We start from the raw sequence: 232,409 nt of genomic DNA on the forward strand, positions 1-232,409 counted from the left end.
AACAGAGGTGCCCATTAGGGTTCACTACCAGGGAGCTGAGCATCCCATGAAGACCACTTGGTCCCATCCCACGTCAAAAGTGGACATTCTCTTTCTCCACCAGCAGGTGTGACCCAGGTGTTAAGCTTGCCTGTTATCCACCCCCACCCCACCCCTACTCTCCCACTCAGCTCCACCTGTGTCTCCCTGTCTCAAGAGGGCAGACCAACTGGGAGATGTGATCAGCACCTGACACCTATTATCCAGGACTTAGAACTACAGCCACCCAGGACTGGAGCAGGGGTCAGACACTCAAATGTCTCCAAGAGCCAAACAGCTCAGACTCAGGGACAGAACTGGGGAGGTGGTGTTCATTTACTAGATTATGGCATTTCACGATAGTATTGTTGATGCTCTGTGCCTCCTGAAACAAACCCTATTGACATTTCAGTCCTTTTTTTTTTCCTTCCAGTTCAGTAAGGTTTTCTTTCCCCTACACATCTTTTCCATATTCTTCTTATGAGTTTTTTATCTGGTGGCATCTCACATTGTATCCTTTCAACAGGCACACTTTGTGTATTAAACATTATAGGAATATTCTTCACTTCTGCCGAGAAATATGCATGCTCCAATGTCTCCCGAAGCACATCTCCCTCTTGGCCCCTTTTACTTTTCCACATTTGCTAGAGACATGATTACAAGACATATTTCACTTTTACGCAATTCTGTTATAAGAAAAACTACTGCACAAATACAGAACATGGCAACCGACCCTTGACCTTGATGTCTGGGGACAATACAGTATGGAAACAATAGGGTGTGGAAAGGATGCAAATGAGGAGACCTCTAAAGCACCCCCCACTGAGGGGGGCAACTTCAGCTCACTGTGATCATGTGAGAATGCAGGGCTGGTGTGGTCAGATTTTATAATTTGTAAAGAGAAACCAAAAACTGAAACTCTTAATCTGAAATCTCCTGATTTTTAAATGCTGGAAACTAATTCAAAACAGTGTTTTAAACCGCTTTGCAGGCCAAACCAGACATGACCTACTGACTTTCAGTTTGTGACATCTGTTCTATATTATACAGGTGGGAGCTGCACCAGTAAGACCTGAGTTATTCCTGTTAGTGCGAGCTAATTTGTTCCTACTGGCTCAGGAGATACAGTTTACACAAGGGGCCAGTGCAGGGGGCTGTCAATGTTAAGAGTTTATTAATATTGTTCATCATATGAATAGGACACAGGAGAAAAACCATATAATTATCCTAATATAATGCACCCTGATGAAAAAACAGGCAATCCTATGAAAACGAGGAGCAAAACAAGAATGTCACACTGTGAATAGTGTCAACCATATTCTGAAATTCAAGGAAAAACAATGAGAAGAAAAATAAATGAGACATAAATTTGGGAAGGAAGAGTCAAGCTTACTATTACTTACAAAAGATATGATTGTCTAGCTGAGAAACACTGGCTAATGGACTGAGGAACATTTAGAACTTATGAGAGAGCAGAGTAAAGTAGCTGGACACAAAAGTAAATATATGACATTCAGTAGTTTTCTGTACACAGCATTGACCAAATCGAAAAGAGAGCTCATTCATCCCAGCAGCAAAAAAGCCTGAGAATAGGAAATTCAAGGGACCCAGAATAGCCCAAACAATCTTGAAAAAGAGGAAAAAAGTTGGAGGACTCAAGCTCCCTGATTTCAAAACTTACCACAAAGCTACAGATATATTTATATATCAGTGGAATAAAATTGAGAGTCTGGAAATAAACTCTCACGTTTACAATCAATTTTTGATGAGGGTGCCAAAACAATTCAAAGGGGAAAGAATTATTTTTTCAAAAATGGTGCTAAGACAATTGGATGCCCATATCCAAAAAAAAAAAAAAAAGAGAAGAAAAGAAAGAAAAAAAGCAAAGAATGAAAGAAAGAGAAAGAAACTGAATCCCTACTTCACACTTCACGTGGAAATTAACTCAAAAGGAATCAAAGACCTAAATGTAAGAGTTAAAACTATAAAACTCTTATAAGAAAACATAAGTGTAAATCTTCATGACCTTGGACCAGGCAATGGTTTTTAAGATATGACATCAAAAGCACAACCAACCAAAGAAAAAAACAGATAAGGTGGACATCATCAAAATTTAAAACTTTTGTGCTTCAAGGACACCATCAAGAAACAAAAGACAGGAACTTCTCTGGTGGCGCAGTGGATAAGACTCCCTGCTCCCAATGCAGGGGGCCCAGGTTAGATCCCTGGTCAGGGAACTAGATCCCACATGCATGCCACAACTAAGAGTTCGCATGCCACAACTAAGGAGACCATGTGCCGTAACTAAGGAGCTGGTGAGCCACAACGAAGGAGCCCTGGAGCTGCAACTAAGGAGCCCGCCTGCTGCAACTAAGACCTGGTGCAACCAAATAAATAAATAAATAAATATTAAAAAAAAAAAGAAACAAAAGACAGCCCACAGAATGGGAGAAAATTTTTGCAAATCATATACATGATAAGGGACTTTAATCTAGAATATATAAAGATCTCCTATAAATCAATAATTATAAAAACCAATTGAAAAATGAGCAATGGATAAGAATAGATATTCTCCAAAGAAGATATATAAATGACCAACAAGCATGTGAAAAAAATGCTCAACATCATTAGTCATCAGAGAAAGGCAAATCAAAACCACAGTGGAAATACCACTTCACACCCATCAAAAAGAAAGACTATAACAAATGTTGACAGGAATGTGGAGAATTTGGAACCCTCATACAGACACTGCTGGTGGGAATATAAAATGGTGCAGATGCTTTGGAAAACAGTCTGGCAATTCCTCAAAAGGTAAGCTACCATATGATCCAGCAATTCCACTCCTGGGTATATACCAAAGGAAAGTGAAAATGTGCACACGGAAACATATGTACAAATATCTATAGCAGCATTATTTATTAGCCAAAAGGTGGAAACAACACAAATGTCTATCAACTGATGAATGGATAAATAAAATATTGCATATTCACAAAGTGGAATATTATTTGACCATAAAGAGAAATGAGGTACTGACACATGTTACAACATAGATGAACCTTGAAAACATTATGCTAGGTGAAAGAAGCCAGTTACAAAGGAGCACATTCTGAATAATTTCATTTATATGAAATGTTCAGAATAGGCAAATCCATGGAGACAAAGCAAATTGGTGGTTGCCTAGCACAGGGATATTGGAGGAAAATGGGGAGTGAATGCTAATGGGTATGGGATTTCTTTGTTTTGGTGGAAAAATGCTTAAAAATTGACTGCAATGATGATTGCGCAACTCTGAATATACTAAAAACTATTTAATTGTACACTTTAAATGCGTGAATTGTATGGTATGTGAATTATATCTCAATAAAGCTGTTATTTTTTTAAAACTATAGACTTTTATTATGGGATACAAAGAAGCCTTGAGTAACAGAAAAACATTTTATGTTCTGGGATTGGAAAATGATACTATAAAGATATCCATTCTTACCCAACGGAGTATATATAACACAGTTTCAATCAAAATAAAGCTTTTGGTGGGAAGAGGAGAAGGAGATTGACAAAATGACTTCACATTTCATCATGAAAAATAATTGTGTGAGAATAGCCAAGAAACTCCCTCAAAAGTTCAGTCTTGAGGGAGGAGTTGCCATCTGAGATATGAAGATGTCCCAGGCACCACAGAGTGAAAGGGATTACATTTCTAGGAATCAGTCTCACAAAAATTCTTGTATATGAGAGAGAGAGAGTGTGTGTGTACACGCACCTGTGTGTATACATACATACATAGGCTTCTAGATAAAAATGGCAGACAGTACTGATAAAGGAAATAGTTCCTCCCTTTTTAATAATACAGAAATACTGGTCAAAATCTACAGCAAAAAATTTAAATACAAAGCCAAACTAAAAACCAAAAAAGTGAAATCTCCCAGATGAACTGATGCAGGAAGTAAAGAGATCAATGGGGCCAAATTGATCAGTTAGAAACAAACACAAGTATCTGAATGAATTTAATATATGATGAAGATAGGATCAATTATCCAATAAATCAGCTGGGACGACTAATTAACCATTAGGAGAAAAAAGGCAAGTGTGGTTTCTACCTCAAATCTTATACCTCCCCCCAGTCCTAATAAAGATCCATATGTAAAAGTTAAAACAAGGGAAGTCCAGAAGAAAAAAAGGAAATGTGTATATATCGTTGGAATTGTAGCCGTCCTTTTAAAGTGTGATGCCAAAATCAGAAATTATGAAGGAAAAGATTGATTTGCATATAGAAAAATAACTTCTGTACACGAAAAAATCACATAAACATTAAATTAAAAGGCAAATGATATACCAGGTCAGAATGTTTGCAGTGAGTATAAAGCATACCATCCTAAATGTAAAATACATTTTTTACATTAAAAAATTACATACCCCAAATAAAAGTGGTCTGAGCAGATTAGACAATTCACCAAAGATATACAAGTAGCTGTAAGCATGTGAAAAATGTTTAACTTTATAAGGAAAAAATGTAAATTTAAACAATGAGATATAAACTTCCATCTGACAACCAGGCACAGATAAGAGAAATTATATTACCCAGAGTTTTCAAACATTTGGAGACCCCAAATTCTCATAAACTTTCACTGTAAGTATAAATTTGGTATTGAAGCATATTGAAGTACATGTACTCTAAAGAGTATTCAGTAATTCTGCTTGTAGGATTTTATCTGAAGAAAAAAATAAATAAATCATTCTTGTATGCCCAGGAATATTAATCATCAGTTTACTTATAATTATAAGAAGCGATAAATTATAAGCAAAATTAGTGTTTAAAAATAGGGAATTAGTTTTAAATATGATTAATTTTACAATAGTAAAATATTGTGAGCAATTAAATAACAGTATTATAGAAAAATATTTAATGACATGAAAAGGTGTCCATGAAATATTAAGTTTAAAATGTAGTTTCAAAATAGTATATAACTTTTTGACCTAAAGATTACATTTCTGGGAATCAGTCTCACAAAAATCCTTGTGGGGCTTCCCTGGTGGCGCAGTGGTTGAGAATCTGCCTGCCAATGCAGGGGACAAGCGGGGTTCGAGCCCTGGTCTGGGAAGATCCCACATGCCGCGGAAGCACTCGGCCCCATGAGCCACATTAGCTGAGCTGCGCGTCTGGAGCCTGTGCTCGGCAACAAGAGGCCACGATAGTGAGAGGCCCGCGCACCGCGATGAAGAGTGGCCCCCGCTTGCCACAACTAGAGAAAGCCCTCGCACAGAAACGAAGACCCAACAAAGCCATACATACATACATACATACATACATAAAAAGAATGTAAGCAGACAAGAATAGCATTAAAAAAAAAAATTTTTTAAAAATGGCAGACAGTACTGATAAAGGAAATAGTTCCTCCCTTTTTAATAATACAGAAATACTGGGTAAGGACTTCCCTGGTGGCTCAGTGGTTAAGAATCCTCCTGCCAATACAGGGGACACGGGTTCGATCCCTGGTCTGGGAAGATCCCACATGCCGCGTAGCAGCTAAGCCCATGAGCCACAACTACAGAGCCTTCACTCTAGAGCCTGCGAGCCACAACTACTGAGCCCGCGTGCCACAACTACTGAAGCCCGTGAACCTAGAGCCCGAGTTCCACAACAAGAGAAGCCACCGCAATGAGAGGCCCGCGTGCAGCAACAAAGAGTAGCCCCTGCTTGCCACAGCTAGAGAAAGCCCGCATGCAGCAACAAAGACCCAACGCAGCCAAAAATAAATAAATAATTAAATAATTTTTTTTTTTTAAAAAGAAATACTGGGTAAAGTCTAACAGCAAACAATTTAAATACAAAGCCGAACTAAAAACCAATAAAATGAAATCTCCCAGATGAACAAACATACAAACAAAACAAAACAAAAGAAAACAAAACAAAATAGAACTCACACACACTACAAGAAACAGCAAGAAAGAGGAAAAAAGAAACATAGAGAAAGTGAGACAAATAGAAACCAAGCTAAAATGGTAGAAACAAGTTAAAAGATAACAGTAACTGTAACGAATGTAAGTGGAACAAGGTGACTATTAACAGTCAGAGACTGTTGGATTGGATGAAATAAAATCCAGTTACTTGCAGCTTATATTAATATCTAAGGTATGGAGACACCAAGGTTGAAAGTAAAAGGATGAAAAAAGAAATACCAAGCAAATACTAACTAAAATAAAGGTGGTTAGTTGTCTTAAATTCAGATTAAAATAGACTTAAGTATTATTAGAGTGATACATTCTGGTGGTTTCATTCACCAACAGATAAATGTAAACCTGTACAAAACTAATCTTAAAAATCTAAATAATATATAAAGCAGTAATTAATTCAACCTCATGGAGAAATTGAGAAATGTACCATCATTGTGGGAGATTTCAGCAAGCCTCTCTGAGTTATTACTACTTCAAAAGATAAAATGTAGTAAAGCTGTAGAAGATTTGATCAAAAACAAACTGGATTTGACGAACACAGAACCCTGCACTCAGTAATTTAAAAATCACATTCTTCTCAAGCACACATGCAGCAATGACTGAAATCATCACATGCAAGACCACAAAGCAAGTCTTCACAAATTTCAAAGAATTGATGTCATGCAGCCCACATTCCCAGACCACAGTGCCATTAAGTTAGATATCAACAACGAAGACAGTTTAAAATTACCATAAACCTTGATATTTCTGAATAGCCCTTTGGTCAGAAAAAAAATCACAATGGAAAAACTTTTTTAATATTTAGAACTGAATGATAATTGAAAATATTACATATCAAAACTTGTGGAATACAGTAAAAGTGGTAAATAGAAGGAAATTTATAGTAAATGCTAATCTGAAAAGAAGAAAGGCTGAAATTAATTAGCTAAGTTTCTAAGAAGTTAGAAAAAGGATAATAGAATAAGTCCCCACCCTGCCCCTAAAAAGGGAGATAAAAATAAAAGCCAAAATCAAATAGAAAACAGGGAGAACCAAATAAAACCAAAAGATGGTTCTTTGAAAAGACAAACACACATCTGGCAAGATAGATGAGAAATAGAAAGCACAGGAAAATAATATTAGGATTGTAAAAGGAGATGTAACTACAGACACAGTGAAGGTTATGAAAATTATAATATGATACAATTGTTCAATAACTTCATGCTGATGCATTTTAAAACTTGGATGAAATGGGAATTTTTTTCCTTGGAAAAAATAATAAAACCAACTTAAGAAGAAATAGAACACCTACAATTCCGTAATTTATTAAAACATTGAAACAGTAATTTAATATCTTTTCACAAAAGCAATCTCAGACCCAGGTGATTTTACAGGTGAGTTCTAGCAAACTTCCAAGGAACAGTTCATTCCAAATGTATACTGACTGTTTCAGACAACTGAAGAAGAAGGAATAGTCCCCAAGTCATTTTATAAGGGCACCATAACCTTGATGTCCAAACTCAATAAAGATAGTAGAAAAAACAAAAATTACAGGCCAATTTTATTTGTGAATCTAGATGCAGAGATATTAGGAGGCTGAAAATGACTATGTATTATGACCGCTTGGGTTTATCCCAGGAGTGCAAGGGTAATTTGACACTAGAAAATTCTGTGGTGTCATTCATGATCTAAACAGTGTAAAAGGAGAAACATTGTGCAATTATCTGATTGGATACTGAGAAGGCATTTGGTAAAATTCTCAATTTATGGAAAAAAAAAAAAAGGTCTTAGAAAACTAGGAATAGAACTTCCTTAACCTGAAATAAGGTATCTATCAAATACTTATAATAAACAAACAGTTTTAATAAGAAAATATTGGAAGCATCCTCTTTAAAATCAGGCACAAGCTACAACATAGATGAACCTTGAAAACTTTATTCTAAGTGAAAGAAACCATTTACAAAGGATCCCATATTGTGTGATCCTATTTATATGAAATGTTCAGAATGGGCAAATTCATAGAGACAGAAAATAGTAAATTGGCGGTTGCCTAAGTGTAGGATGGTTGGGAAAATGGGAAGTGACTGCTAATGGGTATGGGGTTTCTCTTTTGGGGTGATGAAAATGTCTATTTTAGTAATGGTTGCACCACTCTGAATATACAAAAAAACATTTCGTTGTATACTCTAATTAGGTGAGTTGTATAGCATGTGAACTTTATCTCAGTAAAGCTGTTTTTGAAAGAGTAGTTAATGAGTTATCAGATGTTGCCCAGAACAGTAAATTTGAAATAAAAACATCTGGATTCAGAAAAAAAAGAATCAGGTATAGATAAGCAACAGGGATATACTGTATAGCACAGGGAATTGTACCCATTATTTTGTAATAACCTATAATGGAATATAATCTGCAAAACATGGACCCTTTTGGCAGCCCAATGAAGCCTATGGACCCTATTTCAGGATAATGTTTTAAGTGCATAAAATAAAACACATAGGACTCAAAAGGAAACAATTATATTGTATTACAGCCTCAATATAAATAAAAACAAATTGGAAATCTGATAACATATGTGCTTCTTTATTAATGTGCTAAATAACATGCTCCAGGGGCAGAGATAATAGCTGGCATAATTTCAAAGTAGTGATAAATGTAAATGATATTTCTGCAACAACTGTAATGTTATCTGCAACAACTGTAATGTGATATAAAAATACTTGTTAATTTATTGGTGATAAAGTCACAGTTTCTGTTTATTGGCACCCCTGTGGTTTGTTGCATACATCCATTATTGAAGGAGATGCTCGATTTCAGTTGGCAGTGATTGAAAATGAAGATGTATATTTTTCCCCTCTAAATTCAGCAACTCCAGGTTAAGAACCCTGAAGTGTGAATGGAGACTTACTCCCACTAGGGGGTGCTGGTATTTTAGAAAGAGGAGTTTATGCCTTTAGCTGAGGGAGAGTATAAACTACCCATGACAGAGTCTCCTGCCCTTTTCTCTGCCCAGACCTCACAGCCTCAGACCACCTCCTCCTCGCCTTCCACCCACCTCCAAACCCTCACAGGCACACTCTGTTGACAGTGGAGGTATAACTCTTGGTGTAATTGTCTGTGACATACACAGAGGCTTCCTGGGCATGAACCACCTGCCAACCAGCACTCAGAGGGGTTTGCCAACACAGTGGGTGCCACTCAAGGCTGCCTGGGTCTAGGTCCTTGGCTGTAATGATAGCCCTGACTCCAGGCCAGCAGGGCCAAAAAAAGAACCCGTAGGAATATCACAGTCTCTGGTTCCAGTGCCAGCTGCTCAGGCCCTGCCATCTATCCATCTGTGGCTGGTGGGGTGCCAAGCCTCACAGGGGCAGCATCTGATGAAATCTAAGGAGGACCAGTATCCTTCTAAGTGCTTTCTGTGTAACATGTCGTTTAATCCACTAACAACCTTAAAAAGTCAGTACTATTATTATCTCCACTTTAGAGATGAGGAAATGGACGTCCAGAGGCTAAATAACTTGCCTAGATTCAAATGTTAAGTACATGGCAGGGCTGGGGTTTCTGAAGCAGGTGGGCTGGGGTCTGTTCCTTAACTACTCACACTGCCTCTCAAATGATTTCAAAGCTGATAAAGGCAAGATAAAAACTTTCCTCAAAAAACATAAACTTAGAGGGTTTATCACCACTATATCTGCCTTACAAGAAATGCTAAAAGGAGTTCTTTAAGCCAAAACAAAAGGACACTAATTGGTAACATGAGAACATGTGAAAATATATAACTCACTGGTAAAATAAATAGTCAGATTTAGGATACTCTAATACTGTAATATGGTGGTGTGTTAACCACTTAATTCTAGTATAAAGGTTAAAGGATAAAAGTATTTAAGATAGCTGTGGCTATAATACTTTGTTAATGAATACAGAATATTACAATATGTAAACCAGGAAATCAAAAACTAAAATGGGGAGAGGGAAGTAAAAGGGTAGAGTTTTTGTATGCATTTAAAGGTAAATTGTTAACAGCTTAAAATAGACAGTTATATCTGTAAGTCTCAAGGTAACCACAAAACAAAATCCTATAGTAGATGCATGCAAGATAAAGAGAAGGAAATCAAAGTATACTACTCCAAAAAAATCATCAATTCACAAAGGAAGACAGCAAGAAAGGAAGAAGAACAAAAGACCTACAAAACAGCCAGAAAACAATTAACAAGATGGCAATAGTAAGTCCCTACCTATCAATAATTACTTTAAATATAAATGGATTAAATTCTCTAATCAAAAGGAATAGAGTGGCTGGATGGATTAAAAAAAAAAAAGACTCTATTCTGCCTATAAGGGACTCACTTCTGCTTTAAGGACACACATAAGCTCAAAGTGCAGGGATGGAGAAAGATATTTCATGCAAATGGAAACCAAAAGAGAGCAGGGGTAGTCATACTTATATCAGACAAAATGGATTTTAAGTAAAAAACTGTAACAAGAGACAAAGAAGATCATTATATAATAACAAAGAAGTCAATTCATCAAGAGGATTTAACAATTGTAAATATATGTGCACCCAACATCAGAGCACCTAAATATATTAAGTAAATATTAACAGATCTGAAAGGAGTAGTAGGAAAGAATACAATAATAGTACGGGACTTCAGTACCCCACTTTCAACAATGGATCAATCATCCAGACAGAAAATCAATAAGGAAACATTGGACTTGAGCTATACTTTAAACCAAATAGACCTAACAGTCATATACAGAACATTCCATTCAATAGCAGCAGAATGCAAATTCTTCTCAAGTACACATAAAACATTCTTCAGGATGTTATGTTACAAAACAAGACTTAACCAAATTTTAAAAGACTGATATCATACCAAGTATCATTTCCAACTACAGTGGTATGAAACTAGAAATTACTAACAGAAAGAAAACTGGAAAACTCACAAATATGTGGAAATTAAACAGCACACTCCTGATCAGTGGGTCACGATAAAATCAAAAGGGAAATAAAAAATATCTTGAAACAAATGAAAATGGAAACACAACATGCCAAAAGTGATGGGATGAAGCAAAAGCAGTGATAAGAGGGAAGTTTATAGTGATAAATGCCTACATTTTATAAAAGCTCAAATAAACAACCTAACTTTACAAACTAAGCCCAAAGTAATCAGAAGGAAGGAGACAACAAAAATCAGAGTAGAGATAAATAAATTAAATAGGAAAGCAATAGAAAAGATCAACAAAACTAAGAGTTGTTTTTTTAAAAAGATAAACAAGACTGCTTAGTTAGACTCACCAAGAAAAAAAAGAGAGAGGACTCAAATAAAATTATAAATGAAAGATGAGACATTACAGTTGATACTACAGAAGTACAAAGGCTCATAAGAGACTATGATGAACAAATTGGATAACCTAGAATTCATGAATAAGTTTCTAGAAACATACAACCTACCAAGTCTGAATCATGAAGAAGTAGAAAATCTGAACAGACCAATAAGTAGTAAGGAGATTTAAGCAGTAATTAAAAACCTCCCAACAAAGAAAAACCTAGGACCAGATGGCTTCATGGGTGAATTCTACCAAACATTTAAGGAAGAATTAATGCCAGTCCTTCTTAAACTCATTTTACGAGGCCAGCGTTACCTTAGTACCAAATCCAGACAGGGATACTACAAGAAAAGAAAGGAATTGAAGAAAACACAAATAAATGGAAAGATATCCTGTGTTCGTGGATCAGAAAAGTTAATATTGTTTAAATATCCATAATACCTAAAGCCATCTATAGATTCAGTGCAATCCCTATCAAAATACCAATGACATTTTTCACAGAAATAGAAAAAAAATACTAAAATTCTTATGGACCTGCAAAAAACTCCGAATAGCCAAAGCAATCTTGAGAAAGGAGAATGAAGCTGGAAGCATCACACATCCTGATCTCAAAATGTATTACAAAGGCATAATAATCAAAAGAGTATGGTACTGGCATAAAAACAGACACATGGATGAATGAAACAGAGAGCTCAGAAATAAGCACACACACATATGGTCAACTACTATTTGACAAGGGAGCCAAGAATAATCAATAAGGAAAGGATAGTTTCTTCAATAATAGTGCTGGAAAAGCTGGATATTCACATGCAAAAGAATCAAATTGGACTCCTATCTTACACTACACACAAAAATTAACTCCAAACGGATTAAAGACTTAAACATAAGACCTGATACCATACAACTCCTAGAAGAAAACATAGGGGAAAGCTCCTTGACATCAGTCTTGGATTTTTGGAAATTTTTGGATAATTTTTTAGATATGACATTAAAAGTATAAACACCAAAATCAAAAATCAACAAGTGGAACTACATCAAACTAAAAAGCCCAGCAAAAGAAACAACAACAACAACAAAAATAAAGGGCAACCTACAAAATGGGAGAAAATATTTGCAAACCACCCATCTTTAAAGGGGCTAATGTCCAAAATATCCAAGGAACTCATACAACTCAATAGCAATAAACAAACAATCAGATTTTTTAAATGCGCAGAAGACTTGAATAGACATTTCTCCAGAGAAGACATATAAATGGCCAACAGGTATATGAAAAGATGTTCAACATCACAGTATTCAAAAAATTAGAAATAAAAGTACTATATGAGGGTTGGGGGAAATGAGGAGATTTTCGTCTAAGGGTACAAACTTTCAATATATGATAAATGTATTCCGGGAATCTAAGGTAGGGCAAGGTGACTATAGTTCTAAATACTTTATCGTATACTTAAAGTTGTTAGGAGAGTAGAGCTTTAATTTTCTCATCATAACAACAACAATAATAGCAACAAAACGGTAATTGTGTGAGATGAAGGATGTGTTAACTAACCTTATTGTGATAAGTATTTCATGACATACATGTATCAGATCATCACACTGTACACCTTAAACTTACACAATGTTGTATGTCAATTATATCTCAATAAAGCTGTGGGAAAATTAATTTTTTTAAAAAAAGGATACAACTCTTAGAGGAAAACATAGGAAAAACACTTTGACATAAACCACAGCAAGATCTTTTTTGACCCACCTCCTAGAGTAACGGAAATAAAAACAAAAATAAACAAATGGGACTTAATTAAACTTAAAAGCTTTTGCACAGCAAAGGAAACCATAAACAAGACAAAAAGACAACCCTCAGAATGGGAGAAAATATTTGCTAATGAAACAACAGAAAAAGGATAAATCTCCAAAATATACAAACAGCTCATGGCGCTCAATATCAAAAAAACAATCCAGTTAAAAACTGGGCAGAAGACCTAAATAGACATTTCACCAAGAAAGACATACAGGTGGCTAAGAGGCACATGAAAAGATGCTCAGCGTCACTAATTATTAGAGAAATGCAAATCAAAACTACAATGAGGTATCAGCTCACGCCAGTCAGAATGGCCATTATCAAAAAATCTAGAAACAATAAATGCTGGAAAGGATGTGGTGAAAAGGGAACCCTCCTGCACTGTTGGTGGGAATGTAAATTGATACAGTTACTATGGAGAACAGTATGGAAGTTCCTTAAAAAACTAAAAATAGAACTACCCTATGACTCAGCAATCCCACTACTGGGCATATACCCTGAGAAAACCATAATTCAAAAAGAGACATGCACCACAATGTTCATTGCAGCACTATTTACAATAGCCAGGACATGGAGCCAACCTAAATGTCCACAGACAGATGAATGGATAAAGTAGATGTGGCACATATATACAATGGAATATTACTCAGCCATAAAAAGAAACGAAATTGAGTTATTTGTAGTGAGGTGGATGGACCTAGAGTCTGTCATACAGAGTGAAGTAAGTCAGAAAGAGAGAAACAAATACCATATGCTAATACATATATATGGAATCTAAAAAAAAAAAAGAAAAAATGGTACTGATGAACCTATTTGCAAGGCAGGAATAAAGAGATAGACATAGAAAATGGACTTGATGACATGGGGTAGGAGGGTGAAGCTGGGGTGAAGTGAGAATAGCATCGACATACGTACACTACCGAATGTAAAATAGTTGGCTGGTGGGAAGCAGCAGCATAGCACAGGGAGATTGGCTCTGTGCTTTGCGATGACCTAGAGGGGTGGGATAGGGAGGGTGGGAGGGAGGCTCAAGAGGGAGGGGATATGGGGATATGAGTATGCACATGGCTGATTCGCTTTGTTGTGCAGCAGAAACTAACACAGTATGGTGAAGCAATTATACTCCAATAAAGATCTATTAAAAAAAAGAAAAGGATACAGTTTTCTGAGTCAAATGACCTGAGTCTAAATGCTGGCTCTGCCACTTTGTAGCTGTGGGACTTTGGGATAATTACTTAACCTCTCTATGCCTCTGTGTCCTCCTTTGTGAAATGGGGCTGACAATACCTTATTTCATAGCATTGTGGGCATTAGAAGAACTAATCCCTGTAAAGTTCTTAGAACAGGCTGGGCGCGCATAGTGAATGATCCGTAAGTGTTGGCTATTGTTATGATTTTCTGACCACTCCAAGCTGCTGTCTGACTTCAGGCCTTCACCTGGGCTGTTTCCGCCACTGGGAAGGCTCTTCCCTGCTCTCTTCACCTGGCTAACACCTTCTCATCCCTCAGGTTTCAACATGATGTCACCTCCTCCGTGATGCCCCAGTCCCCAGTCCCCTGTCCCACCCCAGTCTTTGTGATATACTCCTTCACGAGGCTCCTGTGTTACTTGTAATGCTGATCTCAGCTGCAATCACATAGCTGTTTGTGTTATTGTTTATTGAATGCCTATCTTGTCCCCATAGACTGTACATCTTAGGAGAACAGGAACTGTGTCTGCCAGGTTCCCACTGCACCCAGAATGCCTGGCATACAGGAGGTGGTCACCAAATGGTCACTGGATACACCATGTAGGCTTACGGCTGCAGGTGCATGGATACCTCAGTGAGGAGCCATCTGGATTGTTTTCTGCAGAGCAGAAATACACAGAGTTACAGGCTTCTGACAGTTTCGTTTGATGACGGGAAGGCTCCTGGGCCCTTCAGCTGCCCTTTTAAGACCAGAGAGTCTGGGAGGGAATTCTTGAGGCGTCAAAACCTGTGTCGTAGATGACCAGCTGGCCCCGAGACATCAATCGGCAGGAGTGATGGAATGTGGACAGAAAGATGCAGCTGCCCTGCTCAGGAGAGATCCAGTCTTGCTTTGCTAAACCAGCTGAATTCCAGGAATACCAGCAGGGGGATTGGGTCATGTCTTACCTGCCTCTTGAGACAAACAAGCTGAAAGTTCGGGCGGGGAGCCGGGGGCTGGTGCCATAGCTGCCGAGAGAAAGGAAGGGCCAGATGCAAGGACCGGAAAATGCCCCATAGCAGGTGGAGGTGGACATAATTAATGGAGCTAGTGAGCAAGCCTGTACATGCCAGTATGTCAAAATCTTGTCCCCAGGAGCCCTGGGCTTGCTGGCCCCATCCCTGAGAAAGCAGAGCAAGAATAGCTTGAGATTGACATGCCAAGCAAATGTACAGCAGGAAATTCTCATAAGCCAGGGGTTTGCTCAGAGGCCCTGGCCCCTGTGGCTAAAATCAGGATTATGTCTCTGCTGATTTACTTCCCAGCTGGGTTTTAGGAAAAGCCTCAAACAGACCACTGGGTTGTGCCCGAGATTGGCAGGCGAGACCAACCTCCCTCCTCAGGCCTCCTCTTCCTGGACAAAGAAGGGAGACACTCAGAGGAAACAGCCCCACCCCATAGCCTCCCTCTCTCTGGAACCCCCTTCGAGTCCCCGCTCTGGTCCCAGACAAGTGTATTTGTGTAGACTAGAGAAAAGCCAATGTCTTTTACAAGTGGAGCCTTAAGCAGATCGAGTGCTAGCTTTGCTAGAAATGCCCAAAGCAATTTTGACCCTGGACCAGTGGTTCTCAGTGGAGATGCTGTTGTTCAATTGAAAATTTGTGGTGAAGTGGTTTTGGCTGTCACAGTGATGGGGGACACTACTACTGTTTAGTAGTCAGAAACCAGAGGTGCAGACATCTGCACTGCACACTGGGGACAATCGCAACACAACTGCCCGTACAACTTTTAAATGTCCCACTGGACGTTCATAAAGACGAAAAACCATCTGTGCCCCGAGCCTAATTTTATTTTGTCTGTGAACGCAAAGGATTTGTTTTGTTTTGTCTTGATTCACAATTTTAACACACACTAACATTTCCAGGAAGGCAACTTGACCCACAACTGCTGACCACTTTGGAAAATCACGTTGCCCAGGGCAACGCCACTCAAGGTGTTTGAACCACCAGAGCAATACACCCCTATCAGGGACCATTTGTTCCCGGGGTCTTCTTGGTAATTCTATTCAGAGCATTTGCCTATTGAAATGCAGGCTCTACCTGACTTTCTTTTTCTTTCTTCCTTATATTAGCATCAGGGCATGGTATTGACACAGTGGAGAAATTATGTGTGTTATTTGTATTGTCTAGAAATTTCATTTCAGGATGATAAGGGGGACTGTTACCAGATATGTGTAATAAAAAGGAGGAGGATGCTGTGGGAAAACACACACGGGCCTCACCACCTTGGCTGGATGGCAGCACCTGAGCTGGTATGGATCTAACGTTTTACCCAGACCATGCATTTTATTTGTACACATGCGCTGGTTTCTCTGGATTGGAGAGAACTTTTTTCCAGTGAGTGGCACCGATTAGAGAAATTTGCCGCACTCTTGGTGACATTACTATATATAGTTCACAGATGGAACCGCAACCGCAGCTCTCCTTGCATGGTTTATCAAAGTCCAGAGTTAACCGTGCAAGGGACCCGGGAGGGGGGGGTGGGGGCGGGGCGCCACTTTCGTTGTCCGAAGTGGTGCGATCGCGCCACCTCGTGGGACATAGGAAAGTAGCAGGTCTGTGCTTGAACCTGCCGATGGATGACAATAATACCCCAGTAGTATCATCAGCTAACACTTATGATAGCCTACCACGTGCTATCATTTTACATATATTAACTCATTTAATCCTGACATAATCCTTATGAAATAGGCACTGTTATCCCCATTGTGCACAGGGAGAAACTGAGGAACAGGGAAGGTAAGTGACTTGACTATGTTGGGTAGCTAGCAAGAGGCAGGGCTGGGATTTGAACCCTGGAGGCCTGGCTCTACAGTTGCTACCTTTTTTTTTTTTTTAATTTATTTTTGGCTGCATTGGGTCTTCGTTGATGCTTGCGGGCTTTCTCTAGCTGCAGTGAGCGGGGGCTACTCTTCATTGCGGTGTGCAGGCTTCTCTTGTAGTTGTGGAGCATGGGCTCTAGGCACGTGGGCTCAGTAGTTGTGGCGCACGGGCTTTGTTGCTCCGCAGCATGTGGGATCTTCCAGGACCAGGGCTCGAACCCGTGTCCCCTGCATTGGCAGGCAGATTCTTAACCACTGCACCACCAGGGAAGCCCTACAGTTGCTACTCTTAATAACTGTGCTATGGCCTTGCAAGTGGCTGCTCTCTTGGGAGACCCTAATCTGAGAGTCAGACTACTGCAGGGCTACCTGCAGCCATTTGGAGGATTTCCAAAAGAGAGGAAGAAGAATAGAAAGTTAATACCTGTCTTAGGACAGATCCAGAAAAGTCTTGCCTTTGTATGGGCCATGGAAATCTTGGTGTGTAAGTGTGAAGAGGGTGCTTCATTCCTTGGGCAGATTGTAGGGCTCTGAATCCCCCAATTATACTGTAAGCTTCATGAGAACACAGACACGGTAAGTATTTTGTAATATAACATCTGTATTGAGATACAATTCACATACCATACAATTCATCCATTTAAAGTGTACAATGCAATGCTTTTAGTGTATTCACAGAGTTGTGTAACCATCACCACAATCAATTTTTATCCCCAAAAGAAAGCCCACTCCCATTAGCACTCCCCCCAACCCCCAGCCCCAGGCAATCACAAATCTATTTTCTGCCTCTATGGATTTGCCTATTCTAGACATTTCATAGTAAATGGAACCATATAATATGCCACCTTTGGTGACATTTCTTTCATTTGGCATACTGTCTTCAAGGTTCATCCATGTTGTCGCATGTATTAGTACTTCATTCTTTTTATGGCCGAATAATATTGTATTATATGGATATGCCACATTTTATTTGTCCATTCATCAGTTGATGAACATTTGGATTGTTTCCACTTTGGGGCTACTGTGAATAATGCTACTATGACTATTTGTGTACAGGTTTTTGTGTGGACATATGTTTTCATTTCTCTTGAGTATATACCTGGGAGTTGAATTGCTGGGTCCTATGGTAACTGTCTGTTTAACCTTTTGAGGAACTGCCAGACTTTTCCAATGGCTGCACCATTTTTTTCCATTCCCACCAGGAATGCATGAGGGTTCCAGTTTCTCCACATCCTTGCCCACACTTGTCATTATCTGTCTTGTCTTTTATAGCATCCTAGTTGGTGTGAAGTGGTAGCTCACTGTGGTGGGGCCATTGCTTTTTAGACTCCCAGGTCGTTGAAGCTGGATGGGACCACAGCAATCATGTAGCCCAATTTGTTCATTTTACAGGTGAAACAGTGAATGTGAAGAGAGAAGGGACTAACCCTAGGGCACAATTAGTAAAGAAGGCAGTAATACACCCCATATTTTTTTTTCTTTTAAGAAAGTAAACTAAAGCCAGCTGGCCCCCCAAAGATGAAAGGCTCTGAATGATGTTATTCTCTAAAACCTAGGAGAAATTTCTGCAACTATAAAAATCAGAAGATGATGAATCAGTAGCTAATAGTCACAAAGAATCACTTCATGGGTCCTCTAGATATGGACCAAGGAGATCAAAGTAAGTACTTTCCACTTGCTTCCCTGTTTTATGCTAAAAGTATCCCTATCTTGCAGAGTCGTAAGTGTAAAGAAATTATGGATCCTATATCCTATAGGATCTTATATATGACTAGTGTCTGTAGAAGTTAACAAAGAGACATTTGTTGACGTGCAGAGACTCAAAAAGTCCAACGCCCACATGCCCTTCCCCCAAGTGTTACTCAAAGTAGGTTTCAGTTGTGTGAGAAATTAATCAAAATAAGCAACTCAGGAATGAGGAAGACGTTTACATAAAATAACGAAGACAGAAAACCTGAGTTAACTATTAATGCAGTTTGAAATCTCAACAAATGTCAAAAAATAATTTTTGAAAGAGAAGACACATGATGTAAAATTTTAATAATGGCCTGAAGCTAGAATCGCAGTTTATGCCTGCAAACGTGTGCCCTGCGGCGGCGGTGAGGTCGGCGGAGGGTCCCCAGGTGCCGGCCGCACGCGTGAACTCGCCCCCCTGAGCTCGGAGGAGGCACCGGGAGAGAGGGTTACCCTCTGCGCGTCCCGGGCCGACCCCTGCTTCTCGCCTGCTGAAGGTGGAGTTCCTTCAACCTTCCCTCGGGTCCTCTTAAACTTTTGTTTCAGGAGTGTGAATATCACATTTCCCTGGTTTTAAGTGGCGACAGTTCTCTATTTTATCGCTTCAGTCATTTCAGAGGTGACTGGGGGAGGCGTGTCACTCGCCATCTTGGATCAAGGGCGAGAGGACCAGTTTCGCGGGGACTTAAGGCGCGTCCTGGCGTGATGACAGCGGGGACCGAATCGGAAGTCCTCGGACAAGACTTCTCAGTCCTCGCCTCTCCCTCCCCCACCCTCAGCATCCGGCCAAAGAGAGATTCCTCCATCCATCAAAGCTGGAGTGGGTAGGATGGGTGCCTTCCTCTGGAGCATCCTTGTGTCCCAAATCACACCCATCCTGTTCACCGCTGGAGCGGGCGCGGCGGGGCGCCGAGTGGGAGCGAGCGGCTGGGTTCTGCCCGGGGCGGGCTGGGGAGCAGGGTGGCCGCGGGGGTGAGGAGCCGCGAGGGCCCGGCCGGCTTGACACCACCTGGCGGAGTCTCGGGGAAGAGTCTTAAAGGCGCGCGCTCTCCGCGCCCAGCGCACTCCAGCTGGAGCCGCCGAGAGCTCGCCTCCCTCTCCCGCCCGGCGCCTCGGGAGGTAAGTGCGGTCCGCCGAGCCGGAGTCGGGGCCCGGTGGGGTGGCCCGGGACCCCGCACTCGGGAAGCTTCGGCCGGGGCCACGGTGGCCGGGCGGCGCCCAAGTTGTTTGAAGGCCTCGGAAGGCAGCTGGAGCGGCGAGCGCCTGGTAGGAGACGGAGGGGCGGCCGCGGGCCGGGGCCGTCTGGGGGCGGCCGTCCCTGGCGATGATTCCGGGGAGTTACTGGCGCGCGGCGCACGTTCCAGCCTCGGCCCCGCGCCCCGCTCACTTGGCGCGCTCCGGCCGCGCCCCGGGCGAGCCCAGCCCGCTGGAGCCGCCACCCCCGCTCCGCGCCTTGCCGCACGCCCGGGGCCCCGGCAGCCCGCTCGCCCCGCGGTCGCGCCCGGTCACGCCGGCAGGTCGCGCTCGGCGGCCGGCCAAGCCCTCCCCGGCCCCGCCGCGCCCGCGCCCCGGGCCACCCCGCCCGGCCTCTCGGCGCTGCGCCCCTCGCCTTCCCCAGCTCCAGTCGCTCGCTATTTTCACACCTCCCGGTGCCCCGGCCCCGGCGCCTGATTCAGTGCTTAGTAATTAATTTGGCGTTTCAGAATGGTCAGCGGGCTGGATAATGGGCGCATTCATCCCCCGGGCTAATCTGAACAGAGGTGGGAAGAAAGGCTTTCACAGACAGAAAATGCCATTCGCTGAGCGCTCAAAGGGGCTGTCACTCCCTGAATAAATCGCCGCCGCGCCCGCCGGCTCCTCTGGCCATTTCCATACAACCCGGCCCGCGCCGCGGACCCGCCGGCCTCGGCCTCGGCTCCCGGGAATCACTCACTCGACTGCCTTCGACGGGAAAGTCGAGCGAGAGCGAGACCCAGGCGGGGCCCTAGGGGAAACGGGGAAGCAGGGGGTTCGGGTTAAGGCCGCAGGGGACAAAGAGCTTGATTAGAAAATCAAATGCTAAACTAGAAGGAGGCGCAGCTAATCCGAGGCGCGGACATTGGAGCTGAGCTGGGCGAGCGTCCGTCCCAAACCCCGAGGTTCGCAAAAGAGGACCCGCGGCCCAGAGCCGTCCGCGGCTGCCTGAGGTCACACAGCAAGCTTCTGGATCCCAAATTGCAAATGGAATCCAGTGCACAAGCCGAGATCGTGGAGACAGGGCCCTCTGGTGCAGTCCTGACCCTCACCAGACGTTTGATTCCGGGTTCCCCGCGACAACAGCCCTCCGCCGCCTCCAGCTTGCCACTCCTAATGGGACCCTAGGGTCTGCCTCGGAGCATCCGCTGAGCGGGTGACGGCGGCTTTATCCTCTGACCTCGAGTCGCCCCGGAGAATGTTGGGCACAAACGTCTGCGAGCTCTGAAAGCTGGGGCCTCCCCCTGGCGGCGCCCCCTTACCTCCAGCGAAGGAGGATCGTGCGCTGCAGACGCAGCCCTAACCGCGACGACGGCGCCCCGACGGCGCTCCCAGCTCGGCTGCGGAGCCTCGGGGTGGGCAGGGTGGACTTGGCTCTCTCCAGGGTGAAGCTCCCAGCGCTTGATTTTCCTGCGGTGGGGGGCTCACCGCGCGTCCAGCTCGCGGGGCCGATGTGGCCCTGGGCCCTTCCGCCCAGTGGGACCCTCCCTTCGGGGGAAGAGAAGGAGCTCTGGCCCTAAGGGCCAACCTCAGCGGGGTTGAGAGGCTGGAACAACAAGGCGGGAAGAGACGTTTCTGGAATGGCCAGATGGGTGTCCCAGGGTGTGTCTGGGATCGAATCCCGGCCGCTCACCAACTTCTAAGCAGTCCCTCCTCCCTTCTGAGTCTCAGTTTCCTTGTCTGCAAAGCAAGGATGAAATGAGATCACACTTGGCTCCAAGTGTAGGGCCCTCGGTGGAAGGATTCCACACACCACTCACAGCCCACCAGCAGCACACTCCCCGGGCACTCCCCGAGCATTCACCAACACCTCTCCTCGTAGTTTAAGGACTCCCTCGAGTTTTTCTCGGGCTGCTCCCACCTTTGCTGCTTCTGGGTTCTGGTAGCCAACTCTCCTTGAGACCACACATTCTAAGAGCTGGAAGGGGCCTTTCAAAGATTCTCGGGCCATTGTACAGATGGGGATACTGAGACCCAAAGTGGCTGGCAGGTGTCATCCAGCTGGTCAGTCAGAGGACTCGAACTGGTGAGGGTTTTCATGCAGAGAAGTGAATCTCAAACCCTGATCGGCAGCTCCCCCATCCCCACCCCCAAGCTTCTGTAGGCCTGGGGAGGGGCCCAGAAATCTACATTTTCCACAAGCTTCCCAAAGCCTTTCCACGCCAGTGGGATAGAAACTGTATTTAGGGAAATCCAGCCCAAACTGGGCTCTCTCCTCAGCAGCCCTTCCCCTCCCAGGACCACAGCCCCCCCTGCTTTCTGTGGCTCATATTTGATGGGCAGAACAGCCTTTACTGTCTCCCACCCCCACTGGAGGCCAGTAGTGGGTGGGCTGTACCTCTAGGAGATGCCTCGGGATCCCCTGAATGTGCAGCCTATGCGGCCTCAGCTGTGGGGGGGCTGAGCACCCCGCCAGACGAGGAATGGCCCAAGTGGGCCGCGGGCTGACTGGGCGTTGGACCCCCAATCCTAGGGGGCTCCTCTTACCAACGCGCTTTCACAGCTGGACCCAACTCTGTGCACGGCAGGCCCCACACAGACAGTACAAATGTGCCCAGAGGCCCCCCTTAGCCAGGCAAACCCGGCCCACGCCAGGGCCAGAGCAGCCCGCCCTGAGCCGTCCGCAGCTGTGCCAGCAATAACCCAGGTGCGAGCCGTAGCCCAGAACAGCCGACACCTGCCCTTCACCAGGCTGGGGCTCAGAGGAGAGAAGGTGTGAAGGGGCGCAGGGGGAAGGCCTGGAAGAGTGGAAGAAAGTGGGGGGGGGGAGCGGGGGAGAAGCTGTTAGGAACAGAGGGGGGCCGGGGAGGGGACAGGTCCCTATTTATGTAAGCCGTTTGTAGCTGCGGATTGTAAAACTGGTCAGGATTCTCTGGAGTAATTCATAGTGTTTGGACAAGACAAACATTGTTCTGCTTTAAACAAACCTCCAGAAAGGTCAGGCTGGTTCATCCCTGTGCTGCGAGTTGCTGAGACTATCCAGATGATGAGAAAATCAGATCCTAGCCGAGGGGGCCCAGGCAGAAGGCAGCCGCCTCCTGAGCCCTTTGGATCCAGGGTGAGGGCACCCAGCCCAGGGAGGGTTCTTGGCTCCCGCTGCAGAGGCCTGGCTCCCACTCTGCAGCCAGGAGACGTGGTGTGTGTGTGTGTGTGTGTGTGTGTCACAGGTTAGGGTATGTCGATGATGCCAGGATCATCTGAGATCTTGAGCAAGGCCAACGTGACCTGCAGCGTGAATCTTCTTCATGTGGGTGGAGAGTCACTGGGAATCAAAGGCTCATGGAGAGAGAATTCGATCCTCTGACCTCAGGTCCAGATATGCTCCTGGACACCAAGAAGTCTCCGCTCCTTCTCCAGGGACGCCCTGTCTGGGCCCCTCGGTGTTCATTTAGCAAACATTTCTTGAGTGTCTACTACGTGCCAAGCTCTGTGCTAGGTGTTGGGCAAACAGTAGTAAGCAAGAAAGATGTTAACCCCCAGTCGTGGGGCCTACAGTCTGCCTTTCCCTCCCTCCCCCATCTTCCCCAAGAAGAGAAACTTCTCACAATTTCCCTTCTAGCCTCTCCACCACCACCATCGCCTCAACAAGCTCCCTGGCTGAGACCCAGCAGACCAGTTCCCAGGCCAGGCCTGGCAGCGAGCACAGGGTTCTGTAAATGTGAGCTGCCATCCTGATCGTGATTATGACTGTGGTCGTGACGATGGCTGTGGTTGTGATTATGGCTGTGACTGTGATTATGGTTGTGATTACGACTGTGGTTGCTGTTAAGAGACTCCACTCTTGAGGGATCTACCTTGACCCCAAGCTGAAGTGGATACTTTTTATTGATACTTATTATTCATGCTTGTTGACTTATTATGAATATTAATTGATAATTAGGAAAGGATTATTGATGTGCATTAACACCAAAGTCCGGTCTTTCTGTAGTGCTAGTTGTCACCATCCTGTACATGAGCTTCTGTTGCCCGGGGCAGTTTGTCATCCTCTCAGGAGGGTAGCATCCCTGTCATAACCATTGTGATGGTAGAGGCACTGGGTTAACTGGTTCCACAGGATTTTATTAAAATTATATTTGTTTAGGGCTTTGGACACTTCAGGGTCTTTTGTATATGCTTTGATATCTATGGAAGAGATGGAAGGAAGGAAGAAGGAAGGAAGGAAGGAAGGGAGGAAAGGGACAAATAATTTTACCATCCACATTTTTCAGAAGAGGAAGTCAATGCTCAGAGGGGTGAAATGACTTGCCCACTGTCAGTTCAGGTTGCTATAAACAGAACAACATAGACTGGGTGGCTAGAGCAACAAATGTTCATTTCTCCCAGTTCTGGAGGCTGGGAAGTCCAAGATCAAGGTGCCGGCCAATTTGGTTACTGGTGAGGGCTCTCTTCTTGGTTTGCAGATGGCAGCCTTCTTGCTGTGTCCTCACATGGTGGAGAGACAGGTCATGTTTCTCATGTCTCTTTAAAAATAATTTTGTAATTAAATTTAATTTTAAAAATTTAGATATAATTGACATGTCATATTATATTAGTTTCATGTCTCTTTTTTTTAAAAATTATTTATTTATTTTTTGGCTGCGTTGGGACTTCGTTGCTGCACACAGGCTTTCTCGGGGGCTGCTCTTCGGTGCCGTGCACAGGCTTCTCATTGCGGTGGCTTCTCTTGTGGAGCACGGGCTCTAGGCCCACGGGCTTCAGTAGTTGTGGCACTCGGACTCAGTAGTTGTGGCTCACAGGCTCTAGAGCACAGGCTCAGTAGTTTTGGCACATGGGCTTAGTTGCTCCGTGGCATGTGGGATCCTCCCGGACCAGGGATCAAACCCGTGTGCCCTGCATTGGCAGGTGGATTCCTGACCACTGGACCACCAGGGAAGTCCCATGTCTCTTTTATAAGGACACTAATCCTATCATGAGAGCTCCATCTTCATGACCTAATTACCTCCCAAAGGCCCCACCTCCAAATACTATCACATTGGGGATTAGGGCTTCAAATGAATTTGGGGGGAGGGACACAACCATTCAGTCCCTAGCAACCACTGTCACAGAGGTGTGAAGGTCAGGAAGTGTGTATGCCTGGAGCACAATCCAAGCCTGCACCACCCTACCGCCTACCCAAGCAGCTCCTGGCAGACAGGTCTAGGGACCTGGGATCCCTGGGAGGCCTCATAAGCCAGGTGCTCAGCCAGAGGCAAGGAGGTAGCTCTCTAGGCTAGGTCATGTCCATCCAGCCTTGTGCCTAGTTTCTGGCATCATTCTGGGGGCTAGCATGGTGGTACTCCCTGCCTGATGGTAGCATCGGTGGAGGAGAGGTCGCCTCCTTCCCCGCCATTCCTACTCTCCTTTAATACCTTGTTTTAGTTCAATAATCCATGCACTTACTCAATCTGTTTGGAATCAGTGGTCCATGTCTGTTTTCATCCCGCACTGCCTCTTGGTATTAGTCCCCTAAGTTTACTCCCTGTGTGACGCGTAGACCAGTAATACCTCATTTTACTGACATTTGGGGAAAACAAGGTGTTCCACATAATTGATTTTTTGCAGATAACAGAAGCTTACTCCTTGAAGCATAGAAACTTTTTTTGGTAATCATTTCCCCCTCCAAAATCATGAATTTTTTGGCACTTCCCTGGTGGTCCAGTGATTAAGACTCTGTGCTTCCAGTGCAGGGGGCGCCAGTTCCATCCCTGATTGGGGAACTAATATCCCATGTGCGCGGCGCAGCCAAAAGACAAACAAAACAAAATCATGATTTTTTTTCCCACCTAATTTAGCAGAACTGAATATAGCAGGTGTGCCCTAGGTGTGGTTGAAGGGGTGACCCACATCCATTCCGAGGAGTCATTCAGAAGACGTCTTTTGGAGTATCGGCTCCTGGGCAATTCACTCAGCCTCCCTGCCTCAGTCTCCTTACTGGTAAACAGGGGAGCACTGGATGGATGCTCTCTAAGAGCTGCTCCCACACTTTCCTAACTCCACTGGGCTCTCAGACAGTAATGCCCTTGGTAAGTTGGGTGGTTGCAAGACCTGCCCTGACCCCTGGGTGGTGGCTGGGATGAATTCTACTGTCAGCTGTCACTTCTCAGCGTGTCAGTGTCCCCCAGTCACCCATTCCCCTAGGATCCTGGTCTGTGGCTCTCTGTGACCCTGGAAGAACAGAAGATGCCTGACCTCATAAACACTTCTAAGTGAAGAACTCTGGCTTCCCTGCAGACTGAAATCCCCGGATATCATGGCAACTCTTCTCTCAAAGGCCCGGGAGACTATTAACTTGCTTCTGGACTGCGTTCTGAATCGTAAAGGGATGCTGCAACCCTGGCCTCCAGAAAGGGGGGTTTATGCTACCTTAATACAAACGGCAAGCACCTGGCAAGCTTATGTTGGAGGCACTGAACTCAGCCTTGTGGGCGGTAAAGAACAGGGCGATGTGGTCACACAGCCCATGGGAAGAAGACCCAAAGGAAGACTTCAGGAACGTTTCAAAACCACAGTGTTAGCGCTCCCTCTTTTTGTTCCTTTCATTTAACCCAAGCTCGCCTTTTAAGATTTGCAGGAGACCCGCTGAATCCTGGCATTTCTAGGATTTAGTGGTGTATTAGTTCCTATGGCCACTGTACCAAATTCCCACGAACTTTGGTGGCTTAAAACAACAGAAATTTATTCTCTCACAGTTCTGGAGGCCACAAATTTGAAATCAGTATCACTGGATTAAAATCAAGGGCTGTGCTTTCTCCAGAGGCTCTGGAGAAGAATCAGTTCCTTACTTCTTTCAGCTCCTGGTAGCTGCCAATATTCCTTGGCTTGTGGCCACATCACTCAAATTTCTGCCTCTGTCTTCACATGGCCTTCCCTCTTCTATCGTTTCGGATCTCCCTTTCCCTCCCTCTTATAAGGACACGTGATGGCATTTAGGGCCCACCCAGATAATCCACCATGATCTTCCCATCTCAAGATCCTTACCTTAATCACATCTGCAAAGACCCCTTTTTGCCATATAAGGTAACACTCAAATGTTCCAGGAATTAAGACATAGATATCTTGCGGGGTGGGGAACATTTTTCAGCCTACTGCAGTTGGTCACATCAATTGTCCATAATTTTGTGCTTTGATTATTTTTAATGAATCTGTAGTGCACTCGTATTCTGTGCCAGGCAGTCTGTTAAACACTGGGGATTCAAAGGGAAAAGACACAGTTCCTGTCTCAAGAAGCTCATGGATTCATCAGGGAAACAATATGATATTAACAGCCACAGGAAAAGCCTCCAAGGCCTTGGAGGTACCCAGAATACATCACTAAGAGTTCAGATTCCTTATCAAAGTCTACAAGGCTCTGCATACTCTGGCCTGTACTGACCTCTCTGACCTTACCTCCCACCACTCCCCATCTCGCTCACCAAGCCCCCACCAAACTGACCTTCCTCCCGTTCCTTACACAAGTCAAGCTCTGCCTCAGGATCTTTGCACTTGCTGTTTCCTTTCCCTGGAACGCACGGTCCCCCTGTCCCCCCACCATATCCCCAAAGCTCCCTTCATCACTTAACTCTGCTCTGCTGGATCCTTCTCAGAGAGTCCCCCACCCCCAAGAACCTTGTCTAAAATCCACCTCCCCTCCTGGCACTCTGTCGCCTCCTTTGCTTTATTTGTGTTCCTAGCTCTTATCACCACCTCCACAAGCATTTTGAGATGTGATGACCAGAACTTCCCAGAAGATACTAAACTCAAATGCATCCTGTTCGTATTGCCAATTTTCTTACTTTTTTGGCCTTAGTAAGACATTGAGCTAAGTTTCAAGTGGATTAGGATGGTGTTGGGGTGGGGCCTCTTGTAGGAGGAATTTGTAAATGAAAGGAGCCATTTTTCATTTGTCACAATGATGTGTGTGTGTGTGGGGGGGTGTGTGTGGCATGTGACCGAGTGGCATTTAGTGGACAGGAGTCAGGGATGCTGAATGACTATTCTGCCCCAAATGCCAACAGCACCTCTGCGGAGAAACTGTCTTAAGGAAAGAGTTTGTATTTGAGTCCTAAAATAGTATTTTTCAATTGTACTTGATAACCTTTCACCCTAGAAGAGTATTTCAAATTATTTCTCCCCCAATACATCACCTTCTGCTAAACCTGTCTGTGTCCCACGAACCATTTGCACAACTTCTAGAGATCCTGCAATTCACCCTCTTCCTCCTGATGTCACTCCAGGCCCACCTCTACATTTGCTGGTTTCAGTAAGGGGACCCCCTCCTTCAGATTTTGTGTAAATGTTCAGTGAGCCAAGCCCCAACTCTGGGCTCAGAAGTCCCCCACGATTTTCCCCACCCAGAGAATCATCCTTTTATTTGTACCCTTTGTTTCCTTCCTCCAAGGCCAGTCTTCCACCCATGACAAAGCTTCCCCGGACGGTGACCCATTTTCTTTATTGTAATAGTGTTCAGGGTGGGACCTTGTCAAAAGCTTTGTGCAAATGAAAATAAATTACATCTGCTGGTTCCCCTTATCCACAGGCATTTTTCACCCCTTCAAAGAGCTCTGGTAGATTACAGGATTTGGCGGATTTGGGGTTTGTATGGGTTTCTCTGCCCAACTCTGGAATCCTCAGCCAAGAAGCCGGCAATAGGGGAGGGCCTGAGCGAAGATGCAGATAAACAGCACTGATGCAACGGACAGGCCCCCCCAGGAAACCTACACACTATACCCGCTTGCTCTTACATGCTCTAAAAGCCTTTCCAGAACAGTCACATCTCCTGACGTTCCTATCGAGGAACCTGGGATCCCTTGAGCAATCTCCATGAGGCTGATCAGGGGAGCTGGCCTCTCAAAACCTCGAAATGAGAGGAGGCCCCTAAACTCTTCCAGGGTGAGTGATCTGAGGATTATGCGTAGTAAAACACCAAAAAAAAATCCCAAACACCCTCAACCATCATACATTGAGCATCTACTCTGCCAGCTTCTTTCTTTTTACAGGTGCATCTTTCTAATCACCCTGTCAAGCCTATGAGGTAAGTGTGATGACCCCCATTTCACCGTGAGAAAACTGATGGGTTTCCTCCTCGATGGCTGAAGCAACTTGCTCAGGGTCACACAATTAAGTTGTGAATTGGAATCAAGGTTTGTCGAAGTCAAGTTCTTTCTGTTTCCGAAAGTAACACGATCAATCCAGACTCCATTGAACCTTCTGGGGAGGCCAGGTGCCTGCATCGATTTCCTCTGCTGCTACAATTTCCAGTCTATGTTGGAAGTCCTGGGAACCACTTCATTTAACGTGTGTTCTCTTAACTGGACCAGGTGTGCTCAGAAGCACAGTCAAGCCAGGTCACAGCTCATACTTCTGGTAGACCTGGATCCCCTCTCCTGTCTAGAGATGGCTGAGACCCATTTGTATCAGATAACGTCAGCCAAGCCCGTCTTGCCCACAGGTGCTGACTAAGAGCTCCAAACACTGGAACCAGACCATTTCAGTTCAAATCTCTGCTCTTCTCATCAGTGATATGAGCTTCAGCAAATTACTTTCCTGAGTCTCAGTTTCCTCCTCTGTAAAATGGAGCTAATAATATCCCTATCTCATAAGGTTCTTACAGGGATTATGAGTTCATGACTGACAAAGTGCTCAGAAGAAGGCTTGGCACACAGCAAGCATTATATAAATGTTTGACTTCAAAAGTAAAACCCTCAGTCATGCCCAAGGTGAAGGTCCCTCAGGTCATCTCATTTCTCCAAAGCCCTGACTCTCTTCCTGTCCTCCTTCCTTGCAAACCATTAGCCTGTGCCATCTGGTGCCCGCCCCCCCCATTATGGGATGTTCCCTCCCCTGCATCCTCACCCTGTTCACTGGTTGTCCCCAATCCCCCTGCCGCCTTCATGCTTACCCCCAAGCCTGGCCCTCCCCTGAGGCCCCACTCACGCTGTTCAGTGGGGCTGTTCTTCACCCACAACGCACACACCCAGTGCCCAGGCAGGGGGAGCTGTTTTCCTCTTCAATCCCCATGATTCTTTCCATCTTCATGAAAACGACAGCAACCCCTGCTCCTTTAAGGCCAGAACCACACAGTTGTCCCACCATCCACATCTCATCCATGCCATCTCCTCCCCATCGAGGTCACTCTTCTCTTTCTTTGAAGAGGTTGATGCCGAAAGCTCGGCCTCTGTGCACCGGTGCCGAATCAAATCTCAGAGACAGAGTTCTGGGTGAAGTAGAAAAGAATAGCTTTATTGCTTTGCCAGGCAAAGGGGGACATAGCGGGTTCGTGCCCTTCAAAAACTGTGTGTCCCAACCGGGGGAATATGGTGAGGAGTTTTACAGCAGTGGTTCAAGGGCGGGGTTGCTGATAAGCATCAGGCTCTGTGCAGGGCCTGTATTCCTTTAATCCGGCCTCAGGTGATCTGATCTCTGAAGAATGCTTCATCAAGTGTTAGCATCTTCCATTTGTTGGGGGTTTAGTTCTGCAAAAGAGCGAAGATATCGTTATGTGTATCCCTTGAGGCGAACCCAGGAACCTGTCCCAAGGCTGCACTATTTTTTCTTGACTGCTACCCCCCTTGTCTCTGCATCCCCTCCCTTGCCTGATTAGCAACTGTTTGAACCTACCCTTTGGAACTCAGAGGTCATGGAGGCTGGACAGAAAGGCTCTCGTGCCCAGGAGCCCCACAGGTTGCTGCTCGGTTTCAAGATCAGCATCTGGGTCAGCAAGCCCGGATGTTGGTCCTGAGGATCTTTTATCCCCGGTGGGCAGGCCATCTGGTCAACCTCCCCATCTTCAGACACCTCCCCCTCTGCTTCCCAGCAGAAACCCCCCTCTTGCCCTTGGCGGGGCTTGTCATCACCCACAGCTCAGCATTGTACCACCTCTGGAATCCTTGGTGCAGGCATCCAGTTTGGGACCATGGTCTCCTCAGTTATTCCCACCTCATCACTTCTATCTTTCTGACCCTCTAGACCAGCTCTAACAGAACTTTCTGTGATGATGGAAATGATCTTTTTTTTTAATTAAAAATTTCTTTTTTGTCCACACAGCACATGGGATATTAGTTCCCTGACCAGGGATTGAACCTGTGCCCCCTGCATTGGAAGCACGGACTTAACCTCTGGACCACCAGGGACATCCCAGTGGAAAAGTTCTTTACTGGCGCTGTCCAAGTCAGGGGCAATGGAGGAACTTAGCTTTACATTTTATTGAATTTTAACTCATTCAAGCTGAAATGGAACATGTGACATGTGGTTATTGGCTACTGTCTTGAACAGCATGGGCTCTGGACCCCGGCCTCTCTGTTTCTTCTCCTATCAGTGGCCTGTCTTCACCACCTTATCTCTTGAGCTTTGTCTCCATGGTCCATCACATCAGCCACATTGTCCCTCTGTCCCACCTCCTGGAAAAAACCTTCAACTCTAGATTAATCCAACGGTTCTGCTTTCTCCAGGTCTACACAGGGGCCGCTGAGCACTGCTGGGGCATGACTTTGCTGGGCGGCATTCTTTCTCATAGATGGTCCAACTGCAATAGGTCTTTGAATTCTGCCCAGCAAGCATTATCCCCTTCTCCATAATGACCCAATCAAGACTTCCTGCCTTTCCAAATCTGCTCCCTCGCTCTCAGCAGGTGGCATTACTTCCTATTCTTTTGTAACAAGAGATGCTTTCAGACCACCTGACCACCTGTTTTACAAGGCTAGTTTTATCTGTCTTCAACCTCCTTCTCCTTCCTATCAACATTTAGGCATGTTCAAATAGCCTTATCTTATAAACAACAATAAAAAAATCCCAACCTTCCCTCAATCCCATGTCACCTTCCAATCACCCTATCTCTTTCCTGCCACTTGTTTTCACACTTCTGGCAAGTTGTCTACCCTTGCTATCTCCACTTTCTCACCTCCCATTCACTCTATAACCTGGGGCGGTCTGGCTTCTGTCCCCACCACTCCTCTGCCACTACCAGGCAAGGTCACCAAGGACTTCCTTGTAGTTCAATCCAAAGTACTCTTTCAGATCTTATCTTGACCTTGAAGGCATGCGACACGGCTCACCGCCCCTCCTTCCTTGAAACTTGCCCGTTGGTGTCTAGTACACCTGAGTCTCCTAGTTTTCTCCCTCCTACTCTGGCTACTTCTAAGTTTTCATGAAACGGCCACATTCTCGTCTCCCTAAGGTGACTCTCGGGCTTCCCAGGTAAGGCTTGGTGCCAAGAACGGTGGCTCCCCCTCCTGATGGCATTCCTGGCCCAAACACCTGGGAGCGTGTTTTCTCACCCAAGAGCCTCACTGTTGTGTTTTGAAACACCAGTTTGTACTGTGAATCCCGCCACTCAGAGCCTGACACGCCTTTTTGGGTGTGTATTTATAACCCCCACTTTGAGAAGCTCTCACCACACTTGGACATCTGTTTTTTTGCATTTGTCCCCTCAAAGGGCAGTATGCTATAGGGACACTGACAAATTAGAAGGCGTCAGGAGAGGCTGCAGAGTGGTTGGCAAAGTGTCCTGCGAGAACTCATTAAAAGAACTGGGGGTGGGGTGGGGGGTGTGTGGAATTTCCCTGGTGGCGCAGTGGTTAAGAATCCGCCTGCCAACGTAGGAGACATGGGTTCAAGCCCTGGTCTGGAAAGATCCTACATGCCGCAGAGCAACTAAGCCCGTGCGCCACAGCTACTGAGCCTGTGCTCTAGAGCCCGTGAGCCACAACTACTGAAGTCCGCGCCCCTAGAGCCCATCCTCTGCAACAAGAGAAGCCACCGCAATGAGAAGCCCGCACACCGCAACAAAGAGTAGCCCCTGCTCTCCGCAACTAGAGAAAGCCTGCATGCAGCAACGAAGACACAACGCAGCCAAAAATAAAAAAAAAAACAAACAAACTGGGGACTTCCCTGGCAGTCCAGTGGTTAAGACTCCACGCTTCCACTGCAGTGGGCATGGGTTCGATCCCTGGTTGGGGAACTAAGATCCCTCATGTCGCACAGTGTGGCCAAAAAAAAAGAACTGGGAACATTTTGCCTAGAAGAAAGAAAACTGAGGGATGATATTTCCAACATTTGAAGAGGTGAAGAGGTAGAGCCTTGGTCAAGGCGGCTGTGTGGAATCGGAATGGAACCAACTGTACAAGTGGCAGGGAGGAGGGTTTTCCCAGAATGTTGTGGACCTCCACGATGCAAGGTGACAGTCCTACCCACCAGGATCCACTGCGGAAGATAAGCTTAGACCTAAGTGATCACAATAAAAGTGGAAATTGCCCCATCGGCCATACACACATGCTTCCTGAAGACCACTGGCCTAAGCTCAGCTGGCGAGGTGCACCCCAGGGAGGATAATTTCGAACTTGCTGCCACACAAGGTCCATCAAAAGCTCTGGGACAGAAACAACATAGCAGGAAGAAAGCTTCAGAACGCTGGGCAATCCAGTCTTGAAGATACTCCAAAATAGACCAAGTTGGGTGGGCAGTGAGTGGGGTACCCCAATGTACCTCTTTCAGACCCATCCTTGTCAGGATGTCTTCCTGACTTGTGTTTTGTTGCGATGCCATTGGCTTACATTATGGCCCATCACAGAAACCCTCTGAGAGGATTAGGGATGGTGAGGATATTTGCTTGTTACCTCACACTGTGTTCTCTTTATGAGGCCCCTCAGGAGAAATTCCTGTCTGATTTTAGTACCAAGAGTAGTAATTCTCTTGAGTAATAGGTCTGTTTTTATCTCATGGACACTTGGAATTGTGTAACTGACATAGTCTCCTTTTCACTTTGGCTGTGGGAAAGCTCAGGGACAAATTTGTGGCCCACTCCCAGAAGATGAATAGGACATCCCAGGGAGTGTTTTACCTTTATTCCCATCTCTACTTTGCCTTCCCTCTTGGTTTTTCTTCTCTTAGCTCTCCTTATTTTACTGTACACAATCAAGAACAGGCAAGCAAAAATAAACAAAAATCACCTGTAATCTCACTATCCAGAGATACCCACGATTAGCAATGTTGTCTTTTTATGCATATTTAAAAAAAATAAAAATGAGAGTATACTGTGCCTAGTGTTTTTTGGGGGGCATAGTGTTTTGTAATTTCCTTTTTTCATTTTATAATATGTCACGAATGTCTTTCCATGTGATTAAATGTTCTTTAAATAACTTGAAATTTCTATGAAGATCTAGCAATTTAATACTACCGACGAACATTTCTACATCCCGTTACTGTGTGCCTGGCTTTATGTACATTCACATATACATTTATACGACAGTACACCCACGTAGATGATCTAAGTACAATATTTATGTACACATATTATAAGCTATAATATTCATATGTGTTAACTCATTTGATGCTCAGAACTCTGTGAGATAGAGATTGTTGTCCCCCTTTTACAAATGGGGAAACCAAGGCACAGAAAGATGCAAAACTTGCCAAGGTCACACTCGGGCTCCAAAGCCTGTGCTCCTTAACTGCTGTGTTGCCTTTCAGTATGCCATTGGGATTTCACAGTCCACAGGGTTAAACATTATAAAAAAAGAGAAAGGTTTATCTCCTTCCACCTCACTTTCTAATTTATGTTATTTTGCCTTGTTTTAAGTACCTTGTACGTCACCTGAAATCCCCCTCTGCCACAAGGCAAGGCATAAATAAACAGTGTAGAGGGTGGTACATGGCACAAGAAGGCAGTTAAAATGTTACCCCAGGGGAGGAGATGAATCCAGGCTGTCCTGCAGTGGAGTGGATTTCTTTCCTTGGGCTGCGGTGAACTCCCATCCCTGGAAGTTCACCGCAGCCCAGGGGTGCAGTGAACTTGGGTGGCTGTCTCTCAGGGAGGCTGGGGAAGGCCGTGGTCCAAGGAGACTGAGCTGGGCCAGACTAGCCCTGAGGCCCCTTCTTAGATTCCCACAGTTTATGAAAATACCAGTAAGACAAAATGAGGCACTCAATGGAGTGAATGCGGCAAGTCAGCTGTTGGGCCAGAACCAGGATCCTGGGCTTTCAAGCCAGGTCTATTACTAGCTCACTCATCTAAAAGTAACAACCGCAGTTCAGTTCCAAACTCTCAGCCCCGTGTATTTCCCCAAAGTGCTTTGGCTGCTGCTGCAAGATGGTCAAAGGATGCTATTACCGTCCTCCCCCCTTTTGTTAAGGTGGCAGAGAAGGAGGCAAGGAGAAGCTGGGTGGCCCCGAGGATGCCCCATGAGACTCGAATTGGGTGGGATCATCCATTTGACAAACGTGAGGAGAGGAAGGAGCCAAGTTTCTATGCCTGGATTTGATGTTTACTCGCTGGCAGATCTTAGGCAAGTTTCTTCACCTCCTGAGACCTCAGTTTCCTCATCTGCAAAATGAAGCTTAATACCTACTCTGCAAAGCTGTTGTGGGCTCCCACAAGATAGTATGGGCCACAGCACCCTTAAACACTGAGCCAGTGAGTACCTACAGGGCTGCCTCTGGATCTGGGGAGGGCTAGGCTGCCCCCAGCCTGAGGCTGGCAGAGCCGTCTGGGAGGGGCGTTGGCCATGCCCAGGTGCTGTCCCGCTTTTTTCCCTCTTCAGCCTCCAGCCCACCACAGCTCCCCGGGCAGGAAAAGGGCCGCTTTCCCGACAGATAGGCCCACCGCACGGTGACAGCTGTGGGGGGAGGGGGGCGGGGGAGCAGCTCTTTCTCTCCGGACCCCAGGGGCTTCGGGCAGGAGGGGTGAGCCAGCGGAGGCTCCATCTTCCTCGGCTGTTCCTTACGATCCCGGGCTGTCTGCCCACGGGGCACGGCCCTGTGCGCTGTGCCACCGGGGCCATCAGGCCGGGTTAGAGGAAGGCCCGACCCCGGCGCAGCAAAGAAAACAAACACAGATGTGTTTGCCTGGGACCAAGAGGGAGTAAATCGCCCCCTCCCCCCGGCCTGCGCGCTCCCCCGGGCGTGGGGCCGGCGGAAACCTGCGGGGCTCTCCGCGCAGCGCGGGGCCGGGGCGACGCGGACAGACCGCGGCCGGCCCCTCCTCCCTCCGCGGGGTGCGCGCCGGGCCCAGCCCCCTCTCCGGGGTTTCCCCGGGCGCTCTCCTTGCTTTCCCTTTGTCTCTGCTTCTCCTTCTCGGGCGCCCCGGTTCCCACCCGCTCGTGTCCTCGCTCTCTCCGGGTCCCGGGCCGCTTCCCTTTAACTTTCTTCTTTCCCGGGGTTAAAACTTTGCTAGCGAGCGGGCGGCTGCTCGCCGACGTTATTGGCCGGCGCCCCGCCCGGCGGCCCCGCCCCCCGCCCCCGCGCTCCCCTCCGCCCCCCACTCCCTGCGCGAGTGGCGGCGGCGGCGGCGGAGCCTTCGGGGGCGTGCGTGCGTGTGTGAGTGCGCGCCAGCCAGCGGGAGTGTGTGTGCGCCCCGGGCGCGGGCTGGGCGGCACTCGCACCGCGGCGGGAGCGCCGGGAGCCGGGCGGCCGCGTCGTCACTCGGGCGGGAGAGGCGGCGGCGGCGGCCGGGCCGGGGCTGGGGCAGCGGCGGCCGCGCCGGGCATGGAGCTGGCAAGCCCGCGCTGAGGCAGGGCGCCCCTGCTAGCAGCCAGCGAGAGGCTCTCCGCCGTCCGGCGCGCGGGCTCCCCGGCCGGGGCCGGGCAAACTTTTCTTTCTCTTTTGCCCTCTCCTGAGGTAAAGTCCCGGACGCGGACTCGCCGGCGGGGGTGCGATCTGGGACAGCTGAGCGGGACCCCGGGCTGCGGGAGGAGGGGGCGCGGGCCGTGCGGGCTCGGGGGGCCCACGAGCTGCCCTGCGTCCGAGTTTGGGGTGCTGGCGGGCCGGCCGCGGACGGGCGGACGGGCGCGGGCCGGACCCTCGGGCGGCGTGGAGGCGGCGGCGGGGAAGCCGAGCGATGGCCCGCGGCCCCGGCTCGCCGCCGGCCGGGAAGGAGAGGCGCGGGTGGTGCGGGCTTGGGGCCCCCGGATTCGCCTGCCCCCCCGGGACGCGGGGGAGTGAGGCGGGAGTTCGTTCGGCCGCGGGCTTGGTGCGGGGGAAGCCGGGCGTTCGCCCGCGCCCCAGCTCGCCGCCCCGCCGGGGGGTGGAGGGCGCGGGGCGGCCTGGCTGAGCGCGGCTCCCCTCTCTCCGCAGGCGCCTTCTGCGGCGGGCGGACCGACTCCTCGGCGCGGCGGGGCCGGGGCAGGCTGGACGCAGCATGATGCGCGCAGTGTGGGAGGCGCTGGCGGCGCTGGCGGCGGTGGCGTGCCTGGTGGGCGCGGTGCGCGGCGGGCCCGGGCTCAGCATGTTCGCCGGCCAGGCGGCGCAGCCCGACCCCTGCTCGGACGAGAACGGCCACCCGCGCCGCTGCATCCCGGACTTTGTCAACGCGGCCTTCGGCAAGGACGTGCGCGTGTCCAGCACCTGCGGCCGGCCCGCCGGGCGCTACTGCGTGGTGAGCGAGCGCGGCGAGGAGCGGCTGCGCTCCTGCCACCTCTGCAACGCGTCGGACCCCAAGAAGGCGCACCCGCCCGCCTTCCTCACCGATCTGAACAACCCGCACAACCTGACGTGCTGGCAGTCCGAGAACTACCTGCAGTTCCCGCACAACGTCACGCTCACGCTGTCGCTCGGCAAGAAGTTCGAGGTGACCTATGTGAGCCTGCAGTTCTGCTCGCCACGGCCCGAGTCCATGGCCATCTACAAGTCCATGGACTACGGGCGCACGTGGGTGCCCTTCCAGTTCTACTCCACTCAGTGCCGCAAGATGTACAACCGGCCGCACCGTGCGCCCATCACCAAGCAGAACGAGCAGGAGGCCGTGTGCACCGACTCGCACACCGACATGCGCCCGCTCTCGGGCGGCCTCATCGCCTTCAGCACGCTGGACGGGCGGCCCTCGGCGCACGACTTCGACAACTCGCCCGTGCTGCAAGACTGGGTCACGGCCACCGACATCCGCGTGGCCTTCAGCCGCCTGCACACGTTCGGCGACGAGAACGAGGACGACTCAGAGCTGGCGCGCGACTCGTACTTCTACGCCGTGTCCGACCTGCAGGTGGGCGGCCGCTGCAAGTGCAATGGCCACGCGGCCCGCTGCGTGCGCGACCGCGACGACAGCTTGGTGTGCGACTGCAGGCACAACACGGCCGGCCCGGAGTGCGACCGCTGCAAGCCCTTCCACTACGACCGGCCCTGGCAGCGCGCCACAGCCCGCGAGGCCAACGAGTGCGTGGGTGAGTGGGGCGCCGCGGGGACGCGGGCGGCGGGCGGGGACCCGGGCGGCTGCTCCCGGGCCTCGCGACCGCAGGTTCCCGAGGATCGCCCGCTTCGTGGATGTGGTGGGGATGGTGGGAGGCGCGTTCCTGGAAATCCGGCACCGCGGAGCGCAGAGAGCTGGTCCGCTCGCGCTCGTGGCGCTGGCCGTGGACGCTCGGGTTTGCGTTCAAGGCGCTGTGCGAAGCCAAGATGTGGGGAGAGGGCTTTGCCGAAAATTTGCCGACCGGTTCCCCTAACCCCAGATCCAAAGGCACACACTCCTTGCCTTCCCCTCAGTTTGGCGGGACCCTGGCGTCCACCTCCGCCCCAACCCCCTCCCCTAGGGCTGCAGCTGCGCGCGCTGTTGGGGACCCCGGCCCGGTTCCCGGGAAGTTCCAGCTCCACGACCACAAATCCCTTGGGAGATGGCAAAGGGATTTGCAGTTTGGGGCCAGTTCGGTACACGACGACTATCACTCCTGCGTCCTCCATTTGTCTTTTATGGTTTGAAAATAGATATATTTTTTTCTTTTGGACAGCGTGTTTGTGTTAGCAAAAGAATGATGTGATTTAAATTAATTATTATCTACAGATTACAAAAGAGAGTTCACTAATTATGTTAAACTAATTCAATCCCGCTCCAAAAAAGTATACCAGATTTTTTGTTGTTGTTGTTAGCGTCAGGGTTCGGTGAAATTAAACAGTTCCGAATTAACTAAGGGCCCAGATTCTCGATTTCATGGGGTTTCAGTTCCTGAAAGAGAAATCTGACAAAACCGGCACTGGTGGATACTGTTGGGTCGGAAATGAGGCTTAAGAAAAAAGGATCCGTTCTGTTTCTGAATCATACAACTTTGCTGCTGTAGAAACTCTGCGGCATCAGTTTCTCCCCAGGAGGACAAAAAAAAAAAAAAGGAGGGGAAAGGTAGTAAGACCATACTCTGCTTTTCCAGTATGAGATGTAAATGCCCAAATCTCATGTTTTATTTTAATGAAAATCATCAACGTCAATCGTCAATATAGTTGGTCAGTACGCCCTTGGGTGTTCATCTTTCGTGGAATATAGACGTTTCCTCTCCCTTCCCCTCCCCCCAGCCCCACACAGCCGGTGTGAGTCTCTTCAATTGCTTCGGCCTCTGAGGCACATTACAAAGTTTGCTGGTCCCCACAAACACACGTTTTGAGGTCTGGTTCTGATTAATTGTGTCATGTTGTTGTCGAATAGTTTGTGCCTCATGACTGTGGATGTAGACTTTTGGAATGGAAAACATGTTTTGGAGAAGCCCAGTCGGCACTGAGGCCCAGGCAGGCGTCCTGGTCTGAAGAGGGCTGTTCTCCTGTTGCGTGGCGGGGCCTCCATCTTTGCACTCCAAGTGTACGCTTTTGCAGACCTAATTGTCCTTCCCCCTCCTTTAAGGGACGGAACTGGTTGCCTGTTGGAAGAGACTTTTCAGGATTCGGTGGCGAGATAGTGGTTACACCCCGGCTTAGTCGTCTTTGAGAATTAAAACTCCTTTGATCTGCTCCATTCCTTCAGAACTGTTGGTTTTTCCCATTTCTTCTCTTTCTTCTCCCCTTTCCTCTTTTCTTTTCTTCCTTTTGTGCGTAAAAACCTTTTATTGACATTTAAAAGGCCTCCCAGGGTTTTGCTATCAGTTTTAGTATGTATGTGCATATGAAAGATAACTTCTCATTGTCACCAGCAGGGTCTGATTGGAAAAAACACAAGTGAATACATTGAGGCAGATAAACTGGCTATGAAGGTAGCATTTTACTGGCTTGAAGATTCCTCTTAGCAGGGGTGGTATTGTTCAGATACCACCCACCCCCATCTCTCCCTGTCAGTTTATGTAACCCGCAATTGTTATAACAATAGCCATGTACTTGAAATAATTTCTATAGTCGAGGATTTTGTCTTTTGACCAAAGCACTAACTCTGTGCACAAATTGGATTGACCGGGTTTTTTTTTTTTTTAAACCAAATTGAGCAATCAACATATTAACTAACGTAATTAGTAAGCCTTTTTGTTCAAAAAGTTTAATTAGGCCTAATAAGTACATAATCTACATGACAAATAATCGGCTAGCAATATTTTCTGGTTTTTACTGAAGTTATTTTAATTCTCAGTAGTTAAAGTATCTTTAAATCTTGCCAATTATTCAGTCATCTCATAAAAGCCAAGCCAATTCAACGATGTTAAAGTTATTTATAGTTTCCTTTTTGAATAGATGTTCTGATACCTTGTAGATATAGCCTCGGGAATGTCAGGTTGAAGTTCCCATAAAGTCTTAATTGAAGTCTTAGTGATTTTTCCATCATTCCACAAAAGAGAAAGCCAGCAAAGACAATTTAGAAGTGATTTACAATTAAAGGTCGAGCTTTTTATGAAAAGGCCCTGAAGTGGAGATATGTGAATGAATTAGTATTTGACAGGTGTTCTGAGACACTACAGGGCACTGTGCTAGGAAAAAGCATTAATGAATCCTTCAAACACTAACTTTTGTACTCTCAGCGGCTCAGATTTTTTCCCCAACATAATCCCATCTTGTGAATTTCACACTGTTGACATATTAAGTCAAGCTACCCAGATTATTTACAACTAAGGCAAAGTAAAGTATATTTTTAATTCTCAAAATGAGTTTTGATTAAAAATGAAGCATTATCACTGTCTTTGCCTTTCTAAAATAATGAGACATGACATAATAAAGTGGCATCGTTCCCTAGGTTAACCCTCTCATCCCCCCTCCCCCACCAGTCCTAAAACTTGGAAAAAAATCGATATTATTATTTGACTAAATGGTTCTACACAGGGCTGAGGTGCTTTCGGTTTACTAAGAAATGCATATATCCTATCGGTTTTCTTTGGTCCAGCTTTCTTTTTGGGGTTGTTTCAAGGTTAAGTTCTCTATGGAATAAACATGAACTTTTGTAAGGTCCAATTTTATTTTAAATGCAATTTTGGACTTCTTCCGGAGAAGAGAAAACCCAAAACAATATGAAAGAGAAGACTATGTTTAACGTTACGGCCTCGACAGCTCTCCGTGGAATAACTAAATACTTTCTTCCGCCCATGTGTATCAGCAGTGTTCACATGCTCTTATACACATGTGCATTTATATTCATTGCGTAAAGAAGCATCCATGCATGGTGGTGGGGGGTGTACATTCAAGAGAAAATGCATGAACAGTTTTAAACCACCTGGGTTGCTAGGCCCTTTTACCCCTCTTCCTTTTTTTTAAAAAGAGCATCTGAAGACCATATTGTGTTTCATAAATTATTGACATCAGTTTTAATCAGTGTCCCCCTGACGTCGGAGCTGTGTTAGTATTTAGTGCCTGACGAAGCATGCTGTTTAATCTTACTGTGGGGATGTCAGCGTGAACCCCTGCCTGGTTTGTGACAGGGTGAGCTTATGAAAACTCGTTTTGCGACTCAGTCTATGACTTGGCGTTGCCCAGCTGAAACCCAAAACCCACACAAAAGACGTCTCTGCAAGATGAGCACCGTGCTGGGCTGGCCTCCTATGATCGTGGGTACCTGCAACATAATGCTCGTAATTGTTTAAACATGGCTTTGCGAGGGGGTTCCTCAGGCTGTAAATGGCTCTGGTGCTTGGACCTACCATCATCTTCCCCGGCAGGAGAGGGAGGTTATATGGGAGGCGTTGCCATGAGAAATCTAATGCCCCGATAAAGACTCTTGCAAAATCAGAAGGCTAAAATGATTTGCTGCTCAGTCTGGTACATAGGGATAGATAAGTGAATGCTTTTATAGTCCTAGTAATTATTGTAATTATTGTCATCATAATTACATAATGTAATCATAATGTAAATTATGATTAACCCTTGAGGGCTTATTTTTTGCCAAACACTCGGATTAATGTAGTCATTTAATCACTGTGACTATGCTAATAATAGGCCCTATTATTGTCCTTATTTTACAGAGGAGGAAACCATAACCGAGAGATATTAAATGGTTTACCCAAAGCCATATAGCTAGTAGGTGGTGGAGCTAGGACTCCAGTCTGATGCTTTATGCTTGGTTTTATTGCATCCTCTGTGCTGCCTCCCCATAGAACGGATGGATGGATAAATGAACAGCAGTTACATGTACAGGTCGACCTCAGAGATATTGCGGGTTCAGTTCCAGACCACGGCAATAAGGCAAGTCACACGAATTTCTCGGTTTCCCGGTGCCTATAAAAGTTGTTCACACCATACTGTAGTCTATCAAGTGTGCAATAGCATTATGTCTAAAAAAATGTACATACCTTAATTAAAAAATACTTAATTGCTAACAAATGCTAACCATCGTCTGAACCTTCTGAGAGTCATAGTAGTAACATCAAAGATCACCGATGACAGATTACCATAGCACATATAATAATAATGGAAAAGTTTGAAATATTGCAAAGAATTACCAAAGTGTGACACAGAGGTATGAAGTGAGCAAATGCTGTTGCAAAAACAGCGCCACTAGACCTGCTCGAGGCTGGGTTGCCTCACACCTTCAAGTTGTAAGAAACACAATATCTGTGAAGTTCAATAAAGCAAAGTGCAGTAAAGTGAGGTCTGCCGGTAGAGGAGAATTCGAGGAGAATAGTCAGAACAGCCTGTTATCTAGCAAGCTTGTTACCTCTTGCTAGAATTAGAGGTGTGTTGTATTGCATGACGTTATGTCATATGATGTCATATATCATACTCATATTTATTATGTTCATACATACTTAAGTATGAAACTGTATATAAGAAGTCATCCTTGATTGTAGCCATCAGGCCTAGTGGGAGCTGGGAGATTTTAGGAATGTAAGTGAAGAGGGTTTAAGCACCTTTGTGTGGGTTCTCAGAGTGCACAGGTGTTGCTGATGGCCAAGTCTTTCTTTCTTTTCTTTTCTTTTCTTTTTTTTACTTTTTGGCCACGCCGAGCAGCATGTGGGATCTTAGTTCCGGACCAGGGATCGAACCTGCATTGGAAGCGTGGAGTCTAAACCACTGGACCTCCAGGGAAGTCCTGGCCAAGTCTTTCTTGATTTCAGGGCCCATGATCCCTCTCAAAGGTGGTGGAACAGAGGTCGTAATCAGAAAGTCCTTTCTAAGAAGCCCTTCTCCTTTGTCCCTAGCGTTCAGTATCCCGTTGTTTCTCTGGAACACACTGAAAAAAGCGTAGGAAGTGGCTAGGGAGTGTTGTTGTTAAAGAGGGGGGTTTAGTGGCATATTCTGGTTGCCGGCGTGGTGCTGGTAGGTGCCGGGCATGTGTGTCAGCGACACAGGACTGTCATTTATCGCTGTTGGCCCCGTGGCAGCTGGAGTGAGGGTCTCTGCTGGGGTCCTCATTAGCACCTGGTGGGCCCGGAGGTTGCTCCCCGCTCTGCCCAGAGAAGCCAGACAGAGCCGCGTCAAGGTGCACCTTCTGGGGTGCGTCTGTGCCTTTCCAAGGCTTTGCCAAGGTCTCCTTTGGCCCTGCCCAGACTTCTCCCTGACTTCCTTCTCCTGTAGAAAAATGAGATCCTCGGAAAAGTATTTGAGACTTTAATGTCCAGAGTAAATATTGGAAAGGCAGTGGGTTGAAATTCAGATGTTCCCTGGAAGGAATCCCCTCATTTTCTGCTCGCAGCTGGTATCGATATTTCCTTCTTGAGATGAGTTGTGCTTTTCATTAAGTAAATTTTTTGTCTTGGGATTAAACCAACATTGTATTCTTAATAGACTTTTATGTTTACACTTCAGAAGTCCACTGGGTTGTTATTCGTGTTATCTTGATGGTTTCCACAGCGTCTGCTATGCACACTGGCCTCACCAAAATAAATGGCTCTCTAGGGAACTGGATTATAAAACGGTCTTATCTGTCGATGCTCTAGTACGGGTATTTTGTGAGCCAGTATTTTTTTTTTTTCTTCCTTTCAGAAGTGATAATCATACCTTGGGTTTCTGCAGTGCCTTTCATTAGAGGAAGACTGGAGGTCTCGGAGAGGTTTTGAAATGCTCAGGTTTTAAGCCTAATACTTGCAGAGTGGCCTACAGCATTTTGCCTGTCATCTGGAAAGACACACATCAGCCCTTGTGGTCTCCGAAGCCTCGGAAGACGTGGCATTGGTTTGGGTGGCCCGGGAGTTAGAATGCCTGTCCGGGGGGTGTTGGGTTGCATCCTGAAGGCAGACCACAAACCCCTACTAAGTGCCAAGCATCGTACTAGGTGCTTTACATGTGCTTTACGTCAGTGAATCAGATTTCCACGAAGGAGGCCTTTCGAAACCAGATGTCGCTGCCACCAAAGGGCAGTTTTTACACAAACAAAACTGAACGTAGACAGGGTACATCTTGGCTCGTTCAGTGACGCTGTTGTATACACAGAGAGCAGGGGTATCAGTGGCACTTGTTTCGAGGGCCGATCACATAAAAGCGTGTCCTGTTGGAACCAGCTCCGAGGGATGGTTCCGAACGGTGCCTGAAATCATTGAGCTGCCTGCGACAGTCCTCGGACACAGGGCTATTTGCCTCCACGCTGTCTGCTGCCTTGAGGTTCGATGTGTACAGCACGTGGAGAGTTCAGGATCGCATTTCTGTAGTCTTATTCCAAAAATGTAGCTCTATTATAAACTTGGAATTAGATTTTCATTTGCCTTTGGAACGTTATATAATTTATGGGAATTCCCCCTGAGTCAGAAGGCAGAGACCCATTCCATTTGTCAGTTCCTTGCCTGTAGAGATAATACTTCCTTCCCATCCCCAGCTCCTGGGAGGCCTTGGCTGGGTGTGTGTTCAGCCCTGACTATATTATTTTGTGCCAGTTCTGCTCTCTGACAGAGAGAAGGGACTGTGTGTGCGATGGATGTTTCTATCTGCTGCATCCACTGGCACTAAGAGAACAAGGGAAGATGTCCTCAAGGGGACAGGTGTACCAGTGGTTCAGAAGTAGTGCCAAGGAATGGAGAAGTGTACTCTGCCTTTGCCTCTGGTGTGGTCATTCCTGGAGATCCTGAGTCTTCTGCCATCAGGGTCATTGTATTAGCTAGAGGTAAGGCTATAATCACGTTGCAGTGCATTTGTGCATATAAAGACGATCCAGAAGAAAGATTTCCTTGTAGGTATGGCGGGCTTCTAGGTTATGTGAAGGGGTGAGTGGTTTTTCAGAGGTCAAAGTAAATTTGTTGGGTGAGAACCTTGAAAGGTAGAAAGTAATATTGAGAGGAACAGAAAGTTCACTATATCAACTGATAATCAATGAATCCTCCCAACCCAGCCTAGAAGGAGGCTCTAGAAGTCTGTCTCTGTGGAGGATTCAGGACTAGCCTATGTAAGATGTGCGAGGTATCAGCCTTCTGTGCAGGTGGTCCAGTTTTAGTTGAGGGCCCATTCATGCCCCTTCCTGGCTGGTGCTATGGCTAGATTTTCTAGATTTTCCCCGGTCCTTTACTGCCTCCAGATAAGAGAGATTTTTGGTTGTCATGTCCAATTTTTCACACATTCCAGAGGCTCCACACCAAAGTTAGACAATCTGTAGGACCACAGGCACCTTTAAAGGGGCTGGGTTTGAATAAATGAGTCTTAGGTAACAAGGAAATAAGGTAGATTCTCTTTTAGTTTCCTGAGCACCAGTATGTTGCATTACATTCCATATTTGATGGAACATCCCAAAGGGATGGACACTTCCCGCTGCCTGATTACGGTTGTTGGGTCTTCTGATTTCATCTGTTCCTGCTTGGAGTGGCTGTGGTGAGTACTTGGCAAACGTATCACCCCTTCCCAATTCTGAAACCAGGGCAGACATCACTAATCAATCACTGTACTCTTTTCTCCTAAGTCCAGAAATGGTCTTAGGGTATTAGACTCCTTTTCAATATAATACCCTAGGCAGCCGTTACTCCTTAGAGTTAGCCTAGAAGATAAAATCTAAGACCAAAGGTACCGGGAGACCTTCCCTGGCTCCCCCAGTCTGCAGACAGAGAAGTACACTGTAAGTGGACGTTTCTGGAGCAATCAGTGGTCAGGTGACTCTGTTGGGTCTGGGGATGTAAAGCAGTGGGAAGTGATGCCCTCCCCGCAGGTGGGATGCAGTCTCATCGGGCCTGAGGCTCTTCCCACCTGAGAAGTCAGGCCCTGGACCCCACACCAGGTCTGCGCGGCATCGGGAGACAGAACTCTACACAGGCAAGGGCTCTGCTTACATTTGGGCTGACACAGAAAGTGCCGAACAATAACAGCGCCAGTCCCAGCATGAAAAAGGAAACACATTGTGTTTACAGATACAGAGCTTGGCCTCCGAAACAAGAAAGTACCTTTGGGTCGGGCGCCCCAGGGCAGGGCTGTTGGACAGCGGCCCCCCTGCTCTGAGTCCTGCGGCCAACGCGTTTCCTCTCCCCGCAGCCAGACCTCAAGAGGTGGGCAGGTCGATCGAAGCCAACTCTTTCTTCCCAGACCCAGCCCTGTCTCACTCCACAGCTCAGACCTGGGGAGAATTCATTGTGAGAAAGTGCTCGACCTGCCCAGCTGCCACGAGGAAGGAAATTGCTTCTCACTGCAATCCACAGAAACCCATCGGGCTTAAACCAGGATTGGGGGCAGATCTGCCATCATTGCTACCCAGACATGCCAGGGGAGAATGGGACTGGGCATCCTCTGTATTTCTCACCCCAGTTTGTTGTTGGAACCGAGGTGAGGGAGCTGTTTCTTGTTTTATTTTATTTTATTTGTTTTTTGTATTTTGGCCATGCCGTGCGGCACGCGGGATGGTTCCCCAACCAGGGATCGAACCTGGGCCTCCGCAGTGAAAGTGCCAAATCCTAACCACTAGGCCACCAGGGAATTCCCTGTTTCTTGTTTTAAATCGAAGGTGTCTGCAGAAGAATGTGACCCACATTGAAGTGAAAAGCAAGTTCTGATTTTCCTGCTGCATAGAAATGGTTCAGTTCTAAAATCAAGATCAGAGAGCACAGCATTCTACTTAATAATATATGAAATACCAAGATGTGTGTATTAGGCGTTATGGTTGAGAGAACCCACCTCCAGCTTTAGACTGCTTGGGTTGAAGTCCTGGCTCCACCCCCGCAGTGTGACCTTGGGCGTGTTATTGTAGTTCTCTGTGCTTTCAATGCCTTCTGTGTCCTGGGGGGCTCCACTGAAGACCATGCTGGTATATGGGGTACAGTGCCGAGTGAGAGGGACCCTTGCATTGTGCTAGGGAGGGGGCTCAGAAGAGGGGCATAAGAAGGAGACCCCCGAGGCAGGGTGCTCCTTCTAGACTAGGGGCTTTCTTTTTTCTTTTTACTTTTTAAAAAAAATTTTTAATTGAAGCATAGTTGCTATACAATATTATATAAGTTACAGGTGTACGTATAGTGAGTCACAATTTTTAAAGGTTATATTCCATTTGTAGTTATTATAAAATATTGGCTATATTCCCCATGTCGTACAAGATATCCTTGTAGCTTATTTTATAACTAATAATTTGTACCTCTTAATCCCTCACCTCTAAATTGCCCCTCCCCTTCCCTCTCCCTACTGGTAACCACTAGTTTGTTCTCTATATCTGTGAGTCTGCTTTGTTTTGTTTTGTTATATTCACTAGTTGGTTGTATTTTTTTAGATTGCACGTATAAGGGATGTCATACAGTATTTGTCTTTCTCTGTCTGGCTAATTTCACTTAGCATGATGCCCTCCAAGTCCATCCATGTTGCTGCAAATGGCAAAATTTCATTCTTTTCTATGGCTGAGTAATATTCCATTGTATGTGTACATATATTTATTCATTCATCTGGTGATGGACACTTAGTTTGCTTCCATACCTTGGCAATTGTAAATAATGCTGCTATGAACATTGGGGTGCATGTATCTTTTTGAATTAGTGTTTTTGGTTTTTTTGGATATATACCCGTGAGTGGCATTCCTGGGTTATAGGGTAGTTCTATTTTTAGTTTTTTGAGAAACCTCCATACTGTTTTCTGCAGTGACTGCACCAATTTACATTCCCACCAACAGTGTACAAGGGTTCCCTTTTCTCCACATCCTCGCCAACACTTGTTATTTGTGTTCTTTTTGATGATAGCCATTCTGACAGGTGTGAGGTGACAGCTCATTGTGGTTTTTGATTTGCATTTCCCTGATGATTAGCGCTGTTGAGCATCTTTTCATGTACCTGTTGGCCATCTGCATTTCCTCTTTGGAAAAATTAGACTTGGGGCTTTTTATCAGCACACATTTCTGTAGCCCTCACTACTGCCATGCTCTGTTCTAAACATTCTGCAAATATTATCTTGTTTAGTCCTCATAACAGCCTTATGAGGTGGGTTCTATTATGAGTATAATTAAGTCAGTTTCTTCACTGAAGTATAACATAATGTACAGAAAAGCACACGAATGCTTAGTGCACAGCTCAAAACTTTTCATGATGTAGACACACCTGCAGAACCAGCACCCCAGATGCTGCCCTGAGTGCCCCTCCAGTCACCACGCCCCTTACCCACCATGCGTTGAATTGCCTGTTTTTGAACTTCATGTAAATGGAATCATATTCTGGCTGCTTTGGCTCAGTAGTACATTTGTGGTGTTTATCCATGGGTAGTAGTAGTTTTATTCATTTTCATTGCTATGCTGTAGTGTTCCGTGATACCCATGTATAAATTTATTTATTTGTTCCATCTATGGTGGATATTTGGGTTGTTTCCAGATTTTAGCTGTTAAAAATAGTGCTGCCGTGGCCGTACTTACCCATGTCTTTTGATGCATATTTGAATGCATTTCTGTTGGGGATGTGTCTAGAAGTGGAATCTCGTGTCCTAGGGTAGGTATCCGTTCAGCTCTAGTACACTGTGTTTATCCATTGGTCACACGTTTTGTAGAAAGCGGTTGTACACATTTACATTTATACACCATTTTACAGGTGAAGGAATGGGGGCACACACAGGGGACATGCCTTGCCCAGGGTCTCACAGCCGGCAGTGGTGGAGTTGGGGTCAGAATCTAGGCAGTGTGGTTCTGGCGTCTTGTTTTCCACCACTGTGCCTGGTTGCCTCTCTCTTTCACCTGTATATACCCTGCCAAGGAAAACTGTTACTAATGGGGGCAAAGGTGACTTTGGGCCAGTCCCTTCACTTGTCTGGGCCTTGGTTTTCTCTTCTGTAAAATGAGGGGTTGGGCCATGAAGACCATCTTGAGCGCTCACATTTCTGTGCCCCAGTGCACGCACCTCCTTCCTGAGGACTTTTCCCAGCTGCGTTACCCACCCCTTCCATTCCCATCTCCACCAGAGGCAGCTCTACAGTGTGAGCAATGTTATTTCCCGCCACCTCCATTCCATTGGGGTGCCCTCAGGAGACTGCGCAGGCTCTGATTGGAGGACTCACTTGGCCCCGCCCTTCAAGACTTCCTGGAATTTCCTCATCTTTCACTCACCAGCTTTTACACTGGGGAGGGGGAGACATGGGACCTTTGTTCCATCTTTGCCCTCTGGCATGTCAGCCACCCAGCCTTCTCTCTTCAGTCATGCGTGTTCAGCTGAATGAACGTTCACAAAATCAACTCACTTGTGTAACTAACTCAGCCATCAAGAAATTAGATATTTCCAGAAGGCCTCTTTATGCCTTTCACACCACCACCGCACTGTGGCCACCATCTTGACTGCTAACACCATAGATTTCGTTTTGCCTTTTCTTGAACTTCACATCCATGAAATCAGACTGTGTGTTCTCTTCAGTACCTGGCTTCTTTTGCTCAGCAGTATTTCCTTATAAGTAGTGTTAATCATAACTTATCCTCTAGTCCTTTTTAGTTTGATGGATGAGCGCGGTTTCGTGGAGGTACTGAGCCTTTTGCTTGTCTTGTCTGCTCACCTTTGCTCGTGGTGAGTGACTTTCCTCATGTGTTTGGCACTGACTGTGAGCTTTTCTTTATTTGGGATTTCGTGGAATTCCCACGGATCTTAGTTCTGGAAATGTCCCTTCTGAGTGATTTTGCATTTGATTTTGCCAGACATCCTGGAGGTATCATTGGCTTGGGACCGCTTTTTCCATTAATTAATTATCTTAGAAATTCCTCTATCAAATGAGGAGTGTGTATTTTGCCTCCAATCATTTCCAGACCTGGCGTTTCATTTTCTCACTGAAGACTCTTTCTCCCTTTACTCAGGAGTTCTGGGGGACTTGCCTGGTGGTCCGGTGGTTAAGAAGCCGCCTTCCAATGCACGGGACGTGGGTTCGATCCCTGGTCGGGGAACTAAGATCCCACATGCCGTGGGGCAGCTAAGCCCGCGCGCCACAACTACAGAGCCCACGTGCGTGGGAGCCTGCACGCCACAACTAGAGAAGCCTGTGTGCTGCGGTGAAGATCCCGTGTGCCACAACTAAGACCCAACACAGCCAAAAAAAAAAAAGTTTTGGGTAGAGACAACTTTTGCTGTCAGATTTTTAGTCCCCTTTTCACTTCGGGTGCATTTGGAAGGTCCAGGCTTTTGCCACCTGGATTACTGATCCTAACGGGTCTCCCTGCCTCTACCCTTGTCCCCCAAGCTCCCAGTCTGTTCTTACTGGTAGTTCCCTCTGCCCAGATATCCTAATGGATGGCTTCCCTGACTCCTTCAAATCTTTGGTCAGCTGTCATTCCTCAGTGCAGCCTATCCTATTTAATGATCCTAAAGTAGCCCCCTCATCCGTGTCTGTCTGTCTCTTTCAAACACACACACACACACACAAACACACACACTTATACTTCTCATCACCTTTATCCTGCTCTACTTTCTCCTGTCTTCCCCCCACAGTGCTTATCTCCTTCTGACATACTGTTGGGTTGGCCAAGAAGTTTGTTTGGTTTTTTCTGTAAGATCTTACGAAAAACCCAAACAAACTTCTTGGCCAGCCCAATATTTAACTTAGTTATCTATTGTGTTTATTAACTATCTTCGCATCCTGCCACTTGCTCTGTTCTAAGGCACTTGTTAATTTACGTAAGGGCAGGAATCCTTGTCTCTTTTGTTCACAGGGAGCCTGGCATATAGTAGGTGCTCATTAAATATGGTGAAGAAAAAGAATGCAGGGCCTCCTTTCTAACTCCTGGCCTTTTAAGACCCAAGGTCTCATCTCATGTGTGCAGGTGTTAAAAACTCAAGCCCAGAGCCATTAAGGCCTGTCTCCAGGTCTGATAACCAGTCTTCCTTTCCCCTTATCTCTCTCCTCCTTCCCTTCCCTCCTTACTCAAAAACACCCCATGGTCACCATGGTCTCAGTGTTTCTCTTAATACTTTGGCTTTCAGATTCTTATTTCCTCTAGCACTTGGGGATTTCCTTTTATTGCTTGTGAGATATACCATGCATTACATATTCTTAAAAATTATTTTCATCTAGTATTTCTGCAGTGGTTGGGCTTCTGCATTAGCTCAGTATACCTTGTTGCCAGAACTCAGAGTCCTATATTTTAATCTTCGTCCACCTGGAATTAATTGTGACATATGGTGTGAGGTAAGGATCCCTTTTTTTCCAGCAAACATTTAGCCAGCTATTCAATCACAGTTACTGAAAAAAAGTTATTCTCAGCAATTTGAGATGCCATGTTATTAAATGCTTAAGTATTATATAAACTTGGATCTATTTTCTACATTTCCCATTTTGTTTCACTGATCTGTTTTCCTTCCACTGCCTATCTGTTTGGATAGTGCATTTCATTTCTGGTGGGCTCAGCATTTAATCATTTATTCTTTTTCATTTGTTCTTTTCAGTTATTCTCATTGCTCTTCTTATGCATTTATGTATGTATGCATGCATGTATAGGCTTTAGATGAGTTTATCAAGTTTCAATACAAACGCCATTGGTAATTTGGTGGCAGTGTAGTTAAAATGAAGTTGGTGATAGTTGATAACTTTTCTCTTTTTTTTTTTTTTTTGCCACACCACGCAGCATGCAGGATCTTAGTTCCCTGACCAGGGATCGAACCCGTGCCTCCTGCAGTGGAAGCACGGAGTCTTAACCACTGGACCACCAGGGAAGTCCCTACATTTAAAAAAATTGTAACTGTAATCAACATGACTGTTGTACTTAATGATTTCATTATTTAAATGTCTCCATTAGGGTTGTTAGGATACCGAAAGTGTAGGATGTAAGTCTAAATAAAATCATAGATTGACTCTCTTCTGGATAAATGTTTAAAACAGTATTAGTTGAAATTCAATAAATTGCGCATATTTAAAGAATGTAATTTGGAAAGTTTGACATATGTATTTACCTATGAAACTATAACCACAATCAAGATAAAGAACATATCCATCAGCCTCAAATGTTTCCTAATGCTCCTGGGTAATTCCTTGCATACCTTCTGCTGTTTCCATCACTGTGCTTTCTATCACTTTATATTAGTTTGCTTTTTCTAGAGTTTTATATAAATGGGCTCATATGGTATGTATTCTTTTTTGTCTGGTTTTCTTCAGTTTTCATGATTATTTTGAGACTTATCCATGATGTTATGTACCTCAATAGTTCACTCCTTTTTTACTGCTGGATAGTAGTCCATTGTATGGAAATACCAAAACGCATCTATTCATCTGCTGATAGACATTGGGTTGTTTCCAGTTTTTGGCTTTTACAGGTAAAGCAGCTGTGAACATTCTTGTACACATTTTTGCAGGGACATACGCTTTCATCTCTCTTGAGTAAGTACCTAGGAGCAGAATGACTGTGTGATATGGTAGTGTATGTTTAACTTTTTAAGAAACTGCCAAACCGTTTTCCAAAATGGTTGTACCACTTTACATTCATACCAGCATTGTGTGAGCATTCCAGTGTCTCCAACTCCAGTTCCTCGCCAGCATTTGATATGGTCAGTCTTTTTAATTTTAGCCATCTCAGTGGTTATAGAGTAGATAACCTTTACAATTTTAAGTCTTACAATCCAGAAGCATTGAACATTTTCATTTATTCGTGTCTTCTTTTATGCCTTTCTGTAGCGTATGTAAATTTCTTTATAGTAGCCTTATACTTTTTAACAGAAAATTTACTTCTGTGTATTTATAATTTTTATTACTATTATGAAAGGAATTTTTTTCCTTCCTCATTTTATTTTCTAACTGGATATTGCTGACATATAGGAAAGTTGTTGATTTTTATATAAGTATTTTGCAACCTGCAATTTTACTGAACTCTTTTAAAATGAATTCTCATAGTTTTTCCGTTAATTCTCTTCTCTCAAATTTCTTTCATATTCAGTTATAGCCCACAAATCATGAATATTTTAGCTCTTCTTTCCAATGCTTGGACTTTTATTTTTCTTGTTTTACTGCATTGGGTAGAAGTTCAAAGTAATGGTATATAATAATGGTAAGATACACCCTTGTCTTGATCCTGACTTGAGTGAGAATGTTTCTAGAGTTTCATCATTAAGTATGTTGTTTGTTACTAGTTTCAGATAGATCTTTATTGTGCTCAAAGGAATGACCTCTATTCTTGGTTTACTGGGAGGTTTGCTCCTTTTTGTTGTTTTAAATCAAGAATATGTGGAATGTTAACCGTTTAAATATCAATCAATCAAAATGATCATATAATATTTCTCCTTCATTATATTAAATAATGAATTACATTAATTGTTTTATAAAATTTTTAATAGCTTTATTGAAATATAATTCACATACTATACAAGTCACCCATTTAATGCATACAATTCAGTGGTATTTAGTGTGTTTATAAAGTGGTGCAACCATCACTAAAATTAATCCCAGAACATTTTTGTCATCACCAGAAGAAACCTTGTACCCATAGCGGTCACTTTCCATTCCCTCCCCCTTACCACTGTCCCAGCCCTAAGCAACCACTAATCTACTTTTGATTTCTATGGATTTGTCTGTTCTGTACATTTCATATAAATAGAATCATACAATATGTGGCCTTTTGTGACTGATTTCAACTAGCATAATGTTTTCATGGTTCATCCATTTTATAGCATGTGTCAGTACTTCATTCCTTTTTATGGCTGAATAATATTTCAGGGTATAGATATGTCACATTTTATTTATTCCTTCTTCAGTTAGTGGACCTTTGGATTGTTTCCACCTTTTGGCTACTAGGAATAATGCTCCTATGAACATTGCTGTACAGGTTTTTGTATGAATATGTGTTTTCATTTCTCTTGTATATGTACGTAGGAGTGGAAATGCTGGGTCATATGGTAACTCTATATTTAACTTTTGAAGGAACTGCCAGACTGTTTACCAAAGCAGCTATTCCATTTTACATTCTTACCTGTAATGTATGAAGATTCCAATTTCCCCACATCCTCATCTATACTTACACTCTTTCTTTTTGATTATAGCTGTTCTGGTGAGTGTGAGGTGGTGTCTCATTGTGGTTTTGTGATTTTCTAAATTGGAACTATTCTAGCATTCGTGGAATAAAGTTTATTTGGTTATATATTATTCTTTGCTAATATTTTATTTTTGATTTTTGTATCTGTTCAAAAGTGTAATTTGTCTGAACTTTTTTCTCCGTATATTGCCTTTTGTATCAGGGCTGTTCTGACCTTATAAAATGAAGTGAGAAGTTTCTATTCTCTTCTATGCTGTGGAATCATTTAAGTAGCATGAGAAATAACTGTTCCTTGAAGATTTGCTAGAATTAGCCCATCTGGGCCCTGTGCCATTTTTGGAAAGAGTTATTTGATAACCATTTCAGTTTCTTCCATGCTTATATGTTTATTCAGGAATTTTTCAACTGCTTTCTGAGTCAAATCTGGTAAATTATTTTCCAAGAAAATGATGATTTACCCAGATTTTCATTTTTTAAGCATAGTTATATATAGTAATCACTAAAAATGTTTTTTAAAACTTTCATATATGGCTATGTCACCGTTCTAATTTCTAATAATGAAATATTTATTCTCACTCTCTCTTTGCCTACATTTCTTTGTTTGTTTGACATTTTTGAAAATGATGATAATAATACCTGATAATATCTGTTGAACACTCACTGTGTGCCAGGCCCTGTGCTGAATACTTTGTATGCACTGTCTAATGTTCAGAATCTTGACAACTTTGTGAGTTGAGTACTATTATTCACATTTACAGGTGGTTAAGAAGTTCAGACATTTAACTTGCCTGATGTCACACAGTTACAAAGCCCAGAGTTATAATTCAAACAGGATCTCTCTATTCTCAGAGTCAGAGCTCTTATATGCTATTTTAGTCTGCCGCTTACTTTTTAATGTTTTTTTTAATTGTTTCTAATGTTCTAATTTCTGTTTTATCTTTATTGATTTCTTATTTAGGCTTTTGTGGTCCTACTAATATTTTTAGTTGAATGCTCAGTTCAATTAATATCATTATTTTCTTATTCCTATTTAGCAGTACAACCATTTAGGCAATGACTTTTCATTTCTATAGTAGCTTTGACCACTTACCCTTGGTTTTGATTTGTACTGCTCTCATTGTCACTATTTTTCCAGCGACTGTGTCATTGTAGTTGTGATACTCTTTTTGATTCTGAAGTTATTTATGAATTGGATTTTCATTTCCAGGGTATTAAGTCCTCAAAATATATATTTTGTTATTAATGTCCAATTTCATTTTATTGCAACTAATACAATTTTTGTTTTGTTTCATTTTTAAACAATCTCATGTGTGTACGTAAGGTCACTTCTGTTGCTATTGCATGGGAACTGGAAGAGAGCTCTGTTTTTAGGGTACAGAGTTCAATATATTTATTAAAATCGATCTTACTGATTATATTCTTCAGATACTCTGTATCCTTGTTTTATTTTTGCCTACTTGGAACAAAAAGACAATATTAGTGGGAGACTGACATACCACTCTAAGTGTTTAACAAATTAAGTGGCAAAGTCATCCAACCTTTTAAAAATTAAGAGGTGGGCAAAGCCATATAAGGCTTTGAACACAAAGTAAAAGGAGGGGTCACAAAATAGTATCTGAAATGTAGAGTTCTGAGCAGAATGCATTAATAAGGCAAAGCTGGTTGTTTTATACTGATATCAGAAAAACTGCACCATATCATGAACTTGAATGGAAATCACCTGGGCCTTGGTTTCGGTGGTGAAAAGAGATGATTTTTCAGCAGATGCTTCCTAGTCCCTTCCAGCGCTCTCATTCCATGAGGACGGTTTGGGGTTCCCTCCTAAGTGGTGCCAGGAACGGAATTAACCGGGAGTTAATGACTAGAAGCAAAGAATAGAACAGGATGATTCCTAGTTGAGACTGGAGCAGTTTGAGCTGACAGCTGGGGCTGGGTTTATTGCTTTGGCTCATTCCTGTCTTTACAGGAGCATCTGCCTCCTTGCCTCTTGGCCTGGCAAAGGAGATGTGCTAAAATAGAAATCAGTCTGCAAGGACAAGATGGTGAGGCCACAAGAACTCCCTGACATGGGGTGCCACCTCCTGTAATGAAATATGACCCTGATGGCTGGGTTTGGCTCTGGAATATGCCCCCTTCCCCCACCCCCGGGAGCTCTCTGCTCTCGGAAAGAGCATTTCCATAGACAGCTACCTGCAGGAAGGGGCAGGTTACCCAGCTCCACGCCTGCCTCTGTGTCCCCTCATCCTCTTGCCAAGAGATGATTAATTCATTGAACAAAGAGGGGAAGGTGAAGAGAGGCATGTGTTTCACAGGATACCAGGACCATGAGAAAGGCTGAAAATTAATGAGTTAAGTATCTAATTTAAGAAGTTAGGGAAAAATGAACCAGAATAAGCCAGAACAAAGTGGGGGTGGGGAGGAGATTAAAAACAAGAGCAGAAGTCAATGAACTAGAAAACAGATATTCAACAGAGAGAACCAAAGCCAAAAGTTGGTTGTTTGGGAAGACTAATAAAATAAACAAATATCTGGAAAGATTGGTAGAGGGAAAAAAAAGAGAAGGCACAAATAAACAACATTAGGAATGAAAAAGAGACATAACTAGAGATCTGGCAGAGACGAAAAAAATAAGGTAATACTATGAACAACTTTATGCTAATAAATTTTAAAAGTGTAACCTCTAGCATCTTGATCCAACCCCTTGGAGTATTTCTCATAGAATTGTAACTAGACGACCTATATCACAATCTTCTATGGAACCAAATCAAAACCAGATAAAATAGACTTCATCAGAATTTGAAACTTGTGCTTCGAAGGACACCATCAGGAAAATGAAAAGACAACCCACAGTATGGGAGAAAATATTTGCAAATCAACTATCTGAAAAGGGTCCAGAATATATAAAGAATATAATATATAAAGAAATCTTAGAACTCAACAACAAGAAGGCAAGATAAATTTTAAAACAGGCAAAGCACTTGAATAGATATTTCTCCAAAGAAGATATACATACACATGGCCAATAAGCACATGAAAAGATGTCAACATCATTGGCCATCAGAGAAATATAAATCAGTACCACTTCACACCCACTTGGGTGGCTAGAATCAAAAAAATAATAACAAGTGTTGAAAAGAATGTGAAGAAATTGGAACTCTCATGCATACACTGCTGGTGGGAACATAAAGTGATGTAGCTGCTTTAGAAAATAGTTCCTGAAAAGGTTAAACATATGAGTTACCATACAACCCAGCAATTCCACTCCTAGGTGTATACTCAGGAGAAATAAAAATACGGATCCACACAAAAGACTGTATACAAATGTTCATAGCAGCATTATTCATAATAGCCAAAAAGTGGAAACAACCCAAATATCCATCAACTGATGAATGGGTAAAGTTTGGTATACCCATACAATGCAATATTACTCAGCCATGTGAAGGAATGGAGTACTGATACAGGCTTAAACATGGATATACCTTGAAAACTTCATGATAATTGAAAGCCAGTCATAGAAGACCACATACTGTATGATTCTCCTTATATGAAATGTCCAGGATAAGCAAATCCATATAGGAAGCAGATTAGTGGTTGCCAGAGATTGAAGGGAGGGGTGAGTGGGGAGTGACTATTAAATGGGTGTGGGGTTCTTGTTGGGGTGATGAAAATGTTCTAGAATTAGATAATGGTGATGTACGACCTTGTGAATTGTACACTTTGAAAGGGTAAATTGTATGGCATGGGAATGATATTTTTATTAAAAAAAACTTGTGTGGAGTGGGAAATGTTTATTAAAATGTGTATTTCCAAGCATTTCCCTGGATTAATGAAGTCACATCTCTGGTTGTAGGGTCTAGAAATCTGCAATACTTTAGATGAAACCAGTGCACAGAGAGGTTTAAGAATCATGTCCACTTTTACTTTTAGTAGAATTCCCATTAATAAACGTAAAAAAGAGCGATGGAAATAGAAAATCACTCCTTGGTAAAAACAATCCCCGTAATAGTCATAGAGAATCACAATGTCTGCTACAGTTACTGAGTGAAAGTATGATGAGACATAGAAAATTTACATAGTGTCAAAGTAGCTCTCCACAATCTTAAAAGGAAAAATAGTAACTTTATAGTGAAGACATCTGGCCGACATCACTTTAACCAAGTTATCAGAACTAAGAGAACCAATAATGGGACAGCCTGACATCATGTGTCACCCAATACACACTGAGAGGGAGACAGCATTGCTTGCATGGGATCTTGCTAAAAATATGTAACCTGAATTTCATCCTGAAGAAACATCAGATAATCCCGAACGAGAGCCATTCTACAACGTAACTGGCCAGTACTCTTCAAGAGTATTAAGGTCATTAAGGACAGAGCAAGACTGGAGGACTGTCATCTGCTGGAGGAGAAAAAGAAGACAGGAGACCTAAATGCAATGTCCGGTGCTGGATCAGATCCATCCTGGACCAGAAAAGGACATTAGTGGGGCAGTTGGTGAAGTTTGAATAAAGTTTATAGATTAGATTTCAGTTTCCTGGTTTTGATCATTGTGGGACGGGTATGTAAGAAATTAACATTTGGGGGAGCCGGGTAAAGGGAACACAGGAATTCTTTGCCCTGTTTTACAACTTTTTTGTAAGTCTAGAATTAATTCAAATTGAGAAATTAACAAGAAACCACCATCCTGGAGTGTCATGATTCTCAGTTTGAAAGCCATTGGTGTAGCAGGAAGATTTCCGGCTTTGGAATCAGACAGGCCTCAGCGGAATACCCTTACCATCACCTGCCATCTAGATCTTGAGCCTCTCAGCGTCAGCTCGGCATCTGAGAAATGGGATTAATCACGTCTGTGCCCTGGGATTGTTGGAGGGTTCGATGAAAGGATGTAAGCAAAATACTAAGTACAGCCCCAGCCTGTATCAGCTGCTCAGGAAATGCCAGCCCTCCCCCACGGTTCAGAGTGATTTTCCCACTCAGTCAGCCTCAAGTCCTTCTCTGGACTTGGGGCGAGAGAATCGTTCCTCTGGGCTGGGCTGTTTGGCCGGGCAGGGAGTCTTAAGCACCCTGGCCGGGCACCTGAGAAAAGGTGCATCACGGGAGGAGGCTGGGGGTTTGACCAAGATTGAGGTGGGGAAGGAGTTGGCCTGGGGAGCTTTCTCACAGGCTCTCCTTGGCAGGCTGCTTAAAGTTACACCAACTTCAAACACAAAGGGTTTTCAGACACAAAGGAAGGCTCAACCTGGCCAGTGCCAGGCCTGGCTTGGCATTTGAATTCAGAAATCCAAGTCCTCAGAGCTCACAGACAGGCCAGACCATCCCAGTAGCTCTGCCCCCACTCCAGGAATGCCAAGAACCTTCCAGAGAGCTCCCCTCCCAGGCCTGCTCCCGTCATTGACCCCCGGTCCAAATTAATTAGAGTAAAGTAAGAGCCGGTTCCCTGCAGGCGTTTATTCTGCTGACAGCTGAGACCGGGCCACAGGCCCAAAGGTGGTGCCCCTTCCACCTGCCTCCATCTCTGACTGTCTCCACTTTGCAGCACGTGTGTGGGTGTGCTGGTGTGGTTTTCTTAATGGCTTATTTTAAAATAAAACAAAGCAGGTCGTGTTAGTTTCCCATTGGGTCGGGAACTTTAGGTAGTTTTTCAGTCCCTGTTTTTACATAGAATCCTCCGTGGTCTGTCACTTGGGTCCCCCACGGGTGAGCCAGAGTTAAAGGCACCATCAGAGAACATTGGAAGGACTGAGGACATTTTAAATGTGCTCTCCCTGTGACCCAGCAATTCCACCTCTCTATGCCCACCCTAGAGAAACACACAGGGGCAGAGAAAGGTACCTGCAAGTGTTTGTCCTAGATTTATCTAGATCTGCATCTCTATCTATCTATCATATCTATCTATCATCTATCCATCTATCATCTATCTCTATCTTTATTAATCTCTATATATCTATTGTATATATCTAATCTAGATCTGTTTCTCTTTCTTTCTTGCTTGCTTCCTTCCTTCCTTCCTTTCTTTATGTCTGTTTCTACATACACACAAAGAGAGAGACAGAGAGAGAGAACACAGCCTGAATGTCTATCAGTAAGGAGATGGTTAAATAAACTGGTCTATTCACACCCTAGAATATAATGCTGTGGGTAAAATCATAAATGTATGCATGCGCCCAGGGACAGAACTCCATAATATACAGTATGATACCACTTAGGTATCAAAACAAGATCCTGCCTCATCCATCTCTGAAGTGTGGGTACCTCTTCCTCCTCCTCCTCTCTCTAGCCCTGTCATAGCTCTGGAGCTTTTGGAATAGCATTGGTTTCAGGAAATTTGTGACTTAATTGAGTTTGTTGTTATTATGTGGATTATTAATTTAATTTATTAAATTAATGAAGAACCAGGCCCGGAGTTGATTCTTTCTCGGTGCTGAACTGGACAATGTCATTGGCAAACTGCAGCCTGTGGGCCTGTTGCCTGTTTTGTAAATAAATTCTCATCGGAACACAGCTACGCCCGTTGTTTACAAGTTGTCTGTGGCTGCTTTCGGGACAGCAGCAGAGCTGAGTAGTTGCAGCAGAGACCCTGCAGCCCGCCAAGCCTCGAATAGTTATTATCTGGCCCTTTCACAGAGAAAGTTTGTTGAACCTTATCCTAAACCCTTATCCCAGACCACCCCATTTCTTCCACGACCTGGGGGATATTGAAAGGAATTGGCCCTTCCCGCTGCCGCTGTATAACTCAGTGGGGTTTGGAAGAGCTGTTTGTAAAAGCCCAGACTAATGGATACTTTATTATGAATTAATCATTACGAAAGTCACTGCATCCCCTCGCCTCTCCAGCACACACAGCCCTGCAGCAACGCCTTATCCAGTGTAGGTCCTCAGTGGGCATTAGCTATAGGACTTCTGAAATGCACTGTTTCCTAGGTAGCCCCCTGAAGCAGACTTGATCCCTCCCCCAAGGACAGGCCTTTGGCTGTTATCTTTGTGTCCTCAGGGCCCAGCAGGATGCTGGCACATAGCAGGTGCTTAATAAATTTATAGTGGATAAATTATCCATGAAAAGTATTAAAAAAAATAGTCATCTTCAGTCTCTTGCCCCTGGGGTGGCCTATTCTGAGTGCATTAAGCAGAAATTAAGGAAATCTGTTCCCCTAAATGAAATGACCAAGCAAATGGCTCACAGGGCTAGTGCTTCCTGGGTAAAAAAGAAGCGTTTTGCTTCCTCTCCCCGGGGGCAGGGGAAGGCGGAAGCAGGCCCATCTTGCCATGAATGCCTTGGCCCCCCCAGGTCCAGGACACACAGGCCATCATGTTCTTCAAGGCTGCGGCCGTGCTTTCTCCAGGGACCTGTGGTCACCGCTTGCTTTAGCAGGGATCCCCATCAGGCACCTGACATCCTGATGTTTTAGGCCGGATGTAGACAATGTGAGGCTGCCATGAGAAAGGGGAATCCCACTGGATGCGAGCTAAGGGACTGACCACGAACGAGTCTCTCTCTCCCCGAGAAGCTAGCAACTGGGGTGGCCTTTCCAGAAGGGTGTTTGTCCGATTCCCAGGCTACTTTCAGCAGCAGGGTGGTTTTCTAGAACAATGTGCCACACAGAGTGACGTCCCTGATGAGCTGACATGTCAACTTCGGGAGGAGTCACTTACCCAGACCTCTCTGGAGCCTGGAGACACTACCACGTGCGCCTCCCGCCCAGGTCTGTCCCACCTGCCTTGCGGGGACGTGGCTTCTGCTTTCTCTTGGAACGGGGCCCGGAGGGCGCAGTAAGGGGGCAGTGAGAGAAGGATTAACCCCCTCCCCCCCCCGTTTGTTCTATAATGAGGATATTCATCTTGCCTTGTAGGGGGGGGTCTTTCATTGGGATGAAAAAGTTCCCCCGTGCAGTATTTATCAAAAGAAAGCGGAGGAGAGAGAAATTCTTCGGAACTAGAGTGGGAGAAGGAGAATACACGCTGAATATCTGAAATGAGAGCACCAGCAGGGTTTGGTGAGGGAGGAGGGAGATTCTGTCAAGTGGCCGGGGGTTCGGGGGCTGCGTTTCAGCCCGAGCGGCGGGCCCGCCCCGAGGCAGCAGCTCACGGCCCCCTTCCCCGGGGATCGCCTCCAGCTGGGCAGCACACAAGAGCTTTGGGATGCTAATGGCCCTTTAGGAATGCTAAATGGAGCATTTCGGTCTCCACGAAGGGGCAAAATGAGCGGAGAAAGAAATTTTAGTTTTGAAGTTTCCTTGGGGGAGGACCAGACAGTGAGGGTTTAAATGGACAGCGTACAAGTTTGATCTGTGCTGTGAAAAATGAAGAATCAAGGGCACATGTCCTCTTGGCAGCATCTTGGTTGGGTTAAGTGAGTACCAACGCGGATCAACAGAGGCTGGATCCGAGTTTGCTGGGTATCAGGGACCCCCTCCCCTACCCCTGGCAGAGGGCAGCGGGTTGAGCGGAGGACCACTGGGTGGGTGGGTGCCCGCCTGATCTGAGGCCCTTCTCCCTGCCTCGCTGCATTCAGGCACCCAGTCACCCATGCATGCACATGTTCATTCTGCCCGTTCACTCACTTACTCATTTTCTCATTCACTCATCTGCTCATTCATTCATTTGGCCAATGATTAGTTGCTGAACGCCGTGTCCAGGTGTAACAGGGAAGAGCTAAATCGCACTCCACGATGGATCTGTTTCTTTGACTTTAACCTTTGCTTTTCATTGCTTTTGTTATTAAAATCATACATAATGGCAGGGAACCCTGCCCCTCTGCTGTACCGCTCTGACCCTGCCCACCTGTGGATGGCTGCAAGAAAGAAGAAACTAACACTTACTCTCACCGAGGCTGGTCATTCCAGGAGATGTTTTGCAAGACTGATGGCCCTTTTACTTTACTTCCTCACCGCCTCTCCCTCTCTAACTCTGTAAAAGAAACTGACATCCAGACCCCGATAAGATGGTTTTTTGGAGACACTAGTCTGCCATCTTCTTGGGTCTGCTGGCTTTCCGAATAAACTCGTCTTCCTTGCCTCCGATTCATTGGCCTGTCATGCGGCAAACAGAACGAGCTTGGACTCGGTAACGCAGGCAGTTCTGAAGGCTGCAAAAACCACAGTGGACAAGCAGGGTCTCTGCTCTCGTGAAGTGAATGGTCTATGGGAGAGGCAGACGGTAAAGAAGTAAATGATGGGAGACCATGGCAGGGAGTGCATGGAGGGCGGTGCCTGGGGAGGCCTCTGGAGCAGGAACATTTGAGCTGAGACCTGAGTAAGAGGAGGCAGCCTTGCGGAGATTGGCGGTAAGAGCATTCCACGTGAAGAGAAAATTCGGGCAGGAACTTGCCATGTTTGAGGAGCAGAGAAAAGACCAGTGGGAAGGAAGGGGGTGAGGTGGGAGAGCCGCCATCAGATGGGCTTTGTGGTCAGAAGCCTGGATTTTATTCTGAGGACTGTGGGAAGCTCTTGGAGGGTTTCAGGTAGCTGCTGGGGGAGAAGGAGGGCAAAGGAGAAGCAGGGAAGGGACCTGGGCTGGACAATCCGATGGCTCTGAACCAGGGGCTGCTCAGCCTGAGGTGGAGAGTGGAGGGGGGCAAGTGATGCTGGGGCCGGCTTGGGGCCAAGGAAGGACATTCTTGTGGCTCGGGGCACCATCCAGAGGAGGAGTGAGGCCATTAGCCCAGCTCATTGGGAACATGCTTGTGATCACGGAGTTTGAAACAGGCGAGCACTTAACCCAGCTTGCCTAGGCTCTGCTCAGGGTCCAGAAATAGGATTCCCACCCCGTGAGAAGCAGCCGCTGGGGCCAGAGCCCCCAGGGCAGACTTGGTAGGAGCAGTTATCAAGCATTGATGGAGGGAACCCTTTTGCTGACAGTGAAGGGCAGGGTGATCCCACCTGCAGATCCAGCCCGCAGCCCTGTCCAACTCTGTCTTCACACCTCAGCCCCTGCGTCTATCAGACACCCCCTGCCCTACAGGGCACCCGCATGGGCCAGTAGGGAGGGGCTCAGGGCACTTCGTGGAGCCTCAGAATGTAACTTGGACACGTTCTCTTCATTGGCCTTTCATCAGTTTCAGTGTGGGGCACCCGGGAGAAAGAAAATGCTCAGCTGGACTTCCCTGGTGGTCCAGTGGTTAAGTCTCTGCTTCAAATGCAGAGGCCCCGGGTTCGATCCCTGGTTGGGGAACTAGGATCCCACATGCTGTGTGGCGAGACAAAAAGAAAAAATGCACAACTCTGAGATGTGGAAATACTCGGAACGCCTCTGCTCTTGGCCAGATGGTTGTTAAGGAGTTAGCCTGGTCCTGGTGCCCTGGGACCCTCTCTGAGGTCAGTGAGGATGCTTTGACCCTTTGGGTCACTCATGACATCAGGAAAGCATGCTTCAGGCAGGTGAGGAGCGTGGAGGGTAGACGGGAGGCTGGGAGAGCTCGCAGCAAGAGGGCTGGGATCGAGGAGAGGGGGCAGGCTGGCCTGGGTCAGCGGCAGAAGGGGTGGGAAGGAAGAGATGTGGTCTTTTGAAGAGGAACTGCTAGGATTTGGGGCCAGTCCAGTATCAAGGATGGAGAAGCTGGCAAGACAGTCGAGAGACCTCGGACAGAGCAGGGTGCTTGCTGCGGCCGCACCCACTCGGCTGTCAAGCAAAGACCCTCTGAGATATGAGAGGTTTTGCCTTCTTTCCCCACCTGCTTTTGGCTGTGCCGAGCGGCCTGTGGGATCTTAGTTCCCTGACCAGGGATTGAACCCAGGCCCTCAGGAGTGAAATGACAGAGTCCTAACCACTGGACCTACCAGAGAATTTCCCAGGATTCTTTCTTCGTACAAAATCTCATGTGGAAACACAGTGTGGAAACCGTGTAAAAGTTGAGCGGCTCTGGTTGAAGGAGGTGTTGGTGAAGGGGGGGCTGGGGTGTATGATCCTCATTTCCCCTCCCCCCCCATTACCCCTTCCCAAAGGACCAAAGGACATGTAGGGCCCTGGGGGATACAGTTTGTAAAGAGAGGCCCGCCCGGGAGCAACTTATACAACCGTTTAATTTCGACCTCACTGAATTTACTGCATAAACAACAGGCCCTGGGGTATGTTGGCTGAGATAATTTAATCACTTGATCCTCGATTTGACGTGTGACTGGTTTGATTGCGCGCAGATCCCTGGCGACCCTCGAGTCTGTTTCCTAGTGATTTCCCAGGGATATCACTGTCTTGCTTGCTTTTTGCTTTTCTTGTCGGGGTAGGATCTGCTTTCCAGGGGCAGTAGTGTGACCTGTCTGCCTCTTTCCGGGTGACCCGTTTTCACTCTGCTTAACACGTCTTCCTTCATCTCCCTGCCTTCGTTGATTTCTCGGGTATTTTCCGTTCCAGAATACTTGGCCTGCTGTTCCTTCGTTGTTTTTACAGTTCACCTGCCGATTGCAGTTTACAAAACATCTCCACGAAGCCGTCAGGTGAACAGGCAGGCTCAGGGCCAGCTTGCCATGATCAGGTTTGAGAGGATCCATGTAGGAAAATTTTCTGGAAAATTACACGCGGCCCCTTTAAGTGCAAAGCTTTTAATTTCATCTTAATCATTTTGAATAACAGCCTTTCTGAAATGCATCTTATACTCATCTGCCTTCTTGGACAGAGCCCCCCAGACATAATCTAGCTTTTCTTAATGACTCAGGTCACCTGCACAGATGTTGTTTATTGCTTTATGTTGAATGCAGTGTACGGAAACGTGTTGGACCCTAAAAGGTCCTGGATGGCCAAGTCTTTTATGTATGTATGTATGTATGTATGTATGTATGTATGACTGTGTCGGGTCTTCGTTGCTGTGCGCGGGCTTTCTCTAGTTGAGAGTGGGGGCTACTCTTTGTTGCAGTGCATAGGCCTCTCATTGCGGTGGCTTCTCTTGTTGCGGAGCATGGGCTCTAGGGCACACGGGCTTCAGTAGTTGCGGCACACGGGCTCAGTAGTTGTGGCTCACAGGCTCTAGAGTGCAGGCTCAGTAGTTGTGGCACATGGGCTTAGTTGCTCCATGGCATGTGGGATCTTCCCAGACCAGGGCTCGAACTCGTGTCTCCTGCATTGGCAGGCGGATTCTTAACCACTGCGCCACCAGGGAAGCCCTGGATGGCCAAGTCTTAAGAGTTAGTGTTGTATGTTAAAAGCCTCACTTTTCCGATCCATAAAATGGGTATATTTATAACTGACTTACAGGATTTTTGTGAGGATTAGATCCCACATAGGACACTTGACCCATGGTAGGCACTCAAAAAAAAAAAAGAAATGTAGCTTAAAAAAAGGAATAATGGCGAGAGGGACTTCCCTGGTGGCACAGTGGTTAAGAATCCACCTGCCAATGCAAGGGACACAGGTTCGAGCCCTGGTCCGGGAAGATCCCACATACAGTGGAGCAACTAAGCCCTCGCACCACAACTACTGAGCCTGCGCTCTAGAGCCTGTGCTCCGCAACAAGAGAAGCCACTGCAATGAGAAGCCCGTGCGTGCAATAAGAGTAGCCCCCGCTTGCCACAAGTAGAGGAAGCCCGCATGCAGCAACGAAGACCCAACGTAGCCAAAAATAAAATAAATAAATTTATTAAAAAAAAAAGAAAAGAATGGCAAGAGATGCTAAGGAGGCTAGGTGTTTTCCGTTGTGAAAACCAATTTACTGGTTTTCCATTTTACTGTGTTTGACCTGATTTTGTTTTTTGAGCCCCAGGTATCAGGAACCCCACCCCAATCCCAAAGTGTTTGTCTTTAAGGAGTTGACGGCAAGTGAATGTGAGAGAGGTTGATGGTGTAGTAGTGGCTTAAGAGCCCACACTTTGGAGTCTGCCTGAGTTCTAATCCTGGCTCTGTCGCTTCCTGGATGTGTGGCTTTGAGCAGGTTTCTTAATTTCTCTGCGTCTCAGTTTACCCATCTGAAAAATGGGGATAGTAATAGTACCTACCTGGCAGGGCTATTATGAGCATTAAATTTGGTAATACACATAAAGCAGTTAGCAAAGCCCTTGGCACATAGTAAGGCCTCTGTATTATCATTCATTGTAATGCCTACCTACTATGTGGTAATGCCTATCTACTATGTGGTAATGCCTACCTACTACGTGGCAGGCCCAGGCCCCACTGGGTAGAATATGAAGGTGTCTGAGGCATTGTTCTGCCCACAGATAACCCTGGGGGAAACGGAGCAGGTCCAGATTGAGGAACTCATGCAGGTATCTCAAAGGATAAACAGAATTACCATGCAACCCAGCAATTCCATTTCCTAGGTCTATACCCCAAAGAATTGAAAGCAGAGAATCAAACAGAATCTTTTACACTGAAGTTTATGACATTATTCACAATAGCCAAAAAGGAGGAAACAACCCAAATGTCCGTTAGTGGATAAATGGATAAACACAATGTGGGATATATATATATATATACAATGGAAAGTTATTCAACCACAAAAAAGAATGAAGTCTTGACACACGCTGTAATGTGGATTGAACCACAAACATTCTGCTAAGTGAAAGAAACCAGATACAAAAGGTCACATATTATATGATTACATTTATGAGAAATATCCATAGAGACAGAAAGCAGATTAGTGGTTGCCAGGGGCTGGAGGGAGGGAGGGTAAAATGGGAAATGACTGCTTAATGGGTATGGGGTCTCCTTTGGGGGTGTGAAAATGTTTGGAACTAGACAGGGGTGATGGTTGTACAATATTGCGAATGTTCCAAATGCCACTGAATTGTATACTTTAAGTGGTTCATTATGTATTACATGAATTACACCTCAATTAAAAAAAGATTCATGCAGATGGAAAGACCCCAGAGGGTAAGTCCAAACCTCCAGGGCTGTGTGCCGCTCAGTGAGCGTGTCTGTGAGCACAGAGGCCCAGGGAGGGGAGTGAGTGGCAGGGTGGCAGAATGACATTGGTCAGAGGAAACGGGACACACTGCACTCAGAGTGCACGTGTGTCAATGTGTATGTGTACAATTTATATAAAATACTAGCCATTCGGATTAGGGTAGGATAGATAAGGAAAAACTGTATTTTAATGCGGAAGATGTCGGTTTAAAAAAAATGCACAACCTAAGAGTTGAGAATTATGTTTCTTTTTGGTGGACTGTTTAAGGGTTTAAGGCCAGGAGACGTCCTCCCAGATAGCTCTGAGTGACTGGTCCAAAGAGGTAAAGGAGGAGTCAGGATATATAGGAGTTTTTGCAAAAGAAACCCAAAACAAACTGGTAGTCGGAACATCAAAAGATAACTGCTAATTAAAGAAAACACAGACACCTGAAGTTAATGAATTTAGCACTTTTCTATGCACGGGAAGATGCCAGAGTCTGGGCTCATTGAAATCATTCCTTTGATATGCACCTTAACCATCTAGGGCCAGTATTCTGTTTTTTTTAAAAAATTAATTAATTAATTAATTTATTTATTTTTGGCTGCATTGGGTCTTTGTTGCTGTGCGCGGGCTTTCTCTAGTTGCGGCGAGCGGGGGCTACTCTTCGCTGTGGTGTGCGGGCTTCTCCTGGCGGTGGCTTCTCTTGTTGCGGAGCACAGGCTCTAGGCGCGCGGCCTTCAGTAGTTGCGGCACGCAGGCTCAGTAGTTGTGGCTCGTGGGCTCTAGAGCGCAGGCTCAGTAGTTGTGGCGCACGGGCTTAGTTGCTCCGCGGCACGTGGGATCTTCCCGGACCAGGGCTCGAACCCATGTCCCCTGCATTGGCAGGCGGATTCTTAACCACTGCGCCACCAGGGAAGTCCCCACTATTCTGCTTTTCTCCATTCTGAATCCCCTCATGGTGCACAGTCAGGATGGGGCGGGTGGCTGCAGTGCCTGATGGCTTGATAGCCGCAACATCCTTTGTTTACTGATATGGCAGGTAACATTCTCTGTCCACAGTGTGTTAACTGCCAAGTGAATGGTACCAGCAATGGGCTTCGGGACACGTGCGACTGACAACATAGGGTGTCACAGTGCTTTTTTTTTTTTTTTTTTTTTAAACTCGTCTACTCTTGGATACTTCTCAGTTTTGGCTTTTTAAAAATATTTATTTATTTAGGCTGCACTGGGTCTTAGCTGGCACGCAGGCTTCTTAGTTGTGGCACGCATGCGGGATCTAGTTCCCCGACCAGGGATCGAACCCAGGCCCCCTGCCTTGAGAGCACGGATTCTTACCCACTGGACCACCAGTGAAGTCCCATCACAGTGCTCTTTGCAGAACCCCAGGTTGTTCACCTGTTTTGTCGTCAGCTAGCCAGCCTTCAAGTGGGATAGTAAGGAGCAGGCAGCAAAGGTTTCAGAGAAAGTCATATTCAAAGCATAAAATTGAGAAAATTCATTTGCAACTAATTACTCTGCTGCAGTTACCTTAATATAGTCACCTTAGGTTGCTTTGCACTGAGGAAAGACCTCCCGGGCCAACCAGGAGAGCCTCACAGGTCTCAGGGAAGTGGAGAAGGCCTGGGAGAAGCCCTGGGAGGGCTCAGTCTGGGTTACTGAGTTCCCTTTCCTCGAACATGGAAGACTCGAGCGGCAGTGGGAGAATGGGCTGTGGGAAGGTGGCAGATTCTAGGCAGGTGAGTGCAGTGAATGATGATGGCCCCAAGGGAAAAGGTGGAGCTGGCAGTTTCAGGGAACATGCAGTCAGTGAGAGAGTCCAGCTAGCACCTAGGCTGGGAATGGGAGAGCAGCAGGGGCTGGAGCAGAGAGGTGGCACAGGCAAGATGGCGCAAGATCGAGGCCAGGTTAAGGAATGTGGGATTTACCTGGGCAAGTGGTTGTCACGTGTCAGCAGGCATCAGAGTCACAGATGGCTGGGGCCCTCCCTGGGATTCAATAGGTCTGGGAAAAGCAATTTGCATTTCCCAGAAAAAAAAAAAAAAGCAATGCAATTTGCAAAATTTGCATTTTGCTTTCTAACAAGCTCCCAGTTGATGCTGGTGCTGCTGGCCTGGGTACCGCACTTAGAGAACCAATGACAGGCAATGTGGAAGCAGGACCCATTGTTAGTAGGGGATAAAGTTGGGAACCACTGGTGACCACTGGGTATGGCTGTGAGAGCAGTAACGTGTTAAATCAGGTGGTTTTACTCTTCAATCAATCTCAAGTCTCAGTAGATCTTTAGCCCCCAGATGTTCAACCTGCTAATGAAAAAAATCTTCGAGGCCATTGTTATATTTTGACGACCACAGACTTTCTTGGTATGAAGTTTCCCCAACTCCACATTAGGGGCTCTAGCCTCACAGGAGATTTTTATGTCCCTTCCAGGGCTGGAGAAGCAGTCTAGAAAAATGTTGTTTCTGTGCTTCAAGTGCTGAGACATTTGAACTCAGATCCTTTCTGGAAATGTCAGTGATTATTGGGTCAGAATGTTTCTCGAACTTTGGACACATTTTTAAGACCCCCACCCCCCACCCAATATCCTCCTACAGAAATACAGCTTCTCCAGGTGTGCATCTAACGCTTGCTTCTTTGCAGCCAGCCGAGTCTGTAGCTAAGGGAAAAAGCCCTCCTACCCTTGGTTTCAAAAGGTTTTGAAATGCTAATTCGTAGCCCTGAAATATTCTGACAGCCTTATTCAGGGCCATCAGGCACCTTGATTTCTTACAGTAGTATGAAAGGTAAATTGCTGCTACCCAAGAAGTCACCCTGCTTTTCATGAGAAAGCTCAGGAAAATAGCACATAAAATTATGTGCAGGCATTACATTTCAGGTAGCACGTGATGAGGATATCTGACACCCAGTGTATCCGTAGGTGTGACAGTGTCAGCTCATAGTAGAAATCTCATAGATTTGCCAGCACTGCCTTTATGTTAGAAAAAAGATACAGGGCTGTGACGAACATTTTCAGCATTTGTTCCACGCCTATCTAAAATCCGAAAGCACATCTTTTTGAACTTCTACTTTTCTGTTTCCACTGAGAAATTCTGTTCCAGAGATGAGGCTATCAGGGCCTTTTTTTTTTTTTTTAAAGGAAAGGCTCTAATTTTCATGCATCCTGTAGCCTTTTATAGATGTCATTAATGCCTTTTATAGATGTCATTAATGCCTTTTATAGATGTCATTAATGCCTTTTAAAGCTTTTTGATATTTTGCCACAAAAAGTACAAAATGGTGTTTCTGCATGGTCCAAGCTCAAAGGCGGGATTTAGTCCACAATCTAAAGGTTCCATGCTTTGCTGTGAAGGAAGTTAGCCTGTGTGTTTAGCGGAGTAAAGACTCTCTCTCTCTCTTTTTTTTTTTTTTAATATTTATTTATTTATTTGGCCGCGCTGGGTCTTAGTTGCAGCATGTGGGATCTAGTTCCCTGACCAGGGATCGAACCCGGGCCCCTGGCATTGGGAGCGTGGAGTCTTAACCACTGGGCCACCAGGGAAGTCCCAAGAATCTCTTGTAGCCAAGACTGAAGGAGCCATTGTCATAGCCCAGTGCTCATGGGAATGAGACAAATCCATCTGGTCACTTTGCCCAGGGGTGTCCAGTATGATTTATGTATTTTTTTCAATCATTAATGGGATGTAATACAGAGCATCCTAAGTTACCAGACCCCTCATTTGGCTGTTTCTTGTTCAGGATCTAGTGGGTAGTTGTGGTTTGTTGCTGCCCTTGGTTGAGTAGGATAGAGGGGTTATATTGTCTTGCAGGGATGTAGAAACCAAGTCACTGGGGAGGAAAATGAGTGTACTGAGTAAATAGTCCTGTTTACCTTGCTGATTACAGTAATGGGTTAGGTCTGTTTGCATATAAATCCATGCATCTGTGGAACCACGCATCGCATCCATCCATTTCCTGCCTAGCCTTCTCTCCTGGCTACTCCTCCTCTAACTGACCTCCACGTCTAGGAGTTCGCCCCAGAATTCTCTCCTCTCTGTGTGCTAAGCGTTCTCTCTGTAGGTGATCTGCTCCTTTCTCTTGGGTTTACAGCAAGCCATGTAAAGCCTCTCAGTTTTACCTCTCTGGCCTGGCTTCTCTTCCAAGCTCCAAACCACCCCCACCTTTTTCTCACCTCCACTTGGCTATCTAACAGGGACCTCAGATTGCTCAGACTACATAGGAGAGTTATCCGCAGTTCTCAATTCCTGGGAATTCCCTGGTAGTCCAGTGGTTAGGACTTCGTGCTCTCACTGCCGAGGGCCCGGGTTCAATCCCTGGTTGGCGAACTAAGATCCCATAAGCCACGAGGTACAGCAAAAAAAAAAAAAAAAAAAAAAAAAAAATCTCAATTCCTCTTTCTCTCTCACCCCACACCCTCCAAACAAGTCAGCGCTGGGTCTGATCAGTACTTTCCAAAATATTTCTAAGCCGTCTATTTCATGTCATCTCTCAGGCTACGCCCAAAGCCTCTTCCTTGTTCTCCTTCTCCCTCTCCTGCCCCGGTTTGATCCATTTCTACAATGGCAGCAGGGAAAATGTGAACCCCCTGCTTTAACCCCAGAGTGGCTGCCGTGGCGCTGCCATTCAGCCCCTTTCCCTGCTGGTGTGATGCCAGCCTGCGTCTGCTTGTGGCCTCCCGTCTTTAGACTCACTGAGCTCCAACCTGCCATTTTCTCTCTCCCTTTGGCTGTTTTTTCTTATTCCTTGGATTTCAGCTCAAATGCCTTACTCAGAGAGGCCTTCCCTGACCCCCACGCACCCAGATTGTCAGGGTGTCTCGTTTTCACCATCTGAAATTATCTCATTTTCATATTTGTTCATTTGATGCTTGTCTCCTGACACTAGACTGAAAGTGCCATCAGGGCACCTGCTGAGTCTGCTTTGAGGTCTGTCTCTGTGTCCTCATCCTGGGACCAGGCCTGGGTGCAGTGTGTGAGCTCTGTAAAAATCTGCACCAACCGAAGGAAGGAAGGTGTGAATGGCCACCAGCAGGACGCTGTGCTGGGCGCCTGGCAACGTGTGGATTCTGCCCAAGTGCTAGGGAAGTATGTGGGCATTTAAACACTTTATCATTTACTGCCGAGTTCCAAGAAAGACATGAGAGCTTGATTTAAACAAATCATGACAATATACAAAGTTGACCATAAATGCACAAACTTCTCATTTATCATTTTGCTAATCCCAGCTTCTCTGCTCAGATATCTACCTTTAGCCTGAGATTATGTACATTCGTCTGTGTCTGGAGAAAGGGAGAAAATATATACCTGTAGAGGAATGCAGTAAAACAGACACCTTAATGTGGATGTATGCATGAGACCTTAAAAACGGGTAAAATGCTGTAAGATATTTTATTGTCTGATTAAGAAAATCGCTCGTTGTATTAAAGACATCACAAGCTCGCACTGATGTTGGTTGCATTCTGTGTGGCTCAAACAGAGGAAATGGAATAGCAGATATTCAGAATGGTCGAATCGAACCCATGCATCGTGTTAAGTCAATAGTCTGGAGAATGGAGTGTTGGTAGGGTTGCAGATGGACATGGCAGTGACTCTTAGGGTTTTCATTATAATAAAGACGTTTGTTAGCGGAGTAAGGCACGTTTGAGTGAATCACATGTTGCGTGCATTCATTCACACACCCGCTGTGCACTGGCACACTGCCACCTGAGTTGCCTTCTTCTAAGATTCTGATTTTCCATCCCAGTCTTTTACAGAATCACGTCCAAAGTCTTTTGTGTGGAATTGGAAGCCCTTTCCAGTCTTTCCCAAATGCCCATCTTTCTAACTTCATTAGCTACCTCCTGTGTCCCACTGGGCTTGTGCTGCACAGGCCCCCTTGGTCCTGGGTCTGGAGTTCTTCCAGGCGGCTCCGCCTGGCTAACCCCTAACAGGAGAGATGCGGGAGGGGGAAGAACATGATGTCCATGGCTCCTCAGCCAGGATGCTTCTGCCCAGGTGCTAGATCTTCCGGTGCAAACCCACTCACTTGCTCTGCCTCCGTGGAGCTCAGATTATGTCTCCCAGCACAAAGTCTTTTTTTTTTTTTTTTTTAACATCTTTACTGGAGTATAATTGCTTTACAATGTTGTGTTACTTTCTGCTGTAAAACAAAGTAAATCAGCTGTACGTATACATATATCCCCATATCCCCTCCCTCTTGTGTCTCCCTCCCACACTCCCTATCCCACCCCTCTAGGTGGTCAAAGCACCGAGTTGATCTCCCGTGTGATGCAGCTGCTTCCCACTAGCTATCTCTTTTACATGTGGTAGTGTATATAAGTCCATGCCACTCTCTCACTTCGTCCCAGCTTACCCTTCCCCCTCCCCGTGTCCTCAAGTCCATTCTCTACATCTGTGTCTTTATTCCTGTCCTGCCCCTAAGTTCTTCAGAACCATTTTTCTTTTGGATTCCATATATATGTGTTAGCATACAGTATTTGTTTATCTCTTCCTGACTTACTTCACTTGTATGAAAGACTCTAACCTCACTACAAATAACTCAATTTCATTTCTTTTTATGGTTGAGTAACATTCCATTGTATATATGTGCCACATCTTCTTTATCCATTCATCTGTCGATGGACACTTAGGTTGCTTCCATGTCCTGGCTATTGTAAATAGAGCTGCAATGAACATTGTGGTACATGACTCTTTTTGAATTATGGTTTTCTCAGGGTATATGCCCAGTAGTGGGATTGCTGGGTCATATGGGAGTTCTGTTTTTAGTTTTTTAAGGAACCTCCATACTGTTCTCCATAGTGGCTGTATCAATTTACATTCCCACCAACAGTGCAAGAGGGTTTCCTTTTCTCCACACCCTCTCCAGCATTTATTGTTTGTAGATTTTTTGATGATGGCCATTCTGACCGGTGTGAGGTGATACCTCATTGTAGTTTTGATTTGCATTTCTCTAATGATTAGTGATGTTGAGCATCCTTTCATGTGTTTGTTGGCAATCTGTATAGCTTCTTTGGAGAAATGTCTATTTAGGTCTTCTGCCCATTTTTGGATTGGGTTGTTTGTTATTTTGATGTTGAGCTGCATGAGCTGCTTCTATATTTTGGAGATTAATCCTTTGTCAGTTGCTTGGTTTGGAAATATTTTCTCCCATTCTGAGGGTTGTCTTTTCGTCTTGTTGATGGTTTCCTTTGCTGTGCAAAAGCTTTTAAGTTTCATTAGGTCCCATTTGTTTAGTTTTGTTTTTATTTCCATTTCTCTAGGAGGTGGGTCAAAAAGGATCTTGCTGTGATTTATGTCATAGAGTGTTCTGCCTTTGTTTTCCTCTAAGAGTTTTATAGTGTCTGGCCTTACATTTAGGTCTTTAATCCGTTTTGAGTTTATCTTTGTGTATGGTGTTAAGGAGTGTTCTAATTTCATTCTTTTACATGTAGTTGTCCAGTTTTCCCAGCACCACTTATTGAAGAGGCTGTCTTTTCTCCACTATATATTCTTGCCTCCTTTATCAAATATAAGGTGACCATATGTTCATGAGTTTATCTCTGGGCTTTCTATCCTGTTCCATTGATCTATATTTTTGTTTTTGTGCCAGTACCATACTGTCTTGATTACTGTAGCTTTGTAGTATAGTTTGAAGTCAGGGAGCCTGATCCCTCCAGCTCTGTTTTTCTTTCTCAAGATTGCTTCGGCTACTCAGGGTCTTTTGTGTTTCCATACAAATTGTGCAATTTTTTGTTCTGGTTCTGTGAAAAATGCCATTGGTAGTTTGATAGGGATTGCATTGAATCTGTAGATGGCTTTGGGTAGTATAGTCATTTTCACAATGTTGATTCTTCCAATACAAGAACATGGTATATCTCTCCATCTGTTTGTATCATCTTTAATTTATTTCATCAGTGTCTTATAGTTTTCTGCATACAGGTCTTTTGTCTCCTTAGGTAGGTTTATTCCTAGGTATTTTATTCTTTTTGTTGCAGTGGTAAATGGGAGTGTTTCCTTAATTTCTCTTTCAGATTTTTCATCATTAGTGTATAGGAATGCAAGAGATTTCTGTGCATTAATTTTTTATCCTGCTACTTTACCAAATTCATTGATTAGCTCTAGTAGTTTTCTGGTAGCATCTTTAGGATTCTCTGTGTATAGTATCATGTCATCTGCAAACAGTGACAGTTTTTCTTCTTTTCTGATTTGGATTCCTTTTATTTCTTCTGCTTCTCTGATTGCTGTGGCTAAAACTTCCAAAACTATGTTGAATAATAGTGGTGAGAGTGGGCAACCTTGTCTTGTTCCTGATCTTAGTGGAAATGGTTTCAGTGTTTCACCATTGAGAACGATGTTGGCTGTGGGTTTTTCATATATGGCCTTTATTATGTTGAGGTAAGTTCCCTCTATGCCTACTTTCTGGAGGGTTTTTATCATAAATTGGTGTTGAATTTTGTTGATAGTTTTTCTGCATCTATTGAGATGGTCATATGGTTTTTCTCCTTCAATTTGTTAATATGGTGTATCACATTGATTGATTTGCATATGTTGAAGAATCCTTGCATTCCTGGGATAAACCCCACTTGATCATGGTGTATGATCCTTTTAATGTGCTGTTGGATTCTGTTTGCTAGTATTTTGTTGAGGATTTTTGCATCTATGTTCATTAGTGATATCGGCATGTAGTTTTCTTTTTCTGTGACATCTTTGTGTGGTTTTGGTATCAGGGTGATGGTGGCCTCATAGAATGAGTTTGGGAGTGTTCCTCCCTCTGCTATATTTTGGAAGAGTTTGAGAAGGATAGGTGTTAGCTCGTCTCTAAATGTTTGATAGAATTCACCTGTGAAGCCGTCTGGTCCTGGGCTTTCGTTTCTTGGAAGATTTTTGTTTTTTTATCTTGTCTTTTTTTTTTTTTAACATCTTTATTGGAGTACAATTGCTTTACAATGGTGTGTTAGTTTCTGCTTTATAACAAAGTGAGTCAGTTATACATATACATATGTTCTCATATCTCTTCCCTCTTGCGTCTCCCTCCCTCCCACGCTCCCTATCCCACCCCCCTAGGTGGTCACAAAGCACCAAGCTGATCTCCCTGTGCTATGCGGCTGCTTCCCACTAGCTATCTGTTTTACATTTGGTAGTGTATATATGTCCATGCCACTCTCTCACTTTGTCACAGCTTACCCTTCCCCCTCCCCATATCCTCAAGTCCATTCTCTAGTAGGTCTGTGTCTTTATTCCCATCTTGCCCCTAGGTTCTTCATGACCTTTTTTTTTTTTTTCTTCCTTAGATTCCATATATATGTGTTAGCATATGGTATTTGTTTTTCTCTTTCTGACTTCACTCTGTATGACAGACTCTAGGTCCATCCACCTCACTACAAATAACTCAATTTCGTTTCTTTTTATGGCTGAGTAATATTCCATTGTATATATGTGCCACATCTTCTTTATCCATTCATCTGTCGATGGACACTTAGGTCTTGGAAGATTTTTAATCACAGTTTCAATTTCAGTGCTTGTGATTGGTCTGCTTATATTTTCTATTTCTTCCTGGTTCGGTCTTGGAAGGTTGTGCTTTTCTAAGAATTTGTGCATTTCTTCCAGGTTGTCTATTTTATTGGTGTATGGTTGCTTGTAGTAATCTCTCATGATCCTTTGTATTTCTGCAATGTCAGTTGTTACTTCTCTTTTTTCATTTCTAATTCTGTTGATTTGAGTCTTTTCCCTTTTTTTTTTGATGAGTCTGGCTAATGGTTTATCAATTTTGTATATCTTCTCAAAGAACCAGCTTTTAGTTTTATTGATCTTTGCTATTGTTTCCTTCATTTCTTTTTCATTTATTTCTGACCTGATTTTTATGATTTCTTTCCTTCTGCTAACTTTGTTTTTTTTTTGTTCTTTCTCCAATTGCTTTAGGTGTACGGTTAGGTTGTTTATTTGAGATTTTTCTTGTTTCTTGAGGCAGGATTGTATTGCTATAAACTTCCCTCTTAGAACTGCTTTTGCTGCATCCCATAGGTTTTGGGTCATCGTGTTTTCTTTTTTTAAAATAAATTTATTTAATTTATTTATTTTTGCCTGTGTTGGGTCTTTGTTGCTGTGTGTGGGGTTTCTCTAGTTGCGGTGAGCGGGGGCTACTCTTCGTTGTGGTGCACAGGCTTCTCATTGCAGTGACCTCTGTTGTTGCGGAGCACAGGCTCTAGGAGCACGGGCTTCAGTAGTTGTGGCATGCAGGCTCATTAGTTGTGGCTTGCGGCTCTAGAGTGCAGGCTCGGTAGTTGTGGCGCACGTGCTTCATTGCTCCACGGCATGTGGTATCTTCCTGGACCAGGGCTCGAACCTGTGTCCCCTGCATTGGCAGGCAGATTCTTAACCACTGAGCCACCAGGGAAGCCCCTCGTGTTTTCATTGTCATTTGTTTCTAGGTATTTTTTGATTTCCTCTTTGATTTCTTCAGTGATCTCTTGGTTATTTAGTAGTGTATTGTTTAGCCTCCATGTGTTTGTATTTTTTACAGTTTTTTTCCTGTAATTGATATCTAGTCTCATAGCATTGTGGTCAGAAAAGATACTTGATACAATTTCAATTTTCTTAAATTTACCAAGGGTTGATTTCTGACCCAAAATGTGGTCTATCCTGGAGAATGTTCCGTGAGCACTTGAGAAGAAAGTGTATTCTGTTGTTTTTGGATGGAATGTCCTATAAATATCAAGTCCATCTTGTTTAATGTGTCATTTAAAGCTTGTGTTTCCTTAGTTATTTTCATTTTGGATGTTCTGTTCATTGGGGCAAGTGGGGTGTTAAAGTCCCCTACTATTATTGTGTTACTGTCCATTTCCCCTTTTATGACTGTTATCATTTGCCTTATGTATTGAGGTGCTCCTATGTTGGGTGCATAAATATTTACAATTGTTATATCTTCTTCTTGGATTGATCCCTTGATCATTATGTAGTGTCCTTCTTTGTCTCTTGTAATAGTCTTTATTTTAAAGTCTATTTTGTCTGATACGAGAATTGCTACTCCAGCTTTCTTTTGATTTCCACTTGCATGGAATATCTTTTTCCATCCCCTCACTTTCAGTCTGTATGCGCCCCTAGGTCTGAAGTGGGTCTCTTGTAGACAGCATATATACGGGTCTTGTTTTTGTATCCATTCAGCCAGTCTATGTCATTTGGTTGGAGCATTTAATCCATTTACATGTAAGGTAATTATCGATATGTATGTTCCTATTACCATTTTCTTAATTGTTTTGGGTTTGTTATTGTAGGTCTTTTTCTTCTCTTGTGTTTCCTGCCTAGAGAAGTTCCTTTAGCATTTGTTGTAAAGCTGGTTTGGTGGTACTGAATTCTGTAGCTTTTGCTTGTCTGTAAAGGTTTTAATTTCTCCATCGAATGTGAATGAGATCCTTGCTGGGTAGAGTAATCTTGGTTGTAGGTTTTTCCTTTTCATCACTTTAACTATGTCCTGCCACTCCCTTCTGGCTTGCAGAGTTTCTGCTAAAAGATCAGTTGTTAACTTTATGAGGATTCCCTTTTATGTTATTTGTTGCTTTTCCCTTGCTGCTTTTAATATTTTTTCTTTGTATTTAACTTTTGATAGTTTGATTAATGTGTGTCTTGGTGCGTTTCTCCTTGGATTTATCCTGTATGGGACTCTCTGTGCTTCCTGGACTTGATTGACTATTTCCTTTCCCATATTAGGGACGTTTTCAACTATAATCTCTTCAAATATTTTCTCAGTCCCTTTCTTTTTCTCTTCTTCTTCTGGGACCCCTGTAATTCGAATGTTGGTGTATTTAATGCTGTCCCAGAGGTCTTTGAGGCTGTCCTCAATTCTTTTCATTCTTTTTTTTTTATTCTGCTCTGTGGTAGTTATTTCCACTATTTATCTTCCTGGTCACTTATCTGTTCTTCTGCCTCAGTTATTCTGCTATTGATTCCTTCTAGAGGATTTTTAATTTCATTTATTGTGTTGTTCATCATTGTTTGTTTGCTCTTTAGTTCTTCTAGGTCCTTGTTAAACGTTTCTTGTATTTTCTCCATTCTATTTCCAAGATTTTTGATTATCTTTACTATCGTTACTCTGAATTCTTTTTCAGGTAGACTGTCTATTTCCCCTTCATTTGTTTGGTCTGGTGGGTTTTTACTTTGCTCCTTCATCTGCTGCGTATTTCTCTGTCTTCTCACTTTGCTTAACTTACTGTGTTTGGGGTCTCCTTTTTGCAGGCTGCAGGTTTGTAGTTCCCGTTGTTTTTGATGTCTGCCCCCAGTGGGTATGGTTGTTTCAGTGGGTTGTGTAGGCTTCCTGGTGGAGGAGACTGGTGCCTGTGTTCTGGTGGATGAGGCTGGATCTTGTCTTTCTGGTGGGCAGGACAACGTCCAGTGGTGTGTTTTGGAGTGTCTGTGAACTTAGTATGATTTTAGGCAGCCTCTCTGCTAATGGGTGGGGTTGTGTTCCTGTCTTGCTAGTTGTTTGGCATGAGGTGTCCAGCACTGGAGCTTGCTGGTCGTTGAGTGGAGTTGGGTCTTAGCCTTGAGACGGAGATCTCTGGGAGAGCTCTCGCCGATTGATATTACGTGGGGCTGGGAGGTCTCTGGTGGTCCAATGTCCTGAACTCGGCTCTCCCCCCTCAGAGGCTCAAGCCTGACACCCGGCCAGAGTACCAAGACCCTGTCAGCCACACGGCTCAAGTTGACTGTAGGGATTTAATCCTCTGCTCCTGAGGCTGCACGGAGAAATTTCCTTTTCTCCTCTTTGTTCACATAGCTCCTGGGATTCAACTTTGGATTTGGCCCCGCCTCTGCGTGTAGGTTGCCCTCTGGTGTCTTTTGGGAAGTCTAAGGTCTTCTGCCAGCGTTCAGTAGGTGTTCTGTAGGAGTTGTTCCACATGTAGATGTATTTTTGATGTATTTGTGGGGAGGAAGGTCATCTCCACGTCTTACTCCTCTGCCATCTTGAAGGTCCTCCTCCCAGCGCAAAGTCTTAGTGTTTCATTGGAGGCACGTAATAAAGGCATATTGGTTGGATAAAGGCCAAGGTAAAAAGGGATTGATGAGCTTACGGAAGTACCTCTTTGGTGTGAATAGAGTCAGATTTATTCCCTAGTTAAGGCCTTTTTTAATAGGCCCTTTCTTACTCTAGACCCTGGGGAAAGAACAGTGTGTCAACCTCCAGTTTTCAGAGGGTGATCTGAGATGCAGGAAGGGGGAGTGGCTGGTTTCCAGATCACGTGGCTGCAATAGAGACAGATGCCTAGTTTTCTCCCTGGCTGATGCCCCACATGTGGACACGTACCCACCTCTCCGTGACTAGAGGCGTAAGCGAGTCTGCCTTTCAGAGTAGGACGCTGACTTTTCCTATCTTCAGAAACAGCCTCTGACAACAAGGTCCTGCCGTGTAGTACAGGGAACTATAGTTGATACCCTGTGATAAACCATAATGGAAAAGAATATGAAAAAGAATGGATATATATCTATGTATAACTGAATCACTTTGCTGTACAGCAGAAATTAACACAACGTTGAAAATCAACTCTACTTCAGTAAAATAAATAAACAAACAAACAGCCTCTGGCTTCCCAGCCTGGCTTCTTCCACTGCTTGCGAAGACCCCATACCAAGAGCTCCACGTTGATGGATTTCACAATCCTTTAGGAATTTTAGGCTGCTGACACTTTTTTCAACTGTTAAATTTGAACCTCTTAGACGCCAAGGCCTCACTTCCTCTCCCCGGAAATTTCCTATTAAAACGTTTGAAAGGGGTATTCATCTAGGTTATAGTTATGGGAATTTTTAAAAAAGTGAGTGGAGAAATCTAGAAAAGAGTGGATATATGTATACGTATGACTAATTCACTTTGCTGTACAGCAAGAAACTAACACAACATTGTAAAGCAACTATACTCCAATAAAAATCACTTTAAAAAAATAAAATGGGGTAATAATATGGACCAAAAAAAGAGTGGAAATTAAGTTTTCGGGACATTTCTTTCTGGTCTTCTTGAAAGATCAGTTGAATTTCCACTTTACTGACTTGTTACTCCAAAGCAGAAGAATGAACATTCTTTTTCTTTCATATTTCATAATTAAAAAGCCCTCAGCAGACTCTGCATATAAACTGTTTTGGTTTGAGTATGGATTAAATACTTTCACTTTGTTACAAACAAAATAACGGAGCCAAGGAGGTCATTTCCTTTTTGAGAAGAGTTTGAATCTTCTGCGTGGCATCCTTCCTGAAACTTCTCACGTTCTCCTTGTTGGGGGTCTTGCCTTGTTTGCATCTCAGGAACCTAGCTGCTTGTCACCAACAGGGATTTGGGGACAGAAGGGCCAAAAGGCATCTTTTTTTTTTTGGCTGCACTGTGCAGCATGTGGAACTTCCCCGACCAGGGATCGAACCCGCACCCTCTGCAGTGGAAGTGCAGAGTCTTAACCACTGGATCGCCAGGGGATTCCTCAAAAAGCATCTTGAAGTAAGAATGTCTATAATGGAAAAGAATCTGGAAACGAATATGTATGTGTATATATATATATATATACTTATATATGTATATATATATACACACATATATATAACTGAATCACTTTGCTGTATGCTTAAAACTAACACAACATTGTAAATGAAGTATACTTCAATAAAAAATGAATAAAATAATTTTTTTAAAAGTATGAAATAAAATTATTAAAGTAAAATACTACTCTTAATTACTAGCATGAATTCAATCCCCCCCCCCCAAATATTAAGGATAGTGACAAAAATCCCTTATTTAGTAATGAGGCTTAATGTGTTGCTCATAACAGATGAACATTGATTCTTTTTTCTTTTGTGGAATATTAATAAACATATTAACAGAAAAAATAAATGCATGAACTCTTGAAAAGCCAAAATAATTCAGGTATTAGCTCTTAAGCTGGAACCAATTTGTAAAAATGCCAATAACTGCAGGAAAAGAGTAAGCCTAAGATAGGTACTAGATGTTGAATATTTTGGTTTTCTTTACAGATGGTCTTAAATAAATTACTTAACATAGAAAAAAAAAAAAGAATGTCTAAGAATCCAGGCAGAAGTATTGCATGGGGCTCCCAGTTACTCCTGAGGAAGAAAGACTGGTGAGGTTGACCCCCCCCCAACGTTAAGAAATTGTTTGAAGTTTGCTCCCCTATTTATGGCCCTAATATGTTCCACCATTGCCTCCCTGGCTGAGTGCACCAAGACCCTGTGTCATGCCACCGGCAAAATGGACCATCCTCCTGGGAAGAGATTGGTGGGTAACCCAGATAGAAGCCGGCAGCCTTTCGGGAGAAAAGAATGAGCTAGTCTAGCTATGTTCCCACGCACGTAGTCGAGAGCTTTTATGGCCAAAGCACATGGGGAATGTTATACTTGCATCTTCCTAGTAGGCTGTGTGGTCTCGTGGGCTTAGAGGTAGGATTTCTGTGCCAGAATGTCTAGGCTCGAAACTTACTTCTATCACGTACTAGCTCTGTGATGTTGGGCCAGTGTCTCAGCTTTGGTGGCTCAGGTTCTCCTTCTATCTATTGGGGGTGATAGTAATGCCCCCCTCAGATGGTTGCTGTGAGTTAAGTGAGTTACTGCGTGGGACAGTATTTGGTTCGCAGTGAGTGTTCAATAAATGTTGGCGATGAGACTTCTGGGTGGATTTTACTTGAGCCGTTGGTTAGGACGACTCAGAAAATTTCGTCTGTGGTTGTTTCCCCCCTTCCAGAAAAGAGGTTTTGTCTTAACTCACTTCAATCTTTAGAGAGGTCATAGAGACAGGGGGATTGACACACAGCAATCCCGGCCCCTTTAGCCTGACCCCCTGAAACTTTGGAAAAGTTCAGTGTGATGAAAAGTTGGAATTAGAACCTAAATCTCTTACCTCCTCGTCCAGCGTGTTTACCACTGATCCGAGCTGCCACGGATCCGGAGCTCACTTTTAAGAGAAAGGTGCTTTGTGCATCACTCTGTGGAGGCTAGACCCACCATCGGGGCTTCGCAAGACTTCTGGGATGCTCTGTTTCAAAATGTTCCTGCTGTATGTGACAGCCACATTGCTTCCCCTGAGAGCTCTCCTGTGGTCCCCTGCGTACCCCACACCCCACAGACCTCAGCTCCTCCAACCTCTTGGAACTTTCCATATGGAGAGAATTGCCACAAACCACTATGGCTGTAGGGCTCATGAACCCGGCTCTTTTCCACCTCCGTCAGCTGCCTGAAGGAGTCTGCTCTCGGGGGACACAGATCTCATTTTGATGTAACATGGATTGACTGAACACTGATACCCTTGGACGGAGTGATTTTTCTTTAGTATTTCTCAAGCATGGGAAGGGCAGTCTCTGGAACCGCCACATTAAGCCCCGGACATGGTCCAAGGTTTGCTCTAAGCCCGTTTTGATCACTTTTCTAATATAGTGATATCTTCACATTCTCACTAATTAGACTTCGTAATCCCTCTGTTCTACTCTGTTTGACCTTTATCTTAAATTAAAATTTTTCTGTGAGGTGGGAAAACAAACAAAGCCCCTTTGAGGTGCCTGCAGAGACAAAAATGTATTAAAATGAATGATGGTTTCTATATCCGGCACTGTCATACCTCACAGAGGCCAAAAGACTTTGCTTAGCTCTGACTCTCGGTCTAAGGATGTGCTCACCTGCTTGCCAGGGTGGAGGGAGACCCCCATGCATGCCCTTCAGCCAGCAGCCTGGTATGGAGGTTTGGGGGCGACGTGGCAGTCATACGGGGGCCGATTTCACTTGTGTTGTTTTCCCTACACCCTTGAAACGGACCTAAACTGCAAACATATGTCTCCAAAGTCACGTCTGGGCCTTGTTTCCCTCCAGAATTCCTAAGACACTCTGAGTCCCGGCTTGAAATCTGAATGGATGCTGGGGTTTGACCGAGTGGTGGGGTGTGAGAGGTTGCCTTATATGGTCCCTCCGTGTCACAGCCCCTAGAAGATGTTGCCATTTCAGCATCCCTGAGGAGGGATCAGAGAACCTGGAGAGGCCTTGGGGGTGGGCGTGTGTGTGGTCTGAGCAGACAGGCAACCCTGAAAGATGGGAAGGAAGCCAGGGCAGACCCGGAGCTGTCTGCCCTTCACCCAGCCAAGGTCTGTGTCTCTTGGCCCCAAGGGGAGTACCTTTCCGTGTGACCCGTCACTTCCTGGGTGTCTGCACCCTCACCCCAGCTTTCCAGCTCTCCAGCCTCACACCAGCCGCCTCCCAGTGGCCCTGGAGCCTGGGTTCTTTGCTGTTTTTTCAAGCTAGCACCACACCCTTGGACTGTCTGCCAAGAAGGACCATTGTTCATGAGAATTCCTCGCGAGTTCCAGCTAACCCTTAGATGCACTGTTCTGGGGCTGGGCCCTGAGTTATTCCTTGTCTTTTTCTAAGCCCCCCTCTTCCTGACTTACCTTCTCCGCAAACTGGCGTCTCATCAAGCCTCCTTTTGTTGTCCGAAAAGCTTTAAGAGGCAGGCAGGGGTGTGGAGGTGAAGCCCTCCAGGGAAACCTAAAGTGGCTGCTTGACCTGAGCTCCAAAGCAGCTCTGCGGTCAGGCAGAGAAGGATGTCAGGTAATTTCAGGGGAGGGGTCGGTGCGGAGCACCATGGAATGAGTGGAAGGGGGGGTGGGGTGGGAATAAGAGGAAGGTTAAGGAGTGAAAACCAATCTTCCCCCCTCCCAGAATTGAGCTGATTAACCTGTAGAAATGGAGGCCCTGCCAAGCCCAACTTCCTTGTTTCCAGAAACCTTGACACAGAGGCCCCGTTTCTGGCAGAAGCCCGTCCTCATCAGAGGAACCAGCAAAGCAGCTGCTGTGATTTTCTTTTTCCTCTCATTTCTGGCAATCCTGAGTGGGACTGTTTACTTTTTTCTTCCCCTTTCCTTCCCCACCCTCCCGTAGCAGGGAGTTGGTTCTGGTTAATGTTGAAGATCATAACATGATTACCCCAAAGTCTCATGAAATTAAATCACTTTTCTTCAAAGAGAAAGGGGTGGGGGGACCGTCTGGCTGGTAGGCCAGTGAGGGACGAGCGGATATTGAAAGCAGGCTGGCAGCGGTGCTTCGCTCGGGGGGCCGGGCGAGGAGGAGGCTGCAGTGGCCGTGCACAGGGCCCGGCTCTGCAAACTGCGGCCTGGAGGGGCCGGCTCTCCCACCTGGGTCCCCGGCACCTGCCTCCCGAGTGCAGGGAACGGGGGCGGGAGAGGCCGAAGGAGCCTGCGGGCTGGTTCGGAGAGCTGAACCCAAGAGTGAGTCATCTGGGAAGAAACTGAACTCTTAAAACAAGCCCCCGTGAGGCTTCTCCATCACCTCCTGCCCTGGGAGTTCATTAGATCAGGGCACAGATTTGAGGGCAGCTTTCCCGCCGGGATAGCCTGGGATGGAAATCTCGGTCTTCTCAAGGAAGGTGCTGATGTCCCGTGGGTGTTAGGCTGGGGGCACGTATGTGTCTTGCCTTGGGTTAGATTTTCACAGACTCGTGACACGTTAGGGGTGGAGAGGAAGCTCCAGATTATCCAGCATCTGACCTCGCACTCAGTGCAGGAATCCGCTTTGCATTTAACCCCAACGAGGAACGCTCAGGCTTGGCTTTACCCCCTCCGGTGGTGCGTGTGTGCCCTCTTCCGAGGCCAGTTCTTGGAGGGAGATTCTGGGAATTGCACCTGTTGGTTCGGCTGTACCTTCCGGGAACGTGGGGAAGAGTGGTCCAGGGTGATCAGGGACTGACACCGAGCAGGTGCTTGGCAAGTCGGTGCTGGCCGTGAACGTGGCCGTGGCTTTGTCTTCTGTGTGCCAGCCTGTTGGGGTTCTCAGTTTTCCTTGGTGCAGTGGGTTCAGCTCCCTCGCTCCCCACCCTGGCTGTTTTCCTAAGCTGGTTCTCCCTCATTTTTCATCGGTCTTGCAAGGGAAACAGGAAAGAGGGAAGCCATTTGGAAACAGGACCTGGAAGACTCCTGATTCATGTTGCCGGGGGCCCAGGACCCTGAGGTCTTTGTTCGGGGACGGGGACCAGCCCGCGAGGCCCAGGAATCGGTGGAAATGTTGAGTGAAGACTTCAGGAGATTGGTCTGCTGGCACCGAGAGCCGGAGGGCAACGATGGGACACCAAGGGGAGCATCAGAGAGAAGGCCGCGGTGCCGGCTGCTCGCTCGCGGCATTGACGTTGGACCAGCACAGGAAGGAAGGAGGCTGGCGAGGGTGGTGGCGTGTAAGTTCAGCAGTTGCATTTTTCAGAAGGATGAGGGATGGGCTTCGGCCAGCTCACTCTGGTTGGAGCTCGGGGCTGTGACTCATTCCCATCAAGGGTCACCGAGTGTCTCTCTGCGCGCGGCCTTGGGCTGAACCCCTCACCTGGCCGGCCTTCTCAAAAATGTGTCATTCTTTACGAGGCCGAGCCGTGGAGCGGGTGAGTGGGTGTGCACATCAGTGGAAATTCATCTCCAGTGCTGGAAAAACAACTCCAAGTTCATGACTCGTTGGCCTCAGAGGTGTGACTGTTAAGGAGGGAGCCGACTTTTTTGTTTTGCGCCAAACAGACCTGAGCTGACAGGTCCAGAGGGGTGTCCTGTCCACTGGAGTGGTCCCCCCAGGAGGAGACACGCTTCTTCCACTGGCCCGGAGAGCCGTTTACCAGCCCCATGGGGCAAAGCCAGTTTCGCGCCTTTATAGTCACAGTTAGTTTTTAAACAACAGCAACGTCACCCAAGCTTGGTCCCTGAGCCCGTTAACTAGATTTGACACCCAAAGCTCGGGGCTGGATGTGAAAATGCTGTCCAGGGCTTCCCTGGTGGCGCAGTGGTTGAGAGTCTGCCTGCCAATGCAGGGGACACAGGTTCGAGCCCTGGTCTGGGAAGATCCCACATGCCGCGGAGCTACTAGGCCCGTGAGCCACAATTACTGAGCCTGCGCGTCTGGAGCCTGTGCTCCGCAACAAGAGAGGCCGCGATAGTGAGAGGCCCGTGCACCGCGATGAAGAGTGGCCCCCGCTTGCCACAACTAGAGAAAGCCCTTGCACAGAGACGAAGACCCAACACAGCCATAAATAAATAAATAAACAAATACTTAAAAAAAAACAAAACAAAAGAAAATGCTGTCCAGATCCAGGGTTTGAAGCTGCTGCCACCTGGGATATTCAGAAGCCCCGAGGGCAGCTCCCTAAGAGAAGTGTTGGAATAAATGAGCAGTCCTCACTCTGTCTCCCCCAGCCTCCAAGGGTCTTACTCAAAGGAATGTGTGGTTGTAGAATCTCCCGGCTTGTTAAAAAGGCCTCACCGTGTTGTGGTCAGGCCTAGTTGGTTTGTGTACCAAGAGTCTCACTGAGAGGCAGTGTAGCACAGTGATTAAGGATGTGGACTCTGGAGCCTGACAGGCTGAGTTCACAACCCAGCCCCATCACTTAGTGATGGTCATGACCTTGGGCAAGTTATCTACTCTCTCTGTGCCTTAGTCTTTCCATCATATAAAATGAGGCTCTGTAGGAGGCCTATCTGGTTGGTATTAGGATGAGTTGGCCTTGGTAGGTGACTCAGAGTTCCTTGGGTTGAAGTTAGGGAGACCCCATGGGCTGGGCCATCCCTCAACCCCAGAGTAGCCCTCAAGGTGATGCCAGCAAATCCTGGGGCCCCTGGAGGTATTTTAGAAACTGCTGGTCAAAGAGATGAAATGATTCCCAGGGTCACTCAGCTGGCCTCACTCACGGGAGCTGATGGGAGAGCTTAACACTGTGGATGGTGCCTGACCCCACTGTGTGCTTTGATTCTCGCAAGGGCCACCTCCTCCATGAATGAAAGGGGTCCTTCATATCAAAGTGGAATGGAATCAGCCCCGGTGAGCGGCCTGCAGAGTCCCCTGTCCACCCCAGCTCACATGCACATGCACCGGCCTCAGCTGGGAATTCCTTCCCGGCACAGCAACGGGAGTGCTCAGATCCGTCCCCTTTACTTTAGACTAGTTCACGGTTACTCATCCTTCAGCGCATCTAACAAATAGAGTCCAAAATGAATACACAGCACCGTGCGTTTTGTGCTATTATTGGTGATTCAGGTGATTTTTTTAGGGTATTTTGACAATCAGTTATTTTCATCTCCTGTGTGACTTTATCAACCACCTGCCACCATCCAGGGCGGGGCTTCCCTAAGCTAGGGCTCAGGTGCCGTGGCTTCACACCGTCAGAGGTGCTTTCTTGCTGGGGGGATGAGGCTCGCCTGCATTTGTTCTAGGAGATCCGGTGTGGACCCATCGTATTTTCCCGAACGGTGGTGATTTCAAGTACCCGAGTCAGAGTTTTGTGTCCCAGGTGTGGGTCTCAGCATTTTGCTCACATTGCATAGAACTCGGGTGGGGGGCAGGCGGCATTTTTGAAGCTGAAACGCTGGCCACACTGCTGCTTCTCCCCCTCTTTCCTGCAACTGCTCCCTGCTCTGTTCTGCAGGAGGTAATGATGGTCAGACAGTTGGGTGAACAGAGGCTCGGCGGTGTTATCATTTTCTTTCCTGTTTTGGGCATCTTGGAAGTAACAAAGGGAGAGACGAGAGGAAAGAACTGATAACAGCTGGAGATAAATTGTCTCCGAAATGTGGGCAACCAGCCCCAACTCTTCAGTTGGAAATGGAAAAAAAAAAAAAAAAAGAAAAAAGAAAAAAGAACAGAAGTGGAAGAAATGATGTAGATTTTGGCCAGGAAGGGGGACAAGGTTTGGGCTCCATGCTGTGTGAGGTGCAGGCCCAGGAGAACGTAAGTTCAGATGCATTCGAGGTGACGGAGAGGGCATCCAGAGGCAACAGGGTATTGGAGGTGGCACTGGGCTGGGAGTCAGAAGACTTGGTTTCTGACTCAGGCCACACCATCATCTCATGTTAGCTTTTTGAGCAAGTCACTTCACCCTTCTGAGCCTCAGGGCCCTCACCTGTGAGATGGAGATAATAACCCCCAGCTCCTTCATGAGGGAGAAGACAAAGACGACGCACTTTATTTTTAAGGTGTTATGTGAATAACATAGTAATAATAATGACAAGGTATCTGGTAGAAACGTATCATGTATCATAGTAGTAATATGTATCATAGTAATAATAACATAGTAATAATAATGACAATGTATCATAGTAGTAATAATATCATAGTAGTAATAATAACGACAATGTATCTGGTAGAAACGAAAGGGGGAAAGGTTGGGCAGATGAGCTTTAACAGCTAGTAAAATATCCAGGAAGATTGGGAAGATGGCGGAGGGGTCATTGGAGGAAATTTAAGGCAGGAGAAATGATGTATAAACCACCCACTTCTCTGGTCTTAGACAAGTCATCCAAACCCTCCCCCATGCAGGAGAGCGGGTGTGGCAGGGCTGCGGCAGCCCTGCCATGGGCTATAGGTGGTTAGTATTTGTGGAGGCTTTTGGGGCCCTGGGCTCCGTGTGAGGAGTGTGAAAGTCATCCCAAGGAAGATGTTTTCCATAACAGGTTTTATTATCATTACTCAACGCTGCATGCCCATTCCCAGACGGTGGTTAGGCTCTCCTTGTCAACACTCAGTATTCTGTTTGTACTTTTGCCCTTCCCTCCCTCCCTCCCTTCCTGTTTTCCTGTCAACCCTTTCTTGGGGGTACATAGAAACTGACTTAGGAGATCTGGGGTACATCCAGCTGGAAAGAAATTGCACATCTGGGGATGCTTCTGGTGGCTTCTGTGGTCTTAACGGCTCCCCAGTGTCCCCACCACCACACACCAGCCTCAGGCCCTGGGAGAGGAGACCCGCCACCCAAAGCAGGGCCTGAAATGGCAAAGCAGCTCCTGGAATCCTTTGTGCTGCTGGAAGGGAGGTCCTGATGGAAGGGCCTCCCTTGCAGGCCCCCACCGCCTTGCTGGGGGTGCGCACTCCTGCTGGAGGGTGGCGGGGTTGTCGTCTTGGGGTCAGCAGGGGCCCGGGGGTGAGCCGAGGGTGACTGGGCTCCGCCTCCTCCCCCCCTCCCCACCCCGGCTGCCTCTTCAGTGTCTGAGAAGCTTCTTCTCGAGCTCTGGTCCTGTTCCAAGGCCTCCGAAGAATATCCTGCATAGTGAGGTTGGCTGGGGAGCGTGGCTTCTCCCGCCGTGTTCATGGCTGCAGGGTAAGCAGTGTTTCTTTTTCCATGAACACCATCCCCTGCCCCTCACACTTTCTAGCTGCTTCTGGGCAGTGAGGGAGTGGTTCCCCCAGGCAGCCGTGACCCCTGGATCCAACTGAGGTATCCAGTGACCTTGATGACTAAACCAGGTGGCCCTGCTTGACCTCTCCGACCCCTTTGAAACTCCCCACCCTTGGACTCATGACCACGGTCTCTCCCCACACCCCTGCTCAGGCCTGTCTCTCTCCCTCCTTGTCACCCTCGTTCCTTAACCCCTGGGTGTGTCCTGAGGTCAGTCCTGCTTTCCACTTAGCCCTCGATACTTCTTATCGCAAAGACTCCATTTATCCTTAGAGTTGAGACAGAAATGGTTCCAAATTATCCATCCATGTTCTGGCCTCTCTTGAAACATAAGAAATTGCTATCTTGAACTTAGAACATTTGAGATCTCATCCATAAACCAAAACGTACTTCCTCTGTGGTCTTCTCCATTTTTGCCAATGAGGGTCACCCAGGAGCCCCATCTTGGTCTTTGACTCCTCAAGCAATCCCCCGATCTTGCTGATTATCTCTTTGTAATGTCCCATCTGCACCTGTTCCTTTCCCCTCACACTGCCATCACCCAAGCTCTGTTTACTGGACATGTGACTACCCCTCCCCCAGCTAGTCTCTTTACCTGCCCCCCCTGCATCCCACCAAATCCCACCAGCCCCACATCCACACTCACGGTTATAAAGCACCTCCTTCCATCATGAGACGTCAACGAGGAAGCAGATGTGCTGGCACAGAGTTCTAGGCTCAGCCTGCCTTTCTCAACGTTTTTACTCCTTTGAGGAGAAGATGGATGACAGGCTGGTAAAGTTATGAATGGCAGGAAGCCGGGGTGTTGGGGTTGGGATGGCCATAGGGGAAGTCCTTTAATGTCCCACAGTGGAAGGCAGGAGTTGGCTGGATAATCAAATAAGTCAGATAAACTTTTAAATATTTGATTTTAACTTCAGACCTGTAAATGTACGTCCGTTTGCCAAGCTTTTGATGCGAGGCCAAGACGTTTTCTTTGAGGGTGCGTCTGCTGGTCCTGCGTTCTTTCTGGCGTGAACGTTGCCCGTGGTACCTCATCTCCAGTTTCATTAAAGTGAAGTGATTCCTCAGAGAAGCTTGTGCAGTTATCTGAGTTCAGCTTCTCCTGTTTTTTATAACTGCTCCCCGATCTTTTCCAAATATCCCCTCCACAGCTCAGTTGACAGCACTTCTTTTGTAAATGTAGCGGCTTACTTTGGGTGAGTCTTTCCAGTTGGGTTTTTCACGGCCCTTCTCATGCTGTTTTCAGTGGGCAGGGAACCTGCACATCTGGCCGGTGAGAACTAGGCCACCGTGACAAGCACTCACCTTGCCGTGGACGCTGGTTGGAGGGTTGCACAGAGAGAGTGCAAAGCGTAAGCTACGCTGGCGAGTGCACTGAGTCGACATGGGTCGTGAGAGGTTTTCTGTTTTCTGTTTGGATGACAACCAACTGAGACAACCTGCTCAGATGAAACATCTGGGGGATAAATCTGAAGTCTTTGCCATAGGTCCAAAAAATGAATGGCATCATTACATTGTGATGGATACTTATGTTATCAGGGAGACTTAAGTATTTTAGTTGAAGGAAAGGTTGATGTGAGTCACCCATGGGATGTGGCTGCCCAAGGAAGCTAATGTAATCTTCGATCACTGACCATCTCCCCAGTACCTGTTCATCCCTCTTCCTCTCTGTACAGCCGTGCAGCCCTGGGGAGATTGTCCATGATTTGTCTAATCCAATCTGGGTGACTCTATCCTTCTTGGTACATAATCCATCAACACAAAAAATTTCCCTGCCTGTAGGAATTGGTTCAGGAATGTACGGGTGATCTCGTTTGGTCTAATGAAGCATGAGAGGACATTGGCTGGAGGCATTTGTAAAATAGGTTACTCCTGTTTCTCTTATCCTCTTCTGGAGGAGATTCTGGAAGCTGGCCCTCTCTCTTACCTTGGATGGCGTGGTGTGTGGTTGTGAAGCCCGGAACTGCTGCATCTTTTTTGTCACCATGAGGGAAACCCACCCAAGGATGATACTGATACCACAAAGGCCAAGAGAACAGATAGAGGAAAATAGTCCCTGATGACACCCCTGAATGAAACCAGCTCTACCTCCTGACCTTTCAGTCACCCAAACCCGTAACATTCTCTTAAGCCATTTTGAGTTGAGTTGAGTTGGCACATGGAGAATCTCAGTTGCCATGGAGATGAGAGCCTTTGCTTCCTACAGGGGTGACACATATGTGTGGAATATTGTATTGGCTTCTGGGCCTTGGACTTTTAGAGGCACATTGAGGAACTGCAGAGTGGCTCATAAAGAGCTTCTAGGCTGGTGAAGGGATATGGGATCCAGGTTTAAAAAGCATATACAGTGGGGGTGACAATCCACTTTTATGTATAGATTCCTAATAGCACTTCTTTAAACGGAAAGCTCACCACATACATTTTTTGAAAGGATAAGGTTTTGTAGCAATGCGGAATTGTTAGCTTTTCGGGAGCACATGTGTTGCATGAGATAAGATGTACTTGTAGCCTCCAGGAACATGCTGGGAATAGCAAGAGAACATTTCCACAAAGGCATGGGATGATTTGAATGAAAAGAAGCTGTCTCGTCTAGTCATTTTGTGGGAGGGAAACCCAAAGCCCAAACTGTCATCATTTTAGTGTAGAAACAGCCACCGGAGTGTTGCTTTCACAAGATGCTGTCAGCGTGTGGCCCTTGAGGGAGCGGGGAGTGACTTGTTCTGGAGATCTCCATCTGGGGAGTAGCATCCCTGGACCACTGGCTCCTCTTTCCCGCCATGCCACAGAGCATTGGTGGGAGGAGACCTCTAAACGTCCTACAGCTCATTCCTCAGGCTTCCTGTGGGCTTCTGTGGCTTTGGTCTTGTTCTCTGCACTTCGATGCTTCCTTTAGAGCAGCGTGGCTGCTTGTATCAGGGTGCTGTGGAGACACACGAGAGGGATGAGCTATGTGACCTGGAGAGGGACCTCCTGGTTAGCTGTGAGCTTGGTTTCCGTAGCACAGAGAGCTCAGCACACACTGACTCAAGCAGAGCGGATGTTTATTTCTCTTTCACTTAATTGCTTGGAGGTAAGGGGTGAGCCAGGTTGAGCAGGCAGCTCTGCTCCGTGGCGTCATCCAGGACAGGACCCAGCCTTCTGTCTCCCTGCTCCACCTCCCTGTGGGGTGTTGCCCGCACCTTCATGGTGGGAACTGGTCCCCCAGCACCCTGTCTACGTACAATTTCCACCCAACTCCCAGCTCGTCAGACTCTGTCAGATGGCCACACATAGCTGCAAGGTATTCTGAGAAGCAGGGTCTGTAGCTGGGTGGCCATGTGCCTCAATGACAAAAAGGAAGGGGCAGAATGGGTACTGAGGGCAGTTGGCTTCTCTGCTACAGAGCCCCAGTTCCTGCATCCACAGGGTCCACAGGAGCACTCACAGTCCCTCCAGCCCTTGCCTCAACCCCTCTGAGCCTCACTACCTTCATCTGTGAAATGGAAATAACAAAAAAGTGCCAACCTCAATGACACATGGGAAGGGACTTTGCCCAGTGCCCACGCATAGTTGGGTACTCAGAAGGGAGCTGCCATTACGGCTGTTTTCATTCAGCCAATCAACAAATAGGTTTGGAGTGCCTACTATCTGTTCCAGGTTCTAGATATTCATCAGTCAACAAACCTGACAGAAGCCCAGTCCTCGGGAGCTCACATTCTAGTGGGGTGATAGTGGTGCCCACTCGGGGAGAATTGTCAGCTCTTTTAACCACTCTCCTTCCTGGCTCTCACTGTTACCAAACATGGTGTATCCAAGTCAGGGCTCCTTGTAAGAGTCTTCCAGGTGGTTTTTTTGCAGTTGGTAATAGAGCCCACGTGAGATGCATTTCTGCTCATAATTTATTAAAGCCATTTCATAAAAACCGGGTAGCACCCCATTTGTATTCATTAAAAGAAATCACTATTTTCCTCATTCTTTTTATGAGGGCTATCTTTATTTTTTAATGGTAGCAAGAGAAAGTAGGTGTAAGGAGATGAATTGTCATGGTATTTCCGTAAATACAAACAAACAAACATTAAAATCATTCAGTTACTATTTCTTAAGCATCTGTCTCATGCATTAGTCTCTGCGCTAAGTGATGAGAATCCAGTGGAGACCACCACGTGGGTCCTGCCCTCACGGGAGTCACACTCTAGAGGGGCATGCATGCCAGCAGTTACAGTAGAGGGTGATAAGTGTCACAGGAGGGGTTAGAACAGGCACTGTGGAAGTAGGAAGAGGAGGCACCTGGGCCAGTCGTGAGGCAGGATCAGGGAAGGCTTCCAGGAGGAAGTGAAAGCATCATGAAACAAATCATCACCATCACCATCTTCATTATCACCATCGTTGTCATCACCATCATCACACTCACTGTCAACATCACCACTGTCACTATCATCATCACTGTCCTCCTCATCACCATCATCACACTGCCCGTCATCACCACCATCATCATCATCATCACCATCATCACACTCCCCATCATCATCACCATCATCATCATCATCACCATCATCACACTGCCCGTCATCATCACCATCACCATCACCATCATCATCACCATCACCATCATCATCATCATCATCATCATCACCATCACCATCATCACCCTCCCCATCATCACCACCATCATCATCATCATCACCATCACCATCATCACCCTCCCCATCATCACCACCATCATCATCACCATCACTGTCCTCATCATCACCATCATCACACTCCCCATCATCATCACCATCACCATCATCACTGTCCTTCTCCTCATCACCATCACCATCATCACCATCATCACACTCCCCATCATCATCACCATCATCACTGTCCTTCTCCTCATCACCATCGCCATCATCACCATCATCACCCTCCCCGTCATCATCACCATCATCATCATCATCATCATCACCATCATCACACTCCCCATCATCATCACCATCACCATCATCATCACCGTCATCGTCATCATCATCACCATCACCATCATCACTGTCCTTCTCCTCATCACCATCACCATCATCATCACCGTCACCATCACCATCACCATCATCATCACCATCATCACTGTCCTCCTCCTCATCACCATCACCATGCTCACCATCACACTCACCATCACCATGGCAGCTAGCATTCATTGAGCATCTTCTGCGTGCCTGGCACTGTGCTCTTTGCAGGCATTGTCTCATTTCATGTTCACTGTCACCCTAAGAAGTTATTATTCTTACTTCAGAGGTGGGGATAATGAGACCCATACAGGTTAAGCAGCTTGACCAAGGGCACACAGTGAGTTTGTCAGTGTCAGACTCAGCGTTCAAGCCCAGGCTGTCTGCCCCAGGGTCTTATCTTACCCTCCATGCTCGGAGGACGAGTGGGAGTTGGCCAGGTGGGATGGGGTCAGGAGCATTGCAGGGAGAGGGAGTCACAGGCACAGGGTGCAGAGATGACAGAGAGCTGGGGGCAGTGAGGACGCACAGAGGCTGTGTGGCTGGATGAGAGATGGGGCTGCACGGAAGGGCAGGGTCCAATCCGCAAGCCCTTCTTGGCCGTGTCTGGCATCTGGGTTCTTTTTGTTGTTTTTTTTTAATGATGATGAAAGCTTGATGGTATTCACATTGCTTAATTTTGTGTCATGCTTTATTTATTTATCTATTTATTCATGGCTGTGTTGGGTCTTCGTCTCCGTGCGAGGGCTTTCTCTAGCTGTGGCAAGCGGGGGCCACTCTTCATCGTGGTGTGCGGGCCTCTCACTATCGCGGCCTCTCTTGTTGCCGAGCACAGGCTCCAGATGCGCAGGCTCAGTAATTGTGGCTCACGGGCCTAGCCGCTCCGCGGCATGTGGGATCCTCCCAGACCAGGGCTCGAACCCGTGTCCCCTGCATTGGCAGGCAGACTCCCAACCACTGCGCCACCAGGGAAGCCCCATGGCATCTGGGTTTTATCTGATGGCAGCAGGAGGAAGGTATTGAAGAGTTTTAAACGAGAGGGCGTCATGACTGGCTTTGTGCTGTGGAAGGACCACCCTGGTCGCACAGTGAACAGTGGAGCCGAGGATGGGGGGACCAGGGCAGGGAGATGGCAGTCGGGGGAGCGTCTGAAGTTGTCTACCTGCCACATGCCAGAGTCCTGGGGCTGAAAGAGGGGGCACCCCTCTGAGTAGGCGGTCATCCTCAGAGTCCCTCCAGGTGTCCCTCCCCACGCTGGGGAGTCCCAGTCGCCACTCTCCTCTCTCGGGGCAGCGGCCCCTCCCTTTGTATGGGGCTCTGGGCCTGTGCCTTGTTTGCCCAGTAAGCTTTCCAGTGAATTCACCATCTGATGAAGAAAGCCATAGCTCTGCCTTTTATGTAACTTCCTTCGTGAAGGCTGAGGAAAGGGTCCACATTAAGCCAGACTTGTGCTTCCTATAGAGTTGGCCGTTTTGAGGGTGGTGACCTCGTAGAACACGGGATAGAAGGGTTTAGATCCGGGTACTTCCCTGCTACTCCTGTGCTGTGGTCATGTGACCCTTGAATCTGGTCCTGGGTCCGGGGAGAGGGCAGCGCGTCTGAGCCCCTCCTCTGAAGGCTGAGGGTCTGGCCCGGGAGGAGCCAGCAGAGTCCCCGAGGTCCCAGGCAATAATGACGGCTCCTTGGACATCCTGCCCCAGGGAGCTTACCCTCTACTCAGGAGCAGATGTAGCAACCCCCCACTGCACCAGGAGGCTGCACGAAGCCACTTTGTCCCTTGCTGTCTGCCACTGTCCCCTCTACCCCTGAGGTTGCAGCACGGCTTTGGCTGACTCTGCAGGAGCATGGAAGCTGCTGTGTCCAGAGCTGAGGGCTGCACAGCCTCGCTGGATGAGAGAGCAGAACCCCGGCTCCGTCAGGCTGGCGTTGGTGGCGAACAGGCAGCCCCGGTGGTAGGCAGGGGGAAGGGGACAGCTGCAGGCCGTGCCAAGGGGCTCCCGCAGGCCCCAGGTGGGTGTCCATCTGCAGGCCGGCCTCAAGAGCCACCTGTTCTATGACTTGAAATTTCCTGTCGTCCTGTTCTTGAAGATTTGGAGGGATCCCTAGTAGGTGGGGGTCAGGAGTTCTGGGTCCCAGGCCAGGCTGTATCCTGGCTCACTGGGTAATACTGGGCCAACCCTTCCGCTCTCTGGGCCTCAGCCGCCTTTTTGAGAAACAAAGGGTTGGCTGTAGAAGTCCTCTGAGGCTCTCTGGAGCTCCTAGCACCCCAGTGACCATCCTAGGTAGGTGCCCCCAGACAGATGGATGGACAGGCTTCTGGTCGGACCCCTTCACCGCTCCCGGGGTGAGGGGGTGATGCACATTTGAGGACTGAGACCCCAGGGCGGGCCCGGAAGCCTGGACCACGTTCAAACGTCGCAGATGGAGGCTTTTTCTGCTTCAGTTACCCTCTTTGCAGGTTTTGGGTTTTCAGGCCGGCTGGCAGCTTGGCTGAGCCATGGGGACTGTTTCTGAGCTGGCTGGGAGCAGAGTGGAGGACCTCAGGGTTGCAAATCTGTTCTTGTCCTTCCAAGAGTTTGAACGATTTCAAATCCAGAGAAACGACCTCTCTCCGGGTTCCGTGTGGCCAACCATCATGAAACCCTCTCTCGCACCTGTTCACCCTGCAAAGCGGGATGTGTCTGAATTATTTTAAACGGTTGGGTTTACTGATTAATTTCTCTGCAGCCCCATGCCTGGATCTTGGGTGGCCGCCACCGGAAAGGTGATGACAGATGTGGAGTCAGGGCCCCCGGCCCGGGGGACAGGCTCTCCTCCGTCGTGGAGGACCGAGAAAACCAGGCACAAGGAGTCCGATATGCGCTCCAATTCTTTATAATTGAATTAATGCACGTATTTGGGTTACTCTCCAGTTGTATGCCTTGATAAACACATCGCGGCAACCAGTTCTGATGATGATCATTCCTTGTCGAGAACACACACTGGAGTGAAATTTTTGCCTAAGTCTTCCTCAGATGCTCCTCCTTCCATGTCCCTGGTGGGTTGCTCGCTGCTGGTTGACCCGAAGTGTTAATCGCCCCCTCTGGGAAGCCCTGCTGTGTCACGCCCCTGCCTCAGCCGTGCCGGGACCCTCCCGCCCCGCTCACCCCAAACGCCACAGCGCTGGAGAGGGGGCCTCTGTTCACAGCTGCAAGCTGCTTGCCCGTGATCATCTTTTTCCAGTTGGGGGTTTCGTCTCCCTTTTAGAACCTGGCTCCCGCCAACCAGCCTCCTGCCATTTCCGGCAAGCACTTGTTAGAGTGACCAAACAGATTTTTTTTTTAACACTAACAAAGCTATCTGGATACAGGCACTAGTTACTAAGCAAAACGAACACTGCTCCCTTCTGTGCCGAGAAATCCTGCAGCCCACGTGCCCGCCCATCCTTTTGAGGCCCAGTGGGGAGGTGGGCATTTGAGGACACGGCGGGGACCTGCCCAGGCCACAGGATGGGCCAGGGTCGTGAGCAGAGGGTGGTGGTAACACCTGCCTCCTTCCAGTGTCAGGCGCTGATTCATCTTCTTGTAGGAACCGGGGGCCGCTGCCCTAGGCTGACTTGATTTCTCTCCCTTTCCCAAGCAGGGAAGGACTCGCTCTGGGTCACTGAGCAAGGAAGTCACTTAATGTCTCTGGCCGTTGATGAACCGGAGGATGGGCCTATCGGTGCTGGTTTAGGAAGGCGGATGGTGTGCGAGGCCCGCTGCTCTGGGAACTCACTGGGGCTGGCTTCTTGCTGCCTGCCTTCTCCGGCCATCGGCCATCTCTGCCCGGGGACAGAAACCAGGCCAAATGCCTGGGGAACATTTAGCTTTTTGTTGTGAGGAGGAAAGAATTAGAAAGTCAAATGCTCCTCTGCACTGGGAGCCAAGAGAAGGGGGCAGGGAGGCTGCTGGGGGCTGGCGGAGGCTCAGCCACACTGGGGGCGGGGGAGGGGGTGCTGGCCCATCTGGGGGGCTTGCCCATCCTGAGGCTGCTGCAGGGAGGGGGGTGGGGGTCCCTGCTCTCCAGCGGGACCTCTCAGCCTCAGTCCAGCGGGGGGGGGCTGACCGAAGGGAAATGGGTTGAAAAAATGCCAGCTCGAGCAGGGCACTTGATGCCAGGCGGAGGAGTCATCGGTGCCAAATTAAAGGTCTCTGGAGTGTTGGTTATGTCTCACTTTCTATAATAACACTTCCTTTATTTGGCATTATCAGAGCGTGAGCTATTCTTCCTTAGCGACTTTTCTAAAGCACGGAAACGCCTCCCCCAAACTTTAAAAGTTGAACTATTTTGTGTGTCGTTTTTTTTAAAAAAAAATTGTGCTAAAATACCCATCACATAAAAGTTACCATCCTAGCCATTTGTTTTTGTTTTTGTTTTTTTAAATAAAATTATTTATTTATTTTTGGCTGCATTGGGTCTTCGTTGCTGCGCGCGGGCTTTCTCTGGTTGCAGCGAGCGGGGGCTACTCTTCGTTGTGGTGCGCGAGCTTCCCACGGCGGTGGCTTCTCTTGTTGCGGAGCACGGGCTCTAGGCGCACAGGCTTCAGTTGTGGCACGTAGGCTCAGTAGTTGTGGTTCACAGGCTCTAGAGCGCAGGCTCAGTAGTTGTGGCACATGGGCTTAGTTGCTCTGCGGCATGTGGAATCTTCCCGGACCAGGGCTCGAACCCGTGTCCCCTGCATTGGCAGGCGGATTCTTAACCGCTGCGCCACCAGGGAAGCCCACCATCTTAACCGTTTTTAAGTGTACTTTCAGTAGTGTTATGTACATTCACATTGTTGAGCAACCATCACCACCATCCCTCTCCAGAAGTTTTGTCACCTTCCCAAATAGAAACTCTGTCCCCATTAAACAATAACTCTCCATTCCCCTCCCCCAGCCCCTGGCAACCACCAACTCTCCTTTCTGTCCCTATGAATTTGACCACTCCAGTATCTCATAGGAATGTATGAATGGAATCATACAGTATTTGTCCTTTTGTGACTGGCTTATGTCACTTAGCATAATGTCCTCCAGGTTCATCCATATTGTAGGAGGTGTTAGAATCTCCTTCCTTTTTAAGGCTGAATAATATCCTCTTGTACGTTCATACCACATTTTATTTATCCATCCATCCGTCGATGGACACTTGGGTTGCTTCCACCTTTTTGGCTACTGGGAATAGTGCTGCTGTGAATATGAGTGTATTCAAGCTTTCTTTTACAAATTAAGAAAAAAAAACTTTAAAAAAATCTTTTTTTTTCCTTTCAGAAATATATTCATTGAAAACTTTAAAAAAATGTAGACAAGTTAAAAGAAAATAAATCACTCATAATTTCATAATCCAGGGAAACTTTTGGTGTACATCTGTGTACATTTTAGTATACGTACTTCTGTTTCACGTTTTAATGTATATACACATTCAGTTTCTAAAAACAGGATTTTATATTCAAACATAAGCTATTTCGTAACTTGCTTTTTTGAACTTACTGCTATCTTGACTCTGGCTGCAACGTAATTTTCACGATTGCTGAGCATTTTAGTACATGAGCGTGCCACAGATTCCAACCAGTTTCCTGCTACTTTTCCAGTTTTTCCCTGTTACCAGCAGCCTGCAACATGGATCCTTGGAGCCAAACCTCTGCACACGTGTTTTTTTCCCTTAATAAATATTTATATATTTATTTATTTATTTTTGGCTGCATTGGGTCTTCATTGCTGCACGTGGGGTTTCTCTAGTTGCGGCAGGCAGGGGCTACTCTTCGTTGTGGTGTGTGGGCTTCTCATTGCGGTGGCTTCTCTTGTTGCGGAGCACGGGCTCTAGGTGTTCAGACTTCAGTAGTTGTGGCTCTTGGGCTCTAGAGCGCAGGCTCAGTAGTTGTGGCACACGGGCTTAGTTGCTCCACGGCATGTGGGATCTTCCCGGACCAGGATTTGAACCCGTGTCCCCTGAATTGGCAGGTGGGTTCTTAACCAGTGAGCTGCCAGGGAAGTCCCTGCACACGTGTTTAATTCTTTCTTTGGAGTAGATTCTTACAACCACAGTTGGTGGGTTAGAGGGTGTGCATGTTTTTTCAATCTTTTGAGCCATTTACGTGTATTGGCAAATTGCTTGTCAGATGAGTTTTGCTTATTTATATTTTCATCAGCAGCACTGAAGAGGGTTTCCCCATACCCTCACTGACACTGAGTATTGTCCTTTAAAAATATCTTTGTCAATTTGGATGGTGAAAAACAGCATCTTGGTTTAAAAAGCATGCATTTCTTTGAACGTTTTTTATTTATATATCTGTTAGCCATTTGTGTTTCTTCCCTGGGGAATTGCTTATTCATGGCCTTTGTGTATTTTCTCCATGGGGGGGATTAATATTTTCTTATTAATTTGTAAGAATCTTTGTATATCAAAGATGTAAATTGTTTGTTATATCAATTGCAAACAGTTTTACCCCAGTTTGCCCTTTGGCTCTAAGTTTTGCTTTTAGTGCTCGTTGATACTAAGAAAAAGCTTTTTACTTTCATATAGAGACATGTCTAAGTGTTTTCTTTTTAACTTCTGTCTTTGGTGTCATTCTTAGCAACCTACAGTGTTACAGGTACTCATCTACATTTTAGTTTATTCTAGCACTTTCATAGCTTAATTTTTCACACTTAAATCTTGAACCCATTCCTAAAATGATCTGATGTCTAATGTAAGGTAAAGAATTCAGCCTTACATTATCTGAACATTGTCCTTTTCCTGTTGGTTCCATATGCTACCTATGTCATGTGTTAATTCTCACATATTTTTGGTTCTGTTTCTGGAGTTTTCTGTCCAGTGATAGGAATCTATGTCCTTTTGCCAGTTCCACACTGTTTTAATATTTTAATTATTTTAGGGCATGATTCCCACAATTATAAAATTTCTTTGGCTGTGCGCTTGCATTTTATTTCCAAATGAACTTTAGAATGATTTGGTCAACTTGGAAAAAAATTCCTCTGTGATTCTGATTGAAATTGCATTAAGTTTATAGATAAATGCTGAGGGAACTGGAATCTTTATAAAATTGGATCTTCTCATCTGGAAGTTCAGTTTGTCTGTCAGCAGTTCACATGGTTTTCTCATGTAGGTCCCTGCACATTTCTTAAGTGTATTCTTGGGTATTTTGAATTGTTTGCAGGAAAGGTGAATGGTATTATTTTCCAGTTATTTTCTAATTGTTTGCTGTTGGTGTATATAAAAGAAATTGATTTTCATATGTTTATGTAGTAATTGGTCTGTTCACTGAACAGAGAGTCTCTCTTCCTGGTTTTTACAGGTAGATCATCATAGCACCTTCATAGCATCTTTTGTCTCTTTCTTTCCAGCATTTCTGCTGTTCAATCTCTTTTCTTGTCTTGTTGCATTGGCTACACTATCCAAAACAACTTTAAATAGTAAGGATGGTAGCAGGCATCCTTGTCTTTATTCTGACATAAATGGGAATGTCGCTAGTGTTTCAAATTTCTCTGCCTAAAGAGTGTTAAATGCAACCTAATCTTATTTTGATGTTTCAGAGGCATCGTTAGTACATAGTTAAAAATCATCCTCTAATACAGTTATATCACCTGGGGTCAATGGATCTTACTTACCTATTTGACTTGTGGGTCCCAAACGTCTACTTTTCTCTTACCTTCATTCTCTTTCTTTTGCTTTACTGACTTACTGAAACTTTCCTTGAATCTCTCCCCTTGTTCCCAAGCTGTCTGTTATCAATTATTTCTGCTGCCACTGGCTCTGCTTCCAAAAGTTATCCCTCTCCCCTTCTTTCTTTTTTTAAACCATTGTTTTAATTGCAGTCATAATCCATGAGCATGGATAACATTCCAAGCACTACAAAAGTGAAAATTCAAAAGCAAAAGTTTTAAACACTGCAATAAAAAGTGTCTCCCTCTCACACCAAATGCTTGTTCACTCCAAAAAAGGCAATGTTTTGTATCCTTACAGATATGTTTGATGCATGTACCAAGAGATATATGAATATATATCTTCGTATTTTTAATACAAATAGCAGTACACTATTCATACAATTAAGTGCCCTTTTTCACTTAATATATTGTGACAATATTTCCAAACCAGCACATATGGATCCCTTATTATGCCATTGAATGCAGGTGATATAATTTATTTAGATAGTCCCTGATGTACCTAGGTTTTCCCAGTCTTTTGCTGTAACAAAAACAGCTACAGTGAACATCTGTATAAATATAAGCCTTTTCTCTCCTTTCCTGATTTTCTGCTCTTAATTGACTTACTCTGACCCTGTCAGGAAAGGAAATAGATGAACTATTCAACACTGAATGTAAACTGAGAATAAATAGGTTCTGAATGAGGGTCTGATGAGTCTGTTGAGCAAAGTGAATAGATTTTAGTCAAGGACTTTGTATTGTTTGTTGTGACTATGAAATGGATGTTGTGCTCATTTTTTAAATTGTCACCCGGCATTGTTTACTTCTGAGTTTGCCAGTTAAATCATCCCTCCCACCCCCATCCCCAAAGATGAGGTCGATCTTGACCCAACCGGGATGTGACCTGCATCCACCACAGTTGTCATTTATTCTCAGTTAGTTCCATCAGCATTATATACGGGCAAGGTGAGCCTTACCTGGCCGTGCAGCGTCCCCAGCGATGCAGCTGGGTGCCCTGGGAGGCACCTGTGCAGTTGGAGAGTCGCGAATCACAGTGCGCTGAACCTTGAGCGATGCGGGATGAAGGGGGAATGGTGGAGTATGTCTTGAAGGATATGGGAAGAGTCATTGCACAGTATCCCACCTGATGCAGCAGGTGCAAACAGAGAGACTCGGGTGGAGCCAGAGCATCAGGCAGGAACCTCATCTATGAAGACATGGGGTCGAAAGATGCCTTCACAGGACCTGGGCTGGAGCAGCTTGTGAGATGATGCTGGGTGTTTCCAGCCACACCTGCACACAAAGAAAATAAGCACCACCCATCACAGGGATGTGGACCAGGGAGGTTTTAGTGAGATGCTGCTGGGTATCGAGGTCGTGGGGGAGATCAGGGTTTCCAGATGGATACGCAATTCTTCTCTCACTTTTCCCTCAGGCAGGACAGCTTTTGTTAACCACTAACATTCATTTCTTTCTGGTTCCAAAAGCAATGAGTGCTAATTTGAGAAATTTAAGAAAATATAGAAAATACAAAGAAAAAAATAATCTGAAATCCTGTCCTCTAGAGAAAAAACACCGATAACATTTTGGCATACATTCTGGTATTTTTTCCTATTCGTTTATACATCTTTAAGCGAAACAGAATTATACATATTTTTTGTAATCTATGCTTTTTATTTGCTTCATTGGAAGTTTTTTCCATGTTTTTAAATATTCTGTGACTTTTCAGTAGTCTCATACAATCTCACTTTATGAGAACTATAGCATAATTTATTGAAAACCAAGTCCCTATTATTAGATACTTGGGCTGTTTCCAGTTTTTTCCTCTCTCCCTCCCTCCCTTCCTTCCTTCCTTCCATCCATCCATCCTTCCTTTTCCACCTAGAAATAATCACCACTAACATTTTGATGAAAGTTCTTCAAGGGATCTTGCTGTGTGTAATTTTGCATACATTTAACGCCATGTCGTTTAGTAACCTGCCTTTTCCACTCAGCAATATGTCATAAATATCTGGTCAGAAGAAGCTCTACAGCATCATTTTAATGGCTTACTGTGTGGATTGCTAGCGTTCACATACACAACCCCCTCGGTTCACCTTACGATGCAAATAATTTTTTCTAGTGTGATATTTGCCTTTGAATTATGTTTGTGTTTTTTTTAAATATAAAGGTTACTTTTTATATCATATCAGTACTTTTCTTCGTGAGTTTTGCCTTTGTCATTCTACTCCCAAACTAAAACTTTCTCTAGCCAATCTCTACTACCCCAACCTCTTTGTTTTAGTTCATGCTGTTCCCCCTGTCCAGAGGGCCTTCCCTACCAGTTTCCAACTGTTGAGATACCCTGCCTGTTGTTCAGGATCGATCTCAAACTCCTCTTACCCCATGAAGCCTCCTTGATTCTCTGTAACCAGACATTTTCTCTCCATTGAATTCGTGATGTCCCACCTGCATTCTCTACACACCTTATTTAGGACATTTATCGTATTCTGCCTTATGGTATAGTTATGTTCCTGTGGAATATAATCTGTCTGAAGGCTACAACCATCTCCCACGTCTGTGACCCTAGCATCATGATCTCAGTGCTTGGTGCATAGTAGGGCCTCAATAATACTTGCTAGATTGAATCAAGTTGAATTTGGGTGGACCAACAGAGAGCAGGTCTAGCTCAGGGAGCTGGTTGGAATGACTCTTAAGCAAGACCAGACATGGGTTACTTTTAGTTCCTTTACTGATTGCGGAATTCTCCATGTTTGTGGTGTGTGTTCCGAAGAGGAACGCATTGTTCCTAAGAATTGCACATTTATATTTGTTGGCTTTTTGCATCAGCCAGTGCCAACCCAGTGACATCTGGCACGTTTGGCAAGAGGCCTGGCCCTTGTGACACTGTTATGAGCAAACAGTGATTGAGGAGCAGGCCGGCCGTGTCTAATCCAGCCCATGGCCCATGACAGTGACCTGGCCAGGTGAGTGGAGAACTTAGCCTTATCTTATGTAACACAGATCAAGCCTGGATTTCATCATGAGCCCTGGCTAGATGGGAGGCTTGGAGACCCAGCCATGTAAGACGTTGAGATCCCTGCTGTGTCTTCTTGTTGGGGGTTGTGACCTGTCCCTAAAACATAAGGCGGAATAGTACATATGACGGGGTGCTCAGTTTCATTAGTCATCAGGGAAATGCAAATTAAAGCCACAAGGCACTCCCACTATATAGCCACCAAAATGGCTAAAATAAAAAAGAGACTACCAAGTGTTGGTAAAATACTCTGGTGGCAGGAGTATAAACTGGTCTAATCATTTTGGAAAACTGTTTGGCTTTGTCTACTAAAGCTGATTATGTGTATACCCTGTGACCCAGCAATTCCACTCCTAGGTATATAATCATCAGAAATGTATATGCTTACCTAGAGACGTGTTAGAATGTACATAGCAACACTATCTGTGATAGTCCCAATCTGGACACTAGCCATAACCCCCCATCAACAATGAAACAGAAAAATCAGTTGTGATGTATCATATCATATAGTGGAATGTCATACAAGAGTGAGTGTGAATAACTCACAACTACATGCAGCAGTCATGAAAGCACAATGTTGAGTAAGAGGAGTCACACACATACTATATGATTCTACTTGTATCAAGGGAAAAAACAGGGAAAGCTAATGTATGCTGTCAGGATATTGGTTACCCTGGTTGGGTGGAGGGTAGTGATTGTGGGAAGGGGCGCAACCTGGGGGGGCTTCTAAGGAGGGGGGTGGTGTTCCAGTTCTTTGTCTGGGTGCTGATTACTCAGAGTTTTCAGTTTGAGAAAATTCCCGGAGCTGGATGCTTATCTGAGCAATTTTCTGACAAATATTGTATGTCAGGAACAAGTTAAAACGTAATTGACAAGGGTATGTACCCCTCAAAGAATTGAAAGCGGGGACTCAAATCGATATTTGTGCCCCTGTGTTCATAGCAGCGTTATTCACACTAGCCAAAAAGTAGAAGCAACCCCAGTGTCCACTGATGGACGGATGGATAAGCAAAATGTGGTCTATATATATAATGGGATATTATTCAGTCTTAAAAAAGGAGGCAATTGTGACACACGCTGCAGCTTGGAGGCACCTTGAAGACATTATGCTGAGTAAAATAAGCCAGACACAAGAGGACAGATACTGTACGGTTGCACTTATATGAGGTGCCTATAGCGTAGTCAAATTCATAGAGACAGAAACTAGAAGGGTGGTTGCCAGGGGCTGCGGGGACCAGGGGGGTTTGGAGAGTTACTGTTTCGTGGGTTTCGAGTTTCAGTTTGGGAAGGTGCAAATGTTCTGGAGAGGGATGGTTAGTGATGGTTGCACAACATTATGAATGTATTTAATGCCACTGAACTGTGCACTCAGAGATGGTCAAGGTGGGCAATTTTATGTGGTGTGTATTTTACCGCAGTAAAAAAAAAAATAGATGCAAATAACGATTGACAGTACAAAGCTGGCTTAGCTGAGGGGCCCGTGAGAAGCCCAGGAAGGGAGCTCTGAGCGCAGAGGGGCTTGGGAAACTGCTCCCGGGGTGGGGAAGGCCTGACATGACCTTGGAGGTGGCAGTAGGGTCAGAGCCGCCGGGCAAACAGGCTGACATGTCGAAACTGGCACACTCGAGGGTGCTTGTGCCAGCCTGAGTGAAACTTCTCTCTCGCTGGCACATCTGGCCCAGTGTTGGCCCCCACGGCGTCCAGGTCTGGCCGTGTTCTGACCTCAGTGTAGCATTCCCAGTAGGTCCTGGAGACTGGGAGACCTCCGAGAAGGCGATCTGGGCCGTGGCAGGGCAGGATTTCCCACGTGGGCTTTATTCTGTGGAGTGAGAGGTTGGAACCACAGTCCTGATGTGACAGCCAGGGCCTGCTGCCCACAGGACATTTCAGAGTCAAGTTCTTCCACCCAAGGGCTGGACCGTGCCAGGCCCAGGCCCCGGTCACAGTGAGTGCCTCCAAGTGGGACAGGGCTGTGGAGACCCATCTGTCTCACTGTGGGACAGAGGTCCGGCTGACCGTGTGGGCGGCCAGAGACCCAGCCTCCGGGTCTGAGCTGGGGGGCCCAGTGGGGGCAGAACTCCTGCTTCCCGTCTGGGCCAGAACCCTGGGGAGCTATGGGCAGGTGTTTAGTTTTGAGTGTCCGCTTTGCAATGGGAAGGCGTGGTGATAACTCGTTCACCAGCAGGGACAGGGTTCCCAGAAAAGCTGCGTCCCGGCACCTGGATTTCTGGGGCCAGCCTGGCCGGTCAGCTCAGGCCGCTCTGCCGGTCCCAGGACAGCTGCCTCTCCACGGCCTTTTCTGGGGGGGGGGGGGGGGGGGCGGGTCTCTGGAGCCAGGGGTATGGCATTGGTGGCCTGGAAAGGCTTAGGAACATTTCTGGAATACAAAAGAACTCACTCAGCCAGCAGGTGGATGTAGGAGGCATAAATCCAGAATAATTTTCCCTGCTGAGACGGTTTTGTTATAAATCTATGGAGACGTGGGAGGTCCTCGGTGTTCGTGATATTACCCCTGGCTTCTGCAGGCAAAGGGGCTGGGGGTGAGGGCTCCATGCTAAGGAGAAACAGGATTTGCACCTAAAAGATTTTTTTTGTTTGGTTCCTTGGGATCTGGTATCTCTCTCTCTCTCTTTTTCTCTTCATGCTGTTGATAGGGAACAGATAACCTATCTCTGGTTCTTTAGGAACTGTGGGAATCCTCCCCTCACCCCCCCAAACGCGTGAGTGGGGTAGAAAAGGAGGCAGCCCAAAGGTGGAGGGGAGTGGGTTGGAGAGAAGGAAAAAGGAAAGAATGAATGGTGAGCAGATGGGCCCTTGTGTTCTGATCAAAGCTTGCTAGTCTGGGGGTGGGGGAACCGAGAAGTCTTCTAGGCCATTGTTTCCCAAAGCATGGTCTCAGGCTGCAACAGCAGCACCTGGGAACTTGTTAGCAATGCAGAGTACTGGGCACCTTCTCAGACCCACTGAATCAGAACTTGCATTTTAACAAGATTCTCCAGGTGATTCATATGTGCCTTGAAGTTTGGGGGGAACACTAACTGGGCCACATTTCCCGGCCCAGAGATGTGAGGTGGCTTGTCTGTGATCCCACTGGTGGTTAACCTCAGAGATGGGACTTTCCCCCTGCTGTTTAGATGAGATGGGGCAGTAGTATCTCACGTTTGGTGCTAAGGATTCCGCACCTGGATGAATTCATTTGCGTTTTGTATCTTGGGGACAAAAGTTTTGAAGTTGGAGACCTGCCTCTGAGTTAACACACAGAGCTGAATACCCTAAGGGCTGTGGGCTTGGTTTTGATCCTTGATTTGCCATCCAGTCACTGACATTTCAAAACATACTTTGTTCTTTCATCATCATCATTACCAACACCACTACCATCATCACTGTCATCACCGCCATCATCATCATCACCATCACCATCACCATCACCATCAGCATCAACATCATCACCATCACCATCATCATCACCATCACCATCACCATCACCATCATCATCACCATCACCATCAACATCAACATCAACATCATCACCACCACCACACTAACATCATCATCATCATCATCACAATCACCATCATCATCACCATCACCATCATCATCACCATCACCATCAACATCAACATCAACATCAACATCATCACCACCACCACGCTAACATCATCATCATCATCATCACAATCACCATCATCATCACCATCACCATCACCATCATCACCATCACCATCAACATCAACATCAACATCATCACCACCACCACACTAACATCATCATCATCATCATCATCACAATCACCATCATCATCACCGTCACCATCACCATCATCATCACTATCACCATCACCATCACCATCAGCATCAGCATCAACATCATCACCATCACCATCACCACCACCACCACTATCACCATCATCATCACCATCACCATCACCATCACCATCACCATCATCATCACCATCACCATCAACATCAACATCAACATCATCACCACCACCACACTAACATCATCATCATCATCATCATCACAATCACCATCATCATCACCATCACCATCACCATCATCATCACTATCACCATCACCATCACCATCACCATCAGCATCAACATCATCACCATCACCATCACCACCACCACCACTATCACCATCACCACCACCACCACCATCACCATCATCACCATCACCATCACCATCACCATCAGCATCAACATCATCACCATCACCATCACCACCACCACCACTATCACCATCACCACCACCACCACCACCATCATCACCATCACCATCACCATCAGCATCAACATCATCACCATCACCATCACCATCACCATCACCACCACCATCACCACCACCACCACCATCACCATCACCACTACAACTATCATCATCATCATCACCACCATCATCATCACAGCACTGGCCCTTTATCAAGCACTTACTGGGATCCATGCCCTGCGCTTAACACGCAAGTTATCTCACCTGTCACACCAACCACGTACTAATCTCATTTAAAACTGAGGAAACTGAGGCTCAGAAAGATATATACGTAATGTGCTCACAGTCACCCGTCTATAAAATAGAAGAGATGGAATTTGGACTGGGGCCCATGTGACTCCAACATCACATTTATTTACAAACTCAGGAGGTTAGGTAAAACTGTAGTATGTTTTTGTATTTGTGACATACTCCAAATTCTATGATTCTGGGGCAGAAGTTATCCTGTAAGTGCCAAATTTGTTTTGTTATTATTACCATATTTTAAAGTGTATCAAGACATTTTATAATATAAACACAAATGTCTATGTCGGTTTAAGTTTCCAAATGCATTTTAATTGTATTTTAATTACAGACTGAAATGGAAATTCTATATATCTCAGTTAGTTGAGAGAAAAGAATCCTAAATGCTCAAATAAAATGTGATTTATGCTGTTGCCAGCAGAAATGGGTCTTCGTTCCAGATTATACATTTTAAGAGAAAGAGAAAGTTGGGAGTCTGGGGGTGCGGGGAGCCCTGTGTGAACATGGAGACATTGGATTAGATTTATGACCCGTTCAGCTGGACATCGATGCCCAGGGTATGACTGACTTCTCCCAACTTCTCCACAGGTTGGGCTGATTGGTTTATTGTATTTGTAGCCTATGGTGAGGTCAGTTGGCAAACTAAGTCCTTAGGCTTGATACAAAGAAACATTTGGTGAACTTGCATTGGGCAGGGTTCTTAGTTGCAAATAACAGAATCCACTACTCACACACACACAAAGGGATTCATTAAAGAGTTTAGATAACTCTCAGAATTGTTGAGAGGGCTGAAGAAAAGATTCTAAGTGGACTTTCAGGAACAAAGACCCCAAATCTCTTCCAGAACAAGCCACCAGGGAGCCACTGTCTCTGCCACAATCAGGAAGTTGCAGAACCAGGCAGTGGAGGCATTGCTGCAGCCCCAGAACCACACCTCCCCTGCACTGCCCACCCCGTGGAAGGATGCCCCCTGCCCTGGCTCTCTCCCTGCAGATTCATACGGGAGCCTAACTGGCAGAGCTTAAATCACACACAGGCCTAGCTGCAAGGGAGTCAGGGAAGGGTTCCTGTTCTCCAGCCCCTGGCTGTGGATCAGAAGATTTACAGCCACCACCTTGGTAGCTTTGCCTTGAAAGAAAGATAAACAGAAAGTGTCCAAGTCTGTCACTTTTTATATTAAATTTGAGAACTTAAGACATTATTCAGTAAACATAGCAAATAGACTGACCCACAGTGCCCAAGAGAGCAGGCCTAGGGTAGTATGGAAAGCATTCTCAGACCCATCTCCAAATCTCAACCATCCCTCTTTCAAGGCTCCATGCCACCTCCTCCAGGAAGCCTTCCTCCCAAGGTGGAGGTCTCTGTCCTCTGCATTCTCAGAGCACTTTATCTGCCCACTCTCTAGGAAGTTATGATATTCTCCTTTATTTGCTAGTTATGTGCTTCCAAGTTTCTTCTTCCATGTATTTCTTTTTGACTTTATGTTTTAAATAAGAGAATATTGCTGATACAGTACCTTTGAAGTACCTTTCATTCTCCTATTTAGTTCCATTAAACTCCATTCCTCCCAGAGACAAATTGTATAGTTGATTTGTCTTTCCATGTTTTTTCAACTTTTACTGCATATGAGTATCTACACAGAATACAGAGTGTTGTTTTATGAGTTAATGAGTTTATCTAAATGCTAGATGTATCATTTTATAACTTGCTGTGTTTTCAAGATGGATCCACGTTGCTTCATTGGGCTCTACTTCATTTTTTAAAAAATTAATTACTTAATTTATTTATTTTTGGCTGCGTTGGGTCTTCGTTGCGGCACACAGGCTTTCTCTAGTTGCGGCGAGAGGGGGCTACTCTTCGTTGCGGTGTACAGGCTTCTCATTGCAGTGGCTTCTCTTGTTGCGGAGCACGGGCTCTAGGCACGCGGGCTTCAGTAGTTGTGGCTCGCGGGCTCTAGAGCACAGGCTCAGTAGTTGTAGCACACGGGCTTAGTTGCTCTGCGACATGTGGGATCTTCCTGGACCAGGGCTCGAACCCGTGTCCCCTGCATTGGCAGGCGGATTCTTAACCACTGTGCCACCAGGGAAGTCCTACCTCATTCATTTTAAGGGTTATATGATATGACATTGTATAAACAAGCTACAATTCATTTATCCATTTCCTATGGATGGCCATTTAGCCTTTCCCCCTGTTTTCTCTTATTATAAACGTTGCTGCAATAAGCAGCTTTGTCTGTACTTCCTGGAGTCATGTGTGGGATTTTTCTAGGATGGACACCAAAACCCATAATTATTTGGCTCTTTCCAACACTACTAGATACTGCCCGATAGCTGTTCAAGATGATTGCACCGATTTCCACCAGCTCTACACGGAGGATTTCATTTCTCTTTGCCATAGCTAACAGTTGGTATTGTCAGACTTGTATATTTTTGCCAGTCCAATGGGTGTATTGTTTAAATTTGCATTTACATTGTTCTTTAATTTGCATATGCCTGCTTATTAGTGAGGTTGAGCATCTTTTCATATGTTTTTTTGGCTGTTCAGGTTTCCTTTTCTGTAACATGCATATTCATAGCTATTGTGTGTATGTGTGTGATCTATTGGTTTGTCTTTTCTTATTTATTTGTTGAGTTCTTTATATATTCTGGATACCAAGCCTTTGTTATGTGTGCTGCCGTTGTTTTCCCCCAGTCTGTCGTGGTCCTTTTCTACTTCTGTCCTTTGTATCCTCTGATGTGGTTTTGCCACATGCAAACGCTTGAATGAGGGCCGACTGATGTTTCCCTACTGGTTGCTGCCTGACTCAGAACCTCAGTGTATATCAGTGAGAAAACCTGAAATCCCTTTAGGAGCTGCCCCGTGAGGTGGGGAAAGCAGAATTCCTTTCCCTCCTTCCCACCCGCTACAGCTTTCTCTGTCTAGGTGTATTCGTTTTCCAGGGCTGCCCTAACAAATTACCACAAACTGGGTGACTTAAAACAGCAGAAATTAATTTTCTCACAGTTCAGGAGGCCAGAAGTCTGAAATCAAGGTGTTGGCAGGGTTGGTTCCTTCTGGAGGCTCTGAGGGAGAATTCGGTTCCTGACTCTCCTAGCTTCTGGTGGCTGCTGGAGACCTTCGGTGTTCCTTGACTTGTAGCCATGTCATTCTGGTCTCTGCCCCTGTCTTCACATGGCCTTCTTTTCTGTGTGACTCTGTGTCTTCTCCTTTTCTGTTTCTTATAAGGACACCTGTCATTGGATTTAGGGCCCACCCTAAATCCAGGATGATCTCGTATCAAGACCCTTAACTTTGTTACATCTGCAAAGACCCTGCTTCTAAATAAGGTCATATTCACAGGGACTGGGAATTAGGACATGAACATATCTTTGGGGGGCTATTCAACCCACTACATCTCAGAGAACGGCTAGGTTAAGAGGTTAAGACCAGGGTGTGTGTGTGTGTGTGTGTGTGTGTGTGTGTGTGTGTGTGTGTGTGCAAGAGGGTGCAGTGGTGGGAGGATATAGGGGAGGAAAAGTACATGCCCAGAGGAGCAGTATATTCTGTGAGGTGCCATTCCCCAGAGAGGAGTGGCCGTACATGTTGGACATCGTAGTTTATCACATTTTCTATCTGTTCAGAGTCCCAGAAAACAGGCAGTGGGTATAAAAGAGGATGCCCCCTGGCTGAACATCAAAACCTGGCCCACAACAGAGCTGAGCAGGTGGCCACACCCCTGCAAAAGTGGGCTGAGATGGGACCCAGCACGGGCTACTCTGACCATTAGCAGATATCAAACTTGTCCAGATCCTGCCCTTTTGAAGATCAAAGAAAACAAACAGGACCCATAGAAAATACAGAGCAGAACCAAGGAAAAAAAGAGTACCATAGATCGACCTTCGTTATTTGTGGATTCCTTATTACCTACTTGCTAAAATTTGTTTGTACCCCCAGAAACAGTCCTCACGGCCCTTTCACAGTCACCCTGGGATGAGCAGAGTGGGGAAGGCTCTGAGTCACCCCGAGGGCACATTCCCAGCTGAGGTTGCACAAGGCTACGCACGGCCTTCCTGTTTCAGCTCATGCTGTAAACAAGCGTCCTTCTTGCGGTCTACTTGGTGCCACATTTTTTGAATTTTTGTGCGTTTTGTTGACGATTTCACTGTTTAAAATGGCCCCCAAGTGTAGGGCTGAAGTGCTGTCTAGTGTCGTAAGTGCAAGATGAGCCTCACGGAGAAAATCTGTGTGTTGAATAAGCTTCCTTCAGGCATGAGTTACGGTGCTGTTGGCTGTGAGTTCCAGGCTAATGACTCAACTATATATTAAATAGGTGTCTTTAAACAGATACACACATGCAACAAGGTTCAGCATTGATGGATCTACGATAACGCTGCGGCCAGAGGCTCGTAGGAACGTAATGCTGTGTTTCCCTTAGGAGCAATGGTTCAGTGTTTGCACATTGAGTGTTCCCGCAACCTTACAAAGCGTGACCACTGTGAAGAAGAGAGTCAATTGTATCTGAAACAGCCCGCCTCTGAAAAGGATCAAACCACAGGATCCAGGAGCAAATGTCAGGAAGTTGGCACCCTTAAATGGCAAGAAGATACTCTCTGTGCAACCAAAGCCAACACTCCTCAGTCGGGGACAGTCTGAGATTAAAAGGCAGCAGGATAAGATGGACGTGGAGATGGAATATAGGGAACGATGACAAGAAAACTGAAATGTTCATTGCAGGATCCAAATCCGTTTAGCATGCAGTAAGGAGCAAAAAATGTGTCCAACAATAGATGAGTTAAAAAACTCTCCTATGGCTATAAAGTGAAATGTGTATGATTCAGCTATTAAGGTATTGTTGTATAATATTATATATAATATAATTAAATTACACTATATCATATTACTTATTGACTTAAAAGGAGTACAGGAAAAAGTATTTAAAATAGTATAAGCATATGATAATTTTTAATTTTTTAAAGATGTATATGTACTTATTTATGAAGGTCTGGGTGACTATATTAAGGTATTTAGGGTAGGATAAAGGTTACTTTTAGTATATAACATGCATATGTTTCTGTAGTGTTTGATTTATTGCAAATAAATGTATTGGGTTAATTAACTTGGGTTAAAAAATTAAAGCTGGGAAGCACTTCCTCCTCTGTTATCTCTTGGTTCCCACTTGATTGGCAGTGTTTATCCCATGGCTGAACCATCTGTGTCTGTGCCCGTCTCCCTCTTTAGACAGTGAGCCACTTAAGGGGGCAGTCTTTGTATTTCTAGAAACGGACACACTGGGCAGCTAGTGTAGGATGCTCAGGACATTCTTCCTGGGGGAGGAGTCCCCCCCGCTCCCCCCCCCCCCCCCCCCCCACCGCATCCTCCTGATGCTCCAGGCTGCCTCGGCCTCAACAGCCCTCCCTCCCTCCACCAGCCTGAGCTTCTTCCACGTGGGAGCACCTGGGCGGGTCCAGTGAAAGTGGGAAGATGAAGAACTAATGCCTCGAGCTCATTCATTCTGGTGACCAGAAGTCGTGTAGAGGCTGCTTCAAGGCTTTTGAGAAAACCTTTGGAGATTTGGGTGGAGCGTGGGAATTGGAGGTAGTGTGGTGGGATTGTCCAGAGGTCCACTGTGTTGGTGTCGGCTCAGCACGCCTCCCCAGGTACCGGCCATCCTGCTCACCTGTCCCAGAGCTCCCGAGAGAAGGTCCTGACCTTCGGCAGAAGGTCATGCTGAAAGGGTGTCCTTGTCCACAGAGGTTCCTGGAGCTGGACAGATCCCGCTGAAATCTGGAGCAGGGTTTGATAAATGCTCTAAATGCTCCCACTCGTGTGTGCTGGAGTTCGGTTAAAAACCATCTTCACAAACACAATCAGGAGGCCTCTGAGGGAAAGAAGGCAGGCAGGCGGGAGTGAGGTCTGCGTGCTGACTCATCTCCTCCCAGGGGTGGTGACACACGGCTCTGACATTTCCCGCGGCCGCAGCCCCCAGAGACAGCAGGCCTGGCTGTGCTGAGGCTCTGGACCCAGCAGCCTCTGATGGAGTGATGGAGGAGAGCCGGTGGGGCAAGTGGGGGCCAGGTACCCACTGGGTCCTAAGCCCTGGAGGGACCCCTCTCCTCCTCTCCCTGGACAGTGGGAGAATTTTCCTCTCGTAAACAAAACAAACAGGGGCTGATGGGTGGAGGCCCCAGGGACAGGCTGGGTGGCCCTTCCTTCAACCTCTGCATTTGTTTTTCCGGGGGGCAGATCGTGGAAGCTTCTCAGAGGCCTGGAAAGCCGCCTGTGGGTCTCATCATCTCATTTGGATCATCTTATTTGGTTAACCGAGCGCCATGGCCTCTTGGTGCTGGCGACGGCTCTGTTGTTTTTGGAGAAGAGGCTGTGAGCCTTTCAGACCCTTGTCCGCACAGGCAAGCGGCCCTGCAGAGCACAGAGCGAGGGAGCAGGTGCTCCCTGGTGAGGGCAGGCCATGAGGTGTGGCGGGCAGGGCCCCTGCAGGGTCGGGAAGCATCCCTGAGTTGTGACCCACCTGCCCACCAACTAGCTGTGTGGCCTCTGTGGTCCTTCACTTCACTGGGCCTTGGCGGCCCCGCTTTTGCTCCATAAGGTCCAGCTGGATGGTCTCTGGCATCTCTGCTGGCTGTCTGCTTCCCTGAACCATTGCAGGGGCCGCTGGGATGGTGGGGGCTTCCTCCTGAGCCCCCCTCCTCCCCTGCCCCCCTTTCTCTAACCGATCTCTCCAACTTTCCCCTATTTTATTTCCGAAGCTGAAATCCCAGGCTGTTCTGTGGAGGCGAGGAAGACGGTGCCTGCCTCAGCTTGAAAACCGGGGCCAGGAAACGCTCCCCATCCATCACATTCTCCTTGTCACGTTAGAAGGTCCCAGAAGGTCAGCTTCCAATCTCCCCTCAGTACAGAGTCTTATTTGTATTGCCTGGGGGACTGCCTTTCACAGGGCTGGTGGAAAAATACCCCTTGTCCTCCCCAGAAAAGGTGTTAGAAATGTATTATTTTGAAGCTAGACAAGAAGTAGAAGCTGGGAGAACATTCCAATATATTAAAATACAAGTATGGGATATAAGTATTTTTAAGTGTTGAGTGCATCCTATTTATTTATTGTTGATGGAGAATATCTTGTCTGCTTTCGGGAAGGATTTGTGGCCGAGGTACAGGGGGTGGCTTTTGATATGAAAGTGTGTTTTGTGGCTCCCTGAACGGGGTGTGGGAGAGAGGCTAGGGCGGCCCCCTCACTTGACAGAGGAGGGGCCTCGGTCCAGCCCAGCCGGGAGACACACTGGGGAAGCTGCAAGGCCTGAAAGGGTGCTTTTCGGAAAGTCTGGATCAGACATGATGTTATAGGAAAAAATGCAGCGTCTAAGGAAACAGCGCGTGAATAGAGAGAAAGCCGGGGGACAGGGCAGGGAGGCGGAGAGGACATAAAGCAGATTGTCATCGGGAGCCGAGGAAAGGCGCTGCCTGGCAGCAGGGCCCCGGCTGCTGCCTGGAGGGGAAGTGGTAAAGGGCACTCTGCTCCCCGAGGGAAGGCCGGACGTCGGGGTAGAGCGGTTGCAGAATAGCTGGTGATGCCGGGAGTCAGGCTGTGCATTTCTGAAGCATGAGGACTGGCGGAGCCTCATCCAGAGCCACTGGCCTTTGGTCTGTGCCCAGAGGAGTGACCGTGGCCTTGGGAAGCCTCCCTGTGCAGGGCTCGTTGTTCCCCTTGACCCCCAAACCTTTGGCGTGGGGAACAGGGTCCACAGAAGGGAACCATCTTGCCCAAGATCCCCTTTGGAAGGGACTGGGAGGGCTGGGCTCTGCCCCCCTTTGTCCCCTCCATGTTGCAACTGAAGAGGGGTAGGTGTCACATCTCAGGCTGCAAGCAGCTTCCAGCAGTTTCTCAGAGCGAGGATCATGGGTCATACCCCCGGCTCCAAATCCTGCCTCTGCCACTTGCCAAATGACCAGGGTGGGTGGGCAGGTTAATCTTTGTGCCTCAGTTTCCTCACCTGTACAAGGGGGTTAATAATAGTGCCTCCTTCAAAAGGATGTGAGGATTAAGTTAATTCTTTTTAAAAACAGCTTTGCTGAGGCATAATTCACATACCGTAGAATGAACCCATTTGAAGTACATAGTTCAATGGCTTCTAGTATATTCAGAGTTGTGCAACCACTACGGTCAACTTTCGTCACCCCAGAAAGAAATACTGTACTCACCAGCTGTCACTCCTCTTTTTCTCCCATCCATCAACCCCCTTTCCCAGCCCTAGGCAACCACTAATCTACTTTCTGTCTATAGGTTTGCCTATTCTGGACAAATTTCATATGAATGGAATTATATACTATGTGGTCCTTTGTGACTGGCCTCTTTCATTTCCCATCCTGATTTCCAGGTTCATCCGTATAGTAGCATGTATTAGAACTTCGTTCCTTCTTACGGCCAAGTGATATTCCATTGTATGGACATGCCCATATTTTATTTATCTGTTTATCAGTTGATGGATATTTGGGTTGTTTCCACTTTTTTGGCTGTTTATGAACATTTGTGAATAGATTTTTGTGTGGACATGTGTTTTCATTTCTCTGGGGTACATACCCAGGAGTGGAATTGCTGGGTCACATGATAACTCTATGTTTAACTTTTGAAGGAACTGCCAGACTGTTTTCCAAAGTGGCTGCACCATTTTACATGCCCACAAGGAGGAATGCAAGAGGCTTCCACTCTCTCCTTATCCTCGCCAGCGCTTGTTAATATTTGCCTCATCCGGGTGGCTATGCAGTGGTACCTCATTGTGGATTGGGTTTGCATTTCCCTAATGGCCGGCGATGTTAAGCCTCTTTTCATGGGCTTATTGGTCATTTGTACATTTTCTTTGGAGAAGGGTCTGTTCAGATCCTTTGCCCATTTTAATTGGTAAGTTAGTTCTTAGACGTGCTTGGAGGAAGCTTATGGAAGTTATTGTTAGGGAGAGTCCCCGGGGCTTGGCACGCCAGACTCCTCACCTACCTGTGAGCAGGATTTTGGGATGGAGGCGGGGTGGTGACGCTGCATAAATGGCCAGGTGTGCAGTAGTGGGTGGCTTTCTGTTTTCTTCAAATATTCCCCCACTTGGGGAGAGGCTGGAACATTTGCAACTCGCCACGGGCCAAATACCCACCTGCCCCTTTCTAATTTGGTTTTCCCACATCCCTCTGGCAGGGCACCTGGCTGCCCACACTTGCTGCCTTTGACAGTGACTTCCTTGCTGCTCAGGTTTTGGATTCTGTTCATCCTCAAGCCCCCAAGAGGCTGCTGGTAGGGGTGTTGGCAGTGATGGGAGCCCCATCAAGATGCCCCGAGTCCTGCCCCATCCCCCTCCGTCACATCACGTTATCCCCGTGCTGTTGTGTACCAGGTGCTGGCTGCTCAGGTGGCCGCTGGGCTCTGTATAAGCTTTCCTTTTCCTTTTCTTCTTGCTTAAAAATACTCAGGGTTTTCCAGGAGTTGATCCATCCTTGGTGATGATTGAACTTGGGTTTGGTTTGACCTCAGCATTTCAAGTACATCCTCTGTGCCTTCCTGGAGACCTGTGTGAGCCTCAGGGGAGGAGCCCATCGGGGACCTTGAGGATTAAGCCTCCAGGCTTTACGTCATCCCAGGTGGTGGGACCAGGAGGGAGGTCGGTCCTGTTTCAGTACAGGGCCACGTGGGGCTAGGGGAAATTAGGACACCAATGGTCCGGATGGACACATTGGGCAGAGAGCTGGATGTTGTAATTAAAATTCCCATGAGTGAACCAGGTCCCCACAGCCAGCTTGTTAATGACCCCACAGGTGATAAAACTCCTGTCTGCTCCTAAGGATGGTTTTCTCCTTCTTTTCCTAGAGGCCATGTATATTCAGATTCTAGTTCCCCATGGCTTTCACTCCTTTTCCCTTTGAAACTAGCATCTCCGCAGCCGCTCCCTCCCTGCGCTGTGCTGGGGAGAGTTAATTTTTCATCCCACAGTATAATATCTGGCAATTGTGCCTCATCCTATTTTTGGTTTCCTCCCCCATCTTCTCTGTTCATCCGTGCCTATTCCAAGCGTGCTTCCTCTGTGATTTCCCCCCGCTCCGTTCAGGCCCTCATTTTCTCTCTGGGACCTCTCGGCATTTTTATGATCATGATCATTCTGGCACCGGGATAATTTGTGCTCGCTCACGTGTGCTCTGCAGAGGCTCTGCCGCCTCCCCCCACTCCTTCTTGCGCCCGTGAGTCATTCAGCCAGCACCACCCCCCCATCCCCTTATAGGAATGCGGTCTGCAGCATCCCACCCCTCTGGTCAGCCACACCAGGACCCAGCCCAGGGTTGGCAGTTCTGGTCAGGAACAGTTTTTCCCTGGACACTTCGGAACAGCTGCCTCTGCTTTCACAAAACATCCTCCCCTCCACCGCCCCAGGCTTTTCTTCTTCCCCACCCCGCCCCCCCCCCCCCCCCCCCGTGATCACACCTACTTCCTCACACCAACCCTCCTGTGTGTGACCATTTCCAGACCTTTCGTGGTCTCAGTCACCTCCCCTGACTCCTCCTAACGTGTCAGTGCCTCTCTTGATACGGCAGAGCTGGAATACGACCCCGTCAGGGTCAAGGGCGTGTTGTCTTTCTTGGTCTGCATGCGTTTGGGTTCCTAAGGAGTTTCAGAATTACATTCTTTCAGCAGCAACACTCACTCTCCCCACACCCCGAAATCCTCTCGAGTTTGGTTCATAACTAGCAAATGGTGACTTCGATGGGACAGTGGCTTTTATTTCCCAGTGAGCCTCCTGATCAGACTACGAGGATGCCGTGACCTTTGATGGAGAGCAGGCGCGAGGGTCCAGGGGAGCCTTACACACCAAGCAGCGGTCGGGTTGTCAGGGCATAACCGCAGCCTCCCAATCTTGTGCTGTTGTTTCCGATTAAACTATTTGTTTTACTTATTCGTGTTACAAAGGCAATGCCTGTTCCTGGTAGAAAACTTGGAAGACAGAGACTAGGAAAAGAAGAAGGACATGCAAGGAACAGTTAATCCCACCAGCCCGAGTGACTGTTAACACCCCAGAACGTCTGTCACCTTGTAGACCTTTATCTATGCATGTATGTTTCTGTAATACGCAGTCATACTGCTTTTTAGTTAATATGTTGTTGCTGTCTTTCTATGCTGTTGAATAGTCTTATACTCTGTAGTTTTGTGTGGCTGCATAGTATTGGTATCTGTGGATGTACCACGACTTAATCAGGCATTAAAGGTGGACTTTGGGGCTGTTTTCAGCTTTTTTGCACTCTAAGCTTTACTGCGTTGAGTATCCTTCTAAGTGGATCTTTGTGCCACTCTCAGTGTTCCCTTAGGATAAATTCCCGGGTGTGGAACTGCTGGGCCACAGTAAGTACATGTTGTATCACATGTTGTTTTAATACGTGCTGTGTCATAGATGTCCCCCAAATCATCCCAATTTACAGCGTGTGGAGTGCTTGTCCTTATTTCCTCGTATGTATTGGGCATCAATTACTCTAAAATATATTGGCCAACCTGGAAGACGAAAAGTGGTATTTGATTGTTTTAATTTGTATGTCTTCGAAAACTTACAAGAAAGGTTGAACATTTTCCCTAAGTTTATACTTTGTGGATTACCTATTGGGGCATTCATACATTTTTCAGTAAGAGTTCATCTTTTTCCTTAATGTACTCTTTATATGCAAAAGATTGTAACTTTTAGTCCATCTTTTGGCTTACAGATATTTCTCTCAGGTTGTTATTGATTTTATTGTTATTGAAATTTTAAAATTTGTGGTGCTTTTTGACATCAAGTTTAAAATTGTCATATAGTCAGATACATGTCTTGCAGTGTTTGCTTTTGGTGTCATCCTGTAGAACAGCGATCTTGACCCCAAGAGTATACAACTACTTACTTTTTCTTCCAGTAATTTTTGCAGCCTCATTTCTTACGTGTAAACTTAATCTGTCTGAGATACCTTGGTAGAAGGAAAGGGAGTAGAGTGTAGCTATTATACTTCCTGGATGGTCAACCAGTTGCCTCAACACCACTCACTACCTAATCTGTATTTTTTTAAATTAATTTATTTATTTAATTTATTTATTTAATTTATTTATTTTTGGCTGCGTTGGGTCTTTGTTGCTGCGTGTGGGCTTTCTCTAGTTGCGGCGAGGGAGGGCTACTCTTCGTTGCAGTGCGTGGGCTTCTCATTGCTGTGGCTTCTCTTGTTGCAGAGCACGGGCTCTAGGTGTGCGGACTTCAGTAGTTGTGGCACGTGGGCTCAGTAGTTGTGGCTCACGGGCTGTAGAGCACAGCCTCAGTAGTTGTGGCGCAGGAGCTTAGTTGCTCTGTGGTATGTGGGATCTTCCTGGACCAGGGCTCGAACCCGTGTCCCCTGCATTGGCAGGCGGATTCTTAACCACTGCGCCACCAAGGAAGCCCCCTAATCTGTCTTTTTTGTCTCACCTTTCTCCCCGTTTTTTGGATATAAACAGATCTTATTTTAGACTTTCTATTTGATTAGGTTTTTTTCTCTATTCTTATGCCAGTTCATTACCATTTTGACTCTTGGGGCTCACGATACCCTTTAGGACTTCGGGAGGCTTGGTGATCTGTACACCAGCACCAAGAAGCAAAGGATTATTCATGTTGTTGTACCAAGTTTTTGAATACACTTACAATCACCAACCCTGCTGGTGAGAGTAAACCATCTGTAGTTTTTTAAAGCTAGTCTCCAGGGATCCTGAGTGCAGTGACTTTGTCTCTGGAGCCAGCGAGGGCTCGGATGTGTTGGCAGCGCTTGGTCCCCTGCCCCTCAGCCTCGCACAGTGCCTGATCCCCAGGAAAGGCGGGTCTGCATCACCCCGGGTCCCTCAGTTCCCACATCTCATAATCACATCCGTTTTTCTTAAAAATCAGCAGTCCCACTCTGCTGACTCATGTTCTCTGACTCTTAGATGCTTTTCTTCCATAATTGGGTGTGCCGGGCACCATCCTTGCTTTTTCCTTCCCGAGGTAGGGAATCCAGGGTGGAGATGTGGTGGAAGACACGGAGGTCCAGCGAGTGAAGGATGCCCCTTTCCCGCTCCCCTCCCTGGGCCGTTGCCCCGACAGTCGGCAGGACAGACCGTCCCCTGGTGCCCTCCTCCCAGCAGCCTCTCTCCGGATTCCACTTCCTGAGCTGCAGGGAGCTTGTGGGTGGAAGCCTGCTGGGTGGTTTGCCCAGACTCCCAAGAGCTCCGTGGTCACACCTTGGGCAGGGCCTAACGTGGGCCTGGACCACGCTCAGACCACGCTCAGCCCTGCTTTCTTTTCCGACAGTGATGCTGACGATGACAGTGGCCTCGGTTGATGACCGGGCAGTAGCCGGGTGATGAAGAGGAAATCCTGCAGGGGCCTCCTGTTCACAGATCATAGTTTAATGACTGAGCCATTAAGGGCACCCTGTGCCCTTAACAGTGAGAGGCGTTGTGGGGAGTTAAAGAAGCCTGCTTCTGCAGCGCCTGGTCCCGCTAGCTACAACCAGACCCTGGGACCTGGCTGCTTCGGTGAGAACCCTGACTTTGCCTCTACTGTGATACTCAGACGAATGACTTCACTTTTCTGTGCCTCAGTTTCTTTATCTGTAAAATAGGCTTGTAAAACAGGGGTGACGTGAGGATTAAATGAGTTGGTCTATGTGGACGTTTTCCAGCACCTGGCACATGCTTCGTGTTTCCAGTTAGTATTATCGTGGTAGTTGTGTATGTGCCTGTCTTTCCTACACTTCTAGCTACTGCAGGCTCCGTGAGAGCCTTTGTCCTTTATTTTTATTTTTTTGTATTTTAAAAAACTTCATTGAAGTAGAGTCGATTTATAATGTCGTGTTAATTTCTGCTGTACAGCAAGGCGATTCACGTATATATATATATATATACATATATATATATATATATACATATATATATACTTTTCATATTCTTTTCCATTATGGTTTATCACAGAATACTGAGTATAGTTCCCTGTGCTACACAGTAGGACCTTGTTGTTTATCCATTTTATATATACTAGTTTGCATCTGCTCATCCCACACTCCCAATCCATCTCTCCCCCACCCGCCCCTCCCCCTTGGCAGCCACAAGTCTGTTCTCTATGTCTGTGAGTCTGTTTCGTAGATAAGTTCATTTGTGTCATATTTTAGATTCCACATATAAGTGATATCATATGGTATTTGTTTTTCTCTTTCTGACTTACTTTGCTTAATTGGATAATCCCTAGGTCCATCCATGTTGCTGCAAATGCTGTTATTCCTTTTTTATGGCTGAGTAATATTCCACTGTATATGTGTACCACATCTTCTTTATCCATTTATCTGTCGATGGGCATTTAGGTTGATTCCATGTCTTGGCTATTGTGAATAGTGCTGCTATGAACATAGCGGGGGCATGTATCTTTTCAAATTACAGTTTTGTCTGGGTATATGCCCAGGAGTGGGCTTGCTGGAGCATATCCTCTGTTGTTTTTTGTATTCGCCATCACACAGCCTGCCGCAGAGTAGATGCTCAGCAAATATCTATTAATGATAACACTAATGCCAGTTATTGGCATCCGTTAGCGTGCTGGGCTCAATCACATTATCTGATCCAATCTTCGCCAAGTGTTTAAATCAAGTGTTACATCTGTTTTACAGATGAGAAGCCTGAGGCTCAGGGGAGTCTTAAGTCACTGGCCAGAGGTTGTCCAGCTGACAAGTGGCAGGGCCAGGAGTCGTCTGTGGTCAGCCTGGCTTCAGAGCAGAGTCAGGGTGAAAGGATGGGTGATGAATGGCACAGGGGCAGGGTGATGAATGGCACAGGGGCAGGGTGATGAATGGCACAGGGGCAGGGTGATGAATGGCACAGGGGCGGGGTGGGGTGGGGGGAAGGAGCAAGGGAGACACGTTTGAAAGAGGTAGAGAATGATGTTCATTGAAGGAATTTGATAGGATCTAGTGAAGTGGGTGTCGTAGGGGTGAAGGGCTAGTGGGCAGTCAGGAGGGGAGGTGTGTGGACCTCACGTCGTTTGGTTTGCTAGGGAAGTGAATAGTGAGGGGTGTGCAAAGAGCTTGGCATGACAAGGGGCTTGGACAGTCACTTTGGCCCCCACTTGGGCTCGTCTGGCTCGGGAGTGGGGGCTGTAGGGGGGTGAGAGGATGGAGGACAGCTCGGACCTGGGCTCGGACGACTGGCGGGAGATCTGGGGTCAGATGGGAAGGCGGGAGCCACAGGAGGCAAGCTCACACGGGGGGAAGGAGGGGACATCAGGGTGTCCCAGCCCCGAGAGCTTCACGCTGCAGAGGCCACAGATCTCAGCTAGATGAGGGGGCTTGTGCTTAGGCAGTGCGAAGCCAGGGTGGGTGTTTGGGTGAGGCTCGGAGGGGCTCCTTTTCCCCTGGGGGAATGGGGCGTGTAGCAGGCTGTGTGCATCCCATGTACACCCTGGAGGAGCTGGACACGACAGCCACGGGTGCAGCAGGTGGAAGGAGGGCAGGCAGGGGGACGGGGTCAGAGTGGTGGGCAGGGGCTGGGTGATGGGAGGCCAGAGAAGGCATTTGGGTTTCATTCCAAGCGTGGAGGGAAGCTCGGGGTGTGTGTGGAGCTGAGAGGTGATCAGATTCTGTTTGCATTTTCGTAAGATCACTTGGCTGCTCTGGAGGAATCGGGAGAGGCCTTGGGGGTTTCCAGGTGAGAGATGATGGAGGCTTGGGGTGTAGAAAGGATGATAGGGAGAAGTGGACACATTTGGGACCCGTGTCCATTTGGCAGTCATGCCTCCAGGACTTGGTGGGTTGCTTGTGGGAGCAAAAGGAAAGAGAAGGACCCGTGCACGAGTCCTTCTCAAGCGTTTGTGTGACTCCGGAGCTTGGTGCCACTTGTCAGAGGATGTGGGTCCCGTGCAGAAGGGTGAGAGTATTGGTTTCTTTGTCCCCATTTTGTGGCCCTGGGAACATCGTGCAGGCTGGGGAGCAGGATGTTACAGGGGGTAGCAGATGCAGAGAAGGAAGACCAGACCTTGTCACCCAGTTTCTCTGGCTGTGCCCAGCCTCCACTGGGCACACTTGACCTTAAAAACCACTGTGGGCTCCAGGGGCTGGAGAGGCAAGTCTCAGGGATCCCAGGCTTTCTGCAGCCCGGGCCTGGGGAACGGTGGAAAGTCTCCTGAGAAAACGTGCCACCAATGATTTTTTGATGAGTGAGACAAGAGTGGCTTGAGGCGGAGTTAATTTTCAGAAGCAGGAGGAGAGAGCCCAAGTTCATCTAAGGGTATCCCAGCCTACCCTGGCCTCTGTGGTCCAGCAGCAGGAGCTTGTGATCCAGTGCACCCCCTCCAGAACTGTTCCCGCGGTTCACCGATGAAGTGGGAGGATGTTTAAGGGTGGGCCGTGAACATGGCGCTCCTGGCCATCTGCCCTGGACCGAGGGAGCCAGCAGGAGGCGGGTGGAGGTGAAGGTGGCTCCCCAGCCTGGCATCTCAACTTGGCCATGAATTTTCCGCTTGTCCTCAGTGCACTGCGGAGGAAATACTCCTCATCCTCTCTCACATCCCCCCACCTTAGACTCTTGCTTTGGGACTAATTTTCTCCATCTAAACCTAAGGCTGCACCTGGTTGTTTTCCTCGGATTCAGATCTTGGGAGGAGGTAGAACCCAGGGGCCTTGGCATGCCTGGTCCCTTTGGTTTACCACCAGGGAGTCCTCTTACCCATGCCGCAGAGCCTCTAGAATGTTCCATTTCCACCCTCTTCCCAAGGCTGTGTGGCTGACGCTGACATAAACCGAGTGCAGAGTCGTGACCAAAATCAGAATCTTCCTGGAATTTCCAGGCACTGAAAGAAATAGAGTAAAACAACCAAAATCCCATTTGACATTTTCAGAGATGCTCTGGACCAGAAGGAAAAGAATCTAAAACTTAACCAAGGGCCTGCAGCCCCGTCTCGGATGCTGCCCTGTGAGACCCCGGCCAGGGCTTGGTTTCTTCACTTTGAAAAATCGGGGCGCTGGCTCTGTGATCCCCCAGCCCCTTCTGGCAGTAACGCTACCCGATGCCATCCCCGCCCTCGTTACCTCGCGCCACATAATGCGAGGGCCGAGGTGAACACCCTCAGTTACGTCTCTGCAGAGCTCAGACCTGAGGAAATTGAAAAACACTGCAGCCAGCGTGGAACAGGGTTTACAGTGGGTCCACTGGAGAAACCATTCAGGGGATCACGACTTGTAAGGCTCCAGAGTGGCCGGGGAGCCTGGGCCTCATGAAAAGGCACTTTACCTAGAAGACCCCAGGAAGCCCGTCCTTGAGGAGGGAAGAGCAGAGTCAGAAATGGAGGTGGAGGGCTTCCCTGGTGGCGCAGTGGTTGAGAATCTGCCTGCCAATGCAGGGGACACGGGTTCGAGCCCTGGTCTGGGAAGAGCCCACGTGCCGCAGAGCAACTAGACCCGTGAGCCACAACTACTGAGCCTGCGCGTCTGGAGCCTGTGCTCCGCAACAAGAGAGGCCGTGACCGTGAGAGGCCCGCGCACCGCGATGAAGAGTGGCCCCCGCTCGCCGCAACTAGAGAAAGCCCTAGCACAGAAATGAAGACCCAACACAGCCAAAAATAAATAAAAAAAAAAAAAAGAAAAAAAAAAGATACCAATTTAAAAATTAAAAAAAAAAAGAAATGGAGGTGGAGCCGCCCGCTGCCTGAGGGCGGGCACAGTGGAAAGAATGCCCAATTGTGAGTTTCAGGTGTGCCCCCTGTCCCCGCGCTGCTCCTCTCTGGTTACTTTCATTCCCCTGACCGCCCTTCCTCTCTGGGAGGAAACGGTCCCTTCAAGCCCCAGCCTGGAGTGACCTTGTGATTTTCACCACGCCTAAGGTTCTCTTGGGTCTAGGGTTTGTGCGAAAGCAATCAGGAAAATGCAAATGAAATCGAGAACCCCCCCAAACAGCGTCATGCTCAGCGTCTGTCTCTCCCAGTCTCCAGTGACTTCAGGTCTTTGGTGCCCCCATCTTCTACACCATCACCTTCCTACCACGTGGCATGTTTTGGACGCTCACGTGTGGCCTGTGACTATGGAGTCACCCCTCCTGCCTGATCGATGGTGGCTCCAAAGATGCCAAAATGTAGAAAAGTGTGCATCTCAGATTGTCGAAATACAGAAAATCTCGGTCCAACAAGAGTTGGAAGCTGTGACTTCACTGGGCCAGCAATGGTGTCTACCCCTCCTTCAGTGACCCCGCTGCTTGGGGGCGGGGGTTCTAGAAGAAGATGCCTTATTTGTGAGCAGGCTTGTATTTGTGCTGGCGCTCAGGGTCCCGGGGAAGTTACGTCTTTGTGCCTGAAAGCCATGGGGGGCTGGCTCGGACACCCACGGTGGGGGCCTGGGGACTCCTGGGTCAGGCCGGTCGATGGTTGTCTCTGGACATGAGTCAAGCCAGCAAGTTTGGATTTCTCACCTCTGGGAGGCAGGGGCTGGGGTGGGACAGACCTGGGTTTCCTCCCCGCCCTGCCATTCCCACGGGTCAGCTCTCCGTCTGCTTGTCCCCTTGGCTGTAAGATGGAGGTTACCCTGAGGACTAAGGGACGTGGCAGGGAGACCCGTGCCTTGCCCACAGGTAATAGCTCACAAGGGCCACGTGCATCCTTCCCTTCCTTTCCTAGGTTCTGGGGGAGGTGGTGACAGATTGGGCAGGTGTCCGTCCTCCAGGAGTTTCTGATCCTGTTTGGAGACCTGTCTGTCCCCCAGACTCATAGCTGGGGTGGCCACCTGCCTCCTGGGCAGGCCTCCCACTGCTGCCTCCCAAACTCAGCCACTCAGGGCTGAATCTGCCTGCGGCCCCAGACCTGCCCCCACTCTGGATTTCCCCTTGGTCCCTGAAGACCTCAGGGCATCCCAGGTCCTCCCCCTTCTTCACACGCTGACGTCCAACGCCAGGGCTCCTTAACCACCCCTACAGCGGCTGTCCTTCCCCGTTCCCCATTGTCCCACCCTGATTCAGGCCCCCAGCCCGCACCGTCCCACCCAAGTTTGCAGGGCCTTGTGGCACAGTGGTTGTTCTCACCTGTCATGGGCGTGTTATCCCCATTATCTTAGTGTCTTGAACTCTTTATTTTCCCATTAATATTGAATCTAGGCTCACAACCACTGAGGAGTTTTCTCTGTTCTCCCTCTGCTTGGGGCTGTGTTGGGTACCCCTCCTCTGTCCCTGCCTGAATTCCTTCTGTGTTTTCCAATTGTGGCCTCCTTGCTGTTCCTCCAAACTGCCAGGCACACTCCTGCCCCAGGGCCTTTGCACAGGCTGCTTCTTCTCCTGCAGTGCTCTTCCCCTGTGTAGCTACGTGGCTCACGCACCAGCTGTCTTAAGGTCTTCACTCACATGTCACCTACTGGGTGAGGCCTCCACGACCATCTCTGTGGTGCCCGCAGTGCCCCTCTCCGACACCCTATCCTCCTCTCCTGCTTTATTTTCCTTCATAACAGTTACCGTTTTCTCACACTCCCTATGATCTCTCGTGTGCCTTGTGGATTGTGTCTCCTGAATCCCTGGTGGCAGGGATTTTGTGTGTTCACGGCTGACTCTGTGCCTGGCACGGTGCCTGGCACGTGGGCTTTCAACAGATATTTGCTGAATGAATGAATGAATGACGTGCATTTAGCCCATGTTTAAATGGTCCATTTTGGCTTCTCTACTAGATTCTGGCCTCGTGAAGGGCCAGGGCCTTGTTCTGTTTGTTTTGGCCATCGTATTTCCGTGATGCCTTTTTGATGAATGAATGATTGTCGCAGCCTCTGTCGGAATTCTCTCTCTAAATAGAATTCTGAGCGTGCCACTTCGGTCTTTGAAAGGCTAACTTTTTGGGTGGTTTCTGTGTACTCACCCAGTCCGTTGTCACCTAGCCACGGCTGGGTACCTGCTTCCCTCGCCCCCAGCGCCCCACACTCACACTCGGGGGTCATTGTGCTCTCACTTTGCCCACTGATAAAGCCGTGTGCTTTCACGGACGTGATACATTCCCACCTCCAAGCCTTGGCTCCTGCTGTTCCATCTGCTGGGGATGCCCTTGCCCTTGGCCTCCTGGCAGACTCCTAGGCATCACTTGCTTTGAACCCTTCTTTCCGGTGCGTCCGTCCCACCACCAGGGGCCCACTCCCTAGATCATGCCTCCCTCCTTTGCTAGAATATGAACTCTTCAAGCCAGCTACCACATCCCGTGCCCCTTTGTGCCCTTGGGCCTGGCACAGTATCTGGCATGAGGCTGACCTGCATGTTTAGTGAATCAGCAAAGAAATGAATGATGCGTCCACACTGATAACACAAAGCTCCATGTGACTGAGGGTCAGAATGAGTGTGGTCCCACCCGACTCCTGGAGTATTTTAATTGTTATTTTTTTTATTGACGTATAGTTGATTTACGGTGTTGTGTTAATTACTACTGTACAGCAGGGTGATTTAGTTTTACATTCTTTTTTTAAATGTTCTTTTCCATTATGGTTTATCGTAGGATAGTGAATATAGTTCTCTGTGCTAAACAGTAGGACCTTGTTGTTTATCCATTCTATACATAATAGTTTGCATCTGCTAATCCCAACCTCCCCCTCCATCCCTCCCCAAACCCCTCCCCCTTGGCAACCACTAGTCTGTTCTCTATGTCCGTTCTTCTGTTTCATAGATAAGTACATTTGTGTCATATGTTAGGTTCCACATATAAGTGATATCATATGGTATTTGTCTTTCCCTTTCTGACTTACTTAGTATAATCTCTAGTTGCATCCATGTTGCTGCAAATGGCATTATTTCATTCTTTTTTGTGGCTGAGTAGTATTCCATTGTATATATGTACCCCATCTTCTTTATTCCTGGAGTATTTGAAATGCCATTGGTTAAGGGATCTGGCTGAATCCCTGCAACATTAGAAATGCTCACATCCAGAGAGGAGTTTCCCTTCTCCTATACTGCTGACTACACGCTCACCACCAAGAGGGGTGCCAGCTTCTCCCAAGCCCTGGGCAACTGTTTAGTCCCTTCCCATCCCCCCAGGAGCCTCTGAGACTGCACCTCTCCAGTGGGGAAGTCGGAGTCCAAGGGATACAGCTGATTGCATCCTCTGGGGGCCTCTGCGAAGGCAGGTGCAGGCACTGAGCTGGCAGCTGTGGTGTCTTTCTGTGCCGACTCGGCCTTTGGGGAGGTGGTCTGGCTGCAGTGCTCACTCGCCAGGCCTGTTGAGTCATGTGCCCACCTGAGGACCTGGTGCCAAAGGCCCCGGGCAGCCCAGCAGGGGCAGGGCCGTCCCCCCTCATCCCCAGGCCTTTGGCTGTGTCTGGGCCTGGGCCTTAGGTTTATTCCACAGGTTTCCTCTGGACTCCAGGTGACCGTGGGGGCCTGTGAGCTGGGCGCTGGCTTCCTAGTGAATGTTTTTAAAGCCCCACCAATCCCGGAAACAGAGATCTCCCTAAAATACGTTTACCAGGACCTCTTTGTTTCCGAAAAGAGCTTTCCTCTCTCCCTCAGATGACTGATTTCTTGCCAGTTCCTCCCTGGCGATCGATCCCTGTGTGCACCCCCTGCTCCCTGTGCTTTGCACCGCTAGGGGTGGCGCCCACCTCTCCCTCGGACCAATCTCTCTGGATCACATTTGAGAAACAAAGGTTGGATGATCGGGGGGGGGTCTCACTCCTTGTATTTTAAAATCACCTGGGGAGCTTTTAAAAACTACCCATGCCAGGGCCACACTTGGACTAATTAATCAGAGTCTCTGGGGGTGGGGAAACCACACTTAAAAAAAAAAAAGCTTTCCAGGTGATGGTAATGGGCAGCAGAACTGGAGAACCGTCGGAATAGATGATCGCTTTCCTCCAAAACCCAGTTGTTCCTTCCGTGCAGCCCTGTGCTTTCAGGGGTCCCCGTCGGTGCACAGATGCTCGCGCCCATCGCCCTGCCTGGACTGTTCCAGGTGTGAGGGGAGCATGCACGCCAGTCCCTACGTCGCAGCGCCCAGGGGTTAAGCCTGAGGCCTGGGGTCTTTTTTTTTTTTTTAAATAGATGTAACTTTATTTATTTATTTATTTATTTATTTATTTATTTATTTTTGGCTGTGTTGGGTCTTCGTTTCTATGCGAGGGCTTTCTCTAGTTGTGGCAAGCGGGGACCACTCTTCATTGCGGTGCGCGGGCCTCTCACTATCGCGGCCTCTCTTGTTGCGGAGCACAGGCTCCAGACACGCAGGCTCAGTAGTTGTGGCTCACGGGCCTAGTTGCTCCGCGGTATGTGGGATCTTCCCAGACCAGGGCTCGAACCCGTGTCCCCTGCATTGGCAGGCAGATTCTCAACCACTGCGCCACCAGGGAAGCCCTGGGGTCTTTTTCATGGTGTCTGCTTGCTGGGTCTTTGCAGACCTGAAATGAACCTTGCCACGACCGCTCAGTGCTGGGTCCTGAGAGAGGTGAGAAAACTTGTTCCAGGACTTGACAGCTGAGTCTGGGGGGCTCCAGGCTCAGGGGGTGCTGTCTCTTGAATGGGCACTGCACCCACATGCCCCCTCCCAACACCTCTAACCCTCAGAGCCTGAACCAAACCCTCCGAGTTCTCCACCTGGACACTGGTGACCCCATCCACTACGGGGGATCCAGGAGAGCACGGTGTCCCCCACTCCTGACTCTCCCTGGTCCCTCCTCTCTCTCCGTCCCCACTCCTTGAGCTCAGGTCTTCATCATGGTTCACCTTTGCCAGGTCTTTTCGTCTCCACCCTCATCACCCACCTGATCTGGCCTTTACTCATCACCAGAGCACCACTTGCAGCAGAAAGTGTGTGACAGCTGCTGCCACCTGGGCCTGAGTGTGCCCGGGCCCCAGTACACCTTTGCCTACCTCTGTGCCTGTCTCCAGCCGCTGCCCCCATGCAGCCCTCCTGCTGACACACAGCACGGACATCCTTCTCACGCGTGGCTGCTTTTTGCTTCTGAGCCTTTGCACATTCACCCCACCTGCCCCCCGCCCTCCCCCCGCCGACTTCTTGGAAGACTTAGCTTGTCCCCTGCTCCCAGCAGTAGCTAGTTCCTTAGCAACTCACGGGGGCCAACTATTGATACACAGTCCTTCCCGGCGACCATCAGACTCCCTCCTGACCCCGAAGCAGAGGATTCCTTGGAGCCATCATCTTCCTCCTGGGTGGTACAGACCCCCGGCACTGCTGGGTTAGATGGAGTTACTGGAGCCCATTCTGTCCGTGGAGACTAGACTGATTTGTTCTGGCACCATTGTCCCATCCACAGCTGAGGTTCCGCAGGCCCCTGGGGTATTCGCTTGGAGCCCTTGCCTGTAGATCACGCTCCTGGCAATCCGATTTGGCTTCCAGAGTTTACATGGATATGCGCATGCAACCCTTCTCTTCACTCCCTCCTGCAATCTCTGAGCCTGTTTCTTCACATCTTCCTGCTGCTCTGACCCGTGCTGCTTTCTGGAATCTCCCTAGAGCCAGATCCCCCTGAGGAGAAGCTATCATAGACCGTGGAAGGGACAGCTTTCCCTGAAAAGAGGGGCAGGGAGTTTTCCAGCATCAGGCCACCGGCTGAGGTCAGTGGAATAATCACTCACCTCCGTGCTACAGTCTTTACAAAATCAAACCAACCGAACCGAAATGTATTTTTTTCTGAAATAGCTAAGAGGATAATAACATGTTAGGAAAAGAGGAAGCTGTGATAAATGCCGATGTGCCCACCCTCCAACTTTATCAAATTGCAACATTGTGCTTTTTTTTTTTTTTTTTTTTTTTGCTTTATCCCTTTGTTTAAAAAAAGCATTTGGTCTTGATAAAGCCCCCACCTTCACCCCCGACTCCAGCCTTGGAAGCTGGGGGCGAGCACTGTGGCGTGAGGGTGAGGACCCAGAACCAGCGGGCAGGCGCTCCCCTCTTGTCCTGCCACACGCTCCTTAGAGAATGCAGGGTTCTTCTGCAGTGGCGGCCCAGCTCCCTCTGACCCTTCCCTCCCAGCTCATCCCTGCCCTGCTCCTCACTTGTGGGCAGAAAGTGGGCAGAGTGAGTGCAAAGGGAGACCCCATCTCTTTAGTGTCCAAAAAGGAATGTACATGGATGGTAAGAAAAAAATACAGTGACTCCTGGCTCCATCTAATTCTCTGCTTCTGGGGTCAGGAGAGAGGCCAGTGGTCCAGACTCCCCATGTTGTTTTATATTTTTCCTGTACCATTTCCTCTGGCTGGAGAGCTTTCCTCCCCTCCCCCGTACACCCAGCTCCTATCCATTCCTTCAGACCTAGCTCAGATGACACCTCCTCCAGGAAGATTCTCTGCCGGCCCGTCGGAAATCATCTCTGCGTTTTCTAAGCCCTCTTTGTGCATAATCGGTGCCAGGAATCTGAGTTTCATCTACGCTTTGTCCCCTTCCCACCAGGCTGTAGGCTTCTGGAGGCTAGTGACAGTGTCTCCTGTTCCTTTTTTTATCCGCCCCCCCCCACCAGCCCCCATTGCCCAGATCAGTTATGACGTGAAGCTGGAGTGCAGGGAATGTTTGCTGAGTGAATATTTGTTTCCTGCGGGGTCCCCAGCACCGAGAGCAGATCCTGCACGTGGTGGGCAGTGCATGAAGATTTGTTGAGTGAATGAATGAATGAACGAACACTCAGAGTGCCTTATCCCTGGGGCGGGCTTGTCTCCACTAGCAAGATTTGGTGAGCATTTCTGGTATTCCGAGCTGGACCTGGATCTTTCCCCGAGTCTGATTCTGGAAGGAGTCGGGCGTTGTGGGATGCCTGGGCCAGGGGCCACGTCCCTGTAGTTCACTCACAGCGGCCCCCCTTGAAGTCCAGCTCCCCGTCCCCTCCCAGCCCACCCTCCCCCACTCCCCACAGTGAGACCAGTGGCCCCCTGAAGCCACAGGGCTTGCTGGTTTGCAGGAATCCCGGTGTGTTTTTTCCCAGTGAGTGACTTTAAATCATCTTTAAAGTGATTGCTCAACTCGCAAACCCCTGCAGGCGCGTGTCTGGGGTGGTTTGGATCCCGCTAGGCATTTCATTCCTTTCCCCGAATTGCTCGTTATTTCATTTGCATAAATTTTAGTGGTGAGATATTGCCCCAGGCCTGGGAAGCTCAAACAGACCTCGTAATGGGGCAGCAGAGACGAGCGGCAGGGTCTCCGTCTGGCCAAGACACGTGTCTGCCGATTTTCTCAGGCCGGGTCCTCAGCACCAGCTCCTGCAAGAGTGGCCGAGGAAGGAGGCTCAGCCCCGCCTGTCCCGCTCTCTCTGCACACGGTCACCCAAGGCCCTGCCCGGGAGGGAGACAAAGGCCAGATGGACCCTCGCTCCCACCTGGGCCCTGGCATCCCCGCCCCATCCGTCAATCCATCCGCACCGACTTATTGAAACTGTCATACTGATGGCCAGGCGCTGGGTACTGCCGCCGGGAGACGGCGGAGCGAAAGACGCAAGGAGATAAGACCCTTGAGTGGGGGGCAGTGCGGACAGGACGAGGCAACTGTGTTAGGTACCAGGCCCGGGGCCGGGCTGTCGGAGCTTTGGGGGCAGTGTGGGGGGTTGGCGGGAGAGAACTCGGGACCTGGGGGGGTGAAGCTGGGGACTTGAAGAGGGTCTTGAAGGTTGAAGAGCCAGGAACCCTGTAGGGCTGAGTTTCCCACCAGGTGTGCCCCAGGCAGCGGGTGGCGGGGAGCCCCGGCTGGCCTCCCACGGATGGGCAGACGCGTCTGGGGCTCCAGCTCCCTCCGGTACCTGACCGTCCTGTTTCTTCATGTGGCATGTGGTGGAGGAGGTTGAGCGGCTGCTCTGGGTCAAGTCTGTGGCCATCACAGAGGAGGAGGTTCAGTCAGGGGGCGGGGTCTTCAGAGGGAGTGAGTAGGGTGGGCGGCGCTGGCACCCAGCTTGCGGTGGAGGGGAGTCGTGGGGTGACACCGGCACAGGGATCGGGGAGGTGGCGAGGAGCCTTGAACGCCACGCTAAGGAGCCCAGGCTTGTCCTTTAGGTTCTGTGGAACCGGGCAGGTTTCTGATCAGACAAGAGGCCTGGTAAAAGAGCCACTATAGACCCGTCGGTCAGGCAGTGGGTACAGGAGGAAGCGGGGTGGCAGGAGCCCAGGCCTGACACCACGGGGGTGAGAAGTGAGCAGAATGAGGGCAGAGGGAGACCCCCCCATGGGCAGCCCCGACCTCTCAGATCTGCCACCTGTGCCCACATTTATCACCCTCCCCAGGGTTCAGTTTCCACTGAACCCTGGCTTTGGGGTCAAAGGTGAAGCTGTTGCAAGGTTGGACTTGGCCTTCACCTGGCAAGGTCCAGGTGCAAGGCTTTCTGGGACCGAGCAGATTCCAGTTCCAAGAGAAACGGTCCATGTTACACCTCAGGGCATCAGTTTCCCAGTGATTCCCTTGCTCTGTCCAGAAACTCACTCAATCCCATGTCTCTCTGTGTTTGCCAAGAGTCTCCAATGAGCCCAGCATGCTTCTATGTCCAGCAAGAGAATAGGAAAGAAGGAAAACACGGCCCTCGTCCTCACAGACTAAGCATAACCACATTCAACGGAATTTAAATGAAACATTTTTGGACTGTGACACAGAGTAAAAATACATTTACCATATGAATCATGACCCAATACCTCTATCCGTCCATCCACCCGTCCATCCAAAATAAAACTTTAATGAACGCTGGCTATGAGCGGTCCACCCTGATATTTTCTGTTCGCTTTTGTTTTTTTAACCCTGTCCCACAACCCACTAAGCCCATCTCGTGACGCGCTAACGGGTTGTAACATCAGCGTGTTAGGCGTCTAGGAGAGCTGCGCGCTTCTTAAAAGATCCGTCTGGCGGGGCGGGCTGTGTGTGCGCTGGGTCACCAGGAAAGGGAAGGTCCTTGCTGGACACATGGTGGTATCCTGTCCATCAGCGTATCTGCACTGCATATGGTGGAACGGACACCTTGCCTCTGAAGGCGACGGAAACAAGTACAGGACGGAATATTTTTTAAAGGAACAAACGAAAACACAAACTTAAAAAAAAAAACGCACCACTGAGCTGGCAAGAGACTAAAGGCATCTGCTGAGGCCCACAGAGTGAAAGTGGAATCATGGAGGTGAGTACAGAGCTGTCTCTGGATGGAAGGTGTAGGTCAAACCCTCGTGACCTGGAACCTCGGCTTCGTGGGACTGGGGACCAGAGATGCAGGCAGGGAGTCTAACAGGAGATGCACATAAAGCTCAGACCCTGCAAGGCTACACTCTCCGTGTAAAGGCCCACGAGACACAGGCCTGCTGTGCAGAGGGGAGAGCCCAGGAGACCAGACTGTTTTGACCTTTTCATTGGATGGAGGGGAAAGATGGTCTCTCCTGAGAATTCATAACCCCACACCAGCTCCCGGGTGGGTTTAAAGCCCAAATTCATGAACCCCGGGCAGGTCAAGGAGGATGGTGACTTGGACTGAGGAATGAAGCAGAGGGATCCGGGGGAGATTTGGGAATTCAAAAGTAAACAGGACTTGGTGATGGATTAGACTGTGCGTTGAGGAAGCGGGAGGTGACAAAGGTGCCTCCTACGTGTCTTGCTTGCCTTGGTGGGTGGATGACAGCATTGTGTCTTGGAAGACAACTGGATTTGGGAGGGAATATGAAGACCTTAATCTTGGACCACGCTAAGTTTGAATTGCCTTTAAGAGGTCCGAGATGTGGGGTATAGAGTTGGATATACGTATCCGATGCTCAAAGATTTCTGGGCCAGAACTCTAAATCTGGGAGCCGTCTCTCCAAGAAGATGATCATTGGGTTGGGCGAAATTATCAAGGGAGATAGAAGAGTCAAGTGAGAGGAGAGAAGGCCCACTTCTCCTAGAAGAGCTCCAGCTTTGACTCAGGGCAAGCCTGGAAGGGAGACAGGTGGTGGAGGAGAAAAGCCAGGCGTGGATGCTGCCGTGAACATCCAAGAAAGAGAGGGTTGCCGGGGAGACGTGGCGAGGGCTGTCAAAACTGCTGAGACATCCCGACTTCCCTGGCGTCCACTGTTATGACTCTGCGCTTCCACTGTGGGGGGCATGGGTTCGATCCCTGGTCGGGGAACTAGGATCCCACGTGCCGCGAGGTGCGGCCAAAACAAAAACAGAAACAAAAACAAAAAACAAACAAACTGCTGAGAGGTCGAATAGGAGAGATGGAAACATCGATTGCATTTGCAGTATCGCAGTTGTGGGTGGCCTTAGCATGGGTGTTCCCGTGGGCCAAGGGGACAAAGAAGGCAGATGGAGAGTGAGAGGGAGGTGAAGCGCTGGCGAGCTGAGCTGCGAAGGCCAGAGGGAGGGCGGCTGCGGGGAGATGTGGGCTGGAGGGAGGGCTTTCGAGGGGGAGGGATGTGAGCATCGTTGCCAGGGGGATGGGAGGACGGGGCGGACAGAAGGGAGAGGCTGAGTATCTGAGAGAGAAGGGACTCGTGACGGTGTATGTTTCCTGCAGAGGCACCAAGGGTTAGGGTCCAAAACGCAGCGACTGGCTTGACACAGCGGGAGGAGGGAGGATGTCGGCCCTGATGGAGGGGGCTTCCAGGTTGGGGGCAGTGGGCTGTGGGAGTCCTTGCTTCCATCTCCTCTGAGAAGCAGGAGGTGAGACCACCGACTGCACGTGTGGAGGTGAGGAAGGAGATAGTGGGGGCTGGAGGTTTAAAGACTGTGGGGAGTGTTTGGAAAAGGGAGTCATTCCAAGGGGTGGGAGAGAGAGTTGACCTATCTCTAGGGCCCATTCATTCATCCATCCATCCATTCGTTCATTCGTTATTGACTTGACAAATATGGCTGTGTGCCGACTGTACCAGGCACTGTGTTCTAGGCCCTGGGGATACCTCGGTGAACAAAAAAGGAAAAAAAAAATCCCTGCCCTCATGGAGCTTACCTTTTAGATGTGGGAAACATAGTAAATGAATGAATATGTAAAGCATGTATGTGCTGTAAGATGATATAATAAGCAGAATCAATATGTAAAGTATGAGACTGCTGGTGGGAATATAAGTTGGTGCAGCCACTATGGAGAACAGTATGGAGGTTCCTTAAAAAACTAAAACTAGAGCTACCATATGATCCTGCAGTTCCACTCCTGGGCATGTATCTGGAGAAAACTCTTAATTCGGAAAGATACGTGTGCCCCAGTGTTCATAGCACTATTTACAATAGCCAAGACATGGAAGCGACCAAAGTGCCCATCGACAGATGAATGGATAAGGAAGATGTGGTGCATCTATACCACAGCCCCCCTCTGTTGCCCTCACACCTCATGATGCTTTGGGTTCCTACCTTGCCTGTTGTTGTGTCTCCCGCCTCCCTGCCAAACTCCAGCTCCCTCTTCTTCTTGCTGTGATAGAATTCCGTGTAAACACACAGAGAGGAGAATCTGGAGATGGGACCTTCTGGAACTAAAGAGAATCCTTCTTAGTGGAGAAAAGTGGTGACCACTGTTTTGGCTGCTCAGAGATTTTGTTTTCCTTTTGTATTGTTCTTGACTCTGTTCTAGATGGTTTAGGTTCTGGAGAGGAAAGATGGTCACAATGAGAATCCCTTAAAACTCTGGGCACAAACCATGTCAGGCCACTGCTAGAACAGTCGTACCTTAAACCGCAAGGGCCCTTGGAGAGGAGCGCGGCCTTGCTTCTCAAGGGACAGGGTCTCCCCTGAGGTGACCCCATTTGTGAGCATACTGCTCTCTGCTTTTGTTTCTGTCTCCCCGTGAGGAACCCACCCAGGGCTCTGACCATCTCTTAACCTGTGTCCCTGCATCCAGATCTTTTATGGATGCCTGGAACAGTTTATCAGAACGATAATGGTAACTTCAGTTCCTGGGCCCTCTGTGTCAGCTGCTGTTGACAGGTGGGCACCATTATTGTCCTCATCCAGGTAAGGAAACTGAGACAGAGCACTTAACAAACATGCCCACTGTCAAGTACACGTGCTAGCGTGTGACAGACGGGATTTGACCTCCTGCACCTCACCCTCCTCACCGTGTTTTATGAGCCTTATCTCATCTGATAAGGGGATGCTCATAATTACTGTTCATTACAGACGGGCAAAGCTGGCCGGGAAGGATGCAGGCGTCTGGCCCAGGTGGTCCATGTGGAAGATTCGAGCAGAACCCGAGCCCCTTCTTAGCACCCCAAGCTCCTGCCTCCGTGCTGATGAGACAAACGGATGAAACCCAGTCTCGACCCCGGCCTCATGAATCCCGGTGTGGCAGCTTGTTTGCATTCGTTAGTTAATTCGTTTTCCAGACAGAACCAGTGTCTCTGCCTCCTTGCCAGTGTGTCCACCCCGGGGGTCTGACAGCCGCCCCAGGCCGCCTCCAGCCCCCGGCTCAGCTGAGGCAGGAGAAGGGCTGGTGGCCAGGATGAGGGGCCTGCGGGAGGACAGCGGCCTCCCCCGGGGGCCGAGGGGGCGCCCAGCTCCCCGGCTGGAGCAGGCGCATGAAATCCGAACTCTGGAGGGAAATTTACTGCACAATAAAGGAAGAATGCCCCGCTTTGGGGACAATTAAAGCCACATTACTGTGGAATTACAGAGGATGCCTGGGGAATTAGCCAAATCCAAAGCAGCCAGAAACACCAGGGCCAAGAAATGTGGGGCGTTTACATGCAGGTCCTCCTCCCACTTGTACAAGAAACCTGTCTGGTTCCCAAACCCCCTAATTTTAAGGCAAGAAAAAACATCAAAAGACTTTACCTGAGGGGAACTATCGTCATTAAACAACCCCTGCCCAGCCCAGCCCAGCTTGTGCCTTAAATAGTTCTCTTCTGGTTACAAAGCCAATCAAGTCACTGGTGGAGGTCCAGGGGGCAGAGCTAAACCCCACCATCTGCAGCTGGGAAAGCAGGACGATGCCGGGATTCTGAGCTGGAGCCAATCAGAGTTCCCTTCCAGTTCCTCTCTGGGAGCCATGGGGGCTCAGCCTGGGGCCTTGACGTCCTCACCTGTAAAATGGGCATGAGAGGGCCTGATTCATGTGCTCTTTGTGAGATGTCAGGTGGATAAAGTATGTAAGATCAGGGACCTAGTCCTTCACTTTTTTATCTTGTGACTTCCTTTTGTACATTGTGGGGCGTTTTGAAGAGCAAGTAGGTTTGTGCTAGTTTTCCATCCGCGCCTCCTGTGGAGAGGAAGGGGGGTAAAGAGATGGTTTCTTTCTTTTTTAAAAAATTTTATTGAAGTATAGTTGATTTACAATGTTGTGTGAAATTCTGCTCTACACCAAAGTGATTCAGTTATACATATATATGCATTCCTTTTTATATTCTTTTCCACTATGGTTTATCATGGGATATTGAATATAGTTCCCTGTGCTACACAGTAGGACCTTGTTGTTTATCCATCCTATATATAATAGTTGGCATCTACTAATCCCAAACTCCCAATCCATCCCTCCCCCACCTCCCCTCCCCCTTGGCAACCACAAGTCTGTTCTCTATGTCTGTGAGTCTGTTTTTGTTTTGTGAATAAGTTCGTTTGTGTCATATTTTAGATTCCACATACAAGTGATATTATATGGTATTTGTCTTTCTCTTTCTGACTTACTTTGTTTACTATGATAATCTCTAGGTCCGTCCATGTTGCTGCAAATGGAATGATTTCATTCTTTTTTATGGCTGAGTAATATTCCATTGTATATAGGTACCACATCTTCTTTATCCATTCATCTATTGATGGGCACTTAGGTTGCTTCCATGTCTTGGCTGTTGTGAATAGTGCTGCTATGAACATAAGGGGGCTGTATCTTTTCGAATTATAGTTTTGTCTAGGTATATGCCCAGGAGTGGGATTGCTGGATCATATGGCAACTCAATTTTTAGTTTTTTGAGGACCCTCCATACTGTTTTCCATCATGACTGCACCAATTTACATTCCCACCAACAGTGTTGGAGGGTCCCCTTTTCAGGGAGCTGGTTTCTGAAGTCACTAGTCGGGCAGCTTGGGCTGTGTAGGGCTGGGGCCCCTTCTGGAGGCCTCCACACCCCTGCACGCGCATCCCTCACCTCCATGGCATGCCTTGAGGGCAGTGTCACTGCTCCACGGATGAGGAAGTAAGGGGGACACAGCTTAGTAAGGTGCCAGGGGGGACTTCGTGATCCCTGCCTCGGGGGAGGTTGGGAAGAGTCATGACAGCGTGGGTGTCTGGTGCTACTTTGGTGCATAGACACAGCTCCAGGCTACTCCCCTGTCGCTGTCGTTGTGGCTAAAGTGCTTCCCGATGGCCAGGTGGAAGCCGTTCCATCTTTGAGTACTGCCCTCAACTCCTGCCTCCTGCCCTCCGCTCCCCTCTGCCTGCGTGCCTCATCCTTCAGGCCGCGGCCTGGCATTTGTTCTCTGGAGCTCCCAGGGGTCCCTCACCTCTTCTGGACACATCAGTGCTCTAGCACCCTCGTTCCTGCCCACTTGGGGGTGAGGCCTGAAGGAGGGGACAGCCTTTTGTGTTAACACTGTGGGACTCAGTCCTGAAGCCAAGCAGCAGAAGAGAGTTCAGCCACCTCCTGCCTCCTGTACCCTGCTGGTTAGTGGGGCTGGAGTTCCCACGGGGTTTTTGACACATCCGGGGGACCCTCAGCAGCCGTGCCCTCTGGGTGCTGAGACAGAGCAGTGCAGCAGAACCTCTCTGCTTGTTAGTGAGCTAGGCATTCGGCCACACTCTTGGCGCTGAAAACAATTTGGAGGAGGAGAGCAACGGGGCTCACTTATCACAGGACCCTCCCTTTCCCTGTAAGGGCCAGTCTCTTGTGTGATTCTTGCTTGGGAGCCTCAGCACGACAGAGCCAGCAAGCCACTGGGATGGATTATTCCTAAATCCAGGGGAGATGTTTAAAATGCTCAACAACCAGAACTTCCTGGCACCAGCCGTCACAGAGGTGCCAGCTGCATACAGCTGCATCGGTGCATTTCTGCAGAAGATCGGTCTGCCCTAAAGCCTTTGAAACCCCGAAAGAGTGGCTGGTTTTTAGCTAAGCCGTTGCTGTCCTGCTGTCGCTGTGCTGACCCGAGAGCCCTTTCAGAAGGTGCTCAGCTGCGGAGCCGTCGTCTGTCCACGAGGAAGAGGCGGCTGTCATCCCCAGGCTGTTTTCCCTAGCTATAGCTGATAACACGGGACCTCATTCCAGAAGGACCATTTGGATTTGTTTTCTGCAAATAAATCCCCCACGTTTGCTGGAAGCTCTTCTGCTGTCTCCTTCTGACTCAGGATCATTTACAGACTGGAGGATTTCTCAGGACACCCCCCTTCCACTAACTCACACATAAGAATGTTAACAAGTCCAGTTGGAGCCTCAAACCTGGAAGGATCTCGCAAGCCCAGAGGTGGAACTGTGTCTCCCCGTTTAGGGTTGCTGAGTTGGAAGGGACTTCACCTGGTTCGCCCTCCTCCTCAGAGCCAGAGTCTCCTGTACTGTGTCCCTCTACTTGAATGCCTCTACTTGCCTTGAAACGGCAAGATCACTCCCTCCTGGGGGTGGCCCATTCTAGGTCAGCTGGAATCAGCTGTTCCCTGTCACTCCCTCTGTCCTGTGGTAGGCCACCTACATTCTTCAGTGACCTGGTGTTTATTTAAAGTCTTCAATTGTGATCTCATCAACTCTTGACTGGTGTCTAAACAAATTATACCCACTGGTTTGATTAAGATAACTGGATTCAGAATTGGGGTCCAGAGTTTAATCGGTTCTACCACAAAGCATGTCCTGATGAAAATGGACTTTTTTGGGTAAAGAGTTTGGGCCATTCTGATCATAACTGCCTTCCTCCTCCTGTTTTTCCCTGGACGGTGGCGAGATTCCACGTGGGATCTTTGCATGTGATATTGGGGCATGCTGGGGACCACCGGGCCCCTGGAGAGCCTGGTGGGGACAGAGCGGTGGCCTGTCTGCTCAGCATTGGTGGTGGTGTCCACCAAGAACACTTTCTGGGTCATCATGAGACAGGTGGGGACCTGGGACCTGGGACCCTTTGCTGCAGTGCTTGCATCTGGACTCCTCAAGCAACAAAATGCAAAGAAACTATAAGGAACTAAAAATAACTGCACGCGTGCACAGTTGGGGCAAATTATGGACAGTAAGATACAGAAAGACCAAAAGAACCCAACTGCCACTTCTGAAGAGTGGGGAGCAAAAGCAGGGCACTGCACAAGCCCCCTCCACACACCACCCCCAAAGGGATGGGCAGACTACCTAAGCCACCCCTCTGGCCCGACCCCTGGGCTCACCCCCACCCTTACCCCACATGAGGAACCGGCCTGCCCTCCCCCTCGGGGAGCGAGCAAGGACACTTGTTACTTGTTTTCGATCCCTTGTGCTGCAGCATGAGTCCCAATAAAGCCTTGCCTGAATTTCTTTTTTTTTTTTTTTTAACGTCTTTATTGGAGTATAATTTCTCTACAATGGTGTGTTAGTTCCTGCTTTATAACAAAGTGAATCAGCTATACGTATACATATACCCCCATATCTCCTCCCTCTTGTGTCTCCCTCCCACCCTCCCTATTCCACCCCTCTAGGTGGTCACAAAGCACCGAGCTGATCTCCCTGTGCTATGCCTTGCCTGAATTTCTTGTCTGGCTTCTTATCAAATTCTATTGATTAAGGAGGCCAAGAACCCTGGTCAGGGTTCAGATGGGCAGGATCTTTCCCTTCTCTCACATCTCCACGTGGTCTCAGGCAGGGGATTTCTGTTCTCATGGAGCTGATGGAGAAAGAGAAGTGGTTAGGGCAGAACAGCCTGGCACAGACCACACAGGAACTGGAGAATCAGACAACCCTTGGAGTTCAGAAAAGCCCGAACAGCCCCCCTCCCTCCTGGTCCTGATGAATTGAGGGACCCTCTTAACCTCTTCCGGGATTTTTAGGTGCCAAGAAGATCAGAGTTACCTTTGATAAAAAGCTTTTGTGCCGAATCACACATCTTGGACAAAGCACAAGTTTGATGGGGATCCGGAAGGTGACAGGGATAGGACCACCCTGCAAAACTTGGCACAGACTTTCACTCAAAAGGGCTCGTTGAAATTCCAATTGAACTGGGCGTCCTGTGTTTTTATTTGCTAAATCTGACAACCCTCATTGGAGAGTGCATTAGGAAACGAGAAGTCACGTTTGTGTTGACCAGAAGGGGCCCACGGGGACCCCGGCTTCAGCCTGTCCCCATCCATCCACGAACCGGAACCCCCATCTCTTGGTCTCACACGTGCAGTGTCGCCTCCCTGGGAGCAGTGTAGGCTGCAGCCGAGGCTGGTCTCCGGAGCTTCCAGCCCAAGTCAAAGTTAACTGCAGAGTTGAATTCAGTAACTGGTCCAGCAGAGAAGTGCACGGCCGTGGCACGGTGGGGAAGGAAGTGGGAAAGGTATACCGGGAATTGCATGTTTTCCTGCCTGGTGTCAGGGAAATAGAATCGGCTGCAAGTCATTAAACCACCTCGCTGCCAGCCGCTGGAGTCTGCAGCCTGGCATGTGCCAGACTCGGCGATGGGACCCATTACAGATGGGAAATGACTCCGGGGAGCAGGGGCCAGGCTTGGCTGGCGCGGCTGGCAAATCAGCCCTCGTATGTCTGTTTAATAAAGTACTGGGACAGTGTACACCACCTCTGGGGAACACGGTTGGAAGGCAGCCCCGGTGCTGCTGGACAGGCATCTGGGCAGGGTGGGGAGGCCACAAGGAAAGAGAGTCTTGCGCAGCAAGCAGAGCTGCTGGGGCAGTTTTGCTCACCCTCTTCGCCTCTGAAAAGTCTCAGCCTTGGGGAATGAATTCCAGCAACCACGGGGTTTACCGAGCTTCTTTCTGCCCACGGCCATGCCACCTCACAGCACTGGAGGTCTGGAGAGAGCTCCCTAACGAGTTCCAGGTCCTTGGCAAGGTCTCTCTGCCTGTTGGGGCCTCGTTTTTCTCATTTCTTCTGCGACCAGAGGGTAAACTAGTAAAACTTTGGAAGCCCCCGGCAGCCCTTCGGAGGATGACATCTCCTTTCCCGACCGGGGTGGTGGATCTGGGGCATGGCCGGGGGTGTGGTAGTGAGGTGTTCGTGCAGGGCCGGCGCTGTTAGAAGGGAGAAGCAAGACTTGTAGCCTCTGGACCTTTCTTTGGAAACCGGTACCCTTGAGGGCAAGGGAGCTGGCATCTTGTAGTCAGTGGGCGGCCGCGGAAGGTTCCAGAACAGGGTAGTGACAAGGTGCGAGGAGGGTTGGAAGAGGGATCTGGGGTTGGGGGTGGGGTGACTGGGGTTGGGAAGGCCACACGGTGGGCCGGGGCTCAGGTCCCTGAGGGAGCGGCCCGGGGCGGGGCCTTGGGAAGGGAGGATGTGAGGAACTGGCCGCAGACAAAGAACTGAAAGAGCTCCTCCCGGCTCACCAAAGCGTCCCCGGCATTTCCTCCACCGAGAGAAGGATGTTTGTGCGGCAGGAGCCCTGAGTTATCCCTCCGCAGCAAAAAGCCTGGGAGACGTTGGGAGGGATCGTTTCAAAGCCTTCGGGGGAGGTGCAGCGGCCAAAAAAGGGCAGGGGAAAGAAAAAGCTACGATGTTTACAGAGAAAAAAAGTCAGTGGAAAAAATGACGGAGAGGTCAAGCTGATTCGGGGGATGGCCCTGTGCGGTCCCCTCGGGAGGGGCCGGTCGCCTGCACAGACCTCGGGGGAGAAAGCCACCAGGCCTGTCACCCTGCGACCCCGCATCCCGCCGTGGCCCCAGCCCAGCCCACGAAACGCCCCCTCCCGTCCGCTCGCCATCAGCCTGTGCGCGGGGATCCCGTGCATCCGCCTCCTCGCTGCCCGACTGGAGTTCACATTTCTGCTCGCAGACCTCAGATGTAGTCCGCTCCCCGCCTTCCCCCTCCCCCCCGCCCCCCAGGCCCTGCTCCAGAAGCCCGGGAGGGTCTGGCTGGGTGGGGACGACAGCTCCCAGCAGCTCTTTTGTCTGCTGTCCTGACAAAGGGGCCTGGACTTTCCCAAGCCCCACAGGTGTGAAGAGCTTGTTACCGGGGTGTTTGTTCAGCCCTATTAGTGGCCTGAAGGACTGTTGACAGAGGGTCCCTTTGTGTGCAGGCTCGGCTAAAGCTCTCTAAGCCCTTGACAAACACAGGCCACTTCTCTCCAGGGACTTTATCAGGAACCATCTAAAGCCTGCCTTGGCCGCTAGGAACTCCAGCCTCCTGGACGGACACCAGGGACAGGGTTTTGAAAGCATTTCCCAGTTTTTCTTTCCTTTTCATTTTTCCTACCACCTTGATCCACCTCTTGCCCATTCTGTTTCTGATAGCAGAGATAAAGCACAGGTCTGGAGTCAGAGATTTTGTTTTCAAGTTGGAGCTTAAAAAAAAAAGTGCTGTGGCTTTGCAGGCCTTCTGTCTCCCAAGAGGAGGTGCCATCAAAGACACTTCCAGAGAGGTCGGTGGGCCCCTCCCTGTGAGAACTTGGCTTCAGGGGGGCTCTTGGCCACCCCCCAGGGAAGTTCCCTCTTGCTAACTACCCTCCTGGAAGTCCTTTCACCAAGCTCCCTCCATCAACCCCCCACCCAACATGCCCCAAAGTGGACCACCTTCTCCCTCCGAATGGTTTCCTCTGCCCAGTACCCTGGAGGTTCAGTCCTTCTGGACCAGGTGGTCAGCACTCCTATCAGCTAGTCTCCTTCTGAGGCTACTCCCCTGCTGAAGGCCCCCATCATCTCTACCTTGAACTTGTGGAAGTCTGCAGGATGACCCCTCAGGGCTGTGGTTCCATCATGCCCCATCTCTGACCTGCCCGCCAGCTGAGAATGGTCTTACTGCCCTTCCTGCCACCCTGCCACCCGCCCCACTCAGTCCCACCCCTGTGGCTAGTTTGCAGCTGGAGCACACTCTCCCTGAACTCCTGAAAGCTTCCCTGCTGGCTAGAATCCGCCCCTTATCTCCAGGAGTTTGGGTGTCACGCAGCCAGAGACTTTTAGGGCCAGGAAAAAACTCAGAGATCATCAGACCCAATGTCCTCATTTTCCAATGAGAACACGGAGGCTCAGAGAGGCCAAGTGGGCTTTCCAGGGGCACACGCCTGGGTGAGCCGCAGAGCCAGGACTAACGCTTAGGTCCCAGCTCTCCCAAATCAGGTCCAGTTCTCTCGCTTCTCGTCCTTGCAACCTTGTGACGTTGTATCGGTTGTGTGCCATTTCAGTTTACTTAATCGTAACTACACTCACGTGTGAGACTCTAGGTCCTTGCCTTCACACATCTTTTTTCTCCTCTGCACGTTCTGGGCCGGTGGTCCTCAGAGTGTGGCCCTGGGACAGGCAGCGTCACCTGGGAACTTGTTAGCAGTGCAGGTGCTCAAGCCCCACCTACAGCCCTAGTGAATCAGAAACCTGTGGGCCTGGGGCTCAGCTGTCTCTGTTTTGGCAGGCGATCCTGGTGATTCTACACACCCGTGTTTGAGAACCGTCCCATGTCGGGGTCTTGCAAGGGGATTGGTGGCTTGGATTGAAAACCAGAAGTGGAGAGAAGGAAGAGGGGGGCATAGTCTTGAAAGAGCGAAGTGCAGTGATATCAGCCCTATACTGGCTGTGCTTCCCAACTCAGGCTGGCACATCGAAGGGGCTCTGTTAATATTCGTTGAATGAAGAAATGAACAAGCAATCGTGCCGAAGCGTGCAATGTCGGGGGGTATCATTGGTGGCTCCGTCTTATGTCTTTGCAATGTCAGGGGGTATCATTGGTGGTCCCGTCTTATGTCTTTGCAATGTCGGGGGTTATCATTGGTGGCCCCGTCTTACGTCTTGAGGTGTCATGTCTTTCCTCTCGTGTTCTCTCTGGGAATTCCCTGGAGTCCCATGGAATATCCTCACCTCACCTGGGCACTGTCACACCCAGCATGGACTTGTTGACTTTTCTTCTAGACAAGCGAGTTGTCCAGTTCTCCTGGCCATGTCTAGGTGGTGCATTCCAACACTATTTCAGATTGAAGTTGACACAAGGCACTCCACAAATGATTGCAAGCCCTTGAGCCTTGGCTGGAACCAAATGACTCCTGTGAGATGCTTCTAGTCTCTTAGCGGCCGCCCAGTCTCTCTGGCTCACTCCAGCTGGTCACCACTGCGTTATATGGGCAGCTGATGTCTCTGGTGACAACCTTTAAGCCCTGTGTTCAGGGGGAAGGGGTAGTCCTTGGAGTGAAGTGACAGTGACAGCAGCATTAACCAGACTTTTTCATACCAGGTATCTCTGCGAGGGTGGGGACCACCTCTGTCCTGCCCACTGTTCTATTCCAGCGCCTTGCCTGGTGCTGGGAACGTAGTAGGTGCTCAGTAAGTATCAGCTGAGTGAATAAATAAACCCATGAGCTCCCAGATTTGCCATTAGTAAAATGAAACCTATAGTCGGGGATTTGATTGTTTTGCAGATCTATCTACATGAGCGATCATTTCTCTTATGCCCAGCTCACCTGTAAGACACGAAAGGATAGGGGCCCCAGAAATGCTTGGGTGGGTCCCGCCTCAGCCCCTGTCCCACAAGGAGCCCTCTGAGAGCCCAGTTCAGTGTCCCCAGGTGCTGGCGGGAGCCAGGTGTGTGGGGAGCAGTGAAATCTCAGCCTGGTCATCTCACTAGACGCTGAAACTGGGCTCAGAGAAGCCACCACTGGAGCGGAATACTTAACATTTATAAACAAGGGTCAAACAACTTCTAAGTAAACAGTATACCAAGTAGAGTAGCAAAATAATAAATAAAAGGAAATACAAACTGCCCCAAACTCTTAAAAATAACTCAAATATTTTTGTTATTCTGAACCAGTCGTTTCAGAAGTTTCTTTTGAAACCAGACCTCTCCCCACTGCTCCATCACGTACGCCCCACCGCAAAACTCTCCCCTTTACCTCCCCGTGGGCTCTCTCTCCAGAGTGCCTTCCACTCCAACTGATTTCTTTTCAATTTAGTGCCAATTCCACCAACATTTGCTGCTGGTCTGTGGACCACCAGTGGCAGCGCCTGGATGCCTGTTAGAAATGCAGACTCCCAGGCCCCAGCTCTGGCCCTTCTGAATCAGAATCTGCATTGGAACAGGTTTCCTAGGGGTCCCATCTGCATGTTGCAGTTGGAGCAAGGCCAGCAAGAATACTTGTCTGTGCTCTGGTTCTCTTCTCAGGCCCTGCCTTGTCTACCTGGTCCCAGCAGAATGGCCTCCCGACCATCAGTCCCTACAGCTCTGGGCACAGTTGGAAATTCCAGGTCTACTGTGTGGTTACCAGACGTCTGTCCATCTCCCTTCTGAGACAGAAGCACCCTGAGGGCAAGTGTCTGTCTTGTCTGCCACCATATCCCCTGCACGCACACACCATTATTTATTTTTATTTTTATTTATTTATTTTTTTGGCCGCCCCACACGGCTTGGGGGATCTTAAGTTCCCCGACCAGGGATTGAACCCGCGTCCTCGGCAATGAAAGCGCAGAGTCTTGACCGCTGGGCTGCCAGGGAATTCCCAGAATCTGGCCCTTTTAAAGGCTTCAACTGGTGTTTGTTGAAGAAACAAATGTCTGTCACTCCCTGGGCAGCGTTTGAAGCTGCTGAGTTTGCTCTTAGAGGCAGCAGCAAAGGGTGTAAAGCTTTGCCTACCCTGGGCGAGGGGGGGGGATTCACGATCTCTCTAACCCAGGCTTTCTCCAACTTGGCACTATTAACATTTGGGGCGGGATCACCCTGTTGTACGGGCTGTTCTGTGCCTGGTAGGGATGTTCGGCAGCATCCCTGGCCTCTGTCCCCGAGATGCTGGTAGCACCACCTTTGGCAGTTGTGGCAACCAAAAATGTCTGCTGGGGGACAGAACTGCCCATGGTTGAGAACCGCTGCTCTAAGCCCTCACCCAGAATGTTCTGAACATTCTGTGGTGGTTGAGTAGGTCTTGTGGTCCTCACCCGGCAGCCACAGACCAAATTAGAAAGGGAATTGGTGAGGGAAGCGGCCCCTGCCCCCCACCCTGTAAACGCCCGTCGTGTCCCCACCCGCCCCGTTGGCCTGGACTTGTGGAAATGCGTCGCTGATCACAGTAGGTCTGAGAGCTGCGCTTTCCCGGGCACTCGGGCAGCTCAGGGCTGGGGGCTGGTTTCTTGCCTACAAAGCCCCCAGCCTGCAGATGGAGCATACGTGGGCCAGTTATGTGGGACGGTTCGGCTGCAGATATAGAAGTCCAAAGTTCCCTGCTGGGCGGCAGAACTAACCTGGGCAACCTTCTTGAAAGAATTGGCCTCTAGGCAGGGGAGAATGTTAGGATTGATCCTGTGTGCGGGGAGGGGGGGCAGGGCCCTGCACCAAGCCCAGAGCTCTGAGGGGGCCCATCGCCCAAGGCCCGTCCTGTTCCGCAAGAGCCCCTGAGCCACATGGAGTTTAGGGGAGTCAGGACCAGAGTTGCTGAGAGACAGGGCCAGCATCCGGCTTAGCAACGTCTGCCGATTCTTTCTGGGCCTGGGAGAGCCCTGGCGGGATTGGGCATTAGCTCGTCAGGCCTTTCAGGAGAGGGCCAGCATCTGTGTCTGGTAAACTCATCAAACCAGTGGATGCGATCCAGCCCCCACTGTGTACGGGGTCCCAGGAGGAGTCCAGGGCATCCTATTGTGGCTTCTTCTCCGTAGAGCACTGCAGTCCGCTCGAGCAGACAGGAGCTAAATCAATGAGTTAAAGCAGCAGGACAAGTTTAAAGTAGTTCAAAGCAACAAGAAAAATGTCACAAATGCCACGAGGCTGTGCCTTGGTGGAGGGTGTCATCCTGGCAGACCACACAATCCTCCATCTGTCCTGCGTTTCTACCTATCGACCTACCTAACCTGTCCACCCACCCACCCGTTCGTCCATCCACCCATCCACCCATGCACTCACCCATTCATCTACCCATCATCCGTCTATCCTCCCACCCACCCATCATCCATTTACCCCTCTACTCAGCCACCCACTCCTCCATCCACGTGTCCATCCACCCACCCATCCATCCACCCACCCACCCACCCACCCATCCATCCACCTTCTCTCTTGCTTTCTTATTTTTGCGCTCTCTCTCGTTATATATTGGGGTCCGCTCTGGCCTGGAAGATATAAGGGCGAACACTGTCCCCGTCCTCCAGGAACCAGCACGGCTGAGGGGAGCGTCTGTCCCATTTTATCTAAGAGCTTGCTGCTAAGAGTGCCCATCTGCCCCTCCCTCTGTGAGACTGGGAGCCCCTGTGTCCCTCACGGCCTGTGGCACAGGACTTGGCACGAAGCTGGAGCGCCTGCATGTGTGTTGCTTGAACTCCCTGGGGGTAGTGAGGGGTTGGACAATCCAGGTTGGTGGGAGAAGTTCGTAGACGCTTCAGGAATGGTGGTGACAGGCATTATGTTAAAAGAAGACTTAGAGGACCTTTTGAGGGGAGAGGAAAATGGGACCCCACCTCCTGGGCCCCTTTCCCTGCCAGGTTTCTGGTTGGGGGGATGGGGAGCTCGCTTTCCTCTCTCCTGCCCCACGTTTTGCCCCTGGGTCTGAAATGCAGCCACAGGGGATGTGTCCTTGGCGATCCCCACGTGACAGCTGAAGGGGAGGGCACAGAGCTTGGGGGCCAGGCCAGGTCAGCTCCGTCTGGGTGGCTGGGAGACCCCTGGACAGGACGCGGCACCTCGAGGGGCCAGGTCAGCTCCGTCTGGGTGGCTGGGAGACCCCTGGACAGGACGCGGCACCTCGAGGGGCCAGGTCAGCTCCGTCTGGGTGGCTGGGAGACCCCTGGACAGGACGCGGCACCTCGAGGGGCCAGGTCAGCTCCGTCTGGGTGGCTGGGAGACCCCTGGACAGGACGCGGCACCTCGAGGGGCCAGGTCAGCTCCGTCTGGGTGGCTGGGAGACCCCTGGACAGGACGCGGCACCTCGAGGGGCCAGGTCAGCTCCGTCTGGGTGGCTGGGAGACCCCTGGACAGGACGCGGCACCTCGAGGGGCCAGGTCAGCTCCGTCTGGGTGGCTGGGAGACCCCTGGACAGGACGCGGCACCTCGAGGGGCTCCTTATACGCTGTGCTGCCCCCTGCCCTCCCTTCTCTCCCGGGCTGACCTCTTCGTTCTCACAAAGCTGCCCTTTCCTTCCCGCCTTGAAATCTGATAATGAAACTAATACCCAATATTTTTGCCTCCAAGAGAGGCAGGAGATAAACAGGAAGGCGTGAGGGATTAAGGTGTCTTTCCAAGGCAGGGGCAGGGGACAGGCTGGGAGCTGGGCGACACTCTGTGTGGAGCCGAGGGATCCAGATGTGAGCTGCTTTGCCTGATGCATTTTTCCGTTTGTGCAGAGAAAAGAAAACAAAGAGAAAAGAAAACAAGCCGTAAAATACTTTGCAGAAGGCTGAGCGTGGGCAATTGCCACTGATGTCCCCTGACAGCTCCAAGAAGAGGGGGACAGGGCGGGGGGCGGGGGGAGCCCTGTCTTTTGATGTTCGGCCTCTGAGCTTTCTTTTGTGTGACCAGTTGTTTGGGAAGAGCTTTTGCTGGTGTAAGGTGCATATGGAAGGGAGATACCAATCAGAGGTTCCCCCTGGGGTGGGGAAGGGGGGTGCTGAGCTCCGAGGAGGGAATGGGGGAACAGCTGGACTGACTTTACAGATGTGGGCGCAGGCTTAGCATCTGCCTCTGAGAAGGGTCAGAAGATGCAGCTACTGAGGCCTTTCCTGTACCCGAGAGGCCTGAGGAAGTGATGCCCCGGTGATCCTTCCAGATCCCTGTGACTTCTGTCCTAGTAGGAAAGATCCAGATTCTAAGCTGTAGTCTAGGGCCAGCTGTTCCTTCCAGAGATGTGGGTCCTTTCCTCTGGGGCAGTGGGCCAGGAGCCAGGAGACCTGGGTTCCTGTCCTGGACCCCCATTTACTGGCTTGGTGGTCCTAGGTCGCTTGATCCCTCTGAGCAGCCCCCTCTCACCCTAGTCTGGCTGAGTGAGTCCACAGTGACAATGAACTTGCATCTTTCCCTTTGCTGGTGGGCAGGGTGTAGCTGAAGTTTCTTTGCACCTGATTGAACTCAGCCCCTAGGGCTGGAGGTGATGAGGGGATACTTGTAAGGCTCTTGGGAGTCATTCTCTGGCTTAATTTGGCTTCTGGATGCTTCTTCTAGACTTCAGGCATAAGCTGAGGTCTTTTCTCTTGTATCACACACAGCGTCTCCTCTAGAGCCCTCATCCATCTCTACTTGTAAACTGTGTGTGATTTGAAGGGTGATTCTAGGAAGAATATTTAAAGAAGCTTATCATAACATCAGAGAGAAAAATTAAAGAGGCAAAATTTTTTTAAATCACAAAAGTAATATGTGAATAAGAAACTGGTAAAAATATTTGCAGCTTGGATGTAAAAAAGACAAATGGTTTTTAAACCATCGTCTATAAGAGCACTAGACATCGTAAGAAAAACACCCACCTTTTTTGAAATCTGGGCAAATGGCATGAACAGGCAATGCATACACACACAAAAAGAAATATAAATAGAAAAACAAACACATGGAGAAATGTCCAATCTCACTGGTAATCAAAGACATGCCATGCAAATTAAAATTGTGTGTGTTTGTGTGTTTTCCAGACGAATTGGCAAAGGCTAAAAAAAAAGAATGCTGATACCAAATGCATATTGTTATTCTTTTCTAGGGTGTGGAGAAATAGGAACTCTCATATCCTGCTGGTGGGAGAGTAAACTAGGACAGCGTTTCTTGAGGGCATTGAGATCCCGAGTTAAGAACACCAAAATTTAACCTGGCGATTCTGCCCTGAGAAATTTACCGTACGACAATCATCAGAGCAGAGTACAGATATGCATGTTCAAAGATGGTTACCATTGTGTTGTTTGTAATAGTGAAAAACTGGGAATAACTGCCCAATCTGGGAAGGCCCTGCTTTTAACTGCATCAGCTTCTGATTCCAAGGAGCCCATTTCGTGTATGCATACAGTGGAGGACTTTTCAAAACTATGAAGGACATTATCTGACATAAAAAAATGTTCATCATTATGAGAAAACTGGCTTGGAAGCGAGAGGTACAAGTGTGATCCACGTGTGTAGGAAAGAATTAAATAGCTCCACAGCTGAGCAAATGTTAATTAAAGCCTGCAAGGAGAGACCCAGTATTAACAGCAGTTGGTGGAGATTCGAGTGCGATTTTTTTTTTCTTTAACTTTCTGCTTTTGTTTTTCAAGTGTCTGGTATTAAGCGTGTATTTCTTTAACAATTACATAAAATGCGATTTAAAACAAGCTTAGCACAAAAGCAAGGGCAAATCGTGTTGTAGAGTGCGCAAGATTAGGCCAGATTTAAGCTGGAGGCGTCCTGGAGTCAGAAGCCTAAAGAGGAAGCAGGGAACAGTGTCACAGGGTGATATGAAGAGGGCTGTGTAGGGGCTGTGCTGGATCCCTAGGGAGCTCAGACCCCACTGTGTGCAAGCCAGAGGTGAAGATGGGCCTGGAAGTGACATTGAAACCAAGACACGGAGGTTGAGAAGGATGCAGGCAGATAAGGAGGGGGCTTGAGAGCAGAGGGTCCGAGGAGGCAAGGAACAGCAAATGCAAAGCCACAGAGGGGACAGGTGAGGGGTCCTCACACGTGGCATGCTCCAGAAACTGACAAAGTTTGATACAGCTTGAAGCATAAGAGGAGAGAGGGGGATGATCAGAGCTACAGCGGGAGAGAGAAGCAGGACCAGTTTATTCAGAGCCCGGGAGGCCGTGTTAAATGATTTAGATTTTATTCAGTGGGGAGCCACTGAAAGATTTTAAACAGGTACTGGACATCTTCAGATACGTGCTTAGAACTCCTGCTCTGCTTACAATGTCAGGAGCTTGGAGGGCTCAGCTCAGGTGACAGGGGCCAAGGCCTGATGGATGGAGAGCGGTGAATGGGTTTGGGGAAGGCGCCTTAGGGTCCACATAGAGACCCCAAAGCAGAAGCCGGCAATGTGGATTTGGGAGACAGGAGCACAGAGGTGGGCACTGCCATGAGGGGTGAACGAGAGCGTCAGAGCAGAGGGAAAAGGGTGCTGAGTCCAGAGGAGCATGTGGGGAACAGGCAGAGGGAAGCAGGATTAGGCAGGAGCAGGACGGGGGGAGGCTGCTAAGGGCTTGTCCAGAGGACCCAGCGGCCAGGAGTGTGGGCCGCCACGCCGTGGGAAGTCATGCAAGTTGATGGAGGGAAGGGAGACGGTGCAGCGGGGCCCTGAGCCCTCAGTGGCAGGAGGAGGCGTGGGAAAAGGAGAGTCCAGCCCAGTGGCTGGAGCTCAAGGAAGTGGGGAGCGTGCGTGGGTAGAGGTGCTGCTGAGAAGCAGCGCAAGTGTCTGCTCCGGCTGCGGTGATCAGTTGGCACCCACCGGGGTGCTTAACCAACACACGTTTATTTCTCATAATTCGGAGGCTGGAGTCAAGAGCAAAGTGTGGGCAGGGTTGGTTTCACCTGAGGCCTCTCTCCTTGACTTGCACCCCTGCCATCTCTCTGCGTGTCCAAACTTCCTCTTTATGAAAAGAGGACGCCAGTCAGATGGGACTGGGGCCCACCCATATGTCCTTATTTTAATGTAATCATCTCCTTAAAGGCCCCATCTCCAAGATAGGTCCTCTACCAAGATGTCTCCCAATACAGCCCCGTTCCGAGGTTCTGGGGTTCGGGCTTCAGCACATGCATGGGGTTGGGGGGGTGACACAGTTCAGCCCACAGCAAGCAGGATTTGGGCACAAGGAGGATGCCAGCCGCACCTCCCAACTCTGACTTGTGTGATGAGCGTGTGGGCCGGGGGGAGTGGGGATCGTTTGAAGGAAGTGAGCCCTCTCCACTGGAGAGGGAAGCAGCCGGCTGGCGACGGTTCAGGTACTGCCAGGTGGTCAGTACCCGCTGATGAACGCAAACAGGGGAGCCAAGGAAAAAGCTCCCGGAAGAAAGGCTGTCTCAGGGTCGGGCAGTGGAGGAGGGGGAGCTGGGGGGACGGGGTCTCCGGCACCCCTCCTGACTCCGCTCCTGACCCGTGTCCCTGTCTCCCGTAGCCTGTAACTGCAACCTTCACGCCCGGCGCTGCCGCTTCAACATGGAGCTTTACAAGCTGTCGGGGCGCAAGAGCGGAGGCGTCTGCCTCAACTGTCGCCACAACACGGCCGGCCGCCACTGCCACTACTGCAAGGAGGGCTACTACCGCGACCTGGGCAAGCCCATCACCCACCGCAAGGCCTGCAAAGGTAGGCGGGGCGGGCCTGGGCCGCCCCTTCCCTCCCCTCTCCTTTTCCTCCTCCGGCGTTTCTTTTTTCTAGTCCCCACGCTGAGATCATCGCACGCACGCACGCACGCATGCCTCCCAGGTATCTGGAGGTGTAAGTCGGAACAAAGGGGCAGTGGAGAAACGGCTCCGGGAGAAGAAAGGAGGTGGGATCCCCGCGAGGGTGCAGGGCTCCCGGGCCCCGCCCCGCCCCCTCCGTCGGCACAGGTGTGCCGCATACCACAGGGCGGGGGTCATGTTCACCGGGCTTACCGTCGGCACAAAGGACTCTCTTTCACCAAAACCAAGCAGATGCATTTCTTTGGATGTGTGCGCACCGCTCCCCCACCTCCAGCCCCCACCACTCACACAGATGCGCACCTTCACTGTGATGTCGGCAACTGGGGGGCTGGGGGGGCGGGGCTCAGAAGAAACATTTAATCCACCTGCAAATAGTTTCACTTCTCAGGACAAAAAATTAAAGGGAGATGGGGGACTCTATTTTTTGTTCACTGAAGCAAGCAGTAATGTTTTAACTTTCTGCTGTTTGTTTTTTCCCACTAACAAAAATGAAGCGATGGTCAGATGACTCAGAGGAGTTGATGAAATGCCAGGGAATGTAGTGACATTGGGGGAGGGGAGAAGTGCTCTCCCCCCACCCGCACCCCCATTTGCTTTTGGGAATTCCAGGAACCAGGACTCTCCGGGTCCAAAACTTGAGGCCTAGCGCCACGGCTTCCTGTGAGCATGGCTTCCCGAGAACATATTTATCTCCGGGGGCTCTTGGGCCACAAGCCAGCATGGCTGGGGTCCTCACATGGGCCTGTAAAGACCCTGACACCGGAGAGACACAAGCCATGGGAGACTTAGGCCCAGATGATGAGCTGCAGCAGGGAAACCCTCCTGTGGCCACTGCTTAGCCTTGGATGAAGCCAAAGTATCATCCTCTTAACAGGAAATCCACCAGATGTTGGGCACTTGTGTGCAGGACCGATTACATAATTCGTGGGCCCCAGTGCAAAATGAAAATACGGGACTTCTTGTTCAGGAATTGCTAAGAATTTCAAAATGGCAAGCAGAGTTTCAACCAAGCGTGTGCCCTTCTGAGTGTGGGGTCCCTGAGTCGGCCCTGCTTGTGCAGGACGCTGTTCTCCAAAAAACAGGTTCCCAGTCTGTCTCCTCCTAGAGAAATCCCTTGGATTCCAAATGAGCAGAGATGAATAGGATGGCTTCCAACACACAAGCAAGCTCTCCTTCCAGATCTGTGGACTTAAGGCTGCCTCTGGTGGTTGTCGAGAGAAATTTAAGCATAAAGGTAGCTGGGCTGTTTCCACATTAAAAAACAACTCATCAGGTGAGCATCCCCCAGGAGACTTTGAGCAGGGGCTGAGAAAGTGACCTGGGCAAAGGGATCCAAGAAACGTCTACGGTGGCACGAAGGCAGGGGCACCATGGAAGGAGGGCTTTGGGTTTTCAGAGAATGTAGTTGGAAGGTAGCCAACGCCTTGTGCCCAAGTGTTTGTTGTTTCTCTTCTACAGAAGAAATTGAAGTCAGGGTCTTGTAAACAACTGGTTGCACATAGATTTCGTGGGGATTTGGCCAAGAAAATTTAATCAAGAGGGGCCAGTCGGGTGGGCAGCCCTGTGCCCGCGGATGAGAAGGTCTGGGCTGTGTCTGGAAAGGCAGTGGTCACTTCCTGCCATGCCAGTTTCTTCTGTCAGAGCAGGAAAGGCATGTCCCCTGGAGAGTCAGGAAGGAGCAGGGCCTTGGTCATCTTGCCGTCTTGCCTGCTCTCCCTTTCGTCTGTTGCCGTGGGGAGGGATGAGGGCCGTGTGTGGCCCTTCACTGCTGGGAGCGAGCTGTCAGGAGGCCACGGGGTGCTGGGAACCTGCAGATCGTCCTCCAGGGCTCTGCCACTCTAGTTAAATGGTGTGGAGCTGCCGGCTTCCTTTGCTGGTTTCCAGGAGGGACAGATGCAAGCAGATGAGGGTGTGGTCCTGTCTTATTTCAAATGCTTTGGCCAGCCCGGTGGCTGGGTCCTTTCTCCCAGCCCTGGACAGCGACTGCTTTGGTGGTAACGCTGGGAGAAGAACCCATGGAAGAGGAGAAAATGTAAGGATGGAATCTGCTCAGGAGGACACTTGCTTATCCTTCTGGGGAAAGGTGGCAGGAAAGGGTGGGACTCTCAGTGCCTCCTGACTGGTGAGGAAAGACAGTGCTTCAAGGATCCTGCCTCCTGATTGGTGAGGCAGAGCATTGCCTGAAGGGCCCTGCTTTGTGATTGGTGAGAAGATACAATGCCTGAAAGATCTGCTCTCTGATTGGTGAGAAGAAGAATGTGACCTGAAAGGTCTTGCCATTTCATTGGTGAGGAAAGGCATCTGTTGAAAGTTCCAGATCTTTCCACTCAGCTCTTTTTTTCCTGGTGTCACCCCCTTAGGGGATGTGGGAACTTTGAATCCACAGTTCCCTCACCAAAGAAAGACCCTGAGATCTTGGTGGGAACCAGCTGTAGGAGTTCAGATGCCGGCAAGGGGATGTGTACCCTTGAGATCTTCAGACAGGCGTCTCTCCATCACCCCGCCCCTGAGGAGTCCACTGTCTTGTCTTCCCAGGGCCGGATGGTTTAAGGAAATGGTTCCCTTAGTGGAAGCATTTGGTCCCAGCATTTTGATCTCAGATGGTTTGCTCTCAGGGGCTTCCAAAATCATGTAGATGTGGAGTCACCCCCAGCCCTGGCCCCATTGTAGCTCTCGGGTGAAGGCTGCACTTCTTTGCTCTGTTTCAGATGCATTTCATGGGGGAAATGGGACAACCAGCAGTGCCTCTTGACTCAAGTTGGCCGTTGACCTGAGGGTGCTTGGGAATGGCTATTGGGGCCCCTTTACTCCCAGGGTACCCGACTTCCCAGGGTCTGGGAGGAGCCCCGGGCAGGGGCTGAGGCCACCCATACACTGCTGGTGATTGGCTGACTCCCGACCTTGTTCAGTTGAGAGCAGGGGTGGACCCAGACAAGAACAGCTTGGAGCAAGGGTATTCCATCCCAAACATCATTATGCCGTTCCCCCATTTGGGAAGTTTCATAGCAACAAATTTGTTGGGTTCTTTCTCCCCTCCCCTAGCTTAGAACCAGACTGGGGCTGGCAGGGCCGGTGCACACAAAGGGCTGTAATCAACATGCCCAGGAAGCAGGCGGCTGCACTCTCCGCTATTCAGCGCGATTTCACAGCACTGGGAAGGCCTCATTATGGCGTGGGCTGTTGTCCTATACAAAGTCAGACGAGATGAATTTCTCCCCTTTCTCTGCAGAAGGGTGTGTGAATGATACTCGTTCTGGAATCTGTCAAAAGATAGGCGGTTTTGTTTACCATTTGTCTTCTTTATGGACTTGGGGGCTCTTTCTCTTTAGAGCCGGCAGAGAAGACGTTACCATTTAACCGTTTCAGCCGTGCCTCCCTTTAAACGATATTAATTTATCATCTCCCCAAACCATCTGTGACGGATAAAGACATTCCAGGAGTCTCCCGTGAACCGAATTGTGATGAGGATGAAGAGATTACCCACCGCATCTAGCGCCCCCGCTCAGAGCGGCCTGCTTCTTTCTCTCGTTGACCTGCCCCCTTCAAGTCCACGGTCACCACGGCTGATCGCAGGCTGCTAAGAAGGTGCCCGAGTCCTCAGAAGATGCGGGCGGCAGTGGGCAGGAGCCTGCGATGGTCCACACCAGCTCTGCCAGGGCTTGCGTGCTGCTCCCATCCACCCCTGTTTCTTCCAGCAGCTCTGCCAAGGGTTGGGGAGGAATCGAACATTTTGGGCCACGCCCTGGCCTCCCCAGCCACTCTGATGTGTAGCCAAGGCTGAGAACCAGGGCGGTGGGAGAATAAGAAATGAGTACAGTGACCTGCTCTTGTGTTGAGAAAGGGGATATTCACAGGTGACCTAGGATTTATTCTCTAGAGGGGAGAGCCTTATGTTTTAACGGTTCTCTTCATGAAAACTGGGCGGAGGGGGGTGTGTGTTTAAAATTGTGAAAATTTAAATCTTGCTGGTAAGGCTGGGAGCTTAGTTATACAGCCTGATGCTCCAGTGTCCAGATGAAGGCTGGGATTGGACAGTCATTACTGCTTCATAGTGTGTGTGTGTCTGTATACATGTGTGTATGTCTAGATCTGGTTGGCTGAGGATTTAGTCACCGCACGGCTAGGAACCTGGGACCTCCACCCCTTCCTGACTCTAAGCTAGTGTCCATGCAGCGGAGAAAAGCCTAAAAGCCTCAGAGATGCCCTTTTGATGTGTGGGCTCCTCGTCACATTTCCTTTTCCTAGCATCATCTTGGGAGGTACAGGGAAAAGCCTTGGTCATCTTGGCAGGAAGGTTCTCAGTGGCTGGAGCGGCTCCCAGCTTAGAGGGCAGAGACCACAATCAAAGCCAGCACCCACGGGTAGAGAGACAGTCAGAGGAGAGGAAATCCTCATGGAAGGGCTCAGCTCCAGCTGTGGCCTGTGTTGGTGCAGGCTTCCTTGTTCCCTGGGAACATGGGGGTCAGAATCCTGATCTCCAGATGTGCTCCAGGCTCAAAGCCCGGAGAGCATCACGCAAGTCATGGGACCTCCCTGGACCTCGGTCTCCTCATCTATGAAGTCATATTCAGATTTACGGTCTCTGAGCCCCATACAGCTTTGACACTCCACATAACACATCCTCTTTTTTTAAAAAAAATCATAAATTAAAAAAATTTTATGGGTCCCTGATCCAATAGGACAATGTCTTGTGTAAGTGAAGTTTGTGACCCGGGAACTTGGAAAAGCTGGCAGAGCCAGGAAATCGGGTGGAGGCAGTTTTCTCCTAAGATCTTTACAAATGAGGAGAGTCTCCCATCTTGTGACTTGGCCCTTGCGGTGCCCTGAAGTGGGGTCCTTCAGGCCCAGCCCTCCATCTCATTCCCCTGGGCCTCCTTGGCCAGTCTCTTCACCTCCCTGGGTGTCAGTCTCCTTGTCTCTGAAGCTTGCTCTCATCCTGATTTTACATGAACTCTCCTAGAGGATCCCCGGGGTCCCTGGTCTGAACAGAAGAGCCTCCTCATGTTTGCACTCCCCCAGTTAATAGGGGCATTTTACTTGGGAAATACCTTCTGCTACCAGAAGAGCAGCAGGTTACCACAGCCCCAGGCTAGGGATGAAGAGCTTTTAAAAGCATGGAACTTGGAGTTATTGAGACCAGGGTTCAGATTCCACCTCAAGGCAAGGTATTTACTCTTTGGTGCCTCAGTTTTCCCATCTGAAAATGGGGATAATAGTAGTCCCTCCTCCCTCCTAGGGTTATGGTGTCGATTAAATGAGACGATGCAGAGGAGGTCCCCAGCACATGGCGTGCACGCCACACTGGTGAGCTGTGACGATTATTAGTACGAGCGGAGAAAAAGAGAGTAACCAGAGCCCCTGCCATTGCCAGCATGCACACCAAGTGGATGGAGACCATTCCTTTGGCTCCCCGTGGCCTTAGTTCTTTCGGTGAGTGTGGTGCACAGGACAGCCGGCCCCTCTCACTTGAGAGTCTCAGCCCCGGGGTGTACTTGAAGGCCGATTCCCACCAGACTGGGCAGGGCCCCAGGGATTTGTCCCTAATGCCGTTGCACACCCTTGATAAAGGATTTACACGCTTTGGGAGCAAAATTGCTCCCAAACGACTGGAACGGCAGAGATGGGTGCCCGGCAGCCAGCAGGCGGAGGCCCTGAGCGGAGAAGGTGGGGAAGGGCTGTGTGCATCGAGACGCAGCAGTTCTGAAGGTGCTGCTAAGAAAGCCCTGCAGCATCTGAGGGGCTCCCGATGGGTCTGGGGCTGAAAGGTGGATGCGAGGCCCGAACTGGTCCTCACTGTTGGTCATCGGGTGCTCCAGCACCTCCCCCACTGCACTGTCCAGCCCCTGCCCGCCTACCTGAGCCTGTGCGTGCAGACAACACACACACACACACACACACACACACACACACACACACACACACACACACACACACACACACACACACACACACGGAACGACCTGTAGGACCTGTGCCTTTCGCCTCAGCTGTAAATCAGGTGCAGGAAGACTACAGTTAACTAGATCACGGAGGGTCATAATCCAGTTTGGGATGATGGTGCTCCCCCCCTTCCACTTCCTGCCGTCTGCACCTTGATCCGAAAGAGAGGTCGTGCAGCTTGAAACGTTTCTTCTTTTGTCCCTCGTTAGCAACTGCTGGGAGAAAGAAAAGCAGAGCCTCAGAGGAGGCGGACCCAGACAGCTGAGATGAAGTTTGTGGATTATCTGTGGATTTAAATTATCCTCGCCCCCTCATTAGCACGGAGAATTTAGGAGTGGGGAGTGATCGTCGTCAGGGTTGCCAGTGACCTCGGTTGTGAGGGGAAGGTCTTTGCTTTGTGCCCCTCCTACTTTCCTCCAGAGTCACAGGGTCCGTGAAATGGCCTCTTCCCCACGGAGAGGGCGGCACATTGGCCCTGAGCGTGTGCATTGATTCAGCCCATGTTCATGGATCGCCTGCTCCAGGCGGAACTGGGGGTACAGTGGTGACCAGGACAGACACGTACCCCTGGAGCTTGTGTTCTGGAAGGAGGTTGATGATAGAGAAGAAAAAGTAAGCAGAGGATGATTACAGATTGTGGCGAGTTACGTGGAGGAAATAAACAAGGTGGAAGGAGAGAGTAACTGGCTGCAGGGGATGGGGAGGGGGAGCTGCTGTACAGGGCATCCCGGGAGGACCTCTCTGGGGATGGGATGGACTTTGAGATGAGACCTGGGGTGTGAGGCGCAAACAGCCATGGGGGCACTGAGGGAGGAGCAGTACCGTTGCCTGGAAGCAGGTAAGGGCTGGAGGGCTCTCTGTCAGAAGGGAGGCGACGGGGGCAGAGAGGAGGGGGCCCGTTGCAAGAGCGGTGGATGCCACTGGGGGGCTGAGGACCAGTGACTGGAGAGATACGTCTGGCTTACCTTGTAAGACGCTCCTGCTGTGCGACGTGCCGCAGATGGGAGAAAACATCTGTGCATCGCATATCCGACCAAGGACTTGAGTCCAGGCTGTGTAGAGGACTCGCAGAACTCCACGATAAGACAACCAACCCCTGAGCTAGAAATGGGCAGAATACTTGAACAGCTACTTAGCAAAGATCCAGGGATGGCAAATAAATACCCAAACCGTCATTTGTCTGCATTAGGGAAATGCAGATTAAAACCACAGCGAGATGCCACTACCCACCCATTAGAATGTTGAAAATAAAAAGTCCTGACAGTCCCAAGCACTGGCGCGGGTGTGTGGTAACCGGAACTCTCGCACACGGCTGGGGAATTCAGAATGGCACAGCTGCTCCGGAAAACAGTTTGTCAGTGTCTTACAAAGTTAAGCATAGACCTGCCGTAATACTCAGCAATGCCTCCCCTAGGTATTTACCCCAGACAAACGAAATCTGTGTTCACACCAAAACCTGCACACGGATGTTGATAACAGCGTTATTCGCAACTGCCAAAAACTGGAAACAACCCAACTGTGCTTCAGTGGGTGAATGGACAGCCAGTGGTGCACCCGTCCTGTGAAATCCGACTCAGCAATGCAAAGGAACACGCTGTCGATTGACACAGCAACATGGACGCGTCTCAAATTCACTGGGTGTAAAGGAGGCCAATCTCAAAAGATTACCTACTGTATGACCGCACCGAACATACGGTACCTCCATATATTTTACATACGGTAAATCCCAGAATAAGATGGTCTGAAAAGCTGTAGGGACCGAGAATAGATCCTGGGTTGCCAGGAGTAGGGACGGGGGCGCTCACTGCAAAGGAGGAACACAGGGGATTCTTGGGAGAGTTGGGCTGTTCTGTGTCTTGAGTGTGGTAGTGGCTACAGGACCCTGTGCATGTGATAAAGCCCATAGGGCTGGACACCACAAAAAGCGAACTTGACCGTGTGTGAATGAAACGATGATGATGATGGTGATGACACGCTGCTTCCGTAGGGCTCTGTGATGCTGACTTTGGACCTCCTGGTCCCCTGTCTCCCATTCCTCATGGCTCTGAGCTCACAAAGGGACCAGTCCCCCTGGGGTCGGCATTCACTCCTCCTCCCTGCCCTGCCCCCAGCCCGCCTCACTGAGCCCCACCCACTGTCTGCACCTTACCCGAGTCCCTTCCCTTCTGGAGTCCCCAGCCATCTCGGCCAGCCTCCACGTTTCTCTTCTCGGGGTCCATCCTCCTCACTCTGTTGGGGAGCAGAGAACACCCCTTAGTGCCTGATATGTGTCCTTCCCCCAAGCGCCACCTCTGGGGGGTCCCACCAGGCTTCCCCAAAGAGGCCCAGCACACATGCAAGAGACATGGGAAGCCTTTGGATCTGAACTTGATTTTCTCTGAAGATTCTGGCCCTTTCTGTCTTCATGCACAAACTCTCACCTGCGCAGAGCATGCTGCTCTTCCTTCCCCTCCCCCCCCCCTCTCCCCCCCCTTCCTCCCCCACAGCAGCAGGAGCTCAGCCTGGTCCACATAACAGGGCCACTCCACAGGGCCCCGCCCGCCCCCGCTTTCTTTGTGGATGGTGTCCAGGTACACAGACAAGTGTCACTCCAAGCAGAGAAGGGTGTTTCACCCTAACCCAGTGCCACGGGCAGAGGAGGACCTTGGGCGTAGGCTGTAGCCCTTGGAGTCCCAGGGACCCCCGGACTGTCTCTAACGGTGCTCACCGATGGCAGCGTCCCAGATTCAGGGCCGGGCGGTTTCTCTCCCTACCGCGCTCCTCTGCAGCCCCGAGGCCTTGTGGGCACTGGAAGGGGCGTTTCCGGCAGACCCTGGCTGGGAAGGGCCGCATCCGGCACCTGGCGTTTGGCACTTTCTTCTTAAAGGACAGGAGTGGCAGGCTCCCCGCACGCACGGGGCGGGCGAGGACGAGGCCGCCCACGGGCAGGGCCCCTGGAGAAGCTCACGGTGCGGCCTCGCTCCTCTGACCCGGTGCCAGCCTCCCGCTCAGCCCGGGCACCCAGCGCGCTCCCCGCCTGAGGCCTGCGTGGGCCGCCCTTTTGCAAACGGTCCCCAGGTTGATGCGTCAGTGAGAGCTGTTGTGGGATCTGAGCTGGGAGGGACTCGAGCCATCACGGAGGTCCTGATGTCTGCTCCACCGGCCTGCTGGGGCGTCAGGGGCCCTCAGAGACGCGGCCTACCTGGAGAAAGCGTCCATCCCCCAGCAGAGGCAGCGACTTCCCCAGGGGAGCTGAGGCGTGAAAGGGCCCCCAGGCTGCTTGGTTGAGTGGCGGGACAGTCTGCCGTCTCCTGAGGCCCAGGACGCGCCTGGGCAGAGCCCCTCGGGAAGAAGACGCTGCCCTGAGGCTGAACACAAGCTGTGAGTGTGCTCAGGGGCCCAGAGCAATGTACCACAGGCCTGGAGCTTAAATGACAGACATGTATTTCTCACCGTTCTGGAGGTCGGAAGTACAAGACCAAGGTGGCCGCAGGGCTGGTTCCCTCTGAGGCCTCTCCTTGGCTCGGAGGCGGCCGTCTTCTCCCTGTGTCCTCACGTGGCCTTCCCTCTGGGTGTGTCTGTGTCCTCATCTCCTCTTCTAATGAGCACACCAGTCATACTGGATTGAGGCCCACTCCAGTGACTGAATTTTACCTTAGTCACCCCTTTAAAGAACCTGTGTGTGAGTACAGTCGCATCCTGAGGGACGGGGGTTAGGACTCCAGCATTTGAATTCTGGGGGGGGACATAATTCGGTTCATGACATGAGTTCACAACGGGCTGGAGGCCTGGGTGGTGGCCGTGAAGACATCTGAGGTGAGGTTTGGTGCTGCGGTTGTTCTGTCTCCCCCTCCTGTCGGGCTGCCCCGGGGGTCTGGGTGCCGGGCCCACTCCCCTCTCCTCCACACGCATGTGTCCTGGGATCACTGCCATTGGAGGGCCCCTGGAGCCAGGTCCTCAGGAAAAGTAGGTAGATGTCCTGGTGGGAACCCAGGATGGGTTTCCAGAGCCAGGGCTTGAGCTGCAGTGGAGGGGGGCCAGCCTCAGGTGTGCCTCTCCTCCTGATGGGAGCTGTGGGCCTCCAGGGATCCAGGGCAGAGAGCGTGAGAGGGAGCAGGAAAGGCAGTGTCCCGGGGTCCGAGCTGAGAGGGCCTCTGGCCATCACGGGGGCCCTGATAGCTGCTCCACCGGCCTGCCTTCCAGGTCAGCTTTGCGGGGGCTCTCGGCAACCCTGGTACACTTCTCGTAGCTGACGACCCGAATCTCAGAGAGGAGATTCTGGCCCAGTGCAGCAGGTCATGGTGTCGGGTGGGGTGGCCCATGGGTGTGGAGGCAGGGCCTGGTGTGCCTGGCAGCAAGAGTGCTTTCCTAGACCCCTGGGCCAGGACACTGCAGTGGACCGTGGCAGTCGGGGTGACGGGCCCAGGGGACAGGCCACTGCCCTGGATCTTAGCCTGTTGAGTTGGAAACAACTTTAGTGCAAGTATAGACCTCCTGCCTTAGAGATGAGTCACCCGAGGCTCAGAAAGAGTGAGGCAGTAGCTCAGGGTCACACAGCATTACTGGCAGGGCAGGGTCAGACCTGGGTCTCTTGACACTCATCTGAAACCTTCTGTGTGTCCTGAGCTGTCCGTTTCTGGCTGAGGACCCAGAGCAAGGACAGTCTGTCTTCTCCTCTGCACCCGGAGGCCCTCCAGCCCACGTGTTCGTGAGAAGCCTAATCCGGCCACCTTCTCAGGGCCCTGGGCTTCCGCTTGGTCTCACCTTCCTCTTCATGGAAAAAGCCTCCGGTAGATTGTTTCCCAGGACCAGGTGCTGCGTGCTGCGTGCACACGGGTGACCTGCTGGGGAAGGGCCTGACCTCCTCTGTAAAGGAGTTGCTGACTTCCCAGGAAACGGGCGTCACCAAATGGGCTTCTTGTGGCAGAAAACATTCTGACCCAGACCTCGTTCTTGGAAGAATCGGAGAGGCTCTCTCTTTGTCCCCTTAACCAGACCCCCTGCCAAGGAGAAGACTTCCACTTGCCTCACATCTGCATCCTCCCGGCTCAGCTTGTCCCCAGCCGCTCCCCTGCCCACTGTGGCGCTGCGTGTGCGTGTGTGCGTGTGTGCGAGCCTGTAGGAATCTATGTGTGTGTGTGTCTGGGTGTGTTTGGGGGTTGTAGGGATATGGCAGGATCCCTTTGGCTTTCTCTCCCTAAGGACCAGGGCTGGGGCCTCCTTTGTGGGCAGCTCAGGCCCCCTTCCTATGACACTGCTAGCTGGATTCCCTGGCCCAAGGCTATAGAGGACCGTCTGTGGGCTGTTGTCATCCATCAGTTCTCCTCACACCTTGAAGCTCACCCTTCTTTGCACAGAGGGTATAACTTAGGCTTTCCTTATTCATGGGCTTTTGGGAAAAGTCTTTACTTTGGGGCCGTTTAGCTTGGAATTGAGAATGAGTGCAATGCAAGTCTCTGTGTTGGGAGTGCATTCGGCTGCACGTAAGGGACGTCACCCGGCCTTGGTTGTAACAGGGAAGTGTGTATTTCTCCTTGCAGAACAAGAAGCACAGAGGGGCGGTCTAGGGGGTGAGGGCCCTCGGTGATGTGCTCAGAGATCAGGCGCTTTCTGTCTCCCGGTCCGTGGCCTCCTCTGTATGGTCTTACTAACTTCACAGGCTGGTGTGAGGACCAGAAGTACTACCTATGGGAGCGTGGATGTGCTCAGGTGTCCCCAGGTGTCCGGGTGGCAGGGCTGTGCTGCAGGAGTGCTCCACCTCTGGGGATGGTCCCGCCGCCCTGGAGGTGACCTAAGCAGCCTCCTGAGACCCCCCACCCTGTGGGACCCTGCTGGCTTCTCTTCCTGGAACAGTGATTTTCGAGGAAGCACAGTCAGCTTGCTGCCTCTGTGAGACCAAGGGCCAGTCGGTCAGAGTCTTTGCGGAATCCTGGGGGAAAGGTGTGGAGACCACACAGCAAAGTGCCCTCTCCTCTAACCAAAGGATGGCCCTAAGGATGCACCTGCTCCACGAAGCAGACACGCTGCTTTGCCATCACCCAGGGTGGCCCTCAGCTCTGCCGACCTCAGCTGGTGCCTGGCTCCTCCCCGGCAGCCCACCAGCCTGGGGGGTTAAGGGGTCACCGGCTTCGAAGGGCCTCGGGTGAGGGTGATGCACGCTGCTCCCCCCAGATTCTGCTCTGGGCTGGCCCCTGCCTCGGTTAAGACGACCTGGGCCTGCGGGTGACTTGGCTCTGAGCCTCCAGTGACCAAGCAACCTTTGGTGATCTCCTCCCAGCCAAGTCCAAGGCCCAGAAGTTACTGGCACGCAGCTCTGTTCCATCAGCACGGAGGGGAGGGCGTTTTGGCCTGGGTTTTAGGATTACCAGCAGGCTTGCGAGGCTGGCCAAGCGAGGTCAGCTGGCAGGGGCCTCGGGACTCCACATCTGCCTGGTGCCCACACCCGCGGCAGCGGCTTGGGATGCCAGGGTCCTGTGCTGTGGCCCTCTTGCTGTCACCAGGCCAGCTCAGAGACGCTGTCTGTGCCCCGTCACCCTTCCCATCACAGGGATGGATCTAAGGTCAGAGGTCGTCTCCCACCATCCCCTCCTCACATTATCATTCGCAACATGCATCAAGACTGAGTGAAGAAGAAGAAGAAGAAGAAAGAACCAATAGGAAATGAACTTGAATTTAGGGTAGATTTTAGACAAGTTTCTAACAGAAGGATTTGCTGCTGTCTACAGGGGCAGGATTGGGACAGTTCCATGTCCTCCCCCAGGCCTGTGGTCCCTGCCATCCTCTCACCTGACACGGAGCACCCCGCGACCAGGACCCCCCACTCCCAGAGTTTCCAGAAGCTCTCACGTGTCCAGACACAACTTTGACAAACAATTCCTCACATTCCTCTCCTTTCTGCCCCCTCCCCGCTCCTTCTTCCTCTTCCTAATTCTCCTCCTCAGCCACTCCTGGGCCCGAGGCCGGCTGGGAGAAGGCCACATCTTCACCCACGGCCTCCTGCCCTCACGCTGAGCAGTGCGGCTGGGGAGGTGCTAGTTTAGCTCTTTGGGGAGCTTTGCTCTCACTTATTCCCCGGCATACTTTTTTCCCATTGGGAATAGAAACAGAGCAGCTCTGGCACCAAGTGAAGTTGCTGCAGGATGCCCTCCTGCCGACGACTCTCCACCCTCTCCAGGCTTCCCTGGGGAGGGGGAAAGGGGAGGGCAAGGGGGACCCCAGGGATCCGGGGAGAACTTTGGCCTCCTTCATCCTGCCCTCCTTTCCCTACCCGCGCTGAGTCCACTGCCTAGGTCCAGGGAGGCAGGTGACCTGTGTCTGCAGGTCCCGCAGTTCTTGCCCGAGCATCACGGAGTTGGTGGCAATCTTAGTCCACTAGGGCTAACATAGCAAGACACCACAGACCGGGTGACTTAGACAACAGATACTTCTCACAGTTTTGGAGGCAGAGAAGTCCAGGATCGATGTGCCTGCAGATTTAGTGTCTGATGACAGTTGCTTCCTGGTTTGCAGACCACTGCCTTCTTGCTGTGTAGAGAGATAGCTTTTCTCCTTCCTCTTCTCAGAAGGGTGCTAATCCCATCATGAGGGTCCCACCCTCATGACCTCATCTAAACCTAATTACCGGCAACTTCCCTGGTGGCGCAGTGGTTAAGAATCCACCTGCCGATGCAGGGGACAGGGGTTCGAGCCCTGGTCCAGGAAGATCCCACATGCCACAGAGCAACTAAGCCCGTGCGCCACAGCTGCTGAGCCTGCACTCTAGAGCCCGCGAACCACTGAGCCTGTGTGCTGCAACAACTGAAGCCCGCACGCCTAGAGCCCGTGCTCTGCAACAAGAGAAGCCACCACTGCAGTGAGAAGCCCGCGCACAAAGAGTAGCTCCTGCTCAATGCAACTAGAGAAGGCCCACACGCAGCAATGAAGACCCAAAGCGACAATAAATAAATAAATAAATAAATAAATAAATGAATAAACCTAATTACCTCCCAAGGGAAGGGCCCACCTCCTAATGCCATCACATTGAGGGTTAGGGCTTCAACATATGAATCTGCAGGTGGGGACACAATCATTCAGTCCATAATAGAGGGGATGTTGCCTCAAACTCCTCTGGCCATTTCATCACTGGGATTGGGTCCTTGGAACACAGGGAGGGAGCCTCAGGGTGCAGTGTGATAGGGTGGGCAACCCCAGCTCTTTAGCCCGTTCCAAATTAGGAGGAGGGGTGTGGGGTACAGCAGCGGCTGGCCTAAGAATCAGGGCCTCACGGCACCTCCCAGCTTGGCCATTCCTTTTCTGCAAGGCCCTGGGGGTTCCTTCACCTTCGAGTCTTCGCATTAATCGGGGTCTGTAAATGATCGCTGTGACTCCTCCTAGTGCTACGGTTGATGGGCTTTGTGATCCAGAAGCCTGTGTCTCAGACTGCCTGGCTGCAGATCAGGGTGGGTGGACAGAGCAGAGCGGGGGCCGCAGCCTGGGGGGGGAGGTCGCACCCCCGTGGTGAATCCCCTAGGGCTCCATCACGCCCCACACTCTGTCCCTCCCACCCAGAGGGTCAGGAGCTGGCTGGGGGCAGAGGAGTGACAGGGCACAAACCAGCCTGTGAGGGGCAGGCGTACCCCCAGTTCTGACTCCTGCACTCACGCTCAGCCCGTGGGCTGTGTAGACCTTCCTCCCGGGGCTTCAGAAGGGCTCCCCGACTTCACCCTTGCCACCCAGGTGGTCCTTTCAAGTCGGTCTGTTCTGATTTTCATTCCCCTGTTTCCAGGTAGGCAGGTGGTCAGGCATCAGAGCTTCTGGAACGTGTGCGGGCTTGGCTCCCCCAGCCTTGCTCTTCCCCTGGGATGGGGTCCCGGGCGCCACTGGGTGGGGAGGACCCTGGGGGGAGGGTGTGCTCTGGTCACTCCCCGACCCACCCGCCTCTGACCCCCCTGTCGTGTGTTCTCCACAGCCTGCGATTGCCACCCTGTGGGCGCCGCTGGCAAAACCTGCAACCAGACCACGGGCCAGTGTCCCTGCAAGGATGGTGTGACCGGCATCACCTGCAACCGCTGTGCCAAGGGCTACCAACAGAGCCGCTCCCCCATCGCCCCCTGCATAAGTATGCCAGGGCGCCCTCCTCCTGCAGGCTGGGGGGGGTGCGGGCTCGGGGCTGGGGGGGCCCTTCCCGGACACGGGTCACCTGCATCCAGTGGGGACAGTGCTCACTGAGGTGGCCCTCTGCGCTCGGGGAGCCCGTGTGAGACCCCCCAAGGCTGCGGGGGTCTCCGCAGAGCCAGCCCATTTGTGGCTCTCTGTCCTGAAAAGACAGTTTCCTGCTCCCGGGGTGTGGGGTGAGGGGGGGAAGCAAGCCCCCCTCCTCAGCCCAGGTCCTGTTCCCATATTCCACCTTGACTCTGGTCCTGGGCCTGGGTTGGGGGGCCTGGATCAGGGGCTGCCACTGCTGCTGCGGGAATTCCAGGATCCCCAGCCCCTGGCAGATTCAGAACTGAAAGGACGGACTCCACAAGGCCTTTGAGAGAAGCCGGCACGGCTCCCATGCGCCCTTCGGAAGGGTGGCAGCGCTCTATGCGGGTCCTAGAGGCCCTGGCAGGCCAGCTGTCAGCCCCTTAGTTGCTGGAACTTGGGGAGGGGCGTGAGCAAGCTGGGAGGGGTCGCTCAGGGGCCTTGGCTCGGAAGAGTTTTAACATCTTACAGCTGGTAGGATTGCGCAGGTGTTACGAGCTGGATTAGCCCTGGATGGAAGTCAGGCCTGGTTGGGTGCTGGCCCCTGGCCTCAGCCTTGTTGATTCCGTGTGCAGGGCTGACCTGCGCCCAGAAAGGAGGGGGAGGAAGGCGTGAATCCTGGCCTACTAGGCAGACACCAAGGATAAGGCTGCTTTTCTGGAGCAGGAGTTAGCATGCTCTGCTCGGGGATTTGGCCCACTGCCTGTTTCTGTGTGGCTCGATGGGGTTTTGGGGTTTTTTTTTTAAACCTTTTTAAAATGATTGAAACAAAAATTAAAAGACTACTAATTTATGACATGCGAAAATGATATGAAAGGAAAAGTTCAGTGTCCATTAAATAAAGTTTTATGGGACCCAGCCGTGCCCACTTGTGCCCGTGCTACCTGTGGCTGCTTTGGGGCTCTAACGGCAGAATTGAGTAGTTGCAACAGAGACCCTACGACCTGCAGGGCCTAAAATCTTTGCCAGCTGGCCCTTGGCAGGAGAAGTCAGCCGACCCCTGCTTTAGGTTTTTCAGCATCCTGTAGCTCTGGGTGGGTACTGGCTTCTCAGGTCAGGCACAAGGGGCTTGGAACAAATAACCTGAGGCAGAAGCAGGAGGTTGGGGACCCCTCAGCCCCGCAGCTGCTTGGGGTTCTTGGAGTGACCCCCTAGATCTTGCAGGGAATGTTCTCACGCCAGGCGGGAACCTTAAACCCCCAACACCTCAGCTGCCCGACTTGGGTGCGGCCTCACGTCCAGGACACCACAAGCTGTGTGGGTTCCAGCAGCTTTTCTGACCAGTTTCTACATCAGGAGATGTTTCCTTGTTGGCAGGGGTCCAGTAACAGCGGATAACCTAAATTCAGGCCATGGGAAATTGAGCTTGGATCCATTCAGGGCAGAGCAGGTTGGAATGGGTTTTCACGACGTCTGAGTGTCAGGGTCTCACAGCTTGCAAGGGTCTTTCTTTTCCGTCCATCCAAAGAGCTGCACGGTGAACATTTTTAGAAAGCTGGGAAGAAATTAGCACCACCATCTGGGCTTATGAAAACATGGAGGAAGCAAATGAGGTCTCCCTTTTAAAGGGAGTCAGGAGCTGTTGGGTTTCCCAGAAATGGCTGAAACCAACATTTCAAATCCCCAGGGGGAAAGGCCTTGAAACGGAGCTGATGTTTCAGAATTAGGGACAGAAACCTTGGGAGACTGGAGCCGTCACTTTCCAACACGCTCTGTACCCTCTCCCTTCCTCTCGCAAAGGGCGGGCTAATGCTGGGGAGAGCATTCCCACCAAGGACCTGAAGACCCGGGCCTCCATCCTGGGATTTCTGTGAGCTCTTTCTGCCGGCCTCAGGCTACAGGTGCCCAGACAGTGCCTTGGACACTTGTGTCTGTTTCGGAACAGCTCTGGGAGCCCTGGGGCCCTCCGCTCACGTCCCAGAGCCAGGCCTCAGGAGCTGGGCTTGGGCAGCCAGGGTGCCTCCATGGCCACTGGCCCCAGCCCCATTCCTGGACTTGTAAGATTAGGCTGGGCTGTCTGGATTTCCCTCTGGAATGTTCCTGCTGGGCCAGGTAGCTCATGAAGGCTCAGAGAGGGCCTGGTACGAGGCCCGGCTTCTTAATGAGCTGCTGTGACGGGGCACCTGTGGCTTGTTGTCGCTGATAAAATCACCTGAGAGCACGATTTGACTCCGAATCGAGGGCTGGGTCTTCTGCCTGTTCCTTCTGAAGGTGCAGAGGCTGGCTTCTGTGGGTGACCCTCACGTTTGCCCCCAGGCCCGGGTATTCCATCTCGACCCCCCCAAGCCTCAGATCGCAGCTAATCTAGAGTCTGGGGTTCCGAGGGAGGTCTTACCCCTAATAGTCAGATGGTGGCCAGAATCAGTGGGATTCGTGGAGGCCTCTGTGACCCCCTGTTCACATGGTCACTCAGCAGGGGAGGTGGGTCCCTGTCCCTCAGGGACTTTCGGTTCGTGGTTTGGCCTCGTCTAGAAAGAGGAAGCCGGGGACGTGAAGCCTGGGTCTTCCCAGAGGCTGCCTGAACCTCCTCACGTTTTCTGAGCACCAGGCGGGAGCTTGTAGAAACTAGTTGCCGTTCTAGGTAGGAGAGGAATGGTCCCCAAAAAGCACATGCTTCTGTCAGGCCCTACAGTCTTCTGTATTGTCAGTCTTTTCTGCCCGCCGAGAAAATGCCTTAGCTTCTGAGATGCAAGATGTGAGCCCGTGGGAACTTGGGCCAGGGGTGCAGGCCCCTCTCTGCACATGGAAGACACCTCCCAGCCCCTCACATGTCACCCCTGCCATGGACCCCTTCCCCACCAGTGAGTCAAGGTCAGACCGGGCCACGCAGCACCATCGTGATGAGCAGGGGGCCCGGGGACCCCTCTCTCTGCCCCAGGGGCCGAGGTGAGTCAACAACACGCAGACAGCAGAGGGGTCAGGGTCCTGCCTTCCCCTCGATCCTGTCCCTGCCAGGCGGAGGGACGGCTTCCAGAAGAGAGCAGGTAGGGTGCCCGGGCCTCCACGCCGGCTTTCCCTTCCTCCCTGACCGTCCTCTCCTGGGGCGAGGAGTGGGGCTGGGAGGGAGGGCCCAGGAAGGTTGGAAGGAGTCTGCACTGCGCTCGTTCTTTTCTAACATGTTCTTATTGTTTCCCCTTCCTCCCATCCTGAACCCCACAAAGAGATCCCCGTGGCACCGCCGACCACTGCAGCCAGCAGCGTGGAGGAGCCCGAAGGTAGGCTTCCCCCTTTGCTGCTTTCCTGCTTTTGCTGTGGGGTGGGGTGGGGCCTGGGGAAGGGGGTTAGAGGGGCCAGACTCCTCTGAACCACCATCGGGGTGCTGGTTGGTATGAGTGGTACCCCTGGGCTGGATTGAGGAGGATGGAGCCACAGGGCATTTTTCTGCGATGTCCCTTCCAAGAATGATGCCTAAGGCTAGCCTGTCTCCCAAGCCTGGGACCCTCAAAGCCACGTTCCTCCTGCTCAGCCAGTGAGGGTAAGAAGCTGCCTTCCAGCCCAGGGCCACCTGAGCTGGGGGTAACTACTTTCGGGGTTGCAGAGAAGGAAGGAGATGGGTGGTGGGGATGAAAAAGGCATTCTAGAGCATTGGGGTCCACAAACAGAATTGGGGGGGGAGGGCATGAATCGGGACAGGAAGAGACTCACCCCCTCACTGTCCCTTCCTTCTAACTGAAATCAAGAGTTTCCTGGAAAAAAAAAAAAAAAAAAAGACTTTCCTGGTGGTCCAGTGGTTAGGAGTCCGCACTTCTACTGCAGGGGACGTGGGTTCGATCCCTGGTCGAGGAACTAAGATCCTGCATGCTGTGTGGTGTGACCTAAAAAAAAAAAAACAAAACAGTTTTCTTTATTGCAAAGGTGGGCCACAAACCGTAGCCAGGCCAGCACCATCAGTGACTTGGCCACCAGCAGAAATCCCAGCCGTTTTCACATCACGTTAGAGTTGGTGCAGCTATCATGGAATATTATTTATGCTCACTAAATTGCTTCAGAATGATGGAAGTTACCAGACCCGCTGCTAGATCCTGATTTACAATCGTTAATAAAGAAACACATACATTACGTAACTGTACCATAAATCTGGGGTTTTGGAAATGTTTGGGTTAAGTGTATTTCAGTATTTATTAGTTTCCTTTGTAGTCCTATGGATTTTATTTCTGCATTTAAAAACATTACTGTGAGAAAGTAAAAATATCACTGTGACGTCCGTGGACGTCACCAGTCCTTGGTACAAGAAGGGCCACCCAGTCCTGGCTTTGGGTACAGAGAGGGATCGGAGCCTGGCTGGAGGGGGCACCAGGAGAGCAGACCATGCTGTACCCAGCGCCCTGGGCCTGTGGTCACATGGGGCTTTTGTGTACTGGTACTTGGAGTAGGAGTGGGAATGGGGGGCAGGAATGGTGACAGTGGGGCCCTGCAGGGACATTGGTGTCAGCTCTGGGAACCCCTTTGCTCCTCCCCAGATCCACCTGTTGGGGAGGTCTGTGCACCCATGTGGTCACCTGAATACTTTAGTTTTTTAATTTTTTAATTTTTATTTTTGGCCACGTGGCACAGCCTGCGTGATCTTAGTTCCCCGACCAGGGATCGAACCTGCGCCCCCTGCAGGGGAAGTGCAGAGTCTTAACCACTGGACCACCAGGGAAGTCCCCACCTGAATACATTAGAATAGACTGGATTTTTTTGAATATTGGCCATGCCCTGGGAACTTGAGAGAAAACTGATTCAGAACTTGGATGTGCGCCATCACCAAACAGCCCTCAAAGAGGAAAGGACAGAAAATTTCAGGGAGTGCTGAAGACTACACCGGGGAAAACCAAAGATATTTTGGTGTTGGGTGGTTGGGCAGAGTCTTCCGTCACCTTCGATTGAGCCTCGGGGGACACTTACAGGAGAAATAGTGCTGGGAAGGGGATGAAGGAAGCAGCATCACGGGTGCCTGGGAGGCAGGAGGAGGAAGCTCTTTGGTAAAAACACAATAAAAGGAACAGCCCAGTTCGTTCAGCTCTCGGGTAGAGCAGTTGTGAAGCGAGAAGACACTTCCAGTTAATGTAGTCGCGATTCTTGCTTCCTTGCTGTGACATGAGTCCCATCAGAACTCACCGGGGCTGAGAACGCGGCTCATCCAAGGACAAGGCATGTCTTCACCCTCTCTCTCTCTCTCTCTCTCACCTCCCATTTTTCTGGTCCTTGCAACCTTGTCTTTCAGTTTCTTGCAGTGGTTTTGGCTTTTTCCTTCCACTTTAGAAATGGGGAAATGGAAACAAAAATAGAGGAGAAGCAAAAAACAACTCATGAGATTTCTGTACACACCACAAGAAGCTGGTATAAAGCATGCAACGATCTCCGCTCAACCAGACAAGATTCCTGGGCAACCAACAAACACTTGTAGCATTTTTCTTTGAAAAGTCTTTATCAACTCTCAGTTAACTTTTCTGACTCCTTTTTATTTTGTCACTGTTTATTTCCTTTCTTCTTTCTGGACGTTTAAAAACATGGTTTAAATGGATGCAAACAGTAAATGAACACCCTTTAACAAAGTGCTTTCTCCACAGAGGGGCTAAGTGAGCAGGTGTGATGTTTGCTGGGATCCTGTGTCCTTGGCCAGACCCTTTGTGACCTTCTCTGGGTCTCCGAATGGTCAGGATCTGTGATGCTTTTTCTGGAGAACTCGGGCCAGGTCTAGACTGCGGGCGCTGGGACTCTGGGGTCTGCTACCACAAAGAGGCCCTGCTCTCCTTATCTCAGCAGGAGGGACGTCATGGGCAGGAGGCCAGGGGGCCCCCTGGGGAGCGGGGCCTGGGAGCTCAGTACTTCCAAGCCTGTCGATTCTTGCAGTGTTTGAATAGGGAAGGCCTCCGTGCTGGGCTGCCTGAGAAAAGCTTGTTTACTTTTGCCTGCGGAACAGAGGAGAATTAATAAACCAAGAATTTGTCCTGAAAGCTGATGGACATAACCTCCCCCTGAACCCATCCCCTTGAAGGGCCAGCTCACTCCGGGAATGCTGTCCACCTGCTGGCTAAGCTGGCTGGTACCCCGTCTCGGGGCAGGGAGGCGAGGAACCCTGTGCCCGTGGGAAGCCTGGGGCCAGGAGGGAGATGGGGCCACCGACGCTAAACCCATCTGCTTGTGGTTGTAGAGACCTCCACCGCCTGCCTTCCCTTGCCCTGCATCAACTCCAAGGTAGCTGTCGGAGTTTGTTTGGTTTGTGGGGACCCCTTGGTTTAGCAGAAGGAGCACTGTCTTGGAGCCGGGAGATCTGGGGTTGATTCTCCCCTGGCTGTGAGGCCTTGGACAGAGCAAAGACTTCTCTTTTCTGCTTCCTTGAAGGATGAAGGGGTGGGACCAACGGTCCTGGGCCCTCCCCGCCCTGCTTCTCCTGGGAGGATTGAACTTCTCCTGCTAATCAGCTTTCTTCTTCCTTGTAAATGCCTGCTTGCTCCCCTCCCCCCTCTGCTGACCAGCTTCTTCCACGGGCCTTGCAGATCCCCATGAGCAGAGGCACGCAGGTAAACAGTTAACACCTGGCTGGGGCGGGGCCTGATGTATAGCATTTGCTGCTTTCCCTGGTATAAACGGCTCCCACGTTGGAGCCCACGTGAGCCTCCCCCGGAGACTGAATGTAGACGCCGGAACCAAGAAGTCCTGAGGGAGGAAGGGCCGCCCCTCAGCGGGGTCGGAAAGCTGCTGACTTCAGCTGGCCTCCTGGGCTTGAAGGGGCACATGGCTGCTGTCCGAGTGGAAGCTGGACCCAGGATGGAGGTACGAGAGTGAACGACCAGCTCTTCCCCGCCGCCCCCAACTGGGTCTGGGGGCCACCCTCTGGCCCAGTTGCACTCACCCCCTTTGGGGCCCCGAGTGGTGCCCTTTGCCAGCTGCTCCAGTGGTCCCGCGGGGGGTGGGGGTGGCTTCTGAGGCCCCCCGGCAGCCGTTCGGGGGAGCCTGGAGGCTGAACCTACGGGAGCCGCCCCGCCTCAGGTGCTGCCGGGTGTGGGGTGGGAGTGGGCTAAGAGATGTCACCTCTGGTGGCCTCGCAGCACCTCCATTTTTTTCATGGAAGGCAATAGGGTTTGTATAGACCTGCCGCTGGATAAACTTGGGTTGTTCTCATTTTAGGCTTTGGTTTTCCAGGGTAGGGGGTAGGTTGGGTGAGTAGAGGAAATGAGTTGATAAGAGTTGAACGCAGTATTGGCCGAGTGTTCGGGCGGTGGGGGCCGGGGGAGAAGGGCACTGAGCTGGGAGTTCTGCCTGGTCTTGTTTCCTCCCCTGTGAACCGGGGTCATGATAACCCTGTTGTGTACGGTTGTTGTGGGGATTAAATGAGATGCTCTGGGTAAAGCCTTTGGTTCAGTGGCGGGCTTATCCTAAGTGCTCAGTGAAAAAGCAATGGAGGGGCTTCCCTGGTGGTGCAGTGGTTAAGCATCCGCCTGCCAATGCAGGGGACGCGGGTTCGAGCCCTGGTCCGGGAAGACCGCACATGCCGCAGAGCAACTAAGCCCGTGAGCCACAACTAGTGAGCCTGTGCTCTAGAGCCTGCGAGCCACAACTACTGAAGGCCGTGTGCCTAGAGCCTGTGCTCTGCAACCAGAGAAGCCACCGCAATGAGAAGCCCGTGCACCACAACAGAGAGTAGCCCCCGCTCGCTGCAACTAGAGAAAAGCCCGAGTGCAGCAATGAAGACTCAGTGCAGCCAAAAATAAGTAAAAATTAAAAAAAAAATTTTTTTTAAAGCAATGGAACGCCATGGAAAATACAAACACTGCAGTGTATGGAAGGGTTGAGCTGAGCTGAAGTCTCTTAGCTCCTCACCAGGGATGTGGGTTTGCGTGAGGACAGGTGTAGAGAGTCAGCCAGAGGGAGGGCTCTTGAGAAGAACTTGATTGGGAACAGGTGGGGCTGCCCAAGGCAGAAGCGAGGTGGCCTCCTCACAGACTGTAAGACCCTGTTAAAGACTGGAAATCAATTAAAGGGCTTGACTTCACCATAGCCAAAAGGTGGAAACAGCCCAGTATCTACCTTTGGGACAGAATGGATGGTGGCAGAATGGATAAACTCCATGCAGTATATCCAGACAGTGGAATATCATGCAGCCATAAAAAGGAATGAAGTACTGGCACATGCTATAACTTGGACGAACCTTGAAAATATTATGCTGAGTGAAAGAAGCCAGACACAAAAGGCCACACAGTGTATGATTCTATTTATGTGAAATGCCCAGAATAAGCAAATCCAGAGACAGAAAGATTAGTGGTTGCCGAGGACTGGGAGGAGGGACGGATGGGGAGTGACTGTCTCATGGGTACAGGCTTTCCTTTTGGGGTGACAGAAAGTTCTGGAACTAGAGAGTGGTGATGGGTAATGTTGTGAATATACTTAATGCCACTGAATTGTACATTTAAAAATCGTAAATTTCATGTTATGTGTGTTTTACTACAATTTTTTTTAAAAGTTGAGTTTTTGAGGTCAGAGTTCAAGGGTGCAGGGAATCTGGTTTGTTTGGGTGGAGAGCAGGAGCCCTGGGGACAGGGCGCTGGGGCTCGGGCAACCGTGGGGGACATGCTTGCCTTCCTGACCTCTTGCTCCCTGGGAGACTTTTGAGGCTGGGGGGCCCACTTAGTACCTCCCCACTTCGTCTCCAAGCAGAAATAGCTCAGCCAACATGGGGGAATGGCGGACGCCCTCTGTTGCCTTCCAGACGTATGGCAGTGGCCGTGTTAAAAGTGTTAGGTTGAAAAGGTCTGACTGCACAGCCTGCATCCTTTTAGAGTCATCTGAGGAGAGGATGTGGTTCCCTGGGTCCCGGGTAAGGGAGCCATTGGTACTCCCGGTATAGGAGAGAGGGACCTGTGCGTCCATGGCGGGGAGCTAGGATCACGGACCATATCACTTGTAAGCAGCTCGTGCCACTTGTAAGAAGGAGGTCTGTTAATTGACTGAGTGCTGATTGGTTTTCAAAAGATGGTGTGACACAGGATGTAGGGCTGTCCGGGGTCAGCTGTATGAGTAAATGGCTGTCAGATAAGTATTATCCCGGGAAGTGTTTGGACCAGACCCAGGAGTAAAGATAGATCGATTCTGGCTCAATGAAGGAGGAGGAGACGACATTTATATCGTGCTTGCTATGCGCTCAGCACTCTTCCTGATTCTTAGCCATTTAATCATTTCTTCCACCCAGGTGAGGTAGATACTGCTGTTACCCCATTCTACGTAGGAGAAACTGAGGCACAGAGAGGTCAGTGAGCTGGGATCCCAGCCAAGGTCTCCTGGCCTCAGAGTCCGTGAGTGACATTAACCTCCCCATCATCATTCTGCCTCTCAGTAGTCATGCTGGTTGGTCAATTTAGGGTAATTTAAAAATATATAAATATATATATATATACACACACACACTTAAGTGTATACACACACACACACCTGACTGTGTGGTAACATCCCACCAAGAGAGAAGACAAACCTGTGCGTCCGCAGGGGACCTGAAACCAAGGTAGAGATGGAGGTACAGCCAGTTAAAAGCCACTGTCTTCCACACGTGCCCGTTACAGTGGCCCTTGGGAGGGAGGGTGGATGGCTGGGGGGCTGGCGTGGCTGAGGCCACAGGGTCTGGGCTTGGGAGAACCAGTTAGCAGTGACCCGTCGCTTTGGTCGCAAGGCAGCCGGGGGAGACGGGCACATGGATCAGCTTATACCTGAAAACAGGTGTGGGGTGGAGGTGGGAAGGTCCTCTGTGCCTTCCTCAGAGCCTTGTGTCATGACACGTGCCTGTAGAGACTCCGCTGAAAACTGTTAAAACTGGTGAGAGAATTCTGCAGGGAGACCATTACAGAATTAACATACAAAGTAACTTTTCTTATGTATCAGCAATTAGAGAACCATGTCAGAGCAAGTGAAAAGCATAGAATGGGATATCTGGCCTGTAGTTAAGTGTTCGATGAATGTCAGGTTTTTTTTGTTTTTTGGTTTTTTTATATTAATTAATTAATTAATTATTGTTTTTGGCTGTGTTGGGTCTTCGTTTCTGTGCGAGGGCTTTCTCTAGTTGCGGCGAGCGGGGGCCACTCTTCATCGCGGTGCGCAGGCCTCTCACTATCGCGGCCTCTCTTGCTGCAGAGCACAGGCTCCAGACACGCAGGCTCAGTAGTTGTGGCTCACGGGCCCAGTTGCTCTGCGGCATGTGGGATCTTCCCAGACCAGGGCTTGAACCCATGTCCCCCTGCATTGGCAGGCAGATTCTCAATCACTGCGCCAGCAGGGAAGCCCAAATGTCAGTTTTTTAATGATAATGGAAACAAACTCCCAATTAGAACAGCAACAAAAATATCAAATACACAGAGATAAACATAGCAATAAAAGTACAGACAGTATTTTTTTTAAAGGGTAAAACTTTCCCAAGGGACACTAACGATCTTACCATGTCCCAGGAGGGCAAGACTCAAAATTGTACCATGTCAGTTCTCCCTGAAATCTGTAAGTTTAGCATAATTCTACTCAAAACATCTCAATTGGGTAGGATCTGATTCTTAATAGCCAAGAATGTTTTTAAAAAGAAAAGTGATGAAGGGTGACTTGCCCTAACAGATTTTTTAAATATTGTAAACAGGATATTTACATTAGTGTGATCCTGGCATAGGAATAGAGAAACCACGAAAGCTGAGTAGAAAGTCCAGAAATAGACTCAAATATAAACATAAGAACTTGTGTATGATAAAGCTGTGATCATACATCAGTGAGAAAAAGGAGGAGTCGGTAAACGGTGCTGGGAAAATGGCTATTTATTTTCAAATAATAAAATTAAATTTCTCCTTCATGCTGTGAACTCATAAATCCCAATGTATCTTTTTTTTTTTTAAAGGAAGGATTATTTAGTTAGGTTTTCCTAAATGCTCGTCTCTTTTTTTTTTTAATAATTATTTATTTACTTACTTATTTATTTATTTTTGGCTGTGTTGGGTCTTCGTTTCTGTGCAAGGGCTTTCTCCAGTTGCGGCAAGCGGGGGCCACTCCTCATCGCGGTGTGCGGGGCCTCTCTTGCTGCGGAGCACAGGCTCCAGACGCGCAGGCTCAGCAGTCGTGGCTCACGGGTCCAATTGCTCCGCGGCATGCGGGATCTTCCCAGACCAGGGCTCGAACCCGTGTCCCCTGCATTGGCAGGCAGACTCTCAACCACTGCGCCACCAGGGAAGCCCTGAAATGTATCTTTAAAATGAATTCTTGGGACTTCCCTGGCGGTCCAGTGGGTAAGACTCCACGCTTCTGATGCAGGGGGCATGGGTTCAATCTCTGGTTGGGGAACTAAGATCCCACATGCTGTGGGGCGTAGCCAAAAAAATAATAATAATTAAAAAAATAAAATAAAATGAATTCTTAAAAGTTCTAGAATAAAGCATATCAGTATCAGTGTAATCTTGGGGTAAAGAAGGCTTTCTAGATAGGATACAAAAGCAAGAAATCATAAAGGGAAAGATTTTAACTAGATAAAAATAGAAAACGTCTATACCTCAAAAATCTCCATAAGCAACATAAGGCAAACTAAAAGCTGAAAAACATAAATTTTTTAACATGGATGACCAAAGATTAATATCCTCAATAAAGAACTTTTACAATTCACTGAAAAAGAGATCCTAATGCAAAACTGAGCTGAGAAAATGAACTAGAAATTCAGAGAATTTATACAAATGGCAATAAGCATCTGAAGTATTACACTTACTAGTAATAAAGAAATAATATTAACAAGAATACCATTTTAAAAACCTTATTAAATTGACACTATTTAGAAAACAAAAAGTGATTCCCAGTGTTGAAACGGTTAGGGAAACAGGCACTCACCTGCTCTGGTGATGGGGGGGCAACGTGGTGCCAAGTTTATGAAGGGCGATTTAGCACCATGTATCAAAATGTATCTTTAGCCTCATCCTTTCACTTCTAGGAATTTAGCCTAAGGGAATAGTGATGTGTCACAAGACTTTAATTCGAGGTAGCTTATTGCAGCATTGTTTATAATAACAAAAGAGGGAAACGACCAAATGTCTTTCAGTAGCATTTTAGTGACTCACTTATGGGATATCCATATAATTATGTTGTAGGAGAATTTTTGAATATGAAATGAAAAGATACAATATATTTCCGAAGCAGGTTATACATCTGATTACACACGGAGGGTCAACTTTGGTGAAAATACTGGCTTACAGAGCATTTCAAAGAAACTATTTCATTGTGCTCATATATTCCGGTAGTTCTCAGCCTGGGGCTGTTTTGCCCCCAGGGGGACATTTGGACATTACTGGAGATACTTTTGGTTGTCACAGCTAGGGGGAGGGTGCTACTGGCATCTAGTGGGTTGAGGCCAGGGATGCTGTTAAACATCCTGCATCGCACAGGGCAGCCCCCATGGCAGTGAGTTATCCAGCCCCAAATGCTAATAGTAGTGCCGAGGTTGAGAAACCCTGGTGTGTTTTTGCAGGATGACATCCATGTGCTCTCTCCAAAAGTATTAAGGCAGGTGCTACTGCTGCATTGGACCCACTCGTTTATTAGTTATGCATCATATTAAGTAGATGCCGCTGAGGGCTTAGAAAGTGAAGTTTTCTGAAGTCAGCAAACATTTCCTGCATGATCACAGGAAATGCTATGCTCACATATAGCCAAGTGTTTGCCTGGTCCTTTTTCCATGGTGAATTTTAGCCCAACCTAATATGATATTTATCCAAAATTCTGAGCTTTACTATATATTACTGTATTTTGAATTCGTGTGATTTAATTGTTTATTAAAATTTTTATCGTGAAAAATCTCGGAGCAGTGGTGAGAATAGAGTGGTTAGACCTCCACGTTCGTATCACTTCGATTTAACATCGTGTCCCATTTACTTCAGCAATTTTTTTTTTTTTGCTGAAATATCTTCCAAGAAAAGCTTAGACGTTATGACATTTCACCCCTAAATATTTCAGAATTCCTTTTCTGAAAAAGAAGAACATTTCTCACATCTTCGCAACAGCATTATCACACCTAACAAAAATTCTTTAGTATCATCTGATGCCCAATCCACCTTCCAGCTTTCTTGGTCGTCCCCCAAATGTCTTTTACAGCTGGTCTACTCAATGGTTTAATTATTAAAACATTATGCAATCGTGAGCTATACAAAGTATTATATATAGAAGCGCATCAGGGTCCTGGTCGTGGGGAGGCTTGGGCCGCTTCTGAGGCTAGAACGCACGTGGAGTGATGTGTCGGATGAAAAGGGCTACGCAGGTGTTACCTATCATCATTGTTAACTTCATGGTCTAAAGGAAAAGGCATGACCACATCTGGCCTGAACTTTGGGCTTTGGGGCTGGGGGTGGGGTGAGAGCTCTGGGCCTCCTTTAAGGGAGTGTCCCCAGGGAAGGGGCACCTCCACAGCAGAAGGGACAAGGGAGCCAGTCACCGTCATAAATCCTTGCCACTTCCCTCCGTGGGAAGCAGAGGGTGCTGGAGCTAAAAGCTGATCAGCAGTGACTTCAGGTGCCAGTGGGGCTGGGGAATTCTCGGTTGTGGAGCTGTCTTCTGTGTTTCTGGAGTGGCACAGCATTCTTGGCCTGTCCTCCAGACGTTTGCGATCATCAAATGTGCTCTGGGGGCAAAACAGCCTCTGGTTGGTAAGCCCGGATTTCCTGACATCAGCCCAGTTCCCCAGAACCCTCCGGGAAAGGAACCAGAGGCTGAGCCAGGGCACATGGGGGCTCTTCTCTCGAGTGGGACCTGCCCACTCCACCCGCCCTGGCTGGAGACCAGATTGATCCGTATGTGTTAGGTTGGACCAAATGGAATTGTCATTTTATTCGACCATTTGTGACACACAGAAATGGCAGTTTCACATGGTGCAACTTACTCTTTCCATCCCCTCAGCCAGGAGACCCTGCTCTGAGCAGCCTGCATGAACCAGTTTCTCCCTCTGTCTGTCAGTCTGTCTGTCTGCCTGCCTGTCTCGCTCTGATTTTCTAGACTGTCTCTCTACCTCTGGGTCTTCCCTCTGCCTTTGTCTCTGTCTCTCTTCCCCACCACCTTCCTTATTCCCTCACTTTCCCCATCTCCTCCCCCCTCCCCCCTCCCCCTTCCCTTCCCTCCCCTCTTTGGGGCTTGCACAAAGGGCCAGGGCAGAGGTCAGGCTGGGGTGAGCAGGGCCCAGAGAGAGCCACTGGGGGCCTCCCCCGGGGAGCACAAAGGAAGCCATTTGCATGGGGGGTTTCGGGACCCTCATTGTTCCCCTGTGGCTGGGCTTTTGCAGGTGGAGCTGCCAGCAGCCTTGGAGGAGGATAAAGGGATGAGTTGGGAGGCCAGAGAAGCATGTGGGGGAGGAATATTTAGCCCTTCTGGGAGCTCTTCCCACCGGGGACTCAAGGGGGTTGGCTGATGGGAATGGGCAAGTGACAGGTGTCAGTGAGAGAGAGGATTGGAATCCCCAGCACCCGCCCTGTGTCACGAGGATGCCACAGGGTCCTTGACTGCAGAGGCTGGGGGTTGGGGGCTTGCAGGCTGCAGAGCTAGGCTGAGGCAGGGTGGATGCCGAGACCCTATCCCCACCCTGCAGGGTGGCCCCCTGCCCGAAGCCGTGCCCGGAACCTCCCTTGGGATTCCTGTCCAGGTCGCGGGCTGGGCGCTGGTGGGAGGGGACACACAGTAACACACTGTGCCGGCGTCACAGTCCGTCCCCTCTCTGGATTGCTGTTGGGCTCGGCCCCTGCAGAACCTCAGATGCCGCTGATGTTAGTAAAGGCCTCCACCCCCAACCCCAGAGGTGGTCCCTTTGATTTATTAAATACCCTGCTGGATTTAAAACTACTCCAGACTTGATAATAATAGTAGTAATGCATTAGTCCACTTGGGCTGCCGTGACAAAAGACCGTAGAATGGTGGCTTAAACAACAGAAATTTATTTTCTCAAAGTTCTGGAGGGTGTAAGTCCAAGATCAGGGTGCCAGCACAGTTGGGTTTTGGCCAGGACCCTCTTCTGGCTTGCAGACTGTCGACTTCTTGCTGTGTCCTCACCTGGCGGGGAGAGAGCTCTCTGGTGTCTCTTCTTATAAGGGCCCTAATTCCATCCTCATGGGCCCCACCCCCATGACCTCATAGAAACTTAATTACCCCTCAAAGGCTCCACCTCCAAACACCATCACTTTGGGGGTTAGGGCTTCAACATGGGAATGTTGGTGGGACACAGTTCCGTCCGTGGCAAGTGATATTGACAACAATGTTAAATGCCATGGTTAAGAGCAGGGATTTTGAGTTTTTCATGACCCTCCCCCCACCCCAGTGACCCAATTAAAGTGTCCTGCAGGCCACTTGATAGCTTTGGGCTCAGTCTTCTCAATGAAATGAAGGTGTTGGGTTAATGATCTATTCGCCCCTTCCCACTCAGTATTTCCAGGTCCCAGCTAGTTGGAAGGCTGGTTGGGAGACTGTGATCGCGGGGCCTTATGGTCATAGAACCCGGGTGGTTGCCTTGGGGGCTCTTTCAGGGCTGTGTTGAGGGGACCCTGAGGGATTTGGACCAGGGATGGTGCCCAGACCCAGGGGAGGGAAGGCCAAGAGGAGAATGGATGGGGGATGTTGCCTATCCACTATGCAGGCGTCCTCCCTGCTGTGGGCATGGACCTTCAGTGTTGGCAGGACCAACGTGGTCTTGAGGTGGAGGAGGCTACCAGCTGCCCCCTACCACCTGATACGCAGCACAGACTGTCCCCACCCCCCACCCCACCTCCTGTCCAGCAGGACTCTCTGCTGCCTGTCTCGCTGCTCCTAAAGCTACGGGTGTGGCCTATGAAACTAGTCCCACTCTGCCCTGAGGGGTGACCACACAGATCAGGGGCCCTGTGTCTTTTCCCCCCAGGGCAGGGCTTTATCGCAGTAAGAGCACTGGATCTGCCTCTGGGGAGGCGCAGTGGGGCACTGCCCCCTTCCAGTTCCTTCCGTGGGAGGGGTCAGCTTCTCCCCGGGGAAGGTGATGGCCAGTGTGATGTGCACTGTTTTGTGGGCTCCGCTCAAGAGTAAAGTGTGTTGTAGGATCGAGGAAAGGAGAGAGCTGTTTCGTTTGCAGAGGTTGGAAATGAATCGGGGTCTGAAACGAGTTTATTTTGCGCTAAGAGGTATCTGAAAATCGGTGGCGCGCTGGAGCTGACGCACACCTGCTCCCGAGAGCTGACTGTCGGTATCTCTTCCCAGCTCTGTGCTCAGGGCATCCTGCTGGCAGTTTGAAATTGGCCACGCTGGGAATATTTACACCTTGGAAATTGGCACAAGCTACGAATCAAGGCTTTTTCTTCCCAGAGGGCAGGTGGTTACACATTTCTCAGTGTTTCTCCTGAAAGGCATCCTGGGAGTGGAATTTTGTCTCTTGATACCAGTAGGCAACCTAGAGATAGCTCATCCGATCTGGCCTCCACATTTGACAGATGGGAAGACTGAGGCCCAGAGGACAGCGACTTGGCCGAGGTCACACAGTGGGTTGATGGCAGAACCTAGGTGAGGACCCAGGTCTCCCATCTCCCAAGTTTCCGTGGACCATAGTGCCTCAAGCCAGCATCCTTTCAAGCGGTAAGCTGTGGAGAGAAATCAGACATGGGGACTTGGAAAAGATTCCTCTTGCTGCAGAGAGGTGAGAAATTCCTAAGTGTTTGGGGCAGCAGATTTAGTGAAAGCTGCTTTAAAATTTCCTCCAAGCCAGGCTGGGTTAGATTTCCACTCATTGCCATCCTACCCGCTCCCCCAGCAGGTGGGACACAGCCCTAGTTTCCTGGCATTCCTTCTGTCCCGTGAGGTCACCTCCTTCAGTCCCAGGGTTGGAAAGTTGTACTTCAGCATCTAAAATCTCCCTGCAGGCGAGGACATCTTCACCAGAGGGAGAGACCTCTGAGAAGGTGGCGATCCTTTTAGGCCCGATAATCTAGGATTGTCTTGGCTCTGGACTTCATCCCTGTCCTTCCTCCTCTTTGTGGCAAAGGTACTGCTGTGGACGGGGGAAGATGTGCAGTGCCAGCCGTTCATTTGGGTTGTCAGGGGCCCCAAGACAGGGATTCTTGTGACATGATTTATTGAGAGGATGATCTCAGGAGAAACTAGTAAGGGGGTGAGGGGGGCAGGGCAGGGGAAGAAGCTAGGAAAACGTGCGGGTTCAGAAGTCTGGCCTCAGCCTGTTTCCATGGGCGGTCTAGACAGTGAATCACCCCAAAGGAGTTGTCCTGCTTACAAGCAAAAGGGCTGGGTGCCTGCCCACGTGGCTGGCCATTGGCTGTGGACTGCTCGCTGGGATGGGGCGTGTGGGTGTTTCCAAGCAGAGCAGTTTCCGTCAGCCAAGGGCAGGCCTTCGGAGGAAGTGCAAGTGTGAGCTGGTGGCTGCCATCTCCCACGGCAGCTCTAGGTGGGTATACTGGTCCAGGAAAGGGGCCCTGGGCAAGGCACCCACCACGTCTGCTGTACTTGGTGAGTTGTTTTGGGGGGAAGGCAAGTTTTATTGGGATTTGGGAACCACCTGTGGATTTCTGTTTTGTTCACTCCCCAGCAGCCCTATGCTGTGGAAAGGCCTGGTGGTTTTTCTCTGGGGCCCATGTCCTCCCTCTGACACCAAACCAGTCACCCAGTAAAGACAGTATTGTGATCTCTGTCGTATCTCTCTTCTCTGCCATGTACACACTGCTGCTGCTGCTGTCCTAAGTCAGACTCTCTTTACTTCTCACCGACGCTGTGTTGGTCAGGGTAGGCTCTGTGCTGCAAGAAGCGTCCGACAGGCCATCGCAGGTGTTCCTGGTTGGGCGGCTCCCTTCCAGGCAGTGAGCAAGGCCCGGGCTCCTTCAGTCATGTGGCTCTGCCATCCCCTGGGGCCTTGGAGTCATTGGTTTGGAAAGAGCGTGCCTATGGGGGCACTTTTCCGGGCAGGACTGAAAGCGTCCGCATCACTTCTACCCACGTCCCGTGGCCGGACTCGGTCACGTGACCACACCTCACACAAGGGGTGCTGAGTAATGGAGTCTCTAAGCCCAGGAGGAAACTAAAGTGGGGTTTGGAAACTATGTACAGTCTTCGCCATAGACCTTTTGTTCACTCTGCTGACTTCGGGGTGTCTGCGGCCACCTGTCATCATGGTGCCACAGTTACTGGCATCAGAAAGTGATGGTGAGCTTTGAGGGCCTTTTCTCTATGTAGGAAGCCGATCAGCACAGTCTTGGCCGGGGGGTGGCCATCCTGCCCGACAGCTGCCCAGGTTGGGGTGTAGCCCACCCAGGGAACTCAGCAGAGGCGTGACCTCATCGGCACTGGCCTAACCAGCTGGGCTCACCGGCCAACCAGCCAGTGGGGTGGACGCTGCAGGGCCACCAGCTTCCCTCTCTTTCATGACTTTCCCAGGAAGCCCAGCTTCACCTCCTTCCCCCGTGCCACTGAATCACCCTTCAGCGCCGACGGCAGCTCCGGGCTGTGTCCACTGCTGGCTCTTGCTGGAGAAGCGTATCCATAGCCAACTGGATCCCCGTTGGGACAGCTTTGTTTCCCCTGCCGAACACAAAATCCCCTGTTCACTCGGAGAGCCGACAAGGAGACCCTGTGGGGCCGGCCCTGTGGGAGCAGAGAGCAGTGAATGCAGCGCCCCAATGGCTTCAGCTTATTAAAGGCGAATACACAAGCTAACCCTGCCCTCCGAGCGGGAGACAGAAAGGAGGGCACAGAGCTGTTACAGCGGATTAGCGGCCGCAGACTGACGGAGGCAGGTGCAGCCTTTTCTGCAGTTTGGAAGGGTTTATGAAATACTGATCCCGTGCTCAATAAATCCTTCCCTTGGCCTCATCCGGGCTACAGCCTGAAAATGGGGATTTCTTGTTCAGCCAGGCTTGGGAGCGGTTTTGAGTCTCCCACCCCACCCCCAACTCCTAGCATTCCTTGGGAATTCCGACATGAGGATTTGTGCACTTGTCCGTTTATACACTTTCTTTTTCATTCATTCATCAGATGCACATTTACTGAGGGCCTGGTTTGGGGGCTGGGGTTCCAGAGGTGATAGAACGTGGAGTCCTGAGTTCAAGGGACCATGGTTTACTAGGTGAGAAAGATGTCCGAATAGAAGATTCTAAGTCAGACGGTTACCTATTAGAGCAGAACCAAGTGTGCATGCGTCAGCAGATACCCCCGTGGCTGTCTCCAGGCCTCCCAATGTCAGCCTTTGCTAAGAGCCTGCTGGGTCTGTCCCATACCCATTCAAAGCCTCAAGTCCCAGGTGGCTCGTCACCCCTCCGGATGGGCTGCTGTTTCCTAATGGCACCGAGAGCAGATAAGGAGAACAGTGGCATAGCTAGAAGTTTGGGGTCCTCGAGCAAAACCTCTGGAAGGTCCATCCCATGTGGCAGAACTTGCATCTTGGAAAATGGCCAGGGGCTGTACTCCTCTGGCTCTGATGCGGATTTGGTTTCCATGTCTTTCCCTCATAGAGATGGGGACCCCGCCCCCCATCTGTCCCAATCAGACATCCCTCATCCAGCTGGGCAGCACATCTGTCAGCAAGCAGAAATCTCTACCTGTGTTCTCCGCTGGGCTTTACAGGCTTCACCTCCTGCAAGCGTTTGGATCTTTGACAAAAGATGTTGGAACTTGTTACGTGGCTCAGGGTTTCAACGTGCACGTTGTGGTGGGGAGGGAAGGAAGGGGGTGGTTGGGACCTCAGGGCTACGGTAAAGCCTGACCTCCAAGGGTGGAGGCACATGAGATTAGAAGGTTCTGAGTTAACTTGTCCCAGGGCCCAGGTAGCTGTTTCCCAGCTTCTACCAGGAGCTGGTGCTTGCGGGTGCCGGGAACACAGCTGAGGGGTGCCTCCCACAAATACGGCCTCGCCTGCAGGTGAAAGCTGGTTAGTCCGTTGACCACCAGAATTGTACGGGAAGCTTCTCCCAGTGTGAACTTCCCAGTGGCGGGTCAGGGCAGCCCTGGGGGGATGTGTGGGAGTCACTACCTGGCTCGAGCCCCTGAGGCACACCCTTCTCTGGCTCCAATACCCTTTGGTCTGTGGACGGTGGGTGCAAGTTCGGGCAGCACAGGCTCAGAGGGTGCCCTGTAAAATGGTAAGACAGATTTGGAGCTCCGGCTGGGAACCTCGTGTCTGGGGGGCTCCTGGAGACAGAAGAGATGAGTAAGAAACAGAAGCCTGGTATAGAAGATGACCTTGGCTGTCTTGTTAAAACCTAGACATGTCCAGGTGGGGAGGGCAGGGCAGGGGTGAAGTCCACTGGCCTTTTGGTGACCGTCATCCTCTAGGCCCTGCAGTAGCTCTTGGGGAGGACAGCCGTGCCTCTGCCTGGAACATGAAGACTCCAGCACCTTCCCTGGGGGACATGGGCTCCATGGTGACCCGAAGTATATCCAGAATTCTTTCCTTTCCCAAAGCAAACGTGGTACCTTCGTTCTCCACTTGAGAGGGTAGGGAGTCTGGACTTGACAGGGGGGGGTCTCCGTATCTGCTGTGGTTCTTGCATTTTTGTGGAATGAGCGGCCCCCATAAATACGGTTTTCAGATGCCATAATTCGTTATAATGCCACATAACTTTTTTTTTTAACCATTTTGGATGGAAATGTTTCCCGAATGTATTGCCAGCTTTCCTGCCATATTAAGCAACGCACATTGAACGTGATTTAACTCCTCAGGATGATACAACCATTGCAAAAAAGGGATTATACTGTAAACAAGCTTTTTCAGCCGTTTTAGGACTGTTGGGCTCTATTCAAAATGGCCCTTAGGTATTCTACATCTGCTTTTCATAGTTTCATAGTTTTCTGCCTCTTCCTTGCTCTCTGCTAGCCATTCCTTCTTCCTGCCAATGGGTGGCTCACCAGAAGGTCCCCCCACCTAAATATAGGTCCCAGTGTACTATGTTCTGGGAATGGTGATAATGACATTTATTATCAATGTTTATAAATAAAAGATAATTAAGCTGTGAATGAAGATCTAAAGGGATTTCCTTTGTGATAGTTACTTGGCTGCTTCTAACCTCTTCCTTTCTGCTTCTCAGCTGTATCCCAGAGAACTGAAAGAAACAGGCAAGGGGCCTCCAGGTAGGTAGGGTTTTACAGTCTGGAAGCATTTCCACACTCAGCATAGATGTCCGTGAAGTAAAGAGGATACTGGATGTGCCTCTTCAGTTCTCACATCAGACGGCTGAGGAACAGAGAGGTTGAGAAGTGGGACCAGCATCATGGGGGTTCAGAAAGCCATGTCCTTGGAGTTTGAAGGAACCAAGAAGCTTGGGAGGGAGGGGCACTTTCCCCGAAAGTCTTGAGGGTTGATCTGTTGGTTAAACAGGTGGTTGGTAGGCTTGTGCTGGGCTGTTCCAGACGGTGGAACTGAGGACGTCTTGGGGGCGGGGGGAAGTCACAGAAACAGGTGAGGCTCAGGTGATGGATGTCCTGTCCAACCCTAGGGTCAGTGGTGGGGCTGATTCAGACGGTGGGATGGCAAAGGGAGGTGCAAGGGTGAACCGCCTTTTAAGACCCCTTTCAGCTCCCAGAAGGTGGATTCCATGGCCTGTGTCCAGTCTATCAGTCGGTGGCAAATGACAGAGTAAACCAGGGATGATGGCAAGAGTGTGACAGTTTTCCTGCTGAGCCACAAGAAGCACCTGATTGAGTTCTGGGTCCCTTGGGTGCTGAGGTTGATTAGTAATGTCTGCCATGAGCTTTGACAGGGAAACTGGAAGCGTGCGTGCTGCCTGTTTGCTTTTCCTGCCTCCACACTTGCTCCCAATCAGCATCTCCTCCGGTAGCCATCATGTTTTATTCTAGAGACAAGTTGCTCCTCATCAGGCCTTTCAAGCTAGGACTCTAGAGTGTCATAGCAGCTTTCCTCTTTTTCTTCCTCCTCTTCTCTGCCCAGGCTGTCATTCGTTTCTAAGGGCCAGAAGCTCATCTGCTATTTTGGTGGGGAAGTACGTCAGAAACAGTTTTGGGAAGAGGACTCTCCTCCTTGGGTGAAGCAGCTTCTTCCTTTTTTTTTTTTTTTAGTTATTTTATTGGTAAGGATACCGAAGCTCAAAGAGCTCTAAGTGACATTCTCACGTACATCTTCCAGTCAAGGCCAGAGCCTCAGTTTAAACCTGTATCTCATGACTCATTGTGCATTTCTCTTCCCACTATATCCTGCTTGGTTTTCATGAAATTCATCATTTTTTTTTCTTTTAACATCTTTATTGGAGTATAATTGCTTTACAATGGTGTGTTAGTTTCTGCTTTATAACAAAGTGAATCAGTTATACATATACATATGTTCCCATATCTCTTCCCTCTTGCGTCTCCCTCCCTCCCACCCTCCCCATCCCACCCCTCTAGGCGGTCACAGAGCACCGAGCTGATCTCCCTGTGCAGCAGCTTCTTGACTGCAGTCTACCTGCTCCTGCCTTTCTCTGGCAGCCTGTGATCACAGCCACATTTCCTAAGGGCGTGGCTGGTGGGAGGAAGGACAGGGGCATGGTGATGGAAGCTGGCTCTTTGGGAAGGGCTGTGATGGGAGGATGGCTGGGGGAGGGGGCAGTTACACAGGGGTCATGCCTGAGGACAGGAAGCCGAGAGGATGGTCCCTTGAGAAGGGGCATCCCCTGCATTGGGGTGGGGGGAGGTTAGGGGGAATTGCTCAGTCATCAGGTTGCCCATGGCTTTGGGGACAAAGACCCCTCTGGGTGGCCCTGACCTAGAGTGAGGAGCAGTTGGTGTTAGGGAAAGTGTCCCCAGTGGCCATGACCTGGGACACTGAACATTGTGGTCCTGTTTTCTCATGTGTGTGATGGAAATGGCAGTCCTAATGCTACCTACCCGGCCTCCTTACCGGTCCTTGTGCAGCTCAAACGGGGTCGTGGGTGGAAAGTGCTTTGGCTGGCGCTGCCCAGGTGTATACATCACCGTCCCAGCCGTTCATGCTGAGCTCCGGTGGGAGCTCATGGATTGGACACACCCGCCCTCTGAGGCTGAGGCGGGATCTGCAGGCAGGGGAGAGGGGGACCCCAAGGCCTGTGGAGCTGGTGGCAGAGCAGGGCCTGGGACCATCTCCAGGGCAGAATGAATTCCCTCAGCGTAGTTTACCCCAGCTGGGAAGGACAGAGGATGGGCAGCTGAGGGTCAAGAGAAGATTCTGGATGGCCAGGCACTGGTTGAGCCGGCCGAGGTCTCCCGCCCCCAGTCGGGAGGGCTTTTGCGGTCCCCAAGGCTCTGGGCAAGAGGCTTTAATCTAATTACATGCTTTGTTTGAGCCAATTTGTTTTCCAATCCATCTTGTTCAGCAAGAAGAAAGCGCGTGCTGGGGACTCCTGGCACCCTCTTGTTCCAAGTGGGGAAGAGGAACTGCTGTCCTCACGTGGCCGGTGCAGTCCCCCGACCTCCCCAGCCCGGCCACCCCACCCCCAAACCGGCTGCAGGCAGCCCTGCCCGGCAGGGAGGGAGCTTGGGTGGGTCGACCGCTTTCACCGGCCGCGGGAGGGGAAAAAGCCCGGCTCGCGGGTCCCCCTCATGAACGCCCAGCCCAGCCTGCCTGTTCCACGCCCCGCTCCACAGCTCGTGCCCTTTGGGGGTCCCGGTGCTCCAGGCAGGATGGAAAGAGGAGCGGCTTGCAAGGCGTTGGCGGCACGGGGCTGCGCCTTCCCGCAGGGCCCTCTCCACCCAGCTCAGAACCCCTGGCTTTTCCAGCAAGGGCTGCCCTCAGAATCCCAGGCCCGGGATGTTCAGTCTGCAAATGTATTTTCATAATAAGGCAGCAGATTTCGAATCTCTGTTATTAAAGTCCAAGCAAAACACCGAAGCCCTTCAAACATCCCTGGAGAGGGAAGGTTTGCCGGCTCCCGCTGTCCTCCCCAGGCAAGGAGCCGTTCTTGCCAAGCTGCGGCTTTCTGTGTTTCCCAGCATTTTCCAAAATTCTTTTTCCGCCCTTCTGAATCCTGCTTCAGGCCTTTGCTTTCCCGCTGTTTACACAGACTTGCCTCTCTGGGCAAGCTCCCTTGCAGGCCTGGGGTCTTCCGCCCTTGGACTGGGGGCAGGGTACGGGAATTGTCGGGGCCTCGGGTCACTTTGCCACACGGTGGGGGCAGCTTTGTCCCCCTTTTATTTGACAAATATTTATTGAGAGCTTGTAAGTGTCCTGGGCCCTGGGGAGAGCAGTGGACAGGGCAGTGGCCCTTGCCGTCAGGGGAGGGAAGCAGACAATAAACAAACAACGCTGAAAAAATGTAAAACTGCGCTGTGACAAGGTGCTAGAAGGAACCAGATCCCCTAAAGATGAGTTTGCTTTTGGGAACAGCCAACCATCAGTTGGTACATGCAGTACATCGAGTGAGAAATTAAAAAAAAATTTTTTTTTAAAATCGGTATGCCAGGAATATAGTGAGATTGGTTTTCTCGTCATGGCTCCTGAATTATAGGGAAAATAATGACAGCTAACATTTTTTAGTTTGTCAGGCTTCATCTCACTAGAATGTCAAAGGATTACACGTTCTTACCCCATTTAATAAATGAGGAATCTGAGGTTCAGAGACGTGCAGTCACAAGCCCAAGGACACACAGCTTAAGAGTCGAGAAGCCAGTGTTTTGAGTTCCTCTGTAGCCTACCTGCCAACTGCTCCCCCATCCCACAGCCCTGAAGCCCATCCGTGTTCCCATCCATGTTCTGAGATAGGCCATTCCCACCAGTGTACCAGATTGTATCCCAGGGTCCAGGGGGAGGCACTCTGTCCCATGGACACTCCACACCCCAACGCAAGCAGGCAAAGACCCTTAGAAAAGCCCGCACGTCCAGAGGTCGGGATGCTGCTTCCAGGTGTCAGCTGCGAGTCCCGACAGAGGCATCCTGATTTCTGGTGCCACTCAGACCCTCTCCGGCCCAAATCATGCCCTCTTTGTTGTCAAAGAGCTTAGCAGATTGAAAAGATGCCTGAGCACTTTACCCAGGCTTTCTCCCGGGTGTCACCAGAATAATCGTGAGGGATGCTGTGTCTTTAGTTTGGGGAGCCTGATTTGTAGGTCTGTCTGAGCGGTCTTGGTATCTCACAGGGCATCTGCATTCAGCTTGTTTTACACTATGTTTGTGGCCATGGGGGGATCCAGAGTTTACGTTCCAGTGTGTTCCTTGGGTGTTCAGTGTTGACCCATCCTGCGCCAGGTGCTGGGACCAAGGTCCGATTCCCCACCGGGTGAGGGGGCAGACGGATAATTCTGGACCATGGCATGGGTGCTGAGAGGGTAGAGGGTGCCCCGCTGTGCTTGGGGGCCTAGAGGAAGGCCACACAGGGAGATGGCGCAGGAGTGGGGTCCAAGTAAGTTTGCCATGGGGACCGGTGCTCAAGGGCAAGGCATTGTGGCTGAACCTGTGAGTAGCCCCTGCAGAGCCTCTGCTTCTCCAGTCTCTGTGCGGTTAGGTCTCGTTCTTTCCAGATCCTCTGCGCCTCATAGGGTTTACCCACTTTCACTCACGTGGAGGAGAAGACGTTACAGGGAATGGAGTAAATGTCCCCAGACTGTGGACCTCGGGCAAAAACAAGGTCCTAGCTTTGGGCCTGATATACCTTCTCCCTCTGCCCAGCTCTGGGTCCATAGCATAGCCCAAGAAGGGATCTTGGAGGCAGACGTGCTCCTGTTGGGAGACAGGGCTCCGTCGCCCAGATCTCGGTCAGTTTTATAGATTCTGCCGAGGACCAGAGCCGGGTCTCTCCACCTCAGGTCTGAGCTCTCCTCCTCACCTCACGAGGCCCCACCTTTCCCACTGCCCCGCCGTCATTCACCCCCCCTTCGCGGTCACTGAGCCGGGGCCTCTGAGGCCGCCTGGAGCCCAGCACACCCTGTTGGCAGCCCCTTCTTATCCTTCAGGTTCCAGCTGAAAGGTCATCTCCTTGAGAGACCACCCCCAGCATCCCTTACCTGTCTCACCGCACCAAGGTTATTTCCTCCTGACTCCTATGAAGGGGCAGGACAGTTGCTGTCGGCACCACTACCCCATGTTACTGATGGGGAAACTGAGGCTCGGAATGGTTAAGGGCCGCAGATCAGAGCGCGGGTGATGGGATCCCTTTTTACAGGACACAGCTGCTTTCCCTGGAGCCCTTCACAGGTGACTTCTGCTCACACCCTCGGGGCAAGAAGTGAGGGACATGGCTGTGTGAGCTGCAGGGGAGTCTTTGAAGAAGATTTGAAGTAGAAAACACTGGGGTTTGCTACTTGGGGAAGAAGAAGGGTGGATACTGGGGAGGCCTCAGCAGATCTGTCAGACCCAGGCCTGATGGTGGTGGAGCTATCACAGCGGGGGCTCTTTAGGAGAAAGTGGGGGGGGGGAGGGGGCCCTTGGTGGGCTGCGACAGCATGCCGTCCTGCAGGAGCTTGCCTCCGCCCCGGCTGGCACGGCAAGGTGAGCCGCGTGGGAAGCTCTGAGTGAAGGTGGCCACACTGGGGAGGAGCAGAAAGAAAGGACAGGGCTTCCCTGGGGTGACCCAGGCCTGGCTAGAACCCTCGGGTGGCTTTGCATTACATTGAAACAGACTGCAAACCTTATCCTGCCCCACCTGGCCCATCTGGCTGGTGTGCGTTTTCGTCTCTGCTCCTCCCCGCCCTCAACTCTGTGCGAGGCTCCCCGGCCTGCGTTCAGCCCTGGACTCTGCCAGGCTCGATCCTGCCTCAGGGCCTTTGCACAGGCTGTTCTTCCCGCCGGGAACCCTCTTCCCTCAGATCTTCTTGCCCTGCCTCCCTCGCACTGTTTAGGTCTCAGCGCTGTGTTACCTCCTCAGGGAGCTTTCCCGGACCCTCGAGAGGGCAGCACCCTCTCTCCTAGCCACGTCACCACACACACAGTTCGCTGACCACTCACTCTTCCTTTGTCCCTTGGTATTAATGTTTGTGGAATTGGGAGAGGATGGAAACAAACAAGCACGCACACACACACATACACGTGCACACACACACACACACACACACACAGAGACACAGACACACCACCATCTCCTAGGAAGATGTAGCCCTTCCTAGGAGTAGAAGCCCCATGGATTAGGAATACAAATGTCACCTCACTGAATAGGAATGTCATCTCATTATGGGAGTCCCCCCCATTCAATCCCCATCCTCACGGAAGAAGAGACTTGCCTCAGAATATTTTTAGTGTTTTTCTCCTTTTTTTTTTTTTTGCTGTGCCATGCGGCATGCGGGATCTTAGTTCCCCGACCAGGGATCGAACCCGCGTCCCCTGCCGTGGAAGCACGGAGTCTCAACCACTGGACCGCCAGGGAAGTCCCTGTTTTTCTCCTTTTAATACAAGAATGGTATACGCATTATAGTAAAATTAAATATACAGGCAAGACAAAGCAAGAGCATAAAAACCAGCCACACTTCCTCCACCCCACATTTCGGTGCACAGTATACTCTTCTAGAATAAAATTCAAACCCCTGCCGTGGTTGAGAAGAACCCAGGGACCCCCATGAACCCTCATCTCTGGCTGTCCCTCCCCTCCCCCAGCTCCAGGCCCCTCTTCTGTTGGTTCCTCACACCTGCCCGGCTTGTTCCTGCCCTGGCTGCGTCACAGAGCTTCCTCCTAAAGGTCGCCTCCTCAGACTGGCCTTCACATCTAGGGAGGTCTCCACCTGCTCCCCCGTCCCCATCCTCTACCAACGCATGCTGGCCTTTGTCTTCATTCTGTGAGTGTCACTCTTTGGTGAGTGTGGTTACACTTGTATCATTGACATGTCCCCTCCTGCTATAAAGCCACCCTGACTGTTCCATGAGCCCCAGGGTATACCCACACCTCCCAGAGCCAGCCACGTGGAAATCTCGTAGCAAAACTTTTAAGTGGATGAAGGGATGATAAATTCCTAGAAGTCGGGGTGCTCCAGCAAGGGTGTGTGTTCTCCAGGGTTTTGACCTTCGAAGCCAATTGCACTCAGGAAAGTTGGTATTGATTTGCACCCCAACTGCATTGTCTGAGTGTGTGTGTGTGTGCTTTGCCACTTCCCCAGGCAAAAGTCCTACATTCCTGTTGATTTTTTTAAAAATAAATTTTTTAATTTTATTTATTTTTATTTTTGGCTGCATTGGGTCTTCGTTGCTGCACGCGGGCTTTCTCTAGTTGCGGCGAGCGGAGGCTACTCTTGGTTGCAGTGTGTAGGCTTCTCATTGCGGTGGCTTCTCTTGTTGCAGAGCACGGGCTCTAGGCACGGCGGCTTCGGAAGTTGCGGCGCGCGGGCTCTAGAGTTCAGGCTCAGTAGTTGTGGTGCACGGGCTTAGTTGCTCCGCGGCATGTAGGATCTTCCTGCACCAGGGCTCGAACCCGTGTCCCCTGCGTTGCCAGGCAGGTTCTTAACCACTGCACCACCAGGGAAGCCCCCTGTTGATTTTTTTAAAAAAATATTGATTGATTTATTTATTTGGCTGCACTGGGTCTTAGTTGCAGTACGCGGGATCTTTAGTTGCGGCACGTGGGATCTAGTTCCCTGACCAGGGATCGAACCCGGTCCCCTGATCTTAGCCACTGGACCACCAGGGAAGTCCCTCCTGTTGATTTAAGTTGCATCTCTTTGCTTATTTGAGGTTGAACATTGTTACATCTCCATGTCCGCTTTCTTCCCTCTTTTGTGAATTGCCTGTTTGTCTTCTTTGAATGTTAGGGTGCTTGTCTTATTGATTCAGAAGAGTTCTTTATGTATTAAAGACACCCACCCTTTGCTCTCTATGTTGCGAACACTTTTGGCTTTGCTCCCAAAAGCTTTACAAGGTACCTCATGCCAGTCCTTACTTGGGGCTGCCTCATTTGGGGTGACCTTGGCCTTTCTGCCCCAGAGCCCAGAGCTGAACGGACATCATGCCGTGGAGGCAAGGAGGGCTGGGAGGTGATGGGGCGGGTGAGACCAGCACAGGCCTGGAGAGACGCGTGGGCGCTCGGGAGCTGCCTGTGGACCCCGGCTCTCTCCTGGGCAAAGTGCTTGTGATGGGGGTTCTAAGAAGGTGTCTCAGCAGGGGGAGTGGGTCAGTCACCTACAGTCTAGGACCAAGAGGTGAGGGTTGGCTTAGCGGGGTGTGCCTCCTCCATCCTTAACGTGGTCATCATGAAACCCACGGAGACCCACCGCGTGTGAAAGTGACGCACGTGGAAAGCTGGTCTCTGGCCTGAGGAGTTCCAAGTGGCTTTGTGGGTCTGGGTCAGGGAAAGCCGGGACTCTCGGGGCAGAGTGGCCTCACCTGTCATCTGTCACCTGCTGGTGGGCAGGGTGGCCCAGCCGAAATGGGCAGAGCCGGCTGGGTGTCCTTCCTGGCGCCACCCCGTTGAGCTCTTCACCCGGCAGGGTTGGGGTGAGGGGTTCCAGGAGCCCCTCCCCTGTGCCCAGCCAGCGGAATCTGAAACTCCCCCAGCCTCCAGGTCTCTGCCCTGGGAAGGACCTCAGTGGCTGGGTGTCCCTCGTTCTTTATTCCCACTGCCCCACCTTCCCGAGCCGACAGCCCAGAAGCAGAGAGGCTGGGGTGCTGCCGGGAGTGAGACCCTGGCCAGCTCCCCGCCCTGCTCCAGGGGAGGCACCAGATGCAGCGCCCCTGGCTCCGACCGGGGGACGCTGGGCCCCGCCTGCCATATGCTCGGTGCCGAGCCTCGATCGGGCGAGCAGGCCCGCCCAGCGGGATTTTTGGCACCTGGGACACAGGAGGCAGAGCAGAGGGCAAGCTACCCAAGGTGGAGGAAGAGGAGGGAGGGGCTTGGCCACTGGGATGGGGCCTGCGGGGTGGGGGGGGGCCCTCTCGGCTCTTGGCTTCGGGTTGGTCAGGGGAGCAGGTGGGGGGAATAAAGGGAGGGCTGGCTGTTCCCAGGAGGAGCCCGGATGCCAGCTAGCCAGGACGGGCCTGCTGCGAGTCGCAGATGGCGGCCTTGGGTCTCTGTGCTCTCCCCGGGACAGAGCACATCCAGGTGGGCTGCCAGGCGGTGCCAGCGTCCGTCCCTGGCAGCTCCCCTCTCGCTGGGGAGGAGGGTGAGATGGAGGGTGCCCCTGGTGCAGGGGCCCCAGCAGGTCTTCTGGTGTTACCTGCACCCTCAATTCCAGCCCCCCAGGGTCTCCTGAGAGAACAGCGGCAGCTTCCTGCCCGCCCCTTCCTCTGCTGCGGGGGCCCTGGGTCCAGGGAGGATGGGGACCTTCGGGGCATAAAATATCGGATCCGATGAGTCAGTGAGGCTGACCAGCTGGTCCACAGGGTGTGTGTGTGTCTAAGCTCATGCCAGCACTTATTTAAGATCAAACCCTATGAAACCGCTTTTTCCTTTTAAAGTTGAAGTATGATCGATTTTAGGCACTTTTATGTGGTTCATCCTATTAGTGTTCCTTCTTTTTCTGTTTTCTGACCAGATCAAATAGCATGAAACATCCTTTCAGTGTTTACATGGAGCCAGCCTCTGAAACCATCTGGATCCAGAGATTTCTTAAGATTCTTGATCTATTCAGATTTGATATCTCTTTAGTTCACTTTGGTCCCTTATGTTTCCCTAAGAAGGAATGCATTTCATTCAGATGTCCAAGATTTCAGTCTAAAGCTGTATACAATAGCCTTGTAATTTATAAAATCTTCTTTAGATTGTGGTTACACCCCTTTCTCATTAGTTCCTAATGGGTCTGTTTTCTCTCTTTCATTCATAGTTAGACATGACAGTGTTTTGTCTCTGTGTGTGTGTGTGTGTGTGTGTGTGTGTGTGTGTGTGTGTGTGTGTGAGAGTTTGTTGGTTTGGGGGCTTTACTGAGAATCAATTCTTGGATGTATTTATAACTTTTGAGTTTTTTTCAGTATCCTACTTTATTAATTTCTACTCCTGTTGTTATTAATTCTTTCCTCCTGCTTTCTTTGGGTTTTATTTTCCTTATTTTCTAAATTCTAGAATTGAATGCACTTCATTTATTTTCATTCTTTTTTGTTTAATAATAAATAATATTTATTACATTGTGGTCAGGAAATGTGGCCTGTGTAACTTTAGCTCCTTGGAATTAATTTAGCATTCTTTTACTAGTTATGTGTTTCTGTCTGTTCCTTTTTGTCTTTCTCACAGTTTTTGCATAATGTGTTTCAATAAGATGTTATTCCACACAAATTTTTTATTACTTTTGAACTTCTTTGTCACCTAGTGACAAACTTACAACTTCTTTAAAAGTTGTAAGCTTTTAAAAACTTGCTTTATTTCGTTGTCTCTCTTAAACAGTCATTTAATATTTTAAAATCAGTTTTTCAATAGAGGTGTTGAATCCATTTACATTCATTGTTTTGCTTTGAGATAGTGGCTCTTCTGTGATTTGAATTTATCACAGTTGCCTATACCCTATTTCTTCTCTTCTCTGGTGTTTTGTGGTTATCTTTGGGTTTTTCAAAAGCACTGTTTGATCTAATAGCTCTCATTTATCAGAGTCAAGCATGAAATAGCATCTTTTGTGTTCTACTTACTTAAGACAAAAAGTTGTATTCCCCGCCTCATTCTCAGTTTTTGTTAGTATCATCTAAAGTTGCAGATTAAATTTGTATACTTATTTATACATACCTATACATTGTCTGATGCTCCCTTTCAAACATTTTAAAATTATTTTGATCTTTGCCTTCACTCTTAGAACCAAATTGGAAACCTCTATGTTCGCTTGTTTCCGTGCTCATCACCAGTGTGTTCATTCCATGACTTTCCCCTCTTACATTCTTATTTTTGATCCATTTCACAGTTGGTTGGAAAACATTCTCCAGTGTTCCTCTCAAAAAGGATACGTGGTTGAAACCTTGCACACTAGAGAATGTCTTTGGTTTATTGTGACCTTCATACATAGAAGACAGTCTAGCTAGGTATAAAAATCTTGGATCTCAAAGTTTTCTCTCCTCACAACCTATAGACATTGCTCCATTGTCATCTGGCCAGCTGCTTGTTGATTTTAAATCTGTATCTATTTTTTCCTCATCCTGGTATTTCATATGTTTTGCGAAGATGTACGTGGGTGTGTTGGTCTTTTTTCCTTGATTTTTTCCAAAAATTCAGTTCATCCTTTCCTTCATACGTAGGTTGGCCTTCAGCTCAGGGATCCTATCTTTGGTCTCTGCTGCAGTTTTCTCCCAATTATGTGCCATCTCTCCACTTTCCCTCTTCTATCCCTATCATTTTCTCTTTCACAATTTCCACGTCTTTATCCTTTTCCTCTAAATTTTGTGAGAATCTCTCCAATTTACTCTCCATGTTTCTGAATCTGTTTTCTACAGTATTCTCTCTCTTGATTGCTTCCAAAGTCGATTTTAATTGTGCTCCTAGGCTTTTAGGTTTGGGTTTTCCCAGCTCTTCTTTCTTTCGTGTGTCACCCTTTTTGTATCATCACGTGGCCTTTTCAGCTTGGCCTCGTTTTCCCATATGGCTTTTTCTCTCCTACTTCATAGAGGCTGTGTCTTTTTAGAATTTTTTTTTAGTCTGACACACCCATTCAGTTTCATATCGTCTACGGCTGTTTTCGAGCTACGGCGACAGTTTGAATAGTTGTGACAGAGACCGTATGGCCTGCAAAGCCTAAAATATTTATTGTTTGGGACTTTGCAAAAAGATTTGCAGATCCCTGGCCTGGCGTGACAGCTGGATTCCCATCCAGCCCCAAGCTGGATGGCAAGGGAATGCATCCAGCTCCCTCTCCAATTCCTAATCCCTCCCAGCCTTTTTCCTCAATTCGCTTCTGCTCTGTGGAGGTGGTGTCCTTCTGTCTCCACTGCCTGACTTTCTCGTTCTCTGCATCAGTCATTTAGATAAAAACGTGAGTTCACGTACCCACTGCAAACACAGTCCTTCCCGTCTATCCATCCCCTTCCTTAAGCCTCCCTTCTCCGGATCCGGCTCCACCATGGGGCCCCCACCCACTTCCTGCCCATTCGTTGTCCGGTTGTTGTCTCCCTGTCATCTTCCCTTTTTTTCCAGGATTTTTCTGTTCATCAGACAAAGAGCTCTGTCCTGAGGTAAAACCTGGACAGGTTTTGCTTGTTCTACCACCATCTGCCTTTAATTAATAGAGATTGCTCCCAGATTCCAGCGTTGGGTCATCTGTCAGTTTAGTTTTTGGCATTAGTGTGAATTCGCATTTTTTTTTTCTTCATTGTCTGTGTAGCTATTTTGGAACAAAACAAGGAGAGGAAACGTGGGTAGCTGCAAGTAGATGCCATTTTGAAGGAGTCAAAGATGCATTTTAAAGCTGCGTTTGGTCCATCTTGAGGCAGTCTCTGTAGCTGTGTGTGTATTTGATGAAAGAAGAAAATGCAGGAACACTTTCCTTATCCAGGGACCTCTTGTCCAGTGACCTCAGTTCTCTGGAATACACCCAAAGAGTCCGCACGCAGCCAGAGAGCTGCCATGGTGTCCGTGCTCTGAAGGTTATTCACTGTACCCAAAGGAGAGCAGTTCAGTCTCTCATTCCAGGCCTGTTGACCCATGCTTTACATACAGTTCCAATAAACCTTAGTCTTTCTGTTTTCCTAGCTCACAGCTAAATCAGAATCAGCAAATTGGAAGAGAGAGGGGACAGTTTACAACAAGCACACTGACCTGATGAGAACTGCTGGCTGACAGGAAGGAAAGACCTAAGACCCACATAAAAATAAACAACCACAACAACAAACCAAATACAGCTGTAAATCTGCACGTGTTGAGGCTGGCACCATTTCCCGTAAGGGCGAGCGGCCTGGGGTTGCCCGGTGACGCCAGTTTGAGTCAGCACCCACCCCTCTGAGCCTTTCCTCTGCCAGCCTGGGTCCTCCACACAGGTCTTGGGTGCAGAGACTGTCTCCACCTCCTACGACTGCAGTCGGTTCAGACAGTGGTTCTAACCCTGGTTGCACATGAGACTCACCTGGGGAACTTTAAAGATCTGCACACGCAGGCTGCCCCCTAAACCAATGAAATCAGAATGTCTTGGGGGTGGAACCCAGGCATCAGTGTTGTCCTAAAGCTTCTGGGTCATTCCAGAAGCCTGGGTTGGGCACCGGGCCGTTAGGAGCACGGGCAGGGTTGAGAGCAGTGCCACATGCCTCTTTAGTGCCCTGTGAGTGGCTCTCGTTATGGAGGGGCTACTGTGATTTGTCACTTGGGGTCTGGAGCTGGCTCTAACTAGGCAGTGATGGATGCCACGCATTGGAGGATGGTTTCTGGCCCAGGTGGATACTTGGCTCTGAAAAGAAGAGCTGGGGGTGCTGCTAGGAGAGAGTGATGGAGAGGGAAGGGAGGGCTGGAGGGGCAGGGCCAGGTCCTCCCGGGGCCGCCTCCCCTCCAGCCTGCAGTGCACTGGGGCCTGGCACCCTGGCACCTTTCTCAGCTCTGCTGTCCTGTCTGAGGATGGGAATCACGGTGCCTTCCTCACAGGGCTGCCTGGAGGCTCGGGGGAGCTGACGTGCTGTTAGGGGCTGTCTCCAGGGCTGAGTCTCCACCCCGCAGAGGAGACAGGGCAGGTGATTGACCGGAATGCAAGTTCTGACGGGGGCCAGAAAGAAAAATAATGAGAAAGCGATGAGAGTGCGTTCAAGGCTGTCCCTGCAGTGACGTCACCGGCACCGCTGGCATTCCAGTTCTTTCCCGAGTGGAAGACAGCAGGCAGGGATTCCCGCCAGCTCGCTGGGGGACGCCAGGACTTAGGTACGGCCTGGGTTCAGCCCCAGTAGTGGCTTTGCCGTGAGCGCCATCTGCCCCTGGGGTGGCAGAGATGTGGCCGAGAGTGGCCGTTCCCAGCAGTGAAGTGCAGTGCCATGCGGGGCAGGGGAGTGGGGGGCAGTGCCACTGCCCGTGGGTTTGGGCCACTCCACTCACTGTCACCTCGTGTCTCGCCCTCTCGGGCTTGGCCCCAGTGGAATACAGGCCGCTCTCCCTGCAGGCCCCAGCCCCTGCCTTCCATGAGGTCCTGACTCCAGTGAGCCACCCAGCTGGCAGGAGGGGCTGGCACTGTGGACTCCGGTGCCCCCGGGCAGGGCATCCTGGTCGGGGGTGGGGGGGAGGTCCAAGGACTCTGACCCCTGGGGGCAGGAAGGGGGGCTGTTTTTCCCCACTTCCGGAGACTGGCTCCTAGTGGGGTGCCCCAGGAAGCTGGCTCGGGGGCCAGGCCTGCGGCTCGCAGGGCAACAGGATGGAGCTGTTTCAGCTTTCATTAGGACCTTGAAGGAGGCAGCCACCTCCCGTGGGCCAGAGGCTGACGCTGGGGTGATCTCTGAATGTTCCCTGCAGATCTAAGTGATGGTTTGGGGGGACGGGTGGCCTCCTGCCCTGGCCTTGTCCTGTGCTCCCACACAGATCACTCCTCACCCCCACCCTGGCCTTGGTTTTCCCCTTTGCAGGATGAGGGGCTGGCACCTGCTCCTGGAGCAGTCACCTGTGTGTGTGTGTGTTTCCCTCCTCCTCTCTAGTCCCCTTGCCAGGACACACACCCAGCCTGTTTGCACCGTCACTACTCCTAGAACAGGCTGGGCCCTCTGCAGCCCCGGGGCTGGCCTGGCTGGTCCTCCCCGCCGGCAGTCTGGGAGTTGCTGGAATGCCAGGAGTTGTGCATCCCCAGCTCTGAGCTGAATGCCTCATTCTTATCGAGGGAGAACCCGTCGGTGTTTACTGAGACTCAGCGTAGCATAACCACGAGTACAGTGATCTTGGCATCTCAGACTCGAGTGCAAGGCCCAGCCTCACCACTTGCTAGCTGTCTGGGATGCCCTGGGCAGGCGGCCTCCGTTTCCTAGTCTGCAGAATGGGAATAATGCCCGCAGATCAAAGAACGGTTGTGAGAATTCAGTGAGAGCCAGCATGTTGAGTGGTGGTGCAGGGCGGGCTGGAGTGATTTATTGGGCCTCTGTAGTTGGCTGGCCATCACGCCAAAAGCTGACGTGTGAACACAGATCTGACAAAGGAATTGCATCACCTTATCTGAAGGGAAGGAAGAGCTGGCAGGGAGGGGGCCGGGGGGGACCGGCGTTGGAGGTTTGCATCTGCTAGGCCGACAGAGGCCACCCCCAGGGGAGGCAGGCCCCAGGGCGTCACACATCCTGCCCGGCTCGCGCTGGGACGTCCCCGAACTGATACCCGGCAGACGCGGGCCCGGCGGCCCTGCCTCTCAGCAGTAGGGCCCATTAGAACTGAACTCTTCTTCGTGGGGCATTTTATTTGCACACTCCAGTAGAGTGGACACCAAAGGGGTTTTCTAATGCTTCATGGGCTGCTAATTTCCTCCGTGACCTCTTTTGTTGGGGCCTGACCCCAACCAGAGGCTGCTCGCCATGGAAGCCAGCGCCTGACACAGACCCGGGGTGCGGGGTGACAATGAGGCCTCTATTGGCTTTAATCAGGCTCCGGGTGCATCTTAAGAACGGGGGGAATTTGTGTGGCGCTCCAAAGCCCTGGGTGGCACAATACGGGAGCCCCCAGAGTCCCTCACGGAGGCCGGGGGGCCGGCGGGGGTGGTCAGGCGGGGCCCCTTTGTCCCAGCGCCTCTCGAGAAGGCCAGGACGCCCTGAATGGCCGCCCGCACGGCCTGGCCCCTTGGGTATCACAGGCCTCTGGGTATTTAGGGAGGTGGCCTCCCACCCGGGCTGGGAGCCTATTCTTCGCCTGCCTAATTAGGTTTTGTCTGTGCTCTCCCCTCCCCTGCAGACTGTGATTCGTACTGCAAGGCCTCCAAAGGGAAGCTGAAGATTAACATGAAAAAATACTGCAAGAAGGACTATGGTGAGTGAGAGCCCCTTGTCTGGGGAGGGGGAGGGGAGGCACCACGTGACCGGCGAGGGGCTAGGGTTGGGGTGCAGGTGGCCTGGCGTGGGTGTTGGTCACAGAGTCCCTGGGAGCGGACGGGAGCCGCGTGGGATGGGTCCCACGCCCAGGAGTTTCCCAGTTCTTCCCCCTTGGCGGCGGGTGGTGTGAGGGGTCACAGGTGTGTGGGCAGGGTTCCCCCCCTGGCCCTGCAGGGAGGAATCCCGGCCAGTGGGGCCTGACATGCCTGGGATTCCCAGGCTTCACTCTGCCCCTGAGGGGCTGTGTGGCCGCAGACCTGTCACTTTACCTCTCTGGTCTTCAGTGCCCTCATCCGTACTCATGGGCGTTCAGCCTGAGGCTCTGTAGCTCAAAGAGAGGTCCTGGGGCATTGGAGAAAGGGAGGGAGCTTCCATGGTGTGTTTGAAATGCCGATTCCAGAAGCCAGCTCCTTCCAAGGGTTGACTCCACAAGGTGGAGCCGGGTTGAGAATCTGCATTTAAAAGGGCTCGCTGGTAATTCTGAAGTTTGAACACAGCCTTGGGGTCCCTGAGGGCCTTTTCCAGCCGGGAGCTGGGGGGCTGCAGAGATTCCCTGTCACCGGAGGCCTCAGGCTCCCTTCCTGGGAAGAGGGTGTCCAGTCCGTCCCCCAGTCTCCCCGTGCGCCATCCACCCTGGCACTGGGGGTGGGGACCCCTGCACCCCTTCTCCGAATCCGCTCTCGCCAGCCCCGCCCCGCGGGAGGTAAGGAGCCAGCTTTGTGTTTTCTGGGCCCTGAGAGTGTCCGAACTGGCTGGGGGCCTGGGCCGGCTAGACACCACGGGACTCAGGGTCAAGGCTGACCGCACGGCGGGTAGGAGGCAGTTGGGGAGCCCCTCGCAGCCCCCGGGCAGGTTGTGCACATAGCTAGAGGCAAACAGAAGTCCCGACGAGATTGTCCAGCCGTCTGCTGGTAGAGCTGGGGAAGGTCAGGGCGTCGGACGCCCGGCCGGGAAGTGGCCACAGCCTGGATGGCCACCCAGGGGCCCCGAGCCCAGGCCTGGCTCTTTCCACCCTGGGGCCCTCCTCCTGACCCAGTAGGCCCGGCTGATTCAGGCTGAGGCTGGGCCTCCTTTTCCTGGACCACGAGAGTCCACTCTGCCCATCCCCCTCTGCCCACCTCCCCGCTCCAGCTGGGTGTTGCCTGTCTTGCCCGTTCCTCCTCCCTCTGGTTCCTGGAGGTGAGTTCCCCACTCGGCTGCCTCTGGGAAAGGCGACCGGCCTGTGTTTTCTGCCCTGCATTCCTAGTCTATACCCTGATCGGGGTGCCTTCCGTGGGACCTGGGCAAGTGCAGTTGCTTCTCTGAGCCACAGTTTCCTTGTCTGTAACAAGAGGGTGATGCCCCGACTGTGTCATATGGAAGCACCCAGCATGGGGCCAGGTGCCTGGTGGGTTCCCAGGAAGGAGTGGCTTCGGCTGGTCCCCTGGAAGCTGGGTTGGGGGGCAGGGAAGAAGTGGGGTGGGAAGGGAAAGATGACCCGGTGCTGAGAACTCGTCCAGAACCCGCGTGACATCCCTCCCAGACCCGAGGGGTCCGGCAGCCTGGCCTGGGATGCCAGGCCCCCTGGGGCCTCACCGGGCCCGCTGTTTGAACCAAATGCAAGGTGTTCTCCTTTAATAAGGGCAACGATCAGGACCTTTTAGCAAAATGAAGTGAAAGGTGAGGCCCAAAGGAGCTCAAAGGAACGTTGAACTTCTAAATCTTCATTCTACTGCGTGTGGGCGTGCACGCATATACACGGGTGTACACACACACGCACACCCCACACGGAAGCCCAGGACTCAATCCCACGATCCAGCTGCACGCCCCGCAGGATGAGGCCGGAGCGGCTGGTGGGTTTGGCGTGTCAGTTCCGAAGCGGCCAGGCCGTGGGCATCCTGTCCCGGAGCCCTCTGGGTCCGCGGTGAATTCCTAAAAAGCCTCTTTTGAGTGCTTGCATCCCAAGGCGGTGCAGAAACTTCTGACTCTCATGGGAAAACCAACCTTGATTTTGAAAACAAACGTCGAGGTGGCGTAAAGATGAAGGGAGTGTTGTCTCTGACCCAGGTTGACAGCAGCCCCCAGAGGCCCCAGGTGGCGTTGGATGAGGCTTGTGTGGTCCATGCTCCTGTCCCGGGACCGACAGCGTCTGCCGGGGACGGGAGGTGGGACTCGGGTGGGAGTGCCCAAGGGTCGTGCGGTGTCCCAGGCTTAGGGCTGGGGGCCCATCGAGGCTGTCCAGGCCCAGAGAGCCAGGGTTACGGAGGAGAGTCCTGGGCCTGTCACTCTGCCACCACTGCTCCTTCCCCACCCAGAGTGGGGGTGGGGGGGGGTGAAGGAACAGGTGGGCTGCCGGGGGGAAGGGTGGTTTGAATCCGGTCTTGAAGCATCCTCTCTGCAGACGCTGGGGAAGGGGCCTGGGAGGAGGGGCGCCGCGCAGACTTTGTGTGAGGTGTTGACTGCAGCCCCCCCACCCCCGTTCTGCTCTTCCGTGAAGAAAGGGAAGATAGGACTTTTGTTTACAATTACCCAAATGGATCCGTTTGCCTCCTGGTTCCGTGGGACTCATTTTGCTCTCTTCTGACTTCTTCTCCTCCGTTGAATTCTGCCTCCCCCACCCCTGATGTTGTGGGGGACACTTTGGCCCCCTCTGAGCTCTCCTGTCTCCACCCACCCGCAGCAGCAGGCAGGTCCCTCTTTCTGCAGGAGGGGGCCTGGCCCCCTCTTGTTATATTCCCAGAGGGGCCACCCTGAGCCCTGCCCCCGCTATGGGCCCCCCAGGGAACAAGGGCAGGGGGCTCGGCCTCTGGGCTCCTCTTGTCCTCTGCTCCCTGACTCCATCCTCCCTCCCCGCACCTGACTTCCTCCTGGATTATCCGAGGGAAGCTGGTGTCCTAGGTAGGGCCCCTGGCCCAGCTGGCTCAGGTGACTTGCCCAGCAGAGGCCCAGCCTCCCTGCCCGCCCCTCCCCCATCACGTTTATCCCCAGGGCCCCATGTGTCCCCAAACCAGGAGGGGTGAGGAGCGGCCCGGCATGCCCACCTTCCCAGACTTCATGGCGGCTTCATGCCACCTCCCCGCCAGCTCCTGGCCCTGCACTGCTACTAGCACGCTGCCCAGGCGTCCACGTTTCTGCTGCGGGGCGAGATTCGAGGAGAGCAGATGCAGGAGAGAAGCGGGGTGCCCCCGTAGAGCGCTGGCCGCGTCCGGAGCTGTTGCGCCATCAGCTTTAATGTCATCACCGACCCCCCCCATTGCCCCGAGGCCAGGACTGGCACTGCCCCCGCCCACCCCCCAAAGACTCTCGGAGGGGCGTTCTGGTCCCTAGCACCGTCCGTGATACTCTTGGGGTTACCTAAGAGTTGGGGAGCAGCCCACCCCAGCTCAGCAACTAGGCCTGCGTGTTCACGCAGGAGACAGGACAAAGAGATGCCAGGAAGGGGATCACAGGGGCTTCCGGGGAGGGCTTGGCAGACCCCAGCAGGGTGGGGGCAGGCAGGGAGAGGCTTGTGGAGGGAGGAGTGAGTGGCACCCACAGGGGCTGGGCGGGGGCCCACGGGGGCATTGGGGGGTCAGCCCGGCAGCAGCCGCAGGCCTTGCTCTGAGGCCGGAGGCCAGGTCTCCCACCGGGGTCTGCGGACCTTGTGGAGAATCTTCCTCGCATCCTGCTGGGCCCCTGAGCCCCTAGATGAGGTGTGAGTGGAGGTGTCCCTTCCACACCCGAGCAGACCTGGGCAGGTGAGCAGGAGGAGGGCGAGAAGGGAGCCAGCGGGCCCAGGAAGGCCGGGGAGGGAGGCTACAGGGGCCGCATAATCCCTGCTCTCTGACTGACACCCCGGCAGGGAGCCAATTAGGAAACACATTTCCTTCACTTTACAGCCAGGGCACTTGGACGTTCTAGAAGCTGCTAATTAGAACCTGGTGGTGGTGGGGGGAGTAGTGAAGAGAGGGCCCCCTTCCTCCTCTGAGGCCAGCTCAGGAGTCTTGACGTTGTACGGCTGGAGGACCTGGGGCTGGGTCTCCGCTGAGCCGGGCGGTGGGTGGTGGGCAGGAGGCCGTGGGGAGCAGGGGGCAAGGAGCAATCACCCGGGCTGGCTTGGGGTCTGCTGGGCCTGCCCGTGTTCCCAGTGAGACAGGGCCCAGTAGGTGGGGGGAGGCCTCAAGGCCGAGCCCGCCGTGTCTCTCTGCTCTGGGGAGACCCCGGGACAGGGAAGGGTAGCTGTTCCAGTCCCATCTGTAGGGAATGGGGCACTGGCCCCAGAATCCGGAGGCAGATTGCACACTTGCTGTGTGACTTCGGACCAGGCTGGGCCTGCTTCCTGATCTGTCCTGTGGTGGTGAGATCAAGGGGACACGACGTCCTTCTAGATGTGGCAAGGATGGTGGCCTCACTGGGCCATCTCCAAGGGGCAGGGGTCCGTGGTGGTGCTGTCACTGACGGCCCCCCCCCCCCCCGCCCTGGGCCCACCTCAGTCCTCTGTTGCCCTCTAGGGGAATCCGGCTCACCTTGCAGATGCTGAGGAAGCGCCCGTGGGAAGGCTCGGGGCGGGGCGGTTGCACATGGAAGACGGTGTTTATTATTTCCTAGCGTGTTAGCATTTCCTGCCGACTTTCCAGGAAAACCTAGCCTAGAGGGGCCCTTCCTCGGCGTAAATGCTCCCAGCAAGCGTGCCTGTGTAGGTGTGTGCACGAGTGTGCACGTGTGAGCATATCTATGAAGCCGGCATCCGCTCGGCGGCGCCCATGCAGGCAGAGCGCGTGCGTCCCTCCTGGAGTCGCTGGCTCCGTGGTGCGTCTACCCAGAAGCCCGGGGCTCCAGGACCTCGGTGTGTACAGAGTCAGGCGACGGGACGCAGGTGACGCTGCCCCCGGGGCATTTACTGTAGGGATGTTGCACCTCTTGGCTGAGGCCTGGCAATGACTTCAGGCTGAGACACCCCTCGGCTGGCGTGGGGAGTGGACTTTCTAAGCCCTGGCCCGCGTGGAAGGGGCGCCGGCCTGCCCCTGCCCCTCAGCCTCCCTCCCCCGCTTCCTCTTCGCTGGTCCCCGTGCTCCTTGGGAGGCTCCACCATCTGGTCCTCACTCACCTCCTCGTGTTTGCGCGACCTCCCCTCGGCTCCTGTGGCCATTATGCGTGGGCCCCGCACACACGTCCCAGGAAGTCCTGCTCCCTCACATGGCGTCCCCACCTCAGCCAGTCCCTCCTCGGACACTCATTAGGCGCCTGCTGCGTGCCCCGTCCCGGGTGCTGGGCTTACAGAGATGGAGGAGACCCAGGCTCAGCCCTCCAGGAGTTTCCGGAATCACAGGGGAGATGCACACACAAATGACAGCAGGGAAGGGAGACGTGGGGCCAGGGTCTGGCCTGGGGTGGGACGTAAGTGGGGCCTGGTCCCTCCTCCAGGGAGGGTGTGGAGGGAGGGCTTCCTGGAGGAGGGAGCGCAGGTAGCCAGTGCTCACGGGGCAAAGCAGGGCTCCCAGGCAGAGGGAGCAAAGTGTCTGTCTGAGCACAGAGGGAGGAGCAGGCTAGGGAAACGGGAGAAGAGGGAGTGTGGAGGTGCAGGGCTGGAGGCTGGGAGAGATGCTGGTGTGGGCCGCGGCAGCTGGGCTCATGTCCGCGTGCAGGAGCCCCTCTGAGGCCACCGAGCGCCAGTCCTGCTCACGTTGGCAGAAGGGGGCTGCCACCCATCTCTTCTTCCTCCCTGGGATGCAGAGGCAGGGCGCCGGGGTGGGGGGAGGAGACAGCTCGCATTCTGAAAGGTGAGATCATCTCACTTTTGCCAGTTCTTGGAAAAAGGATTCGTTCCCAGAAACGTTTATTAGTCACCCCTTTTGTTGAAAGACATTTTGGCACCACCAGCTGGAAAATCAGAATGCTGTGCATAAGATGATTTGTCTCGAGCACTCCTCCCGTGATCCCTCAACGATGATTTCCGAGGATACAGCTCGAAGCGGAAGTTCTGTTGGCATCTGTGGGGAGGAGCTGGGTTCATGAGGTTGTGTGTGTGCACATGTGTGCACGCGTGTGCTTACCAGGGGACCTAAGCGGATCCCCGCCCCCGAGAACCTTGTATCTCCTGGGGCAGTGGAAACCCCAGAGAAGAGGCCTTGCCAGGCCGGTGTCCGTCCCTCCCCTGCAGGCCCCGGATGGGCACCTCACAGCCTTCATTCTCACCCTTAGCAAATCCTCAGAACCATCTGTGAGGGAGGGCTTCTTATTCCTGCCGATGGGACGCTGAGACTCAACGAGGTAAAGAGCACGGCCCAGACCGGGGCCTCCGAGGCCTGAGACCCTTGTGCTCCCAGCCCGCCCCCCGTGCCGGGGCGCTGAGCCTTGGGCAGCCCCCCTTCGAGGGCTCACGGACTGGTTCCCCCCCGGGACTCTTGGCTCCTGAGAAGCCACAAAGACGTCGCCGTGGGGCAACAGCGGGAGTGGTCACCGTGGCGTTGGGGGGAGCGTCAGGGAAGTGGGGCTGTGGGAGACGAGATGGTGGGGCTGAGACGTCGGGCACAGTGGCGGGGTGGGCGTGGCCATGCAGCCGTGGGCTTGGCTGTGCGGTGGAGGAAGGTTACGCGCGGGTCCGTGATGGAGGCTGGGGAGGCCGAGCCGGCAGCGGAGACGATGCTGGTGGCGGAGTGACCGCGGATTCCCGCGGAGCTGGTGTAGGTGGTGGGCACGGCCCGTGTGGGCTCTTGTCTGGCTGCTCAGGCTGGGAGGAGGTGGGCAGGGGTGAGGGGGAGAGCCTCCCCACTCAGGCCTCGACAGGGACACGGGGCCGCGAGGCAGATGATGGTCTCTCCCGCCCTTGACGCCCCTGCCCTTCCTTTCCTCGACCGTGGGGTCACTAGCTGTTCCTGACCAGGATCGGTCCCTTCAAGGGCGGAACGCGGCGCAGGTATCAACCCTGTCCTGGGGGCCCGGCTCCCGTGTCTGCAGCAGGCCGTGACTGCAGGGCTTGGGGTGGGCAGAGGAGCACCCTGGGGACTGGCCCCCTCAGGGCGGTTAGCAGGGGCCGGGAGGCAGCTGGGGGGATGGCTGGGAGAGGCCACCTGCCCCCACCCCAGCACTGTCCCCAGCTCCGGGGAGCGGGACGCAGCCCTGCCGGCAGCACGTGGCCGGGTGTGTCAGGGGCTCACTGACCCTTCCCCGGGGGGGGGGGGGTCACCGGCCCCCTGGGGGTCCTCCAATTTCCCCAGCCAGATGTGACCTCCCCCCTCAGAGTGCCAGCCCCATATGGAGGCCAGATGGGGAGCCGGGTCGGCATGAGTCAGCCTGAGGTCGCAGAATGCGGGTGACCACCAGGTTGGGCAGGGAGGGCCAGGGGGCCCCAGTGACAGCTCGACAAAGGCCCCTGAGCCCGCAAGGCACTGCACCGATCAGGGCCTCCTGCCGCGCGATGGGGATGACGGGCCACAGCCCTCCCCATCCCCACAGACAGGGGAGCCCAGAGCCTGGGCCTCCAAAAACTTCTGCTGCCCCCGCAGCTGCAGGGTGCCAGGCTCCAGAGGGACCTGCTGGGGCCCCGTCTGTCCCCGTCCCTGGAGCATCCTCTCCTCTGAACATCCTGTTTTTAGAAAGGAGGTGTGGGTAGGGAAGGCTGTCTCATGGAAGGTGTCTCCTCCCATCTCACAGACGGGGACACCGGGGGTGGGGGAAGGTGGGGATCTGTCCAAGGTGCCTGGGGACACCGGCCGCCTTCCCCTACAGAGGGGCAACACTTGTCTTGTCCCGGCTCACCGGCCACCTGTCTCCAGGATCACAGAGCACTTCTCCCACTCAGGTGGGGCTCGGATGGGCATCTTTCCCCAGTGGAATGGATCTCGTGGGTCTTGACACCCTACTTCCCCGGGGTTAGAGCCTTTGGCACGAGGGCCCCAGTACTGTCGCTAGTCCTGGGGTCTTGCCACACCTGCCGCTTTACCTGCTCACGTGAGGCTCAGGCTGACGGGAGGTGGGGACCCCCTGAGAGTTCCGCAGCCTCTCAGCAGCCTGGGCTACCTGCGGGGAGGCAGGCCTGGCCTCAGGTCACAACAGCTTTTCAGAGGCTCGCGAAGGGTCACCCCTGGAGTGGGCGCCTCCCCCAGCAGGGCTCTGGTAGGATCCTGCCTTGGCCCCTGTTTCTGGGCCTGAGGCCCCTTCTCTGGGTGTTCTTGGAGAAGCAGCTTCCAGCCGTTGAGGGTGGTTTGACTCTTAGGAGCTGAGTAAGTGCCATGTTCAGAGGGTGACAAGGGGACCAAAGTTGCTGCTGGACGCCCGTCCTCCAGGACAGGGCTCCACGCACGGTGTCCTGGGTGCCAGCCCAGCGCGGGAGGAGGGGCTGCTCCGTGTAGAGGGTTTGCTGCCAACAGCTGTGGCAGAACCGTTGCGCGGGGGCCCCGCTGAGGAGTTGGTATGAACTTGCCGCCAGGACGTGAGCCCTGGAGGCGCGGGGTCTGGGCTGAGGCCACGGCGGGGAGGCTGCCTCTCTTGCCTGCCCTCCTCCAGAGGCCGGTGGGGCATCTCCTGAGGCATGTGAGGCCCGCGGGGGAGGGCGGGGAGCCTCGGCCATCCTCCAGGGTGGCACCGTGACAGCTGGGGCCATGCCCATGATGGGTGTGGGCACATGCACCGGATCAGGAGTTGGCTGGGCTGTGTCGGTTGCTTCTGGCTGGGAGGGGGGGCACCCGGGGCGTTCTCCCTTGGGCTGATTGCAGGGGAGACCAGCCTCCGCGAGGAGGGCACCCCGCTGGGCAGGGCCCAGCTCCACTCCCCTGCCTGAGCCTCTTGCAAAGCCGGGCGGCCAGTCTCCTGAGCACGTCTCGCCTGGGGGGTGTTGGCCAGGCCAGACCATCTCCTAGGGCAGAGGCCTGATACCCTCCCAGAGCCCGGCTCTCTGATTCCCAGCTCTCCTGATGGCCCCTCCTCCAGGGAGCCCCCGGCATCAGACAGTCCCAGGCACCTCACCCCCCTCCCCTCCCCAGAACAGAGCCCAAGCACCAGGACCAGCAGGGGAAGCTGAGGCCGCCTCTGTGTTGCTGGCGGTCTCAGAGAGAGGGGCGTACCAGTGCTTCTTTGGCTGAGGAGGGAAAGGGGGGAGCCTTCACCAGCCCCGAGCTGGGTGTCCGCACTTCACTCAAGGTCTGAGGTGGGGCCTTGGTGGGCGGGGCTCTCGAGGACTCCGACTCGAGGGGTCTGACCGCAGCGCGCCTCCAGCCCTCCGCCTGGGCGGGGCTGCTGTGACCACCCCCCCACCTGCCCCAGCCCGGCCACCCCGCCACAGGTTCGCATCTCTGCGAACAAGGCTTGGCCCTGCGCGGCCGTTTCTGACCTTCACAGGGGGCTGGGAAACATGTGGTCAGAGCTGCACTTTATGAAAGCAGCTGCAACTCATGACACGCTTTCCGTGCTGGGAGATTTATGGGGCCGCGTGGTTTTAATGGTTTCTGTGGGGCTAGTGTCCTCCCCCGCTTCGTCCTGGCTGCTGTCTCAGAGGCAGATGGGCGACAAGCCTTCCCTGGCTGCACGGGCCCAACAGGAAGGTACGCCTGACCACCCAAGCCTCCTTGGGAGGGGCAGCTGCTGGGAAGCCCCCGGGGACTCACGCTGAGCAGCCCATAAATCTGGGAGACCTCCAGGAGGCAGGACGCCTCCGTGCAGAGGCGTCCCAAGCTTGAGGGGAGAGGAGACGGGCGGCCCCCCTGCGCCGCCCCCCCCCCATCCCCCCGAGGTCTGAGCCATGGCCACGGCCCCAGGCCCCGCCCAGCAGGTCATCCGTCTCGGGCTGGGCCGGCCGATGGATAGGCACTAACTGTGTACTCCTCGCTGACCTAGCAGCTGTCCTAGAACCTGGCTGGCCGGGAGCTCTGATCCCAGCGGGACATCCCCGAGACCTGCAAGCGGGGCGTGGGCATCAGTCGGCCCGGTGCTGCCGCCTGCCACAGACTGTCCAAGGTGGTGGCAACGCCAGGCCCTCGAAGGGCCCAGAGCTGACAGACTCTCGGTCTCCTGGGCCAGGGCCGGAGCTGGGGAGGGAGGATTTGAAAGAACAGGGGCTCTGGACTGAGGAGGGGGCTGCCCTGGGGCTGCGTGGCGCCCTTTGGAGGAATCCAAGCCCGGATGGGCCCTGGAGCTCCCCACTTCTCAGCTTGCCTTTGCTGGCCTGGTACTTTCCCAGCGCTGGGACGCAGTGGAGGTTGAGGCGCCCCGGGAAGGATGGGCAGAGGTCTGTGCCTACAGAAGGACACGCGGAGGCCTCGGGCTGAGCCACAAACATGGCTGAGAGGACCCCCGGGGCTGGCTGAGGCCTCGGGCCTGCCTCCCTGCCCCCTGCCCAGTGGCCAGAACCAGCCCGGTGCTGGCACCGGCTGTTCTCACTGGCCCTGGCCTCCGGGGGCTGGCCCTCAGTTCCCGCCTCTCCCCCTTGGAGTCACGGCTAGCCCGCGAGGGCCAGGCCTCTGCCGAGGGCCGGAGAGGCGCATGCCCCTAGTAGCCAGGAGGCTGGCTGGAGGGCGAGCAGGGGAGATCAGTCCTCAGGGCCCTGCCCTGGTAGCCGAGGAGGGCTCCTGGCGCAGGAGGCCTTCCCATGAGCCCCAGAATTGCTGAGGGGGGCAGCTGCTAAGGGCTGTCTGCAGCCTCGCCAGAGCCCCGGGACCCGCTGCAGGAACGTTTTCCTGCAGAAACTGGCAGCCCAGGGACCCTGAGGCCAGGAGACTAAGTGCAGCCTGGCCCCTGGGACCCAGGGGCTGACTCCTTGCTCTCCGGAGGCTGCGTGCTCCCCTTGCTTTTCTGTGGGCACCCGCTCCATCCTGAGCCCTCACTGTTTGGGTGAGCAGGGCTCAGAGGGAGGGCGGGCAGGCATGTACAGTGTGGACCTTGAGACACGGATGTTTATCCCGAGTGCGGGGCCCCAGCAGGTGTGGACAGCCTCCCCTCCTGGCCAGTCGGCCTCAGCCACTCCCTCGTCTGCGCTTCAGAGTCTGGCCCCGGTGGCTTTGTGCTGGGACCCCCACCTCTTCCTGGGGGCAGGGGGGGATCTCAGCACGCCTCTTATTGCCCGGTCTGATAGGGTCTGATCTCACCGTCTGTCTTTCTGAGGGTTGTCTCATCTGCCTCATTTCTGAATGAGGGATGGGGGATCCTCCCTGTGAGGCCAGTTTAGGACATCGGTGCAGGGATGTGGGGCTTAGGACTGAGGGTCGTTGGCCTGGAGTGAGCGTCATGTGGGTGTAAGGGGCCCACCATTGGGAACCGTGCGCCCACGGCCGCTGCACCAAGTGCTCCCCCCACAATCCCTGCCCTGGTTGGGCGGTGCCACAGGCCCCCAGGAGACCCCGGTCATTCCTGGCTCCCAGGCAGCAGGGCATCAGAGGTGGCAGCCGAGCCCTGCATGCTCGCCGAGTGGGTCTGCCTGAGCTCACAGTTTCAATGTGTGTTCTGGGTATTTTCAGCCGTGTGTGCACCGCGGGGACTTGGCCTGCGCACTGTGTGCGCAGCTCATACTTGGTGGGCTGCGTAATATGCAGAGGCGTTGCCAAGGGCAGTGGAAATGTGGACTCTTTCCAGCATAATCACATGAGTCTACCACCACCCGCCCCTGCCCTGCCCCCGGCCCCGTGCCGTCCCCACCGGCTGCCAGGGTGCTGCTGGGGTGGAAGGAGGACAAGGACCAGTGCTTCGTCCCCATCGGCCTGTGTCCACTGCTTCGGCCCCTGGATGCGTGAGGACAGCAAGGTGTCCGGGGCCAGACCCCCCTCCGGGCTGCGTCCTCAGTGTTAGGTGGGTCCCCTCCAGGCCGGGGAAGCAGGGTGGCAGCTGCTCTGGATGCCCTGCCAGGGGGAAGAGGGGGGAAGGCAGACCAGGGAAGGTGGGTCAGGGGTCTCCAGGCCTCCTACAGGGAAGGGTCACGTTCCTACAGGGCTGGGGAGTGAGAAGGGCCCCTGGGGGCCAGCCCGGGGCCTGAGCTTGTCCAGAGAGCTCTCTGGCCTCACCAGCTCTGCCTTCCCACCCGGCCCTGAGCTGAGGCCCAAGATCCCGAGTCTGATTCCAGTGACATGAGTTTGCTCATGCTGCCAGAACAAAGTACTATATAGACTGAGGGGCTCAAACAACAGAAACTCATTTTCTCCCAGTTTTGGAGTTTGGAAGTACTGGATCAAGGCATCGTCAGGGTTGGTTTCCTCTGAGGCCTCTCTCCTGGGCTTGTAGGCGGCCGTCTTTTTGCTGTGTCTTCACGTGGTCGTCCCTCCGTGCGTGTCTCTGTCCTAATCTCTTCTTATGAGGACTCCAGTCATATTGGATTAGGGCCCACCCTTTAAGAGGAAGTTATAAAGTCATTAAGAGGTAATTAAGTTATCTCCAGATACTGCCACATTCTGAGGTACTGGGGGCTAGGACTTCAATGTATTAATTTTGCTGGTGGGGGGAGATACACGGTTCAGCTCATAACACCAACAGATAGATGATCAAAGCCACATTCTCCAGGGGCCTGAGCCAGAGGTGCCTTCTGCAGCATCCTTGTCGGCCACCCCAGCCCACCCTGGTTGGGGGGACACTGTGGCTGGGCCGGGGGTCTGGGGTCCCACACAGGCAAACAGCTGCATCCTGGGGGAGGCTCATTCTGTATTCAGCTCAGTCCCAAGGAGAGGAAACCGGGGCTCTCGGGGATGCTGGGGGCGGCTCCCCGCTTGCTTAGCTGAGGGGCACGCAGTTGCCACGGTGACCTCTATCTGCGCAGTCACACACACACAGCCCAGCCACTTCTCCAGGCTGGAGGGCTCCCCACCCCCACCTCAGAGTTCACACTGAGTGTTGAGTCCCTTGGTGACAAAAACATGGAAATGGTTGCCATGGCAGCCATTCTTTGGAGCCCTCAGACTGGAGTGCAAAGTTGAGGATGCCCAGGAACAGCTGAAATGAAAATATGGGAAAATCCGCCACTTCCCTCGCCCCAGAAGGATGAGTCGGGTGGTGTTCGATGGAGGGCCCAGCCATCCCTGCCCCTTCCCGTCACCCCGAGCTAAGTGCGGGCACAGGAGGGGAATGGGGAGGGCCTGGGGAGTGAAGGTGGCAGAGTGGCCCCCAGAGACCTTGAGAGAGGCCGGCCAGGCCGAGCTGTGGGTGGGCCCAGTGCCCAGAGCGAAGTGGGAAAGTGATGACCTCTTGGCATTCCCTGGGGACATGTCCTCGTGGGTGGAGTGCACCTTGTCTCGGTCTCTTCACCTGTCATCTGGGGAGACAAGCTCCTTTCTCAGGCGGGCTCAGGACCATGATCTTCAGCCTGTCCAGGGGTATAGGAGGTGGTGGCAAGGGGAAGGCGCCATGTTCTGACCGCGGGGATGGGGAAGGATGCCAAGTTTCCCTTGGATGGGGGTTAGTACAACAGAGACCTCTGCACTTACCCCTGGAATGGTTGTGTCCCCCCCAAGAAGTTCCCCAGGTAGGCTCCATGGGGCTCTGGTGCCTTGAGATGCACCAGCCAAAGGGTCCTGCACTCAGAGTTGTTTGGGAAGCCAACACACGCGTGTCTGCACACAGTTTGTAGATTAAAGGCTCAGAAAAGTCCTGCACTAAGGCGACTTCCTTTGTTTAAGCCAGTATTTCACATATTTGAGCAAAATCCCCCCCCCTTAAAACAAAAAGGTGTGTCCTCCTCTTATGAAGTATCTCTTAATATCCTGCAGAAAGAACATCTGTTAACATTTACTAGAGCATCGATTCTCAAAGTGTGTTCCCTGGGTCAGCACCATCTGGGAATGTGTGTGAGGTGTGCGGTCCTGGGCCCCAGTCCACATCTATTGAATCGGAAATTGGGGTGAGGCCAGCAATGTGTTTGACAAGCCCTCCAGGGGATTCTGATGCCTGCTCCAGCTTGAGAACCCCTTCTACTCAGGGAAAGAGTAGCAGAGAATTGAAAGGGAGGGGAATGGCCTGAGGACAGGGAGACAAGGCAGACTGGCAGGGATGGGAGGGGGGCAGTACAAGGATCCTGGACTCCGGTAGAGACGCTGCAGCCACCCTGAAAGGCTGTTCAGGGTGCACTGCACCTGGGCACTGAGACCCCATTCTGGTTTTCTGAGATTGGATCAAGGGCAAGGCTGTATGTCTAGGGGTGTCATGAGGCTTGATGTTAAGTGACGGGGCCTTTGGAAATGCCCAGGGGGTACCATCTGAGGAGGTTCCCCCCATCCTGTGCCGAGGCGCCAGTGCTATGCTCATGGAGGGCACCTGCCCCGGCAGCTGGATTCTGCCAAGTTCTGGGGATGTGGTCAGTACCTACAGCACCTTCCTGGACCCTAAAGAGGATTGTCCCCAAAGACAGTGCTGGGTGGCACCTTCAACACAGGACATAAGGCTTCTGGGAACAGCGGCCTTGGCCCCAGTATCAGCTTTGCCACCACACACCCACTCCCCAGTCGGGTACCCCGTGCAGTCACTTCCCAGCTCTGGGTCTCCTTTTCCTTCTCCATCACACAGGCCGCCCCATCCCTGGCCCTCCTGGTCACAGGAGCTCGGGGTCCAGGCGGCACCCGTGGCCCACCCTCCTGCCTGTGCTTCCTTGCAGCCGTCCAGATCCACATCCTGAAGGCGGACAAGGCGGGGGACTGGTGGAAGTTTACGGTGAACATCATCTCCGTGTACAAGCAGGGCACCAGCCGCATCCGCCGCGGTGACCAGAACCTGTGGATCCGCTCGCGGGACATCGCCTGCAAGTGCCCCAAAATCAAGCCCCTCAAGAAGTACCTACTGCTGGGCAACGCGGAGGACTCGCCCGACCAGAGCGGCATTGTGGCAGACAAGAGCAGCCTGGTGATCCAGTGGCGGGACACGTGGGCGCGGCGGCTGCGCAAGTTCCAGCAGCGCGAGAAGAAGGGCAAGTGCAAGAAGGCCTAGCGCGGGGGGGCAGCGGCGCGCCGGGCGGGTCGGGCGCCGGGGCCGGCGAGCGGGAGCGGGCGACCCGCCACCGCAGCGGCGTGGACTTGGCCCGGGAGGGCTTTCCCAGCTCGGGGGAGGGTGGGGGCGGGGCCGGCGCGGGGCCCTCGGCGGCCCCGCCCCCAGCCCCGCCCCACCCCACGCGGCCGGGCCCGGCGGGTTGAGGACGAGATGTAGCTACCTCACGGGCTCCCTCCAGAGCAGAGAGGCGCTCCCCCCGGGGCCGGGGCAGGCGGGCGCAGGCGGGCCGCAGCGGTGGGTAGGGAAGGGCACAGGAGAACTGTGAACCCCCAGGCCCCCCGCCCGGCCCGGCCCCCCCTCCCCGCCTAACACGGAAAAGCCCGCCCTGTGCCCACACCCTTCTTCGGGAATTCCCACAGGAGCCCCATGTGCAGCGCCCTGGGGGCGTGCGGGGGGGGGCCTTCCCCGGGCGGCCCGTGGTCTCCACCGCGCCGCCTCGGTCCCCCGGCTGGGAAGCCCCCGCCCCGCTGACGGGTGGGTGCTGGGCCAGGCAGAGGGCAGTGGGCCCAGGGCCACCCCCGAGAAGCCCGCGGAGCTGCCTGACGGAGGCGGCATCGCGAAACCTCCCAGAGTCTCCTTTCTGCCAGGCTGCAAGCGGCCCCTTTGTGACATTTTCCGGGGAAGGGGCACGGGCGGGGTTGACGGCGGTGACGCTATTTGTGTGATGACCTCAGCTCCCACAAGGCCCCGAGCAGTGTCCACAGCTGGGCAGGGCCTGGAGTACGGCCGCGGCGCCCGGCGGGGGAGGAGAGGTGCCGGCGTGCCCGAGCCGCGGGCTGGCAGGGGCAGGAAGCGCTAGGGTGCTGGGTCCCGAGGAAGCCGTGGCCAGCGCCTGCTGAGGCCCTCACTCCTGGCTCCCCCAGAGCAGGGACAGAGGCCGCTAAGCAGGGGCCACCCACCTGGCTGGCCTGGCACCGCCTGGCAGCACCTCGCCCACTCCTTTCCGGCGGCCCCCGAAGATGGCCTCACACGGGGCCAGCGCCTGGGGGCGCCCGCGGCACTGCCCGCACACGGAGGTCGAGGCCCGGCTCCTCGCTGTCAGGAAAGGGGTTTCATCTTCCCTGCTGGAGGCTGGCCGCTCAGAAGGGTCACACCAAGGCTGAGGCTCGGGCCCCGTGGTCTGGCTTCCGTGCTTCGGCCCCCATCGCCACTGCCGTTTACCGCGCCCCCACACGCTCTGCGCCAGGCACTTTAGCCCTGTGATCTCCTGTTACCGTCGTGGCAGCCCTGAGGGATGGGTTCTCACCCCCAGTGTCCCCGTGCAGATAAGTGGCAGAGATGGGCTGTCTGACCCTCCGTGGTTCCCTCGCAGGGGGTGCTCCTGGGTGAGTCACCCCTGAGATGCTGGCCCTGGTGATGGCATCGGGCCTGGAGCACAGAGATTAGGAAGTGGGGGCAGGGATGGGCACAGTCACATCTTCCGAGGTGGCAGCCAGGGCCGTGGGTGAGGCCGGGTGTAAACTGACCCCAGGGCAGCCCCTGGCAGCCCCAGATGGCGGGCAGGCAGGCCGTGGCTGATCCTAAGGTCTAGGGAGAAAGGCTGCCTGGGGGTGTTTGGAGGGATTCCAGAGATGCCCCCAGGGGCAGGGGGAAGACAGAACTGCCCTGGGAAGGGGTAGCTGCCTTGCCTGAATCCAAGCCCAAGGCTGGGGGCGTAGGGACCTCTCCACACAGTTGGCCCTCTAGCACTGCCCAGTGTGGTCCGAGCGCACGTAGTTGGCCCACAGGCCTGGAGAGGCCCTGCCCTGCCCAGTTGTCCGGCGTCTATTCACACCGGCCTGGCTTCTCTGCCCAGAAGGGCCACGGCAGCCTCACCACCTCCCACCCGAGTGGGCCCGAGTCTCAGCCCCCATCACCAGGGGCCTGCCCTGGTCGTCTCCGAGGCCCCTCCGCTCCGGAGCCAGCGGCCTGCCAAGCAGCACTGCATCTTGCTTTAAATTCAACCAGCCTCCAGCCTCGCCCTCCTGCTCGGCACCCCGAGAGCAACGTAGCCTGGCCTCTAGGGCATGTTAGGGAATGCCAGGGTGACCAGATCAGCCAGCACGGGGTGAGGACGCTGGCGGGGTATCAGTCCTCGCAGGCCGCCTTCCCCACTCCACGGACCCAGCCCACCGCTCCTCTGAATCCAGCCACCAATTTGGGGGTGAGGACCCATCCTTGGGAAAGCACCCCTCTTCCTCCCCTCGCCACCCCCTCCCCGGGAGGAGATGGAAATAGGAATTGAGGTGCTCCAGCTTGTACAGTTAGGAAAGGATATAAAATGGAACTAGGTTTTGAAGAGTGTATTAACCAGAGTTGTGATATTGTAGGTGTTTGAAGAAAAAAACATACCAGAATAGTCTTTTTAGGAAAAGAAAAAAAAAAAAAATTTCCAAGTTGCCCACTTTCTTACCTGCTGGGTGGTCTGGAGCCCCTGCCAGCAGGGTCCCCCCTGTGTCTCTGACACACGGTAATGCTAAAGATTGGGGCAGAGGGAAGGGGGCCGGATGGGGGCCTCCCCTGGACTCACCTGCCGGCTCTGGCTTCTGTCCCGAGCGAGCAGGGCAGGAGGCGGCATCCTCAGGTCCTGGTAAGTGGGAGGCCGGGAGCTGCCCCAGGTGGCCCCTCGCGCCCGCCTGGCGCTCTGCCTCCATAGTAGCTGCAGGAAATGGGCACAGACTGTCTTGGGGTTGCCCCAGGTTGGAATGAGACTGAAATCAAGGAGACCCTGAGGGATCGGGAGATGGTCCTTTAAGAAACTGAAAAATGTTAGGGTTTCAATGCTCAAAGGAAGACTGCAGAGTGGACAGACCAGACCCATGGATGGGGTTACTGGGCCGCAGCCATGCCATACCCTAGGGGTATCGAAATGTGTGCTCGTGGGGCCTTGCCCCCGCCAGATCCAAGCCAGCCCCGCTCCCCGCTCCCCAAGGCACCTCCCGCCCTCCCCCCGACTCCCTCCTGCATTCCGAGTTCTGTTCACTCAGAATTGTAAATGTTTAGTTGTGACCATGACATATTGTTTGGGTCAGTGTTCCTCTCCAATGCATACTAATATATTATGGTTATTATATATGAATATATTTAATGACATGGAAAAAGTTGTGGATTTTTTAAGTTTTTTTTTTTTCTTTTTTTTTTTGGTTAGAGTTGTAATGGACCCAGATGGAACTTGTAACATGGGCCCCACATGATAGAACTAAATTCAGATATCAATTAAATAAACTCTTGTACACTGTTCTCCGTCTCCCAGTCTTTATTGGTGGCCTGAGCTACGGGTGGTTGGCCTGTGGGGAGAGAGGATGGTGAGTCCTCAGGCCATTTAAGGAATATGGCTTCTGATCTAAAAACTCCCCAGCACGACAGAGCCCTGGGTTTTTCACAAAGCCTGAGACGGTGCCCTAACTACCCACTTTAAAAAAAAAAACAAAAACAGGAAAAGGGCAGCTTTGCTTGGAAGGTCCTAGGGGCGGGCTGGCTCCAAATGCGATTTGGACAGTCTCTGTTTCGGTCCCCAAGAAACCATCCCTGGGATCCATCCTGGCCACTCCCTGGGGCTCCGGGTCGGGGGGACTCGGGGGGACTCGGGGGATGGGGCAGAGTGCACCTGTGAACCTCCCCGTCTGACTCACAACCTGCAAGTAGGGTTTTTGCCTTGCACGTAACTAAGGGGAGACTCACCAGCAAAGACAACAGGGTTAGTGATGCTCAAGACTTTCCTCAAGCCATCGCTGAGGCTTCGTTCAGTGCAGGGATGGGGCTGGGGCCACGCAGCCACCAGGAGCTGAGCTCACTGGCTTTTTGGAGGCTATATTTAAACTTCCAAATGGTTGTGACTTCTCTATTAAATAAACAATTCAGTCATTAGGGACATGTTGCGTTACCATGCAAAGTGGAGCCGATCGTCACCAGGAAGCTGTAATTTCTGCACCCAGCTGTTTCAAAGACAAGTCTCAGCCACGCAGATTCAGCCCGCCCCCGGAAGGCACAGAAAGCCGTCCCCGCTGCGTGGAGAGCCGGCTGAGACGCTGTTCGCTGCTGCGCAGGAAGGAACAGGGCTCGCCCAGCCTCCTCAGGGGGTCCGGCTCTAGGAATGGGAGGTGTGCTCTCGGAACCAGGGGTCAAAGCCCGGGTGGGTAGACCCAGGGGCGGCAGCGCCAGACACTGGGTGGGCAGGGACAGGTTACAGGCCTCAGGTGGCTGGACAGGCCGAGGCGAAAGAGAGCCTTTTCTGCAGCCTCGGGCTCCCCTCAAAGCCAGTTCAGACCCAGCTGGACCATTTGCAGGATTTAAGACATCTGCCAAACCCAGTGCAGGAAATCACCAGCTTGCTGCCAAGTCCTGACCCAAGGTGGTTGGAAAAGTCCACTTTAGAGACCAGAATGCCGAGGCATGAGGAAACCGAGAGATTCCCATCAGGGACTCGGGGGCCAGCAGAGTCCAATCAAAAATCCAGACCCGCTGGATGAGAGTTCCCCAGCGTCTGGCTGGCTCTCGGGGAGGCTCCCGCATTCGTAAATCCCCCCCCCTCTGGCCTGAGACAGCACCTGGGGATGGGGGCTGCGGGCTCATGGCAGAGATACACCTAGGTTTCAGATTCTGTTGAACAGATAGCTCTGTCTGTACTCTTTTGAGACTAAATAAAGACGTGTAAGAAATATGCCAAGAAAAATTAGGCGTGGAAGGATGGACAGGGACTTCCCTGGTGGTGCAGTGGTTAAGAATCCGCCTGCCAGCGCAGGCGACATAGGTTCGAGCCCTGGTCCGGGAAGATCCCACATGCCGCAGAGCAACTAAGCCCGTGAGCTGCGAAGAGTAGCCCCTGCTCGCGGCAACTAGAGAAAGCCCGTGCACAGCAACAAACCCAATGCACCCAAAAATAAATTTATTTAAGAAAAGAAAAAAAGGGCTTCCCTGGTGGCGCAGTGGTTGAGAATCTGCTTGCCAATGCAGGGGACACGGGTTTGAGCCCTGGTCTGGGAAGATCCCACATGCCGCGGAGCAACTAGGCCCATGAGCCACAATTACTGAGCCTGTGCGTCTGGAACCTGTGCCCCGCAACAAGAGAGGCCGCGATAGTAAGAGGCCCGCGCACCGCGATGAAGAGTAGCCCCCACTTGCCGCAACTAGAGAAAGCCCTCACACAGAAACGAAGACCCAACACAGCCAAAAATAAATAAATAAATAATTTTTAAAAAAGAGAAAGGACAGAGCCAATGTGAGAAATAAAGCAATGAGTTAATCCATCCAAATACTGTATCAAACTGGAGACTCAACAGGACAGCAAGTCACTTCTGAAAAGAGGCAAATGCTTTCTGTTACTGGCATGGAGGTGGGAGAACTCTGAAGCCGTAAGAAGCAATTAGAGGAAAGATGAGTCTTGGCCCACTTTTCAAAATAAAGGCGGGAAAACCACACTTACCTTCAGCAGGGCTAGGCTAGAAAACCCAACTAGATAAAAGATGATCTTTCACTAGTCTACACAAAGAACTCTCAGTATAAGCCCGGAGCTGCAGAGGCAGGAGTGCCGGCTGCAGGCCGGCTGGTGGTTCTCAGAGCACTGGTCAGGAGAGAACCTGACAGTCCTTGGGGCAGAGGGACAGTCGGGAATCCTGCAGCGGCCCCGTGCGAGGAGGGTCCAGGGCTCTGCCGGGAGCGCAGCGCAGTGTCCTGGGGCTAATGAAAACTAAGGTTTGGTTACAGTTATTAATTATAATGATGTTTCAGTGGAACAAAAGTACCCGTCGTAACCAGGTATCTGAATTTCTTTATATAGTATCCAGATTTTAATGCTTATAATTAATCATCAGTTCAGTTAAACAGTACTTATGATGTTACTTTAATAAAGTTTACTTTCATCGAAAACGCACCCAAGGTGATGGGGTCGTGGCTCTCTTCCCTATGCTTGGGGTACTACTAACTGCTCACACCACCGCTCCAGAGCCCTGCCGGCCGCCTGGGACCGTGGGCCTGACGCCATTGAAGGGGGAAACCAGGCCTGGCCAAATCCAGCTGGAAAATGCCACATGACCCCAGGGTGGCTCCTGACGCGACAACAGATCCCGAGTGGCCCATCCCAGCCGCTCGGGATGCCTTGCCAATTTTGGGCCGCCCCTCAGTTCAGGGTGGCGTGGGTATCTCCCAAAAGGGGGAGCCTCCCTGCCCGGCACCGCCCCAGGCCTGGACGGCAGGTCCTCACGGTCTCACCCGACCAGCTTCTTACCCCCTCCCCTGCCTGCGGGTCCAGAGAAGTGAAGTCACTGGTCCAGGTCAGCCGGCTAGTAGGGCTGGGCCGTGCCTAGAGCCCACTCAGTCAAAAGAACAGAAGCCGCTGTGTGCGGACATCGGCTGAGCGTTTGGCTCGGAAAGGCCTTTCCGTGTGGCCGAGCCAGGCCGCCGTGGCTCTGGTTCAAAGACGCCCCACGAGTTGCCGGGGCTCCATGCTGAGCAAGTCAAGGGGAGGTGAGAAAGTCAAACAGACCTTCAGTGCCCCCTCCCGTGAGCCCCAAAGTGGGGGGCTCCAAGGAGACGCTGTTTACACAGATTTGGGGTTTGGCACAAGACTGAAAGATGTGCTCTGCGGATGCCTGATCTTCCACTGGGGGATCCGTTAGCAACCGCCCCGCCCCCGCGGAAAGTGCCTCCCAGGACGCCTTACTGCGCGGAAGCCCCTGGCCCCCAGCCGGCCCAGCTCCTTCAGGAGCGCACTGTCTTGGTTCCCGACAAGCCTGCCCTCCGTGTTCTCTCCTGTGCTTCCCCCTCCCGACCCCCAACAGCGTGTCCCCTGCTCACGGCTGCCCTGCTCCCGCCCTCGTCCCTGGGCCACCGCCAGTCTGAACA

The 232,409-nt window shown here is 50.4% G+C and overlaps 1 protein-coding gene across 2 annotated transcripts; it reads left to right on the forward strand.

The window, feature by feature from the left end:
- Window positions 1–36,489: 36,489 nt before the first annotated feature.
- NTN1 (netrin 1) lies at window positions 36,490–228,809 on the forward strand. Of its 2 annotated transcripts, XM_036837372.1 has the most exons (7): window positions 36,490–36,653; window positions 37,110–38,191; window positions 158,517–158,705; window positions 173,670–173,819; window positions 177,106–177,159; window positions 210,547–210,621; window positions 225,202–228,809. In XM_036837372.1, exons 2-7 carry the CDS (start codon window positions 37,174–37,176, stop codon window positions 225,528–225,530), a joined length of 1,815 nt encoding a protein of 604 aa, XP_036693267.1. In that variant the 5' UTR covers window positions 36,490–36,653; window positions 37,110–37,173; the 3' UTR covers window positions 225,531–228,809. The 2 variants fall into 2 exon arrangements, with proteins under 2 accessions (XP_036693267.1, XP_036693268.1); XM_036837373.1 differs by lacking the exon at window positions 173,670–173,819.
- Window positions 228,810–232,409: the final 3,600 nt, after the last annotated feature.

The sequence above is a fragment of the Balaenoptera musculus genome, chromosome 20 (assembly GCF_009873245.2).
Source record: "Balaenoptera musculus isolate JJ_BM4_2016_0621 chromosome 20, mBalMus1.pri.v3, whole genome shotgun sequence".
NCBI classification, from domain to species: domain Eukaryota; kingdom Metazoa; phylum Chordata; class Mammalia; order Artiodactyla; family Balaenopteridae; genus Balaenoptera; species Balaenoptera musculus.

Bases quoted from the DNA above. Each gene is read 5' to 3' on its own strand.
- NTN1 (XM_036837372.1), top strand. From the start codon at position 37,174: ATGATGCGCGCAGTGTGGGAGGCGCTGGCGGCGCTGGCGGCGGTGGCG. The intron at 177,160-210,546 runs GTAGGCTTCCCC...CCTCCCCTGCAG, and splicing joins CAGCGTGGAGGAGCCCGAAG to ACTGTGATTCGTACTGCAAG. The intron at 210,622-225,201 runs GTGAGTGAGAGC...GCTTCCTTGCAG, and splicing joins ATACTGCAAGAAGGACTATG to CCGTCCAGATCCACATCCTG.